The sequence below is a fragment of the Mastigoproctus giganteus genome, chromosome 9, assembly GCF_048544385.1.
Source record: "Mastigoproctus giganteus isolate SK-2022 chromosome 9, ASM4854438v1, whole genome shotgun sequence".
NCBI lineage: Eukaryota > Metazoa > Arthropoda > Arachnida > Uropygi > Thelyphonidae > Mastigoproctus > Mastigoproctus giganteus.
In genome coordinates, this window is record NC_143583.1 from 189,877,869 (window position 1) to 190,118,176 (window position 240,308).

Genomic DNA, 240,308 nt, shown 5'->3' on the forward strand with positions numbered 1-240,308 from the left:
ACTTTCATCCTGCCCTACAAATTCTGATTTGAAAACCGAAGGGCACTACTAAATTACAAGGTCCATTAAATATAAGTGATTTCAGAGATCTAAACTTGCTACCTTCCAAAAACTATCCAGACTGGTTTTCATATCCCATTAGACCTGCCTCGAAAAACAAGAGGTGTGCTATCAGATTTCATTATTACAATGTTTATGCAATTTCTGGCACCCTACACCATTCCAAGGTTGAGCATTGGTGATGTTATGAAATGGAAGTATGATGGCAACACCACTGTTCAGCAAGACTGGACAACTATGGAAGCTTCTCTTGACCAGAGGATGTTCTAAGGGTGGAACAACAGTCTTGTCAGATATCCCTGAGAAATATCAGCCAGGAGTTGTTTTTAAGGTATCATTCATAATACAGACCTCAACAGAGTTGAGTTCTGTATTATATAAGGTTTGGTATACTTGCTGTAACTGGGGTGAATCAATGCACTATATAACCTTGTAGTGTCAAATTTGTGGGTGGAGTTGCTTCAAAAATGTAATGAGCAAAATGTACAATATACATACCTCAACAGAGTTGAGGTCTGTATTATGTACAGAGCCTTTGTTTTCGTAGAAGCGAAATGGCATGTGAGCTAAACATAAACATTATCACCCATAGTCAGCAATCACTCCTTGAATGATTCAACAAATGCTATAATTAGTCCATGGATCAGTGTAAATCAGTTCTGTGGAGTAATAAATTCTTGCTACTCTGTTCCGATCATTTTGGTTGGTATAGATACATGGAGAATCTATACTGCCAGAGTGCACTGTGCATGACGTTTTTTGAGGTGTATGATGTATATGTCCATGACTGCGACAAATTGAATGCTTGTGTGTTTACCTTGTGTTCATAAACATCTTTTCATGTACCCCTCCCCAGGGCTGGTGCTATCATTAGGCCAACTAGGCAACATCCTAGTGCCGGTTCTGCCCCTCTCATATGGCCTCGTGGAAGTAATGGTCAGTCCAGCAACTAGGTTACAGGTTAAAATTACATAAAATCACAACGCTTCCATTAACCATTATGCAAGGTATACTAATGTATTGGGCTCAGTAAGTAAAAGGGCCCATGGTTGACTAGCTCTAGGCTACTGACATCCATAAAAAAGTGATTTGCATTAATGAAATTCAGTATATTTATGTAACTTATTCAGAATATTTATGTAATTTATTCAGTATATTCAAGTAACTTGTGCCAACTTGCAGATGGAACAAATTACATGAATCTGTTTCAGTAGGAAGTGTTAAAATCTAAGTGTTTGAAATGGCTATGCCATATATATTTTTGACACATTCGAAACTAAATGGATTATACATATTGGATGTGTTGATGTAGTCTGATGCATAAATTACCTTAGAAGTCAAATCACAGAATGACAACTTCAGAGAGAAGGTATAATTTGAAGCATATACTAATGTATGTTGTATTAACTTATTAAATAGAACAATGTATTTTAAGTGATCTTTTGACAAGGATTAATTAGTGGATTTATTAAGGATGCTGACTGGGGCTAGTAGACAGGACACAATAAAGATTCCGAACCAATGTTTAGAGGTGAAGGAAGGAAGGGAAAATATATAAGGTTTGGTATACTTGCTGTAACTGGGGTGAATCAATGCACTATATAACCTTGTAGTGTCAAATTTGTGGGTGGAGTAGCTTTAAAAATGTAATGAGCAAAATGTACAATATACAGTGGTGGACAAGAAAAACTCCATCACTTTTAAAAAAGTAATATTTATAGTGAAACATATAAGATTGTTTGGTTACAGTCATTTTGTTTGTCATAAAGCAAAGATATTGCATAAGATAACTCTTCTATTGCATCAGACAGTGATTGCAAGGTATTGCATGAGCCATTTCTATAAATATGGCTTTGGAAGGGTATATATACTCATTAGTATCCTGTTTTGCAGAGGTGTAAGCATGGCTCAATATGTTCAGTTGACACAAAGAAAAAAAAGTGTAGCTGTTGCTCTGTCCCAAGATGAGCTTTTTACACATGCTATCACTGATAAAATAGGCTGCCACCAGTCAACAGTGTCCCAGGTGCTGAAATTAAAGCATGAAACCGGTGATGTGAAGAGAAGACCTGGATCAGGCCGTAAGACAGTGACCATGCTTTCCCAAGATCGATATTTCAAATGGCTATGCCTTCGTAATCACCATGCTAGTGCTCCTGATCTAAAACTGGACTTAGAGATGGCCTCTGGTGTTGAAATAAGTGCATGAACTATCCAAAGATGGCTTTTGGAATATGGTCTGCAATCCTATCGGCCCAAGAAGAAGCCTTTGTTGACCCAAAAAATGAGGAAGAAGCGACTTGCTCGGGCTAAAACTCGTGTTTCATGGACAAAAGAGCAATGGCACACTGTCATCTTTTCTGACAAATCGAAATTCAACCTGCATGGCTCGGATTTGAAGAGATATGTCAGAAGATGAAAATAGGAGGCATAACACAAGGCGCCTCTGTAGCCAGGTGGCAGGAGCAGCAGTGCGTAGCACGCCTTCTTGATTAGACTGGGGTTCGAGCCCGTGACCATCAAATACGGAGGATGCAGGAAGGTCAGGGAATGACCACCACATATCCCCGGAGCAATATGGCCTTAGTTGCTAATGCTCCTAAAAAAAAAAAAAAACCCAAACCATAACACAGACTGTAAAGAGACCTGCCGGTCAGATTGGGGATGCATAACAAGCTAAGGGGTGGGGCGAATTAAGTTTATTAACGTAATGGTGAATGCAGACACCTACACTGCTATCTTGGAGGAGTGCCTAAAACCCGTTATTAGGATCACAGACATCCAAAACTGTGTTTTTAAACAGGACTTAGCACCTTGCCACACAGCAAAATTGGTAAGTTTTATGCTATTTATATTTAATGATGAGTTTGTCTTCTTGTGTCACACAGCTTAAAACTTATACAAGTGTTTTCCCTCATTTTTCTCCCTTATGGTGCTGTTATACCTCAAAAATGCTGGCATTACAGTGTTGGACTGCCCAGCAACAGTCCAGATTTGAAAATTTCTGGTACATAATGTCATCTAAAATTGCACAGCTGAAGCCAACAAGTAAGATTCAGCTGCCGGAGAGCATTGTAAGGGTGTGGTACCATGAAATTGGGCAACAATATATCCAGAAGTTGATTAACTCTGTACCAGATCGTTGCAAGGCAGTAATTGCAGCTCGAGGAAGAACAAAGAATTATTGAGGACTTATTTTGTGATTTATAGTACATAATACTATTACGTTAATTTGTCATTTCAGTTTGTACACATAAATGAAATAAAATGTTTATGGTCTTTGAGGTTGTCGCAGACATTCTCTCAGGTAGGCCAGACAAGCTGTACTACCTGGGAGTCTAAAACGCTGATGAAACTGATTCGGGTGACACTCAAGTCAAGTGGACCCAATTCCTGTGAAGTCCGGACGGTCTGTGACAGCCAAATCCTCTGCTTGCACCTTCATGATGGTGGGACTGTTAGTAATCCTGGGTATAAACCCCATGTGTAAGCACTGTGGGTGACTACCCAGTTGTGAACCAACGTAAGCAGGGGTCAAGTTGGGACAGCCATACCACATGGAGAAATGCCGCCGCCCCCCCCCCCCGTGCTACCAGGCAATACTAGGTGGTAGATGTCTCCCATTGCAATACCACCACTTTCTTATTGGTGGCATGAAGTGGTGGAACCCATGTTTAGTTTCCAGAACTAAGTTCCGGTCAACCCTTCCCATCTCTTCAATCATGCAATATGAATGATGACTTTGGAGGTTATGGAGATCATGGCGAGATCCAATCTTTCTTGCATTTCAAGGGTACAGCTCTAAAACGGTGTTCGCAGGATAGCTACTGGTTAATACACCGGACCGGCCCTATTGGTAACTCTAGGAGGCTTCCGGATCAGCTAGTGTATAATCTTGCACTACTCTGCCAGATAGTGACTGGTGAGAGTCCGAGAAGAGTGTATGCGGGGGTCATCATCGACGCCACATTACGTCAAGGATCCGGGTATATTCTTACCATATGTACGGCATATCCAAAAATTTCATTACTACATACAGCATTGTCCCCACCCCCACTTTTTCTTACTATTGAATACACCATGAATTGTCAAACTAATAAAGTATGCTTATCTGCGAAAAGATCTAAACCTCCCAAACACTTACTAGTTCATTTCACAAATATACGTGGACTCGGTTGTAATCTCAGCAATGTCCATTTCCACTTGCAAGTCTGCCAAACCCCTTGTACTTTTTCTGACAGAATCTCGTTTATCAGTTAATGCAAGTACTGCTCATCTCAGTTGCCCAAATTATTTGCTGTGTGATTCCTTTTGCCTCAAAGGTAGTACTTGTGCATATGTCCGTTCCGATATTCCCTGTCAGAGACTTGGTAATTTGGAATCTCCTCTTTTCGATCTTCTCTGACGTAAAATCTCTCTACCTCATTCTGTCAAATTCATCTGTTGTCTCTACCATTCTCCCAACTCCATAATCACTTGGAGCTCTTTGACTTCCTCTCTTTGCAACTTGACTTTCTCCAGTCCAACTTTCCTAACAGGTAATTTTCCTTGGTGATTTTAATGTTCACAACTCCAGCTGGCTTCCATTTTCTAGTCACACAGACCCAGCTGGTCGGGATGCTGAGGCTTTTGCAATTACTAATGACCTTGCACAGATTGTTCATTTACCTACCAGACAATCCTAATCATACAGCCAACATGCTTGGTCTTTTTCTCACAGACAACCTTTCTAAGTACACGGTCGAAGTGAGTGGTCCTTTAGGCTCCTCAGATCACAACTTGGTGATTGTCTCTTCTCCAATGGAGCCTTTATCTCATGGCTATTCCCATCCTCATCATGTTTGGCATTAGAAGGATGCAAAATGAGATGACCTGCGAGATTTCTTTTCCTTGGTCGGATTAGTGTTTCAAAACTTCTGATGATCTCGTCCTTTATCTAAACCTTGGTTTTCCAATAAATGTTCTAAGGCTGTTCAAGAGAAGAATGTTGCATATCATAATTGGCTTGTTTCCAGTTGTTCAGTTTAATTTTCTGCCTACGCCAAAGCTCGCAACAATTGGGTGGCACCTCCGTGGGCAGGAGCAACAGTGCATAGCACACGCTTCTTGATTAGACTGGGGTTCGAGCCCATGACCACCAAATACAGAGGATGCAGAAAGATCAGGAAATGACCACCGCATATCCCAGGAGCAATATTGGGTTAGTTGCTGATGCTTGTAAAAACCAAGTAACAAACAACAAGCGAACAGGCTAAGGGTAGAAAACTTGCTTCTTGCCCTAATGGTAGCTGAGCATTCTGCTCTCTTGCCAAAGCTATTGGCCCCATTTTTTTTCCATCTCTGCCAAAACCAGATGGTTCTATTGTCGCTTCAGCCAAGGATAAAGCTGACCTGCTAGCACCCCATTTTTCTTCCAACTCATGTATTGATGATCTTGGTAAAACACCTCCCATCGTTCCCAACATGCTCCATTCAATGCCTCCTGTGGTCTTCCGTTAAAAGGTCAAAAGGATTTTGATGAAACTTGATGCCCAGAAAGCTCCAGATCATGATGGTATTTCTCCACTTGTTCTCAAAACCTGTGCTTCTGAACTTACTCCTGTTCTTTGCCACCTTTTTTCACTTTCTTATTCTAGAAGTGTTTTTTTTTTCTTCTGCTCGGAAAGTTGCTCATATCCAGCCAGTTCCTTAAAAGGGTGACAAATCCGTCCCATTGCAATTTTTCTATTTATTTACATAAATACAAAAATATATGAACAGAAACACACTAATTATTAGTCATTTGAACCTGTGTAAGAAACTCCAGCAAAAAAATGGAGTTTCTCTTACAAAATTGTAAAACAAAACTCTCAAGACTCAAAAGTAAAAAAATGCATGTATGCAGACTCAATGACATTTATGTATGTGGCTTGTTTGTAGCAGCAGCTCCCAGACCTCGGTCCATCTCTGCAAATTGTATGTCTTTACTACAGAATCTGTGTAATTAGAGCCTGAAATGTGAGCAGCCAACATATGAGGAACTGATGCCTGTTCCAAGGCACATGGAGCTGGACATAATCTACTATCTGCACCTCAGTAGTGCGCTAAAATCCCCAAACCACTGGAGGTAGTGCAATACCAGTGGGGTGCCTCCATAGCCAGGTGAGCAGGAGCAGCAGTGCTTAGCACACACTTCTTGGTTAGACCATGACCAAATACCGAGGATGCAGAAAGTCAGAGAATGACCATCGGATCAATATGGCCTTAGTTGCTAATGCTCCTAAAAATCAAAAAACAAACAAACAATACCAGTGGATGCCAGCAATCCCGTACTCAGGATGCCTAGTCCTGAGTACCAGCAGAAAGAAAAAAAATTATAATAATAAATAAAATATATAAATTAATAAAGAAAAAAAAACAGTGCTTGACATCTGAACAACTTCAGAGATCAAAAGAATTCAAGTGCAGGAAGACGGGTAAGTGACACGGAACAGTTTAGCAAGAGCTTGTTGAATTATCCAGTGTAGTGAAGCGGCTGCATTCTTCTGCTGAAGACGGTGACGATTTGAAGGGCTTGAAAGTGTCATTTTCAATTCAGGCTTTAAGATTCACTTCTGAGATTTCCTGAACCTTATTTTTAAATATTGTCCGTTCTTCGTAGTTGGGGCAGGACAACAGGATGTGGTTCCAGGATTCCTCTTCCCCACAGGACCAATGAAGATTTGTCGCCAGTCCGAATTGGAACAGTTTCGCTTTAAGAGCACCATGTCCTGTTAGGATGTAGGATGTGCTCATGGATGGGTAGAACCAATTACAATGTTTATTCATGGCAAAGTGACATCCGGGATAAAAAGTCTGGTGACCTCTGCATTGGGACTTTCATCCCATATAACTTGCCAAAGGGAGAAGAGTTTATTCCACAGCTTTATTTTTTTTCCTGTTTGATATTTGTAGCAGGATTGCAGTCTATTCCAAGGAGTGAGGTTTGTTGGCCTTTTTTGTGTTTGTAGATGAACCCTCTATAAGCTATACAGGGTTCAAAAATATTGGTACAACCGTTTAGGGGAGGTAGGTAACATCTAAAGGAATGTGAATCGCACAGGAACCCATAACCGGAAACGTCACCGTAAGTCGGTACACGGCGCTGTTCATCAGTTCCCGAGAGGGAAAATTTCTGGTTTACTCATTCAAGCAGTAGTCGCCGCATGAAGAGCATGCATCGATATACAAACTGTGAGCTGACAGACATGTACCTAGTGTAGGGATTAGCAGAGGACAATGGACGAGGCGCTCAACGAATTTATGGAGAACTCTTCCCAGACAGACATGTACCGCACCACCGTTTGTTTGCGCGTGTACATCAAAATTTGTGCGATTATGGGTCATTTAGAGGTAACAGGAGAGTAGTGCGGGCAGACGACGTTCGACGCGAATTCCTGCCATGAAAGAAAGTGTGTTGAATGCCGTCCAGAATAATCCCACTACCAGCACACGTGCCGTTGCCTCTGCCTTAGGAGTGTCTCATTGCAGTGTACAGCGTGTGTGGCACGACGATTCCTTACACCCCTTTCATCTCCAAAGGGTTCAGTTACTGTTCCCCCAAGATCATCCTGCACGTGTGGCTTTTGCGCAGTGGTTTCTTCAAGAAAGTGTTCAAGACTTGAATTTTCCAGCCTATGTTTTGGTCACGGATGAGGCTTATTCAATCGGCACAATGCTCATCTGTGGGCTCACAACCCACACGGTGTGAGTCCCCACGCGGCACAACATCGCTTCGCAATAAATGTGTGGCCAGGTATGGTCGGTGACTGCTTAGTCGGCCCATACCTGTTACCATCCCGCATTAACTCTGCTAAATATCGGATCTTTCTTGAACAAGTTCTACCAGGGTTACTTGGCGATGTTCCAGCAAAACTGAGACTCAACATTTGGTTTCAACATGACAGGGCGCCTACCCATTATGGAAGGTGTGATCGTGACCATTTGAATAGGCGTTTTGGGCGTCGATGGATTGGCCGTGGTGGACCCGTTGCCTGGCCTGCACGCTCACCTAATTTATTTATCGAGCCTTGATTTCTTTCTGTGGGGGGCCTTCAAATCTATCGTGTATGAATCGCCTGTGGAGACGGAAATGGATCTCATGGCAACACTCGTCTGCGCTGCTGCTACTGTCAAAGAAACCCCAGGTGTTCGACCGTGTCCGCCAATCCATGCTGCGTCGGTGTCACGCATGCATCGCGTCTCACGGTGGAACCTTCGAGCATCTGTTGTAACGTGAAATGCATCCATCTCGTACTCCATCGTTAATATGTCAAATAAATGTTTAGCACTAATTACTGTCTTGTGTCATTTCTGCTACTACTTTCCCGTGACGTTTCCGGTTATGGGTTACTATGCGATTCACATTCCTTTAGATGTTACCTACATCCCCTAAACGTTTGTACCAATATTTTTGAGACACCCTGTATATAGGTCCAGGGGAATCGCTCCTGATAGAACCTGCAGTGCATTAGTTCACTTCCTCTATTCTTGGTACTCGGTGTCGCAAGCAACATGGTTCTTTGCATTGAAAGGAGTTTGGCCCAGATTTTAATGTTAGTGACCCTATGGAACAAGACCACAGCAGCATAGGAGGCAATTCGCAAGAACACAGCTTTATAGTAGAGAGAGATAGGGTTCTACTGGTGAGTCTCCAGTCTGAACGGGAGATCCGGATAACGGCTGCAGTGAAGGCTTTCATTTTGTCCCAATGGCAATTACTTCTACTCTTTCTAAAGTAATGGAGAAATCAATTAAACATCAACTCTTAAACTACTTAGAAACCTTCCGTCTGATCAACGATCGTCAGTATGGATTCCGTTAGTGTCGATCCACTGGTGATAATCTGGCTTATGTAACTCATTTATGGACAAATTCAGTGGAAATGTTCAGTGAAACCCAAGCAGTTGCTCTTGACATCTTAAAGGCATTCGATCGTGTTTGTCATAAAGGTCTTCGAAACAAGCTTCCGTCTTACAGTTTACCAACTGTGTTTTTTTGTGATTGGTTATCCAGTTTACTCTCTGATCACTCACAGAGGGTGATGGTAGATGGCTCTCTGTCTTCTAACTTCTTCAGTAATGCTGTGTCCCCCAAGGTTCAGTTCATTCCCACACTCTTTTCCTCTTGTGTATTATTGACCTTCTTCCATTGACTGAAAATCCTATACATAGTTTTTCCAATGATAGCACATTGCATTCCACTTTCCAGTTTGAGAAACCTTGCCCTGCACAATCAGCTTCAACATTTCGAATATCCGCTACCAATTTCTTAAATGCTGATCTCTAGGTAATTCTCCAGTGAGGTAAAGACAACTTAGTTGATTTCAATCCTTCTAATCTCACAAAAATGATTCTTCTGCTCCTATGCTTATCTTTGGTGACACTCCGATTTCTAGGCAAAATGATATATCTTTTGGAGATTACCTTGACTTTTAATATCTCTTGGCACACGCACATTGCGAATATGGCTTCCTCTGCATCTAAAAAACTCTTTCGCTCTCGGCGTTCCGTTTCTTCCAAACAGCTGCTCACTCTATACAAATCGCAAATCCGCCGTACCATGCAATGTTGTTCCCACATCTGGGGTGGTGCCCCCAAAACCTCTCTCAGGCTTCTAGATTCCATTAAGAAGAGTGCAGTTAAGGGTTAATGATTCATCTCTAACAGAGGCTCTCTACTTTGTCACATAGACGTACTGTTTCTGCTGCATGCCTTTTCTACAGATACTTCCATGGGCACTGTTCTTCTGAATTGGCTTCTATAATTGCCACTCTCTTTCAAAACAGTTCGAACACGTGCTGCCAACCATTTACTGTCCAACTTCAACCTGACAGAACCAACTTTTCATCTTTCTCGCTTTTTTCATTCACCTGCCGTTTTCTGAAACAACCTTCTTCCGTACATATTTCCTGAAAATTAGTCTTTAGAAGTTCAAGTCTAATATCAACAAATGTCTTCTCGACCTCCAACCCAAGCACGGCACTAATACTATAGGTTCTAATACCTCTCGTGTTTGGGGTTTTCATAAAAAAAAAAAAAAAAAAAAAATGCAGCGCAAAGCACATTATTTTGCAAAATTCACAAGTGATACAATTTTTTTGTCCGGTATTGTATTTAATGCAGAAATAATGAAGCTATATAAGAAATAAAGAGATTAAGAATGCAATTTATTAACTGCACATAAAAATCAAACATGATAATGATCCAATGTTATATTCTGCCATTAATACACTCTTACTTGTATTTACTATTATTATATGAAGTTTGTCACTTAGCTTTAATGTCCTTAATTACTCTTCTTTTCTTCTTTGTGTATGAGGTCTATTAACTTTAGAAGCCATAGTGAGGGGTTTTTAATTTATAATAAATGTAAAACAGCAGTAAAATCCATGATATCAGTACAGAATTCGCTTTCAAAATGGCGAGTTTGACAAATAAAGTAATAAGGTGACTTGCCATTTTCTTTCTTGGTTTTTTTTTTTTTTTTTTTATGGCACTGCTTGTAAACATCCGATCTCAATGTGCCGTTATTTCAACAGTCTACTGCAGAGGTTCCCGACATTTTTCGACTAGTGAACCCCTTTCAATGTAATATTTTTTATCGCGAACCCCTTTCAACGTAATATTTTTTTTATCGCGAACCCCTTTCAACGTAATATTTTTTTATCGCGAACCCCTTTCAAGACAATATTTTAAATGTGAACCATAAGTCTGTATTTTGTGAAATCGTATAATATTTCTGAATTTTTATTAGAAAATATTCCCGTTTCTACGTAATAATCAAAATTATTATTAAGTATTATTTATACTTTCTAAAGCAGTTATTAATCAGTACAAACTAGACTTCGAACAGACTAAGAGTAGAAAACTTGCTTCTTGTCCAAATAGTAGCCAAGCATTGTGGTCTCTTGCCAAAACTAATGGCCCCAATTTTTATCCATCTCTGTTCCCACCACTATCAAAACCAGATGATAGCCTAGTGGTCAGGCGCGCGGGTGCATAAGTACGCGGGACTTGAGTGACGGGGGTTCAAGCCCGTGATTGCTAATTACGGTGCTGTTTCTTGTATTCTGTATATTTTGTGAACTCCTTTGACCGTTTGGTCGTCCCGGAGTATAAACAGAAATTTTTTTTTTATTTTATGATTATGTTGCCACATTACCCAAAGATAAAGCTGACATGCTAGCATCCTATTTTTATTCCAACACTTGTATTGATGATCTTGGTAATTCACCTCAAGCCTTTCCCAGTACACCCAATTGGAGGCCTCCTGTGGTTTTCCGTCAACAGGATATCAGAAGGATTTTGATGAATCTGATGCTAAGAAAGGGCCAGATCCTTATGGTATTTCTCCACTTGTTCTCAAAACCTGTGCCTGCTCTGAACTTATTCCTGTTTTGTTTTGTCTTTTTTCACTTTCTTCCAAAGGTATTTTTACTTCTGCTTGGAAGTTTACTCAAATCCAGTCAGTTCCTAAAAAGAGTGACAAATCGCGTCCATCCAATTATCGTCCCATTGCGATTACTTTTACTCTTTCCAGCGTAATGGAGAAATTAATTCACTGCCAACTCTCAAGCTATCTGGAAATCTTTCATCTCATCAACGATTGCCTGTGTCGATTTACTGGCTTAAGTTACCCATCTAAGTAGAAATTCAATGGAAACGTTTGGTGAAACTGAAGGATTGCCCTTGATATTTCAAAGGATTTCGATTGTATTTATCATAAAAATCTTCTAAATAAGCTTCTATCCTATGGTTTGCCAGCTGTTCTTTGTAATTGGGTAACCAATTTTCTCTCTGACTGCTCACTGTGGGTAATGGTAGACGGCTCTCTGTCCTCTAATTTCTCCACTAATGCTGATGTTCCCCAGGTTAAGTTCTTTCTCCCACTCTTTTCCTCTTGTATATTAAAAACCTGCTTCCATTGACCAAAAATCCTATCTTTTGCTGATTTTGCTGATGATAGCACATTATTTCCCACCATCCAGTTTGAAAAACCTTGCCCTGCTCAAACAGTTTCAGCTTTTCAAGTATCCACTGCCAATCCTTATATGCCGATTTCAAAGGAATTCGACAGTTGGGCAAAGAACTTAATTCCAATCCTTCCAAAACTCAGTCCTATCTTATACCGCGCAAAAAGCATTCCTCTGCTCCTATGCTTATCTTCGATTACGCTTCGATATCTAGGCAAGATCTTGGGGATTACCGTGACTTCTAATCTCTCTTGTCATAAAACACATTACGAATATTGCTTTCTCTGCATCCAAAAATTTGGGGTGGTTTGTGTACGGTGACACAACCGCAATCGTTTAAGGCGTGAATCTGTTTTTGTGTTATTAGAGGAAGGGTAAGATGTAAATGAATAAAGTCTTGGTGGTTATAAGTGAAGTATAATTTTATTTATCAAACGCCGATGATAGGAGAAGTAATATACACATGGCATAGTCGTAGTGGCATGTGAGGCAAGAAAGCAAGTATGAGCTTATGCAGCATCAGCCAAAAAAAAAAAAAAAAAAACACACCATTCCCTACAAATGCCTGTCCAGTTCCTTCTTAAATTTATTTAACCTATCAACTTCCACAACGACAGATGGAAGTTTGTTCCAGCAATTAACCACCCGCTGGTCAAAGGCAAATTTCCGCACATCTATTCTACATCTATCTTTTCTTAATTTGAATTTATGCCCCCTTAGATTCGTAATCTGAATAAGTGGAAGGATCCCATCAGAATTCAGCGTGCTCAACCCATTCAAGGCCTTATACACCTCAATCAGATCACCACGCAGGTGCCTAGTCTCCAGCCACTGCAATTTGCAGTACTTAAGCCTCTCTTGATAAGAGGATCCCTTCATTCCCCTCACCAATCTTGTTGCCCTTCTCTGTACACGCTCAAGTAAATCTACATCCTTCCTAAAATGAGGCCTCCAGACCTGTACGCAGTACTCAAAGCGTGGCCTGACCATTGCCTTGTATAACGTGATAATCATCTCCCTGTCCCTGATAGCAAAATTCCTATATATCATTGACAAAACCCCATGATCTGCCCTAGCAGCCTGTCTGCATTGCTCAGAAAACTTCATATCTGACTGCACAATTACTCCCAGGTCTTTTTCATTTTCTACCACCTTATGTATTGTACCACACGGTTAGTATGTTTCTCTGGGTTACTTCTACCCATATGCAGTACTTTGCATTTGTCAAGGTTAAACTTCAGTTGCCACTTCATAGCCCATCTGCCCAAATTTTGTAGATCCTGTTGCAGTAGCACACTGCCATTAACAACCCTGCCAACCTTTGTATCATCTGCAAACTTCGACACTAAGCCTGATATACCTTCATCAGTATCACTGATAAATATACAAAACAACAGTGGACCCAACACCGAACCCTGTGGGACTCCACTAATAACATTAGTCCACGAAGAGCAGCACCCATTGATTACCACCTTCTGTCTTCTCCCATTCAACCATCCTTTTATCCATTGTAGCAACTTACCCTTAATACCATTCTGCTCCAATTTGTACAATAGTCTTCCATGCACAAACATTTGAATTTCATTTCAGGAAAGTCAAAAGCTTTCCTGAAATCCAAATATATGATATGAAAATTATTTTTTGCATCCAGTTCCTTTGTAACCACATCATAATATCCTATCAAATTTGTCAGACAAGACTTTCCCTTAACAAACCCATGCTGTGTCTGAATTATTGCTGCAGTCTTGTCTAGATGATTCTGCAACGCATCTTTAACCAGTGACGTCATTATTTTACCCGGAACAGAAGTTAAACTAACTAGTCTGTAATTACTCATGTCACCCTTCGATACCCCCTTTGTGAATTGGGGATACATTTGCACGTCTCCAGTCCGTGGCGACCTCCCCTGTGTCTAAGGATGTTCTCTTATTATGGCTAGGGTTTGCTTAATTGCTTTACCGCATCCTTTAATATAACTGGATAGATCCCATCTATCCAGTTATATTAAAGGTGCTTTCTTATGTTTAACTTCAACAATTTCTCCCCCACTTTGCTCTCAGTTATTACAAAATCATTAAGCACCCTGCTACAATTTGATAACCTTCTGTCATTTTCAAACCTTAATAACTCCTCATGTGTGAATGTAGATATAAAATACTCATTCAGTTTGTTTGCTCTCAGAGCAGGATTATCAACAGTGGGACCATCGATATCAAGTGGACCAATCAGATTCATCCCCTTCCTTTTAGAGTTTATATAAGTAAGGAAATCCTTGCTGTTTTTCTTATATCTGCCATAGATTTCTGAGTCGCTTGATAATTTATATGCATCCCATGCATTTTCCTTCTCTGTCACGAGTCTCATTAGTTCATTTGATAACCATTTAGACCTAAACCTTGAACAATATTTCTTAATAGGTATGAAACTTTTAGTAGCACCCACGATTAATTCCTTGAATGCTTCCCACTTGGAATTTACTGTTGGTAACATCGTCAGTTGATCCCACTGTACAGAATTTAGAAACTTTCTGAGACCACTGTCCTCACCTTTACGGATGCAAAAACCCTTTCCTTTACCCCTGATGGTAATTATATCTTTAAGTAAATCCCACATCAGTACACTATGATCACTGCCACCTAGTGGTTCCTTTATCTGCAAATTCTTAATACACGAATGATAACTGCTGATAACAAGATCAAGAGTATTACCCTCTCTGGTTGCCTCTCGAACATGCTGCTGCAGAAAACAATCATCCAATAAATGTACAAAAGTCTTACGAGTGTGTAAGCGACCATGATAATTATATCTTTAGTAGTATTTACATTGATGTTTCTTACAAAGGTTAAAGCGATACAAGTGTTGCCTAGAGTAGTGGGCGTTGTAGAAATGTACTTCAAGTTGAACTTTTGAATTTTTCTTTCCTATGATATACGTTTCTTACATTTCTGTTCATATTTCCTTTGCAATTTTTTCGACATTATAAAAATTTTCTTCAACACTTATCGGCTTATAACTTTACAAATTTTATTTTATCGGTTATTAATGCTAAATAATATTGTAGATCCTCTTATTCTCTACAAATCGACACCAATTTCAACCTCCTATGTTTTCGCAATCCAAAGTTACACTGCCCAAACGCCGAACGGCATTGTCATTTTCAGTGTTCAGGCTCAGGTGCTACCCCTTCCCCCTCTCACCACTGCACACCCCCACTACCCACCAATTTCGATACGGACATAAACGCACAAATTTAGATAGGGTCTATCCAAAATAATTTACATCATTAGATTATCATTTTTAGTGTATGAGATATTAGTGCGACAGATCTTGCCATTTTTTTGTTCGGTAGAGTTTTCGTACAGACCGCCCTACACCGGACCGAATTTAAAGACATATTCACTTCAATAATTTTATTTTCTCTTTCGCTCTCGGCGTTACTTTTCTTCCAAACAGTTGTTGACTCTGTAGAAATCGGAAATCCGCCCTACAATGGAATATTGTTCCCACAACTGGGGCGGTGCCCCCCAAAACCTCTCTCAGGCTTCTAGATACCATTCAGAACAGGGCGGTTAGATTAATTAATGACTCATCTCTAACAGAATCTCTCTACTCTCTGTCTCATAGACATACTGTTTTTGCTGCATACCTTTTCTACAGATACTTTCATGGGCACTGTTCTGAAATCACTTATATAATTCCCGCTCTCTTGTTCCAAGCAGTCCGGACACATGCTGCCACAACCAGTGAACATCATTTTACTGTTCAAGTTGAATCCCACAGAACTAACATTTCTTCTTCCTAATTTATTCATTCAATTTCTATTTTTTTTTTTTTTTTTAACAAACTTCCTTCATACGTATTTCCTGAAAATTACAATCTACAGAAGTTCAAGTCTAATGTCAACAAGTATCTTCTTTCATCTTTTCAACCTGTGCATGGTACTAAGTACCATAGGTTCTAAAAAAAAAGTACCCATACATAACAATGATCCTTGAGAATGAAAAAAAAAAATAAATAAAAATAGTATGGAAAACATTTATTTAAAAATTGTTGTTTATGCATGGGTAATGCACGTCGATCATTTATGCTACCCAGGTAGTATTGCATACATCTTTGTATTATATCTCATATTGTGAATACCTTCACAACGATTTGCAGATGTATTGCACTTCCTAGAATAAATAATAAGTAACACTTCAGCTATTGAGAAGACTAATGTTACTTATTCTCGGCGGATATCACCACACAGACGGCACCATTTGTAGAATGGTATGGAATAAGATACTCTGTTATCTACATACTGTCCCTATTAGACTTTGAAAAGCAAAAAAGGTGTAGGAAAGTGATAGTAGGAGAGGAAGAGGATAGGAGCAATTAGTCCTCGCTGAACTGAAACATTCATGAATCCCCCGAATAGGCAACGCTTCCCCATTAGGGAAGGTTGTTGTTATCTATTCGTGGCAATGAGGACCTCATCAAGATCCCCCAGATGGCACCGTTTCGGATTTGATTGGCTCCTCTTCGATGGGTGGACAGCATCCTTGTGTTGCAATAGTGACTACCCAGTTATGAAGTATAACTCCACAATATGAGAAGTGCTTGATGGTGTGTATGGTTTAATCTAAAACTATTTCTTGACTAAATGTGTAAGAGTATGAAAAAGGTTGTTTATGCATGGGTAATGCACTTCCATCATTTCTACTACCTATCTATTATGTATGCATCGTTTGATTATATCTCTCATTACCCATGCATAAACAACCTTTTTCATACTTTTAGAAATTTAGTCAAGAAATATATTTAGATTAAACCATGCACATCATCAAGCATCTCTCATATTCTGGAGTTATACTTCATAATTGGGTTGTCACTATTGCAACAACAGGGTACCTGTCCACTCACCGATGAGTAAGCCAACAAACTTCGAAACGGTGCCGTCTGAGTGGTGGTGGTATCCGCCGAGAATAAGGGACATTAGTGTTCTCCACTGGTGAAGCGTTATTTATTGAAATCAGTACATTACCTCGGAAACTCGTTGTGAAGGTACTCACAATATGAGATGTAATCAAACGATTTATGCATACTCCCTGGGTAGTAGAAATGATGGCAGTGCAGTGCAGGCCATGCATAAGCAACCTTTTTCATACTCTTAGACATTTAGTCAAGAAATAATTTTAGATATTTATTTAATATGATATACTGTAAGTAGTAAAGTAATTATAAGGAATTGTGGGAGATGTGGTTTCTTTCCTTGGCAATTCTTTAATTTTTATTTAATTTTATTTTACTTTATTGTTTTTTATTAGTTATATTTTGTAGTTTACAATTATATACCTATGTAAATCTAAGCACACGCCATTACAGCATTTTTAGTGAGAACTCTCTGGAACACTTTCGCGAACTCTCAAGGGTTCGCGGACCACCGATTGGAAATCGCTGGTGACTACTATAATTAGCTTTGTGTGTATTGTTTGTTGCTAATTTTTTTGAAATAAGTTCTTTTGCGTCAGAAGACGGCGCTTCAACTCAGCAACTTGTCAGACTTAGCAAGCGTGTTGTGTATATGTTAGTCAGCAGAAGGGCGTTGTAGGTTTTTTCATATTTAAAGAGATTACTGTGTAATTCTCCTGAACTGTGATAATGGTTGTAAAAGTTTACGTGTCTGGAATATCAGGAAATCATGAGGTAAGAGTTTCGGCTAAGAACATAATTGATTGCCTATAACTTTTTAAGGAATCAAATATAGTACACTTATCAAAAATCATGAAAAGAGTTTTTAAATCGAAACTTTTAACATGTTCTTTTTTTTTTAATTTTTTTTCTAATTTTTATTTTGCGTCCGTTTTGAAATCTTTCATTTAGCGCTATTAATTTTTAGGCTCATATTTAATTCAAGAGAGATCTTGAATACTAATGGTACTTGCTGCGCAAATAAACTAGTGTATTAGCTCGTATTTTAACGACCGGAAAATTTAGTGTGTAAATTAGTACTACGACAGACCATCTGGCAATCTAAGATAAGCATTAAAGGCCCCTCTGCCATACCAAACAGGTCCAAATGCACAAATTTTCCAGAGTCGTCAACATTTGGATGAAGATGAAAGATGATGACGTGATAAACCCGACCAATTTCTTGGTCGGGTTTATCATCCGAGAAAGAAACAATATTACCTTCGCTACTTTTCATCCATCGAAGGTAGTGATAAATGCCGTCGTACTCGCTAATGAAGAACTACTTGTATTTGACATTAGTTAATAAAGAAAATCAGAAAATATTCGTCTGAATTTCAGTTCTTACTTTGTGGCAACAATTTTGGATTTTTTTTTTTTTTTTTTTTTGAGAACGTTGCTTAATTGCAAAACTCACAAATGGTTGTCATCGGACCATAGTCGTGTTGTTCTCATTTGATTTTTCAGAATTTGCCCTTTTGTCTCAGTTTCTGTTTATTTACTCCTATTTGATTAGAAATTTTGCCTGTTTTCTCTTCTTCCGCTGGATTCTTCGGAAGTCTCATTCTGGTTTTCAGTTCTGTCTGGGCCGTGCTCGATTAAGAAATCTGGCAGTCTGGTGCACATAATTTAAGGTGTACTAACAAGAAGATTGCCGGAGATTTAGAGAGGGGGGGGGGTGCCTGGACCAACAAAAATATCATTGTTTTGGAACCTCCACGACCTTCGGACCCTAGAGCAATTGCACATCAGTAAATGTGATTGTCTGGCATTGTTAGCTTGTGTGGCTTTAGGTTTGCTCTTGGGTTTCATTTGCTCTTGTAGTAGTAGTAGTGGCATGTGATGCAAGAAAGCATGTGTATGAGCTTATGCAGCATCAGCCAAAAAAAAAAAAAAAAATCGCACCATTCCCTCCAAATGCCTGTCCAGTTCCCCCTTAAATTTATTCAACTTATCAACTTCCACAACGACAGATGGAAGTTTGTTCCAGCAATTAACCACCTGCTGGCTAAAGGCAAATTTCCGCACATCTATTCTACATCTGTCTTTTCTTAATTTGAATTTATGCCCCCTTAGATTCGTAATCTGAATAAGTGGAAGGATCCCATCAGAATTCAGCGTGCTCAACCCATTCAAGGCCTTATACACCTCAATCAGATCACCACGCAGGTGCCTAGTCTCCAGCCACTGCAATTTGCAGTACTTAAGCCTCTCTTGATAAGAGGATCCCTTCATTCCCCTCACCAATCTTGTTGCCCTTCTCTGTACACGCCCAAGTAAATCTACATCCTTCCTAAAATGAGGCCTCCAGACCTGTACGCAGTATTCAAAGCGTGGTCTGACCATTGCCTTATACAGAGGGATAATCACCTCCTTTTTCCTGCTAGCAAAATTCCTATATATCATCGACAAAACCCCATGACCTGCCTGGCAGCCTGTCTGCATTGCTCAGAAAACTTCATATCTGCCTGCACAATTACTCCCAGGTCTTTTTCATTTTCTACCACCTTAAGTGTAGTACCACACAGTTGGTACGTTTCTCTGGGGTTACTTCTACCCATATGCAGTACTTTGCATTTGTCAAGGTTAAACTTCAGTTGCCACTTCTTAGCCCATCTGCCCAAATTATCTAGATCCTGTTGCAGTAGCACACTGCCATTACTGTCATTAACAACCCTGCCGACCCTTGTATCATTTGCAAACTTCAACATTAAGCCTGATATACCTTCATCAATATCATTGATAAATATACAAAACAACAGTGGACCCAACACCGAACCCAGTGGCCATTTGTTCTTTGATTGAAGGGCTTATCCACTCCTGGGTTTCTGGACTTTGTCTTCATTCATTGGCTAGTGGCTTTTTTTTTTTTTTTCTCTTCTGAGGAAATTGGGCATTTTCCATTTTAAATACTGTAATGTACTCATCACTTTATACACCATGTCAAACAATTGCTATCTCAACATATGTTTAGAAATAAAGTATGTCAAAAAGGAAAAAAATTCATAAAGTGTAGAAATATGCTTAAGAATACCTTAATATGAACAGTCAAATGCTAAAATATATGTATTGACTTGGCGTGTTATGACCTTAGATGGCAATGCACCCTAAATCAATAACATATTTGTATATAGAGTAGTCAGTAATCCTTTTGAATAATTATAAAAAAAAGTGGTATTCATTATACTTGCAGTAACATGTATATTGGAACTACAGAATATAAAATACTAATACTGTGATTGGAACCGTTGTCAGATTAATGCTGCATTCGCCAATCAATTATTTCGAGTATTCGAAGTATGCAGTCTTGCATACTTTGAGGCACTCTTCCAACATCACAGCTTGGCCTCACATTTGCAGCACTATAACTGCAAGGAAACACTTTTACTGCATCAGCAAAAAAAAATGCGCACATGGTTGAAAAGCACTAGGATTATCTCACTTATTTTTAGGATTAGGCTGTTTGTCAGTTGGATTTTTTTTTGTCATATTTGAGCTTAAATTTTTGAATTTGACGCTAAAATTTGACTAAATGTTACCATTTAGATTTTACAATTTCTAAATTTAAAATTTATTTAATCAACTGCTTTTTTCGCATTGGGAAAGTTTCTAATCTCAGTTTAGCCGAAAAATGTCATTGGCTTATGTTTGTAACTGAAATGAATGTATATGATACTTACTCTTCACTAGGTATTTAGCCATGTAGAATTGCTGGCTATATGAGGATAGCTTGTGTCACCTCTATTCATGCTATAGTTGTAGGTGTTTTTTTTTTTTTTTTTTATTTCTTTCAAATAAAATCCATTTATGTTTGTTTCAACACTATGTTAGCATTAGCAGAGGCATATGATGCAAGAAAGCAAACTTATGCAGCATCAGCCAAAAAAAAAAAAAAAACCACTCCCATTTCACCCCTCCATTCGTTCGAAATACCCGTCCATCTGAGCCTTAAATTTATTTAGGCTATCAACTTCCGCAACAAGGGATGAAAGTCTGTTCTACCAACCAACTGGCCAAAGGCAAATTTCCGCACATCTATCCTACATCTGTCTTTCCTCAATTTGAATTTATGCCCTCTCAGGTGATTATTCTGAGCAAGAGGAAGAATCCCATTGGCATTGAGCATGCTCAAACCATTCAAAGCTTTATACACTTCTAATGTTGATGATGTTTAGGCTAAACTGAGAGCTGAAACAAAATTTCCATTGAGAAAAACAGGAGCTGATTATGCAGAATTTAAATTTAGAAATCATAAAATCTAAAAATTCACTTACTTCAGTACAATTAGTTCAATTTTAGCATAATGTTGAAATATTTAAGCCCAAATGCAAAGAGAGCCTAAACCTAAAAATAAGTTTGGTAGATGACGGTGCCTTTAATTTAAGCACCCTGTATATGAATAAAATGAGTTTTTAGCCACAGTGGGCATTATTATTTCCCTTCCATGTCATTAATTTTCATTTACTTTTGCCATTTCTGTTCCCACGGGTTTGGTTTCCTGCACAAATTGGCATATAATTTTCTATTGAAATATGTGATATTTCGTTCATTGGGATTTTAAGATTTTTTGTTAAAGAGCTTCAAAATTCACAAATTTATATATTGAATATTAATTTCTTCATTCACCTAACTCATGAATGATACTATATATCCCCATGCAAGTGCATGTACTGACAAAAACTGAAAGGTACCTTTCAATATGCTGAAAGACCCACAACAGGCTGTGCTATCTTCCTCATACTACTCTTCTGCATGTCCCTAAATAGAAGCACTGCAAGAATCAATTCCTGCTGATGGCTGTTGTTGAACTATTAATCTGTGTTCCCATGAGGAATGTGTTGCAAGTCATTTTGGAGTTGCAGAGGGAATGGACAGGTTTTTTTTTTTTTTTTTTTTTCTGATGATGAGCTTGCTTTCTTGCATCATTTGTCATTATTAAACTGTTAAAATTGAACAATTAATTTGTGTAATCTCCCCCAATAAGGAATGTTAAGCAGTCTTACCTTTGTACATAATGATTCTAATTTTATTAAATTCCTGTCTACCAGTATAAGCAAGGATCTTTTAAAAATGTTGCACTTGTGTCATAACTGACATTTCCTCTTGTGAAAAAAAAAAAAAATTGTAAAGCACCATTTTATAGGTGAGCTTTACTTATTTCTCCTTTTAAATAAAATTATTCCTTATTATGAAACAAGAAGGAATTATGGTAAAATTAAAAAAAATTTTTTTTTTAACAGATCATAAAATCCATAGACTTGATAACTATTTTCACACAAAATTCTTTTTTTATGGATAGACTTCACTTATAAAAAAAAAAAGAATACTTTGTCATTGTTTTATTATATTATTTATAATGCAACTGGTTTAATATATACAAGAGTTTAATATCACACCGTTCAGATGTGGTTGTCTCTTGTTGTGAATTTGCCAAATAGAAAAACTTGTTCTATTCAGTAAAGAGCAATGACTTGTGTTATCATTTAGTTACTGTATCATTTTAATTACTACATGCTGTGCTTAATTTTGCAGGTCAGCAGCAGTTTGGTATGTCACCTTTTATGGATGAGTGGCTTAAATGGAAGGGTGTCTCATTTTTAATTTCTTCCTGATATTTAAGTTGGTCATCTGAACATGCTCTGAACTTCAATAATTAAGAAGTCTCATATTAAAAAAAAATCTGCATAGCAGTTTTGTAAAGAGTATTTCCTTGTGTGGAACATAAATGATGAATAATGGCTAAACATAAAGTTCATTCTTCATTTACGTGTTAAAATCCAAAGAGGTTTTTTAAACTTTATGCTTTATTCATTAAAAGCAGCCCAATAATAAAAAAAATCTCACCTAAATTTAGTAACTGAAGGTAAAATAATTTTAAATTGCTGCAGGTGTGAAAATTTCAGATAAAATATTTTGGACATCCAGTCTTTTCCAATCTTTTGGACATTCTGCACAGGAGTTCCTGTGCAGCTATCATTATTGACATGCAGTATCATAGTCACTCACTTAAATTATTAAATATTAACCATAATTATTGGAAGTCAATCAAGGGCAAAAAGAAGGTAGAGAGAGTGGGTATTCAAACACATTTTTCTTGTGGTCAAAGAATCAGGATAATTAAATTGAAATCTGTTAAGTTTTTAATATTTTTACTGACTTTTTATAAATCTGCAATGGCTGTGACTATAATTTAGTAAAGAAAATGGAAAATTTTTCATTAAATCAGAATTGGGAAATGTCTGGATTTCATAGAAGTAACAAATTACATCTGAGTTACACAAAAAACTGTAGATCTGCAATTCTGCCTAGGCATGACAGAAGGGACTATAATCTGAAGCTTTTGGGTTAACTCAAGACATGGCTTTTGCAAGGCTTTGATGGTGGAGGGTTGTTTTTTTATCAGTGTGTATCCCACCTTAGTAGGTAGAAAAAAATTATTTTGTAGAGAGGGAATACATTAAGCCTGATGAAGGTATATCAGGTTTAATGTCTAAGTTTTCAGATGATATAAATGTTGGTGGAGTGGTTAACGTCAGTCATCAGAGTGAGCTACTGCAACAAGATCTAAGAAAATTGGGTCAATGGACTGAGAAATGGCAGTTGAAGTTTAACATTGACAAATGCAAGGTACTGAACATGGGTAACAGTAACCCAGAGTAACTTATCAACCGTGTAGTACTACACTCAGAGTAGTAACTGATGAAAAAGAATGAAAAAGACCTAGGGGTGATTGTGCAGTCAGACAAAATTCTCTCAGCAGTGCAGACGTGCTGCCAGGACAGCTCAATCATATATAGAAACTTTGCATAAGACTGTGGTTAGGCCACATCTCAAGTACTTTATACAGGTCTGGAGGCCTCACTTTAGGAAAGATGTAGATCTGCTGGAATGGGTGAAGGGAACAAAAGAAAGGGTGCTCTTACCTAAAAAGGCTTCATTTCTACAAATTGAAGTGTCTCAAGATCAGGCACCTGCGGGGAGATTGATGTGTTATTTATTCTAGGAAAGCCTTGAATGGATTGAGTAATGGAACCTTTATCTCATGGCTATTCCCAACCTCGTGTTGTTTGGCATTACAAGAATGCAAAATGGGATGACCTGCGAGACTTCTTTTCTTCTTTTCCTTGGTCGGATTACTGTTTCAAAACTTCTGATATCAGCGTTTGCTCAGATCGTGTCAGTGAAACTATTCTTGTAGGAATGGAATCCTTTATCCCACACTCCACTTTAAAATCTCGTCCTTTATCTAAACCTTGGTTTTCCAATAAATGTGCTAAGGCTGTTCAAGAGAAGAATGTTGCATATCGTAATTGGCTTGTTTCTAATTCTTCAGTTTCATTTTCTGCTTACACCAAAAGCTCGCAACAATTGTAAAGCAGTTATTAATCAGTCCGAACTAGAGTTTGAACAGGCTAAGAGTAGAAAACTTGCTTCTTGCCCTAATGGTAGCTGAACATTTTGGTCTCTTGCCAAAGCTATTGGCTGCAACTTTTGCCCATCTCTGCTCCCACCTCTGTCCAAATAAGAGTGGCTCTGTTGTTACTTCAGCCAAGGATAAAGCTGACCTGCTAGCATCCCATTTTTCTTCCAACTCACGTATTAATGATCTTAGTAAAACACCTCCGACCATTCCCAACATGCTCCATTCAATGCCTCCTGTGGTCTTCCATCAAAAGGATGTCAGAAGGATTTTGACGAATCTTGATGCCAAGAAAGCTCCAGGTCCCGATGGTATTTCTCCACTTGTTCTCAAAACCTGTGCTCCTGAACTTACTCCTATTCTTTGCCGCTTTTTCTCACTTTCTTATTCCAAAGGTGTTTTTCCTTCTGCTTGGAAATTTGCTCATATCCAGCGAGTTCCTAAAAAGGGTGACAAATGCCTCCCATCCAATTATCGTCCCATTGCAATTACTTCTACTCTTTCTAAAGTAATGGAGAAATCAATTAACTGCCAACTCTTAAACTACCTAGAAACCTTCCATCTGATCAACGATCGCCAGTATGGATTCCGTCAGTGTTGATCCACTGGTGATATTCTGGCTTACGTTACCCATTTATGGACTAATTCAATGGAAAGGTTCGGTGAAACACAAGTAGTTGCTCTTGACATCTTAAAGGCTTTTTGATCGTGTTTGGCATAAAGGTCTTCTAAACAAGCTTCCATCATATGGTTTGACAACTGTTTTTTGTATTGGTTATTTATCCAGTTTTCTCTCTGATCGCTCACTGAGGGTGATGGTAGATGTCTCCCTGTCTTCTAATTTCTCCACTAATGTCAGTGTTCCCCAAGGTTCAGTTCTTTCCCCCACTCTTTTCCTCTTGTATATTAATGACCTTCTTCCATTGACTGGAAATCCTATCCATAGTTTTGCCGATGATAGCACATTGCATTCCACTTTCCATTTTGAGAAACCTTGCCCTGCTCAATCAGCTTCAACTTCTCGAAAATCTGCTACCAATTCCTTAAATGCCGATCTTCAGGTAATTCTCCAGTGGGGCAAAGACAACTTAGTTGATTTCAACCCTTCTAAAACTCAGTCTTGTCTTATATCTCGCAAAAAGGATTCTTTTTCTGCTCCTATGCTTATCTTTAGTGACACTCCGATTTCTAGGCAAAATGATATATCTCTTTTGGGGATTACCCTGACTTCTAATCTCTCTTGGCACAAGCACATTACAAATATTGCTTCCTCTGCATCTAAAAAACTTCATTTTCTCTTTCGCTCTCGACGTTACTTTTCTTCCAAACAGCTGCTCACTCTGTATAAATCACAAATCCTCCCTGCCATGGAATATTGTTCCCACATCTGGGGTGGTGCCCCCAAAACCTCTCTCAGGCTTCTTGATTCCATTCAGAAGAGGGCAGTTAGGTTAATTAATGATTCATCTCTAACAGAGTCTCTCCACTCGCTGTCTCATAGACGTTCTGTTTCTGCTGCATGCCTTTTCTACAGATACTTCCATGGGCACTGTTCTTCTGAATTGGCTTCTATAATTCCCGCTCTCTCTTTCAAAACAGTCCGAACACATGCCGCCACCAGCCAACATCCATTTACTGTCCAACTTCAAACTCGCAGAACCAACTTTTCGTCTTCCTCATTTATTCATTCAACTGCTGTTTTCTGGAACAACCTTCCTTCATACGTATTTCCTGAAAATTACAATCTACAGAAGTACAAGTCCAATATCAACAGATATCTTCTTTCATCTTCTCAACCTCCAACCCAAGCATGGTACTAAGTACAGTACTATAGGTTCTAATACTTCTCATGTTTGTGGTTCACATAAAAAAAAAAAAAAAAAGCTGAATGTTAATGGTATTCTTCTACTTGCTCAGACTACACACATGAGGGGTATTAATTCAAGTTGAGAAAGGATGATTGCAGGATAGACATGCAAAAGTTTGCCGTCAGCCAGCGGGTGGTTGATTGTTGGAACAGGTTTTCATCTGTTGTTGTTGTGGAAGTAGATGGGTTGAATAAATTCAAGGGAAAACTAGACAAATTCTTGGAGGGTACAGATGGGTGAAATGTGTATTTTTTTTTTTTTTTTTTTGCTTTGGCTGATGCTTGCTTTCTTGCATCATTTGCCATTACTACTACTATTACATTTGAACAAAGGTGGTGCAAGGGTCTTTGCCAGTATCATCAAGGCGGCCTTAAACTCTTTTAGAAGTAGGTTTTTAGTCCGTATGCATGCCTGCCAGGATGACTTTTTTTTTTTGAGGAATTTGGAAGTTTTTAAAAATTGAAAAATTATGTACAGTTAAATACATTGCAACTTCAATATAATGTGCTTGTCAGGTGACAACTTTTAATACCTGCATTATAACCAAAAAAATTTACCATTTTTCCCCAGTTTTTTTTTTTAACATAAATACACTTTACTTAGTAAATAAATATTTTATTTACTAATGTTTTATGAGTGTACAGACTAAAAGATAAAGTACTAAAGGTTATATCATTCCCTTTACATTACTTAATACCTGCATTATAAGCAAAGTGCCTTATTGCCGAAAAGTTTTTTTTTTTTTCCTCCCCAATTTTTAAAATAAATTTTACTTAGATAAATACTTTATTTACTAATGTTTTATGAGTATACAGACTAAAAGACAAAAGTATTAAAGGTTATATCATTCTCTTTACATTCTACTAATACACAATGTTGTTATGGACTTACATTGTATACATTTGTTCTGATGTAGTAATGTAATTTAGTTTGCTGGAACTGATGACAGCATGTTTTCAGTACATAATTCTTAATAGTGGTCAGATTCAATAAATGAAGATGGTCACTATCACTCTGACATTCTAACTATGCCATCACCTCTTGTTTTCAAGCACTTCTTTAATTTCTGGTGCATTTTCCTGACATGATTAATCTACATTATTTTCTGAGTAACTCCCCATTGTCACTGACCTTCTGTTTGTTGATTGTCTTCCCACTGTTCACAGAGCCTGTGATTTCTTCCTCACTCAGGTAATGTGCAGTTGGAGCTTCTGCATCCACCACAATCCAAGCATCTAGGTTATTTGCTCCAAAACTGCCACCAAGTATATTACAAGCAGCTTTTGCTTCTTGTTCTAAAAATGCTGCTAATTCAAGGTTATTATTAATGATTTCATTTTTTTCAATACAATTTTTCCAGCAGTTTCAGTTGCTGTAGACAGTGGTTCCCAAACTGTGGTCCGCAAACCCCCAGGGGTTGTGAAAGTGTTCCAGGTGGTTCGCACTAAAAATTCTGTATGGCGTGTGCTTAGATTTACATAGGTATATAATTGTAAACTACAAAATATAACTAATAATAAACAATAAAGTAAAATAAAATTAAATAAAAATTAAAGAATTGCCAAGGAAAGAAACCACATCTCCCACAATTCCTTATAATTACTTTGGGCGCCTCCGTAGCCAGGTGGGCAGGAGCAGCAGTGCATAGCACACGCTTCTTGATTAGACTGGGGTTCGAGCCCATGACCACCAAATACGGAGGATGCGGAAAGGTCAGGAAATGACCACCGCATATCCCCGGAGCAATATGGCCTCAGTTGCTAATGCTCCTAAAAAAAAAAAATTATAATTACTTTACTGTCTTACAGTATATCATGTTAAATAAATATCTAAAATTATTTCTTGACTAAATGTCTAAGAGTATGAAAAAGGTTTTTTATGCATGGGTACTGTACTGCCATCATTTCTACTACCCAGGGAGTATGCATAAATCGTTTGATTACATCTCATATTGTGAGTACCTTCACAATGAGTTGCTGAGGTATTGTACTGCTTTGAATAAATAACGCTTCACCACTGGAGAAGACTAATGTCACTTATTCTCGGCTGATACCACCAGCCAGATGGCACCGTTTTGAAGCTTGTTGGCTTACTCATTGGTGGGTGGCAGGTACCCTGTTGTTGCAATAGTGACAACCCAATTATGAAGTATAACTCCACAATATGGGAGATGCTTGATGATTTGCATGGTTTAATCTAAATATATTTCTTGACTAAATTTCTAAAAGTATGAAAAAGTTTGTTTATGCATGGGTAACGAGAGATATAATCAAACAATGCATGCATACATAATACCTAGGTAGTAGAAATGATGGAAGTGCATTACCCATGCATAAACAACCTTTTTCATACTCTTATACATTTAGTCAAGAAATAGTTTTAGATTAAACCATACACGCCATCAAGCATCTCTCATATTGTGGAGTTATACTTCATAACTGGGTAGTCGCTATTGCAACATCAGGATGCTGCCCACCCATCGAAGAGGAGCCAATCAGATCCGAAACGGTGCCAACTGTGGGGGGTCTTGATGAAGCCCTCATTACCACGAATAGGTAACAACAATCTTCCCTAATGGGGAAGTGTTGCCTATTCGGGGGATTCATGAATGTTTCAGTTCAGTGAGGTTGAGGTGTAGCTGCCCCTTTCCTCTTCCTCTCGTACTATCACTTTCCTACCCCCTTTTTGCTTTCCAAAGTCTAATAGGGACAGTATGTAGATAACAGAGTACCTATTCCATACCATTCTTCAAATGGTGCCATCTGTGTGGTGGTATCCGCCGAGAATAAGTAACATTAGTCTTCTCAATAGCTGAAGTGTTACTTATTATTTATTCTAGGAAGTGCAATACATCCGCAAATCGTTGTGAAGGTATTCACAATATGAGATATAATCGAAAGATGTATGCAATACTACCTGGGTAGCATAAATGATGGAAGTGCATTACCCATGCATAAACAACAATTTTTAAATAAATGTTTTCTATACTTTTTTTTTTTTTTTTTTTTTTTTTTTTTTCATTCTCAAGGATCATTGTTATGTATGGGTACTTTTTTTGTAGAACCTATAGTACTTTGTACCGTGCATAGTTTGAAAAGATGAAAGAAGATACTTGTTGACATTAGACTTGAACTTCTGTAGATTGTAATTTTCAGGAAATACGTATGAAGGAAGTTTGTTCAAAAAAAAAAAAACAGAAATTGAATGAATAAATGAGGAAGAAATGTTGGTTTTGTGGGATTGAAATGGACAGTAAAAGGATGGTTGTGGCACGGAGTGGAGAGACTTAGAGATGAGTCATTAATTAAGCTAACTGCCCTGTTCTGAATGGAATCTAGAATCCTGAGAGAGATTTTGGGGGCACTGCCCCAGATGTGGGAACAATATTCCATGGTAGGGCGGATTTGCAATTTCTATAGAGTCAACAACTGTTTGGAATCAAAGTAATGCCGAGAGCAAAAGCGAAAACCCAATTTTTTGAATGCAGAGGAAGCAATATTTGTAATTTGTTTTATGACAAGAGAGATTAGAAGTCAGAGTAATCCCCAAGATCTTGCCTAGAAATCGGAGTATAATCGAAGATAAGCATAGGAGCAGGGGAATGCTTTTTGTGAGATATAAGATAGGACTGAGTTTTGGAAGGATTGGAATTAAGTTTTCTTTGCCCAACTGTCGAATTGCCTTGAAATCGGCATTTAAGGATTGGCAGTGGATACTTGAAAAGTTGAAGCTGTTTGAGCAGGGCAAGGTTTCTCAAACTGGATGGTGGAAAGTAATGTGCTATCATCGGCAAAAGATAGCATTTCCGGTCAATGGAAGCAGGTTATTAATATACAAGAGGAAAAGAGTGGGAGAAAGAACTGAACCTTGGGGAACATAAGCATTTGTGGAGAAGTTAGAAGACAGGGAGCCATCTACCATCACTCACAGTGAGCGGCCAGAGAGAAAACTGGATACCCAATTACAAAGAACAGCTGGCAAACCATAGGATAGAAGCTTATTTAGAAGACCTTTATGCTAAACATGATCGAAAACCTTTGAAATGTCAAGAGCAATGGCTTGAGTTTCACCAAACGTTTCCTTCTACATAGATATCTAATCGTTGATCAGATGAAAGATTTCCAGATAGTTTAAGAGTTGGCAGTTAATTGATTTCTCCATTACTTTGGAGAGAGTAGAAGTAATCACAGTGGGACAATAATTGGATGGAAGGGATTTGTCACTCTTTAGGAACTGGCTGGATTTGAGCAAACTTCCGAGCAGAAGGAAAAATACCTTTGGAAGAAAGTGAAACAAGACAACACAAAACAGGAATAAGTTCAGGGGCAGGCACAGGTTTTGAGAACAAGTGGAGAAATACCATCAGGACCTGTCCCTTTCTTGGCATCAGATTCATCAAAATCCTTCTGACATCCTGTTGACGAAAAACCACAGGAGGCCTTGAATGGAGTGTACTGGGAAAGGCTTGAGGTGAATTACCAAGATCATCAATACTAGAGTTGGAAGAAAAATAGGATGCTAGCATGTCAGTTTTATCTTTGGCTGATGTGGCAACAGAACCATCTAGTTTTGACAGTGGTGGGAACAGGGATGGGTAAAAATTGCGGCCATTAGCTTTGGCAAGAGACCAGAATGCTCGGCTACTATTTGAACAAGAAGCAAGTTTTCTACTCTTAGCCTGTTCGAAGTCTAGTTTGTACTGATTAATAACTGCTTTACAAAGTATAAATAATACTTAATAATAATTTTAATTATTACGCAAGGTCGCTTGTAGAAACGTAGTACTGGTTATATTTTATAATAAAAATTCAGAAATATTATATGATTTCAGAGAATACAGGCTTAGTGGTTTGCATTAAAAATATTGTGTTGAAAGGGGTTCGCGAGTCAAAAAATGTTGGCAACCACTGTTGTAGAGCTTACTTTCTCCTTGCTAACCAATATTGTATGCAATGTTTTTGAGTGTTAATATTTTCAGAAATTTGAAAACTTGAATTTCTGAGTTCACAACACCAGCAAATAGTTAACCACAATAGTAAGTTTTATAGACTTGAATAATGCCCTGATCCATAGGCTGAATTATGCAGTTGTGTTCCTTGGCAGAAGCACGACTCTGATCATGTCATTTTTCGATTTCAGGACATCAGCCAGAGGATGAGCTGGGCAGTGTTCCAACAGTAAGAGCCTTTTTTCAAGTTTTTTGGAAAGTAAGTGAAAGGCTGGTAACATATCCGTGGGACATTCTAAATACTCGAAATAAGCTCAAGGGAAAAAACTGGACAGATCTCAAGGGTAACGACCTAGGCAGTGGATCACAAATTAGATGAATTGACCATGGAACTAGAAAATAGAAATATTGACATAGCAGTCATTACCGAAACAAAAAAGAACAAAGGATCCAAAGAAATAGATCATAATGATATATTCCGGTGTACCAAGTGAAATGTAGGCATCATTGGGAGTTGCTGTTATAATAAAGAAAGAATGGGAAAACAAAATATAGACTACTCTTGGATATCACCCAGAATATTGAAATTAAGACTAAAAATTCTATCTTATACAATAACAATCATTGGCATCTACGCACCAGTAGAAGGCAACATTGATGAAACCGCAGAATTTTATGACGAATTACAACAGATCATAGACCAAACTAACAAAAACGAGTATCTCATACTAGCAGGAGATTTTAATGCAAGGGTTGGTGCTCAATCAGTAGACAAATGTATAGGATCAGAAGGCGAACCCGTGGTCAGCAATAATAGAAGATGCCTGATAGACTTCTGCATTTTTAATAAACTTAAAATTACAAATACGTTTTTCAGACACAAGAATATGCATAAATTTGCATGAGAAACAAGAAACAGTCTGTAATAGATTATATTATCATTAATGAAAATTTAAATTACAAAATTGGAGACACTATAGAGTACTCAGAGGCAGTGAAATTGACAGTGATCACTACCTAGTAGAAAGCACTTTCAAAATAAAAAGAAATTATCTTAATAAAAAGAAGAAAATACCAACAAAATCTAAGAAATTAAAAATACATTTGTTGGAAAATGAAAGCACTAAATTTCTTCTTCTTAGGCGCCTCCGTAGCCAGGTGGGAAGGAGTGGCACACGCTTCTTGATTAGACCGGGGTTCGAGCCCGTCACCACCAAATACGGAGGATGCGGAAAGGTCAGGGAATGACCACCGCATATCCCAGAGCAGTATGGCCTTAGTTGCTAATGCTCCTAAAAACCAAATAACAACAACGACAACTAAATTTCTTTATGAAACTCGATTGAAAGATAAACTCAAATCAGATGAAAGTGATAATGTTGAGAAAATCTGGTCAAACATGAAAAAATCAATTCTGGGAGCTGCTGAAGAAAGTCTTGGATATAAACCTATAAAAAATAAAAACTGGCTAAGAACTTGGAATGAAGAATTGAAACAAACAATCAGTGAGAAAAAAAAGACCTATGAACTGTTCCTACAAACTAAAGACCTACATCTACACATAAAATATAAAAAGCTTAGAGCAGAAGTCAGAAAACTAACTAGAAGAATCCGACGAGATGACTGGGATAAATTTGTTAAATCTTTAGAACGTGATATCATGGGACCACAGAGAAGAGGTTTTAAAATTTTTAAGAAATTACAACTAGACACAAATGATCAAACTCCATCTCCCAAGCAGAATGGAAGCAACACTATTCCAAACTATGTTATAACCCAGGCACTAGGGAATTGGAAGATGAATCTGTGGTAACCAAAGATGAAGAAAATATAACAATGGAAGAACTAGAGTTAATATTACAAAAATCAAAAAACCGAAAAAGCCCAGGCATAGACAATTTGAATGTAGAACTATTTAAATATGGGGGAACCTTACTAAAAAATGCACTACTAAAATTATTTAACATCATATGGCATGATGTTAAATAATTTTACTATTCCTGTTTCCCAAAGATTGGGAAACAGGAATAGTAATCAATTTACACAAAAAAGGCTCCAGAAATAACCCTAACAACTACAGAGGGATGACACTGCTGTCAACTGTTGCAAAGCTATACTCTAATATACTAAAGAATAAATTTAATAAATACAGTGAACAATTCTTAGAAGAAGAACAATGTGGGTTCAGAAAAGGGAGAAGCACAATAGATGCCATTTTCTCACTACAACAAATTTTGGAGAAAAGAAGAGAATTCAATCTACCAACATTTCTGCTGTTTATTGATTATGAAAAAGCATATGACAATGTAAACTGGGAAAAACTTTGGTAGATTCTACGTGAAGAAAATATCCCCACCCAACTCCAGAAAGCGATCCAAAGCCTATATAAAAACTCAAGTCTGTGTAAAATATTTTAATGGCCAACTATCAGACCCAATTAACACCAATAAAAAGGAGTCAAACAAGGATGTGGACTATCACCAAATTTATTCAATATCTACATCAATAAAATTCTTAAAGAATGGAAACAAACAGTTAACAACGGAATACAGTTGACAACAGGAATAAAATCCAAACTATATTATATGCTGATGATCAAGTTATAATTGCAAAATCCAAAGATGAACTATAGATAGCAGCAAATGAACTTAATAAAATAGGTAAAAAGTACAAGATGAAAATCTCCACCTCAAAAACAAAATCAGTGGGATTATGTGGAAAAAAGTTATTGATGATAAAATAATAGAACAAATATCTGACTTCACCTATTTGGGAAATTTAATATCAAATGAAGGGAAAGACATCCACACTAAACTACAAAAATATAATAAAATGAATGGAACGATTAAATGCCACTTCGGAAAACAAATGACAACTAAAACAAAATTACGACTGCACAACATCACTTCAAAACCAGCCCTCTTCTACAGCTGTGAGACTTGGGTCATAAATAAGAAAGATGCACACAAACTAGAAGCAGCACAAATGAGATTTTTAAGACCATTATTAGGCTTCACAAGACTAGACCACCAAAGAAATTTAGATATCCGTGAGAAATTAAAAGTAGATAACATAGTAAATGACATATAACAGTATCAGGAAAATTGGATCAGCCACATAGAAAGAATGAACCCAGACCGGATCCCAAAATTAGCCTTTAACTACAAACCTACAGGGAAGAGGGATGTTGGTCGACCAAGAAAACGATGGCGAGATCAAGACCACCTCCAAGAGCTACAATGGAACAGGTCTTTAAAGACCAAGTTCATGATGATGATGGAAAGTAAGTGGCATCTCACTGATGGTACCAACTCACTTTCAAACCATGAAGCAAAAATATCACTCATTATCCAAGTTTTGGAGCTATTTTTATAAATCACAGGTAGAGATTTCACTTTGATATGCTTAAAAGACCGTGGACTTTGACTTTTACTGATGTACAGTGGCTTTAGCTTGTGATTTCTGGTTTTATTTGTACACAGTAATACAGTAATTCTCTCTCTCTCTTTTTGTTAGTTTTCATACCTGCTTTGTTGAGTGCCTTTTTAATGTACAGTGACTTGTTGGGGAGAAGTTTTGTCACAGTTGTACACGTGTTCATCTGTGAATTCACCATCTTGAATCACATTACTCAGAAATTCAGGAAACATGTCTGCTGCTGTAATGTCACCAAATGCAGATTCACCTACAAAACTAATTTGGGATATCCTGTGACAAGCCTTCCATTTCCAAAGCCACCCTTCAGAAGGTTTAAACGTGTCAACTCAACTAAGTAGCTTATGAAATTTAAGTGCCTGTGCTTTCAAAATTACCCCATTTATCGGCATTCCTTCACTATACTTCTGCAGAAACCTCTTTTATAAGCATTGGTCCCAGTGGTGAACTGTGAATATTTTAACAATGGGCTCGCAGTTTTTCTGACTTTCTACTGAGTAAATTTGATCAGTCACAGAAGTGACATCATCTGCGGCTTCCACTAGAGGTGCTTCCCACGCTCTCACTACTGTGGTGTGAGTAGAGCGCGTGATGCATTTTTCGTGACCATTATGATATCATGAGTCACAGGCGGGTTTAGGGGGGTGGTCAGATGTGGCTTATTACCCCCTTAACCATGCGTCTAAGTGAATGTGTAAAACATTCCTAGGTCTATCTAGCTAAAAAAAATAACTTAAAATCCTGGTTTTCATGCCTTGCCTTACGATGATAACTGGATAAGACAGTGCCTGGCATTCTAACTTTTTAGAATTTTTGAATAGTATGATGTCACAATCATCCTTCCTGAAGTAAGTAAGTATGATTGCAACAATACAAATATTTGTCAACAATTTCTTTTTTCGTCTCACATTTTCTACTGCAGTAAGGATGATTGCAACAATCCAAATATTTGTCAACAATTTCTTTTTTGGTCTCGCATTTTCGTTACATTCCATTGTTAGGTGCCCCTAACAGCTGCGTATGTTGCTTCATCTACAAGATCGGTACATCAATTGGTGCTATTTTACAGAGATGTTTAGATACGCTGCACTCGCAAGTATACATCTCTTACTTTAGTTATCATAAATCCATTGTATCTTGTCTTCCAGAAATTATGAAAATCTGTGAATGACCAATAAAATATTTACGATAAAAAAGCTCTTATTTCGTAATAGATATTTACAAAACAAAATAACTAAAAGAAGCGTGAAGGATGTTTCACATAAACAATCTACTGCTCGTGCTCGTCACACACACAACTTTTTTATTCGTCTTTTTTTTTTCTTTTTTTTTTTTTTAACTACTAGGGAAATATAATGGATGCATTTTTTTTTCATGATAAAATTTTAATATTGCGAATAACAAATAACATGAAATATTTCCCATATCACAAATAACATAAAAACTATCACAAAGCATTCCACAATATAAAAACAAATATTACATAAAAAACAAACTTTCTAGAAAAAGTACACAGAAAATCACAGATTGCATGAAAAAAAATTATTTCATAAATATTCAAGAAAAATTTATTCTAAAAATTGCTATATAGAATTTACTTCTTTATTAATATTTGTTGTCGATCTTCTGCTTTGCTCAATAGCTGAGTGATGATTACAGAGGAATGATTTGACGTAACGATTCGGATCAAATTATTATTAGTTATATGGTGCAAGGAAGCCTGAGGCTTATGCACCAGCCAACAAAAATTTCTGAGAGAGAGAGAGAGAGAGAGAGAGAGAGAGAGAGAGAGAGTGAAAACAGAAGGAAATCACCAAGAAAGAGAAGAATGATGATATCCAGCTCAGGACCCTGGGTGTGCTAACCCCATACTCAACAGATGTGAGTCCCTGGGGTTACTTTTTATTCAGTGGTTTTCCATTTAGATGTATGGTCATCTAAATGGAAGGTTGGCAGGGTTGTGTATGCTGCTGCAACAGGATCTAAAAAACTTGAGCAGATGGACTGAGAGGTGGCAAATGAAGTTTAACATTGACAAATATAAAGTAGGAATGGGAAGCAGTAATCCCAGAGTAATGTATCAACTCTGTGGTACCACACTGACAGTGGTAGAGAATGAAAAGGACCTGGAAGTAATTGTGCAGGCAGATATGAAACTTTCATAGCAGTGCAAACAGTCTGCAAGAATAGCTCATGGTGTCTTGTCAATGATATACAGGAATTTTTCTAGCAGGGATAAGGAGGTGATTATCCCCTTGTATAAGGCAATGGTCAGGCCACACCTTGAGTACTTGAGTATACGGGTCTGGAAGCCATATTTTAGGAAGGATATGGAATGAGTACAGAGATGGCAACAAGATTAGTGAATGGAGACAAAGGATTGTTCTTACGAAGCAAGGCTTAAGTTTTTCAAATTAGTGTGTCTGGAGACTAGGCACCTGCAAGGAGAGTTGATTGAATTGTATAAGGCCTTGAATGGTTTGAGCATGCTCAATGCTGATGGGATTCTTTCTCTTGCTCAGAATAATCGCCTGAGAGGGCATAAATTCAAACTGAGGAAAGACAGATGTAGGATAGATGTGCAGAAGTTTGCCTTTAGCCAGTGGGTAGTTGGTTGGTGGAACAGACTTCCATCCTTTGTTGTGGAAGTTGATAGCCTAAATAAATTTAAAGCTGAGCTGGACAGGTATTTGGAATGGACGGAGGGGTGAAATGGGAGCGGGTTTCTTTTTTTGGCTGATGCTATATAAGCTTACTTTCTTGCATCATATGCCTCTACTAATGCTAATAATCTGCGACATGTTTAATTGTGACAATATTATTCATTACGCTGAAAGCTCACTCAGTTTCAGCACTGCTAATCAAAATGGTTTCAAAGATATTTCTGGCTTTCTTAATTGAAAAAGGAATTTCACTCGATTTTAAAGATACTGTCTTTGACAAAATTTCTAAAATCATTAATTTTTATTTCAGATTTTATCAGAAAACTTAAATTTCTCATTCGGTTTTCACCTTCTTGTAACAGAGATGAAAGTTCTTTCACATTCCACGATTTTGGGTAGCATATGTTTAAAATTTCAATGGTATCATTATTTTCTTTATTTCATTTAAAATCGCCCTGTTACATTAATAATTTATCCTTTAAGGATAAAACAATGCATTTAATAACTTGTCACAAGGTAATTTTTTTTCTTTCGATTTTGATTCCTTCAAATTCTTTAAACTTCGTGCTCTCAATTTTAGCGTCATAATTTCCTTCAGAATTTTTCAAATTAGCAGTAGCATTGATAATTTGAATAATTAATTTATATGCTTTAGCATTAGCATTAGTAGAGGCATTTGATGCAAGAAAGCAAGCTTATGCAGCATCAGCCAAAAAAAAAAAAAAAAAAACCCCACTTCCACTTCACCCCTCTGTTCGTTCAAAATACCTGTCCAGCTGAGCCTTAAACTTATTTAAGCTATCAACCTCCACCACAAGGGATGGAAGTCTGTTCCACCAACCAACCACCCGCTGGCTAAAGGCAAATTTCCGCACGTCTATCCTACATCTGTCTTTCCTCAATTTGAATTTATGCCCTCTCAGGTGATTTTTCTGAGCTAGAGGAAGAATCCCATCAGCATTGAGCATGCTTAAACCATTCAAGGCTTTATACACCTCTATCAGATCACCTCGCTGGTGCCTAGTCTCCAGACACTGTAATTTGCAAAACTTAAGCCTTTCTTCGTAAGAGCACCCCTTTGTTCCATTCACTAATCTTGTTGCCCTTCTCTGTACTCGTTCCAGCAGCTCTACATCCTTCTTGAAATGAGGCCTCCAGACCTGTATGCAGTACTCTAGGTGTGGCCTGACCATCGCCTTATACAATGGAATAATCACCTCCTTATCCCTGCTGGAAAAATTCCTGTATATCATTGACAATACTCCATGAGCTACTCTTGCAGCCCGTCTGCACTGCTCAGAGAACTTCATATCTGCCTGCACAACCACCCCCAAGTCCCTTTCATTCTCTACCACTGTCAGTGTAGCACCACAGAGTTGATACGTTTCTCTGGGGTTGCTGTTTCCCATGTGTAGTACTTTACATTTGTCAATGTTAAACTTCATTTGCCACCTCTCAACCCATCTGCTCAACCTTTCCAGATCCTGTTGCAGCAGCATAGTGTCAGTAGTGTCCTTGACAACCCTGCCAACCTTTGTATCGTCTGCAAACTTGGACATTAAGCCCGATATACCATCATCAATATCATTTATAAATACAGAAAACAATAATGGACCCAACACTGAGCCCTGAGGGACTCCACTAATAACATCAGTCCACGATGAGCAGTGTCCATTGATTACCACTCTCTGTCTTCTCCCCCTCAACCACCCCTTTATCCATAGCAGCAATTTGCCTCCAATGTCACACTGCTCCAATTTGTGTAGCAGTCTTCCATGTGCAACAGTATCAAAAGCCTTTCTAAGATCCAAGTATATAATATCAAAGTTATTCCCTGCATCCAGTTCTTTTGTGACTGCATCATAGTATCCAATCAAGTTGGTCAGGCAAGACTTCCCCTTAACAAAACCATGCTGTGTCTGAGCTATAACTGAAGTCTTGTCTAAATGATCCTGCAGTGCTTCTTTAACCAGTGTCTCCATTAATTTTCCTGGAACAGAAGTTAAGCTCGCAGGTCTATAATTACTTGTGTCAGCCTTTGATCCTCCTTTGTGAATTGGGGTCACATTTGCACATTTCCAGTCTATGGGTACCTCCCCTGAGTCCAAGGAAGCTCTCATAATTATGGCTAAGGGTTTGCTTACTTCCTTTGCTGCCTCCTTTAATATAACTGGATAGATCCCATCCACCCCGGGTGCCTTTCTTGTGTTTATCTTCAACAGTTTCTCCTCCACTTTACTCCCAGTTATTTCAAGATTCTGTAGCTTACTGCTAGAGTTGAATACACCTCTGGCATTCCCCTCGCTGAATAACTCCTCATGTGTGAATGTCGATGAAAAATATTCATTTAGTTTGTTAGCTACCTGAGCAGGATCATCAACACTTGACCCATCAATATCAAGTGGACCAATCTGATTCATCCCCTTCCTTCTAGAGTTTCTTCTAAGTAAAGAACTCTTTGCTGTTTTTCTTTGCATCCCTTGCCAAGGATTTCTCGTAATCTGCCTTCGCCTGCCTAACCTCCTTTGTAACTTGGTTGCATATCAACTTGTATCTATCATAGGCTTCTGTGTCATGTGTTAATTTGTATGTATCCCATGCATTTTTCTTCTCTGCCATATGCCTCATTAGTTCATCTGACATCCATTTTGGCCTAAACCTTGAACAGTATTTCTTAGTTGGTATGTAAAGCCTAGTAGCTTCCAAGATAAGTTCTTTGAATGCTTCCCATTTTGAATTTTCTGTTGGTAACATCATCAGTTGGTCCCACTGTATAGAATTTAAATACTGTCTCAGTCCATCGTAGTCGCCTTTACGGAAGCAATAACCCTTCCCTTTACCCCTAATGGTAGTTACCTCTTTGAGTAAATCCCACTTCAGCACACTGTGATCACTGCCACCTAGTGGTTCATTTATCTGCAGATTCTTAATGCATGAAGAATCACTGCTGATAATCAAATCAAGAGTATTACTCCCTCTAGTTGCCTCCCGAACATGCTGATGTAGAAAACAATCATCCAATAAATCCACAAAAGCCCTGCTAGTGTGTGAGTAACCAGCCCCCAAATTCCAGTCAATATCTGGGAAATTAAAATCTCCCATTATAAGACACTCTGATTTACTGGCCCACTCTATTTCCCTGTACAGTTCCTTATTATACTCATCAGAGTCATTAGGCCTATAGCACACTCCTTCTCTCAATTTTGATCTCCCAATGTTTATGTCACACCAAACTGACTCCACACTGCACTGTCCAGCGATGTCGACTGGCTTCACTTCCTTGGTTTTTATGTGTTTCTTAACTAATAGCATAACCCCTCCCCCTTCCTACCCTGTCTATCCTTTCTGTAGACGTTGTACTCCCCAAATTGCAGTTCTGCATCCCTTATATCTGTGTGTCACCACGTCTCTGATATCCCAACAATATCTGCCTTCGATGTTTTGAGCAATACCTCAAATTCATCAAATTTATTTACTAAACTCCTAGCATTGGTGTACACGCAAGTATACCTGCACCTGTTTCTATTCTTAGCTACCCTAACACAACCTATGTGTTTACTTGTACCGCAGTGGCTCCCAGCAGTCTCTGAAATACCATGCGTCTTGTTTTTCAGGCTTCTGCTCATTCTAATAGAAGCAGTGCAAGAATCTCTTGCTTTTATGCTCTTGAATGCTTTTATCATTGTGATTCTGTAAAGCTCCTGAAAGATAAGAGAGGTCCTGCAGGATGTCAATCATAGTGCTAAATGGTTAAGAAATTCCAAATTTAAAAGCTGATTTAATAATTCGGAATATTTAACTTCTGATTCAAAATGTTTGCACAAAGTGGGATAATTCCTCCAACCCACAATTGCTGTCCGCAAGCTACAATCTGCTCATCGTGGTCCGAACACACGGCCGATCTTTATAGTCTCCAAATCAAGTTCTTTAGCAATCATCCTTAATTCGTGCTAGTTTTTTGGAGATTCGTGATGGTTTTTTTTTTTTTTAATTATTGCCTGTATGCCAATATATTTTAGAACATTTTCTACACAGTGAAAGGCTCGACAAAGTTTCAAAATCTGCCAACATTTCACCTTTGTAAAGTTTATATATCTTAGTTGCCTCGATCCTCCCCCTCTACATTGCTATTCTCACTAGTTCTTTGAATACAGTGCAAAATGTCAGAATCACACGGATATTCAGGTACTGTGACCATGTAAACATAGACAGAAGAAATTTACTGGAAGGCAAGGATCTCTCACTTCTCCGAAAAATATTTGCTCGTTTGTCGGAGTAAAGGGGAACCACAACACGTTGACCAGAGGCTATAATCTGTGTCGAGAATCTTCTTAATCCTCTGACTGGCTATGGAAAACATATTGACTAGCACGACTTCTCGGTATATGACTTCAGAGGTTTTACAGACACTACTAACATTGTGAAATGGTAATCCCTTTCACCCTTAATTCGCACTTTCTAATTGCCTAAAGGCTAGAGGTGAGAACAATGCATACACAGTTGTCTCTCCTAATCCATTCGTTACATGGAAATTTTCTTTGTTCAATGGAAACTATTTAAATTTAATTACCAAAAGGAATCAAAAAAATTTGCTATAAAGAAGTTCGTTAAACTGAGGTGCGACTGTAATTAAATCAAAAATGAAAATTTTAAAATACATAACCGATCGATTGCACCATTAAAATGCTGGAAATGGGGCTCCGCTCGCCCCACCGTACTTTCTGCTCTGGATACTCAATAATTGCATTCAGTATTTCATTTGCAAAATAAATGATCATCTCAACAATGGGCTCGCAAATTTTAAAAAAAAATAACAATGGGCTCTCGTGAGCCCACTATACCTCACCACTGATTGGTGCACATCACTCTTTTCACAAAGTCTAGTTTTCTTTCTTTAGGGGCCTACTTCATCTTCTATGTAGTCTGTGAAAAATGAATTTTTCTTTCTCTTTCATCCAACCACACATCATTCTTTCTGGAATTCCACACACGCAGAATATACTTCATTTTTTTTCATCACTCTTAACTCTTGATAATCTTTAAATTTTCTTCAACTGTATAATTTTTTCTTTTGGTGTCCATTACTTCAGTCCTACTGACTTACTAATTTTTCTGTGTATTTATTCCTGATTCCATAGAATTTACTGTGGTTTGAGAAAACTAAATCAAAACCAAACTGTCTGACCTATCCTAGTTATTTATGGTGAAGTCATGTGATTTCTCCATAAATCACTTTGTTTTTGTCTAAATTAGCCCTTACGATAGTTTTTACTATCGTAAGTGTAATTTCTAGTTCAAGAAAGGATGCTGTGTGCTGTTGTTTACAAATGTAACTAATGTAATGCATGTGACGAGTGATAGCCATATTCACTTCCATCCATTTGTAATTGGCATTCCACTAATATACTCTTATTCAATCTGTAGCTGAGGGGAGAAACTTACGTTAATTAGTCTCTGACTGTTGTTTACAAAAATTACTCTGCAACTGAATACTGTATATCGAAGTGAATATACAGTCACTCTTTAACAAATTTCCCATCTTGGAAATACAGTAATAGGATGCACAATAGATTAGAGTATATACAGTATTCACTTTTTCCAGTTTCCAATAAGAAATTGCCAGTTCTTTAAACACGCTCCTTTTTTTCATAATTTGTTTTAAGGGACACGATCATACCTATGGTATATCCAAAATTATGATATGAAGAGGTTTGTTATATCGAGGTTGTGCTGTATTAATTTTTTTCCTATATTGACTTTGTAGCCACATTAATGTGCAATTATTGTCAAAACTAAAATCAAAATTTTAGCATTAGCAGAGGCATACGATGCAAGAAAGCAAGCTTATACAGCATCAGCCAAAAAAAAAAAAAAAAAAAACCCTTCCAATTTCAACCATCCATTTGCTCAAAATGTTTGTCTAGTACTGATTTGTATTTATTTAAGCTGTCAACTTCTACAGCAACAGATGGAAGTTTGTTCCAGCAGTCAACCATCTGCTGGCTAAATGCAAATTTCCGCACATCTGTTCTACAACTGTCTTTCTTCAATTTGAATTTATGTTCCATCAGGCGATTAATCTGAGCAAGAGGAAGAATCCCATCAGCATTGAGCATGCTCAAACCATTCAAGGCCTTTTACACTTTAATCAGCTCACCTCGCAGGTGCCTAGTCTCCAGACACTCTAATTTGCAAAACTTAAGCCTTTCTTCGTAAGAGCAATCCTTTGTCTCCATTCACTAATCTTGTTGCCATTTCTGTACTCGTTCCACATCCTTCCTAAAATGTGGCTTCCAGACCTGTATACAGTACTCAAGGTGTGGCTTGACCATTGCATTATACAACGGGATAATCACATCCTTTTCCCTGCTAGAAAAATTCCTGTATATCATTGACAAGACACCATGACCTATTCTTGCAGACCATCTGCACTGCCCAGAAAACTTCATATCTGACTGCACGATTACCCCCAGATCCTTTTCATTCTCTACTACCCTTGAGAGTAGTATCACACGTTTGATATGTTACTCTGGGTTTACTGCTATCCATATGCAGTACTTTATATTTGTCAATGTTAAACTTTAGTTGCCACCTGATCAACTTTTCTAGATCCTGTTGTAGTAGTGGCATTAACAACCCTGCCAACCTTCGTGTCATCTGCAAACTTAGACATTAAGCCTGCTATTCCATCATCAATATCATTAATAAATACAAAAAACAACAATGGACCCAACACTACCCTGGGTGACTCCACTAATAACATTAGTCCACGAAGAGCAGTGACCATTGATTACCACTCTCTGTCGTCTCCCACTGAATCATCCTTTTATCCATAGCAGCAATTTGTCTCCAATGCCACACTGCTCCAATTTATGCAGCAGTCTTCCATGTGCAGCAAAATCAAAAGCCTTCCTGAAATCCAAGTATATGATATCAAAATTATTCTTTGCATCCAGTTCCTTTGTGACTACATCATAGTATCCAATTAAATTGGTCAGACAAGACTTCCCCTTAACAAACCCATGCTGTGGCTGAACTATAACCAAAGTCTTGTCTAGATGATCCTGCAGTGCTTCTTTAACCAGTGCCTCCATTAATTTCTCCAGAATAGATAAAGTTAAAAACTAACAGGTCTGTAATTACTTGTGTCATCCTCCTTTATGAATTGGGGTGGGCGCCTCCGTAGCCAGGTGGGCAGGAGCAGCAATGCGTAGCACATGCTTCTTGATTAGACCGAGGTTCGAGCCCATGATCACCAAATACGAAGGATGCGTAAAGGTCAGGGAATGATCACCATATATCCCCGGAGCAGTATGACCTTAGTTGCTAATGCTCCTTAAAAAAAAACCAAATAATGAATTGGGGTCACATTTGCACATCTCCAGCCCATGGGTACTCCCCCCCCCCCCAAGTCCAAGAAAGCTCTCATAATTATGGCTAAGGGTTTGCTTACTTCCTTTGCTGCCTCCTTTAATATTACTGGATAGATCCTCTTCGACAATTTCTCCTCCGCTTTGCTCTGAGTTATTACAAAATAATTTAGCTCACTGCCGGAGTTTAATACACCTCTGCCATCCCACCCAATAACTCCACATGTGTAAATGTAGATGCTAAATACTCATTCAATTTGTTAGCTACCTGAGCAGGATCATCAACAGTTGAACCATCGATATCAAGTGGACCAATCTAATTCATCCCTTTTCTTCTAGAGTTTTCATAAGTAAAGAACTCTTTGCTGTTTTTCTTTGCACACTTTGCCAAATATTTCTAGTAATCTGCTTTTGCCTGCCTAACCTTCTTTGCGACTTAATTACAGAACAGCTTATATCTAATGTAGGCTTCTGTGTCACCTGTTAATTTATATGTAACCCATGCATTTTTCTTCTTTTGCAAATGAAAGTTGAAAAAAATTTATTTAAACAAAGTCATAAAATATTAATTTTATGATAAATAATAGAAAAATAAATCATAAATAAGAGCAAGCTTATCTGCGAAAAGAGCTAAACCTCCCAAGCACTTCCTAATTCATTTCACAAATATACGTGGTCTCAATTCTAATCTCAACGATGTCCATTTCCACTTGCAGTCTGCCAAACCCCATGTACTTTTTCTGACAGAAACTCAGTTATCGGTTGATTCAACTACTGCCCATCTGAGATGCCCAAATTATTCGTTGTATGATTCCTTTCGCCTCAAAGGTGGTACTTGTGCATATGTCCGTTCTGATATTCCCTGTCAGAGACTTGGAAATTTGGAATCTCCTCTCTTCGATCTTCTCTGGCTTAAAATCTCTCTACCTCATTGTGTCAAATTCATCTGTTGTCTCTACCGTTCTCCCAACTCCACTAATCACTTGGAGCTCTTTGACTTCCTCTCTTTGCAACTTGACTTTCTCCAGTCCAACTTTCCTAACAGTGAGGTAATTTTCCTTGGTGATTTTAATGTTCACAACTCCAGCTGGCTTCCGTTTTCTAGTCACACTGACCCAGCAGGTCGTGATGCTGAGGCTTTTGCAATTACTAATGACCTAGCACAGATTGTTCATTTACCTACAAGAATTCCGGACAATCCTAATCATCAGCCAATACGCTTGATCTTTTTCTCAGAAACAACCCTTCTAAGTACGCGGTCGAAGTGAGAGGTCCTTTAGGCACTTCAGATCACAACTTGGTGATTGTCTCTTCTCCAATGGAACCTTTATCTCATGGCTATTCCCAACCTCGTGTTGTTTGGCATTACAAGAATGCAAATGGGATGACCTGCGAGACTTCTTTTCTTCTTTTCCTTGGTCGGATTACTGTTTCAAAATTTCTGATGTCAACGTTTGTTCAGATCGTGTCAGTGAAATTATTCTTGCAGGAATGGAATCCTTTATTCCACACTCCACTTTAAAATCTCGTCCTTTATCTAAACCTTGGTTTTCCAATAAATGTGCTAAGGCTGTTCGAGAGAAGAATGTTGCATATCGTAATTGGCTTTTTGTCAAATCTTCAGTTTCATTTTCTGCCTACACCAAAGCTCGCAACAATTGTAAAGCAGTTATTAATCAGTCCAAACTAGAGTTTGAACAGGCTAAGAGTAGAAAACTTGCTTCTTGCCCTAAAGGTAGTCGAGCATTCTGGTCTCTTGCCAAAGATATTGGCCGCAACTTTTGCCATCTCTGCTCCCACCTCTGTCCAAACCAGATGGTTCTGTTGTCATTTCAGCCAAGGATAAAGCTGACCTGCTAGCATCCCATTTTTCTTCCAGCTCATGTATTAATGATCTTGGTAAAACTCCTCCCACCATTCCCAACACGCTCCATTCAATGCCTCCTGTGGTCTTCCGTCAAAAGGATATCAGAAAGATTTTGATGAATCTGGATGCTAAGAAAGCTCCAGATCCTGATGGTATTTCTCCTCTTGTTCTCAAAACCTGTGCTCCTGAACTTACTCCTATTCTTTGCCGCCTTTTTTCGCTTTCTTATTCCAAAGGTGTTTTTCCTTCTGCTTGGAAATTTGCTCATATCCAGCCAGTTCCTAAAAAGGGTGACAAATCCCTCCCATCCAATTATCGTCCCATTGCAATTACTTCTACTCTTTCTAAAGTAATGGAGAAATCAATTAACCGCTAACTCTTAAACTACCTAGAAACCTTCCATCTGATCAACAATCGCCAGTATGGATTCCGTCAGTGTCGATCCACTGGTGATATTCTGGCTTATGTTACCCATTTATGGACTAATTCAATGGAAAGGTTCGGTGAAACCCAGGTAGTTGCTCTTGACATCTCAAAGGCTTTTGATCGTGTTTGGCATAAAGGTCTTCTAAACAAGCTTCCATCTTATGGTTTTCCAACTGTTTTTAGTAATTGGTTATCCAGTTTTCTCTCTGATCGCTCACTGAGGGTGATGGTAGATGGCTCTCTGTCTTCTAACTTCTCCACTAATGCCGGTGTCCCCCAAGGTTCAGTTCTTTCCCCCACTCTTTTCCTCTTGTATATTAATGACCTTCTTCCATTAACGGGAAATCCTATCCATAGTTTTGCCGATGATAGCACATTGCATTCCACTTTCCATTTTGAGAAACCTTGTCCTGCTCAATCAGCTTCAACTTCTCGAAAATCTGCTACCAATTCCTTAAATGCCGATCTTCAGGTAATTCTCCAGTGGGGCAAAGACAACTTAGTTGATTTCGACCCTTCTAAAACCCAGTCTTGTCTTATATCCCGCAAAAATGATTCTTCTGCTCCTATGCTTATCTTTAGTGACACTCCGATTTCTAGGCAAAATGATATATCTCTTTTAGGGATTACCCTGACTTCTAATCTCTCTTGGCACAAGCACATTACAAACATTGCTTCCTCTGCATCTAAAAAACTTGGTTTTCTCTTTCGCTCTTGGCGCTACTTTTCTGCCAAACAGCTGCTCGCTCTGTATAAATCGCAAATCCACCCTGCCATGGAATATTGTTCCCACATCTGGGGTGGTGCCCCCAAAACCTCTCAAGCTTCTTGATTCCATTCAGAAGAGGGCAGTTAGGTTAATTAATGATACATCTCTAACAGAGTCTCTCCACTCGCTTTCTCATAGACGTACTGTTTCTGCTGCATGCCTCTTCTACAGATACTTCCATGGGCACTGTTCTTCTGAATTGGCTTCTATAATTCCTGCTCTCTCTTTCAAAACAGTCCGAACACGTGCCGCCACCAGCCAACATCCATTTACTGTCCAACTTCAAACCCACAGAACCAACTTTTCATCTTCCTCATTTATTCATTCAACTGCCATTTTCTGGAACAACCTTCCTTCATATGTATTTCCTGAAAATTACAATCTACAGAAGTTCAAGTCCAATGTCAACAAATATCTTCTTTCGTCTTCTCAACCTCCAACCCAAGCACGGTACTGAGTACTATAGGTTCTTATACCTCTCGTGTTTGGGGTTCACATAAAAAAAAAATAAATAAATAAATAAATAAATATTGATTGTTACTTAATTTTGTTTATAGGAATAGCATCTATATTTAGATGTTTATTAATTAATTCTGTTTCATCAACTTCTGGATCCGAATTTCTGAGATTTTTTTCAGTTTGTGTAAGCCTACATTTGACAATAGTTAAATGGGCTGCACCCTGCTATATCGATTTTCGAAACTGTCATATATATTTGGCAGGTATATATATACACCTGTGAAAAGTAAGTATACAATACTGATTGAGGTCATGGTATTTTTTTCTTTTTTTTTTTTTTTCATTACAATTTTCGGTACAACTGTGGATGGTAACAATTACTTAAACATGTTGCGCAATGTGGTGGTGCCACAACTCGCAACCAGGCTGACTTCGCCAAACTGTTCTTTGAACAAGATGGGGCCCTCCTCATTTTGCTTTGACGGTACGGAGCTACCTTGACACGACTTTCCCACAATGTTGAATCGGGCGATGTGGCAGCATTGAATGGCTGCCAAGTTCACCTGACTTGACACCTATGGACTTCTTTTTTTGGGACATAGTAAAGGAGAAGGTTTTTGAGAGGAAGCCCCACACAGTGGATGAATTGAAGGAGGTAATCTCTCAAGCATTTATCAATATTGGTGCTAACCAGAATTTGTGTGTCACGGTGTCGGGGACAGGTTCCAGGAATGTTGCAATGTTTTTGGAGGACACTTTGAGTACCTAAGAGACTAAACATGACCCAATCAGTACCAATTGACCCACCCTGTATATATATATATAATTATCTATATAAAATGCTGGAGATGTTCTTCTGATCGCCATCTGTAAAATAGAATTTCTAAATTCGTATATGTGTTATGGCACTCGTAGTCATATGTTGCTGTGGTGTAATTCAAATTGTATATGGAAATTGGAATTAACCATTATGTTTTATGACCAGCTCAAACCTATCTTTCAATGACTTGATTGGATTGTATAAAATGTTGAAAAAGTGGATCCTAAAATTTTCTTCTCTTAAATTTTCTTTTCTTTTCTTATCATTTCAACTTCATGCTCATGATCAAACATTCTTTTTTGGAGGCAAATTCAATTGCCAACTTTTTTGTATCATATAGAAGGCATTTAAATTTGTCACATGTTGTTCAATTTTTAAAGTATTCACTTGATTTTGAAAGCAGGGACACAGCTGGTGAGAGATTGAAATTAACGTCTTAGAAGGCTTTGCTTGTGATGTTTATTGCAAAAGTACCAAACAAGCAGCAGATAAATTTTCTTTAATAGTTTTTTTTTTTTTTTTTTTTAGTAGTCAAAAATTCATACTCTAATTGTCTATGTAGAATTCCTTTTGTTAAACTGTTCACTTGTTGACTGATAATGATATATATATCTCGGGTCTCAGTTCTAATCTCAATGATGTTCATTTCCACTTCATCATCAGCCATTTTCAATCCACTGCAGGATGAAGGCCTCTCCAGCAATTTTCCAGTTCCTTCTGTTTTGAGCACTGGCCATCCATTCACTACCCACAAACTCATGAATTTCATCTATCCATCTCTGCCTTTGTCTTCCAGGTTTTCTTCTAGCTTCTAGCTAGAATCTAGAAGCATTTCCACTTTGTCTGCCAAGTTCCACTTAATTTTTCTGAGAGTCCCAATTATTAGTTGCTGCAAATCACTGCTCATTTCATTTTGTCCTAATTATTTGCTGTGGTTATTCCTTTTGCTTAAAAGATTGTACTTGTGCATATGTCTGCTCTGATATTTCTTGTTAAAGACTTAGTAATTTCGAATTTCTTTTCAATCTTTGGCTAAAAATCTCTTTACCTCATTCTGTCATTTGTTTTTTGTCTTTATCGTTCTCCCAACTCCAATAATCACTTGGAACCCTTTGGTTTCTTTTGCTGAAACTGTACAGTCTTAACTTTCCTAACTGAGATAATTTTCCTTGGTGATTTAACATTCACAGCTCCAGCTAGCTTCAGTCTTTTAGTCGTACGGATCCAACTCGGCAACATTCTGAGGCTTTTGCAATGACCAATGACCTTGCACAGATTGTTCAATTACCTATCAGCCCTTCCAAAGCACATGGTTGAGGTTAATGGTCCTCCAGGCACTTTACTATATGCTGATTATCTCTTCTCCAGTGGAGCCGTTCTCTTGTGGCCACTCTCAGCCTCATGTTCATGTTTGGCATTAGAAGAATGCAAAATGAGATGGTCTGCAAGAGTTGGATCACTGGGTTGGATCACTTTTAAATTTCCCAATGTCAATGTTTGCTCAGATTGTGGCAGTGAAACTATTCTTGTAGGAATAAAATCCTTTATCCACACTCCACCTTAAAATCTCATCCAATATCTAAGCTTTGTTTTCCAATAAGTGTAATATGGCTGTTCAAGATATGAATGTAGCATATCACAATTAGCTTGCATCCAAATCCCCAGATACATTTTCTGCCTATACTAAAGCTTGCAACAGTAAAGGAGTAATTAATCAGTCCAAACTAGATTTCGAACAGGCTAAAGTAGAAAACTTGCTTCTTGTATAAACAGTAGTTTAGCATTCTGGTCTCCTACCAAACTGTTGGCTGCAACTTTTGCCCATCTATACTCCTGGGAACCTCTGTTAAAAACTAAAGATAAAGCAGACTGGAATCCTACTTTTATTCCAGCCCTTGTATTGATGATTTTGGTAACCCATCTCCTTCCATTCCCAGTACATTCCACCCAGTGCTTTCTTTGTTCTTCTATTAGCAGGACGTTAGAAGAATTTTGAGCAGCCTAGATGCCAAGAAGCTCCATGTCTTGGTGGCATTACTTCACATGTTCTCAAAACTTGTAATTCTGAGCTTGCTCCAGTACTGTGTCACCTTTTCCCACTCTCTAATTCCACTGGTGTTTTGTTTTTCCTTTTGCTTGGAAATTTTCTCATCCAAGCAGTTCCTGAAAAGGGTGACAAATCCCTTCCATCCAATTATCATCCCATTGCACTTCTACTCTTTCCAAAGTAACGGAAAAATCCATTAACCACCAGCTCCTAAACAATCTCAAAAAATTCCATCAGATCAGCGATTGCATCAGTGTGATCCACTGGTGATGTATTATTGGCTTATGTTGTCTATTTGTGGACAGATTCAGTGGAAAAGTTTGGAACTCAAGTAGTTGCTCTTGATATTTCTAAGGCTTTTGATTATGCCTAGTCTTCTTAGCATAAAGGTCTTCTAAACAAGTTTCTATCTTATAGGTTTCTTTCTATTTTCTTCTAATTTTGTGCTCAATTTCCTCTCAACTGCTTGCTGTGAGTGATGGTAGATGGCTGTTTTCTAACTTTTATATTAATGCTGATGTTCCCCAAGGTTCAGTTCTTTCTCCCACTCTTTTCATCTTGTATGTTAATGATCTTCTTCCACTGATTGGAAATCCTGTCCTTAGTTCTCGTATCTCACAAAAAAGGTGTCTACTGCTCCTGTGCTTGTCTTCAATGATACTCAGATCTCTAGAAAAGATTATATCTCTATTAGGGGTTACCTGATGTCTAATCTCTCATAGCATAAGAGCAAAAATATTGCTTCCTGTGCATCTAAAAAAACTTTTCTCTTTCCCTCTGGTCGTTACTTTTCTTCTAAACAACTACTCACTCTGTACAAATCTCTAATCTGCCCTGGTATTTGATGATTTTGAAGTGCTGGTCAGGTCATCAAATGCAGACATTGTGGGTATTATCAGAGATGTGGTGTTACTCAGATATAAGGGATGCAGAATTTGCCAGTGAGCCTGCTCAAACCATTCAAGGCCTTATACACCTCAATATAGCACAAGGAGAATGTCAAGATTGATAAATATGGAACTGGCTGGTCTGATAGAGCAGAAAAAGGAAGCATGGTAAAGTTAGAGTAATGAAAAATACTGAAGTCCGCAACAGCTACATGTTGATCTGTAATAATACCACGTATAAGGTTAGGGAAGCCAGTACTCAATATAAGAAAGCCCTGGCTAAGGGCAAAGAATGGGACCAGGGAGTTTTTCACATATGTGAATGCAAAGAAGAAAACAAATCAAATTGGACCCTTGTGTACTGAGTGTGAGAAAGTCTTCGATATCCCAGCTGATATTGCTGACAAATTGAATAGGTACATTGCATCAGTCTTTTCTAATGAAAGACTTTTCTTGCAGAGGAGGGGGTTGTGTGCATGTGGCTGTGCCGTATGAAATTAATGATTAATAATTACAGATGACTGTTTATGGAAAAACATTAAAGGCTAAAGGTAAGTAAGGCTTTTGGAAGTGATGGCATTTACCTGGTAATTTTGAGAGAGAGACAGCCAAAGAGTGTGTTGAACTGTTAAGGTTAATTATGAGGACATTATTGTACTTGGGAGAGATTCCTTTGGATTGGAGAAGTGTCAACATATCACCAATAAATAACAGGTGTCTAGTCTCCAGCCGCTGCAATTTGCAGAACTTAAGCCTCTCTTGGTAAGAGGATCCCTTCATTCCCCTCACCAGTCTTGTTGCCCTTCTCTGTATACGCTCAAGCAAATCTACATACTTCCTAAAATTAGACCTCCAGACCTGTATGCAGTACTCAAGGCATGGCCTGACCATTGCCTTATACGAAGGGACAATCACCTTTTCCTTGCTAGCAAAATTCCTGTATATCATTGATAAAACCCCATGACCTGCTCTTGCAGCCTGTCTGCATTGCTCAGAAAACCTTATATCTGACTGCACAATTACTCCCAGGTCTTTTTCATTTTCTACCTCCCTAAGTGTAGTACCATACAGCTGGTATTTTCCTCTGGGGTTACTTCTACTCATATGCAGTATTTTGCATTTGTCAATGTTAAACTTCAGTTGCCACTTCTCAGCCCATCTGCCCAAATTTTGTAGATCCTGTTTCAGTAGCACACTGCCATTACTGTCATTAACAACCCTGCCAACCTTTGTATCATCTGCAAACTTCGACACAAAGCCTGATATTCCTTCATCAATATCATTGATAAATATACAAAACAATAGTGGGCCCAACACCGAACCCTCTGGGTTCGAATGTATAAGGCAATTTTAAGACTACATTTGGAATACTGTGTCCAGATATTGACACCTCATCTGAATAAAGACATTGAGCTTCTTGAAAAGATCCAGATTTCAACTTGCATGGTGAGATCAGTAATGGGGCAACTACATCAGGAAAGATTTTGATTATGTGGGCTATAGAGCTTGGCAACCAGGCACCTTAGAGGGAACTTGATTGAGGTTTATAATGCTGTGAGAGGGGTTATTAAAATAAATGAAAGGAGGATTTTTGCTGTTATAAAGAATTCCAGAACTAAGGGCTTTAAATTCGAATTACAGGGGAAGAAGTTTTAACTAGATTGTAGGAAGTTTTCTTTTAGCCAGTGAATTATTGGTTACTGGAACAAGTTTCCCCTGCAGGTAGTTGAGGCTAATACCTTGAAAAATTCAAAGGTGAACTGGATAGTTCCTAACTTGAGGAGGGAAGCACCTAATTTTATTTATTATTTTATTTTACTTGTTTATTATTTATGTATTTTATTGTTCATTTTTTGGCTAGTACAGCAAAAGCTATGGCTTCCTTGTACTAGATGGCTGGTACTAATGCTGTGCACATGAGGGGGCAAAATGCAAATTGAGTAAGGTTGGTTGCAAAATAGGTGCACAGGAGTTTGTTTCGGAAACATGTGGTTGATTGCTGGAACCAACTTCCATCTGTTGTTGTGGAAGTGAATAAATTCAAGGAAGAACTAGACAAACTATTGGAGGGGATGGATATGTGAAATGGGATATATATAAATTTTACTTGTTTCCTTTTTTTTTTTTTTTGCTGGTGCTATGCAAGCTTGTTTTTTTGGTATCATTTTCCACCATGGAATATTGTTCCCACATATGGGATGGTGCACCCAAAACCTCTCTTAGGCTTCTACACTCCCTTCAAAGGAATGCAGTCAGGTTAATTAATGATTCTTTTCTTATCAACTCTCCACTATGTCTCATACACCAGTGTTCAAAGAAAGTGCATCACCTAGGAATTTCACATTTCTAATCCTTTTTCGCAATGGTATGTTACATTAATGACTAGCACCACAAATAGAAATATAAACAAAAGATATTTATTAATAGTTAAGGCAAAGCTAAGTAGTAATATTTGACAGGTGCTCTCAAAATATCCCAAAATGAGCATTTGCAACCTTTATACAACTGTTTTGGTAAACACGACAATTATGGCTGAAATGTTATCAGAAGCCCTCAATTTGCTTCAGTTTATCATTTTAAATGGAAAACAAAATGAAAAGTTCACCAGGTGCAAATTAATATTTAGTTCAACTGCCTCTGGCCCTGATGACAGCAGCACACCGTTGAAGCATTGACAAGATCAATTTCTGAAGATAATCAACTGATAGTTCCCGGTTCCAAACATGAATTATGGCTTCCTGAAGTTCACAAAGGGTCTATGGTTTCTTTCTGACAACTGCAGATGCCAACAGTTCTCTATAGGATTCAGGTCCAGGCTGTTTCCTGGCCAGCTAAGAGTTGTAATGGACTGTTCTTCCAACCATTTTTACACCTGTAACAAATGTAAACACATTACTGTGAAACCACTAATGCAGAAATGAAGCAAAAATAACCACAGAAGTGCCTACTAACACTTTTTGCCCGATGACAAGGAGCAGAGTTGTCCTGAAAGATGCAGTTACTTGGCAGGTTGAAATGGTTGGCAGCAGTTTGCCTTCCAATATAGCCAGGTATCCATTGGCATTTACGGAACCTTTTATAAACTGCAGGTGACCTACTCTGCGATACAAAATGCGCCCCCATACCATTTGGCTGGTAGAGAATTTCACTGTAGACACCATACAGTGTAGATAGTATTCTTCACCACATATATGGCAAATCATTTGTCCCCCATCAGAGCCATGCAGGTTGAATTTCTTCTCATCCAAGAAAATAACTGACTTTCACTGCTCGGGGATCCATTTGACATGCTCCTTACAACAAATTAATCGGGCCTTTATAATTTTTTGTGATTCATTCTTAGGACGATGGGCTACAAGTCCATTTTTGAAGAGGCATCTTCTGACTGTTACTGCACTTGCTACGACTCCTGTATGTTCTTCCCATTCTCTTTTCAGCTCAGATGAAGAAGCTTTGTGGTTTTTAAGGCATAAGCACTTCAAAACGCAGCCCTGTTTTAGCGTAGACTGGTTTGCATCCGGTTCCTTTTTTCCTATCAGCAGAACCAGTATTCTTGAGTTTGGAAAGAAATCTACTCACTGTTGACTGATTACAAGACACTCATATAAGCAATATGACGGGAAGAACATCCTTCCTCATGTAAAGCAACAATAGCACTCTTTCTCTGTGGCGTCAACTGCATGTAACTCACCATCCTGACACAAGCAAGGAATGACTGCAACTCTTGCAGAATGTGCTTGTATAACTGAAAGTAACAGCTGATGCAATGTTATGACCTACACGTGTCAATCTTATCTTTTATTTATTATCATTAGCCATATCGTGCAAGGAAGCCTGAGGCTTATATTGCACCAGCCAAAAAAAAAAAAAAAAAATGATATCCAACTCAAGAGACCCTGGGTGTGCCAAGCCCATACTCACCAGATGTGAGCCTCTGTTGAAGTCTGTAAGAAATATTACCATATACTACATTATGCGGACGACAATTACAATTTTAAGGGGTGATGCACTTAATTTGAATTCCAGTGTATATATTCTGTTGCAGTTTAGTTGGAAAGGAAAATAGTATTAGTATTAATAGTGACAAACAATGTAAGCAATCTTATGTGGCATCAGCCAAAAAAAAAAATATATATATATATATATCAACCTCTCGTAATGCCCATTGCAGCAGGAAGTCATTATTGGAAAGAAAATGTAGTCATTTGCAGAAATATTTTGTTTTCAATTCACTAAAAGGTGTAGAGATTTGAGAGATATCTTAAAGTTAGTTGTTTCTGTAGTAGATATTGAATTTTATTCACTGATGAATGAGTGGAAGCTTCTCAAACTGGCGCCTCTGTAGCCAGGTGGGAAGGAGCAGCAGTGCGTAGCACACGCTTCTTGATTAGACCGGGGTTCGAGCCCGTCACCACCAAATACGGAGGATGCGGAAAGGTTAGGGAATGACCACCGCATATCCTGGAGCAATATGGCCTTAGTTGCTAATGCTCCTAAAAACCAAATAACAAACAAACAAGCTTCTCAAACTAGAACAGAAGTAGAACCTAAAGAAATTGATCAGTATTAGGCTTTTGACTAAGTAAAAAAAATCTTCATTCAGAAGTAAAAAATATCAAGCAGTAGTAACCAAGACACAACTAGCCTCAATTGTCCATGGTTGTGGAAATGTAGAACAGGCAGAGTTATGACATGATAAAACTGCAGTGAAATTTATATGCAAGATCAATAATTATTAATGCTCTCAAAAATGTGATAAGTCTATTCATCATCGTCATCAGCCATTTTCAATCTACTGCAGGATGAAAGCCTCTCTAGCAATTTTCCAGTTCCTTTTGTTTTGTGTGGTCCTCCATTTACTGCCCACCAACTTTTTAATTTCATCTATCCATCTCCTTTGTTGTCTTCCAGGTTTTCTTTTAGCTCCTCTTGGGTACCATTCAGTTATTTTCTTAGTCCATCTGTCCTCATGTCTTTGAGGTATGTGTCCTGCCCAAGTCCATTTCAGTTCTTTAGATAAGAATGTCTTTTACTTGAGTTTGCTGCCTAATCCATGTGTTGCTCTTCTTATCCAACAGTCTGATTCCTAATATAATTCGTCCCATTCTTTGCTGTGTAGTTTTCAGCTTGTCTTCCATTCTTTTGGTGAGTGCCCAAGTTTCACTTCCGTAAGTCATGGTGAGGAGTATACATTGGTTCATTATTTTACGATTCAGACAAATTAGGGTATTGCTCCTCAGTATGTGTGACTATATTTCCTTAATGCTATCCATCCGAAATTTATTCTCTTGACTTCCAGCCATTTATTGTTATTACAGCTGACAACTTGCCCAAGGTAAAGTCCACCTTTTCAATTTCTGCTCCTTCAATGATTATATCCTTTCCTTTGGTACTTGTTCATCATTACTTTTGTTTTTACCATATTTATCTTTAGTCCAAAATCCTTACTAACTCTGTATAGCTGATTGATTTTCCTCTAATTCTTCAGAATCATGGCTTATGATCACAATGTCATCTGCAAATTGTAAATGGTTTAGGTATTCTCCATACACATTGACTACTTTCTGCAACCAGTCCAATCTTCTGACAGCTTCTTCAAGGGCGGCAGTAAACAACTTCAGAGATATTGTCTCCTTGTCGAGCTCCTTTCTCAGTTTTAAATTTGCTACTGTCTTTGTCTAGCCTAATAAAGAAGGTAGTGTTCTTATATATTTCCTTCAAAATCATAATGTATGGGATGTCTATGCCTTGTCTTTCCAGTGCCCAAAACATTGTCTCATGCTGTATGGCATCAAATGCCTTTTCATAATCCACAAATTTCAGGCATAATGGCATTTTATATTCATTTTCTTTAGCTGTGATATTACTTGAAGTTTGATCCATAGTTGAGAATCCTGTCTTAAAGCCAGCTTGTTCTTTTGTTTGACTCTCTAAGTATTCTTTCTAATCTGTTAGTAATGACTCTTGTGAACAACTTGTAGATGTGGGACAACAAGCTAATTGACCTATAATTTCCAATTTCTGATTTATCTCCTTTCTTATTCAGCAAAATTATGATTGCATTATTCCACTCCATAGGCATCATGCCTTTCCTAATGTATTTTGTTAATAGTCTTGCCAGTTTCTGCATCATGTCTCTTCCTTCTAATTTTAACAATTCTACACTAACCTTATCTTCACTTGGAGATTTTTGATCCTTCATTTTCTTCAATGCGTATTGTACCTCATCAGGAAGGATATTGGGTATGTTGTATATGTTGCTAATTTGTGATCCTTCTTCCCCATTACTGGCATCATTCCCTTGCTCCTTATATAATACTTTATAGTAGTCATCTGCTATTTGAATTATGCCTTCTCTACTATTTATAAGTACACCATCACTATTTATCCGATTCAGTATCATTTGTCTTTCTGTATTACTGCTCATGACTGCTGATTTAAGTCCCTTGTTTATCCTTAATCTCTGTTCTACTTTCCTTGTGTTAAATCTTCTTATGTCCTCTCTGAGCCTCTTTGTAATGGTTTTACATAACTCAGTATACTCAATTTTGCCCTTGTCAGGGTTTATCTTGCTTTTCTTTTATCATCTTCCATTCATCATGAAAAGTGTTTCTTAACTAATTTTTTCTTCTTTGGATTTCTTTTTATCTATAGGTTTCTTGGGCTCTCTGCAGAAGCTCAAACTTGTTTCTAAGTTCAAGTACATACTGCTTTTTTTCCTCTTCCGTTATCGCAAAGACCTTCATATTATTTACTTGAGTCATTATTTTCTTACATCTATATAAAGTGTGCATCTTACCATTCTGTGATCACTTCCAACATTTACCTTGTTCAGGACGGTAACATTGTTCACAGTATATCTTCTGTTAGTAAGTATGAAGTCAATTTCATTAGTTGTTAATCAGTTTGGTTAATTAATAAGTGGATTAACAATTAATTTAATTAGTTGTTAATCAAAGAAAAGGATGAACAGAAAGTCCACTTCCTGTTCACCCTTTTCTTGAAAAAAGTGTTCATTACTAACATTCTTTGAGATTCTGAAAATTCCACAAGTCTTTCACCTCTTTTATTTCTTTCACCAATTCCAAAATTTCCTATAGTTTCCATTTATGTGTTGTTTTGTCTCTTTCCAACCATAGTATTGAAATCCCCCATAATGATGGTGTGGTGAGTTTTCTGTTCATCTAGAAGTCTCAATTTCGGTGTACGTTTCTTCAACCTCTTCCTCATCATGACTTGATGTTGGTGCATATAACTTTTAGTTTGTACTCTTAGAAATCCTGAGTAGTAGTCTTGACACTGTGGTGATTTACTTTTGAATTCTAAAATGTTATTTTTAACATCTTTATGGACCAGAAAGCCAACTCTGCCATCACTCTTTTCACTGTTTCCATTGATGTTCAGCAGATTTCCATTTGATAAACTTGATTAATTTCTTCTTTTTTCAGCCAAGCCAATGATATTCCAATTCACATTTTATAATTCCTTTTCCAGCTCTAATATCCTATCTTCACCGATGAGCGATCTTACATTGTAACAGGCCAAGTTTAGTTTCCGTGCATGGCAGCTTGGTCGTACCCAGAGGTTCTTTGCACCGTCATAGTGGAAGCAGGAGAGTGATAGCTCATGCGGACTTGAGGGCCTTTTGTTTTTTTTGTGATGTTTTTTGCTCATACCTAAATGGGCTCTAAAATTTAGGTCTGAGTGTCCGGCAGGAGGAATCGGTCAGCAGCTAGGTCTGATGATGGGTATCGGCAAGATACCTGAAACGTTACTCAATATATATTAGTTTAGGTAACACCTAAATAAAATATATAAAAATAAAATATATACCACGTGGTATAAGGTAATTTAGATATATTATAATTTAAATGGATAGAAACCACATCGTGTCCTTCCCTAATCATATTAGAGCTTACCAATGAGAAGATTTGCACGAGTAGATTTTAGTGAGGCAGGCCAATTGAACTTCTAAATCTTCTGAAATAGAAAGATATTGGCTCCATCAGTGTTTTAGCTGAGTGTCTGATAACACACAGAATGCCTGTTCCCCTTACAAGCCTGTTATGATAACATAATATTGAAATTTTAAGTGGACTAAACACAAAGGATATAAAAACTTGAATAGAAAAAGCAGCAAGCTAAGAACGAAGCAGCTGAAATGGAAAATACAAAAAGACATAGATGATATTGCAGTTTCTAAAATTAAGCTTGAAAGATGCAAAGAAAAAGTTCATCCAAAAGTTTCTGATACATGTGTATCGGAAACTTTTTGGATGAAACTAATAAGTCTATTTTTAAAAAAAAAAATTGGAGCATTTTGAAGGAACAAAATTGATATGAGTTATGGCAGAAGCAGTTAAGAAAACCAATGAATAGAAAAAGGCTACTGATGTGCTACAAAAAGAACTGGAGGAGAAAAGGACAGACAGTGCAATTAACATCTGGTGAGTATGGGCTTGGCACACCCAGGGTCCTGAGCTGGATATCATCATTCTTCTCTTTCTTGGTGATTCCCTTCTACTTTTGACTCTCTCTCTCTCTCTCTCTCTCTCTCTCTCTCTCTCTCTCTCTCTCTCTCTCTCTCTCTCTCTCTCTCTCTCTCTGTCTCAGGGTTACTCGGGAACTTTTTTTTTTTTTTTTTCCTGGTGCAGCATAAGCCTCAGGCTTCCTTGCATCATATGGATAATAATAATAATAATAATAAAAAATAATAATATCCACTTCACTGAAAAAACAAGAGTTAAACTTGTAAGGAATTGAATTATTTGTAGTGTATTTTATTATGTATATAACTGAACTTTTTTTTTTTTTTTGTTGTTGTCAACTGATGAAACATTAAAAGTTCTAAAATACACGAGATTGCTGTACAAGTTTCTAAGGATCATGCCTATGAATATACTGGGTTCATGGATTATGGAATGGCTGCATGATAGGAACAGCTAAATGGTTTGTATATGGTTACACTGCAGAATGGACTAGTTAGAAGTGGAGACCCTCAGGGAACGGTGCTGGATCCTCTCCAGTTTCTGTAATTTCTAAATGACATTAATGAAGGGATACAGGGCATGATGCCAAAATTTGCCGCACTCCTTCAGGATGACTTCAGTATGGTTTAGATTGGCTGTTGTTTTTTTTAATTCTGCAGCATTCAAGGTTGGGAAAAGCCTCAAATTAACTTATAGACTTAGAGGTTTTGAATTAAAAATAGATGAGAAAAGGGTATTTCAGGATCATAATGCAAATACACATGAAGTTCTTTGTACAGTGCAGGTAAGTAGTAAGGAAGGGGGAACTGTGTTGGTTTTTTGATAATTTATTGAACAGTTGCTGATAGAAGTAATAGAGGTATATAATTCCATTATATAAGTCAGTTGTGAGACTGCATTTGAAATACTATAATCAAGTATGGAGTCAGGTTGCTCCTAAGAAAACAGACCACCTTCTTGCAAAAGTGTGATGATAGGCAGTGCACCTGGTGAAATTAGCAGACACATGCCCTTATGCAATGAGATAATCAAGGCTGATCTTCTCAAGATCATCGCAGAGTATATTTTTGTCACAGTTTGACATTGCATGCCCACTCTTTCTGTATTCAAGAGACATGCATGAATGCATATATTAGATATAAAAAGTAACAAATTTAAACTACGAAGCCACTGAATCTCATTATTAAAAGTGCTAATTATGGCACAAAATTAACACAGTCAATTTATATTGGTTGAGATTAATTCTTTCACAGTTCACCTTATAAATATTCATGCTTAGTATTAATTCCTTTAAGTTAGTAACCTTATTAAAATTTCCTTTCTCTAAGATTTTAATAAGGTTATTTTAATAATAACCTTATTAAAATCTATTTTTCCCTGAAAAATATTTGTCTAAAGGATTGTTGTTTTGCTATTTATTTCTGAACTTTTTTCTATTGTAACATCAAAACAGTTAATGTATTATATCAATTATCTTTCAGATTAGAAAGCAGCAGCAACGAGTTCAGTTCATCTTATCATCTCTGAAATTTGATTTTCAAGTTATTGATATTACAGAATGTGGCAAGGAAGATGATCGAAACTTTATGCGAGAGGAATGTAAAAAGCATGACAAACAAAATGCATTGCCACCTCAAATCTTTAATGGTGAAGAATATTGTGGGGTACGTCACCCTTTTTTATGACCATGCCATAAAAATAACTAAGCCATTTAAATTTATTGTTTAATCTCATAAGAATGTGTGTATATACGAGGAAATGATGACATAAAATATGGTTAATCTGTAGTAGTTCTAAACTGTGAAAACTTTTGTTACAAGATATTTATATATATATATATATCCATTATTTTAAATTAAATAAAACATAAGCCAGTAGTATGGCAAAAACTGTAGAGCGAAAATTAACATAAAAATAACCCAAATAAACAATCGAACGAAAAAAAGAATAGATATAAATAGTAGCCCAGAAACCCTAATATAATTTCGATCTTTAAATCCAATTAACAAAAACTATACAAATTTTGGGATAATGCCAATTAGTTTTTAATTTAGCGGTACCCCCCCGAGAGGTACCAGTTCCGAAAGACGTGAAATATCACCCAAAGAGGGTTAAAGGAACTACCAAACGATAACAAAATCAAATTCGATAACAAAATCAAATCAAAACCGCCATGCAAATCCTCTGCATTGGTTGATCTATCGGAGAATGGAAGGGTGGTTTGGTTCTTCGATATTTCCGCCTTTGCGATGTTTTGTATGGCGATTGAAATGCAGCGATTCCATGACCATTATTGGCCTCGTGGTCCTCTGTCGATATGGGGCATGATGGTCAGTCTATTTTATTTTAGTTTATTTTGATTTTGTTATCGTTTGGTAGTTCCTTTAACCCTCTTTGGGTGATATTTCACGTCTTTCGGAACTGGTACCTCTCGGGGGGGTACCGCTAAATTAAAAACTAATTGGCATTATCCCAAAATTTGTATAGTTTTTGTTAATTGGATTTAAAGATCGAAATTATATTAGGGTTTCTGGGCTACTATTTATATCTATTCTTTTTTTCGTTCGATTGTTTATTTGGGTTATTTTTATGTTAATTTTCGCTCTACAGTTTTTGCCATACTACTGGCTTATGTTTTATTTAATTTAAAATAATGGATGTATTTCAGCTTCATATGGAGGAATTGCATGTCGCTGCCTCTAATGAATGCTTAATTATTTATTCATTTTATTATAATTTAACTTTATTTAATATAATTCAATGATAGTATATATATATATATATATTTTTTTTTTTTTTTTGTAGGAAAAATTTTATAATTGTGTTAAGCTAAAGAATTTGGAGGCTTTGGTAACTCTAATAAATAACTGCCTTTCGGTTTTAACAATAAACAATGCCATTTTGCTCCAGTAAGTGTCAACTTCCTGAACAAAACTATTAATCCTGCAGTGGTCACACAAGGCCTGACATGTGCTTTTCAAAAATAAAGCTTTAGCATTACTTTTTAGTTAATGTTTAAAAATCCGAAATTTTTTTCTAGCTTCTTAAATAAAAATAAATGAGACGTTATAATAAGTACTGCAATCCATTCAGAAAAGATGAAATATTGGTAATGCCAAAGCAGAAATTAAAAAGAAAATTGGCATGTGTTGGGTTCTGTGCCACCATCTTTGTAGCTCCAGGTTATTTTGTTATTTTTTATATAAATTCGTATCATAAAATAATGGACTTGCAGAAAAATATTCAATCTAAAAGCAAAGAGAATTGGTACCGAAGGAAAAAATTTACACAAGGAATGTATCTAAAAATGAGAGCAGGAGAATCAATGAAATTAACTAAATTGAAAACAAAAAAGCTGGTTGGAAGATTACACTGCAAACTAAGCAGAAATAAAAAAAAAAAAAAAAAACTTCTCAATAAGTAGTGTTTTTGGCTGTATTCTTCAAGATGGAAGTCAGTGTGTTTCTTTAAACAAAAAACAAATTTGATTTAAAATTTTTTGACTAAATCAAGAGATACTGCTTAGGTGCCAAAATAACATCACAGTAAGGAACAAGCAAATAGCTTGCACTTATTTGTACTTAAAGACATTATTTTTCATCTAATATCAAGCCAACATTAGATGAAGTTGAGGCTGTATTAGATTATAAAACACAAGCCCTGGAGCTAGAATCCTTAACTTTGAAAATAAAGTCATCAGCATATAATTGGCATTTTTTGTTGAAAGTTTAGAATGCTGTTGCAAGGTCATCAAAGTATATGAAGATAGTCCAGAGGGGAGTATTAAAGCACACAAAAATAAATAAATTTAAAAAAAAATGAAGAATGAAGCCACTTTGAGAACATTTACTGATTTTATTTAACTGAATTATACAGTCAAATAAAAATGGAAACATTCTATAAGACAATTTCACAGAAACACTACAGTGGGAAATTATGTGTAAGAATAGAGAATCTTGTGACCATTATTCAGATTAACTTGAAAGAAATGTGAAAACAAGGCCAAATTGGAGACATTTTGATGTGCAGGGCATAAATCTAAATTGAAATTTATGGATAAAAAGGATTAATATGTGCACTCAAAATTTGAGTTTCAATGGTCTTGGTTAACATGTTAATAATTACAGGAATCAGATTAATCTTCATGATTTTTAAAATAGGAACAAAGTGTGTACCTTTTGAAAGTACAGTGACTTTTTACTTTGTGTGTTTAAATTATGCGAATTTAAAATAACGTGTGTCAACCATAATTGCGAAAAGTGCCACGAGAGGCCAGCATGATATCCTGTCATTTTCTTTTTGTTTTGCTGAAGATTGTCAATTGGCCATCTGTTGGAAATTCATAATTTTTTTTTCTTTTGTGCTTATTTTTACTTATTTTGTTTTTATTATTACTCTTATGACTAGTAAGCATCCTCGTAGTTTTGATAGAAGTGATGGTAAATGCTCAAGGAAATAGATTTCACTTGAAATGAAACTGGAAGTGCTGTGAACATTACACATGCTCTAAGTCTGAGTGAGAGTACATTGTGTTATTTGAGATAGTGCTGATAAAATTAAAGAAAGTGTTAAGTGGTTTGCTCATAACTACACAAAATTTGTTGTATGCTGGGTCAAGTTTGATGGAACGCATGGATAAAATGCTTGCTACATGGATGAGTGACCAAAATAAAAAACATGTTAACATTAGCGTAGCACAAGTGCAAGAGAAAGCTCGTAGCCTTTATGGTGATTTAAAAGAACATGAGGATGGGGAAGCTAAGCCCTTTTCAGCAAGTTCAGGATGGTTTTTGAATTTTCATCAGTGGTATGGCTTTCATAATGTGAAAATGTGTGGAGAAGCTACATCAGCTGCTAAAAATGCTGCTTATGCCATTCTCTGCAAAACTCGATGCGATCATAGAGGACTGGGTACGTACCCAAACAGATATCCAACCTTGATGAAACAGGTTTATATTGGAAAAATATGCTTGATCGCTCTTATTTCCATTGCTGGAAAGACGACACCTGGCTTTAAGGCAGCAAAAGATCGGCTAACCTGTTTGGTGCTAATATGGAGGGTCATAAACTGAAACTTGTGTGTGCCACTATTAAAACCCTCTTGCCTTTTGGGTTACGAGAGGTTGTACATGCCTAAATGCGAGAGTTGCTCTCATATACCTGTTATTGCATTTTTTTGGTGATTGTTTACATTGCTGTTTTTTTCTAAGAAGTTACTGTATTAGGATAAATATCAGATGAAATACAGAGGATGAACAAATTAGCACAGATGTATTTGAGCATTTTTTTTATTAGTACGCTGTAGTTCATCAGGACTATGTGAATTAGGAAGATGTAATCTTTGATTCCAGAAATAGTGGCTAAAATATCATGGGGGATGATATTTTCAATATGAGACTAAGGTGAATTAGATTACTCTTTCTATCCTCCAGTATTTCTTGAGAAACATTTGTGAGCCCTGCTGTAACCCCCCCCCCAAGAAATTTTGGTCATCTAGTAATATGATCCTAGGTATAGATAGAAATTGAATGCTGTTAGGGAAAAATACAGAACCCTGATGTAATGGAAGATTCAAACTTCAGTTTGTAGGGCCCAAGGTACCAGTACCAGTGTCAATATCTGCTCAAGTCAGCATACTGACACTGGTACTCCTTTGGTGAGATACATATACTGGTTCTTAACGTACATAAACTGGTACCTTACAGTTTATGTTAAATATTTAACATAAACATTAAAAATTTAGAAGTGATCAAGGGCCACAGCAGAATATTGAATGACTAATTCCAAAAAATTAAGTAAACTTAAAATTGGAAACTATAAAAAAATCTGTGTTTAACTTATAAACTGTTTAACTTGTAAAAAAACCTTGAAAACTTGATGCAGAATTGGACACGTTTAGTTAGTTGGTAATGCCATTTTCAGTCAAAGAATTGCCAGATTTTTAACCCATTTTTTTTGAAAATTATTACCACATGTAAGTTTTTATGTTTTAGTATTTTTCTTCAACTTTCTCTTTTTATTTTGTGCAAATTTAATAGTCTGATTTCTGTCTGGCAAGTTTTATATCTAATTTTTTTTTTAAACTGGAGCATGAGACCAAAAGCAAATTGCACTGTCCGAAGGCTGTGCCTGGGTGCTGGTACATTTTCTACCTTAGCAGTTACAATGAAATTTAAACTCTTCTAGCTATTGATGGCTGTATTGCATATAAATAAAAATTTATTATTTATTAAATCTAATAATTTGATATTAGTGAAATAATAAGAGGAGTTTACCTCAATATAGTGCGTAGAACACTTCCGTATGATACCCTCCAGAAATTAAAACGGAAAAAACGAAAAAATCGACAACTTACCGGTAAATTACAGTAAAATATAAATAATTAAATAATCAATTTAACGCAATTCAAATCAATTTAAAACAATTTAAAATCAAATTAACGCAATTAAAAAAACCTAATGAAAATATTCAAAACGATTTTCCTTCCTGAAGCTGACAACGCTTTTCGAACGTATGTCGTGATCACAGGAATGAAAATTACCGAATCGGGTTAAACCTGATTCTTAAATAGAGATTATTTGTCTTCGCGCATGCGCGTAAAGGTCCACGCATCGGAGATTAAATATGGCCGCCAAACATTGACAGAATTCTCGTGTAATTTAATTTCAACAGTTTCTGCAATTAATAGTCGCGTATAATTACATTGAACGTTAAGTATTTTGGCTTCGTTAAATAAAAAATTGTTTTTCGTTAATGGCATGAAAGGCTAATTCTGACGCTGCTGAACGAGAAGCACGAACTGAGGCTTCATGTTGGTTTACACAAATATTAAGAGAAAATCGGGTCAAACCATGATAAGACGAGTCGCAATCACCGCAAGAAATGTATACCAGATCATTAATTTGTGTTGCGAACGCTGAAAGAACCGAGCGATTGTTCAGCATAGTGTGTAACTTCCGTATTGGCCTAGCTACAATTTTAAATTCGGTATCTTTAAAGAATCTGTTAAGCTGTTTGTGCCACTGTTCAACATATGGGACAGAAATAAAGTATTTTTTGATATTACTATTGTTGATTGGTGTAATATTTTGTATCCTATCCTTAGCTTGTACCCTAATTCGGTTTATTGTGGTAATGTAATAACCCCTGTTTAAGAATCTGCTAGTTAATATTTGTATTTCTTTCTGAGTCCAAAGCAGAATCCGTCGTTGAATATTTATAGGCATTAAGAAATTGATTAAAGATAATCGATCTTTTGTAGGTGAACGGGTGATAGCTGTTATAATGTAGAAGCATACCGGTGTTTGTAGGTTTTCGATAGATGCTAAATTATATTTTATTCGAGTCCCGGGTAAGCGTGAAATTTAGAAAGTTTAATGACTTTGTATTCGTATCCTCCCTTTCCAATGTAAATTTGAGTCTAGAATGAATATTATTAAATGAATGTAAAATGTCTTGGATAGTATCACTATCGGTAATAACTAGAACATCGTCTAAATACCACCCATAGTATGTGATACGGGTTCGAAAAGGTGTCAAATGTATCTGCTCAATCGTTGAGAGATAGATCTCTGACATTAAGCCACTCGGGCTCAAACCCATTTGTAATCCAAAAATTTGTTTCACACCTTGTCTCGAAAGGTGATGTAGTTAGCCTCAACTAACAGTTTAGTTAAGTGAAAAATTTCCTTAATAGGTAGCTTCGTTTAATTAATCGGTGTCGAGTTTTTATTTAACATATCCCAAATAATATCTAATGTGTATTCAACGTTTACATTCGTATATAATGAGGTAACATCTAGTGAGAATAAATTGTCATTGTCGCCGAGTCTACAGTCTTTAAGATTATTAAATAATGTATCGTAGTTCTTAATCCCAAATTGTATTACCTGTCTAAAGGGTTTTATAATGTTATATACATGTGTGGCTAAGGTGGAAAATGCCGAGTTCCTGTAGGAAACAATAGGTCGAATAGGAAACCCAGTCTTGTGTAATTTTACCTGACCGAAAAGTGCAGGAATATTGTATGTTCTGGACTTCAATTCCTTTAACTGAACCATAGTAATGTAGTCGTTTTTTCGATACGTGGTTAACGTTTTATTGTATTGATTGACTAAATTGGTAAACAGTGACGGGTCTACTTCACGATAAGTGGAGGTATCTGACACAACAGAATCTAACTTATTAATATAATCGTGTTTATCTAGTATTACCACTGTATCTCCTTTATCTGCCCTCTGTATAATAATGTCCTCATTTCCCTGAAGTTCTCGTAAAGCTGAACTATCATGTGTATTCAATTTAGGAAGTCGCGTTTCTTTTATGTTATTCACTACTTGGTTAACTTGTTGAATAAATACATCTTTTTGTGGGACATTACGAAGTCCAAATTCAATATCAATTGCGCATTGTTTTTTAGGCAGTTTTCGAGGTGGTAAATTATAATTTAGTCCTTTGGATAAAAGCGAAATCTGGTCCTGCGATAGTGTACACGAGAAAAGATTTGTAACCTGTTGATATGTCGGTTCGTTGGATACTTGGTGAGGGGGTGTTCGTGAGCTAGCTGACATATTCTGTGGTAACACGTTGTGTGTCTGTTGGGGGGATGTCGCCCAACTCGTATGAACTTGGTCGCAAGCCCGCGACAATGTGTTAGAATTCGCATGAACATGTCTTGACCTATCCGATAATGTTTGCAACTTATTAACGTGTCTGTTTTTTATTTCTGAGGCCTGTGCTTCCCGTCGCAAATCTATGGAGGTCTTCAATACAGACCAATCGTTCGGATGTAGATAATTTTTTAATTTATCGCGAAGCTTCCTAACCTGAGAAAGGTATTTTTGTTTATTCGAATATCGAGATTTTAAGGCAAGCTTAACAATATTACACGATGTCGCCAGTGTTAGTTGTTTTATGCCCGAAATTTTTTGATTTAAATTCACCCTGGCATTCTCCCATCACTCACTATGGGAGATTTTTTGAATGGCTTGGTACAAAATTACATTAAATCTACACTAAGGTACTCGGCCCAAAGTTACCATATTTCTTTTCTAAAATATTGCCTTCAAAACAGCATCGTTCCGAAGTTTGCCAGGGTGAATTTAAATCAAAAAATTTCAGGCATAAAACAACTAACACTGGCGACATCGTGTAATATTGTTAAGCTTGCCTTAAAATCTCGATATTCGAATAAACAAAAATACCTTTCTCAGGTTAGGAAGCTTCGCGATAAATTAAAAAATTATCTACATCCGAACGATTGGTCTGTATTGAAGACCTCCATAGATTTGCGACGGGAAGCACAGGCCTCAGAAATAAAAAACAGACACGTTAATAAGTTGCAAACATTATCGGATAGGTCAAGACATGTTCATGCGAATTCTAACACATTGTCGCGGGCTTGCGACCAAGTTCATACGAGTTGGGCGACATCCCCCCAACAGACACACAACGTGTTACCACAGAATATGTCAGCTAGCTCACGAACACCCCCTCACCAAGTATCCAACGAACCGACATATCAACAGGTTACAAATCTTTTCTCGTGTACACTATCGCAGGACCAGATTTCGCTTTTATCCAAAGGACTAAATTATAATTTACCACCTCGAAAACTGCCTAAAAAACAATGCGCAATTGATATTGAATTTGGACTTCGTAATGTCCCACAAAAAGATGTATTTATTCAACAAGTTAACCAAGTAGTGAATAACATAAAAGAAACGCGACTTCCTAAATTGAATACACATGATAGTTCAGCTTTACGAGAACTTCAGGGAAATGAGGACATTATTATACAGAGGGCAGATAAAGGAGATACAGTGGTAATACTAGATAAACACGATTATATTTAATAAGTTAGATTCTGTTGTGTCAGATACCTCCACTTATCGTGAAGTAGACCCGTCACTGTTTACCAATTTGGTCAATCAATACAATAAAACGTTAACCACGTATCGAAAAAACGACTACATTACTATGGTTCAGTTAAAGGAATTGAAGTCCAGAACATACAATATTCCTGCACTTTTCGGTCAGGTAAAATTACACAAGACTGGGTTTCCTATTCGACCTATTGTTTCCTACAGGAACTCGGCATTTTCCACCTTAGCCACACATGTATATAACATTATAAAACCCTTTAGACAGGTAATACAATTTGGGATTAAGAACTACGATACATTATTTAATAATCTTAAAGACTGTAGACTCGGCGACAATGACAATTTATTCTCACTAGATGTTACCTCATTATATACGAATGTAAACGTTGAATACACATTAGATATTATTTGGGATATGTTAAATAAAAACTCGACACCGATTAATTAAACGAAGCTACCTATTAAGGAAATTTTTCACTTAACTAAACTGTTAGTTGAGGCTAACTACATCACCTTTCGAGACAAGGTGTGAAACAAATTTTTGGATTACAAATGGGTTTGAGCCTGAGTGGCTTAATGTCAGAGATCTATCTCTCAACGATTGAGCAGATACATTTGACACCTTTTCGAACCCGTATCACATACTATGGGTGGTATTTAGACGATGTTCTAGTTATTACCGATAGTGATACTATCCAAGACATTTTACATTCATTTAATAATATTCATTCTAGACTCAAATTTACATTGGAAAGGGAGGATACGAATACAAAGTCATTAAACTTTCTAAATTTCACGCTTACCCGGGACTCGAATAAAATATAATTTAGCATCTATCGAAAACCTACAAACACCGGTATGCTTCTACATTATAACAGCTATCACCCGTTCACCTACAAAAGATCGATTATCTTTAATCAATTTCTTAATGCCTATAAATATTCAACGACGGATTCTGCTTTGGACTCAGAAAGAAATACAAATATTAACTAGCAGATTCTTAAACAGGGGTTATTCCATTACCACAATAAACCGAATTAGGGTACAAGCTAAGGATAGGATACAAAATATTACACCAATCAACAATAGTAATATCAAAAAATACTTTATTTCTGTCCCATATGTTGAACAGTGGCACAAACAGCTTAACAGATTCTTTAAAGATACCGAATTTAAAATTGTAGCTAGGCCAATACGGAAGTTACACACTATGCTGAACAATCGCTCGGTTCTTTCAGCGTTCGCAACACAAATTAATGATCTGGTATACATTTCTTGCGGTGATTGCGACTCGTCTTATCATGGTTTGACCCGATTTTCTCTTAATATTTGTGTAAACCAACATGAAGCCTCAGTTCGTGCTTCTCGTTCAGCAGCGTCAGAATTAGCCTTTCATGCCATTAACGAAAAACATAATTTTTTATTTAACGAAGCCAAAATACTTAACGTTCAATGTAATTATACGCGACTATTAATTGCAGAAACTGTTGAAATTAAATTACACGAGAATTCTGTCAATGTTTGGCGGCCATATTTAATCTCCGATGCGTGGACCTTTACGCGCATGCGCGAAGACAAATAATCTCTATTTAAGAATCAGGTTTAACCCGATTCGGTAATTTTCATTCCTGTGATCACGACATACGTTCGAAAAGCGTTGTCAGCTTCAGGAAGGAAAATCGTTTTGAATATTTTCGTTAGGTTTTTTTTAATTGCGTTAATTTGATTTTAAATTGTTTTAAATTGATTATTTAATTATTTATATTTTACTGTAATTTACCGGTAAGTTGTCGATTTTTTTCGTTTTTTCCGTTTTAATTTCTGGAGGGTATCATACGGAAGTGTTCTACGCACTATATTGAGGTAAACTCCTCTTATTATTTCACTAATATTATTATCAACGTAGAACATATTGAGTAGTACAACTCTGATTCATACGATCTAATAATTTAATATACGAGTCATAAATTTAACTTGCTGTTTTTTTCTAAGGATTATAATGATTTTGAGGCTGCAACAGAAGAGGACAGACTAAAAGAATTCCTAAAGCTAAACGATAACAAAGTTTCTACAGGTGAGATAACTCTTGGTAGTACAAGAGAACAAGACATTGACCATAATGGAGTGGTAGAAGCCTAACTGTGAAGGTTCATATGGTACGTAGCTAAATTTTTAGTTTTTGAACTGCTACCTAAATGGCAAAGTCTTTTTTGTCAGAATGATTCTATGTTAAATACAAGTTTAGTAGATATATATCTTTTAGCCTAGACTTAAGAAAAAGCGAATTTTTGTGTTCAGAGAAATTAGAAATTCCAACTTATGCCCATCTGATTTATAAACTTTCAGTCTTATGAACAATTTTTGATGCCACAAACTTTATTTATGAATTCAAATATTGATATTTCAAACTTTTCTCAACTTACTTTAACTTGGCAAAACAGGATGATACTACTGCTTTTTTTAGAAATGCTTTACAGTATTATAGATACTGTTGATTTGAAAATCAACAGTATCTTTTTTTTTTTTTTTTTTTTTTTTTATGAAAACCCCAAACACGAGAGGTATTATAACCTATAGTACTTAGTACCGTGCTTGGGTTGGAGGTTGAGAAGACGAAAGAAGATATTTGTTGATATTGGACTTGAACTTCTGTAGATTGTAATTTTCAGGAAATACGTATGAAGGAAGGTTGTTCCAGAAAACGGCAGTTGAATGAATAAATGAGGAAGATGAAAAGTTGGTTCTGTGGGTTTGAAGTTGGACAGTAAATGGATGTTGTCTGGTGGCGGCACGTGTTCGGACTGTTTTGAAAGAGAGAGCGGGAATTATAGAAGCCAATTCAGAAGAACAGTGCCCATGGAAGTATCTGTAGAAGAGGCATGCAGCAGAAACAGTGCGTCTATGAGACAGCGAGTGGAGAGACTCTGTTAGAGATGAATCATTAATTAACCTAACTGCCCTCTTCTGAATGGAATCAAGAAGCCTGAGAGAGGTTTTGGGGGCACCACCCCAGATGTGGGAACAATATTCCATGGCAGGGCGGATTTGCGATTTATACAGAGTGAGCAGCTGTTTGGGAGAAAAGTAACGCCGAGAGCAAAAGACAAAACCAAGTTTTTTAGATGCAGAGGAAGCAATATTTGTAATGTGCTTGTGCCAAGAGAGATTAGAAGTCAGGGTAATCCCCAAAAGAGATATATCATTTTGCCTAGAAATCGGAATGTCACTAAAGATAAGCATAGGAGCAGAAGAATCCTTTTTGCGAGATATAAGACAAGATTGAGTTTTAGAAGGGTTGAAATCAACTAAGTTGTCTTTGCCCCACTGGAGAATTACCTGAAGATCGGCATTTAAGGAATTGGCAGCAGATTTTCGAGAACTTGAAGCTGATTGAGCTGGACAAGGTTTCTCAAAATGGAAAGTTGAATGCAATGTGCTATCATCGGCAAAACTATGGATAGGATTTCCAGTCAATGGAAGAAGGTCGTTGATATACAAGAGGAAAAGAGTGGGGGAAAGAACTGAACCTTGGGGGACACCGGCATTAGTGGAGAAGGTAGAAGACAGAGAGCCATCTACCATCACCCTCAGTGAGCGATCAGAGAGAAAACTGGATAACCAATTACTAAAAACAGTTGGCAAACCATAAGATGGAAGCTTGTTTAGAAGACCTTTATGCCAAACACGATCAAAAGCCTTTGAGATGTCAAGAGCAACTACTTGTGTTTCACCGAACCTTTCCATTGAATTAGTCCATAAATGGGTAACATAAGCCAGAATATCACCAGTGGATCGACACTGACGGAATCCATACTGGCGATCGTTGATCAGACGGAAGGTTTCTAGGTAGTTTAAGAGTTGGCGGTTAATTGATTTCTCCATTACTTTAGAAAGAGTAGAAGTAATTGCAATGGGACGATAATTGGATGGGAGGGATTTGTCACCCTTTTTAAGAACTGGCTGGATATGAGCAAATTTCCAAGCAGAAGGTAAAACACCTTTGGAATAAGAAAGTGAAAAAAGGCGGCAAAGAATAGGAGTAAGTTCAGGAGCACAGGTTTTGAGAACAAGTGGAGAAATACCATCAGGACCTGGAGCTTTCTTAGCATCTAGATTCATCAAAATCCTTCTGATATCCTTTTGACGGAAGACCACAGGAGGCATTGAATGGAGCGTGTTAGGAATGGTGGGAGGTGTTTTACCAAGATCATTAATACATGAGCTCAAAGAAAAATGGGATGCTAGCAGGTCAGCTTTATCCTTGGCTGAAGTGACAACAGAACCATCTGGTTTGGACAGAGGTGGGAGCAGAGATGGGCAAAAGTTGCGGCCAATAGCTTTGGCAAGAGACCAGAATGCTCGGCTACCATTAGGGCAAGAAGCAAGTTTTCTACTCTTAGCCTGTTCAAACTCTAGTTTGGACTGATTAATAACTGCTTTACAATTGTTACGAGCTTTGGTGTAGGCAGAAAATGAAACTGAAGAATTAGAAACAAGCCAATTGCGATATGCAACGTTCTTCTCTTGGACAGCCTTAGCACATTTATTGGAAAACCAAGGTTTAGATAAAGGACGAGATTTTAAAGTGGAGTGTGGGATAAAGGATTCCATTCCTGCAAGAATAATTTCACTGACACGATCTGAGCAAACGTTGACATCAGAAGTTTTGAAACAGTAATCAGACCAAGGAAAAGAAGAAAAGAAGTCTCGCAGGTCATCCCATTTTGCATTCTTGTAATGCCAAACAATACGAGGTTGGGAATAGCCATGAGATAAAGGTTCCATTGGAGAAGAGGCAATCACCAAGTTGTGATCTGAAGTGCCTAAAGGACCTCTCACTTCAACCTTGTACTTAGAAGGGTTGTTTGTGAGAAAAAGATCAAGCGTATTGGCTGTATGATTAGGATTGTCCGGTATTCTTGTAGGTAAATGAACAATCTGTGCTAGGTCATTAGTAATTGCAAAAGCCTCAGCATCTCGACCTGCTGGGTCGGTGTGACTAGAAAACTGAAGCCAGCTGGAGTTGTGAACGTTAAAATCACCAAGGAAAATTACCTCACTGTTAGGAAAGTTGGACTGGAGAAAGTCAAGTTGCAAAGAGAGGAAGTCAAAGAGCTCCAAGTGATTAGTGGAGTTGGGAGAACGGTAGAGACAACAGATGAATTTTACACAATGAGGTAGAGAGATTTTAAGCCAGAGAAGATCAAAGAGAGGAGATTCCAAATTGCCAAGTCTCTGACAGGGAATATCAGAACGGACATATGCACAAGTACCTCCTTTGAGGCGAAAGGAATCATACAGCAAATAATTTGGACATCTGAGATGAGCAGTAGTTGAATCAACTGATAACTGAGATTCAGTCAGAAAAAGTACATGGGGTTTGGAAGACTGCAAGTGGAAATGGACATCGTTGAGATTAGAATTGAGACCACGTATATTTGTGAAATGAATTAGGAAGTCCTTGGGAGGTTTAGATCTTTTCGCAGATAAGCTTGCTCTATTATTTTGACAATTCATGGTGTATTCAATAGTAAGAAAAAGTGGGTGGGACATGCTGTATGAAGTAATGAAATTTTTGGATATGGCGTACATGTGGTAAGAATATACCCAGATCCTTGACATAACGTGGCCTCGACAATGCTCCCCGCATACACACTACTCGGACTCCCTCCAGTCACTATCTGGCAGAGTAGAGGTAGCAAGATTATACACTAGCTGATCCGGAAGCTTCCTAGAGAGTTACCAATAGGTTCAGTCCGGTGTACTAACTAGCGGCCGGCCTGCGAACACCGTTTTAGAGCTGTACCCTCGAAATGTAAGGAATATTGGATCTCGCCACGACATTCATCATAACCTCATAAATCATCAATCATACTGCATGATGGAAGAGATAGGGAAGGGTTGGCCGGAACTTAGCTCTAGAGACTAAACATGGGTTCCACCACTTCAAGCCTCCAATAAGCAAAGTGGTGGTATTTCACCGGTTGATGAGAGTCATCTACCACCTAGTACTGCCTGGTAACATAGAGGGGTGGCATTCCTCCATGTGGTGTGGGCGCCACACCTCGACCCCTGCTTACGTTGGTTCACACCTGGGTTGTCACCCACCATGTACTTGTGCATGAAGGTTATACCCAGGATTACTAACAGTCCCACCATCGTGAAGGTGCAAGCAGAGGATTTGGCTGTCATAGACCGTCCGGACTTCGCCGAAATTGGGTCCACTTTGACTTGAGTGTCACCCGAATATCAGTTCCATCAGCGTTTTAGACTCCCAGGTAGCAAGAACAGCTTGTCTGGCATATCTGAGAGAATGTCTGTGACAACCTCAAGGACCTCAAGGACCAAGTGATCCAGCAAATCAGTCTTATAATTGAGCATTTCCAGATATTGACTGGGACTTGTGGGTAATGTTGTGGCTCACAGTAGCAGAACACAGTAGCTAAATGACTAGTGAATATAACAAGCAGTTGTGCAGACAGAGTGATCCAGCAAATCAGTCTTATAATTGAGCATTTCCAGATATTGACTGGGACTTGTGGGTAATGTTGTGGCTCACAGTAGCAGAACATTCTGGGTGATTGCTTTCTATACCAGCATGTTAGAGAGGCAACAAGGGCAAGCAAACACTTTTAATCTGATTAAATTTTGATGTCTACAAAATTAATGTTTATGGTGTACTTTTAGTGCTAATTTTTAAAATTCAAACTGTTTTTACCTATCTTGTACAGCTCTTTTACAAACAGTAAGACTGTTTTTAGATGCACATTCCATGTATACATGGAATGTACATCTAAAAACTTGCTTCTTCCTTTGTGACTGACAGATATTGACATGTTCAGATGTGTTTATACATTGTTGGGGCTATAAGTCAGGTAGCTGTATAAACTTGCAAAGTGTTTCTTTTGCATTCAGTTGTTTTCTTGTGCAGTCACCACAACTAGCATCTTCTTATATGATTTTCTTATTCTCTATCTTTGACAGTGGCAATTCATGGTTGTTGACCAATCCAAATATATTTTTTACAAATGATGTAACCTCATTTGTGAAAAATATATATGTTGCATATTTCAGGATTAAATTAGGTGACCAAAATAAAAGTTGGGCCCTCCCATAAAGTGTGTTGTAAATGAGTGCAAAACTTGCAATTGTGGAAACATAAAAAGAAAGCCATGTATGAAGGGAACTTTGGAATCATATTAGAGACTGCTACCTTTGGTTATAATCTGAAGAACAAGCAGAGCATTGTGTATCCTGACAACATTACTACAGTTGCAAGGTCAGTACTCCATGGACCTGAACTACTGGTATCACCTCTATCAGCTGTTCTGGAAAATTTACCATCAGATCCCCAACATGATCTTTGTAATCTAGAGCAGTGGTGTCCAACCTTTTCCCCATATGGGGGGCCGTATTCAAAGTTAGATTTGTTTCACAGGCCCGGGCTGCACAGAGCGATTTGAGAAAAAATGTGTCACATTTTCTATATCTTGTTTCTCATAAAAGAAAGTTTCTATTTTCATGTTACCGTTTTTTCTTTTCAAGCTATATATAAAAAAAATGCAAATTCGCAGCACTTTTATGCGCAACAAATCTGTCTGATTTATTTTTTAGATTTTATTAAAATTATAAAAAATAGGACTTTTTTTTCTTTTTTCTTTAATACTTTACTTTTGTTTCTGTTTGAAATACTTCTTTTTTAAAAAAAAAAAACACTTTACTTTTGCTTTTAAATGCTCATTTTAGAAAATTTACAACCTGAAAAGGATCACTGCTTTTCAATATTAAGGTGAATAAATACATATAATGATAAACATAAAATTGAAATATTTGAAAATTTTATTAAATGCAATACACAATAACATTTACTGGACAAAACTTAACATTTAATCAGATGATTGAGGCTGGATGTTTTTAAATAATTGTTCAAAATTTGATTGCAAATGTGTGATGCCAATCTCAACACATAATGAAGATGGTATTTCCCGATGGAGCTCCAGGTCCTGATGGTATTTCTCCACTTGTTCTAAAAACCTGTGCTCCTGAACTTTAGCATTAGCATTAGCATTAGTAGAGGCATATGATGCAAGAAAGCAAGCTTATTCAGCATCAGCCAAAAAAAAAAAAAAAAAACCCTATCCCATTTCACCCCTCCGTTCATTCGAAATACCTGTCCAGTTGAGCTTTAAATTTGTTTAGGCTATCAACTTCAACAACAAGTGATAGAAGTCGGTTCCACCAACCAACCACCCGCTGGCCAAAGGCAAATTTCCGCACATCTATCCGACATCCGTCCTTCCTCAATTTGAATTTATGCCCTCTGAGGTGATTATTCTGAGAAAGATGAAGAATCCCATTGGCATTGAGCATGCTCAAACCATTCAAAGCCTTATACACCTCTATCAGATCACCTCGCCGGTGCCTAGTCTCCAGACTCTGTAATTTGCAAAACTTAAGCCTTTCTTCGTAAGATCAACCCTTTGTTCCATTTACTAATCTTGTTGCCCTTCTCTGTACCCGTTCCAGCAGCTCTACATCCTTCTTGAAATGAGGCCTCCAGACCTGTATACAGTATTCAAGATGTGGCCTAACCATTGCCTTATACAAGGGAATGATCACCTCCTTATCCCTGCTAGAAAAATTCCTGTATATCATTGACAAGACACCATGAGCTACTCTTGCAGCTCGTCTGCACTGCTCAGAGAACTTCATATCTGCCTGCACAATTACCCCCAGGTCCTTTTCATTCTCCACCACTGTCAGTGTAGTACCGCAGAGTTGATACATTGCTCTGGGGTTACTGTTACCCATATGTAGTACTTTACATTTGTCAATGTTAAACTTCATTTGCCACCTCTCAGCCCATCTGTTCAACCTTTCCAGATCCTGTTGCAGCAGCATAGCGTCAGTAGTGTCCTTAACGACCCTGCCAACCTTTGTATCATCTGCAAACTTAGACATTAAACTTGATATCCCATCATCAATATCATTCATAAACACCGAAAACAACAATGGACCCAACACTGAACCTTGAGGAACTCCACTAATAACATTAGTCCACGTTGAGCAGTGTCCATTGATTACCACTCTCTGTCTTCTGCCACTCAACCATCCCCTTATCCATAGCAGCAATTTGCCTCCAATGCCACACTGCTCCAATTTGTGCAGCAGTCTTCCATGTGCAACAGTATCAAAAGCCTTTCTAAGATCCAAATATATAATATCAAAGTTATTCCCTGCATCCAGTTCTTTTGTGACTACATCATAGTATCCAATCAAATTGGTCAGGCAAGACCTGCCCTTAACAAAACCATGCTGCGTCTGAGCTATAACTGAATTCTTGTCTAGATGATCCTGCAGTGCTTCTTTAACCAGTGCCTCCATTAATTTACCTGGAACAGAAGTTAAACTAACAGGTCTATAATTACTTGTGTCAGCCTTTGATCCTACTTTGTGAATTGGGGTTACATTTGCACATCTCCAGTCTATGGGTACCTCCCCTGAGTCCAAAGAAGCTCTCATAATTATGGCTAGGGGTTTGCATACTTCCTTTGCTGCCTCCTTTAATATAACTGGATAGATCCCATCCACCCCAGGTGCCTTTTTTATGTTTATCCTCAACAATCTCTCCTCCACTTTCCTCTCAGTTATTACAAAATCATCCAGCTCACTGCCAATGTTTACTTTACCTACATCATTCTCCTTCCTGAATAACTCCTCATGCGTGAATGTAGATGCAAAATACTCGTTTAGATTGTTAGCCACCTGAGCAGGATCCTCAACTGTTGAACCATCAATATCCAGTGGACCAATCTGATTCTTCCCTTTCCTTCTCGAGTTCAAGTATGTAAAGAACTCCTTTCTGTTTTTCTTTGCATCCTTTGCCAAGGATTTTTCGTAGTCTGCCTTTGCCTGCCTAATCTCCTTTGTGACTTGGTTACAGACCAACTTATATCTATCATAGGCTTCCATGTCACCCATTAATTTGTATGTATCCCATGCATTTTTCTTCTCTGCCACATGTCTCATTAGTCCATCTGACAACCATTTAGGCCTAAACCTTGAACAATATTTCTTAGTTGGTATGTAAAGCCTGGTAGCCACCAAGATTAGTTCCTTGAATGCTTCCCATTTTGAGTTTGCTGTTGGTAACATCATCAGTTGGTCCCACTGTATAGAATTTAAATACTGTCTCAGACCATCATAGTCGCCTTTACGAAAACAAAAACCTTGAGTAAATCCCACTTCAACACACTGTGATCACTGCCACCTAGTGGTTCATTTATCTGCAGGTTCTTAATGCATGAAGAATCACTACTGATAATCAGATCAAGAGTATTGCTCCCTCTTGTTGCCTCACGAACATGCTGATGTAGAAAACAATCATCCAATAAATCCACAAAAGCCTTGCTAGTGTGCGAGTGACCAACCCACAAATTCCAGTCAATATCTGGGAAATTAAAATCCCCCATTATAAGACTCTCTGATTTACTGGCCCACTCTATTTCCCTGTACAATATATTATTATACTCATCAGAGTCATTAGGCCTATAGCACACTCCTACTCTCAATTTTGATTTCCCTATGCTTATGTCACACCAAACTGACTCGACACTGCCCTGTCCATCGATGTCAACTGGCTTCACTTCCTTTGACTTTATGTGTTTCTTAATTAATAGCATAACCCCTCCTCCCCTCCTGTCCTGTCTATCCTTTCTATATACATTGTATTCCCCAAATTCCAGTTCCGCATTACTTATATCTGTGTGACACCACGTCTCTGATATCCCAACAATATCTGCCTTTGATGTTTTGAGCAATACCTCAAATTCATCAAATTTATTTACCAAACTCCTAGCATTGGTGTACACGCAGGTATACATGCACCTGTTTCTATTCTTAGCTACCCTAACACAACCCATGTGTTTACTTGTAACGCAATGACTACCAGCAGTCTCTGAAATATCCTGCATCTTGTTTTTCAGACTTCTGCTCATTTCAATAGAAGCAGTGCAAGAATCACTTCCACCTCTGCCAGTGGCTACTGTTAATCTATTAGTCCTTGTATCCCCCCCAACTAGCAGTTTTCCGACCCACCTGACACTGCCTCGACAGCATCAGCAAAAATTCTTGCACCCTTTCTATTTAAGTGTATCCCATCCCTGTAGAAGCAATCTCTCCTGTTAACAAGTACAGTCCAGGCTGAAAAAAATTCTACCCCTTGAGCCTTGCACAATCCCTCCAGGGCCGAATTGATCGACAAGGCTCTCATCATATACTCCCTCCTATCGTGTCTGGGCAGAATTGCAGACACTTTCAAGTTCAACCCTAATTCACGGCTTTTTTTCAACAGTGACCTGTACTTGCTAAGTAATTCCGCCGGTCTCCTACTCTTAATATCATTAGTGCCAACGTGTACAACTATATCACCTTTTGTGCCCTTAAAAGATGATATCCGCTGTACAACGTCATCAACCTTTGCCCCTGGCAGACATACCCTGGTCCTATTCCACCTATCCTTTTTACAAAGCATGTTCCCCGTTTCCCTGACAATAGAGTCACCAACAACTACTAGTTCTTGTGGGACCAGCGCATTCTGCCTAGGGGGCTGCCCCTGTGTTGCCTGATGACCAAGTGCAAGCTCTGGCGTTGATGTGGGCAGCTGAGAGCTTGATGGGCCCCTCAATTTATTTCCTTCGAGGGCATCCACCCTGTCCTTCAAGGTCTCATAAAGGCCCATAACAACGCTGAGTTGTCGCCTGATTTCCTTGCACTCCTTACATCGTGCACACACAAAGACATCCCCCTTGGCAGTATCATGTCCTGTACCCGACTGCTCCGCAAACATCAAGCAAACAGTGCATTTTAATAGACTGTGATTCAGAGGGCAACTGCCCCCCTCAGTTCTCCCCTGAACCACAGCACTCCCATTAGCTTGAGCTTTTTGCTTTGCTGCTCTGGTCAGAGTCATGATTCCAATTTAATTCAATAAAATTTAAAACAAAAATTAAATCCTTAAGTTATATCCCAAAACAGTTATGTTATATATATATATATATATATATTTTTTTTTTTTTTTTTTTTTTTCGGTATCTAGTGTTCCCTTTATACAACTTCCGTATCACGTGTACCACTATAGTTATGTATTAATTATTTGTTACGATTAAGTCGTTATATATATTTATAGAGTTAAAAATACAATTTAATTGACAATAAAGTTTATCAAGATTAATAGATTTACTGATTAATTGACAATATGATATTATGCAGTATACTACACTAAGCTTATGCTATCGTGTAAAAATGGCGGGAATTCACGAACGGTATTTCTACGGACTCGTAAGTATTGATTAGCTTCGAAATCTCGCTATCTCAATTTAGAATAAACTAAGGATCCTGACTAGGTCTATAATCTACTTATAGAAGATAATTTGATATAACAATTGGTTAATAAATCGACTAAATTTGGTTAAAAGACCTCTCGTTCAATTTGTGACACGTGGATTTGATACCGTTACAGATACTAAGTAATATCTACGAAATCTCTGTCTAAGTTAAACTTTAAACTAAGTATCGTAACTAGGAATATAAAGCTACTCTAGAAAATAAGTTAATATGACAATTTAAACTAATAAAGCAGAAAATAAATCAGGAAAAACTTAGCTGTTTGAAGAGCTTTAAGGAGCAATGTCTGCACAGGCTAACTTACTCCTGTTCTATGCCACCTTTATTCACTTTCTTATTCCAAAGGTTTTTTCCCTTCTGCTTGGGGTGCCTCCGTAGCCAGGTGGGCAGGAGCAGCAGTCATGGCACATGCTTCTTGATTAGACCGGGGTTCGAGCCCTTGACCACCGAATATGGAGGATGCGGAAAGGTCAGGGAATGACCACCACATATCCCGGAGCAATATGGCCTTAGTTGCTAATGCTCCTAAAAACCAAATAACAACAACCTTCTGCTTGGAAATTTGCTCATATCCAGCCAGTTTATAAAAAGAGTGACAAATCCCTCCAATCCAATTACTTCTACTCTTTCTAAAGTAATGGAGAAATCACTTAACCATCAACTCTTAAACTATCTAGAAACCTTCCATCTGATCAACGATCGCCAGTATGGATTCCATCAGTGTTGATCCACTGGTGATATTCTGGCATGTTACCAATTTATGGACAAATTCAATGGAAAAGTTCGGTGAAACACAAGCAGTTGCTCTTGACACCTCAAAGGCCTTCAATCCTGTTTGGCATAAAGATCTTCTAAACCAGCTTCTATTTTATGGTTTGCAAACTGTTCTTTGTAATTATTTATCCAGTTTTCTTTCTGACCGTACACGGAGGATGATGGTAGATGGCTCTCTGTCTTCTAACTTCACTACTAATGCTGGTGTCCCCCCCCCAATGTTCGGTTCTTTTCCTCTTGTACATTAATGACCTTCCATTGACTGAAAATCCTATCCATAGTTTTGCTGATGATAGCACATTGCATCCCACTTTCCAGTTTTTTGCCCTGCTCAATCAGATTCAACTTCTCGAATATCTGCAATCAATTCCTTAAATGTTGATCTCCAGTGGGGCAAAGACAACTTAGTTGATTTCAATCCTTCTAAAACTCAGTCCTATCTTATCTCGCAAAAAAGGATTCTTCTGTTCCTATGCTTATCTTTGGTGACACTCCAATTAGGCAAGATGATATATCTCTTTATGGGATTACCCTGACTTCTAATCCCTCTTGACACAAGCCATTACAAATATTGCTTCCTCCGCATCTAAAAAAACTTGGTTTACTCTTTTGCTCTTGGCATTACTTTTCTTCCAAACAGCTGTTCACTCTGTACAAATCCCACAGAATATTGTTCCCACATCAGGGGCGGTGCTCCGAAACCTCTCTCATGCTTTTAGATTCCATTCAGACAAGGGCAGTTAGGTTAACTGATGACTCATCTCTAACAGAGACTCTCCGTCTCATAGACATACTGTTTCTGCTGTGTGCCTTTTCTACAGATACTTCCATGAGCACTGTTCTTCGGAATTGGCTTCTATAATTCCCGCTCTCTCTTTCAAAACAGTCCGACCAAGTGCTGCCACCAACCAACATCCATTTACTGTCCAACTTCAAACTCACAGAACCAAATTTTCTTCTTCTGGAACAATCTTCCTTCATACGTATTTCCTGAAAATTACAGTGTACAGAAGTTCAAGTCTAATGTCAACAAATATCTTCTTTCATCTTCTCAACTTCCAGCCCATGCACGGTACTATAGGTTGTAATACCTCTTGTGTTTGGAGTTTTCATAAAAAAAATGCTCATCTGTTATTCCATTTCTTTTTAAATATTTGTTTGATTTTACGAGTGAAAAAAATCTGCTTGCAAACATACGTTGATCTGAACAAAGTATCCATTTTCATGGCATTTTCTTTTATTAGCAGAAAATGTTCAGATGGGAATGCCTTGTAGAATTCAAATAGTTTATTTTTGCAGTCTATATACTTATTTTTGTATCATATTTTGGTATGAAGATCAATAATTTTAAATTACAATCTGGGATTGTAGTTTCAGCCATAGAAGTAAATCGGTTCTCAAACACAAAAGCTTCTGTTTTTTTTCATGGGATTTTATATCAGAAAATAGACTTTCAAACTTGTCAAAAAGTAATTGTAATAACAAAAGGCAACGATTCTTTGGAAATGTGTATCTCCCTTATTGAAGGCAGATTACGAGAAATCTTTGGCAAAGGATGCAAAGAAAGACAGCAGAGTTCTTTACTTATGTAAACTCTAGAAGGAAAGGGATGAATCAGCTTGGTCCACTTAACATAGATGGTTCGACTATTGATGATCATGCTCAGGTAGCTGATAAACTGAATGAGCATTTTCATATACATTCACACATGATGAGTTATTCAATGAGGTGAATTCCAGAAATTTATCAAACTCTAACAGGGAGTGGAGGAGAAATTGTTTAAGTTAAACATAAGGAAGGCACCTGGGGTGGATTTCATCTATCCAGTTATATTAAAGGAGGCAGCAAAGGAAGTAAGCAAACCCTTAGCCCTAATTATGAAAGCTTCCTTCGACTCTGGGAAGTCCAGGGAAAACAATGGAGTCACTGGTTAAGAAAGCAATGCAGGATCATACAGACAAGACTGCAGTTATAGTTTAGATACAGCATGGGTTTGTTAAGGGGAAGTCTTTTCTGACAACTTTGATTGGATATTATGATGTGGTCACAAAGGAATTGGACGCAAAGCATAATTTTAATATCATATACTTGGTATTTGGAATTTCGGAAAGCTTTTGATACCATGGCACAGGGAAGGCTACTGTACAAATTGGAGCAGTATGGCATTAAGGGCAAGTTGCTAAAATTGATAAAAGTATGGTTGAGTGAGAGAAGACAGAGAATGGTTATCAATGGTTGGTTTGTTATTTGTTTTTTTAGGAGTATTAGCAACTAAGGCCATATTGCTCCTGGATGTGCGGTGGTCATTCCCTGACCTTTCCACATCCTCCGTATTTAGTGGTCATGGGCTCGAATCCCGGTCTAATCAAGAAGGGTGTGCTACGCACTGCTCCTCCTGCCCACAGAGGTGCCGTTATCAATGGACACTGCTCTTAATGGACCAATGTTAGTAGTGGAGTCACCCAGGGTTCTGTGTTGGGCCCATTGTTGTTTTTATGAATGAAGGTATATCAGGGTTAATGTCTAAGTTTGCAGACGATATGAAGGTTGGCAGGGTTGTTAATGATAGTACGCTACTGCAACAGTATCTGGAAAAGTTGAGCAGATGGACTGAGAGGTGGCAACTGAAGTTTAACATTGAAAAATGTTGTTGTTGTTATGGAGGCTTAATGGCACATAAGCTGCTAAGGCTATAATGTGCCTATTCACTTATTATATTAAAACATGAGTTTTTCCATAAATCAGAAGAAAATCTGAAATCAGAAATAATTAAAAAGCCCAGTTTGCCTGAGAAAGTCAAAAAATTCAGAAATATTTGCCTTATCACCAATCAGATTTTCAAGAGTTATTGGTTTATGAAGATTAACCAGTGAGATCAAGGATGAAGTCCTGTCTTGTTTATAATAGGGGCAGCCAATAAGAATATGTTTTATGGTCAAATTGTTAGAACAATGTGTACATTGTGGTGGATCATCTCCTGTGAGTAAATGAAGGTGGGTCAGATGAGTATGCCCTATTCTTGCCCTCGAGAGGACTACTTCTTCTCGTCTCGATGTGCGGACACTGGAGCGCCAAATTTTTGGGTCTTGTTTAAACTGAAAGAGTTTATTTTAAGTCTGAGAGTGCCAGAGTGCTGTCCATTGTGATAGGCAAGCAGCATGAACGGTTAGTGCATAATCTGATGCTGGAACAGGGATGTTGGTTAAATCTAAGGTAGTTGGATTTTTTGCAGCTTTATCAGCCAGTTCATTGCCTAAAATACCAGATGTGCTGGAATCCAGCAAAAAGTGACCTGTTGGTTGCGTTCTTTAATTTGCAGTAATAAGCTTCTGATTTCATCTAGAACAGGGTGAACTTTATCTGAGGAATTACATGACGACATGATTGAGCTGAGGGAATCAGTGTAAATAACAGATTTTAAGGAACAGTCAGAATAGAGATTTTCTAAAGCTAGTTTGATTGCATATAATTCAGCAGAAAATATACTAAATTCTGATGGAAGGGAAACTGATACAATTGTATTCGGAGACACTGCAGCTGCTCCAACATTTGAATTAGATTTAGAGCCATCTATATAAATTGGGGTTGAAATCAGTATATCTTTGAGTGTGAACTGCGTGAATTTGGTTGACATTTGATGCTTGCAAAGAATTCTTTCTCCATTGACAGAGGTAAGTGTCACAGATTGGAAGAGGAGCCCATGGTGGTTGAATATATGTTGCTACTTGCTTTACGGAATGGATGGAAATATTCCAAACTTGCACCAGTTCAAGAAGATGAAGACCAGCTGGTTTTACTATGCTAGGCTTGTTTCTGTATAGGATTTCTAACGGTGGGTTCAAAAGGTATGACTGAACGGGATGAAAGGCACAACTTTGTATCTTGACAGCATATTTCAGTAACATGTTTTCTTGCGTAAAGTTAGTGGGGGGCTCGTGAGCATCAATGTAGAGACTATGTGCTGGCGACGTTCTGAACGCACCAATTGCAATTCTCAAAGCATTGTGTTGAATAGGATCAAGCTAGCGTAATGCACTCTTTCTGGCAGAATCATAGATTGGAGCACCATAATCGAGACGGGATCTGATTAATGCCCTGTATAACCGAAGAAGGGAGGTATGATCTGCACCCCATGTTTGGGCAGATAAAGCTCTGAGTATGTTTAACTTTTTTAGACATGAAGTCCGTACATTTTTAATATGATCTAGGAAATTTAACTTATTGTCAAGGGTTAATCCTAGAAATCGGATGTTGCTAGTGACCGGGACAAAGACGTTAGAAATTTGAAGTTCAGGATCTGGATGAAGTTTGCATTGTCTACAGAAATGGATAGCAACTGTTTTCTGCTGCGAGAGCCGATAGCCATTGAGGCTCGCCCATTGTTGAATTTTATTAAGTGATATCTGAAGCTGTCTTTCAATAGACCTCATGTTTTAAGAATGACAGGAGATGGAAAGGTCATCTGCATAAAGGTAAGTCTCAACTGTATTTAGAAGCTGCTTAGTGATAGAATCTATTCTCAGAGCAAAAAGTGTGGTGCTCAGTACTGATCCCTGTGGAACACCTTCCTGGATGAAAGTGCATGTTGGTATTGAACTTGAAATGATCTAGTATGTAGAAAGTTCTGAACGAATATAGGAAGGTTGCCTCGTAGTCCGAGAAGGTAAAGATCACTAAGTATACCATACCCCAGGTGGTATCAAAAGCCTTCTCTATGTCTATTGAAACCATTACTAGATGTTCATGTTTAGCAAAAGCATTACGGATGGCAAATTCGGCCTTGACCATAAGATCAAAGCATGACCTGTTTTGACTATAGCTGTTCTGACTCAATGCTCCAAACGAGTCTTCTGTGGATAATTTTCTCAAGAATTTTGTTGAGGCAGCTTGAGAGAGATATGGGTCTATAACTATTGGGGTTGGATGGATCTTTTCCAGGCATTCAGGAATGCCAAAATTGTAGAGTGATGTCAAGAAGCAGGAAAAACATTTTCTAAAAGTTGTACTGTTCCTCTTTCTTTGTAAGGAGCTGTTTATTTGAAAACAGATTTGATATGAGGCATCCCATTGATAATTGGCTACGTCAAGAGAGTAAGAAACCACCAAGTTTTATTTTTATAGGCTTACAAGAAAGGGAACAATTTAATGGCTTCACTATTTATTATAAATAGAAAGTTATAGAACTTGATTAATCAAAAATAAAATTGCTGAGAAATTGTTTATGAAATACATTGTCCAGCTTGTGCATTTCATGAGTTCTCGACCATTACTCTGATCTTATAACTTTACAACCATTATTAAAGTTCTACTTTAGTAATGGTTGTTAAGTTAATTTCAAGTTGCCTTTTTTGTAACCATATTTTACCTTTTCCCCCTTAGGTTTTCTGTTTCTGAGTAAATATCAGGGACAATGTGTGAAGAAAAAATTTCCAGATTTCAAAGTGTAGCAAAGGCTTTAAGGCTTAGCTTGTCAAGTAAATTTGATGCAGATTAGAGAGTTGCATTTAAAGAACTGATTGTGTCATATTTTTTCCCTCTTATTTCACTGGTTTGTTGTGCTGTAAATAATTTTTATAGTAAGTATAAAAAGTTATATGCATTTTAACTGCTCCAGTTTAGTTGATTTTATAGTACATGTTTTCCTTAGTGTTATTAAATAATCTTACTTTGGTTACTATTAAAAGATCTGTAAGAGTGTGTCATCACCAGACAGTTTATATTGCATAATCTTGGGTGGTGTGATATTAAGATTGTGCAGTTGTAGATAGAAATGATTTTACAAATATTACGACTTAAGTGAATTTAAAAAATATATTCCTAGAATGTTCTCCCACTGCAGTATATGCTTGTGAGGGGTAGAGCCCCAGTTAAGTGTTCTTTCATTCATATTCGGGTGGAGAACAGGCACTGATGATTCAACGTATTTTAACCATGGTTTCATTGCTTAAATGAAGATCTGAAGACTTTTTAAAACTATTTGTGCCAATATTAAAAATGCATATTGCTCTGCATCTCCTAATTATCAGCATTAGGCTGATTAATATATATATGATTGCATTAAATAAATATTAACCAGTTGGAAGGTATGTTGTGGTGCTCTTACTTGTGCAGTGTGTCATTCAGGATTAAACTATTAGAAACAGTCATTTATAAAATGTTGTAGATTGAGTTCAAAATTTATAATCCAATGCCAAATGTGAACTGATCTTTAGACTTAGAAAAGTTTGTGCTTACTATTTATGATAAATTGTAGTACTTCTTTGCAACTCTTCCCTTCCAGTATATGCAAGTTGTTTTTTTTAACAACATTTTCGAGGTAAACTGGATTTAAACTGTAACAAAAACTTAGTGGACAAATTATTTGTCTTATCTCTTCAAACATCTATGTGTTTGAAGCTTAATTTTCAAATATACTAAATGTATTGCACAACAACAGCAAATAACTATAGTTACTTAATAGTTATGCTGAATCATATATTAGTCCTGTGTATAGCAGAATATATTAACCATTTATGATTACCAAATCAGTGCAAGAGAAGAATCGTTTAAGAGGCTGCACACAGATTTGAAATAATATGAGGCTTGAAAACCAAAGCCTAACTAGAAAATTCCCAGTGGTACAGATGATTTCTTTAAATGATATTAAAAAAACCTGGATCCACATTTTGCACTTTCAAAATAACTTTAAAGGTACTTCCTTTTTCAACTGCACAGGAAAAAAAAAAAAAAAAAAAAAATCATGGAAACTACCTTTTTATGTGCTGGTGGTAATTTCTAAAAAAACCCATGGGAAAACTTCTAGAATGCAATTTAAATATTCATGTTTCTGTTCATAGTGAATATTTAAAAGTAGTTTTAAGGTGGTGAACATGTTTTTAACAGTGTGATTAATTTTCCTATAGTTAGGAAACAAATTTCTATAGTAAAAAAGGCACAATGGCTTGTTAGTTTGCACTCACTCTATGCTCATATCCAAAACTGCCAAATCCATTATAGAAAATCATAAGTTTATTTTTCTTAGTTAAACAGTATATATATTGGTGTTTTAGAAGTTTTCACTTTGTGGCTCTTTTATAATTAGCCATGTGTTATTTTTAATTTGTACCCATACTATTGTATATTATCCATTTATGTAACTTTTTTTATAATTTGAGGAAGGGATTAGTTTCGATCTTTGTACAGTATATAATCCTTTTCACCCGTACTAGTAGTAGTAGACTATTATGGTCAATAATAGTCATAAATTACAGGAAACATTTTAACACATTTGCTGCCACCTGTATTTGAGAGGAGTGCATTCTTTGTAATGTAATTTTTAATAACAGCATTCCAAAATCCTGAAATAATTGTTGAAATGAAAGGCTGGAATTCGTTGCTAAAAGCAAACATTTACTTTTCAGCTGAGCTGTAAATTGGAACAAAACAAAATTTTATTCTATGTAGATAATCTGAGTTCAACACAAGCAGGGAAAAAAATAATAATAATAAAAATGGGTACCAAGTTATAAACAAAACTAATCACTGATGCCCAGTGTTCAGGTGCCAGCAGAACCAAGCAGTTCATTTCATGTGCCTTTACTTTTGTACCACTTGTATACTGACCATCTGTGTTACAGCACAGCACTTTGGGTACTGCTGAATGTTTGTGTGAATGTTTTTATCATCAGATGCAGCAAATGTGTTAACTGTTCCTATGGATGAGTAAGTGACCTAATATTGCTTTACTTTTATATCTTTTTAGTGTAAAAATTTGAATGAAGTAATTTCTCATTTCTATGTACATAATTGAGAGCAACAAAACCACCATATAGTTGTACAGAGTATAGAAATTTTCCAGTTGGTGGGAGTAATTAGCATTCCACAAATATTCCATTTTTTTTTAGTAGTTAGTTTTTTTTTTTTTTAATAATGGCATTTAAAATACTCTTTCTAATTAAAGTGAATAGAAGAACATTCCTTTAAAAAAAAAAAAAGAAAACTGATTTTATACTTCTTGATATATTGAAAATCTACACTGTTTTTAACTTTACCTATTAATCCTTGTGGTTTGTTTTTGAAATTGCCAGAGTTGGCATCATTTGTAATGTGTATTTTAAAATAAACTGTTCTTTCAAGACAGTTTTATCTTTGTGCTGTTTACCATTATTAATTGATTCAAAAACAAGTAGAATAAATTATACTAGCCAGCCTACTCAAACTAGAAGTTACATAACCAAACAGAGACAAGTTCTAATATAAGTTGATGTAAATTATGCCTGCAGAAGAAAAAAAACATGAAAAAATGCATTTACACAGTAAAAAGTGTTATTATGCAGGGAATATTAGTTATGCCGCTCATGTTTTCATTTTCCCAGTTACACAAAAAATCGAACCTACTTGAGCACCTTTGGTTTAAACTATAAGTAATTCTCTATTTGTGAACATTATGAAAATAGTGTGCCAATATTATATTTCTTTTCATAGCATTGGTTTTCCACTAAACAGCACAATAAGTGGATTGACTGTATGCTAATTCTTTGTTATACATTTGACACTCTTTATGAGGACCTCTCAGGGAAATGAGAAAAACAGTCACATCGGTAGTTCATAACTGACCAGCATAAGAACAAAATGAAAATTTGAATGTTAATGTAATTCTACTAATACAATATAGTATATTAGATTATATACAATATCTAATTCAGAATAAGTACTATGGTATTAAACAAGAAAATAAAAATTGTACATAGAGGCCTAACTATAGATGGGAGGAATTGAATCAGACTTCAAAATAATTTTTCACAATGCAGATTGTGGCACAAGCATATTTTAAAAGAGAATTATGAAGGCACATGATAAAAATTTAAAATCTTTGTAAGGCCCACTGAATCTTCAAGTCTGTACTTGCTGATTTGCTACGTAACATTAGTAAGTCACAAACTTTTGTCTTTTGTACACTCCTTCCCTCTACATATTATCATGCAACCATTCATTCTTATATTGGGAAAAAATGCTGTCTCAACAGAGCATATTACAATTTAACCTTTACTTATTAATCCTTGTGGTTTGTATATGCAACATTGTTGGTCCAGTATGCACAACATATTCCACTCTATACAAATGGATCCAAAACTGGCAGAGATGCAGTCCAGTGTTACCATAGCTACAAAACTCCAAAATGAATGAATATTAGACATATAGTTGAAGGAAGCCACAGGTTTTTGCTGCACTAGCCAAAATAAAATAAATAAATAACTGGTAGTTTCTCTCCTCACATTGGTAACAATCCAGCTGCTCTTTGAATTTCTAAAAACTGTCAGCCTTGGTCATGGAAATAATTTATTCTAGCAATTAACAGTTCACTAGCTAAAAGAAAACTTTCTAAAAATAAGTCTAAATATCTTTCCCAGTCATTTGAGTTTATGGCCCCTATTTCTGTAATTATAACAGCAAAAATTTTGCCTTGATTTTAGTATTCCCTCTAATGTGCATGTTGGCAAACTGTCTAGCCACATATTCAAAGGCTTTCCTCATACGGATGCTCTTTTACAGATCTTGCCTAGTGGGTTGCCCTCTTTGGACCCTTTCAAGACTTTTTTTTTGTGCAGTCTTCATACTTCAATACAGTATTCCAAATATAATTGCCTTATACAGTGTGATCATGACTTCATCTCTACAAGCAAATATCCAATAAATCATCAATAAGATACAATGGGTCCTTGTCCCCATCTATACTGTTCAGAGCACTACTTGTCCACCCAATCCTTTCTGTACTATATTTAAGTCAACTCCAAGTTATTTTGAGGTCACTATCCAAATGTAAGACATTGCATTAAAACATAGTTGCTAATTTTCTGACCATTCCTGAAGCCTATTTTAGTCATCCTGAAGGAGCACTGAATGGTAAAGTAAAGTAATGTGCAGCCATTATCAACCTACTGCAGGATGGAAGCCTCCTCAACAATTCACACTGAGGGAAATGGACCATAATCTGCCACGCTGGTCCAGTGCAGGTTGGCAGATTGACCATATTCAGCAGTCAGGGGCTTGAACCCTGGTCTACTCAAAGAGCGCGTGCTACTGCACTCTCGCTCCTGCCCACTCGGCTGCGGAGGCCGACTGAATGGTACTGATTATTAAACCACTCTCCCAATCTTGACTTTGTCCTCTATCTCTTCATTGAAGTCATTTATGAAAATCAGTAATGGTGGTCCCCAAACCAATCCTTGGGGAAATTCCACTTCTACGTTAGACCAGTCTGAAGTGTACCCATTAATCACAACCCTTTGTAGCCATCCTGCAAACCATTTCAGGATCTTACTCATGATCCTAACATATTCCATCTTATACTCTAACCTCATGAGGGGCAGATTCAGATGTTTTGACAGAATAAGCAATGTCAAAATTATTTCCTACATCCAGCTCATGGAGCACCGTGTCAAAATAACTAATCAGGTTAGTTAAATATGATTTTTTCCTTAACACAAGTGTCGTGTTAAGGATTCCATTTCTTCACAATTCCATTTTTAAACATCCCTGTATTTAGCATTGCTTCCAAGATTTTCCCTAACACTTGTCAGTAGCAACCCACCAACATTGGTGATCAGCATTTCTCCAGCCCAGAGAAATCTCTCCTGAGTCCAACAATGCCTTTATAATTAACCTTAATGGCTTAATACACTCTCTTGCTACCTCCCTAAAAATTACACTGTCAGAATAACGGCACCTTCAGGGATTCAAGGTGCAATTATTTCGATTTTTCCATTATCTAGAAAGTTTTTTTAATATATTTAATGCAGAAATAATGAGGCAATTTTATTAACTGCACTTAAAAAAACAAACTGTTGATGATCCAACGTTATATATTCTGCCATTAATACACTCCTGCTTATGCCCTGTTCTATTTTCTTTATCATCGTCCTCCCCACACCGGGTGGAAAAGGCCCCGAGTCGAATCCTGTCGATGACGCGAGGAACTTTTATGGGCTTTTTTCACTCCGTGGCTGAGTCAGTCGGGCTCAGGCATAGAGAGCAATGTCCCCCCCCCCCCAGAAACCGGGGTTTTTCATCTAGCAAAACAGGCAAATCAACCAGATGCTGTTTACAGGCACAATACATGTGGGTATATGAATTAACTTTCTGGGTGACCCTAATGTTAATAGTTTGGATTATATCAAGTTTGTCACTAAGGTTATTCTTTTCTTCTCTGTATGAGGTTTATTAAGTTTAGGAGCCATGGTGAGGGGTTTTTAATTTAAAACCTCTCACTATGGCTCCTAAAGTTTTTTTTTTTTTTTTCATTGTATAATCATGATATCAGTTCAGAATTCACTTTCAAAATAGCAAAATTAAGCAATCACGTGATTTGCAGTTTTCTTTTTTCGGTACTGCAAGACATCTGCACTCTTATGTAAACATCCGATCTCAGTGTGTCGTTATTTCAATAGTCGACTGTACTTAGGTAAAAAAAAAAAGTAAAGTGCAGCCATTATCAACCCACTGTAGGATGGAAGCCTCCTCAACAATTCATGTTGAGGGAAATGGACCATAATCTGCCACGCTGGTCCAGTGCAGGTTGGCAGAACGACCATATTCAGCAGTCATGGGCTTGAACCCCGGTCTACTCAAAGAGCATGTGCTACTGCACTCCCGCTCTTGCCCACTCGGCTACGGAGGCTGTACTTAGGTATATGGCATAAACTCTAGGAGCCTTACTTGCCTTTAGGCTTGAAAGGTTTCTAATAAACAGTCATCTGTGATTTCAGTACTGTTAAGCCTCTCCTCACTATGAATATGCATCTGTCTATAGAGATCGGCAGTGCTTTTTTTGTAAAAAAATAGGTGCCGGTACCGATTCTTTACTATCAGGAAAAACTGAAAATTAAAAGGATATGAAAAGTACTCTAAAAGATTTTTTTCCTGATATTGTTACTTTAGTAGTAATGTTTTAGAATAAGAACAACAAATTAAGTATATTAACACAGTTTATTAAGTATAAATTTATTATTCAAGTGTATAAAAAAATAAGTAAAATAAGTAAAAATAATCATAATAAAGTTTTTGTATGATATTCCAAATTTTCATTAAGTTCTCATTGGACACCCTATGCCGACATCTTTTGTGTCAGTTGCTGAATGACTTTCCGAAGCAGCCATGAATAGACATTTTTTTTAATCGAAGTGGGTTAGCGGTGGGTCTAGTTTTAAGAAACAGTAGTGAAGAAACTGTTTTTGTCATCAACGAAACGCTGGTTGGGCTAGCGATCAGATTCATTTGTGAAAATCCCCATTCAAATTCTGACAATGAATTGTAAAAATCTGACAATGAAGTTCTCGTTAATTGAATTCATATTTTCAAGAAGGGTAGGATAGTGCATTATCGATGATAAGCAAAACTTTACCAGCTTTACCCTCATTTTCTCGATTTCTCTTCACCCTTGGAATAAAATCTTGGCTAAACCAATCCAAAGAAATGTTGGAATACATCCAAGCAGTTTTCTATCCTTTATATCGTACTGGTAGGCACTTTACACCTTTAAAGCATCTTGGATTCCCCAATCACCAACAATGGTAAACAAGCTGTCCACTTGCATTTGCACATACCATAACTGTAACACAGTTTGTTATCTTTGAAACCAAGAGTAGCCATTTCGCATAGTGATGCAAGTGATTTAAGAGGGAGTGACTTCCAATTAAGACCAGTTTCGTCTGCAGTGTAAGGTTTGGGTGGGGGGGGTGCAGTGGTGGTTCATCCTTGGCAGAAAAGACTCTTTAAAAGCTTCTGCTTTCGGGCCATCCTGATAAAGCTTTCCTTTGAATTTCAAGCTCCCTTATACTGTGGCGAATTTGAAAATTTTCAGCCATCCTGTACTGGTTTTAAGTCCAGAAGCTTTTAAACTTTTGATTCAATTGTAATGATCTTTGCATAACATAGGTTCACCTTGACTCCTCATTTGTAGAAACTATAAATAAACAGTCTTCAAAAATTTCTCATCCCTAGCCTTTTTTATAATTTTCCTTTTTTTAGAGCCATTTTCACTGTATAACTTTGAAGCAAACTTCAAAATTTCACTTTTTCTGCTCTTTATTTCTGATATGGTTGCCATACCAACTTTAAATAATGTTGTTGTTATTTGGTTTTTAGGAGCATTAGCAACTAAGGCCATATTGCTCCGGGATATGCGGTGGTCATTCCCTGACCTTTCTGCATCCTCCGTATTTGATGGTCACAAGCTCGAACCCCGATCTAATCAAGAAGCACTGCTGCTCCTGCCCACCTGGCTACGGAGGTGCCGACTTTAAAAACCTTAGCAAGAGATACACTGGTTTCGTCCCTTTCCAGTCCATTGATAATTGTTATCATGTTTTCTATTGACAACACGTGGTTTTTTTTTTTGCCTGTAGACGCCATTATTAACGCAAAGGGGAAGCAGTATTAAAATTAAAAAGCAAAATTACAGTATTTCACTTTGGAATAGCCATGGACAAAAACTCGTACACTGAGTGATTAGAAACAAAATGCCTGCAATCACCTCACACTGCAGTGGCTCGCAGCAGACATAGTGAAAGCTAACTGCCCTGGGGTCCACACAGTAGCTAAAGCCAACATTTGATTTTTAACTCCTCTAATGACAAATTAAGACTTTTTTTTTTGTCCTCGCCTTTTTGCCATTATATATATGAGGTCAGCGTTTTTACTGTTTTGGCATGAAATTTTTACGGCCGGATGCCCTTCCTGATGCCAACCCTCACCCTTTATCCGGGCTGGGGATTTGCGGTGGTCATTCCCTGACCTACCGCATCCTCCGTATTTGGTGGTCACGGGCTTGAACCTCGGTCTAATCAAGAAGCGTGTGCATAGCACACGGAAACGAATGCATTAAGCAGCAGGAGTAATATTTCAGCACAACAACCACTGCACTAAAAGTAGATACTGTAATTTTGGAGGGGGGGGGGCAGTGGTGGTTAGGAAAATAGACATTATCATGTACTTTTCTTTCCCCCCTTGGCACCACCTTGCAAAATATCCTGCTGGCACCCATGACTATAGATATAATAAGCGTTCACATATAGCTTACTACTCTGATATTCCTTATTCCCTCACATTAACTGCCCATTCTTTTGAAACCTCGCTACCCTTGACATCCTGCCAATATCAGCTGTTGTAGCAATATAATACTCTTAAGTTGTGGGCAGTCGTTACTTTGACTGATATATTAGATAAATGCATCTGGATTACCTTTATCCCTTCCCCTCAACTAGCAGTTTCCTGAACCCTTAAGTCTTCAATGATGTTTGCAAAAACCCTTGTCCCATCTTTGTTCAACTGTATCCTACTTCTACAAAATATTGCCATGCTGATAAAAATTCATCCATCCTTCCCCCTATAAGCCTATTAGAGCCCCTTTAGTCTTGAATTAGTCCAAGGTTTTCAGCATGTAGTCACTCATATCATGCAGATGCATACACATTCTGCCCTAACTTGCAGAATTTTTTCAGCAGGACCCTATATTTATCTAATGAATTGCCACTTCAGGTGTAATTAATATCATTAATCCCCACATGAATAATAATGCTCACACTCTCCCACCCCATACAATCTTTTGGTGACATCAATTGTTATCCCTGGAAAACACACCTTGGTTCTACTGAAAAAAAACAAAAAACAATGGAATTTCTCAAATAAATAATAAGACCACAGCAGTATATACTTGACCCTTCTGTTCTTGGAGCCCAAGGTCATCTAGCAGGTTACTTGAGTCTCTGATGAGTTGCCAATTTCTTCAGTGACTGAAATTCATCTAGTAATGCACCAAGTTTCAATTTTAGATCAATACACTGTTTGTTGGAAACAAAAGGAATCATCCATTTATCTATGATTATCAACCTTTGAGTGTATGATACAGACTATACAGGTGATGAACTTGGAATCACTATAGTCATTTCCATCTGAGTTATGATGACCTCAAAATGAATCTTGTAATAGTCATTATAATTAAACTAGTAAAAAGATCACGAAATTAACTTTACTGAATTTAAATCAACAAAATATTACCAAATCATTTATCTAATCTGAACTTCAACAAATGTAAAGAATGAAATTTTATTATCTTTTCTTTTAGAAAAGAGGAAAATCAACTTTACAAAATAACCAAAATTAAATTTACAAGATATTTAAAAAATTATGGAAAAACAGTTTTTTGCCAATTTGTCTTCATTCCTCTTAAATATAACCCTATAGAGTTAACTGCCCCATTTATACCTTGTGTAGTAGTGGTACTGTGGAACTCTACAATTGCCTTAAACTTCGCATTGTCGATAATTACCCCCGCACCCCACCCCATACAAAAACATGTACATATAGACTTGTTACAATTCAAGCTATAACAACAGAGGAAAAATAATGACAACTTGTTACTTGAAAAGATGTGGGTTGTCATTCTTTTCTTCTGTTGTCCTGGGAATTGGCAGAGTATCATCTTTTGTTGAATCCCTGGGAAATGAAACATGCAGATTTAGCTGCCAAAATTGCTACAAACCTGACTGATCATTGAAGGTAGTGGTGCTCTGAGATAATGAAGTTATACTGGATAAGTCACACCCAACAAACTCATATCTGCTTATTGATCCACCAGAATTTTACTAAAACAGAAATCAATCATTGCTCGCCCTCTCTTTTGTATGCATTAGAACTGCTTACTCAGAAAATTTTGCTGGGAAGTAAATAGTTAATTTCAGATGCAAATATTATTCAGAAAAACTTTTAATACTTTTTTACAACATATAAAAGAACATCAGCAAAAAGGATATTTTCCTCTAGTGGTATATTTCCTGGCATCAGATGGTGAGGAATTACCAGGTAGGAGTTTTCCTTCTGTTTCTTCTATTGTAGAGCCTCCCCTGTGACACATCTTATAGGGAAATTTCTTTTAATTCTTTACTCCAATTTTGGAGATCCTTAATATTGCAAACTATTTAAAATTACATTTTTGTATTGCAAAGTGTGTTATTCTTTTCATGTGAAATTTGAGACATATTCTGAATCATCCTCTATAAAGTTAAATTTCTTCTCAGCTTAAATTTATCTTCTATAAAGTTTTGGTAGTTCACTTGCAAAACAATGAAACTATAAATAAAAAAGGACTGTAGCAGCAAAATGCTGATTGTTATTCTGATTTTTGTATTTATCGTGTAGCAACACATGATCTAATGCACAGGACAAAAGAGAAAGGTTATTGTGTAAACATAAGTGTTGATTTTTTAGAAAAACTCTTGTTACTACACAAGTTTCTTCAGGTGAAATCTCTCTATCTAAAATTGACACAATAATTTTACAATTGAGATAATGCAAAATATTTACAAGTGTACATATGCTTGGTCATCTCTGGCTTTATCTATATACTCCTCCTGTATTTTAGAATGTATTCGCTCTTCATCAATGTTTAAGTAAAACCCTTCACTTGTCACTTTTTTTTTTTTTTTTTTTTCTTTTCAAAAAGCATTTCTCTTACTGTATCCACCTGAGACATAATCTGCTACATATTTTCGTTTCCGTACAAATCTATTGCCAATATTATCCACCAGTGTTGAGTACCTGAAATAAAATAATATAAATTTCATTTTTCTGTACAAAACTTGAAAAATAATAATTCCCAAAAATAAGTAACCTTATACAGAATGTATTTGAAGAATTCTGTTTCACCTTTACTACAAGATAAGTGAAAAATCTTTCAAGGCTTTTCAGTTTTTGGGGTGAATCATGAAATAACAAGTACATAGTCAATAAGTTCTTGGATTAGATGCACAGTGCAGTGGTCAATAAATGCAATAAGATTTGTTGTTGTTACAAGTTCAGTATAAGTTTGTTAATCATCCAAATCTTGTTTCATTATGTGTGCACTTATTTTAACATGATTTCTGAGTGTGGAGCCCTACAAAAACATTGAAAATGATGTATCAGGTTAACAGAGAGGATTCTCTGTGTCTATTCTTGTACCATCATGCTTGAATGGCATTCAGATTCAAAGAAGAAAGAAAGTTTAGTAGACAGTGAGATGTTGAAAGTCAGACAACTTGTTGATAAACTTGCAGAAGCTTTCAATATTTCACATGGAAGATGTCGTGGAATTTTTGGCAATGATGTTAACAACAAACATGCACCAGGTTTCTCAGCATGTGGTGCCTCAGATACTTACAATCAGTACTATGAGTGGATGACAATTTACAACAATCTCATAATGGCAGCTGATGATATCTTACTGTTTCTGAAGTCCAACACTGGGGGATGAGATTTTGTGTTTTCTCAATGGTCACAAACAATGCATGACTCATCAACTTGGAATTTCCTCATTCACTGCAGCCAAAACAATTCTGGCAAGACAGGTCAAAAGGGAAAGTGATGTTAAAAGGTTTTTTTGACCACTGGTATTGAGAACTATGAATTCATTCCTCAAAGTGTTACTGTTAATAAGGAAAATTATGTACAAGTATCATGCCTGCTTTAATTCAGAAAATGCATCCAGAATAGCAAGCAGCAAAAGACAGGAAGCAGTTGCATGACAATGTACTAGCATACTTATAAGAACATTTAATAAAGCCCTGAAGTTTTACATTCTGTACTTGTTTCCTGTATTCTGTCTCTCATATATATTCATCACAAGTCTTATGTAATACACAGGACTGTCTATACAGCTCCCAATACTCCATTAAAACTACACTTAATTTGAATCTAATTTTTTTATATCAAATTGTATGAAAAAAAGAAATTGCCAAATTTCTATTTTTGTCCTGTTAATCAGTTTACCCCCCCCCCCAATTTCAAATTGGAGTCAGTCTTCTGGTGTGAAATTTATCAGTCAAATTAACTAATTCTATAATTTCTACTACACCTACAAAGCTGAAAACTTGCAATATCTGTCAAAAGAAGTGTTTTCTTTGATTTCCCTGCTTCAAATTACAGAAACCTCCATTAATTATCATGCAGTGAGCAAAACTGTACTACCATGAATGCATATTTAAGCCTCTTCTGATTATTCCTTGGGGGGGGGGGGCATTTCCCTTGCTAACTGAATGCACTGTCGCATCTGCTTTACTTTCCCACATGTATGCTCTGCCACTTACTAAAGCAAATCAGGTTACACATACTCGCTGTTGTTGTTTGTTTGAATTATTGGTGCAAGGGCTATTAAGTCCATAATGCACCTCTTACAGCCTTAGTTGGTACAAGTGGATTCAGATCAGATAATATTTATCATTTTCAGAAAAGTAAAATATCTCTATAGTCTGCTGTACATTAAGCAAAACCAAGGATCTGCTGTAAATTAAGTTGATTAGAGGAGCATGGATGTGAAGAGAAAGCTATTCGTTGTTCTTTCAAGTATAATGGGCATTCAATGATCAGGTGTTTTGCTGTGAGTTGAGTTTGACAAGTGCTGCATTGTGGAGGATCATCCCATGTGAGTAGATAACTGAGTTAGGTGGTTATGTCCAATCTGCAATCTAGCAAGATGACTTCTTCCTTCCTGTTCCCTCTTAGGCTTGATCATTTTAATCTTGTGAGTGCCACTGCTTGTGATCATTTTTAATCTTGCAACGTTTCTTGCAACGACCGACTAACTGGTTAAAATAAATTTATTAAAATAACAATTATATATACATAAGATAAAACAGAAATAAAATAAGATAAAAGAGTTAAAGTATAATATAATAAAAGTGTTAAAATACATAGTAGCTTTTGAAGCGAAGTGCCGCTTCATCAGCTAGTCTGCGAATGGTGTACTTCAGTATATATTGATGGTACTGTCCTCATCCAATTCATAGTACTATTATTGGTGGCTATGTGTAGTGCTTCAAGCACTGAGTGCTGGCTGTAATCACATGAATAGTCTATGATTTCAATATCCCGTTGGGGATCAAGACTGTGCCCAACGGGATATTGCAGCACATCCAGCCTATTACTAATAACCTCAGACAATATCAACAGAAAGCTCTTTCTTCTTTGTGCAAAGATGGCACTATTGTAGTTTTGCCTGCAGATAAGGGGTGGCGCACTGCTGTCCTGGACAAGTCAGAGTATATTCGTAAAGCCCTCGCTCTATTACAGGATCAGGAGGTTTATGAAACAGTGCAACACTCCCCTGTGAAAGTGTTGGAGAAGTTGGAATCTAAAGTTAATAAACTTGCGCATTCTTGGTTTTTAGCTAATAAGATTACCAAGAACATCTGCTGGAAGCATCATGCGACAGGTTGTCGACTCCCGCAGTTTTATGGACTTCCAAAGATCCATAAACCTGATATTCCTTTACGGCCCATTGTTTCTTGTTGTCATACACCTACGTATGAACTTTATAAACATGTTGCCAAGTTATTAGCACCCCTTGTTGGGAAATCTGTTTACACTATTTCCAGTAGTATGCATTTTCTGCGTATTATTAAAGATTTTTTTATTTCTGAGAGCAAGGCTCTCCTTTGATGTGGTTTTTCTGTTCCTGTGCAACAGGCTATTGCCTGTGCGAGACATCTTTTGAGCAGGGATACCACATTGGGAGATAGAACCTTGCTCTCTACAGATGATATTTGTACTGCTCTCAATCTGTGTTTAACGGGGGGGGGGGGGTGATCATGTTCAATGACTCTCTGTTTTGTCAAATACAGGGCACAGCTATGGGTGCTCCTGTTAGTCCTATCGTGGCCAATATCACCATGGAGAAACTTGAGTCAGATTTTCTTGAATTTACCTATTCCTATCATCTCTGGTGTTGTTATGTTGATGATATTTTTGCAATTGAACCCCGGGGATCAGAATCTGGGATGCTGCAATACCTCAATTCTCTGTAGCCCGTCATTCAGTTTACGATTGAACTGGAGGTTGATAATATCCTTCCTTTTTGGGATGTTAGTCCAATGCGTGGATTCGCATTTAGTAACTTCCGTTTTTAGGAAGCCAATGTGTACAGGCAATTTACCAATTATGTCTCTGTGCACTGCTTGTACTTTATTCTCCCACGCTTGGATGCACTCTAGTTCGACTGGTGACAGGCAATTGGAGATTTCTAAAATTAGGGAGCTTTCAAATTACGGCTATCCACCTCATATTCTAGCTAGATGTGAGCTTCGGGCTCACGAATTTGTTAAGAAATCTAACCCGCCTCCCATCAATCAATTTTTATTTTTTTATTTTATTTTTTTTTTTTTTATGAAAACCCCAAAAACGAAAGGTATCAAAACCTATAGTACTTAGTACCATGCATGGGTTGAAGGAGAAGTATGGGGGGGAGGGGATGCTGGAAACTTTGCTCTAGAGACTAAACATGGGTTTCACCACTTCAAGCCTCCAATAAGCAAAGTCGTTGTATTTCACCTGTTTATGAAAGTCATCTACCATCTACTGCCTACATCCCCTATTATCCAGGTGTATTGGAATGTCTTGTTAGAATTTTGCGTCTCCATCATATACCATGTGTGCAACTTCTGGGGAGGAAATTACAATCTATTATTTTTAAGGTGAAAAAGCCTGTTCCTCCTTTCCTACAGAGTGGTTCCGTATACCGTATTACGTGTCTGGATTGTGGGCAGTGTTATGTAGGTGACAGAAGATTGAAAGATCGGGTTTCTGAGCATGAGGTGGCTCTGCGAACCGCTAATTTTGAACACTCCGCAGTCGCTGAACATTATTGGGTTGAGCAGCACAATCTTGATCCCCAGGGGATATTGAAATCGTCGACTATTCACATGATTACCACCAGCGCTCATGGCTTTAAGCACTACACCTAGCCACCAATAATAGTACTATGAATCGGATGAGGGGAGTACACTTACACCATATTATAGAATGTATTGTATTGCAGTGCGATGAGCACTGGTGATCATCACGTGTACGTAATTCTGCTTCACCGACACCAGACTTGTGATACATGATAATGTCCAGCTGACTTTATTTTAACTGGTTAGTCGGTCATCGCAAGAAACTTTGATGATATAATCTGGAACAGTTTATTGCTTTTGTTCTCCTACCAATTGTAACCATCAATATATTCTGAAGTACACCATTCACAGACTAGCTGATGAAGAGGCACTTCGCTTCGAAATCTACTATGCATTTTAACGCTTTTATTATATTATATTTTAATTCTTTTATCTTATGTATATATAATTTTTATTTTAATAAATTTATTTTAACTGGTTAGTCGGTCATCACAAGAAACTTTGATGATATAATCTGGAACAGTTTATTGCTTTTGTTCTCCTACCAAATGGATAGCCATTTTTTTCTACCAGTACATTGTATGATGTTTTTGCAACTGGTGTAAGGTATCTGGATGTCTGATGTTACATGACTGGCATCCTTGGCAGCAAAATCCGCTTGTTCATTTCCTGTGGTTCCAGAATGTGCAGGTATCCAAGAGAAGATTATTTTTGCTTGTTTGCAAAAAGCTATGCTAACTTTATTCAAAGTTGTAGTAAGGGATGACTGGAAGGAAGTTTACACTGAAGAGCACTTAAGGAATCAGTATAGACGATGGTTTGAGGGTTTAAAGACTGTTTTACATTCTCTAAATCCATCAGGATAGCATACAGTTCTTCAATATAAGGGCTGGACTCCAAAGAGAGCAGCATGCAACTGTTTCTTGGTATAGGAAACATAACCCAAAGGATCACAACAATTGTTCTTTAAAAAAAAAAAAAAAAAAAAGGATTTGCAGATACAAACATTGATCTAATTTGTGACAATTTTTCAGCATGGTCCTATATCCAACAAATCACTTTGTGTGTTTAATGTTATTAGTCCACACAAATGACGTTAAACATAGAAAATGATGTGTGTGTTTAACATCATTAGTCCACATGAGAAATACTGCTCGCTTTACTCTCCTTAAAATCTGTTGATAACGTACAGTTCTCGTTTAGTGAGTATATCAAAAATCTTTTGGCAAAAGCAGAAAACTTGGCATGCATGCATATTGTATTTCTCATTTAATTTGTTCCTGTCTAGATATCTGTAATATATCTAGACAAGACTGCAGTAATAATTCAGACACAGCAGGTTTGTTAAGGGAAAGTCTTGTCTGACAAATCTGATTGGATACTATGATGTGGTTGCAAAACAACTGGATGCAAAAAATAATTTTGATATAATATACTTGGATTTCAGGAAAGCTTTTGCCACTGTTGTGCATGGAAGACTACTGTACAAATTAGAGCAGTATGGCATTAAGGTTGCTGCAATGGATAAAGGGATGATTGAGTGGGAGACGACAGAGAGTGGTAATCAATGGACACTGCTCTTCATGGACTAATGTTATTAGTGGAGTCCCCCAAAGTCCAGTGTTGGACCCACTGTTGTTTTGTATATTTATCAACGATATTGATGAAGGTATATCAGGCTTAATGTCGAAGTATGCAGATGATACAAAGGTCGGCATGGTTGTTAATAACAGTAATGGCAGTGTGCTACTGCACCCAGATCTAGAAAAGTTGGGCAGAGAAGTGGCAACTGAAGTTTAACATTTGACATATGCAAAGTACTGCATATGGGTAGAAGTAACCCCAAGAGAAAAGTACCAACTGTGTGGTACTACATTTAAGGTGGTAGAAAATGAAAAAGACCTGAAAGTAATTGTGCAGTCAGATATGACTGCACAATTACTTTCCGGTCATTGATAATAACACCCCATGACAATAAGTCATGGGGTGTTATTATCAATGATATACAGAAATTTTGCTGGTAGGGAAAAGGTGATTATCCCCTTGTATAAGGCAATGGTCAGGCCATGCCTTGGGTACTGCATCTTGGGTCTAGAGGCCTCATTTTAGGAAGGACGTAGAGTTGCTTGAGCGAGTATAGAGAAAGGCAACAAGATTGGTGATAGGGAACGAAACAGTAATCTTACCAAGAAAGGCTTAAGTTTTCAGCATTGCCCTATTTTTATACAACAAATCACTTTGTGTATTTAATATTTTTAGTCCACACAAATGACGTTAAACATAGAAAAATGATGAAAGCATCTGGAGACGAGACACCTGCGAGGTGATCTGATTGAAGTGTATAAGGCCTTGAATGGGTTGAGCAGGCTTAGTTCTGATGGGTTTGTTTGTTTGTGTGTTATTTGGTTTTTAGGAGAATTAGTAACTAAGGCCATATTGCTCCCGGGACTGCGGTGGTCATTCCCTGACCTTTCTGCATCCTCCGTATTTGGTGGTAATGGGCTGGAACTCCGGTCCAATCAAGAAGGGTGTGTGCTACGCACTGCTGCTCCTGCCCACCTGGCTACGGAGGCGCCTGTTCTGATGGGATTCTTCCACTTGCTGAGATTATGAACCTGAAGAGGCATAAATACAAATTGAGGAAAGACAACTGTAGAATAGATGCGTGGAAATTTGCCTTTAGCCAGCTGGTAGTTGATTGCCGGAACAAACTTCCATCTGTTGTTGTGTAAGTTGATAGCTTAAATAAATTCAAGTAGGCCAAACATTTAGTGGGAATGGATGTGTGAAGTGGGGTTTTTTTTTCTGCTGATGCTATATAAGCTTTCTTTCTTGCATCACATGTCTCTACTACTACTATTACATCCTTAATTATGAACTTTATAATATTCCCTGCCACAGAAGTTACACTCGGGTGTGTATTTTTCCATTTTACACTTGAAACAATCTTTGTAAACCAGAGACACATTTCCTTAATCTGCTGTAACTTCAAGCAAGTTCAGGGAGGATCCCATTATAATACATCAAGATCTGACAATCTGTTCTGCTGCTTCCTTTAATATCACAGGATAAATCCCATCAGTACTTCACACCTTTTTTACATTTAAGCATGATAATTTCTCTTCCGATATAATTTCAGTGATCATATAACCATCTCATTACCTGGAACAACAGCATATCAAGTCTGTAAGAATACACATATGTGAATAATAAGTGTAAGTTAAATTTATAAAATGATAATTTATCCAAAAAGATATCAAAATGGGGGTTCTCAAAAAGATAGGACAGTGGAAAAATTTGTGTTCACCAAATGAATCAAAAGTTGTAAAGTATGGGGAAAAAACATTTCATCAAAAAATCAAACTGCAAAACTGAAGAAAAAAGGGGAATTATCACCTTTCCATCATTTCAATGTCAGAGACTCCATCCATCTTTTTTAGCTGAGGTAGATTGTTTAGATTTTGTTCCTCCATCAGTTTCTATAAGAAATAAAGTCTAAAAGTCATTGTGATGCCTTCACACTGTTAAAAATAAAATAAAAAGCATTTATTATTCATAGTTTATATGCATGAGATAAATAGTATAGTGCACATTCTGAAAAATAAAATTATATATATTCACAAAAATAAATGTTGGACAAAACCAACTTTTCCTCTTCATCTTGTCTAACAAAGAATATCTGTATTTGCATACAACTGAAAAAAAGTAGCCATGAAACAAATGTAAGCAGGGTAAGAAACTAGCTGGATAATGGAAGATAGAAATGCCTATCACTAAGTCAGACTCATCCTTCTGATTCTGACTTAGTCTCAATAATAATCAGTTTTCAAAATGGAACTGGAAGATTTGAAAACTGTTGGTAAAATAAATTTGCATATAACATTCTTCACCATATCTATTGATGAGAGCATGAGTCAGTGCCATTCACTAGTAACTGCTTGTTGTACTTTTCAATTTGATAACTGAGAAGTGCTCATATGGCTTTCCTGACCACTTCTACCCAGTTATAAAATTTTAGAATTATAGAATTTATTTGTTGAACCCAGTTGGGGTGTGTACACATCCCAACAGACTCAAATCTGGTTAAATGGGCTTGTCAGGTGTTCTACCAGTTCATTTACATGTACAGGAACTCTCCAACTTAAGTGATACTGATTTACCCAAATTCGACTTTACATGTAAGTTTTTGCCAGCCGGTGCAAACTGAAAAAAAAAATATATGAAAATTTATTTTGCATCTGTAGGGATAAATGGAGGTATTGTGAAAATATCGTAATGTAAACCCAATAACATTTTTTTTTAAAATTCTTTCCAAGTCCTTGGAAAGAATTAAAATTTCAATTTTATCTCATAGCAAAGAATGAGTACGGGCACCTATTTTTTTTACAAAAAAACACTGCTTCTTACTATACTGGTAGTCTTAGAGAATGTTCTCCATGAGTAAAAATACCATAGTGACCTGGATATTTTACAAGGTTATATTTATAATGGAAATTGCACTACCCTTTCATCGTTAGCATGTTCCCATTATAAGTATCAATTTTAAACACCTTTGTGATATTTTTCTAAAACACATTTCTCGCACTTTCCGGTTTATTGGGCTTTTCTGTTAGTGCATTTAATTATAAACAGGTAATAAACTCTGTGACCATCAATGATGATGCAAGCCACAAACATGGCTGAAATGTGTCACATTCTCAAATCTTGTGCTAAAAGTGATTACCATATCCATAAGAAATATATATTTAAATGTGATCACTCCTGGTCAAATCAATAACACAAGAAACTGAATCATTGTTTTTGAAGTTGAAGTGCAGCCAGAGCAATGGATCACATTGAATTTTCAGCCATATTTTTACTATGTTTACCACTATGCTCTACTGAAAAATCTTTGAATGATACATAGCAGTTTTCTATTCAACCTTTCCCTAATTTGAAACAAAATGTATGCAAATTTGCTGCTCGGTAAAATTGTTTTAAAATGCAATGAACCACATAAAACATTTTATTCGACACACACTAATTCATACTGACTGCAAATAAAAGGTGATTAATTCAAGTGTTGCTAAATATACATGAGTCACCAAACTTTCTATATATATCAAATATATTTTTCTATATATATTCAAACCTTATATATAGAGAGAGATACATTTATACTTATGGAAAAATTAAGGATGAGCCAAATAAGAACATTTTGCTCAGCTAAATTTAAAGGCTACAAACTAAAAACCACACCTGAGAGTGATTAGCATCCTCCATACAGTCCAGCCTTGTATTTTTTTTTTTTTGGAAGACAGTCAGTTGAAGAATGCTATCAAACAGTGGTGCCAACAGCAAACAAAAGAACTTTTTTTTTTTTTAAAGAATATATTAATTAGTAGTTGTTTATATCTATGAGGCTGAATCTAATCTGATTCAATCTTATAGATATGCAAATATCTGATAATCTGCAATTGTGGCAATACTGTTCTCCTGCACTTTATTGGGAAAACAGACTTACTTCAATTTCTGGATTAAACCCTCTGAAAGACATTCTTCCAAATGCTAGCTTTTCACATGATGCAATACTTGTTTCTATTATAACACGGTCCCTGAAAATAAAAGAATTTTTTTTTAAATATATATATTTCACCTTTCCTGCCAAAACAGGTTTTTAATAAAGAAAAACGGGGAAAAACCATATTAACAAAAAAATTAGCAACCACCTTACATTTTTCCTATAAGAAAGTTAAGACATGTTAATAAACATGCTAATGCTACAATACTGAAAATACAGCTTTTAACAACTGATAATAAAACCTCTTACTGTGGGAACAACCTCTCTAATACATAACTGGACATAATTATGTTTGCATTAAATGAATCTGACCTGGTTCGGTTGACACTATCTGAAGAATAAATGAAATTCGTGTTTTCGATTAATTATAAACAAGGAATAATAGCAAAACAAATTAAACAAATTTCAAGAAATGTAGGTGAAATTAGAATTAACTCTTAAAAGACGCTCAAGATCCACATGAAATAGAGCAAATTGTGAATTTTATTGAGGTTTAACTATATATTACACAAATTACATTAATAACAATTAAATAATTGTAAGTTTAAGATGAAACATCCAACTACTCAACTTTCAGCCTCCTGCAAGTTTGTTGCACTGGCAGTGAATCACCCTGTATATACTTGAATAATAAATTTTCATAATAAATTTAGAGTAGAAAAGTACTCTAAATTTTCTTTTCTTATTCCAAAAACATTACTACGAAAGTAACTATCAGGAAAAAAAATTTTTTAGAGTACTTTTAATTTTCAATTTTATCTCATAGCAAAGAATGAGTACGGGCACCTATTTTTTTTTTACAAAAAAACACTGCTTCTTACTATACTGGTAGTCTTAGAGAATGTTCTCCATGAGTAAAAATACCATAGTGACCTGGATATCCTCTTATATTTGCATTAATTCCATATGGTTCTTGTATTAATGCATGATCTATATTCTGTCTCTCCATTTCCAGATTTAACTGGGCAGCCACACTCTTTGAGAGTTGAGCATTCAACTGTACTATCCTCAAGCAATTAGCCATAAGTGGTTTTACTCTTATATTGCTCTAAAGTCCTCATATTCTGGACATTTATTATCTACGGCAGTGTGCGTTACCTTCTTATTTTTCACCTTGCAATTACAACAAACTGGATTCTCACTTTTAAAAGCGCAATCCTTACAGGAGTATTCAAATCTCGAGCAATGACCACAACATGCTTCTCCCTTACAGTGCTTTGCTGTGTGTCCAAAATTCAAACACCTGAAGCACTGTCACCGAGAAAATCTCTCCGTATTTATATGCTATCCAATTCACATATATTCTATCATTATTTCTCAATATTCTCCGTGCCTTCAACTTAACCTCCAAAACCCAATTGGAAGTATCATTACTCTTAGATCTATTTACAGATATTACATCTACATGTAAGGGAGTGCCTGTACATTGTCCTTCAGGCAATCCCCAACTTATGTAATACTCGACTTCCGTAAATTCGACTTTATGTAAGTTTTTGCTGGCCGGTGAAAACAAAACAAAAATAAAATAAATAAAAAAAATATCGTGGAAACGTATTTTGCATTCTTTTTTTTTTTTTTTTTTTTTGCAATTCTTTCCAAGACCTTGGAAGTTGAAATATTTGCTATACTGTATAACTAAGCTATTTATCTCTCTAAAAGGCCATTTTTATAATGGAGCACTACCCTTTCATCATTATCATATGTTCTGTTATAAGAATCAATTTTGAACACCTTTGTCGATATTTTTCTAAAGAACATTTCTGGAAGTCACAACCATAAAACAATAAAAACAATTTGCACTTTCCAGTTTATTGGGTTTTTCTGTTAGTGCAATCTATTATAAATGGGTAGTGAACTTGATCTTATTGCATTTGCGATAATCCCAATTACTGGAATTTTTTGGGTTTTTACGTTATTATGGTGAAATGTGTTCCTCTTCAATGAAACCTTCAATCATACAAAAAACAGAAATAAATTTTCAAAATCTTTCCTTCATTAATATTTAATTATTATAATGATGAAGGGAAAGCGACCAACGGAAAGTGCAAGTGGTGGCAGTGCTAGGAAATGAAACAAAATTGATTTAGAAATGTTTGTTTGTTGTTTGGTTTTTAGGAGCATTAGCAACTAAGGCCATATTGCTCCAGGGATATGCGGTGGTCATTCCCTGACCTTTCCGCATCTCCGTATTTGGTATTCACGGATTTGGAAATGATGAATAGTACAAAGCAGGACAAAGTTTGTCATCTATTGCATGGGAATTAGGTCTCGCTGTTTCAACAGTGATTGTCATTTTAAAGGATAGTGTGCATGTTAAAGAACATATCAAAGGATCAAAGGCATGTTGATCATTTTGTGATCAACAGTGATCACAAAACAGCGTTTAGGTGCTATATCGAAGATGGAAAAGCTATTAATAATATGGATGAAAAATCAGATTCAGAAGCGAGTGCCCCTGAGTCTAATGGCCACTCAAGCAAAAGCAAGAAGTATTCATGAAGATAAGTATGGCAAACCCCAAGTCAAGTTCGTGGCAAGCAACAGATGGTTTAATAGTTTCAAGCATCGCGCTGATTTCCACAATGTTAAAGTATGCAGTGAGGTTACCAGTGCCAATTCTACAGCAGGAGAGAAATTTTGTGATGTGTTGGAAAAAATCCCTTCTAAATTTCCACAGCCCTCTGCAGTAGTGTACTTATCAGCTGAAGACATTGATTCTGGCAACGATGCTCGAAATGGCAAAACTTGCTGACATTATGCCTGTCTCCTCCCCCTTTTTGAAATTTTTGTAATTGCACGCTTTTGTAATTTTACTTACGCATGAGATAAAAAAATTGAATACATAATTCTATTTACATGTTCATCAAACATTTCTTTTTTGCTTCAATCAAATTCAGTGCACATAGCTGCGAGTGCTGCAAATCCTTTACGGAAATTTCAACTTACATAAAGTTCCTTATGTAAGTCAGGGAGTGCCTGTAATATGTATGGGTCTACTGGAAAGGTTATAAGGGATAGCAGTTATTAAGAAATGGTTGCTGGTGGTAGAGAAGTATCCTTACAAGGAAAAGATTTCAGCTCTTAAATGTTTTGAAAGAAAAATGCCACTCACTTATGTTGCATGGCATCTGCCATGCAACATAAGCTAAATTTATTGTATAGCAAATGCTGCTCCTGAAATTTTTTATAAGAAAAATCTGAACAGTAGCATAACAGTATATATACTGCTTGCCATGGAGGTACATGGAGACATTGCTTTGCTTTCCATAGCATCTTCAATGGCCATGCCTTCAATCTCCTCAGTTCCAAAATTCTCTAAATTGTACACAACTGCTCCAAGAGAGAGAGGGGGGAGGACTTCCTAGAATCCCAAGCTATCGGACACAGCTCAGGCTCCAACATCAATAAAAACACTAGCAATGTGCTACTCCTCCCCCTTCCCTAACCAAGATGCAGGTCAAAGAGTTGCTAGACTGCAAACACCATAGCTCTTCCATTCCGATCCTCATTCACCCCTCATCTAGAACTTCCTTTATAGGTGCACTAGGAAGTCATGGGAAATTAAATCAAGGCAGACTGTAAAGGCATGCAAAAGCTAACCAGAAGTGAAGTCCAATGACATCACTGCTTCCAATTCTGGTCAGATAGCAAATACAAGATAAGCAACAGCTAGTCAATTACTGGAAGGTTCCTCTCATACGGAGTAACTCAGAACTTGAAATTCTATTACCACATAGCTCCCTATGAAATTCAGGATATTGAGTGCAGACCAAAGTCTGCCACTGTGGCCATATCAGTTTGCTCACATAAGGTGTTACATTCCTTGCTTTTCCCTAGTTTAAAATCCCCTCAAACTTGCTGTTGAAGGGAATGGCATATTAGCAATAACATAGTTCCTTCTCTCCAATTTTATCAGTCTATCAATCCTTTTTATGACTAATAAATAAATTTATTTATTAGTCATAAAAAGAATTTATTAGTCATTATAATTTGAAAAAATTATAAATTTCATTTTCTAAATAACAAATTCTCCATATACCTCTACATCAAGCACTAAATTTAGTGTTGGGCTGTTATTTGGCCTGGTAAAAATTTTCAGAAGTGGCATCTGAAAATCTGAAAAGTGGCATGCAATAAATTTAGTTTACACATGCAAAATGGTGACTTTCAAAATATTCAGTTTTATGTTACTTGAGTATAGAGTGGAAGTGTGGTACAGCATGGTACGTATTTTTTTTTTTTTTTTTTTCCATAATTTCAACTGGGAATATTTATTGTACTACTAGTTTGACAGAATATCATACTGTAATTTCATACCAGAAAACAGCATATGAAAAAATTAAAAAATGATTATTTTGTGCTTTTCTTGTGATTACCTTTCATTAATTATGCTTACCACCATGTTTCATAGAGTGGGACATTTGCTCCCTCTCTATTCAAATTATCTGGTGGGGATTTGATTTGACCCCCCCCCCCCAATATTCCTATGAAACCTTAGTTGCTACTTAATCAATCTTTGATGCAGATGCCTAACTGGTTACAACAAACAAACAGAAAATATAAATGGTCAGCATAAAGAACAGAAAACCTCAAAAATAAATAAAAACTGTTATTAGTTAAAAATTTTAAGAATTTGACTCTTGGAAGGCCAATTGGACAAAAATATTTGAATTTATTATTATTATTTTTTGAGTATGGCTGGCAAATGATATGAAATAATTGATATAATGTGATGATAAAGAAAAAGATGATAATAACAGTAATGAATGTACACAGATTTCTGGCTCAAACTAAAAACAATTATGTTTGAAAATATTAACATAAAAACAAATGCAGAATACCTCTTTTAAAAGCAACTTACCTCAACTAAATGCTGCAGTTTATGTGAATCAATGAAGTTAATCACAGTGAGCAACATTAAAAAAAAAGGTATCCCACATTTTGATATAAAAATATTACTTACTGTAATGGTTATTTTTACTCTATCATGAATTAAATAAGCTTTTGGCTGGTTAAATAGCTGTTTCTAGGGTAAAACATGTTCCAACTTAACTGGAACACCAACCACATTAGGAACTTCCTGTATTATTAGTGGGGATGAGAAGCAGGGATCAAGATTTCATTTCCTAATGGCAAGGAGAATGCACCATCTTCAACAATGAGTTGACTTGCTTAAATTTGAAAGATTTGTTATTGTATTTATACTCTGATTTCAATGCCTTCTAATTGAATTTTCCTGTATTTCCAAGAAAATAGTAAATATAATAGCACAGTAACTCTAATATTACTCATCACAGATCTTGAATAAAATCATGACAAAGCAGTTCCTATAAGATTTCTTTAAAACTATTGGTATAGAAAAGGTTGGGGAGGGGAAAAAAGGTAGAGAAAAAGGACCTTCCTCCCCAACATTTTACACTGAGACAACTTTGCATTTAAGAAAACCTGTGACATTGACTTTTGCATGGATGATTGGTTGTTTGGATTTTACATTTTCAATGTTAGAATTATTGCCTATGATTTGCAATAAGGTCAGGGAGTACTGCAAATTTACAGGGAGATGGAAGGCTGTTTGTCGTGCCACATGGTGCTATGGACATTCTATAGGGTAACGTTTCAAACAACAGTAGAGGCAGTCTGGGGGATTTGCTTTTGTAAGTACATATGTGAGATGAGTATGTCTAATGTGCAACCTTGTTAGAATGACTTCTTTTACCAATTCTTATGGAGACTCGACTCCCATGGCTGAAGTTCATTTGTTTCATTTGCAGAAGTTTATTATTTGGTTTATTTTGCCAGATTTGTGACCATTGAGTGTTGAAAGTCTATAATCAGAATGTGGAATTTTTTAGAGTAGTAGGTTTTTATTTGTAGGATTCTTTGCTGCTCGATCAGCACATTTATTTCTATCAATGCCAGCATGTCCTAGGATCCAACAAAAATTTACTTGCCTTTTGTTCTTTTTTAGCTCCATTAGATGACCTTGAATCTGAGCGATTCCATGTCAAGTGGCCTAATTTTGAAGATGGTCCCTACTCGCAGTTTGTTGAAACGTGGTGTAGACGTTTAAACAGGTTTCCAAAGAAGCTGTGCACAATTTCAGTTCAAAATATAATATGCAAGTGTTACTGTTGCACAACATTGAGAAGTAGTGCTCTGAAACTTGGTAAACCTAGTTAACTTTTGGCGGAGAATGCAAAACTTTTGGTGTCCAGGCTCAAAAACCTTCACATTTTTTACAATGTGGTCTAAAACTAGCACCAAAAATTTGTTGCGACAAATTTAAGCAAGACTTTTGAAAGTCATAAATTTGAAATAAAAATCTTTGGTACCTTCTTTGGGCATTCCATTTAACATCTGCATGAATTCAGCCTAACTAAATATGAGCTCTTATACTTTGTTTGCTGGCTGAGATATTTTCCTTCAAAGAGAGACTCAAAATTTTACCTATCTTTAGGAGCAAACATCTTAATGTGAGACGAAAGAGCAGGTTTTAAGCAACAAGAATCATGGTTTTTCAGTTTTTGTGTCTTGCTACTTAAGGCCTAAAAAATGGCCTTAAACATTTTATATTTTCCACACATAATATGTGCATACTTATTTGATGGTGAAGTTTCACATCTCAATAAGGATACTTGCTCAGAACTATTGCATTTACAAGAGTGAAATTTTCTGCAATTACTCTGCTCTTTGGTTTAAGGAGAAAGGATATATTGCCAAAGAACAAAAAGATCTGTATTTTTTACAATGGGGGTGCAAATGGCATGAAAAGAAACTGCATGGGTTTAGTGCAAGTTCCCAAGCCTGAAAAGTGGTCTTTGTTCAGGATTCCAAAGCATAAAGATGATGTTCTATTGGTTTTCAAGCTTGAAAGAAATTATAACTGCAACAAAATTTATTTAAAACACAATACAATTTGAAATAAGCAAGTGAGTGTGAAGATATTGAACCACTGCTTTGTAATGAACTGGAAATTTTCACTAATGGTTGATATTACTACTTCAGGCAAGCTATATTGTCCTCCCATTGTTGTTGCTTTTGGAGTTGGAAGATTGCCAATAATTTGTTGTTCAGGAATCCAGCAGACATCTTGTCTAGCAGGCCAGTGAAATGAGCAAGCTGCTCCATGAGGATGCATGAAATTTACCAATACATCATGTTCTTCATATGAAATTTCACAAATATTTCCAATCCACCAATTGTCATAAATACAGGCAATGTATTGGCCAGGTTGTAAATTAACAATTGGCACATACTGAATATTGGTTTCACTAGTCTGATCTACACAAGCTACAAATGATGATAGTGTTTGCAGAGTATCATTTGATACTCTGCAAACACGAATCTGCCTTGCATCAATAAGAATGAAATGATGATTTTCTCTTGTTCCAGCAATAGTATGACCGTCTATGAATCTTTTCTCTTCAAATGGCCTTATTTACTCAATTTCCTCTTTAGAAACAAAAAGAATTTTATTCCAGTCACATGCTTGTCACAAAATTCAAACATGTTTCTTGGTTTCGGGATTTGGTTTTCAATTGGGCTTTGGATACTTGCACGTGCTGCCAATCACTTTATTGTTCCACCAATTCCATCACATGGTGACTTGTCATGGCTAGTGCCAAAGATTTTCCATTCAGCACTGATATCAAAATCCTTCTGGTAATGACACAAGTTAATAAAATTCTTGAAATTCTTGTATTGAGCTGCAGAACTATCACTGAAGTAGTAAATGTGCCTGATTTCTGTCATGAAACTCTTCAAATATTCAATTAAGTTGGTAAGAAAAACATGCACTGCAATTGTGTTATGTCGAAGGCAATCAATGATTACGCAGAAACTTATATTCTGAAGTTCAACATCCTTGTAATAAATTCAAATGGATAAAATGTAGCCTGGCTATTCTCCCAGTGGAAACCTTGAACAGCATCTTGCACAACAAATGAATAATTTTCTGCAAAATCCATCAAGATGACCAATTCTCCTGTCATTAGGCTTTCCTTTGTTGACTTCAAATGGTAGTTTTGATGTTTAGCAATGTAGTGATGACAGGAAAGGTTAAATTTCTTTGTACTCAACTCTTCAATAAAATCTTCTGTTGTTAATTGCTTTGTGTCCAATGTATCTCTGTTCAGTGTGTATCCATTGCTTGAATTCAATAATATCTTCTATTTCATTGTTTTCAAAAATATTCTCTATAAACTTTTTAAATTCATCTATTCCTGGACATTTTTCACACCGATGAAGCATACAATATTTTGACTCTAAATCACAGACTGTTTTACCAATGAGAACTTGTAATCACATTCAACAGGACTTGCTGCTAGCATTAACTTGACATTTCGATGGATTGGGCATACATATACAGAATGTGTTCCTGTTGCACCAACTGTGACACACCGCTTGGGTCGAAGTTCACAAAATTTAGAAAATCCAATGTCAGATCCTTTTCTATCTCGATAAGTTATAAACATTTCCTTCAAGTTGCTGAGTAGTAGAAAAAAGCAAGGAAAAAAGCTCAGAAAGCTTTTTTCCAGGTATGGCCATGATTCCTTCTTCTGCTTTAAGTTTTCTAGCTTTCTTGACCATTCTTTTTGAGACACTAAACCCTTCCATTGTTTTCTTTATGGACCAACTAACTGGAGCTAGTGTTAATATTTTAAGTATTTCTGAATGACTTGATACCATCAACTTTTCTTTCAATTCTTGCAGCAACTCATTGATCTAAACAATTTCCGCACTGATGACTTGCACTTGGCTCCATGATGTCATTTGGATCCAAGACACCAATAGATGCAGTTTTACTGGCAATTACATCTTGTACTTGACTTGTCTTCCTTTTGGCATAGTCTTGAGTCCCTCTTAGCCATTTGTTGAAATTTCAGAGGAGAAATACCAATAGCCATCAAACTTGTGTTCAAGCTTTCAATCAAATGCATTTTGTCATCATGGTCTGATCCAGATGAAGTTGATGTTCCTATTGCTGCTTTTCGGCTGTTAGACTTTTTGGCATGATGGGCACAGCTTCTGGCCTGGTTTTATGTCTACCTTTGTTAAGCCTTTCCAGGCAGTCTAACATTGACAAATCAATTGGTTGTAAACTTTTTTTTCACCATATGATTTTGATTCTGGAAAGGATTGCAACATGAACGCTGCAAAAATTCAAATTTTATCAAAAGCAAAGCTTCATGATGTAGACCAATTGTGTCTTCTTCATCCAGTTTTAATCCACAACATTGACCTATCAGCTGTTGTTCTTCAAATTCTTTAAATAATTTTAACCCAATTTTGCTTGTATAGGATAGCACACAACATTTAGAATTATCCACATGACTGATGTTGCATGAGTCCAGCTTATCTCCAGCAAAATATTCTGATTCCATGGCTTTCATGCTGACTAATAAGTGGACATTTCTGCAAGTAATGAAAACTTAACTTAATTACAGTCAAACAATAAAAAATAGAGGAACAAAATAAACAAACTGTTCATCATGAAGATAAAACACATAAATAACAGCATGGTTCATTTATACTTTTTTTGTATGAATTCTAGAATATTCCAGAGTTCTAGAATGTTCACAGGTGTGGTTTTTTTTTTTTTTTTGGAATTTAAGGATATTCTAGAATGTTCTGGAATTCTAGAATATTCCAGAATTGTACAGATAAACCATGATCCTTGTAGCTGAAACTCTACTCTTTCCAGTGGTGGCAAAAGCCAGAGAGAATTGAAGGTGTCCCACATTAAGATATTTGCCCCTTAATATAGGTCAAATTTGACTTTCAAATTTTGAGTCAATCTTTGAACGAAAATATCTCAGCCAGAAAACAAGTATAAGAGCTGATATTTAGTTAGGCTGAATTCATACAGTTGGTAAGTGGAATGGCCAAAGTAGAAGGTACCAAAGGTTTTTATTTCAAAGTTACGACTTTCAAAAGTCTTGCTTAAATTTGTCGCAACAAATTTTTGGTGCCAGTTTTAGACTGCATTGTAAAAAATGTGAAGGTTTTTGAGCCTGGACACCAAAAGTTTTGCATTCCCTGCCAAATGTTAACTAGGTTTACCAAGTTTCAGAGCACTACCTTTCAATGTTGTGCAACAGTAACACTTAAAACTTTGAAAATATTTTGTGATTTATTCCACATAACACAAGTGACCTCCACAAAAAAGGTGCTGGTGCCTTGAGCATACTATATTTTGAACTGAAATTTTGCCCAGCTTCATTTGAAACCTGTTTAAACATCCACACCAAGTTTCAACAAAATTAAAGATGGTCAAGCAGGGACCCCTAGGCCACTTGACATGGAATAACCCATCTGGTAAAGTACAGAATGAGGTGGTGTGTACTTTTGTTGAAGGCCATGCATTACATTTAATGAATGTGTATAGGAGGTGCTTCAGAGGAGAAATTACAATGTATTTCAAGGCTATTAGTATGGAAATTAGCTCAGAAGAATGACTACTTTTTTGTTATTTTTGGTTTTTAGGAGCATTAGCAACTAAGGTCATATTGCTCCGGGATATGCAGTGGTCATTCCCTGACCTTTCCGCATCCTCCGTATTTGGTGGTGACGAGAATGGCTACTGCAATCGTTTGGGAGTAACTGTGAGATAGTGTGTGGAAGGACCATTGCAGCACCCACTTGGGTATCTATTTTAGAGCCATCTGTATATATTTAAAAATATTCAGAGAACTGTGACAGGTAAGCAGCATGCATGTTTTATGACCATGTCTGCCAGAGGGCCTTTTACAGTTAGGAATGAAAGTTTCCCAAGGTGGATCCTACACTATTACCATCATATATGTTGTCAAAACTCAGACCCCATTTTAAAGCTAGGTCTTGTAGTCATATTCCAGATGGTTTATTTACTGCAGGTTTGGTTCTGTAAAGGTTCTCCCACTGTGAATTAAAAAGATATTGCCAAGTAGGATGATTAGGAAGACTGGATTTTGATGAGAGAGACAGAGAGTCTCTCTTTTTTTTTTTTTTTTATGAAAACCGCCAAGCACAAGGTGTATTAGAACCTATAGTGTTTATTTAGTATTGTGCATGGGTTGAAGGCTGAGGAAAGAAGATACTTATTGATATTAGACTTGAAATAACTTTCTGTATTACTGTACAGAAATTCAAGTCTAACATAATACAAGTTTCTCCCCTCAGCTACAGATGGAATGAAAGTGTATATCAGTGGAATGCTAATTACAAATGGTTACCTGTGGAAAGAAATGGCTACCACTCATAACGTGCATTACATTAGTTAAAAAGTACATTTTTGTAAACAACAGCACATGACATCCTTTCTTCAACTAGTAGTTACACTTCTAGTTGAAGATAAGATACTTCTAGTACAGGATAGCAAAAACTGCTAGGGGCTAAATTAGAAAAATATACATGAACTGACAAATGACTTGTGGAGAAATCACGTGACTTCACTATGGGACTATGACAGGCCCGACAATTTGGCTTTGATTTAGTTTTCACTATAAATACACAGCCAAAATTAGTAAGTCAGTAGGACTGAAGTAATGGACACCAAAAGAAAAAAAATTACACAGTTGAAGAAAATTTAAAGATTTTCAAGAGTTAAGAGTGATGAAACAAAATGCAGTATATTTTGTGAGAATTCCAGAAAGAAAGATGTGCGGTTGGATGAAAGAGGAAGAAAATTTTCATTTTTCATAGACTCCGTAGAAGATGAAATAGGCCTCCAGAGAAAGAAAACGAGGCTTTGTGAAAAGAGTGATGTGGACCAATGCTTATAAAAGAGGTTTCTGCAGAAGTATAGTGAAGGAATACCGATGAATGAGGTAGTTTTGAAAGCATAAACCCTTAAATTTCATAAGCTACTTGGTGCAGATGATGACACATTTAAAGTTTCTGAAGGATGGCTCTGGAAATGGAAGACATGTCACAAGATATTTCAGATTAGTTTTGTAGGTAAATCTGCATTTGGTGACATTACAGCAGCAGAAACATTTCCTAAATTTCTGCGTAATGTGATTCGAAATGGCGAATTCACTGATGAACAGGTGTACAACTATGATGAAACTTCTTCCCAAAAAATTGCTGGTTATTAAAAAGGCATCCAACAAAGCAGGCATGAAAACTAACAATGAGAAAATTACTGTGTTACTGCATACAAACAAGACCAGAAATCAAAAGCTAAAGCCACTATACATCAATAAAAGTCAAAGTCCCCAATATTTTAAGCATGTCAGCATGAAATCTCTACCTTTTTATTTATAAAATTAGCTCCAACACTTGGATGAAGAGTGATATTTTTGCTTCATGGTTTGAAAGTGAGTTGGTACCATTGGTGAGAGGCCACCTGCTTTCCAAAAACCTTGAAGAAAAGGCTCTGTTACTGTTGGATCACTGCCCAGCTCATTCTTCAGCTGATGTAATGAAATCAAAAAATGGCATGATCAGTCATGTTTCTGCCAAGGAACATAACTGCACTAATTCAGCCTATGGATCAGGGCAATATTCAAGCCTTGAAAGTCTACTATTGTAGTTAACTACTTGCTAGTATTGTGAACTCAGGAATTCAAGTTCTAGAATTTCTAAAAACATTAACACTGAAAGAGGTTGCGTACAATACTGGATTTGCATGGGAGAAAGTAAGCTCAATAGCAATTGAAAATGCTGGAAAAATTATATTGGAAAAAAAAAAAAAAAAAAGAGAATTAATAATAATTTTGAATTAGCAGCATTTTCAGAACAAGAACAAAAGGTGCTCATAATGTACTTGGTGGCAGTCTTGGAGCAAATGACCTAGATGCTTGGATTGAGGTAGATGTGGAAGCTCCAAATGCACATTACCTGAGTGAGGAAGAAATTGCAGCCTCTGTGAACAGTGGGAAGACAATCGACAAACAGTAGGCCAGTGACACAGGGTGTGACTCAGATTTTAATGTGGATTACTTGTGTAAGGAAAATACATCAGAAATTAAGTGTTTGAAAACAATAAGGTGATGGCATGGTTAGGACAGTGTTAGTGAACATCATCATGGCCACGGTGTAACTCGCATGCGTGTTGCATTTACATTTTAAATCGCTACATCTCAGCTTCTAGCAGTCCAATTTTAAAAATTTAAAAACCAAAATATTTCTTTCATCATTCTCTATCATATTTCATAAAAATTTTTGATGGAAAAAAATTTATAATTCAGCAAGCCCAAGACTAATAGTGAGCATTGTAATACAATTTAAAAAAAAAAAAAAAACACAATAAAACCTTCCTTTCAAATGCCTAGACTTGAACACAGATTCCTCCACTCAACGAACAGGTATGTAGCAACTGCGCCACTGTGGACAAAACACTCATTTCGTAGTAGTTAAGCATTATATCATCACGAAAGCATCTCAGGATGTTCTTTGAAGTGAAACTTCTTGAGGCATGGCCCAGGCAGTTTTCACATGGGAGTAACTTGCATCTCTGGATTGACAAAAATTATCATGAAAATGCGACACAAAATTAATGACTTGCCACTGTACCTAGCAATAATGCAAGACGTAATCAGTACCCCTACAGCACCACCACAGTGTAACTTGCACACGTGTCGCGTTTACATTTTAAATCACTATATCTCAGCTTCTAGTAGTCCAATTTTAAAAATTTAAAAACCAAAATATTTCTTTCATCTTTTAAAATATTTCTTTCGGCGGAAAAAAATTTATAATTCAACATATGGAAGACTAATGTGAGCCTTGTAAGATGTACAGAACGTGTATAGGTGCAATGCTGAAACCACCGCCATCGAGTACAAAGGAGAGATCTAAGCTATTTCGACAGTGGAAGAAATTAGTGTGCAATAACAAATGTTTCTAAAGAAGTTTCACTTAACTTCCACCATTCATGCTCGGCACACAATTTTTTGAAAAAAAACTTGTCTTCAATCCCTATATTCTACATTATTTGGCCAATGCCAAAAGAATGTGAAATTTCATTTTTGCCCACAAAAAAGCACTCCTTTTACCACTGCTTTGCACCAGCTTTCTTCTTTCTCCAGTTGCTTATCCAGTCCCTTCACTAATATCAGCTTTTTTTTAATAAGTAGCATAATTATGAGCATAGGATATCATTTGAGAGCACAAGTATTGATACTGAGACTGAACTGTATGCTGCCACAGCATACAGTTCAATCTCTCAAGCTGATTGGTATCTATCTATAAAGATGTTACAGATGTAAACTCCTCTGGCTGATACTGAATGTAAATACAAAGTATAAATGGGAGTTTTTTCCCTGTTTTTTTTTTTTTTTGATAGCCTATGCAACACAAATTACAAACTTTGCTTCCTGGTACTGTTCTGCCACTCTTTCCCTATAGCTTTAAAGCTAAAAAGAAAAAAAACTCACCCTTCTTTTATCATTGAGTCTGAAACTTCTCTATCATACAATATCTTTCTTTCTTCCTCTTCAGCTTCCTGTTCATATTTTTCTTTGCTCTTTTGCATGAACTTTAAAAGAAACAAAAATGAAACTAAGTACCCTAGTTATCAGACAACTTTCTTATAGCCATATGATATAAAGGAAGAAAAAATATATGTAAGATTAGAGTATTTAGGTTGCTTAATAATAGTATTTCCAAACATTTTTTCAATCATCACCACAGCCCAAGCAGCTGTGATGTTCAAAGTGTTTTGCAGTACACTTCCTGAATCCAAAAGATTCAGGCAGTGTACTGTGAATCATAGCAAAGTAGAATGAGATTTCAAAAATTACAATAAATAAAAATTATAAAATAAAACATTACAATAGACATTGCAGCATAGATCTTTGGTTGCAGTAGTCATTGCAAACTGTCACCATATACGAATCATATGACATTACAAAAATGTTATACAGCAGATTCTCAATTTACTGGGATCGGATTAACCAGGTCACTTCAAGACTCCAAATTAAAGGGAAAAAAAAAATCAACCACAAATCATAAAATTCAAGTAATAACTACATAAGGTATAAATAGATGTTTTGCAAGTCTTTTAAGGGCACAAAAGGTGATATAGTTGTACACGTTGGCATTAATGATACTAAGAGTAGGAGACCAGTGGAATTACTTAACAAGTACAGGTCACTGTTGAAAAAAAGCTATGAATTAGGGTTGAATTTGAAATAGTCTGCAATTCTGCCCAGACACGATAGGAGAGAGTATATGATGACAGCCCTGTCGATCAATTCGACCCTGGAAAGATTGTGCAAGGCTCAAGGGGTAGAATTTTTTTCAGCCTGGTCTGTACTTGTTAACAGGAGAGACTGCTTCTACAGTGATGAGATACACTTACATAGAAAGGGTGCAAGAATGTTTGCTGATGCTATTGAGGTGTTAGGTGGGTCGGAAAACTGCTAGATTGGGAGGATACAAGGACTAATAGATTAACAGTAACCACTGGCAGAGGTGAAAGTGATTCTTGCACCGCTTTTATTGGAATGAGCAACAGCTTGGAAAATAAGATGCAGGATATTTCAAAGACTGCTGGGAGTCATTGGGGTACAAGTAAACACATGGGTTGTGTTAGGGTAGCTAAGAAAAAGAACAGGTGCATGTATACTTGCATGTACACCAATGCTAGGAGTGTGGTAAATAAATTTGATGAATTTGAGGTATTGCTCAAAGCATCAAAGGCGGATATTGTTGGGATATCAGAGACGTGGTGTCACACAGATATAAGTAATGCAGAACTGGAATTTGGGGAGTACAACGTCTACAGAAAGGATAGACAGGATAGGAAGGAGGAGGGGTTATGCTATTAGTTAAGAAACACATAAAATCCAAGGAAGTGAAGCCAGTCGACATTGCTTGATAGTGCAGTGTCGAGTCAGTTTGGTGTGACATAAGCATTGGGAGATCAAAATTGAGAGTAGGAGTGTGCTATAGGCCTAATGACTCTGATGAGTATATTAAGACACTGTACAGGGAAATAGAGTGGGCCAGTAAATTAGAGAGTCTTATAATGGGGGATTTTAATTTCCCAGATATTGACTGGAATTTGTGGGTTGGTCACTCACACACTAGCAAGGCTTTTGTGGATTTATTGGGTGATTGTTTTCTAAATCAGCATGTTCGGGAGGCAACTAGAGGGAGTAATACTCTTGATTTGATTATCAGAAGTGATTCTTCGTGCATTAAGAATCTGCAGATACAGGAACCACTAGGTGGCAGTGATCACAGTGTGCTGAAGTGGGATTTACTCAAGGAGGTAACTACCATCAGGGGTAAAGGGAAGGGTTATTGCTTTTGTAAAGGCAACTACGATGGTCCGAGACAGTATTTAAATTCCATACAGTGGGACCAACTGATGATGTTATCAACAGCAAACTCAAAATGGGAAGCATTCAAAGAACTTACCTTGGAAGCTACTAGGCTTTACATACCAACTAAGAAATACTGTTCAAGGTTCAGGCCTAAATGGATGTAAGATGAACTAATGAGACATATGGCAGAGAAGAAAATGCATGCGATACATATAAATTAACACATGACACAGAATCCTATGATAGATATAAGTTTATCTGTAACCAAGTTACAAAGGGGGTTAGGCAGGCGAAGGCAGATTACAAGAAATCTTTGGCAAGGGATGCAAAGAAAAACAGCAAGGAGTTCTTTACTTATGTAAACTCTAGAAGGAAGGTGATGAATCAGATTTGTCCACTTGATATCGATGGTTCAACTGGTCATGATCCTGCTCAGGTAGCTAACAAACTAAATCAATATTTTGCATCGACATTCACACATGAGGAGGTATTCAACGAGGGGGAATGCCAGAGGTGTATTCAACTCTGGCAGTAAGCTAGATAATCTTGTAATAACTGAGAATAAAGTGGAGGAGAAATTGTTGAAGATAAACACAAGAAAGGCACCTGGGCTGGATGGGATCTATCCAGTTATATTAAAGGAGGCAGCAAAGGAAGTAAGCAAACCGTCAGCCATAATTATGAGAGCTTCCTTGGACCCACAGACTGGAGATGTGCAAATGTAACCCCAATTCACAAAGGGGGATCAAAGGCTGACACAAGTAGTAGTAGTAGTAGTGGTGGTGGTGGTGGTGGCATGTGATGCAAGAAAGCAAGTGTGTGAGCTTATGCAGCATCAGCCAAAAAAAAAAAAAAATCACACCATTCCCTCCAAATTCCTGTCCAGTTCCTCCTTAAATTTATTTAACCTGTCAACTTCCATAACGACAGATGGAAGTTTGTTCGAGCAATTAACCACCCGATGGAAGTTTCTTCCAGCAATTAACCAAATTTCCGCACAACTATTCTACATCTGTCTTTTCTTAATTTGAATTTATGCCCCCTTAGGTTCGTAATCTGAACAAGTGGAAGGATCCCACCAGAATTCAGCGTGCTCAACCCATTCAAGGCCTTATACACCTCAATCAGATCACTGCGCAGGTGGCTAGTCTCCAGCCACTGCGATTTGCAGAACTTAAGCCTCTCTTAGTAAGAGGATCAATTCATTCCCCTCACCAATCTTGTTGCCCTTCTCTGTACACGCTCAAGTAAATCTTCATCCTTCCTAAAATGAGGCTTCCAGACCTGTACGCAGTACTCAAGGCGTGGCCTGACCATTGCCTTAATCACCTCCTTTTCCCTGCTAGCAAAATTCCTATATATCATTGACAAAACCCCATGACCTGCCTGGCAGCCTGTCTGCATTACTCAGAAAACTTCATATCCACCTGCGCAATTACTCCCAGGTCTTTCTCATTTTCTACCACCTTAAGTGTAGTACCACACAGTTGGTACGTTTCTCTGGGGTTACTTCTACCCATATGCAGTACTTTGCATCTGTCAAGGTTAAATTTCAGTTGCCACTTCTTAGCCCATCTGCCCAAATTATCTAGATCCTGTTGCAGTTGCACACTGTCATTACTGTCATTAACAACCCTGCCGACCTTTGTATCATCTGCAAACTTCGACATTAATTATAGACCTGTGAGTTTAACTTCTGTTCCAGGAAAATTAATGGAAGCACTGGTTAAAGAAGCACTACAGGATCATCTTGACAAGAATTCAGTTATAGCTCAGACACAGCATGGTTTTGTTCAGGGAAGATCTTGCCTGACCAATTTGATTGGATACTATGATGTAGTCACAAAAGAATTGGATGCAGGGAATAACTTTGATATTATATATTTGGATCTTAGAAAGGCTTTTGATACTGTTGCACATGGAAGACTGCTGCACAAATTGGAACAGTGTGGCATTGGTGGGAAATTGTTGCTATGGATAAAGGGATGGTTGAGTGGCAGAAGAAAGAGAGTGGTAATTAATAGACACTGCTCATCGTGGACTAATGTTATTAGTGGAGTTCCTCAGGGTTCAGTGTTGGGTCCATTGTTGTTTTCTGTATTTATAAATGATATAGATGATGGTATATCAAGCTTAATGTCTAAGTTTGCAGACAATACAAAGGTTGGCAGGTTGTTAAGCACGCTACTGACGCTATGCTGCTGCAACAGGATCTGGAAAGGCTGAGCAGATGGGCTGAGAGGTGGAAAATGAAGTTTAACATTGACAAATGTAAAGTACTACATATGGGAAACAGCAACCCCAGAGCAACGTGTCGACTTTGTGTTACTACACTGACAGTGGTAGAGAATGTAAAGGACCTGGGGGTAATTGTGCAGGCAGATATGAAGTTCTCTGAGCAGTGCAGGCGAGCTGCAAGAGTAGCTCATGGTGTCTTATCAACGATATACAGGAATTTTTCTAGCAGGGATAGGGAGGTGATTATTCCCTTGTATAAGGCAATGGTCAGGCCGCAACTTGTCCGGAGGCCTCATTTCAAGAAGGATGTAGAGCTGCTGGAACGAGTAAAGAGAAAGGCAACAAGGTTAGTGAACGGAACGAAGGGTTGCTCTTACGAAGAGAGGCTTAAGTTTTGCAAATAATAGTGTCTGGAGACTAGAGCACCGGCGAGGTGATCTGATAGAGGTGTACAAAGCCTTGAATGGTTTGAGCATGCTCAATGCCGATGGGATACTGCCTGTTGCTCAGAATAATCACCTGAGAGGGCATAAATTCAAATAGAGGAAAGACAGATGTAGGATAGATGTGCAGAAATTTGCCTTTAGCCAGAGGGTAGTTGGTTGGTGGAACAGACTTCCATCCCTTGTTGTGGAAGTTGATAGCCTAAATAAATTTAAGGCTCAGCCTTAAATTTATTTAGGATGAGCCTTAAATTTATTTTCTTTTTTTTTTTTTCTTTTTTTAGAATTGTAAAATTTAAAACAAAAAAAAAAAAAAAAACAATCAATAACGATGATCACGGCATGAACAAATTGCACAAGTGAGATACGGAGTAATAAGCATAAAAATAGGAAAGAAGAGAAGATTCTTACAATTTATTTATGGTTTTTTTTTTTTTTTTATATATGACTAAAGATTTCAGTGAGTGGGACATTTCACCATAATAACGTAAAAATCCACAGAATTGCAGTTATCAGTATTTTTGCAAATGCAATAAGACGAGTTTACTACCGTTTATAATTAAATGCACAAACAGAAAAGCCCAATAACACGGAAAGTAAAAATTGTTTTTATTGTTGTTTGGTAGTGACCTACAGAAATGTGCTTTAGTAAAATGTGAGCTCGTGCGGGGTGATAATAGTGAGTTTTCACCTTAACCCTGTGAAGTTCTTTACAGAAAATTCATTTTGACCGTTATCATGGTGCTGACTAAGAGAATAAGTGACAGCGGTACTAGTAAATCTATCAAGAAAAGGAAAGAGATCGATTTGGATCAGAAAATTAAACTAATAATCAAGTATCATGCTGAATTCAGATTTATCAATAATAATATAGTAGTAATATGTTATTAGTCATTCCCTAGTTACGTAAAACTCAACGAAGTAAGAAGTCCTGGAATGTATCTCTTATGTATGTCGGAGTTCTGTATTTTTGGATTAACCGGGAAATCGATTATCCGGGATTTGTTTTTTACCATCTATCCCATAAAATTGAGAGTCTACTGTATCTTCCAAGGTTGGTGAACATGACCTTCAAAAATACAGGTAACTTGAACTCATCATTAAATAGAAATCATTAAGACACGAATGACAATCTGGATCCAAGAGATCAAAAATTTGTTTTTGCTGTAACCTTACCGATATCAAACAGCTATACAACTTGTTTGTTTTTGTTTTGTTTGTTATTTGGTTTTTAGGAGCATTAGCAACTAAGGCCATATTGCTCCGGGGACGTGTGGTGGTCATTCCTTGACCTTTCAGCATCCTCCGTATTTGGTGGTCACGGGCTCGAACCTCAGTCTAATCAAGAAGCGTGTGCTATGCACTGCTGCTCCTGCTCACCTGGCTACAGAGATGCCGCTATACAACTTGCAACACCATTGAAACTTACAAGCCTAATGCATCAATGGAGGAAAAACAGTGACTCATGGGGGAGCAAATATTGAATATTAATAACCAAATATGTCCTAACAGCTTGCCAAATTCAGACATGACCCAAATCAGCTGACACCCAGCTGGCCAAAAGAGCTATACATGAAATGGAATACTGTCTTGCATAATTCTTAATGCAAGTGATTTTCAGAACAAGTTTCAAAAACTGGAATGAGCAATTAAATCCTAGAAAACAGGCTTTGAGTGTCAGGAAGCAAAACACAGAAAGTTTCTTGTAATAACCAGAGCTAAAATAAACTTTAAAAAACAGTTACATAAACAAAATAAATACTAAAATGGAATAAATATATAAAATAAAAATTTAGAAAACCTAAAAAACAATGAGCATTAAAATACAGTAGCTTTCAGGACAAAGTGCCTCTTCTTCAGCTTAAAAGATATACATGTATACAACTGGAGAATAAGCAGAATTCATATGATACAATTGTTATGGACTGGAATGAGTATGCTATATCATAAGGGGGGGGGGGATTCAGTCTCCTTTCCTGAAATGAAGTGTTTTAATATCAGAATAGGAGCTTATGCTGCCTATTCTGATATTAAAACTACGCTGCCTCTTTATCTACAGTTACCACAAGGACAGATCCATAGAATTATGAAATATCTTCAAAGCAATAGTCAGAAGCCATGAATATACACTGAGTAGACAGAAATAATGGGATACCTACCTAGTAACAGGTAGGTCCACCTTTCACCCAAAGGGCAGTCACACAGCAAGGCATTAAGTCCACTAGTTCACGAGAGAATTCCACAGGTATTTCCATCCATGCTTGCTGCACCACTGTAATTCCGTTGCATTCCTGGGTGGAGGATCCAAAGCTCGAAGGGACTTTTCCACAGCATCCCAAAGATGCGCCACACAGTTCATGTCGACTGAACGGAGAGGCCATTCCATGGTGGTAAAATCTGCGGAATGCTCTTAGAACCATGATCTAGTCACCATGGCTCTGTGGGGAGGTGCACTGTCCTACAGGAAGAATCCATTGCCCTGTGGGTGCACAATGACTGCGAAGGAATGCAGATGGTCTGCAAGGATGAACACGTAACCTGTACCATTCAGAGATATGTCTTGACGTACCAGAGGTCCCACATGTGCCAGTTGAACACGCCCCAGGCAATTACTGACCATCCACTTGCCTGAACAGTTCCTCGTTGACATGACGGGTGCATAGCTTCGTGCGGTTTCCACCAGACATCCATTCTCCCGTCCACTCGAAATAACCGGAAAGGACTCATTGGATCAGGAGACTCGTCTCCAATGTCCAGTGCCAATGTTATTTCACCCAGTCAAGACGTAGAGTCCTGTGACATGGTGTTGGCAATGGGACAGCGGCTCCCATAACCTATTGTGGCTAATGATTGCCTAATGGTCTTGGTGGAGATATTTCTGGCACCTCCCTTGTTGAAGTCGGTGGTGATTTATGCCACTGTCACTCTCCAATTGGCTGAAACAATGTGAGACAGATGTCAACTGCCACGTTCATCTACCACCTTTCATCACCCACAGCGTTGTCCACGATGAGATGTTATTCAGGAAATGCAGTATTCCCAATACATTCTTGATACTGTTGAATGGGGATAGTGCAATTTCTGTATCACCTCCACAATGGAGTGACCCGTGATTCAGACACCCACTATCAATCCCACTTACATATACCAGTAGGAAAATATAGCACGAGGGAGATACAGAGATGGATGAATAACATAACAGTATAATAGAGCAAAAAACAGCATGTAAAAGTTACAAATCGATGAAAAGTACTAAAGCCTATAACAGTGAAAAATTCATCCACAATGGTACAACAGAACAGGTTAAGAATGAAGGGTGATTATGAGAATTCAGATTAACAGGAGGTCTCCTCTTGTTAACAGGAGAGACTGCTTCTACAGGGATTGGATATACTTAAATAGAAAGGGTACAAGAATATTTGCTGATGCTATTGAGACAGAGTTATGTGGGTCGGAAAACTGCTAGCTTGGAGAGATACACGGACTAATAGATTAACAGTAGCCACTGGCAGATGTGAAAGTGACTCCTGCACTGCTTCTATTGAAATGCAGTTGAGCAGCAGCAGCTGCTCAACTGCATTTCAATAGAAGCAGCAGCAGCTGCTCAACTGCATTTCATAACATGGGCTGTTAGGGTAACTAAGAGTAGAAACAGGTGCATGTATACTTGCATGTACACCAATGCTGGAAGTATAGTTAATAAATTTGATGAGCTTGAAGTGCTAGTCAAGACATCAAAGATGGATATTGTTGGGATATCAGACACGTGGTGTCACACAGACATAAGCAATGCAGAATTGGAATTTGGGGAGTACAATGTGCACAGAAAGGATAGGCAGGAGAGGAAGGGAGGGGTTATGTTGTTAGTTAAGAAACAAAATCTAAGCAAGTGTATCCAATTGATGTTGGTGGACAATGCAATGTTGAGTGTTCTGTGTGACATAAGCACTGGGAAAGGAAAAATGAGAGTAGGTGTGTGTTATAGGCCTAATGAATCTGTTGAGTATAATGAGCAATCGTGCAGAGAAATAGAGTGGGCCAGTAAATCAGTGTCTTATAATGGGGGATTTTAATTTCCCAGAGAATGATTGGAATTTGTCTCACACACATCAGCAAGGCTTTTGTGGATTTATTGGATGATTGTTTTCTACAGCAGCATGTTTGGGAGGCAACTAGAGGGAGTAATAGTCGTGATCTGATTATCAGTAGTGATTCTTCATGCATTAAGAATCTGCAGATAAAGGAACCATTATGTAGCAGTAATCATAGTGTGCTGAAGTGGGATTTACTCAAGGAGGTAACTACCATCAGGGATAAAGGGAAGGGTTTTTGTTTTCGTAATGGTGACTACGGTGGTCTGAGACAGTATTTAAATTCTGAGGTGGGACCAAATGATGATGTTACCAACAAAAAAAAAAAAAAAAAAATTCGAAATAGGAAGCATTTAAAGAAATAATATTGGAAACTACTAGAATTTTCATACCTACTAAGAAATATGGTTCAAGATTTAGGCCTAAATGAATGTCAGATGAACTAATCAGACATGTGGCAGAGAAGAAAAATGCATGGGATACATATAAATTAACAGGTGACACTGAAGCCTATGATAGATATAAGCTGGTCTGTAACCAAGTCACAAAGGAGACTGGGCAGGCAAAGGCAGATTAGAAGAAATCTTTTGCAAAGGATGCAAAGAAAAACAAAGAATTCTTTACTTATGTAAACTCTAGAAGGAAGGGGATGTATCAGATTGATCCACTTGATATCAATGGTTCAACTGTTGATGATCCTGCTCAGGTAGCTAACAAACTAATTGAATATTTTGCATCTACATTCACACATGAGGAGTTATTCAGGAATGGGGAATGTCAGAGGGGTATTTAATTCTGGCAGTAAGCTAGATAATCTTGTAATAACTGAGAGTAAAGTGGAGGAAAAATTATTGAAGATAAACAAAAGAAAGGCACCTGGGGTAGATGGAATCTAACCAGTTATATTAAAGGAGCCAGCAAAGAAAGTAAACAAACCCTTAGCCATAATTATGAGAGCTTCCTTGGACTCAGAGGAGGTACTCATGGACTGGAAATTGCAAATGTGACCTCAACCCACAAAGGAAGATCAAAGGGGGAAGACAGGTAATTACAGACCTGTTAGTTTAACTTCTGTTCCAGGGAAATTAATGGAGACACTGATTAAAGAAGCATTGCAGGATTATCTAGACAAGACTTCAGATATAGCTCAGACACAGAATGGGTTTGTTAAGGGGAAGTCTTGTCTGACCAATTTGACTGGATACTATGATGTAGTCACAGACTGGATGCAAAGAATAATTTTGATATCGTATATTTTGATCACACAAAGGCTTTTGATATTGTTGCACATGGAAGACTGCTGTACAAATTGGAGCAGTGTGGCATTGGAGGCAAAATGCTGCTAGGATAAAGGGATGGTTGAGTGGGAGAAGACAGAGTGGTAATCAATGGACACTGCTCTTTGTGGACTAATGTTATTAGTGGAGTCCCCCAGAGTTCAGCGTTGGGTCCATTGTTGTTTACTGTATTCATTAATGATATTGATGATGGTATATCAGACTTAATGTCCAAGTTTGCAGACGACATGAAGATCGGGCAGGGTTATTAGTGACAGTACACTGCTGCAACAGAATCTTGAAAAGTTTAGCAGATGGGCTGAGAGGTGGCAACTGAAGTTTAACATTGACAAATGTAAAGTACTGCATATGGGAAGCAGTAACTGCAGAGTAACGTATCAACTGTGTGGAACTACACTGACAGTAGTAGAGAGTGAAAAGGGCCTGGGGGTAATTGTGCAGGCAGATATGAAGTTTTCTGAGCAGTGCAGAGAGTTTGCAAGAGTAGCTCATGGTATCTTGTCAATGTTATACAGGAATTTTTCTAGCAGGGATAAAGAGGTGATTATCTCCTTGTATAAGGCAATGGTCAGGCCACACCTTGAGTACTGTATACAGGTCTGGAGGCCTCATTTTAATAAGGATGTAGAGCTGTTGGAACGAGTACAGAGAAGGGCAACAAGATTAATGAAAGGAACAAAGGGGTGCTCTAATGAAGAAAGCCTTAAGTTTTGAAAATTACAGTGTCTGGAGACTAGGCACCTGTGAGGCGATCTGATTGAGGTGTATAAAACCTTGAATGGTTTGAGGATGCTCAATGCTGATGGGATTGTTCCTCTTGCTCAGAATAATCACCTGAGAGGGCATTAATTCAAATTGAGGAAAGACAGTTGTAGGATAGATGTATGGAAGTTTGCCTTTAGCCAGAGGGTGGGTGATTGCTGGAACAAACTTCCATCTGTTGTTGTAGAAGTTAATAGCTTAAACAGATTCAAGGCACAATTCACTGTGCACAACACAAGGCACAACAGATTCAAGGTGTGTTTTTTTTTTTTTTTGTTTTTTTTTGGCTAATGCTATATAAGCTTGCTTTCTTGCATCATGGTGCCCTTGCTAATGCTAATTCGCTGGCTAAGTAAAAAAAGGGAGGGGTCAAGTTTTTCACGTATGTGAACATAAACAAGAAAAGAATGAATCAGAATGCACCCTTGTATAAGTGATGTGAAAACGAATTAGATAATCAAGCTAATGTTGTAGATGAATTGAACAGGTACTTCAATGTTTACAGAGAAAAATCCTTTCGTGGTGAAGGGGAACCATGTGAGTGAAGCTGAGAAGCATGAAATTAGTGATACTGAAATTACTTAAGACTATTTAGTAATAGTATTCACCATATAGTGCAAGGAAGCCACAGGCTTTTTGCTGCTGGCAAAAAAAAAAAACAAAACAACCACCACCGAATAGATAGGAAAACACAAATTATTACAAAAATCCAGTAGACCTTTGAATTTATTCAAACTGTCAGCCTCAACTACCTGCAAGGGCAACTTTTTCCAACTATCAACAACTCGCTGACTAAAAGAAAACTTCTTAGAATCTAATCTAAATATCAAGCTCTGTAATTTGAATTTATTATGCTGATCCCTCTCAGAGCCTTATAAACCTCAATCCAGTCATCTCCGAGTGCCTGGTTGCCAAACTCTGTTTGTTTGTTATTTGGTTTTTAGGAGCATTAGCAACTAAGGCCATATTGCTCCCGGGATATGCGGTGATCATTCCCTGACCTTTCCGCATCCTCCGTATTTGGTGGTCACAGGCTCGAACCCCGGTCTAATCAAGAAGCATGTGCTACGTACTGCTGCTCCTGCCCACCTGGCTACTGAGGAGCCTTGCCAAAATCTGGTGCCCACATAATCAAAGTCTTTCCTCATATGGTCATCCTTCAGGCAATTTCACCATTCGAGTTGCCTGTGTTTGCCCCTTTTCAAGAAGCTCGATGTCTTTTAAAAGATGAGGTCTCCGTACTTGAACACAATATTCGAAATGTGGTCTTACAATTGTCTTATAAGGTGGGATTATGACCTCCCCCCATCTCTACAGGATAGCGTTGGATAAATCACTGATATGACACCATGGGCTTTACTGGCTGCCAGTTTACGCTGTTCAGAAAACTTCATATCTGACCATATTTTAACTCCCAGATCCCTTTCCTCTTCCACTGTTTTTGATTCAGTCCCACGAAATGTATAATTTATTTGGGTTTCTATTCCTCAAGTGTAAAACCTTGCATTTAGCAGCATTAAATAATAGCTGCCACTTCTCTGACCACCTTTGAAGTCTGTTCAAGTCATTCTGAAGGAGCGCTTTTTGGCACTAATCATTAATGACTTTGCCAATCTTTATGTCATCTGCAAATTTTGACATCGTGCCTTCTAACCCTTCATCAATGTCATTTATGAAAATGAGAAACAACAACTGTTCAAGAACTGACCCTTGGGGGATCCCACTCTAACTTTACACCAATCTGAAGAATATCCATTAATCACAACTCTCTACCTTCTGCCCTGAAGCCATGAAGCAATCCATCTTAGAATTTTTTCAGTAATCCCAATATGTTTCAGCTTATACAGTAACCTCTCATGAGGGACTGAGTCAAATGCCTTGGTAAAATCCAAATAAACCATGTAGAAATCCAGCTCGTGGAGTGACTGTGTCAAAATAGCCTACTAAGTTAGTTAAACATGATTTCCCCTTAACAAAACCATGTTGTATGCTACTCAGAATGCCATATCTATCTAAATGTCTCTGGATTACACTCAATCACTGCCTCTAAGATTTTTCCTACCACTGAAGTCAGATTAACTGGTCTGTAGTTACTAACTTTACTCTTAGAACCGCATTTATGTATTGGCACTTCTCTAGTCCACAGGAATCTTCCCCGAGTCTAAAGATGCCCTCATAATTAACCTCAATGATTCAATACTCTCTCTCTCTCAGAGCTACAGGGTATATGCCATCAACTCCAGGAGCCTTACTTGCCTTTATGCTCAAAAGTTTTCTAATAAACAATCATCTGTAATTATGACACCAATAATTTCATATTGCTCAGCCTCTTCTCAGCATAAAGGGTATTTTGCAGTAAAGACAGATGAAAAGTACCTGTTCAATTTATCTGCAACATCAGCTGGGTTGTCTAAAGTTTACCACACCCAGTGCACAAGAATTTAATCCAATTCACTTTTTTTTACCTTGTATTCACACTATGAAAATTCAGTTTATTAGCATTATGAAACATCTTTGAAGAAATACTCACAGAAGCCAGGAATGCACATATAAGAAAATATAGCATGAGGAGGATGCCAAAATGAATGAATGCAGAGCTGACCAGTCAAACAGACCTGAAAAAGATGGGAGAGGAGAGAGTTACAGTGATGAAAAATACTGAGGCCTACAAGAGTTAATAATTTATCTGTAACAGTACAACAAAAAAAGGTAAGGGTGACAAAGGCTAAACATGAGAAATTACTAAGAGGAAAAACAACAGAGTCAAAGAGTTTTTCATTTATGTGAATAAAAAGAAAAAAACAAATCAAACTGAGCAGTTGCTAAGGAGTGTGGTAAAGTCTTAGTTAACCCCAATGATATTACTGATGAAATGAAGAGGTACTTCACTTTGATCATTATGAGAGGGTAGTTTTCTCATGACCATGTTCTGCATGTACCAACAGTTTTAGAATTGGAACATATATTACTCCTTCTCTGTGTAATTGCCATGTAAAGCAACACATTTCTCCCATCTTTTAATAGCACTTATGTCATTTTTGTAGAAGGCCTCACTTTGTTCTTGACATCATGCTTTTGTTGCAGAAATTGCCTCTGCATTGCTAAATAAATGCTTTCCATACAAAAATGATTTCAGCTGCAGAAAGAGGTCAGAAGAGTAAGGCGTGTGGAAAGATATGAAGTCTTAACTTCCAAGCAAGATCATTGGCTATGACAGCAGTGTAGGTTGTGGCACATTATTTTGAAGCAACAGCATGCCTTTGCTGAGCATTCCACGTCGCTTTTCCTTAATTGCTGCATGTCATCGCTTCAGTAAGTTGCTGTAGTTATGTGCGCTGATGGTGGAATCCATCGGATCGAAGACTATTCATAGTGAGGAAGAGCTGAGCAGTATGAAATTAGTAGTACTGAAATAACAGATGACTGTTTATTAGAAACCTTTCAAGCCTAAAGTCAAGTCAGATTCCTAGAAGTGACAGATATCAACTCTAGAAGCCTTACTTGACTTTAGGCTTGTATACCTAAGTAATTTTGAGAGAGGTGGTGAGAGAGTGTATAGAACTATTAAGTTTAATTATGAGGGCACTGTTGACTTTGGAGAGATTCCTCTGGACTGGAAAAAAAATGTACACTAGAGCGCTGATAATCCAAACTAATTGGGACCGCAGGTAGTTCAGTCTTCCGATTTGTTTGGATTTTCGAACTTATCAAAATTACTGTTCTGGAGACTAAAAAAAAAAAAAAAAAAAAGTTTAGAAATAAACACACTGGCTTTAACATCTGAGGGACTGCCTAATTTCTTGTTAAAATCCAGTGCCTGTTCACACAACAAAGATCCAGATACGGATTCTCCTAAACTTCGTCTCTGTGTGAACTGCAAATAAAGGGTCATTATCTGTTCTTATAGTTTGGTTTTTTTTTGGTTCTTTGTTGATAAATATGTTCTTTCCTATCATATTAAAGTCCAATTCTTAAACTATGTTCTTTCAAAATGGAGTCATAATTTGAGAGCAACTCTACCATTTCTCTAAAATTTCCTTTATTTGTTGAAAATATAGATTCATCATGTCCACAAAAAAAAGGAAGATTCTGATGAGCCAGAAATAAGATTACATTTAAAAGCCAATGTAAAACATCTCTCCATTTCTTTATCCAGTACTGTCTGATGAATGTGGTCAATAGTTTGTTGTAACTTTAACCCTGCACTTAAGGTTTTCCACTTCTCCAAGCACAAGAAACACTGTTCACTATTTTCTTGGTCAGAAACCTTTGGGCTTAATTTCCGCCAAGTTTTAAATCCAGTGATAAAGTTGGATGTTTCGATTTCTTCATTCTCCGATGAAAATAGTTTACAGCAAAAACAAAATAAATTTCCTGATGACAGTAAATAAATCATACATGTTCTTAAAATTTTTTCTCCTGCTCTTTCAACAGTGTCAAAAGATCCGTCCTTATTTTGAAAATATTCACTACCTTTCTTAATAAAATAAATTCTCAAGTTATCTGATACTGGGACAGGCCAAAAACTGACGTCAGAATACTTTAAAAATATGTTTATTTCCTCTCCTTTTCAGAAAATTCTCTCTACTCGTGAATGAATAATTTTCTGTGTTAGATCCTCTTGAGAAGATGACTCTTGTACTTGCTCTTCTGATTTATCATGCTGAATATCTATTGCACCACATGTTGAAGGTCTAACATACTTCAACAATGATCCAGACTGCTTGAATAACTTCTCTTGCTTTCATTGCTTTTCTCTGTTGAAATTAGCTGGGTTGATTTTGCTTCATTTTGTCCTTATATGTAGGGCCCTATATAAAGAAGCTCATTAAAAAATGGAAAATATCTGTAAAATGAGTTTGATATACAAAGGCTCGTCTGTATACTTCTTATAAAACCACTACCAAAAATGTGGTGTGACTTGTAAGATGAACTTTGTAAAAAAAAAAGTGCTTAAACTAAACGCGTTTGTAAAGGCTGAATATTGTTTTGATCCCCAGTTTTATGTACCTTAAAAATAACATACCAAAAATTTAAATCCCCCACTCAGGGAGAAATAATATAAGAGCAAGTCAGTTAATATAAAAATCAAAGTATCCTGTCTTTAATTAAAGTGTGTCAAATAGAAATTTCAACTAACGACTATAAATTTAAGTAGAGAAAGATAAATTTTTTAAAAAAAGTTGAAATTATTTTGTTAAAGTTAATACTTTCTTTCTCCTATTTTCAAGTGATGGCACCCAGATAGACCACCCCGCCAACCCCTTGCTATGCCACTGATTGTAAGTGGTGACCAACAATCTAGGCTTTTTCTTACGTAGCGCTGAGTAAACTTAGATAGCAAAACATTTATTTATTATTATTATTAGCCATATGGTGCAAGGAAGCCTGAGGCTTATGCTGCACCAGCCAAAAAAAATTCCCATGTTACCCAGAGAGAGAGTCAGAAGTAGAAAGGAATCAACAAGAAAGAGAAGAATGAGGATATCCAACTCAGGGCCCTGGGTGTGCCAAGCCCATACTCACCAGATGTGAGCCCCTGGGGTTAATTTGCTCAACTTAATTTACTTATGAACAATTACTTTATCATTATTATTAGCCATATTTTATTGAAATTAATATTTCATAAGAAGCGGTTGTATCTTTCCCATATGCCGTCATATAAAAGTCAGTAACTATAATTCGCTTACATAATTATTAAATTTTACATATATAAGTACTAAATATGATCAAGCGAGTTCGAGATAACCGACATTGACCAAACTTTTTTTTTTAAACCTTTCTATAAAATTTCCTATATTTTTAAAGCTTTCTAAAGTGAACAGCTGAAGACGAGATGTTAAAATAATCAGGAATGAGAGCAAGAATAATCATTACACCTTACGTGCTTAACCTGCTATGGTTAGCGTTAGTTAGGGTGTTTATCCCACCCTTGCCGCTGTTTTAAAATCGGGAACTCGTTTTCCTATTTTAAAACAGCTGGAAGAGGGGAAATAAACACCCCAAGACCATGGCAGGCTGAAGGTGCACCATGTTCTGGAGTATAGCGCAGACTTCTTCTATGACATGAGGAGATTTTCCCCTTTAATGGTATCATAACTCTTAACTTTATGCTGGTATACAAAGCAGCTTTTTATTCTATTATTAAGTACCGTCAGACAGAAAACACATACGCTAAATTTTAGGACTTACCTTCATCATCAAAATATGCTTCGAAAGCTTTGATTTTTGTTTCTGTGGCTGCATCTTGATTTACTCTATAAATTAAACAAAAACAATTCAAAATCAAATTTTAATAATTGATATTCCGAATACAAAACAGATACCAATAACATCCACTACATCAAACACCGGAATTTGAAAAATATTCTACAAATCGCTAGATGTCGCATAGGAGAAAGAAACTACTTCGAGAAAGAAAACAAAATTGTGTTCTACCAAGAACGTAGAGCGGAAGTTAAGTGAAACTACTTTAGAATCTTTTGTAACCCTTATTATTTCAATATTACAGTGGTTTAATATTTTACAATTGTTTTACCAGTTTATTACAAAGTTTTAAAATTTTACAACTATTTTACAAAGTTAGCATTAGCATTAGTAGAGGCATTTGATGCAAGAAAGCAAGCTTATGCAGCATCAGCCAAAAAAAAAAAAAATAATAATAATAATAAATAAAATAAATAAAAAATAACCACTTCCACTTCACCCCTCTGTTCGTTCAAAATACCTGTCCAGTTGAGCCTTAAACTTCTTTAGGCTATCAACTTCCACGACAAGGGATGGAAGTCTCTTCCACCAACCAACCACCCGCTGGCTAAAGGCAAATTTCCTCACGTCTATCCTACATCTGTATTTCCTCAATTTGAATTTATGCCCTCTCAGGTGATTATTCTGAGCAAGAGGAAGAATCCCATCAGCAGTGAGCATGCTGAAACCATTCAAGGCTTTATACACCTCTATCAGATCACCTCGCTGGTGCTTAGTCTCCAGACACTGTAATTTGCAAAACTTAAGCCTTTCTTCGTAAGAGCACCCCTTTGTTCCATTCACTAACCTTGTTGCCCTTCTCTGTACTCGTTCCAGCATCTATACCTCTTTCTTGAAATGAGGCCCCCAGACGTGTATACAGTACTCTAGGTGTGGCCTGACCATTGCCTTATACAAGGGAATATTCACCTCCATATCCCTGCTAGAAAAATTCCTATATATCATCGACAATACACCATGAGCTACTCTTGCAGCCCGTCTGCACTGCTCAGAAAAGTTCATATCTGCCTGCACAACCACCCCCAGGTCCCTTTCGTTCTCTACCACTGTCAGTGTAGTACCACAGAGTTGATACGTTGCTCTGGGGGTTGCTGTTTCCCATACGTAGACTTTATACATTTGTCAATGTTAAACTTCATTTGCCACCACTCAGCCCATCTGCTCAACCTTTCCACATCCTGTTGCAGTAGCATAGTGTCAGTAGGGTCCTTGACAACCCTGCCAACCTTCTTATCGTCTGCAAACTTGGACATTAAGCTTGATTTACCATCATCAATATCATTTATAAATACAGAAAACAATAATGGACCGAATACTGAGTTTTAATAGTTTACAATAGTTTTACAAGTTTATTACAAAGTTAGCATTAGGCGGCTCACATATGGGCTTGGCATACTCAGGGTCCCGAGCTGGATATGATCATTCTTCTCTTTCTTGGTGATTCCCTTCTACTTTTGACACACACTCTCTCTCTCTCTCTCTCTCTCTCTCTCTCTCTCTCTCTCTCTCTCTCTCTCTCTCTCTGTCTGTCTGTCTGTCTGTCGGTGTCTCTCAAGGTAACTCGGGAACTTTTTTTTTCCTGGTGCAGCATAAGCCTCAGGCTTCCTTGCACCATATGGCTATTAATAATAATAATAATAACTAGCAAAATTCCTATATATCATTGACAATACTGCATGACCTACGCTGGCAGCCCATCTGCACTGATCAGCGAACTTCATATTTGACTCCACAATTATTCTCAGGTCTTTTGCACTTTCCACTACCTGAGTGTAGAACTACACAGTTGGTACGTTTCACTTCGGTTATTTCTACCCATATGCAGTACTTTGCATTTGTCAATGTTAAACTTCAGTTGCCACTTCTCAGCCCATTTACCCAACTTCTCTAGATCCATTTAGAGTAGCATACTGTCTTTACTGTCGTTAACAACCTTGCGAACCTTTGTATCATCTGCAAACTTGGACATTAAGCCTGATATACCTTCATCAATATCATTGATAAATATACAGAACAACAACGGGCCCAACACCGACCCCTGGAGAACTCCACTAATAACAGTAGTCAATTAAGAGCAGTGTCCATTGATTACAACTCTCTGTCGTCCCTTTACCGATTGTAGCAACTTACCCTTAATGCCATACCTCTCCAATGTGTACAGCAGTCTTCCATGCAAAGGTATCAAAAGCTTTCCTGCAATTCAAGTAAATGATGTCAAAATTATTTTTGGCATTCAGTTCGTTTGTGACCACATCATAGTATCCAATCAAATTTATCAGACCAGACCAGACCTCTCTTTAACAAGCCCATGCTGTGTGTTAACTATTACTGCAGTCTTATCTAGATGATCCTGCAATGCTTCTTTAACCCGTGATTCCATTATTTTCCCCGGAACACAAGTTATACTAACAGGTCTGGAGTTACTTGTGCCACCTTTTGAACCCCCTTTGTGAATTACTGATATATTTCCACACCTCCAGTCCATGGGGAACAACCCTGAGTCCAACGAAGCTCTCATAATTATGGCTAAGGGTTTGCTTAGTTCATTTGCTGCCTCCTTTAATATAACTGGATAGATCCAACTCAGGTGCCTTCCTTATGTTTAACTTCAACAATTTCTTCTCCACTTTGCTCCCGGTTAGCGTTTGATAAACTTCTGCCACTCCCCTAATTGAATAACTCCTCATGTGTGAATGTAGATGCAAAATACTCATTCAGTTTAAGATTTGATTCATCCCTTTCCTTCTAGAGTTTACACAAGTAAATAACTCTTTGCTGTTTTCCTTTGCATCCTTTTCCAAAGATTTCTCGTAATCTGCCTAACTTCCTTTGTGACTTGATTACAGACTAGTTTATACCTGCCATAAGTTTCTGTGTCACCTGATACTTTATATGCATTTCATACATTCTTCTTCCCTGCCACGAGCCTTATTAATTCATCTGACATCCATTTAGGCCTAAACCTTGAACAGTATTTCTTATTTGGAATGAAAAGCCTAGTAGCCACCAAAATTAAGTCCCTAAAGCTTGCCGTTTAGAATTCAACGTTGTCAACATCATCAGTTGATCCCACAGTGCAGAATTTAAAAACTATCTGAGACCTCTGTAGTCACCTTTAGCAAAGCAAAAGTCCTTCCATTTAGCCTTGATGGTAGTTACATCTTTAAGTAATTCCCCACATCAGTACATTGTGATCACTGTCACCCAGTGGTTCCTTTATCTGCAAATTCTTAATGCATGAATAATCACTGCTGATATTCAGATCAAGAGTATTACTTCCTCTGGTTGTCTCTCGAACATGTTGCAGTAGAACACAGTCGTCCAATAAATCCACAAAAGTCTTGCCAGTGTGCGAGTAACCAATCCACAAGTTCCAGTCAATATCTGGAAAGTTAAAGACCCCCATTATAAGACATTCTGATTCACTGGCCCACTCTATTTCTCTGCACAATTGCTTATTATATTCATTAGATTCATCATGCCTATAAAACACACACCTACCTCATTTTTCTTTTCCCAGTGCATAGATCACACCAAACAGACTCAACATTGCATTGTCCACCAACATCAATTGGATACACCTCCTTAGATTTTGCGTTTCTTAACTAACAGCATAACCCCTCCCTTCCTATACTGCCTATCCTTTCTGTACACATTGTCCTCCCCAAATTCCAATTCTGCACTACTTATATTTGTGTAACACCAAGTCTCTGATATTCCAACAATATCTGCCTTTGATGTCGTGTCTAGCACTTCAAGGTATTCAAATTTATTAACTCTACTCCTAGCTTTGGGGTACATGCAAGTATACATGCACCTGTTTCTACTCTTAGTTACCCTAACACAGCCCATGTATTTACTTGTTCCACTATGACTCCCAGCAATCCTGAAAATCTCCATTACATTGCCTTCCAGGTTGCTTCTCATTCTAATGGAAGCAGTGCAAGAATCACTTTTGCCTCTGCCTGCAGCCACTGTTAACCTTTAACCTCTGTTTCACCCCGCAAGCAATCAGTTTTCCGACTCACTTAACACTGCCTCGATAGCATCAGCAAATATTCTTGCACTCTTTCTATTTAAGTGGACCCCATCCCTGTAGAAGTAGTCTCTCCTGTCAATAAGCATAGACCAAGCTGAAAAAAATTCTAAAAAAAAAATGCTCCTTTGTACTCATTGGATGTGGTTTCTGCGGTCACATTCCCTATACGTGCTCTATAGGCCACACTACGCTCACTATTAGGTCGTCGGCATGCAGAATAATAAATATTTTTACAACAAAACATTTTAAGAAATATGGAAGAGAATGAGGAAGTAAATATTTTGATATTTAAATTTTTAAAATCGGACTGCTAAAAGCTGAGATATAGCCATTTAAATAAATTTAAGGCTAAACTAGACAAATATCAGACGTTACCGGATGGGTGGAATGAGAAGCGTTTTTTTTTTTTTTTTTTTTGTGGCTCATACTCTATAAGCTTGTTTTCTTGCATCATAAGCCTCATCTAATGCTAATTACAAAAACTGGCACTTAGCAAGAGACTTCACCGTTACAGGGAGAGTGCCCAGAGGAAATAGACAACAGGTTATTAGATCAAAACCAGAGAGCTTTCTACAGGAAAATCGGATAACAGGAGAAGGAAGCAATGGACCCTCAACCAGAATATACTCAGAGAGTCTTGGGGGAAACCTATGGGGCAGTGAAGTAATCGTAACGGCTGTGCATCCTGGACAGATATAGAAAGGAAGAAAACCAAGAACGTAAAACAGATGACAGAATGGGAAATTCGGGAGGCAGATGTACAACAGTCGATCAGGAACTTCCACAACTGACGAACCTCTGGAATAGATAACATCCACAACTAATGGTTCAAGAAGTTCAGTTGCATACACAAGCACCTATAAGGGCAGTTTCACCCGAATGATAAGGCACCCAGAGTTTCTTATTCAAGGAATCACATACCTGAAAACTAAAGACCAAGATACAAGAAACCCGGCGAAATACTGGCTGATCACCTGTCTCTTAACGATGTACAAGTTCCTGACCAGCTACAAAGCCAAGATCTCAGACCACTTGGACAGCCGAAAAGTACAAACGATGCAAGCATGAGCAAAAAAATGCAAGGAGCAATTAAACATTGTTGCAACAGTTATATAAAAGCATGCACGAAGCGACGCAACCTGTACACGACTTACATCGATTACCGCAAGACTGTTGACTCCGTGCTCCATAGCTACCTCATAGAGACGCTGAAGATCTACAAAGTCAACCCGACAGTGATACACTTCCTAGAAGCAAGAATGGAGCAATGAGGGACCACCATCAAGGTTGAGATCATTACAACCAGGCTGATCCTCATCAGGAGAGGAGCCTTCCAGAGAGATACTCCAAGCCCACAATGGTTCTATCAAGCAATCAATCCACTGTTCACCGTGCTCAATAACAGCAAGTACAGATATAACCTAAAAGAAGGGAGGAAAAAGCTCCAAACCACTGCACTTGGTGTACATGGATGACATCGAGCTCAATGCAACAACTGAAACAAATCCACAACTACTCTGGATCAGCGGAGAATTCGGCAGTGACATCAGGGTGGAATTTCACAATGTTCGCAGAGGTTGAACTTGCACACTCAGAACGTCAAGGTAATCAGTGGCAGCAATTCCCACATTCAGAGTGATGATATGACCTTAGGAATACCTAGATATTATTGCAGAAATTGTTACTCCTCTTCCATGTTTGACGATTGGTGAAAAACAGTGAGGATGGTGCACGTTCTTTGGCATTCACCAACCGTAACCTCTTCCTAATGTTGGAAAAAGTGTGAACGATTCCTCTGAAAATGCCATTTCCAATAATCAAGTGTCCAGTTTTTGTGATCCTTACACCACTGCGTCCTCTGCCTAGCATTGTCATCAGTAAAGGAGTTGACTGGCAATAGTAGCTCTGCCATCAATTTAAGATCTTGACAAACTATTTTGATATAAAATGGATTGCTGAACCCTACAGTTTCAGGCCTTTTTTCAGTGTCCAGCGATATATGGTGCAGGCAGATATGAAGTTCTCTGAGCAGTGCAGACAGGCTGCAAGAGTAGCTCATGGAGTATTGTCAATGATATACAGGAATTTTTCCAGCAGGAATAAGGAGGTGATTATTCCATTGTATAAGGCGATGGTCAGGCCACACCTAGAGTACTGTATACAGGTCTGGAGGCCTCATTTCAAGAAGGATGTAGAGCTGCTGGAACGAGTACAGAGAAGGGCAACAAGATTAGTGAATGGAACAAAGGGGTGCTCTTACGAAGAAAGGCTTAAGTTTTGCAAATTACAGTGTCTGGAGACTAGGCACCAGCGAGGTGATCTGATAGAGGTGTATAAAGCCTTGAATGGGTTAAGCATGCTCAATGCTGATGGGATTCTTCCTCTAGCTCAGAAAAATCACCTGAGAGGGCATAAATTCAAATTGAGGAAAGACAGATGTAGGATAGACGTGCGGAAATTTGCCTTTAGCCAGCGGGTGGTTGGTTGGTGGAACAGACTTCCATCCCTTGTGGTGGAGGTTGATAGCCTAAATAAGTTTAAGGCTCAGCTGGACAGGTATTTTGAACGAACAGAGGGGTGAAGTGGAAGTGGGTTTTTTTTTTTTTTTTTTGGCTGATGCTGCATAAGCTTGCTTTCTTGCATCAAATGCCTCTACTACTAATACTTTAGTCAGCTTTGCTTATCTGCCACAATTCGTCCTTTTAGATTTTGATTTTCCATACTTCGTGAATGCAGAATGAGAGCGACTGTATTACTTTCAATAGTTGTTCTGGATACGTTAAAAAAAATCAGTAGTTTTAGTTACAGGTGCTCCTGCTAAACATACACCGACAATTTGACTTCTTTGGAATTCAGACCGTTCTGTTAATTTCTTAATGTACCTTTTAATATCACCTCTAAATAAATATTAGCATTTGTCATCCTTGATAGTACTGTACTATCTTCGGAGGGGGAATCATCGTTGCATGTTTATAAAAAAGTCATACAGCCGTAAAAAACTACTTTCATATTTACTGCTGATGGTTGTAACATTTTTTCACACCATGGGACAACTTATCTAGCAAGCTATTCTGTTTGCAAGTGTGGGATTCGCTTCTGCTGATGGCATGGAAAACTACACCATGGTTGTTACTCTGGCTGACACTGGCAGCTAGTGTGGGATCCTCTTACTGCTAACAACACAAAAAACTTCCATGCCACGCGATCTATTATGCTGACTACTCGTTGTTGTCTACTGATCAGCAAGTGCCGTTTTTGCCAATACCAGGTTCTCTTCACTGTGGGATCTTGTCACAGCGCTGAGACATCTGACACTCCATCTCTTTTCATTACTGTCAGTGAGAACATGCTCCATTCGTGACCATACTTCTATGATTTCTCGTCTGACAATGGTAGTGATTTGATTGCTCTGTTCTGCCATTATCGCCTCCACGTGAGGTACGAGAGTTCACTCCGTGGCTGAGTTAGTCGGTCTCAGGCGTAGATAGCAAGGTTCCCCCCCCCCATAATCTGGGGTTTTTCGTCCAGCAAACAGACAAATCGACCATAGAACACAGCACGGCAGATGAATTTAATTATTTGGGTGTCCTAAATACAACAGTTTGGTTTTTTTTTTGGTACGAGACTGCTCACTCCGTGGCTCAGTTAGTCGGTTTCAGGCGTAGATAGCAAGGTTTTTCCCCATAATCTGGGGTTTTTCGCCAGCAAAACAGATAAATCGACCATAGAACTCATGCAATTAACAGACACAAGACACACAGCACGGCAGATGAATTTAATTATTCGGGTGGCCTAAAAATAATTGGGTTTTTTTTTGTATGAGTGCGCAGTTAGTCGACCTACGTAGCATAGATAAGGTGTCAGTGGTTCAGTAGGTAGTAAAATTTCGGTCTGATGGGTAAAAGGAAGGATTTATCGGATTTTGATAAAGGACAGATTGTGGGTTCTCGACGAGCCTGTGCCTAGATTTCCCAAACGGCTGAACAGATGTGGTGGTCAAGAGCAACCGTAGTTAAAGTGTTAAGTGTGTTGAGGGTCAAACGATACAAGGGATTTCTCCCATCACCGCAAGTTTACATTGTCGTGTGATACATCATCATCAGCCATTTTCAATCCACTGCAGGATCAAGGCCTCTCCAGCACCTTTCCAGTTCCTTCTGTTTTGAGCACTGACCATCCATTTATTACCCACAAACGCATGAATTTCATCTATCCATCTCTGCCTTTGTCTTCCAGATTTTCTTCTAGCTTCTCTTGGGTACCATTCTGTTATTTTCTTAGTCCATCTGTCATGTCTTCGAGCTGTGTCCTGCCCAAGACCATTTTAGTTTTTTGATAAAGATAAGAATGTCCTTTACTTGAGTTTGCTGCCTAATCCATGTGTTTCTCTTATCTAACAGTCTGATTCCCAATATAATTCGTTCCATTCTTGGCTATGTAGTTCTCAGCTTCTCTTCCATTCTTTTGGTGAGTGCCCAAGTTTCACTTCCATAAGTCATGGTGAGAAGTATACATTGGTTCATTATTTTACGTTTCAGACAAATTGGAATATTGCTCTTCAGTGTGTGACTATATTTCCTGAATGCTATCCATCCAAAATTTATTCTTCTCTTGACTTCCAGCCATTTATCATTATTACAGCTAATAACTTGTCCCAGATAAGTAAGACTCCACCTTTTCAATTACTGCTCCTTCAATCATTATTTCTCTTTCTGTGGCATACTTGTTCATCATTACTTTTGTTTTAGCCATATTCATCTTTAGTCGTGTGATACAGTACACTGTAAATGCCAGAGATTAAAAAGTGTATGGATATTGTACGGTGTAGTGTTGTGTACCGTTGTTCATCTAGTCATTTAGCCATTGAGCCCCTAATGGGACCCAACATTGCTCACACTTCACCCCGTGGAGGCAGGCCAGGTACACCAGCACATAATTTTAACTCTGGCAGGCCCTGCCACCTGATTTCCTGGAATTTCAATGGCAAGGGCCTAAAAAAATTTTTTTGTAAATAAATAAAAAATAATAAATAACACCTCTGTACAGGTTTATACACAGAAAGATGTATAAGGCCAAAAAATTGGGTGAACAAAATTTTAGTGCTTTGAGGTTTCGACTATGAGGGGCATACGGTGGTTAGGGAGACTGAAGACTGGGGAGTAGAAGTTGGAAGTAAGGGGTCGATAGAGAGATTAATCCCTGCATTTGACAGTGGGACAGGCCCACGTCCCACAGATAGAAGAGTGAGGAGGAGAGGGATGGAAGATTTTTTTTTTTTTTTTTTTTTGGCTGGTGCTATATTAAGCTTGCTTTCTTGCATCATATGCCTCAACTAATGCTAATGCTAAAATTTCTGCAACCACACCCCGCTCCCCAGAAGTGTAAAATTTCCCTTGAAAACCTTTAAAAACAGTTTTCTTTGTCGAAGCATTATCTCTGTACTTACAATGGGCATTTAACATGTTTACATGGATGATTTTCCAAGTTTACAGAAAACGTTAATGTTCACACATTGTTCAAATTGTGATTTTCAGCAGACATATCAAATAACAAAGGGCCTGCTGCAATGCATTCATGAATTATAACATTATTCATTGAAGTTTCTGATCAAACCTGTACAAAGGGATAGTCATAATTTTGCCAAAGCGATAAATATATATATATATATAAATATAATTAAACAATGAACAATAGTTAATAATGGAATAATTAATAAAAGAAAAGAAAATTAAAATGGTAAAGCAAACATTTTAGCTTTATATATATCGAGTGGTTATAAAATAAGTTTCCCTGTTCAGGATACCCTACTGTCAAGGTTAGAATTAGCGCTGTGAAAATCGGTGAGTATTCATTTATGGTATGGAGAAGGGATTTGTAGAAGGAAAAAAAAAAAAAAAAATTAGTTCAAATTTCCGTAACCAGGGGAGAAATTGGCGCTGTAAACATGAGATGGAATTTAGAAATCTACAGATATTGTTCCACGTCCTTGAGATGACATTCTGAAAACAGAGGACTGAGTGTGACAGTTTCGGGTAGCATCTCATCGGGAATGTTGGCTAGATGCTATTTAATGCTTGCTTCCAAATCGACAAGCATCTGTATGCTGCCACGGTAAACGCTTTCAGGTATCTCCATTGCCAGAAATCACAAAAATTGAAATAATCAGGCTGGCCAAAACTGCAGTCTCTAGAAATTATGCGATCAACTCTGAATGTTGAACGGAGCAGTTCATTCACTTGTCGACTGTGATTTGGTGGTAAGATGGTGTCCCTTTAACGTGTTTACGGTCCCCAGAGTGGGAATGTAATCTCTTAGAAAAGCGCAGTACTGTGCACCTTACGGGGCCATTGTATAGACTCCAAAGAAAAATGGTCTTATTTTAAACTCTGCTGTAAATTCACACCATATTGTAACGTATGGGCTTTGTGGTGGTCTTTCATGCATAGCAGATGTACGAGAAGTTCCCCATATTCGGCAGTTTTGTGCATTTACAGAAATGTGCCTCATCAGACCACAAGATCATTTGAGCCCATGTATCATCAAGTTCCACATGAGTCAGAAACCATAGAGCTATTCTTTTCGTTGTTGCTGATCACAAGGCCTCAGTTCTTGCACTACGTGATTCTTGTATGTAAAGTTATTAGAAGCACTTTACGTACAGTAGACCAAGGAAGGTTCAAGTCTCTTGACACACCTCTGGCATTACTGACTGGTAGTGTTTCGCATTCTGACCATTGGAACTGGCACTTCATCCATTACCTCCGTTCCAATACATCGTTCCCTGCCTGGAATTACACAGAACTCCCTGGTCGCTTCAAATTTATTAGTTTTCGAAGCCCGACTGACGTCAAAGGTGTTTACGGAAACCTTTAGGTTTCCAATATTCATGTAGTGCTGCATTAGCATTACTATTATTCTGGTAGAACAGTTTTACCAAAAGAGAACTAAGTGTATGTAATATGCGTAAGCTGCGTGTCTTGAAGTAAATGATAACTTCTACATATGTGCAGCAGTTTTCCCTGGTGCTGGAAAGTTAAAGTAATTTTTTTTTCCTCTACAAATTGTTTCCTCATACCCTAAATGACATACACACTGATTTCCACAGTGCTAACTCTAACCGTTTTGACACTAAGGTCTCCTCTGAATAGGGAAACTTATTTTATAACCACCCGGTTCATAAGCAATATGAAAAAAAAAAAAAAATAAAAATAAGCAGCAGAAAAGGCAGAAAGAAACAAATAACAAAGACAGAAGTAGAAATTGAAACGAAAGTGGAATATGTATATGAAAATTTTTAAAAATATTAAGGGACAAAAGATATATATTCCTTATACACATTCCTTCCACTTCTGCTTCTGACTTCATTGTGTTTCTTCAGTCATTTTCCATTTTTTTTTAATATTCTTCTAAATATTATGTGACCAGTTGTTGGATATTGTTTATGCAGTCACATTCGCAGTCTTCTTTCTTTTTTTTGTTTTGTTTATTATTAAACATTATGTTTAGTTTTTTATACAGCCACTCCCTGAATAACGTAAGGGTTGTGTTCTGCCGAACTCTACGTAAGGCGAAATTTCTCCCATGCTAGTGCAGCATTCGCAACTGTGCTCACTGACTTAATTGAATAAGAAAAAAAAATGTTCAATGAACATGTGAATAGACTTATTTATTGTATTTATTCAATTTTTTTTCTCATGTGCAGGAAAAATGATAAAAGCGTGCAATTTAAAAAAATTATAAAATTATAAAAAAAAGAGGAGACAGGTAACGTCAGTAAGTTTTTACCTCTCAAGCATCACTGCCAGAATCGATGTCTTCGGCTGATAAGTACGCCACTGCAGAGGTTGAGGGCTGTGGAGATTTAGAAGAGGTCGGCTGTTCAACCTTATGAAAGAACATATTAATGGATGACTGGATGGTGGCTTTTTTCTTTTCGTATATTTCTTTGTAGCAAAAAAGCATATAATTCACCCCTTTTAAGAATCGTTCGCTGTCAGGATCCATCTTCTCAAACCGCGCCACTGCTGATGCAATTTCATGAAATGCCATTGTCATCTCTCTGGTGAAGTGTCTCGGCTCCTCATTTGGTTCATATTGAGCTTCGTCAGCATTTTCTTCTTTCACTATCACTGCCTGCAGTCAATAAGTTCTTCGTTAGATAATTCCTTCTCTTCTTCCTCTATTAACTCCTCCACGTCTTTGGCACCAATCTCCAACTGAAGTAGCTCTGCAACCATTACAATCTTGCCTGTAACCTCTTCATTGATTTGTATTTTTCAAAACCTTCGAAGCCTTTTATGTGCCATGGGCATATTTTCTTCCATGCGCCATTTAAACTTTTAATTTCCGCCCAGGCCTTATTGTTTAAGATGGCATGGTAAATACCGTAAGATTTCCAAGTCTCTACACAAACGTTTTCTCACTGGCTACTGCAGACAATGCCTGAGCAAATGTGCGTAAATAGTATGCTTTTAAATTCAAAATAACACCCTGATTCATGAGTGAAGTCTGTTTGGCGGTAGAAATGACTCTCACGTTCAAACTGAAATCATCTAGATGCGTAGAATGTCCAGGAGCATTATCTAATAGAAGCAAAATCTTGAAAGGAACATCATTGTCAACCTCGGGAATGAAGCAGCATTTAAACTAATCCTCAAAAAGATATTGTTATCCATGCTCTCTCGTTCAATGGGAAATGCACAGGTAGGGTAGCTTTATTGATGATACAAAAGCAGTGGATTTAATCTGTAATCTTCCACGGCATTAGCCCAAAGCAAGAGAATGACCCTATCTTTTGAAACATTGAAACCTGGCATTGTCTTTTCCACTAGCATAGCTATCCTTTTTCTAGCCCGGAGGCAAAGAACATGTTCGCGCCCCTACTTAATGAAAATTGCAAAAACAGGAGATAGCCAAAGACGCCGGGCCCCTAAAGGGTCCAGAGGCAACTGCCTTGCCTGCCTACATGGTAGCTACGCCACTGGCAATGTATGTTCGATTCGGCATTTTTTTCCAATACAGAGAAGTCTCGCCAATGTTAAAAATTTGCTGCATGCATTGAATAGCCACCTTCTTCAATAATTTTTTCCAACACATCACAAAATTTCTCTGCAGCTGCAGAATCGGCACTGATGACTTCACCACATACCTTAATGTTTTGGAAACCAGCACGATGCTTGAACCTATTAAAATCACCCGTTGCTTGCCACGAACTTGGCTTGGGGTTCACCATACTTATCCTTAATATGTTCATCATTTTCTTTTGCTTGAATGGCCATTGGACTCAGGGGCACTTGCTTCTGAATCTGATTTTCCAACCATATCATTAATAGCTGTTCCATCTTTGATACAGCACCTGAACACTGTTGATCATTTGATGTTCTTTTATTTTATATACACACTGTCCCTTAAAATAGTATGCATTGTTGAAGCAGTGAGACCTAATTCTGTGCAACAGATCTTTGTCCTGCTTTGTACTTAATTAATCCTCTTTCATCTTCATTTCTTAAAGAATCTTGTTTCTTTTCTTAGCACTGCCAGGAAGGGAAAGGGACCACTTTCCGTTGGTCCCTTTAATAGCAAGTTTCAGAAGTTTCTGAAACTTTTTTTTTATATGATTGAAGATTTCAGTGAGGGAGAACTCATTTCATCATAATAGTGTAAAAACCCACAGAATTCCAGATATCGGTATTATCTTAAATGCAATAAGATAGAGTTTACTCGCCCCATCTGTCTGTTTAAAATAGATTGTGCTAACAGAAAGGCCCAATAAACGAGAAAGTGCAAATTGTTTTTTGGTCGTGATCTGCAGAAACGTGCTTTAGAAAAATATCACAAAGGCGTTCAAAATTGATTCTTATGAAAGTGTAGTGAAATTTTCATTATAAATATGACCTTTTAGAGAGGTAAATAACTTAGTAATATAGCAAAATTTTCAACTTCAAAGAACTTAGAATTAATTAAAAAAAAAAAAAAACCCACATGGTGTTATTGGGTTCACATTACGATATTTTCACAATACTTCCATTTATCCCTACAGAGGAAAAATACGTTTCCATTTTTTTTGGTTTGCACCTGCCAGCAAAAACTTACGTAGTAGTAGTGGCATGTGATGCATGAAAGCAAGTGTATGAGCTTATGCAACATCAGCCAAAAAAAAAAAAAAAAAAAAAACACACCATTCCCTCTAAATGCCTGTCCAGTTCTTCCTTAAATTTATTTAACCTATCAACTTCCACGAGAGATGGAAGTTTGCTCCAGCAATTAACCACCTGATGGCTAAAGGCAAATTTCAGCACATCTATTCTACATGTCTTTTCTTAATTTCAATTTATGCCCCCTTAGGTTCGTAATCTGAACAAGTAGAAGGTTCTCATCAGAATTCAGTGTGCTCAACCCATTCAAGGCCTTATACACCTCAATCAGATCACCATGCAGGTGCCTAAGGCCTTGAATGGGTTGAGCACTGCAATTTGCAGAACTTAAGCCCCTCTTGGTAAGAGGATCCCTTCATTCCCCTCACCAATCTTGTTGGCCTTCTCTGTACACGTTCAAGCAAATCTACATACTTCCTAAAATGAGGCCTCCAGACCTGTACGCAGTATTCAAGACATGGCCTGACCATTGCCTTATACAGAGGGACAATCACCTCCTTTTTCCTGCTAGAAAAATTCCTAAACATCATTGACAAAACCCCATGACTTGCCCTGGCAGCCTGTCTGCATTGCTCAGAAAACTTCATATCTGACTGCATAATTATTCCCAGGTCTTTTTCATTCTCTACCACCTTGTGTAATAACCACACAGTTGGTACGTTTCTCTGGGGTTACTTCTACCCATATGCAGTACTTTGCATTTTTTAAGGTTAAACTTCAGTTGCCACTTCTTAGCCCATCTGCCCAAATTATCTAGATCCTGTTGCAGTAGCACACTGCCATTAGTGTCATTAACAACCCTGCCGATCTTTGTATCATTTGCAAACTTCAACACTAGCCTGATATACCTTCATCAATATCATTGATAAATATACAAAACAACAGAGGACCCAACACTGAACCCTGTGGGATTCCACTAATAACATTAGTCCATGAAGAGCAGCACCGATTGATTACCACCCTCTGTCTTCAACCATCCTTTTATCCATTGTAGCAACTTACCCTTAATACCATTCTGCTCCAATTTGTACAATAGTCTTCCATGCACAACAGTGTCAAAAGCTTTCCTCAAATCCAAATATATGATATCAAAATTATTTTTTGCATCCAGTTCCTTTGTAACCACATCATAATATATCAGACAAGACTTTCGCTTAACAAACCCATGCTGTGTCTGAATTATTAGTGCAGTCTTGTCTAGATGATCCTGCAATGCATCTTTAACCATTGACTCCATTATTTTACCCGGAACAGAAGTTAAACTAACTGGTCTGTAATTACTCATGTCACCCTTTAATCCCCCTTTGTGAATTGGGGATACATTTGCACATCTCCAGTCCGTGGGGACCTCCCCTGAGTCCAAGGATGCTCTCATAATTATGGCTAAGGGTTTGTTTAGTTGCTTTGCCGCCACCTTTAATATAACTTGATAGATCCCACCACCCCAGGTGCCTTTCTTATGTTTAACTTCAACAATTTCTCCTCCACTTTGCTTTCAGTTATTACAAAATCATTAAGCACCCTGCTACAATTTGATAACCTTCTGCCATTTTCAAACCTTAATAACTCCTCATGTGTGAATGTAGATGCAAAATACTCATTCAGTTTGTTTGCTATCTGAGCAGGATCATCACCAGTCGAACCATCGATATCAAGTGGACCAATCAGATTCATCCCTTTCCTTTTAGGGTTTATATAAGTAAAGAAATCCTTGCTGTTTTTCTTAGGATCTTTTGCCAAAGATTTCTCAGATCTGCCTTCGCCTGCCTAACCTCCTTTGTGACCTGATTACAGACTAGCTTATATCTGCCATAGGCTTCTGAGTCGCTTGATAATTTATATGCATCCCATGCATTTTTCTTCTCTGTCACGAGTCTCATTAGTTGATTTGATAACCATTTAGGCCTAAACCTTGAACAATATTTCTTAATAGGTATGAAACTTTTAGTAGCATCCACGATTAATCCCACTGTACAGAATTTAAAATCTGTCTGAGACCACTGTACTCACCTTTACGGAAGCAAAAACCCTTTCCTTTACCCCTGATGGTAATGATATTCGACATAAAGTCGAATTTGTGTGTACTTTTCACCTCCATCTGTGCAAACTTTATCAGACTTATCCATTCTTACATATTTTTATATATATATATATATATATATATATATATATATATTGTTGACAGAACCCCATAAAGTTCTCACTGTGCTCAGAGAATTTTATCAGACTGAATAATTATTATACCTGCCTTTTACACTTTTTTTTAGCTTTGTTATTGACAACCTGAGTACTGCATACATACATAGTAGTTAGAAATTTCAAATGATCAAGTAATAACAAAAAATTTATCACAGACAATTTTTATACTTTGTTTGTGACAAATCTGGTTTAACAATAATTTTTTTAAAAAATATGAAGATGATATTTCACTGCATCTAATTTTAGAACTAAAAAAGTTTGGAAAAAAAAAAAAAAAAAAAACACAGAATATTCACATAGAGCTCTGTTATAGGCTTAAAACTAGAAGTGTGCAGACAAATGCCATGTGAACACTCATAATAGAGTGTAGAGTAAATCCAAGCAACTGTGATCTTTGGATATTTTTTTCCAGTGTAGATCCAATCAACAACCTGCCCTCCCACCCAAATATAGTGATGAAATACATTTTTGAACTATCTACAAATCAATGAATGATGGAAGAAAAATATCGGATGGGAAATTCCAGATCTCAATCAAACAAACATTTTCTGTTTGAAATACTGTATTTTCAGGATGAACAGATACACTTTCCCTTTGATAATGATGCTAAAATTCACCTGCCTCTTGTGGCCCAAAAGGTAGTAGTGGCAAATGATGCAAGAAAGCAAATTTATATAGCATCAGCCAAAAAAAAAAAAAAAAATTAAACACTTCACCCATCCTTACTCTCCCAGAATTTGTCTAGTTCTTCCTTGAATTTATTTAAACCACCCACTTCCACAACAGCTGGAAGTCTATTCCAACAATCAACCACTTGCTGGCTGAAAGCAAATTTCTGCACATCTATCCTGCAACCATCCTTCAACTTAAATTTATTCCCCTCATGTGTGTCGTCTCAGCAACAAGAACAATGCCATTCACATTCAGCTTACTCAATCCATTCAAGGCCTTAATCATCTCAGTCATATCACTCCACAGCTGCTAGTGTCTATTACTGCCATTTCTTAGCCCATCGACTGAATTTTTCTAAATTTTTTTGCATTAATGTACCGTCATTACTGTCGTTAACCACCCTGCCAACCTTTATATCATCTGCAAACTTTGACATTAAGCCTGATAAACCTTCAATATCATAAATAAATACTGACAACAACAATGGGCCAGCAATGAACCTTGGGGAACTTCACTGATAACATTAGTCCACGAAAAGCAGTGCCCATTGATAACCATTGTCTTCTTCCACTTAACCATCCTTTTATCCACAGCAGTAACTTGCCCTTAATGCCACATCGCTCCACTTTATACAGCAGTCTTTTATATGCAACAGTATCAAAAGCCTTCCTGAAATCCAAGTACTGTATATTATATCAAAATTTATTTTTTGCATCCAGCTCCTTGGTCACTGCATTATAGTAACCTACCAGATTGGTTAGACAAGAAACTGCCCATTAACAAATCCATGCTGTCACTGCAGTATAATTGCATTTCTGTCCACATGGTCCTGCATTAATTCCTTAACCAGAAACTCCATTATTTTCCCTGAAAAAGATGTTAAGCAGACAGGTCTGTAATTACTCATGTCACCTTTTGATCACTCCCTACGAATTGGGGATATATTTGCACATTCCTAGTCCATAGGGACCTCTCCTGAATCCAAGGATGCTCTAATAATTATTACTAAGTGTTTGCTTACCTCCTTTAATATGACTGGATAGATCCAATCCACCCCAGCTGCCTTTTTTTTTTTTCATGTTCACCTTCAACAATTTCTCTTCCACTTGCCTTTCAGTTATCACAATCATGTAGCTCCCTGTTGGGGTTTAATAAACTTCTAACATCCCGTAAAGAATTCCTTGTGTGTGTGTAAATACAAATATCTATTCAATTTGTCGGCAACCTGAGAATAGTCATCAACAAAAACACAGTGACATCAAGTGGCCCAATGTGATTTAACACTTTCCTTCTACAGTTAATATAAGCATAGAAGTCTTTGCTGCTTTTTTTAGTATTCTTTGCCAGAGACTACTCAAAATCTGTCTTAGCTTGCCTAACCTCATTTGTGATTTGATTACAGACTAGTTTATATCTACTGTAGTAACTTCTGTATCACCTGACAAATTATATGCATCCCATGCACTTTTCTTTTCTGCCATGTGTCTCAATAGTTCATCTGACATCCATTTAGGTCTAATCAGTGAACAGCATTTCTTTTGGTACAAACAGCTTAGTAGCTTCTTTAATTACTTCCTTGAATGCTTTCCATTTAGAATTTGCTACTGGTAACATTATCAGTTGATCCAACTACATAGAATTAACTGTCTGAGATCGCCGTAGTCACCCTTATGAAAGCAAAAGCCTTTCCCTTGACTCTTGAGAGTAGTTATGTCTTTAATTAAATTCCACATTAGTACTCTGTGACCACTGCCACCCAGTGGGTCTTTTACCTATAGATTCTTAATGCATGTAGAATCACTGTTGATAACCAAATCAAGAGTATTGCTTCCTCTTGTTGCCTCTAACATGCTGTTGTGGAAAACAGCCATCCAAGAAATCTACAAGTCTTGCTAGTGTGTGGATGATCAACCCACAAATTCTAGTCAACAGCTAGAAAGTTAAAATCTTCCATTATGACATTCTGACTTACTAGCCCACTATTTCTTTCTATAGCTGTTTGGTATACTCATAACAGTCTTTAGGACTATAACACTCCTACTCTCAATTTTGTTTTCCCAGTGCTTATATCACGACAGACTGACTCAACACTGCACTGGTCACCCATGTTGACTGGTGTGTTGCCTTAGATTTAACATGCTTCTTAACTAAGAGCATAACCCCTCCAGTCCTGTTGCTATCTGGATTTTAGGAGCATTAGCAACTAAGGCCATATTGCTCTGGGGAGATGCGGTGGTCATTCCCTGACCTTTCCACATCCTCCGTATCTGGTGGTCATGGGCTCAAACCCAGGTCTAATCAAGAAGCGTGTGCTATGCACTGCTGTTCCTGCCCACTTGGCTACGGAGGCACCTCTCCTTCTGTCCTTTCTGTATACGTTGCAATCCCATATGTAATTCAGCATCACTTATACCATGTGTCTGCTATCCCTACAATGTCTGCATTTGATGACTTAATCAGTACTCCAAGTACTGTACATCAAAATTATTTACAATGATTCTAGCATCATTAGTATACAGGTAGTTCACAACTTTACGAGTTAATTCGTTCCTAGTGCGCACTAGTAAAGCAGGAATTTATTTCCCATAGACAATGTTAAAAATAGGATAGGAGTTATATTATCAACAATGAAATTAGTTAGCTAATTAGTTTGTTTAAACAATGGTTGATTTATCCAAAGAAATGAAAATGTAGCCTGTAAAATCAAGCAAATTATTATTTATTTTTTTTTTTTTTAATGAAAACCCCAAACACGAAAGGTATCAAAACCTATAGTACTTAGTACCGTGCATGGGTTGAAGGAGAAGTATGGGGGGAGGGGGCTGCCGGGTCTTATAATAATAGAGAAATTAGTTATGACATACAAATGTTAAAGAATGTTTATTCTTCATCACCATCATTGACTAAATGCACACTCATTGATCACTCATTATTGGCTCGGCACTCGTTGGTTTGTTGAACAAGGAGTCGTCTTCTTCAGAAGGCGTTTATTTCCAAGATAATCTTCTCTTTTCTTTATAAATTTCAACAGCACGCATAAGCATTTTTTTTTTTTTTTTTATGTGAACCCCAAACACGAGATGTATTAGAACCTATAGTACTTAGTACCGTGCTTGGGTTGGAGGTTGAGAACACGAAAGAAGATATTTGTTGACATTGAACTTGAACTTCTGTAGATTGTAATTTTCAGGAAATACGTATGAAGGAAGGTTGTTCCAGAAAATGGCAGTTGAATGAATAAATGAGGAAGATGAAAAGTTGGTTCTGTGGGTTTGAAGTTGGACAGTAAATGGATGTTGGCGGCACGTGTTTGGACTGTTTTGAAAGAGAGGGCGGGAATTATAGAAGCCAATTCAGAAGAACAGTGCCCATGGAAGTATCTGTAGAAGAGGCATGCAGCAGAAACAGTACATCTATGAGAAAGCGAGTGGAGAGACTCTGTTAGAGATGAATCATTAATTAACCTAACTGCCCTCTTCTGAATGGAATCAAGAAGCCTGAGAGAGGTTTTGCGGGCACCACCCCAGATGTGGGAACAATATTCCATGGCAGGGCAGATTTGCGATTTATACAGAGTGAGCAGCTGTTTGGAAGAAAAGTAACGCTGAGAGTGAAAGAGAAAACCAAGTTTTTTAGATGCAGAGCAAGCAATATTTGTAATGTGCTTGTGCCAAGAGAGATTAGAAGTCACGGTAATCCCCAAAAGAGATATATCATTTTGCCTAGAAATTGGAGTGTCACTAAAGACAAGCATAGGAGCAGAAGAATCCTTTTTGCGAGATATAAGACAAGACTGAGTTTTAGAAGGGTTGAAATCAACTAAGTTATCTTTGCCCCACTGGAGAATTACCTGAAGATCGGCATTTAAGGAATTGGTAGCAGATTTTCGAGAAGTTGAAGCTGATTGAGCAGGACAAGGTTTCTCAAAATGGAAAGTTGAATGCAATGTGCTATCATCGGCAAAACTATGGATAGGATTTCCAGTCAATGGAAGAAGGTCATTAATATACAAGAGGAAAAGAGTGGGGGAAAGAACTGAACCTTTGGGGACACCAGCATTAGTGGAGAAGTTAGAAGACAGAGAGCTATCTACCATCACCCTCAGTGAGCGATCAGAGAGAAAACTGGATAACCAATTACTAAAAACAGTTGGCAAACCATAAGATGGAAGCTTGTTTAGAAAACCTTTATGCCAAACACGATCAAAAGCCTTTGAGATGTCAAGAGCAACTACTTGTGTTTCACCGAACCTTTCCATTGAATTAGTCCATAAACGGGTAACATAAGCCAGAATATCACCAGTGGATCGACGCTGATGGAATCCATACTGGCGATCGTTGATCAGATCGAAGGTTTCTAGATAGTTTAAGAGTTTAAGCATTTTTTAACAAATGCTTATGCATTTATTCTAAAAATTTATTTATATTTTTTATACAATTGAAGATTTCTGTAAAGGGGAAACACACTTCACCATAATAACATAAAAACCCACACAATTCCAGCCATCGGTATTTTTACAAATGCAATAACATTGAGTTTACTACCCGTTTATAATTGCTTGCAGTAACAGAAAAGCCCAATAAACCAGAAAGTGCAAAATGTTTTTGTTTTATGGTCATGAATTCCAGAAAAATATCACAAAGCCATTCAAAATTGGTTCTTATAACAGAACATATGATAATGATGAAAGTGTAATGCGTTCAATGATTTGAATTGGTAATTAATACAATTTACAAACGACCTTTTAAGGAGTTATATACCGAAAATTTAAACTTCTGAGGTCGTGGAATGAATTACCAAAAAACAATTTTTGTGATACGATGGTAACGAACTAATATTGTAAAGCAGGGTAGTACACTGTATTGTACTTAATATTTTCGATTTTGCTGATACTTGGGGGAAAAAAAAAAAACCCTCATAAACCCAAGGACTCTTAAAGCAAAAACTGCCTTTACATGCACATTCTTACTGTTAGTTACTCTTTCACAGCCCATGTATTTACTGGTTCCCTGATGACCTAAGCGGTGCCTAAAATCCCCGATACGATTACTATCTCAGTTTTAACCATGAAATAGGTGCCCAGGTTAAAAAATTCCAGTTTTAACCTGCTGCATTTTCCAAGAGGAGTACAAGAATCATCTTCACCCTTGCCTACAGCTCTAGTTAATCTATTAGTCTGTTTATCTCCCCCAAGCTAGCAGTTTTCGACTGATCTATTACTGCTTAGATAGCATCAGCAAATATTCTTGTACCCCTTCTATTGAAGCGTATTCCAACTCTGTAAAAACAGTCTTTCCAGTTAACAAGCACAGACCGCGCTGAGAAAAATTCTACTCCACATTATATATTCTCTCCAGGTCTGAAATAAATGACAAGGCTCTCAGCATGTACTCCCTCCTATTGTGTCTGAGCAGACTTGCAGACACTTTCAAATTCAATACTAACTAGATAGTTATTCCCAACATTGCCCTGTACCTTTTAAGTCCTCAGATCTCCTACTCTTAATATCATTAGTGCCAATGTGCACAACTATGTTCTACAACATTATCTACTTTTGTCCCAGGCAGACATACCATGGTCCTATTCCACCTATCTTTCTTCTTGCACAATATTTCCTGTTTCCCTGACAATAGGGTCACTGACAATAATTATCTCCTTTGTGACTCATGTATTCTGCCTTGAAGATTGCCACTATGTTGCCTGATGCACAAGTGTGAGCTCTGGTGCTGCTGAGAGCTTGATGTGTCCTCATTTCAGTTCTTTCAAGGGCATCAACCCTACTTTTCAAACTGTCATGAACACCAAGCTGGTGCCAAATTTCTTCATACTCTTTGCATTGAACACACACAAAGACACGCGCATCTCCTTTGGCTGTATCACATCCTGTTTCGAGGAAGAAGGGTATCCCTACCCAATATCTAGGGATGTCTTTAAATCTGACGGCTACCGTTAAGGAAGAGAAAGTTCGAATTTGGACTGGTTTGGTTGGAATATGGAGAGCCCGATGGAGTTCTTCTGAGGTGGGAGCGATAACTAGAAAGATTATTCCAGAGGCAGATTTCGCTATTTCTAAACCAGTGTCGTCGTGGTTTTGCCCCACTATGTATACCAGTTTTCTGCTAACAGGGCACGGGTCGTTCCGGGATAAATTGTATTCCAGGGGGTTGGAGCCAGATCCATGGTGTTCTTGTAGAGTGGTAGAGACTTGGCAACACATTCTATTTTCTTGTCCTTACTATAATGTTGAAAGGCGTCTTTTGAAAGAACAGATATCTAATCTTGATGAAGATAATGTACATACATTGGTGCAAGGAGTTAACAACTTTCAGGCCTTACAGGTGTATGCAAATGCTGTGTTTTCCAGAAGATGCATAATAAGAAACCTTACGGACATTGAATTGGCTGTTTACAACCAGAATCTTCATTGATTGCATCTGGGCTTGGGAGCTTCAGACCTGGAAGCCTTTGGTCGGGTCTGGGGCTCCTGGGCATGGACCACCACTGCAGTGGTTTTTTTTTTTTTTTTTTGTTCAGTTCTTGGGTTTGGGCAGCCCAAGTCTGGACAGCTGGCACTCAATAGTATTGAACTTTCTCTGTTGAGTGTTCAATTGTGCTTCGGCACTCCAGCTTTTAAATATAGTACCAGGTCCGGGCATCAGATTGCAGTTGAAAAGTCCAGCTGCTTTCTGATGGCAAAGTGACCTGACATAAACAACATACTACACTCACAAACATATCTCTCTTACATATACTTTTATTCTTTCCTATACAAAAATCATTTATACACTTGACTTAGCTTACGAACTTAAATTAACTTAAAAAAAATTTTTTTTTTTCCCCCCTCCTATTCCTTTTCAAAATTGTGCTTTTGTCTTCTTATTTCTTAGCTATCTTTTTATTTATCATGTCCACTTTACAAATTTTCGGTATAAAATGATTTAGGTGGAGATGGGCTTTTGCCTGGGAACCACCCTGACACAGTATACACACACACACCCCCTCAGTTCTTCCCCGAGCCACAACACTCCTGCTTCTTTGTGCCCATTGCTTTGCTGCTCTAGGCGGGGCCATGATTTCCATTTAAATACAATTTAATTCATTAACAATGAAAATTAACCAATAAACTGACAATACTATACTAAGCTAATTATTTTCTATATGTAATGATATGTATTACGGTATCAAGTTTTATGTTATACCTTGTGATATCAATTTCAAGATATACATTTTGCTATAGCATTACAAATGAAGTGCCCTGAAATAGGTATATGGGGTTTTTAACCCAGCTCAAATCACAACTAATTAATTTTATAATTTCTACTCTATCTACAGAGCTGAAACTTGCAATACCTGCCACCAGAAACATTTACTTTGATTTCTCCCATTTCGAATTTCAATTAAAAGTCATGCAAACAGCAAAACCGTATAGTAAAGTATGCATATTCATAATACTTTTCTAATTATTCCTGAGATAAACAAGCACACTTTGCCTATGTTGAGAAGAAGCACTATCCGATTGATTTGACTTTCTCACGTCTGCTCCAACGGCATATCATAGCGAATGATGTTTACACATTACATAGCTGTGGCGTTATTATGCAAAGGCAGTTGCTCTGCAATACTCCGCAGTTATGTGAAAGGATTGCAACAAAAGAAAGAAAACACAGCCAAAAGAATTGCAATAACAAATTGTTTTCAAAAAATAAAAAGATCTTACTTCATTTGCAGAATGTGCATTGCATCTACAAACAAAAATTCAAGGAAATTCATCTACTGGAAGTCACAATGGAAACTGAAAAAACTGGTGTAAAACTCAAAACAGTACAATGTGCATTTAATTTTTTAAAAAAAAACAGTTTGCATTATTGTAATTGTTTTTAGGAAACAATATTGGTACAGCACGTTTTCTGGATGTATATTTTATCTTCTAATGAAATTTCTATTCGTAGCCGCATTAAATACTTCAAAACCTGGTGTCACGAATACTTAACAGGAACTTTATCTTGTGCAAATAAAGAAAGAAAAAAAAATTAATCGCTTTGAATAATGGATGGTTTTCTGAAATTTGTATTGTTACAAAATATTGAAATATTTTGTCACAATACAAATAACTACCAATATTGGACTGTTTTAGAAATTTATGTTGTTACAAAATATTTCAATATTTCCTTGACATGCATTTGATGTAATTACAAAATTTCAATAGAAAAATTAACCTTTCTTTTCTTTCTCCTATGCTAACTGCTGGTTTGCATGCATTCCCTTGCAGTAATGCCCTTTCTTCTATTTATCCCACTATTAACTTTACTGCAGCTAACTGGTTCCTTTCACTAAACTGTAGATCTATTCCACATTTGATCACATTGAAGCAACAGTGGCTTTCTTTTATCACCAATGTTGTTATTTACAGTTCCTGAACAAATTATTTATAAGTAAACAATATACAGGTAACACTCGTATACAGTGGTGTAACTATGCCAATGGAGCCAATGGGTGCACTGGGGTCCACAACCGAAAGGGGGCCCACTGCCATCCTGCCAGAAATAGAAAAAAATTTAGTTGGGTAAAAATGGAATTTTTTTAGTTATGTTTATGATAAAATTTACTATGTCTATGAAGAATAATTTTTATCACAGGAAGAATGTTTATTTTTAGCTAGTTGCACAGCACAAGCGAAACTGCAGTGAATAGAGGTGAAATGGTATTAGCATTGTTGATGCTTCCAGGGCAATTTTTAAGGATTAATAACTACGGGAGGGAGGGGGCAAAGTCAAATAGGGGCCCACTTATTTGGGAGTCATTATTATTGAGTAGAGTATTACTATTGCACCTATAATATTTCTGAGATTACTGTGAAGGACCATGCAGTTGGGCCTGTGGGGTCTTTTGCCCCCGCAGTTTATACGGGGACCCCCGCTTAACGCTGATAATTTGTTCCGGAAAAACAGAGCGCTAAGTGAATCCGCTCTAAGCGAGCGCCGCATTCCCATAAGGTAACATATGTATTTGTGAGTTGCGGTCGGCGCCATAGGATATTTCCTAGTCAATAATAAACGGTAGTGAAAAGATGTCGGTCAAAATATTTAATATTCAAATATTTGTACATATAAAATATTCTGCATTACATACGTATATAATTATGTGGTAACTATTTACATATCAAAATTAAACTTAAAATTCCAATTAAAATCATGAATGTAATTGATCTAAATCGATTTAATTTAATTGATAAATTTAATCATGAAAAAGTGTCGAATTTGGGTTGAACTTTGGTCCTCTTCCAAATAAACTAAAAGGGGTATTCATTTTAAATCCCCCGCAGCGTTACCACCCAACAATAAAGTCAACCGATCCTTCGCCTCTTTGAAACCTAGCATGTTTTTTTCTTCTTTCAAATATGAAACTTCTTTTAGGCATTCGTTTCCACAAAAGTCCTGCTTCATCTATGTTAAAAACTTGTTGAGAAGTACAACACATAATACCCCTCTTCAATAATTTTAACAAGTTCTCTTTTGAAAGTTTCGGCTCCTTGATCTGCACTTGCGGCTTCTCCCTGGATTTTAAATCTATTCAACCAGCTCTTACTAGTTTTAAATGGTTCCACTTTTTTTTTTTAGGTGAGTTTTCTTCAGATCATTATATTGGCTAATCTCTCTATCTCTCTCTCTCTCTCTCTCTTTTTTTTTTATAATATTTAACTTAACTGAATTCTGCATTGGATATTATCTTCAATAAAATTAGTTAAGTCTTTCCATTTCAATCCTAACAGCCGGCTTATCCCTAGTTGCTTGCAGTGGAACAGCTATCTTTCCCGCTGCTAAAATTAATTTTTTATTTTGTTTTATAACTGTTCTTACAGTTAAACTTGCAAGTCCTAAATTATGGCACACATCCGCTTGTCTTTGACCAGAATCGATTCGCTTCAAAACATCTAATTTAATTTTCAAATTCAGTCTTTTTCTTACATTTATAGTCTTCGTACTGCGTCCAGACGTTGCTTTTTCTTTCTTATCGGCCATTATTAACTCTTCGAAAATGTAACTGCATTGGTTGCATTAATTATGATACAATGTTCAAGTAAACTGTCCGTTACGCATGATATCTTAATACTGTACTGAGTGATGAACTAGACTTCGGATAAATGCATATAACGCAAATATTACAAGCAATATACTTGATCATTTTTTAAAATGTTGATCTCGGAACTACATAACAAGTCACTGTACTGCAATTAAATTAGTGTGCGAGAAAATTTCACTGAGCGTGGGAAAATTTCTCAAGTCGGCCTGGGAAACGTTTTAATGCTGTTTTGCTATTCATTTTCAAGCTATCGACTACATCAAATGAAACGATTTTGTTAAATATGCCAAAAATGCAATCTGTAAATGAGCGTTATAGTCAGATACGGGTTATAATATATGAACAGCGTTATAGCGAATCAGCATAAAGCGAACCACGTTATAACGGGGGCCTGCTGTATGTCAAAAAAAGGCTGCTTCGCAGTTCCTGTTTCATAGGAACTGATTCAGCCATTGCAGAAAGCAACGCAACTCTGAACTCTAGCACAAGGTTTCAAGGACATTTTCTGCCTTGCTTGCATTTCTTACTCCAACTCACTTAATCCAAATGGATGAAAATTCCATTATAACAAATGTGAAGGCGGAAAAGAAATTTTCAAGCGACTTTTCAGAATAATTTTTAATGCAATTACTACTTTGTGTAAAGTCCCTATAAAATGAAATTGCAAAAATTAAAACTATTCGCGAATTTGCAGAACAAGTAATAGTAAAATACTATGATATGAGTGATAGTTTTTTCAGAATTGTGCTCTTATTGATATTATTTTTTACAAGTCTGATTAACGTTTCAACCGCGGAAGGCTCTTTCTAGAAATTAAAAGTAATTTAAGAATTAATTGAGAAACACCATGGGACAACAATGTCTATTAGGCCTAGCACTGCTTAGCATAAAGACTGGATGTTTCTAAATTAATTAATGATTTTGTCAATGCCAAATCTACACGAAAACCATTCTAAATTAAGTAAGTCAATATATTACTTCATTTAATTTTCAGAATTTATTTTTAATTTTTATATTTACAGAATTTAATATTATTTTTGTTTTTATATTGTATTGATAAAGATTTTAAATACACGTTTACCACTGTATTGTTAATTTTTTTTTATTTTTACCAAAACAAATATTTTCAGGGGGAGCCCCACACTAAACTTTGCATTGGGCCCACTTTTTCTAGTTACTGCTTGTATAATACAGTAGTTACGTTCCTATAAAATCTTGTGTAGTGTGAAACCATGTTATTCGGAATTAAGAACTAGTAACTTAACAAACGTCTTACAAACTGTGATACATATGTCAGATAATATACGCTCATTTAATTTTCTTCCTCCTCATTGCTGCTAAGCACAATCAAACGAGAACATTTTTTCTTTTCTCTGTTGCAGAAAATCTTCACCTTCTCAACTTTCTTTTGCAGCATCTAGATTTCGTGTATCTTCTGCTCTCTAAAAATCAGTAAACTGGGTTTGTTTGCCTTTACTTGAAAGATCTTTATAAATTTTTAAGTTCAAGCTTTTTTATTTGCTTTCCAATATACCAGTAACATGTTTATATTTACATCTTTCATTGCACGAGGAGTAGAGTAGAGGAGCTATAAACTAGCATAGGTTTTATCACAATCTCCTGATGCATTAGTGCACATAAGTAACATCACACGGTCTTTAGATACCTTAAAACCTGGTGCAGTTTTCTCTTTTTTTTAAATAAATGTTCTACATTTTTTTGTCCAAAAAAGACCTGTCTCATCAACGTTGAAAACTTGATGTGGTGTGAATCCATGCTCTTCAATAATTTTTTTGAAATTCCTCTGCATACTTCTTGGCAGCTTCATTATCAGCCAATGCACTTTCTCCTTGAATTCCTATGTTATGTAATGAGAAGCGGTTTTTAAATCTCTTTTACTTGCAACAAACTGCAAGTGAACAGAAAATTTTCCATTTTCTGTAAAATGCTTCTAAATTTCTAGTGCCTTTGTTTAACTACATTGTCCTAATGGGATCCGTTTTTTACTGCGATTGTCAATCCAAATACTGAGTGCTTTTCCAATTATTGCCGCTCAGGGACGAGCTGTCACATTTGCAGAAATGAAAGATCTTGCAAGATCCTAATTTTTCTTTATGGTCCGGATTGTTGCTTCATTTAAATTTAAATATTTTGCAACGTTGATACTATTTCCCCTTTTGAAGAAGATCCAAAATTTGTATCTTTGATTCTAGAGAAATAAAGTTTCTTTTGAGCGACACTTTTCTACGTTCCTTAGGCATAATTTAGATCTGGAATTTAATTCACAACAAAGAAATTATTCCAATACAGCTCTTAAAAACAAAGTTTAGTAATACATACCCAGAAAAATTTATAAACAATCAAATAAAAACCAAAATAACCTTACAAAAACCTTAAAAGTCACAAACTGCATGCTTTGAAGTCCCAATTTTTTATGGTCTCAAAAAAGCACAAGTTCAATAGCACAGAACCTAACACTGGGATTTCCCAATAATTTTTTGCATAATGACTGGCGAGTCAACAGAAGAGATTCACAAAAATGAATGGAAATGTTGAAAAATTACATTCAGTAGCAGGGTTTCCCCTGACACAAAAAGGAGGTACGTATTATGCCAGGTTTGCCACAATTTATTAATCAATCATGTTAGAGCAAACCCGTGTTATATAAGTACAATGTTATACAGTGTCATTTATAAATGAACAATCAGCACGAATAAGGCTTGTGCACAGTGTTCTGTTCCTGTGCAACTGAATTACAATATTGCATTGAAAAGCTATTTGTTCATCTGCAAGAATGGTTGTCACCTCTTACTGAGTTTGAAGTGAAAAGGCAAGGCTTTCCAAGGCCTGCTTGTGTTCTTTTTTTTTTTTTTTTTTTTTTGTCAATGATAGTAGTCATTTTGTATTCTAATGGCTGTAACTTATTGATATTTTCCTAGAAAAATCAGTAAATTTTGCCAATGTCATATTTTTAAGAAGTAAAACAAAAGGAAATTCAAATAGTCACTTTTATTTTTATAACACAATGTTAAGTGTTCTTAAATCATAAAAAAGCATAACATTTCTGTTCATAATAATTTTTTTTTTTGAAGTTCCAAGAATTGATATTATGAATGAATATGCATTCTTATTACTTGCAAAAAAGATTTTATGTTCACTAGAACTTTTTTGTAAAATGATGAATTTGAGCAAAAGCATCGTAAGAGCATTCAACAGAAAGGCATTTTATATTACATACAGTTTTTGGAGAACAAGTGGTATAATGAACAATAAGGCGATGGATGACTGCCTGTACATTTTTCACACAACACTTCCTTTATCTATAATTAGACAATTCTGTATTTGCATTTGTTTCTGCTCTTTCTCCATCCTTGTCAACAATCATCACCACTCTTGGGAATGAATGATTCCGAATCACTTTTTCTTTTTACCATTTCTGAGATTGGACTTCAGTTGTTTATTCGAAGTTTCACACCAGTATCTTTGTAAAGAGAAAAAAGCTTTTCTTCCCCTTTCTACCTGACAGCACAGTTCTAGATGCAATCATGTATTACTATGTGCACCTGTTCATTTCAAGAACTCTGTTCACTTAGTCAGTTCTTTGCACTTTCCACCAATTATATTTTCCTACGCTTCTAATGGACTTACAACAATCCACAGAATCTGGAATAGTGGTAGTAACGGAGGTAAGTGATGCAAGAAAGCAAGTGTATGAGCTTATGTAGCATCAGTCGAAAAAAAAAAAAAAAAAAAACACAATTTAACACATCCAATCTCTCTAAAAGTTTGTCCAGTTGGTCAGAGGATTTATTTAAGCTATCAACTTGCAGAATGGCAGATGGAAGTTTGCCAGCAACCAGCTGGCAAAAGGCAAATTTTCACACATCTATTCTATAACTGTCTTTCCTCAATTTGAATTTATGCCCCCTCAGATTTGAAATCTGAACAAGTAGAAGAATCCCACCAGCATTTAGCATGCTCAACCCATTCAAGGCCTTATACACCACAATCAGATCACCTCACAGGTGCCTAGTCTCCAGCCACTGCAATTTGCAGAACTTAAGCCTCTCTTGGTAAGAGGATCCCTTCATTCCCCTCACCAATCTTGTTGCCCTTCTCTATACACGTTCAAACAACTCTACATTCTTCCTAAAATGAGGCATCCCGACCTGTAATCAGTACTCAAGGCCACGCCATGAGTACTGGTTACAGGTCGGGATGCCTCAGAGAAACGTACCAACTGTGTGGTGCTACACTTAGGATTGTAGAAAATGAAAAAGATCTTGGCATAAATAATTGTGCCTTATACAAAGCGATAATCACCTCCTTTTCCCTACTAGCAAAATTATTGTATATCATACCCCATGACCTGCTCTGGTAGCCTGTCTGCACTGCTCAGAAAACAATGTCTGACTGCACAATTATGCCCAGATCTTTTTCATTTTCTACCATCCTAAGTGTAGTACCACACAGTTGGTACGTTTCTGTGGAGTAATTTTTACCCATATGCAGTACTTTGCATTTTTGAATGTTAAACTTCAGTTGCCACTTTTCAGCCCATCTGCCCAAATTTTCTATATCCATTACTACCATTACTGTCATTAGCATTAGTAGAGGCATTTGATGCAAGAAAGCAAGCTTATGCAGCATCAGCCAAAAAAAAAAAAAAAAAACCCACTTCCACTTCACCCCTCTGTTTGTTCAAAATACCTGTCCAGCTGAGCCTTAAACTTATTTAGGCTATCAACCTCCACCACAAGGGATGGAAGTCTGTTCCACCAACCAACCACCCGCTGGCTAAAGGCAAATTTCCGCACGTCTATCCTACATCTGTCTTTCCTCAATTTGAATTTATGCCCTCTCAGGTGATTTTTCTGAGCTAGAGGAAGAATCCCATCAGCATTGAGCATGCTTAAACCATTCAAGGCTTTATACACCTCTATCAGATCACCTCGCTGGTGCCTAGTCTCCAGACACTGTAATTTGCAAAACTTAAGCCTTTCTTCATAAGAGCACCCCTTTGTTCCATTCATTAATCTTGTTGCCCTTCTCTGTACTCGTTCCAGCAGCTCTACATCCTTCTTGAAATGAGGCCTCCAGACCTGTATACAGTACTCTAGGTGTGGCCTGACCATTGCCTTATATAATGGAATAATCACCTCCTTATCCCTGCTGGAAAAATTCCTGTATATCATTAACAATACTCCATGAGCTACTCTTGCAGCCCGTCTGCACTGCTCAGAGAACTTCATATCTGCCTGCACAACCACCTCCAAGTCCCTTTCATTCTCTACCACTCCACAACCACAGAGTTGATACATTGCTCTGGGGTTGCTGTTTCCCATGTGTAGTACTTTACATTTGTCAATGTTAAACTTCATTTGCCACCTCTCAGCCCATCTGCTCAACCTTTCCAGGTCCTGTTGCAGCAGCATAGTGTCAGTAGTGTCCTTGACAACCCTGCCAACCTTTGTATCGTCTGCAAACTTGGACATTAAGCCCGATATACCATCATCAATATGTGGTGCAACAAAGGTGGTGCAAAAGTTTTTGCCAGTATTATTGAGGATACCTTAAAGGCTCAGGGAAACTGCTAGTTAGGGGGGATGTGGGTAATACTGACACGCGTTTATCTGATAATATTGGTCAATGTAACTCTTGCACATACCTTAAGAGTTCTTATCTGTTACCCCAACTGGACGTATTATCTAGATGTTCTGGGGGCAAAGACGTTTCACGTGAGCAGGTAGCTAATATCAGGGAAGAGAGCCTAAAAAACTTCAAGGGTTGTGTTAGGGTTGTTAAACATACAAGAACAGTAAATCTTAATTGTTTATACAGTAACGTTAGAAGTGTCGTCAATAAAATGAGCGAATTCGAACTGCTGGTTAAAACAAGTAACGCGGACATAATAGGGCTTACGGAGACGTGGTGCCACCCGGAAATTGGGGATGATGAGTTTCAGTACGGCTTGTATAATGTATTTAGGAAGGATAGAGTAGATAGAAGGGGTGGTGGGGTAATGCTTCTTATCAGAAGCAGCCTGAGTGCGACGATAGCTTTCCCAGATTCAGACATTTCACATGCTAGTATAGAGTCTGTATGGTGTGAGATAGTTGGAAACAAAGGTACAATGCGAGTAGGCGTAATCTACAGACCAGGTGATTGTGAAGACTATGACAAAAGCCTCTACATGCAAATGGAATGGGCAAATAAGCGTCAATGCCTTATTATGGGTGATTTCAATTTGCCTCTAATTGATTGGAGTAAATGGGAAGGAAACTCGACATGGGGAACAAAATTTTTAAATCAACTAGATGACTGTTATTTGTATAAACATGTCAGGGAAAGTACTAGAGAAAAGAATATCCTAGACCTCATCATCACACATGAATCAGATGACATAACAGGGCTGACAGTAGAGGAACCAGTAGCAGGAAGTGATCACGGAGTTCTACGGTGGATGATGACGAGAGAGGTAGCAGAAGTAAAAGGCAAAGGAATGGGTTTTAATTTCAGAAAAGGAAATTACGATGCCTTAAGGTACTACATGGCCTCTATTAACTGGGTAGATATCGCGCAGAGAATGAATACAATTGAACTGTGGTACGCTTTTAAAACATTAATCACAGATGCCTTGAATGCGTATATACCATTAAAAAAATACTCCACAAGAAGGGTTCCAAGTTGGATGAATAGTGAAGTTGCCACATTACTTGAGCAGAAAAAGGTGGCATGGAAACGTTACACAGCAATAAAAAGTACTGAAGCCTATAACAGCTACAAGGTGATGTGTAATAGAGCCACAGAAAAGGTTCGACAGGCAAAGGCAGTTTATGAGAAATCACTAGCAAACAGAGCAAAGAGGGGGGATAAAGAATTCTTCACATATATAAATACCAAGAAGAGCAGGACAAACCAGATCGGACCTTTACGTAAGGGAAAGGGGATAGTAATAAATACACCAGCTGCCGTTGCAGATGAACTCAACAGTTATTTTGCATCGATATTTACAAATGAAAAGCCTTTTGTGGCAATGGGAAATTGTGGGAGCGAAGTTAAAAAATATGTAATTAATGATATTGAAATTTCGCAAGATTATTTAATGAAAAAACTTTCAAGCCTACAGACTAGTAAGGCTCCTAGAGTTGATGGAATATACCCTATAATCTTGAGAGAGGCGGCAAGCGAGTGCATTGAACCACTGAGGCTGGTTATGCGAGCATCACTAGACTCTGGGGAGATTCCCTTGGATTGGAAAAGTGCAAATGTATCTCCCATACATAAGGGTGGCTCTAAAAGTGAAGTGGGAAATTATCGACCTGTCAGTCTGACTTCAGTAGTAGGGAAAATCATGGAGGCATTAATCAAGGGTGGAATTCAGGATCATTTGGATCGAATTGAAATTCTCAAGGATACTCAGCATGGTTTTGTAAAGGGAAAATCATGTTTAACAAATCTGGTTCGCTATTTCGAAAGGGTCACTCACGAGCTGGATTTAGGGAATAATTTCGACATTGTTTATTTAGATTTCAGCAAAGCTTTTGACTCAGTCCCACATGAGCGGTTGCTTTATAAGCTGGAACAGGTTGGAATCACTGGGAAAATCCTTAGATGGATAGAAGGATGGCTTCAGGGCAGGAGGCAGAGGGTTGTAATAAATGGCTATTCCTCAGATTGGGTTGATGTAAGAAGTGGGGTTCCCCAAGGATCAGTATTAGGACCACTGTTGTTTTTAATTTTCATAAACGACATTGATGAAGGGATAGAGGGCGTGATGTCTAAATTTGCAGATGATGTTAAAATTGGTAGAGTAGTTAATGATCACTGTCAAGCTGAGCTTCTTCAGAGAGACCTAGATAGACTTCAAGAATGGTCAGAAAAATGGCAGCTGTGCTTTAATCCAGCAAAGTGTAAGGTATTACACCTGGGAAACAGTAATCCCAAAATAACTTATTCACTTGGTGGAGTTCAACTAAACCCAGTACTGGAGGAAAGGGACTTGGGTGTTACGATACGGTCAGACATGAAATTCTCTGAGCATTGTAAACAGGTTGCAAGGAAGGCCCATGGTGTCCTATCGATGATCTATCGAACTTTTGCAAGTAGAGATAGGGACGTGATAATCCCATTATATAAGGCCTATATTAGACCACACTTGGAATACTGTGTTCAAGTATGGAGACCGCACCTAAAGAAAGACATCGAGCTTCTTGAAAGGGTGCAAAGAAGGGTAACTCGCCTGGTGAGATCGGCAAAAGGGCGTCCTTATGAAGAAAGACTTCGAATATGTGGGTTGCAGAGTTTGGAAACTAGAACCTTAGAGGAGATTTGATTGAGGTGTTTAAGGCTCTGAGAGGCATCAGTAAAATGAATGAGGACAAAATTTTCAAGATTATAAATGATGCTAGAACTAGGGGACATAAATTCAAGTTACGCGGGGAAATGTTTAGATTGGACTGCAGGAAGTTTTATTTTAGCCGGCGAGTTATAAATTACTGGAATAAGTTGCCTTCATGGGTGGTATAGGCCGACAGTTTGGGGAAATTCAAAGGTCATCTGGATAGTACTTTCGGGTAAGGGAAGCGCATAGGATGATAGGATTAATTTCCTTTTTATTTAATTTTTAATTTCATTTTATTATTTTTATTTATTTATTAATTATTATTATTTATTTATTTAATTTTTGTTTTTATCATTGTTTTGTTCGGATTTTTTTTTTTTTTTGGCTTGTGCAGCATAAGCAATAGGCTTTCTTGCACGATACGGCCGTTACTAATACTAATACTAATATCATTTATAAATACAGAAAACAATAATGGACCCAACACTGAGCCCTGAGGGACTCCACTAATAACATCAGTCCACGATGAGCAGTGTCCATTGATTACCACTCTCTGTCCTCTCCCCCTGAACCACCCCTTTATCCATAGCAGCAATTTGCCTCCAATGTCACACTGCTCCAATTTGTGTAGCAGTCTTCCATGTGCAACAGTATCAAAAGCCTTTCTAAGATCCAAGTATATAATATCAAAGTTATTCCCTGCATCCAGTTCTTTTGTGACTGCATCATAGTATCCAATCAAGTTGGTCAGGCAAGACTTCCCCTTAACAAAACTATGCTGTGTCTGAGCTATAACTGAAGTCTTGTCTAAATGATCCTGCAGTGCTTCTTTAACCAGTGCCTCCATTAATTTTCCTGGAACAGAAGTTAAGCTCACAGGTCTATAATTACTTTTGTCAGCCTTTGATCCTCCTTTGTGAATTGGGGTCACATTTGCACATTTCCAGTCTATGGGTACCTCCCCTGAGTCCAAGGAAGCTCTCATAATTATGGCTAAGGGTTTGCTTACTTCCTTTGCAGCCTCCTTTAATATAACTGGATAGATCCCATCCACCCCGGATGCCTTCCTTGTGTTTATCTTCAACAATTTCTCCTCCACTTCACTCCCAGTTATTTCAAGATTCTGTAGCTTACTGCTAGAGTTGAATACATTTCTGGCATTCCCCTCGCTGAATAACTCCTCACGTGTGAATGTCGATGCAAAATATTCATTTAGTTTGTTGGCAACCTGAGCAGGATCATTAACAGTTGACCCATCAATATCAAGTGGACCAATCTGATTCATCCCCTTCCTTCTAGAGTTTACATAAGTAAAGAACTCTTTGCTGTTTTTCTTTGCATCCCTTGCCAAGGATTTCTCGTAATCTGCCTTCGCCTGCCTAACCTCCCTTGTAACTTGGTTGCATATCAACTTGTATCTATCATAGGCTTCTGTGTCGTGTTAATTTGTAAGTATCCCATGCATTTTTCTTCTCTGCCATATGCCTCATTAGTTCATCTGACATCCATTTTGGCCTAAACCCTGAACAATATTTCTTAGTTGGTATGTAAAGCCTAGTAGCTTCCAAGATAAGTTCTTTGAATGCTTCCCATTTTGAATTTGCTGTTGGTAACATCATCAGTTGGTCCCACTGTATAGAATTTAAATACTGTCTCAGTCCATCGTAGTCGCCTTTACAGAAGCAATAACCCTTCCCTTTACCCCTAATGGTAGTTACCTCTTTGAGTAAATCCCACTTCAGCACACTGTGATCACTGCCACCTAGTGGTTCCTTTATCTGCAGATTCTTAATGCATGTAGAATCACTGCTGATAATCAAATCAAGAGTATTACTCCCTCTAGTTGCCTCCCGAACATGCTGATGTAGAAAACAATCATCCAATAAATCCACAAAAGCCCTGTTAGTGTGTGAGTAACCAGCCCCCAAATTCCAGTCAATATCTGGGAAATTAAAATCTCCCATTATAAGACTCTCTGATTTACTGGCCCACTATTTCCCTGTACAGTTCCTTATTATACTCATCAGAGTCATTAGGCCTATAGCACACTCCTACTCTCAATTTTGATCTCCCAATGTTTATATCACACCAAACTGACTCAACACTGCACTGTCCAGCGATGTCGACTGGCTTCACTTCCTTGGTTTTTGTGTGTTTCTTAACTAATAGCATAACCCCTCCTCCCTTCCTATCCTGTCTATCCTTTCTGTAGACGTTGTACTCCCCAAATTGCAGTTCTGCATCCCTTATATCTGTGTGACACCACGTCTCTGATATCCCAACAATATCTGCCTTCGATGTTTTGAGCAATACCTCAAATTCATCAAATTTATTTACTAAACTCCTAGCATTGGTGTACACGCAAGTATACCTGCACCTGTTTCTATTCTTAGCTACCCTAACACAACTCATGTTTTTACTTGTACCGCAATGGCTCCCAGCAGTCTCTGAAATACCATGCATCTTGTTTTTCAGGCTTCTGCTCATTCTAATAGAAGCAGTGCAAGAATCTCTTTCACCTCTGCCAATGGCTACTGTAAATCTATTGGTCTTTGTCTCCCCCCAAGCTAGCAGTTTTCGGACCCACCTAACACTGCCTCGATAGCATCAGCAAATATTCTTGCACCCTTTCTATTTAAGTGTATCCCATCCCTGTAGAAGCAATCTCTCCTGTTAACAAGTACAGTCCAGGCTGAAAAAGATTCTACCCCTTGAGCCTTGCACAATCTTTCCAGGGCCGAATTGATCGACAAGGCTCTCATCATATACTCCCTTCTATCGTGTCTGGGCAGAATTGCAGACACTTTCAAATTCAACCCTAATTCTCGGCTTTTGTTCAACAGTGACCTGTACTTGTTAAGTAATTCTGCCGGTCTCCTACTCTTAATATTATTAGTGCCAACGTGTACAACTATATCACCTTTTGTGCCCTTAAAAGATGATATTCACTCTACAACGTCATAAACCTTTGCCCCTGGCAGACATACCCTGGTCCTGTTCCACCTATCTTTTTTACAAAGCATGTTCCCCGTTTCCCTGACAATAGAGTCACCAACAACTACTAGTTCCTTCGGGACCAGCGCATTCTGCCTTGGGGGTTGTCTCTGTGTCACGCGATGCCCAAGTGCAAGCTCTGGCGTTGTTGTTGTTGTTTTGGTTTTTAGGAGCATTAGCAATTAAGGCCATATTGCTCCGGGATATGCGGTGGTCATTCCCTGACCTTTCCGCATCCTCCGTATTTGGTGGTGACGGGCTCGAACCCCGGTCTAATCAAGAAGCGTGTGCTACGCACTGCTGCTCCTTCCCACCTGGCTACGGAGGCGCCGCTCTGGCGTTGATGTGGGCAGCTGAGAGCTTGATGGGCCCCTCAATTTAGTTTCTTCGAGGGCATCCACCCTGTCCTTCAAGCTCTCATATAGGCCCACAAGAACGCCGAGTTGTTCCCTGATATCGATACACTCCTTGCATCGCGCACACACAAAGACATCCCCCTTGGCAGTATCATGTCCTGTACCCGACTGCTCTGCAAACATCAAGCAAACAGTGCATTTTATAAGGCTGTGAGTCAGAGGACAACTGCCCCCCTCAGTTCTGCTCTGAGCCACAGCACTTCCATTAGCTTGAGCCTTTTGCTTTGCTGCTCTGGTCTGAGTCATGATTCTATTAATTTATTAATTAATTATAATTAATTATGTTATGTTATTAATTATGTTAAATATAATTAACAACTCTGCCAACCTTTGTATCAACTGCAAACTTTGATATTAAGTTGAATACTACTCTGTCTTCTCCCACTCAACCACCCTTTTATCCATTGTAGCAACTTACCCTTAATGCCATACCACTCCAATTTGTACAGCAGTCTTCCATTGGCACACCCAGGGTCCTGAGCTGGATATCATCATTCTTCTCTTTCTCAGTGATTTCCTTGCCCTTCTGACTCTTGTTCTCTCTCTCAGGGTAATTCGGAAATTTTTTTTGGCTGGTGCAGCATAAGCCTCAGGCTTCCTTGCACCATATAGCTAATATTAATAATAATATAATAATGTGCAACAGTATCAAAAGCTTTCCTGAAATCCAAGTATATGATATCAAAATTATTTTTTGCATCCAGTTCCTTTGTGATCACATCATAGTTGTTTGTTTGATTTATTGGTGCAAGGGCTACTAAAGCCATAATGCACCTGACCACATCATAGTATCCAATCAAATTTGTCAGACAAGAATTTCTCTTAAGAAATCCATGCTGTGTCTGAATTATTAGTACAGTCTTGTCCAGATGATCCTGCAATGCATCATTAACCAGTGACTCCATTATTTTTCCCAGAACAGAAGTTAAACTAACTAATCTGTAATTACTCCTGTCACCCTTAGATCCCCTTTTGTGAACTGGGATACATGTAAACATTTCCAGTCTAAGAATGCTCTCATAATTATGGCTAAGTTTTGCTTATTTCCTTTGCCACCTCCTTTAATATAACTGGATAGATCTCATCCACCCCAGGTGCCTTTCTTATGTTTAACTTCAGCAATTTCTCCTCCACTTTGCTCTCAGTTATTACAAAATCATTAATCACCCTGTTACAGTTTGATAAACTTCCAGAATTTACTTCCCTTAATAACTCCTCATGTGTGAAAGTAGATGCAAAATACTCATTGAGATTATCCGCTATCTGAGCAGAATCATCAACAGTCGAACCATATCGATATCAATATGAATCATCCCCTTCATATTGGGTGATTGGATGAAATGGACCAATATGAATAATCCCCTTCCTTCTAGAGTTTATATAAGTAAAGAAGTCCTTCCTGTTTTTCTTAGCATCCTCTGCCAAAGATTTCTTGTAATCTGCCTTCACCTGCCTAATCACCTTTGTGACTTGATTACAGACTAGCTTATATCTGGCATAGCCTTCTGTGTCGGCTGATAATTTATATGCATCCCATACATAATTTATTCTCTGACACGAGTCTCATTAGTCCATCTGACATCCACTTAGGCCTAAACCTTGAACAATATTTCTTAATCGGTATGAAAAGCCTAGTAGCTTCCACGATTAGTTCCTTGAATGCTTCCCACTTAGAATTTGCTGCTGGTAACATCCTGTATAGAATTTAAAAACTGTCTGGGACCACTGTAGTCACCTTTACGGAAGCCAAAACCCTTCCCTTTACCCCTGATGGTAATTATATCTTTAAGTAAATCTCACATTAGTACACTGTGCGATAAAGGAACCACTAGGTGGTTCCTTTATCTGCAAATTCTTAATGCACGAATGATCACTGCTGATAATTAGATCAAGAGTATTACAATCTCTGATTGCCTCTTGAACATGCTGCTGCAGAAAACAATCATCCAATAACTCCACAAAAGTCTTGCTGGTGTGCGAGTGACCACCCCACAAGTTCCAGTCAATATCTGGGAAGTTAAAATCCCCCATTATAACACAATCTGATTTATTATTATTATTAGCCATAGGGTACAAGGAAGCCTGAGGCTTATGCTGCACCAGCCAAAAAAAAAAAAAAAAAAAATTTCTGAATTACCCTGAAAGAGAGAAGTAGAAGGGAATCACCAAGAAAGAGAAGAATGGTGATATCCAGCTGGGGACCCTGGGTGTGCCAAGCCCATACTCACCAGATGTGAGCCCCTGGGGACAAAAATACTGGAGGTGCTTTTTACTGGCCCATTCTATTTCTCTGTACTCATTGTACAGAGAAATAGAATGTTTCAATTCTAACAGAATAGAAACATTCTATGAAAAATGTACTCATTTGTCATTAGGCCTATAACACACTCCTACTCTCATTTTCCCTTTCCCAGTGCTTTTGTCACACCAAACAGACTCAACATTGCACTGTCCATCTATATTAACTGGATGCACTTCCTTAGATTTTGTTTTTCTTAATTAACAGCATAACCCCTCCTCCTCTGTTTATCCTTTCTGCACACATTGTACTCCCCAAATTCCAATTCTGCATTCGTAATATCTGTGTGACACCATGTCTCTGATATCCCAAAAATATCACCTTTGATGTCTTGACCAGCACTTCAAATTTATTTACTATACATCTAGCATTGGTGTACATGTAAGTATACATGCACCTATTCTTATTCTTAGTTACCCTAACACAGTCTATATATTTATTTGTTTCATTATGGCTCCCACCAGTCCCTAAAACCCCAGCACCCTGCCCTCTAGGCCGCTGCTCATTCTAACAGATGTTGCAGTGCAAGAATCACTTTCATCTCTACGTGCGGTTACTATTAACCTTTTAGTCTGTGAATCCTCCCAAGCTAGCTGTTGTTGAAGTGGAATTTATTGGCGCAAGGGCTGCTATGGCCAAAATGCACCTATAACTTAAGATTGTTGGTCAATATATGAGAGGAATTGTTCTAGAAGTGACTATATACGTTTATCATTTTTAGATATTTAAACAGCTCTGACAGATTGGCATCATCCCCAAGTATATGGGCTAGTTGTAAGGGTTTTTGTGAGTTTATTAAAGATCTGAAACATTCAATTCTAGCTGAATCGTAATGTGCACATTCAATGATAATGTTTCACTGTAAGAATGGAACTACAATGCGAGCAGAGAGGAGGCTCTTCTCCTAGCAGTAAAAAAAGATGCGTTAGGTGCGTATGGCCAATTTGTGCTCTTGCAAGTACGACCTCTTCGTGCCTGGTTAATCGGGAACTAGATCTCCATAGCTGTGGGTTTTGTTTTATTTCAAGAAGTTTGTTTGATATCTGATTATGCCACTTTTCAGACCACATCTCTGTACATATCCTCCATATGATAGCCTTGTAATCAGAAAAAGGAACTGGGATGGGATCGAAGCAAGCAGGGTGTTTTGCTAGGTATCCAGCAGAACATGACAGTCAGCTTATTTTTATTGAGGTGCCCTAACTGCGATCTGATTTGTGTGAGAAGTGGATGGGAATTTTGTGGTTTTTCCTGTAGGGCATTCATTGCACTTAAAGTCTTTGTATATTATGGCCTGGGTATTTAGAAGATCATTTAGGAGATTTAAAGCCATTTTGATTGCATATAATTCGGCAGTAAATACACTGCATTCACATGGTAATTGTACAGAAACAGTGGACGTAGGACTGATTACTGCAGCTCCCACGGATATATCAGTTTTGGATCCATCTGTGTATATCTGAAGACTGTGAACATTGGTCAATGCATGGTCCGCATGTAACTGTCTAAGATTGTGGTTTGATAAGGAGTGTTTTCCCCACTGTAGAAAATAGTTATCGCAGAGAGGTATATACATTGCCCATGGTGCTTGTACTACATCTGCAGCTTGAGATGTTTCCTAGAAAGATGTTCCAATGTTTGGTTGGCTCTTGTAGCTGGATACCAGCAGGTTTGTTTTCATTGGGTTTATTTTTATACAAATTTTCCCAGTGAGGTTCAAACAGATAAGTCCAGATGGGATGAGAAGGGAGGCTATGTAATTTGGCTGCATAGTTAAGCAGCAATACTTTTCTCCTAAGATGTAGTGGAGGTTCATTGGCATCTACATACAAACTTTGCACTGGGGATGTCTTAAAGGCTCCTAAAGCAATCCTGAGAGCACTATGCTGGACTGGATTGAGCTGGGCTAGTACTCTCTTATGCGCAGAGTCATAAACTGAGGCTCCATAATCTAGACGAGATCTTATTAAAGTACGATATAAGTGTAAGAGTGTGAAGCGATCGGCTCCCCATATCATAGAGGAGATAACTTTGAGAATGTTCATCTTTTTCATGCACTGAATTCTCATTTGCATTACATGCACCTGAAAGGTAAGTTTAGTGTCTAATACTAAACCCAAGAACCGGATATTGTTGCTAAGGGGTATTGGTTGGGCTCCTAACCTTAGCTCAGGATCTGGATGAAGCTGTCACTTTTTACAAAAGTGAATAGCAGTTGTTTTTGTTCTGGAGAGGCGATAGGCATTGTGGGATGCCCATGACTGTTTTGTTTATTGAGAGTTGCAGTTGGTGTTCAATAGAGCACATATTTAGTGAATGGCAGGATATTGTAAGGTCGTCTGCATATAGATAAGTGTCGACAGTAAGTGGAATATTATCTGTTGCATTGTTCAGCCTAACTGCAAAGAGCATTGCACTAAGAACTGATCCTTGTGGGACCCCTTCTTCCTGAACAACTTTTTGGGACAGTGTATTGCAGTAACACACCTGAAATGTTCTATTTTGGAGAAAGCTCTGTATGATTAGTGATAGCTGGCCCCGGAGTCCTGTGGCATAAAGATTTTGAAGAATGCCGTAGCGCCAGGTTGTATCAAAGGCTTTTTCAATGTCCAGGCAGACCATAACGAGATGTTCTCTACAGATAAAAGCATTCCGTATGTTGGATTCTGCCTTGATCATAAGGTCTAGAGTTGACTGATTTTTCCTAAAGCCGTACAGATTCTTGTCCATTACTGAATAAGATTCTAGAAACCAGACTAATCGAGCATGAATCATTTTTTCCATTATCTTACCAAGGCAACTGCTGAGACACACTGGTCGATAGTTTTGTGGATCTGACTGATCCTTTCCAGGTTTAGGAAAGGCTAGGACTATTGAGTGGCGCCGAGAATGAGGGAAGTAACCTTCTGAGAATAGCCGGTTGAAATATGCCAGTAATGAATTCAGAGCTTGATTGTTTAGATGTTTAAGCATCATGTAGTATATTCCATTAGGCCCTGGTGCAATATTCACTGACCAGTTTAGGGAGCTCTCTAGTTCCAGTAATGTAAAAGGTCAGTTATATGAGAGAGATGCCGTTGCATGAAAGTTCAGTTTATACTTTTCTGCGCTGGCTTTATGTTGTTTGAAGGCAGGCTCATATGCTGATGTGGCTGATATTTGAGAAAAGCATTCTGCCAGGGCATTTGCAATATCTACTGAAGAGGAAAACTCTTTACATTTCCAGCTTAGAATAGGCGTTAGTTCTGGGAGGTATTTTCCATTTAGTTTCTTTATTTTATTCCATATTTTTCTACTTGCAGTATTTTTAGTGATGGTAGAAGCAAACCAGATCCAAGAGTCTTTTTTTGCCTTTTTCTGCATGTAACGTGCCTTGGCTTTGAGTTTCTTAAAATTAATTAGGTTGTCAGTTGTTGGGTGCTAGTGAAAAAAATATTCCATGCCTTATTCCGTTCTTTTTTAGCATCATGGCAATTCCACCAAATATTGGCATATCTATGTGGACCGGTTGTGACTTTGGGTATGGAACTGGTTGCAGCTGTTATTATCTGTGTAGTAATATGGTCGGTAACATCATCAATAGGCTGGTTTTTAACAACTTGATCAACAAAGGAAATTGCATTGGTGAACTTGTTCCAATCTGCTTTGGAGAATTTCCATTTTATGGGACTAATTATATGTGAGGCTCTGTTTGTTTGCAATTTGCAAATAATCGGGTAATGGTCGCTGTTCAGTGGGTTATTTGAGACTGACCACTGAATGATTGGGAACAATTTTGGGGAACATATTGATAAGTCTATGACAGTAGATACTCCGGTGGGAAAGTGGATATAGGTGTCAGCACTAGTATTTAATAATGTGAGATTCTGGTTATCAATAACTGTTTCAATGAGTTTTCCTCTTTTGTCTATCTGGGGAGATCCCCACATAGGGTGGTGCCCATTGAAATCTCCTAGCAGAATAAAAGGAGATGGAAACTGTTTTATAAGTTCCTCCAGCTCTTTCACAGTGAATTCTTTGTTTGGGGATAGGTACAGTGAGACTACGGTTAACATAACACTCAGATCAATTCGTACTGCTACAGCCTCTAATATGGTCTGCAGTGGGATCTGTTTTGTAGGAACCTTGTTGTTGACAATTATGGCTATGCCTCCTCTTGTTGAGTTAGTATTGTTTCTGTCCTGTTGATAGATACTATAATTTTTGATCACTGGAGTTACTTGTGGGGTTAGATTGATTTCTTGTAGGCATAGGATAACTGGACTATGTTGTTTGATCAGTTCATAAATATCAAAAATATTTCTTCGTAGACCTCTACAGTTCCATTGTATAATGTTGTGCATTATTTAATTTTAGAAGTTGTGTATGGTTCTGTCTGTTTTTTATATCCTGCCTGTTTGCCTCAATCCACTTTCATCTTTTCTTTTGTTTGGAAAAGTGGGGCATCCAATTTCCATAACATCTTCTGCATGTAGATCTAGTATTGGCTCATTCTGCAGGGTACCAGAACCAATATCCATATTTGCTAAGCATGGTTGGTCTGAACTGTTTGAGGGTGATGCTTTTAATTTTGCAGTTTCTTGTAGGGTATCAGAAGCAGTTGGGGGGACTGTTAACGGAGTATTGCTAGCAGAAAGTAACTTCTGCTAGCAATACTTTACATTGTTCTGTAGGTGACTGTTGTGGGAATGATAGCACTGATCGAGCCCAATCAGCAATTGAAATGGATGGTGGTACTGTTACAGCCGTTTGTGTTGCTGTTGACTGGTATTTTTTGGTTGCTGCAGCATACGTGATTTTTGGCATTAGCATTAGCAGAGGCATATGATGCAAGAAAGCAAGCTTATTCAGCATCAGCCAAAAAAAAAAGAAAAAAAAAACCCACTCCCATTTCACCCCTCCGTTCGTTCGAAATACCTGTCCAGTTGAGCTTTAAATTTGTTTAGGCTATCAACTTCAACAACAAGTGATGGAAGTCGGTTCCACCAACCAACCACCCGCTGGCCAAAGGCAAATTTCCGCACATCTATCCGACATCCGTCCTTCCTCAATTTGAATTTATGCCCTCTGAGGTGATTATTCTGAGAAAGATGAAGAATCCCATTGGCATTGAGCATGCTCAAACCATTCAAAGCCTTATACACCTCTATCAGATCACCTCGCCAGTGCCTAGTCTCCAAACTCTGTAATTTGCAAAACTTAAGCCTTTCTTCGTAAGAGCAACCCTTTGTTCCATTTACTAATCTTGTTGCCCTTCTCTGTACCCGTTCCAGCAGCTCTACATCCTTCTTGAAATGAGGCCTCCAGACCTGTATACAGTACTCAAGATGTGGCCTTACCATTGCCTTATACAAGGGAATAATCACCTCCTTATCCCTGCTAGAAAAATTCCTGTATATCATTGACAAGACACCATGAGCTACTCTTGCAGCTCGTCTGCACTGCTCAGAGAACTTCATATCTGCCTGCACAATTACCCCCAGGTCCTTTTCATTCTCCACCACTGTCAGTGTAGTACCGCAGAGTTGATACGTTGCTCTGGGGTTACTGTTTCCCATATGCAGCACTTTACATTTGTCGATGTTAAACCTCATTTGCCACCTCTCAGCCCATCTGTTCAACCTTTCCAGATCCTGTTGCAGCAGCATAGCGTCAGTATTGTCCTTAACGACGCTGCCAACCTTTGTATCATCTGCAAACTTAATATCATTCATAAACACCGAAAACAACAACGGACCCAACACTGAACCTTGAGGAACTCCACTAATAACATTAGTCCACGTTGAGCAGTGTCCATTGATTACCACTCTCTGTCTTCTGCCACTCAACCATCCCCTTATCCATAGCAGCAATTTGCCTCCAATGCCACACTGCTCCAATTTGTGCAGCAGTCTTCCATGTGCAACAGTATCAAAAGCCTTTCTAAGATCCAAATATATAATATCAAAGTTATTCCCTGCATATTGAGCATAACTTGCTTCCTAGCTTCCTGATATATGATAGAAGTATAAAGTCAAACAAAAGTGACCTTTTGTTTGACTTTATACTTCTGGATCTTTTTGCCTACTCTCCAGAGTTCGCAATTTTTAGAATACGCTGGATGCTGACCTTTGCAATTTGGCATTGTGGCTTTTCTGCAGTGCAGTCAGTTTGTGCATGATCTTTGGAGCCGCAGTTCGGGCATGTAGTGTCCCATTTACATACTGTTTGCGAGTGTTCAAATTTTTCACATTTAAAACATCTGATTGGGTTGGGAATGTACGGACGTAATCGGAAATTTAGGTATCCGGCTTTCACAGGTAGGTGTATCGAATGTTAGAATAATGTTTCTAGTTGGAACAAGTTCACCATCCTTTTTAATCATTATTCGTTTTGCCTGGATGACTTTTTTCTCGTTTAGTTCTTCGACTATCTCATTTTCAGCGACATTCATCAGGTCCCACTTAGCTATTACTCCTTTGGAACTATTTAGTGTAGCATGAGGGGTGACTTGTATAGGAATTCCTCCAAAGTTTGATAATTTTAGTAGAGCCTGAGAATGCTGATATTTCGCTGTTTCAATTAGTAGATCTCCGGATCAGGGTCTTTTCACCATTTTCGGTGAACCAGCCACGCTTTCTTAACATTTCTGAATTAGAAATGGTGAAAGGGCACTCATAGGCTTGGATGAAAGAGAATGGAATATAAGGAATGTTGGGAATTCCTGCTGATTCTCATTTCTACGTTGTCTTTTGGTTTGTGATACGTCATGTTCGGTTTCAATCAGGTCACGAGTTGAGCGTTTAGGCTCAAGTGCTGGATAATTGTCAAAATCCATGGTTGCTCCTTTTGGATAACTTTTCCCCCAGGTTACTGGCACTGCCACGTGAAGGCAGGAGCGGTGCCACCAGTGACCAACCGATCAGAGGTTAGTGAGTTATGTAAATTAGTTCAATATACAAGAAGAAAGGTATCTTTCCTTTATTTTTTGAAGAGCTTGCTTCTTTATTCAGAAGAGCAGAAATGAAATAATTTTGCAAATAAAGACTTAAGTTCTCGGTAATCTGCTGATTCTGGAGAAGTCACTTTGAAGTTCACTTTTTAAATTCACTTTGATCACTCACTTGGCACTCGAGGCCCCCAAGCTAGCAGTTTTCTGACCAACCTAACGCTGCCTTGATAGCATCAGCAAACACTCTTGTACCCCTTCTATTTAAGTGCATCACATCCCTGTAGAAGCAGTCTCTCCTGTTAACAATCAGAGCCCATGCTGAGAAAAATTCTACCCAATGAACTTTGCACAATCTTTCCAGGGCCAAATTGACGACAAGTTGCAGAATGAATTGTAGATTTGCCTTCATTTCTGTACTTTCATTATTTTATTCATTGATGAAGCTGACTTATGAAGACTTCAACATTACAGCAACACAAACTGAAAGTGTTAATATATCGGAAAGGATAAATTCACCAAAAGAAACAAATTTGCTCACCCACAAAACATCCACAAAGCCCAGAACATAAGTCATCAACCAGGAATGAGGGCTGCAGCAAGAACACTAATCACACAGGATTGTCCTGTTGAAAATGTAATGGTAGCCCACATATAGTAGTAGTGGCATGTGATGCAAGAAAGCATATGTATGAGTTTATGCAGCATCAGCCAAAAAAAAAAAAATCACACCATTCCCTCCAAATGCCTGTCCAGTTCCTCCTTAAATTTATTCAACCTATCAACTTCCACAACGACAGATGGAAGTTTGTTCCAGCAATTAACCACCCGCTGGCTAAAGGCAAATTTCCACACATCTATTCTACATCTGTCTTTTCTTAATTTGAATTTATGCCCCCTTACGTTTGTAATCTGAACAAGTGGAAGGATCCCATCAGAATTCAGCGTGCTCAACCCATTCAAGGCCTTATATACCTCAATCAGATCACCGCGCAGGTGCCTAGTCTCCAGCCACTGCAATTTGCAGAACTTAAGCCTCTCTTGGTAAGAGGATCCCTTCATTCCCCTCACCAACCTTGTTGCCCTTCTCTGTACATGCTGAAGTAAATCTACATCCTTCCTAAAATGAGGCCTCCAGACCTGTACGCAGTACTCAAGGCGTGGCCTGACCATTGCCTTATACAGAGGGATAATCACCTCCTTTTCCCTGCTGGCAAAATTACTATATATCATTGACAAAACCCCATGACCTGCCCTGGCAGCCAGTCTGCATTGCTCAGAAAACTTCATATCTGCCTGCACAATTACTCCCAGGTCTTTTTCATTTTCTACCACCTTAAGTGTAGTACCACACGGTTGGTACGTTTCTCTGGGGTTACTTCTACCCATATGCAGTACTTTGCATTTGTCAAGGTTAACTTCAGTTGCCACTTCTTAGCCCATCTGCCCAAATTATCTAGATCCTGTTGCAGTAGAACACTGCCATTACTGTCGTTAACAACCCTGCCAACCTTTGTATCATCTGCAAACTTCAACATTAAACCTGTTATACCTTCATCAATATCACTGATAAATATACAAAACAGTGGACCCAACACCAAACCCTGTGGGACTCCACTAATAACATTAGTCCATGAAGAGCAGCACCCATTGATTACCACCCTGTCTTCTCCCACTGAACCATACTTTTATCCATTGTAGCAACTTACCCTTAATACCATTCTGCTCCAATTTGTACAACAGTCTTTCATGCGCAACAGTGTCAAAAGCTTTCCTGAAATCCAAATAGATGATATCAAAATTATTTTTTGCATCCATTTCCTTTGTAACCACATCATAATATCCTATCAAATTTGTCAGACAAGACTTTCCCTTAACAAACCCATGCTGTGTCTGAATTATTGCTGCAGTCTTGTCTAGATGATCCTGCAATGCATCTTTCACCAGTGACTCCATTATTTTACTCAGAACAGAAGTTAAACTAACTGGTCTGTAATTACTCGTGTCACCCTTCGATCCCCCTTTGTGAATTGGGGATACATTTGCACATCTCCAGTCCGTGGGAACCTCGCCTGAGTCCAAGGATGCTCTCATAATTATGGCCAAGGGTTTGCTTAGCCACATCCTTTAATAACTGGATAGATCCCATCCACCCCAGGTGCTTTCTTATGTTTAACTTCAACAATTTCTCCCCCACTTTGCTCTCAGTTATTACAAAATCATTAAATATCCTGCTACAATTTGATAACCTTCTGCCATTTCCAAACCTTAATAACGCCTCATGTGTGAATGTAGATGCAAAATACTCATTCAGTTTGTTTGCTATCTGGGCAGGATCATCAACAGTCGATCCAACGATATCAAGTGGACCAATCAGATTCATCCCCTTCCTTTTAGAGTTTATATAAGTAAAGAAATCATTGCTGTTTTTCTTAGCATCTTTTGCCAAGGATTTTTCGTAATCTGCCTTCGCCTGCCTAACCTCCTTTGTGACCTGATTACAGACTAGCTTATATCTGCCATAGGCTTCTGAGTTGCTTGATAATTTATATGCATCCCATGCATTTTTCTTCTCTGTTATGAGTCTCATTAGTTCATTTGATAACCATTTAGGCTTAAACCTTGAACAATATTTCTATGAACAATAGGTATGAAACTTTTAGTAGCATCCACGATTAATTCCTTGAATGCTTCCCACTTAGAATTTACTGTTGGTACCATCGTCAGTTGATCCCACTGTACAGAATTTAAAAATTTTCTGAGACCACTGTACTCACCTTTACGGAAGCAAAAACCCTTTCCTTTACCCCTGATTGTAATTATATCTTTAAGTAAATCCCACATCAGTACACTGTGATCACTGCCACCTAGTGGTTCCTTTATCTGCAAATTCTTAATACACAAGTGTTCACTGCTGGTTGCCTCTCGAACATGCTGCTGCAGAAAACAATCATCCAATAAATCCACAAAAGTCTGACTGGTGTGTGAGTGACCAACCCACAAGTTCCAGTCAATATCTGGGAAGTTAAAATCTCCCATTATAAGACATTCTGATTTACTGGCCCACTCTATTTCTCTGTATAACTGTTCATTGTGCTCATTCGAGTCATTAGGCCTATAACACACTCCTACTCCTATTTTTACTTTTGCAGTGCTTATGTCACACCAAACTGACTCAACAGTGCGCTGTTCATCTATATCAACTGGGTGTGCTTCTTTTGATTTTATGTTTTTCTTAATTAACAGCATAACACCTCCTCCCTTTCTATCCTTTCTGTACACATTGTACTCCCCAAATTCTAGTTCTGCATTCCTTATATCTGTGTGATACCACGTCTCTGCTATCCCAACAATATCCGCCTTTGACGTCTTGACCAACACTTCAAATTCATCAAATTTATTTACTATACTTCTAGCATTGATATACATGCAAGCATACATGCTCCTATTCCTATTCCTAGTTACCCTAACACATTCCATATTACCCACCTATTTCAGGATGACTGCCATCCGTCCCTGAAACCCCCAACACCCCTTGCTCCAGGTCGCTACTTATTCTAACAGAAGTTGTGCAAGAATCACCTTCATCTCTGCCTACAGCTACTGTTAAACTATTAGTCCTTGTATTCCCCCCAAGCTATCAGTTTTCCGACCCACCTAACACTGCCTCGATAGCATCAGCAAATATTCTTGCACCCGTTCTATTTAAGTGTATCCCATCCCTGTAGAAGCAGTCTCTCCTGTTAACAAGTACAGATCAGGCTGAAAAAAATTCTATCCCTTGAACCTTGCACAATATTTCCAGTGCCGAACTGATCGACAAGGCTCTCATCATATACTCCCTCCTATCGTGTCTGGGCAGAATTGCAGACACTTTCAAATTCAACCCTAATTCTCGGCTTTTGTTCAACAGTGACCTGCTTGTTAAGTAATTCTGCCAGTCTCCTACTCTTAATATCATTAGTGCCAACGTGTACAACTATATCATCTTTTGTGCCCTTAAAAGATGATATCCGCTCTACAACGTCATCAACCTTTGCCCCTGGCAGACATACCCTGGTCCTGTTCCACCTATCCTTTTTACAAAGCATGTTCCCCGTTTCCCTGACAATAGAGTCACCAACAACTACTAGTTCTTGTGGGACCAGCGCATTCTGCCTTGGGGGTTGCCACTGTGTTGCGTGATGACCAAGTGCTATGGCGTTGATGTGGGCAGCTGAGAACCTGATGGGCCCCTCAATTTAGATCTTTCGAGGGCATCCACCCTGTCCTTCAAACTCTCGTATAGGCCCATAACAACGCTGAGTTGTTACCTGATTTCCTTAACACTCCTTACATCGCGCACACACAAAGACATCCCCTATGGCTAGATCATGTTCCATTCCAGAGAGTTCGGCAAACATTTCACAAGTTGCACATTTTTTCACATCTAACATATGATATGATTCATATCATATGTTAAAAGAACAGCTGAAGATCAAATTAACTTTTCAACAAGCTATTTTTAAGAATGTATCACGCAGGAAGTCAAAACTTGGAAAATTTTGTGGAATAAGAATGGTTGCTCAGTGCTGCTAGTAACAGACTCAAAAGGGAAAAAACAGACTGATTAGCAGTATGTACAGAATTTTTTGTTTTTGTTTTTAGATAGATACCAAAGATAGTACATAGTTTTGGAATATTCTACAAAGATAAATAGCTAGTTTCATTCAGTGAAAGACATTCTTTTATTCCCGATTCCTGTATCGGGAATAAAAGAATGTCTTTTCCTAAAAATCAAACAACAAACAAATTGCTGGTCCACAGTAAAAAACCCCTAAACCTTTCTGCATTATGTTATTCAGTGACTCGCAAGGAACACACAAATTACTTCTGAAATAATATTTCTTATAAGAAGTGAACTGCTGACAATTTTTTGAAGTAGTGATGTGTAAAAAAAATAAATAAATAAAACTGCAAAATAATGGCACATATATACTATGTGTGTGTTCTCCTTACAAATCAGTTGAAATCACCTTTACAGAACTGTATTGTTTTTCAGTCTCTCTCTTCCAAGGGCACTAAGAACATCTTCCTCACTTAGGTGGACATTGTTTGGAAGGTCCAGGAATTTTAGTGGAGCTGTAGCTTCACTAAATTTTTGCCAATCTCTTTGAGAAACTCGTTTTGATGAAGTTTCACTTCTGGATTACTGCTACGAAAAATGTTCAATGCATTGATCCAGCAATGTCTAAAATCCTAATGAAAAGTACCACTGATCACTTTTGCTTCTCTGAGAAGTAGAATACATTCTGCACATTTCATCCAACACATCTGCCCCAAACCTTCGTCGTATTGTAAGATGTAATAATTTCCAGCTTTCTGTTGTCGCCACTGTCAGGATCTATCGTATTGTCATAGTGCATGGTTGGTTGATATTAGGAGCACATTTTTGTTTTTGTTTGTTTTTTTTGGTACATACAACGCAATTGCGGACAGATCTTGGAATGCAAACAAACTACTAGTGGGCTTGTATCCCTTCCCATTGACCAGTTCAGCTGGTAGTTCACATTTATTTTTCTGAAGGAAAATAAATGTGCCAACCACAGTAATGTTTCTTTCTCATAATTTCTAAGCAGGAACAATTGTCTGTGATCAAATTACGCTTGGTTGCTTCGATTGGGCATACAAACCACATCATCACATCAAGAAGTACATTTATAAAGGCATATGGTCCAGGAGGTTTCTTACCACATTAACATCCATGTTCAGTGTATAGCACATCCTCGCATCACATAATGTAAATTTTTCTGAAGCAAAATAAATGCAAAATAAATGTGCCAACCACAGCTGGCTTACTTGGTATGTATTGATGGAATGAGCACACCTACTCCTGAAGGCCACTAACATACAGAAAAAAAAATGCATCAGACAACTGTTTCTTGTCATAAGAAACATAGCCGAAAGAATTGCAATGAATTGTTTTTGAAAAACAAAATGACTGTACATCAATGTGTATTGATCATACTTCAATGTGTATTGTATCTATAAACAAGAATTCAAGGAAATTCATCTATTGGAAGCCACATTGAAAACTGTAAAAATTGACACCACCACAGTGAGCATTTCATAAAAAAAATAAAAGTGCATTATTGTAATTGTTTTTGGGAAACAACATCCATATTGCATGTTTTCTGCATGTATGTTTGACCTTTTAATGACATTTCAGGAAAATATTCAATGTTATAGAGTTTTTTCGATGTTTTTTTTTTCTTCACAGCAGTTTTGGTTTGACCTATATTTCTGTTTTATGAGTTTTATTCCTTGAGAAAATTTATATGCCAAGTTGCTATTGCTTCTGCATTATTGTAATTGTGATAAACAGTATTGGTACAGCATGTGGTTGCCCTGGGGTATAAACAGAAAAAACAGTTTCAACTTTGTAGACAAATATTATAGAACAATTAGTTAATTTCACTATAGTAAAATTGATCCCAGTGGACTTGCAGTATTGCAAAATGGATGGGAGATCGTTATGGATTAAATTAGCTATATCCTTACTAAAAAGTAAAATTTCTTAGCTAAAAAAAAAAAAAAAAAAAAAAAATTTTGCCTAAAAAGTGATTAGAACGTTAGAGTTACTTATTTATCACAATTAGACTACTATTCCATTGCACTACTAGTTACATTATGTGTTACGAATATTTGCACCAAAACAGTGATACAAATAAGTCGTAATTTACAAAATCACTTGCTAAATTTAAAAATAAGCTAACAAACATGCCTAGGGCTATTAAACTATTTGTCAAACACAATTTAATATGTTGATTAATCAAAAATATGGTAAAAATTTCCAAATAACTTATCCGTTCCCATGAGCTCAAAATTCTTCGATCTCATGCCAGTACTCTTGTAACAAAACTAGATATGATGCAGAGATGTTTTTAAATATGTGACCAGTTAAATCACAACATAATGAAAGTAACAAAAAAGTTCTACTGCATAATTAAACAGTTAGCTGTGATTCCAGGAGGTCCTTATCCAACTGAAACTGTTAGGCATCTCAGTTAACAAACCCTTTTAAATCATTCCTTTCTTAAACCAAATCATGATTTGGCACCAATCAGACAAATGAAGTAACCAAAAATTTAATAGGTGTGCAATATACGTGAAAAATTCACTGGAGTTAGTGAAAAATAAGATAGTTGCCTAATCTTTCAATGTGGAATCAGCTATTCCTTGTTGACAATGAAGATGATGTGCTCTTTGAAGGTCAGTGATGAGTACAAGACTCAATTCTACACTGAATGAATTTGTTTCAAATGCATGCAATAAAACATTTATTTTTTTTAAAAATTCTCCAAATAAGGATGCATCTCATCTGGAAAATACAATACAGTATATATGTAGAATCAGTATGTTCTGAGTAACTGTGGTTTTAAAGTAGGGATCAGGGAAAGCAGGATCTATAGTAGCCACAGTAATAAATATGGCATCTATGTATCCAACAAACTGAAAATAGTTTAAATCAGTAAATAGCAGAACTGTGCTGACCTATAAAAATGTCCACAAACTGCAAATCAATAAATGGTGAGGTTAAGGGTCTATCAGAAAAGAAGAATAAGTTCTCTACCCACAAAATATTTTATGTATTTTATACATACTGACTCTGCTCACTGATTCAGCTAGGTGTACAGATTAGCTTAACACAGAAAACTCCAACTGCGATGAAAGTTAAACATCATGTTTGTTCAGCAGCAATTGCATTCCAAATTTTGATCAATGGCCAAAGGTGAAATTCTGCATATAAGAATAAAAGTTAAATAAAATACCTTTTCATCACAAACACGGAGTAATCCCTTGGCCTAACATGCCAGCTGAGAACTGTGGTTTTTAGTAGCAAGAATGATCATAAGGTGATTTTTCTATAATATGTTTATATTAGTGATGAATATGTTTACATATTCATCACTAATGACATTCATTAACAGAACCCTTTCAGGCATGCAAAATCAAATCTAACATAAGATATCATAACAGCAAATAAGATTTTATGTATAATGAATGAAATCACTGACAGGTGGACTTCAAGGACTGTGAATGGAAGTACCTCCTAGCCATGAACATAATTCATGGACTTATATCCATCAGAAGAGGTAATAGGACTGATATCCGTCAAACGAGGTAATAGAACTGATATCCATCAAACGAGGTAATAGAACTGATATTCATCAAACGAGGTAATATTCAATTAATGATCATGCACATGACCCATGATCAATGAAGAATGATCAAAGCGCAAAAGTAGTCAATGTAGCTACTTGCAATCCAGAAAACAGTCTCTAAAACTTAACTGCGAATTAGCATATCATTGGCAAGATTCTCCCATATTTTATATGTAGTCAGCAACCACTGACTACATATAAAATATGTTTTGTAAAATTTCCTGTCAAAATGATTAAGCCACTTTGACAATGAAATATTTGTATAATTCTTGAAATGTCAATGCATGAAATTCTTGTATCCAGTATAGTATATGTCAATATATACAAAGTATAAAACTAAAGTAAAACGTATGCCAGTAGTTTGTTTGTATTGCACAACATGTAGTGGAATGTGCATATTTGCTGCCACTGATATTGGCTTTATGATTTTCACAGTTGATCTTATTATTACTTATTATTATCAATACATACTATATATTGACAATATATATGTGTCAATTCTTATTATGTGTATATAAGCATCAATTCTTAAGTTAGTTACATAGTGATGAGTTCAATTTTTTATCAAAAAAAAAATTGAAATAAAATTAAATTTATACAATTTGTATAATCAAGTTTGAATCCTGTTTTGAAAAATAAAGATGCACAAAACTTGTTGCACAATTGCACCTATATGAAAGCATGTAGTAAAATGCTATTACTTTGGCATTATTCATATTTGCAATTTCTATTAATTTTTAAGTTACAAAATTTTTAAATACAAAATACTAATTTGAATATAAATTTCAAATACTAACACTCCATATACACCTTTGCATGTGTGGGGGGGGGGGGTAGTATTTGAAAGTTATTTCTCCTGAAATAAGTTTCACATTCTTGCCAATGCTGTTAATATGAAATCTATTCAAAAAGTGTCTGGATTATACTCATTGTTCAAGGCTGAAACAACAAGAGTGCATTGCAACAAAGGAAAATATGTTTTTAAAGACATACCTTACTCTCCTACAGTAAGCTGCTCACTCACTTATGGCAGCTAATGATGAAGACATGTTTTCACATGTCATTTTATTTCAAAATGTAGTGCACTGAATGATATGAGCACGTGTTAAATTTTGCTTAAAAACAGTGAAACTAAGTTCAACAGGCTGTACACAAGTTTCTGACTGGCACTGTCATATCAGAGGGCACAGTGATTCACAATTTAGACAGACCTTAATTTCCACAAATGATGAAATTGTGGTTCAAGTGCAAACTTCAGTATGAAGAAACCTGTAACTCTGTTCTTTCATGTCACTCCATTTCAATGAAAACTCTGAACATGAGTATTTCTGCTGTGCCATTAATAGCGGAACAATGTGAACAAACTGCTTCTGATTTGTCTGAACATGCAGCTCATCATGAGACATTTTTGAAACACAACTGAAGATGAAACATGAATTTGCAGATATGATCCTAAAAGCAACAGGCATCACAGTGGAAGGCTCCTCTATCACAATGAAAAAAAGCATGTCAAACAACAAAACAAAGGATGTTGTCAGCATTTTTTGATTATGAGAGCCTTTTTGCCACAAATATGCTCCCAAGGGATAAACAATTAATGAATTCTGCATTGAAGTTCTGAGACTGGTTACTTTCCCACATTACATCATCACAACTTATACAGAGTTTTTTGGTCAAACAGTAAACTGCTAAAATTTGGCAACCCCTAATTCACCACATAGCTCCAAGTGACTTTTTTTTTTTTTTTTTTTTTCCTTTTTTTGATTCCTATAGTGAAGCAACCGTAAAATAATGTCAACTTGATGAGATACAAATATAGAGTAATATGATGGCTCAGCTTTTGTTGATTTCAAAATTGGCTTAAATTCAAAGTTCTTCCAAGGCTCAGAAAATCATTGGGCAAAGTGCATTACTTCAAAAGGTCACTAAATTCAAAGCTTATTAAGTCATCTACCCCTTAAGTATGTTTACTGTCACTATATCATTGTAGACTCAATATCTTTTTGAACAGGCCTCATATAGTACAAAATACTAATTTGACATTATAAGTCCGTTGCACCCAATTCAAAGCAATCAGATCATACAATGAAGCATAGTATTAGTACTAGAAAATGATGCAAGAAATGGCTTATAACATAAGTTATTAAAAAAAAAAAAAAAAAAAAAAAAAATCCCATTTCACCCTTCAAATAGTTTGTCTAGTTCTTCCTTGAATTTATTCAAGCTATCCACTTCCGCAACAATGGATGGAAGCTTGTCCAGCAATCAACCACCTGTTGACTGAAGGCAAACATCTACACATTTATTCTGCAACCATCCTTACTCAATTTCAATTCATCTCCCCTCACATGCACAGACTGAGCAAGAGGAAGAAATCCATCAGTAGTAAGTTTGCATTAGCCATTCAAATCCTTAAACAAATCAGTCAGATCACCTTGCAGATCATTTGACTGAGGTGTTTAAACACAATGTTCTGTTCTGCAAATTGCAGCATCTGGTCTCTAGATATTGCAATTTGCAGAACTGAAGACTTTCTTGATAAGAGCACTCTCTGTTCCCCTCAACGGTCTCATTGCCCTTCTCTGTACCCATTCCAGCAGCTCTACATTCTTCATAAAATGAGACCTGTATGCAATACACAAGATGAAGCCTTACCATTGCCGTACAATGGGATAATCACTTCCTTATCCCTGCTAGCTAGCAAAATTGCTGTATATCATTGACAAAACCTCATGAGCTGTCCTGGCAGCCTGTCTGTAATGCTCAGAGAACCTCATATCTGATTGCACAATAACCCCCAGTCCTTTTCATTTTTCATTACCCTGAGTGTAGTACCACACACAGTTGGCACGTTAATCTGGAATTGCTGCTATCCATGTGGAACCTTGCATTTGTCAACGTTAAACTTCAATTGCCATTTCTCAGCTTTTCTGCCTAATTTTTCTAGATCTTATTGCAGCAACATACCTTCATTACTGTCATTAATCACCCTGCCAAACTATGTATCTGTAAACTCACACATTAAGCCTGATATACCTCAATAATATCATTAATAAACTTGCAAAACAACAATGGACATAGCACCGAACCCTGTGGAACTCCACTAATAACATTATTCCACAAAGTGCAGTGTCCATTAATAACCATTCTGTCTTCTCTCTACCTCAAGCAACATCACCTTATCTGTAGTAACTTACCCTTAGTGCCATACTGCTCCAATTGGTACAGCAGTCTTTTATGTGCAACAGTATCAAAAACTTTCCTGCAATCTAAGTATATGATATGAACATTAATTTTTGCATCCAGTTGTGGTGGTTGACCAATGCTACTGCTTTCCTGTACAAGGCTATTTGTGTGTCAAAAGTCATTTGCACACACACTCATTAATGATTAAATTTTGTTTCAAGTTGGGGAAAAAGTGCAACTGAAATCTACAAATTGGTAAAACAAGCATATGGCAATGAAAAGTTTTGCACTGACTGTGCTTGATAGTCAGATAATGGAAATAAAGAAGGTCAATACATTAACTGTCATCGTTAAATATTTTCCCACACAAAATTTTTGAACTTTTTACATAAATGAACCTCATTTGTCTGAAAGATTTTAAATTAAAATGTTTATGTATACCCCAAATCATATCTTATTAAAGTGTTGTTTCTATGTAATTTTATAGTACAATTGACTAAATGTTGTTTCTAGTATTATTATTAATCATTTTAAGTTTCATTAATTAAATGAGATGTATATGTTCTGGATATCTTACCTTTTAATTTCCAGCATTATTAAATGCTGAACATCTTACACTTTCTTCACATGTATCATAGTAGTTTACACATGTGACCATGTGATGCACAATTTTTAGAAAAGAAAGTTATTTATTATAGAGAGCGAAAAGAATGTTATAAAGCTTAAGTTTGTATATTTCACTAAAGCAGTTTTTTGGAATACAGAGTCATTTGCTTCAATATCAACCATTTTTCGGAATTCAATAAATAAAATGTTTTTAAGTTTCTACTTTACAAGAATGCAAGAATTTTAGTTTATCTCAAAAAGACTACACATATAAGAGAATAAATGCAAATTTTTCTTCTAATAAAGAAATGGAATCTAAAGAACAGATTATTTTATAAAGAAAGAAGTGGTTTAATTAAATGGAACAATGTAATTAAGCATAAGGGCCTTAGTCATAATTAATATAGTGGCTACTCTTAGATTATTAAGCTCAAAATAACTTTTAGGTGCCAATTTCTCTCTATTGTGTTGTCTTTTGTATCTAAATATAATTTTGCATGTATATATATTTTAATGAAACAATACATTTATTTCTTTATTCCCGAAGAGTGCTTTTCTGTCAATTACAGTTTCATTACAATTGCCTAAAAGGTAGTTTTAGAACACTAAGATTCCTAGGCCTGTGTAGACTAAAGGGAAACCAAGGGAAATCTCAGCAAAATATGCCAATTTCTATGACAAAGAAATACCTCTCCTTTCAAAAGTCAAAAGGGTGAAGGGAAGAAAGAAATTGCTTATATTTAAAGTATTACATGAGTGCTGTTCAGGTTCATTAATAGAAGACATCACAAGAGACTCAGACAAACAGAAACAACTTTAAATTAACAGAGAAACAATGCATGTAATTCTGACAGATGAATTGAGCAAACAGATGATCTTTTTAAGTTTATTATGCATTGTTCAACTGATGAATAAAAGCTTCTCAGTCTCAAAGCATGCAAAGAGTTAGACTATGGTGGCAAGTCATGATGTTTCAAATATGATCAACAAAGACATGGGCAAACCATGGAATGGCAATTAACACGCTCTTTGACACAAAAAATTTTGTTTTCAAAAAAATAAGAAACCAAAAGTGATATTGATCACCTTCTTCTGTAAAGAGGTTCATTCACAAGGAATTTGTTCCACTAGGTAAGACTGTAAATAAGGAGTACTATGCACAACTTTTAAATAGTTGTTTTGTTAACAGAATTCAATGGATAAAATTTAAAAATAATTCACTGATTATCAAGTTTTGAGGAAAGTGTGGTATTGTGGAGCTACCTCTACCCCTCTGATTAATCTTCTCTGGACCATTACTTGTTTCCCCAAAATCAAATCCATGTTAAAACTGGATAGCACAGAAAACATTAAAAGAAATGCAATAAAGGAATCAGTGGTGATCAATTAAAATGCATTTAAAAAAAATGTTTCCAACAGTTCAATGAATAATCTCATGCTCAAAGTTAATTAAAATATTAATATTAAAAGCTTTTTTTTATTCTACCATCTGGTTCTCTTTAAACTGACTCAGTCCTGAAACTTAACTGTCACACCCTATACATAAGATAATTATCAAAAGTTGTTTCTTTCATTAATTATTAAAAGCTTCCTTTATAAATGTTTAATAGTAAATGTGCATTTAAGTATATCTCTTAATTACGGGTTTGAAAACGTCCTAGACGCATGACAGGAGAGGACCCACATTTCACTCAAAATGAACATGGATACACAAACAATATTGAGTGAAATGGGACGGAAGAGGAACTTTAAAATGTATTATCCATTGTGACTAAGGTAAAGAAAGTCTGCACGAGAAACACGCAAAAGTTCGATGAAATTTACCGGTAAAAGTACTTTGCCGTAATGGCATTTGTATTGTTGCTCGCTCGGTAAACAGACAGTGGGTGTTATCGGTCAGGAGTAGAAATTGAATCCTGCCCGAAGTGGAGGGGGGGGAGTAACCTGACCTTTTCCTTTAGAATCACTAATTGAATCACGAACAGAGTCATATTGGAAGTTCTGGCGTCGTAAAAAATGTTCGTAACGTAGTTTCACCGGTACACTTTTTCAAAAATTGCCGTGCTTCTCGTGTGGGCTTCCTTGCATTTTTTTTTTCCTTAATAAACAATTTATCCACTAGTCCACCAGTGATTCTGGAGAAAAAAGGTTAGGTTACCCCCTCCACTTTGGGCGGGTTTCAATCTCCCATAGGATTCAATTTCTACTCCTGACCGATAACACCTACCGTCTGTTTACCGTGCGAGAAAAAATACAAATGCCGTTACGGCAAAGTACTTTTACCGGTAAATTTCATCGAACCTTTGCATGCTTCTCGTGCAGGCTTTCTTTATCTTACCTTCGCCTAAATTGTTTAAATAAAAATTAAAGCATAAAGCTTGTTATTATAATTCTGTTTTGTGTGAAATTTTAACAGAATTATAAATTTTCATGCTTATATATGACAATAAAATACTACAAACAGTTCAACAATATTCTGAATATACAGAAATTTTAGTTATATTCTTGGTATATTTATAATTATGCAGCAGTCACATATGCAACAGAAGCAGAGATAAAACTTGAGTACAAATTTCATAAGCTTATCGTTACCAATATATTAAATATAAAAACTTGTGAAAAGTGTACCCAAATTCATCTGTTGCCTTTCATATATTACAAATTAAAATTCTATTCAGTATTCTATGATTTAAAACTGTGCTGAAGTTTTAACTTACACGTGTTTACAACAGACACCTACCAACGTAAATGTGATCATTAGATTTTAGAGTTAAAAAAGTAAATGACATTCCAAGAAATGTTTAACCATTATATCAGCTGTTTCCTTCATTTCTTTGTGACAATTTTTCTTTGGTTATTAAAATGTTAACTTCTTTTTGTTGAAAATCTGTTTGTGAACTTTCAGAAAGTTTTCTTAATACAGTTTCATGTTTTGTAATGGATACATTCTTTCTTAGACTACTTACCGGCATAATTTTCCATTCAGTTTCTGAAGTTATATTTTCACTTGAAAAAGTACTTCCTTTTTCTGATGCAAGAGAACATTCTGTATTATTGAAGGGAATATTTTGTTGTTTTGATGTACAAGTTATTTTAGTTGATGGTGCATTTTCTACTTTGGAAAAAGAAATGCCTTCAATTTCCATATGACTTAACAGCGTGTTTTTAGCTCCTTCATCTGGAATGGTATCATCTCCAATACCTAATGTAGTCAGCACTGATTTCCACGGCTGTACAGAACTAGTTGAACTCTTAAAACATGAGCTGCCTCCTAATTTAGACACTGCTGTTTTAAGTCCTAAGCTGCTCACTATTTCAGGAATGGTGATATCCCCAAGTGGTAAACTTTGAGGGTGCTGCTGGTGTATGCCAGTAGCAGAGGGAATAACAGCAGTTCCAAAATGTGTCCTCATTCCTACAGTTTTGTCTGAATTGTTGACCAACCGTTTCAAAGAACTTTTAACATCTGTATTAACAGTAGTTCTCTCTTCAGAAATACTAGAATTATTACATGTCAGTGGTGCTTTTTCCCTTATAACAATTAAGTTTTGGAGCTCTGAATTATTCCTTTGAATGTCTGAATTGTTACTCATATCCAAACAAGTTAGAGATGTATTTTCATTCAAAGTTGTGGTAGCACAGACAGGTGTAGTCAATAATGAAAATTCTGACTTTTCATTTTCTTGAGTGTTTAAGCTTTTTAGTCCAATGTTACCAACCTTTTCATGATTAAGATTCCTTAAACTGCCCAAGAGTACATTTTTTTCTGGTATCTTGAAACATGCCATACTATAAGCTTTCGGAACATTTACTAGAAGAGTGTTTTCTCTTCCTAAAGACCTACTATATTTGTCACTACAATTTTCTTCAGTTTCTAGTGGTGTATTTACTGAATTATTACACAAATTGTTTTCTACTTCTTTAGAAGCAATTAGGCTTTCTGATCCTATATTACCCATAGAGATGATTTCTTTATGTGAATTAAGTTTTAATTCTGAGTTGATTCTACTATTACTTCCAGAATTTAAGTTAGCTGTTATTTCTTTGCAAGGGTTGTCAACATTTGTAAATATTTCTGTGTGAAGTCTTTTATACTGTGTTTGATACAGTTTCCTTATGCTGTCCAGTTCACCTTGACATAAATTTGATAGGCCACAAAATGCTGGCTTTTGTCCTAGCCAAACAGCAACAGCTATCCAATGACTCTGTGGCAACGAACAAGAAGCTCGTACGGCATCAAATTCAACAGTTTCTCCAGTAGTTATTTCAAACAAATTAGATATATGTTTTCCATTTTTAAACACAACATCAGTTATAGCATAAACTGTAATTTCCTTATTGTTATTCATCATGACTACACCTTCAGAGCTTACTGTAGGATAAAGCTGTCCTTTTCCATTTTGAATGAAATGAGTTTCTTTGGATACAGAGCACAAAAAAGGGCCATGATTATCACAAAAACTTGTTTCACTTGATGACAAGGATCCTTTTAAAATAACATTATTTGACAATTTATTTATATTTTTTGTCCACACTGCTGATGCTCTCCACTTGGCTCGATACTGTTTTTTAAGATTAAGATTTGCAATAAACTTAACAAGTTGCCCAACATGTATTAAATCCTCTATAGAAATCTTGCTGATAATAAAAATATCTCTAATTACATGCATAGAAAAATATGCAGCATGGCATTTTGATTCTCCAAAAGTAATAAAGCCATAAGCATCTTTTAGAAAACTTACTGTTCCAACAGTTTCTATAGTGTCATTTGTGCTAATCTGATAAAATGAATTCTTTTTCATACTTGGATGATACGAAACATCTAAAAACCTACTCCATACTCCTGTAGCTTTCCATTCTGCTCTTTCCAGAGGATTAAAATTTCGAAAAGCTGAAAATTTGACACACTGCCCAACGAGCAGTACATGTGACAAATTTGTAGTATCACACTCAACATCCTGAATGTCATTTATGCTAAAGAAGACAAGCTGTCCAGTACCTCCAAATGTGATGAAACCATAAGTGCCTTTTAATACTTTCACAGTTCCAAATTTTGTAATAGTTTCTGGATATGGATGAATAGATTCATGAAGGTCAATTTCCGAAAAATATTCAGATTCGGTACATGATATATTCTTTAAACTATCACTTCTAACACTGGAAATTGTTTCATTATTTGATGCTTTCCAAACCTTAGTGGCAATATACAGTGAACAGCAACTGGGTTCGAGAACAGCATTTAAAAACACTTCGTCACTTATATTCACTCCCCATTCACGAATGTTAGATTTGCTGCCATCTTCAAATTCACGATAATCAAATCTTACATAAGTTTTTATTGGGTCAGTTAAGTAAATAATTCCACACTTGGCAAAAAGTTTAAAAATAAGACCTTTCACTCCACATAACTGAGAATGCTGCTTACAATGTAAAGGCACTTTTTCTGGAGTACTTGTAAAGAAAGCATTAACACTACTAGTCTCCTCTAAAATTGATTCTCCAGAATCATCTTTGCTTTTTCTTTCAGCATTTGGTTGGACCCATAGGGATGAGTAACATTCTGGATTTTCCTGAAGAGAGGACACTTGCTGTGTGCTTGTCATTGTTTTTTAGAAACAGCAGGAATAATTGCTAGGTAGTAATCAATCACCATCTGTAAGTAAGGAAAAGAAAATCTGTAATAAGGGCAAAAACTAGTAATCTGTAATAAGGGTGAAATTTAAATTATATGATTTAAAGTCTTAAAATCAAAGCAGAATTTCATAATGTGTCTACAAACTATGTTTGTACAAAGCATATATTATTCCCTTTCAACCATTCTATAATAAATATTCATTTATTACAAAATGGTTAATATATACAATACAAAGTCTATGTGTGCCGCACAAGAGAAATTATGCTATTTTGTATGGATAATGCAAAGCTTAGACAATCTGGAACAGTACCATTCATGAAACCTTCAAAAAGCCATAATTACATTTGTATATGAAGCTGCCCATTTTCATGTCTACTATATGACAATGGTATACAACAGATGTTTATTCACTTCTTTGTAAAAATGCTTTGGTATAAAACCAGTCTGATTGTGGAATGGAAAGTGTTGACTTTCCATTCCACAATCTTAACATAATAAAAAAATCTTAACTATTTTTACTTTCTTTTTTTTTTTTTTTTTTTTTTTTGCAATTAATTTAAAGATTGTTCATGCTATGATATATTGAATCCCTTGTGGTAAATTAAATGGAAGGAATTATGCTTAAAAATGAACCCAAAAATTATCCACGAGGTTGACAGAATCAATCATAGCAAAATAGCACTGAAAAAGATAAGTCTCTGACTGGAAGAATTAAACCTAAAAGAAATGAACCTGAAAATTATCACAAGGTTCACAGAATTGATAAAAAATCTCATTGAGAAAGAATTCAACATCCTTTAACTATGTTGTATACGGTACTGAAAAATCTGAAACGAGTGAGGCTGAAATAGTGGCAAAAACCAGAAAAAGAGTTCATCATACAAAACATGAAAAGCTGTAATCAAGTAAAAAAATGGAATACTATTTCGATGCAGGTACTGAAATAATTTGAGAAAATAATGCTAGACAGTTATTTTTACTGCTTGGAAATCATGTTGTCCCTCCAGTGATAGTGTCAGAGTCTGGGCTCTTTGTCAACCTTAAGTAACTAATATAATTTTTAATTGAATATCATCACCAATAAGTATATCATCAGTAAGTGAATCCACTATTTATCAGATGCTTTCAAGTTTTTAATGACCAACATATTGCTTGAACAGATCACTACTGCTTGATGTTATTTGATTAAAAATATTAGTTACTTTAAAAACTGAAATGTGTGAATATTTTTGTTCAACTCATGGGTAAATGTGGTCATTTTTAAAGAGCCTAAGACCAAGATGTCACTGTCACAGGAGGGACAAAATGGTTCCGAGGCAGTAAAGACAGAAAAACAAACAGAAATTATGTTTTTAGGATAAACCAAGGGTGAGAAACAACTTTCCTATTGCTCCAAAAGGAAATTGATTAGGCAAAATTCAAATACAGAAATTGTAAAATCTAAAGAGTGACAGTGCAACTGTAACATGAAAATTTCACCATGTATATGGCAAAAAAAGATGCAAACAATAAATAACCTAAACCTAGAAGTGGGACAGACCTCAATGCCTATTAATTGAAATTTAATTTATTAATTGGCATTGCATTATTAATTGAAACACCTGGTGTTTCAATTAAAAGGCACTGGTCTGTCTCATATGCATAAAATGTAAACTGAGTAATATATGAAAACTGACATCTTAAAACAGGTCAGCAGAATGGATATACCCTGTGGGAAGTGAATACAATGAAAACCAGTACTTAAATACAGACGCAATGAAGAGAATCCAAACTTGTCGGAAGGCCACAGGACAAAAATAGTCATGGAATCACTGCATTTTGAACATCACACAAATCAGTGGGTCAAACAACAAATACACTATCAGCCTGCAAATACAACAGATTTGCATAACAGTGTCACTTATGCAGTGAAAAATTAAACCAAGACAGCTTAAGCACCCACAATGCAAAACCAAACTATTCACTGAAAAGCAAAGCAAAAATAAGGAACCTAATATCAACCAGACTACGGATATGCAATATAAGCAGTGGTCTAGCAACTGAGCACGGAAAATCATCTTAAAAAAAATTAAAATTACAGTTGATTAATAGATTGTGAAGGATAGCAAAATAAAATAAAGAAATTGGTCCGTAAATTATGCCATATTGTTTTTTTTTTTTTTTTTTGTTATGAATTCCGTCCACAATGATCTTCCTTTCAGAGAGTGGTAACCAATGGACACTGCTCATCGTGGACTAATGTTATTAGTGGAGTCCCTCGGGGTTCAGTATTGGGTCCATTATTGTTTTCTGTATTTATAAATGATATTGATGATGGTATATCAAGCTTAATGTCCAAGTCTGCAGACGATACGAAGGTTGGCAGTGTTGTCAAGGACACTACTGACACTATGCTGCTGCAACAGGATCTGGAAAGGTTGAGCAGATGGGCTGAGAGGTGGCAAATGAAGTTTAACATTGAAAAATGTAAAGTACTACATATGGGAAAGAGCAACCCCAGAGCAACGTATCAACTCTGTGGTACTACACTGACAGTGGTAGAGAATGAAAGGGACTTGGGGGTGGTTGTGCAGGCAGATATGAAGTTCTCTGAGCAGTGCAGACGGGCTGCAAGAGTAGCTCATGGTGTATTGTCAATGATATATAGGAATTTTTCTAGCAGGGATAAGGTGATTAGTCCCTTGTATAAGGCAATGGTCAGGCCACACCTAGAGTACTGTATACAGGCCTGGAGGCCTCATTTCAAGAAGGATGTAGAGCTGCTGGAACGAGTACAGAGAAGGGCAACAAGAGTAGTGAGTGGAACAAAGGGGTGCTCTTATGAAGAAAGGCTTAGTTTTGCAAATTACAGTGTCTGGAGACTAGGCACCAGCGAGGTGATCTGATAGAGGTGTATAAAGCCTTGAATGGTTTGAGCATGCTCAATGCTGATGGGATTCTTCCTCTTACTCAGAATAATTGCCTGAGAGGGCATAAATTCAAATTGAGGAAAGACAGATGTAGGATAGACGTGCAGAAATTTGCCTTTAGCCAGCAGGTGGTTGGTTGGTGGAATAGACTTCCATCCCTTGTCGTGGAAGTTGATAGCCTAAATAAGTATAAGGCTCAGCTGGACAGGTATTTCGAACGAACAGAGGGGTGAAGTGGAAGTGGTTATTTTTTATTTATTTTATTTTTTTTTTTTTTGGCTAATGCCTTTAAATTCTTTGTTTATTATTATTAGTATAAAAAAAAAAAACGTCCCACCATGCGAAATACGGATCCAAACATGGAGCGTAACCAATCACAGCTGTTTGGCCGTTGTTTCCTAGTTCCTAGTACTGTATTTAGGTAGGTAGGTGTGGTAGTATATAGTTGATGTAACGTGCAGGTTCTGGATTACAATTAAAAAGGCAGTTTAGTACACAAGCTGTGCAAGTAAAAGCAACCTGACCCAAATATCTCGTCCGCCAGATATAAACGTACCTACAATACTTTTAACTTTTAATGTGTAAAATTTTTTATTTCTTCGTGGAACCCTTAATTTTACCTCACAGAACCCCAGGTTCCAGGGAACACCATTTGGGAAACACTGCTCTAGAGATTTAACATGGATTTCACCACTTCAAGTTCCAATAAGCAAAGTGGTAATATTGAACCGGTTGATGAGAGTCGTCTACCACCTAGTGCTAGCATAGCATTGTATTGTATTATTACATTATCTCTCTATACATTAAAAAAGTTTTCCTCCTAGTGATATTTATTTGGGCCAATTGGAGAAGAGGGCGAGACAATTATGTCACTAAATACAATTAATCATTGACAACTGCCTCCATAATATTCACCCAATTCGTTCATGCGCTTCATTATCTAACATTTGATCTTTCATTGTAATGTTTTTTTTTTTTTTTTTTTTTAATGATTATTGTATATTTATAAATATTTTAGTTAAATGTTTTAGCCCTGCTCTTTCGGATGCAACAATATTCCTCATGCGTTATGGAACCCAAAGCAAAAGACCTTTGGCTAAAATCTATTATTTGAGTACTACTTGTCTCCATGCAGTATGCATAGAACGGAATGATTGTACAGTCAAATTCTGTGATTGGGGTAATTATTGTGAATGTGTTTTGTATCGCCGAGGTGTGCTTAGCTTAGGTAGGGTGTTTATTCTCACCATCCTGCTGTTTTAAAATCGGAAAATCAGTTCCCGATTTTAAAACAGCAGCAAGTGGGGAAATAAACACCCTAGGCATGTCAATCAAGGAAGAAAGGGGGTGGGGCTAAACAATAAGTGGCATATGCCAATCATTGCCTTCTTCCCGACTTTTAGTCAAAGTGTGGAGTGGTACCCAGGATCTGAATTTTTACCAGGCCTTTTCCTAAGTGACCTATGTAAATGCAGGTAAATAATTACACAATGATATTTATTCTACCTTGAAAATGTTGTGTACTACAAATGCACAGGTAAATAATTACACAGGTCATTTCCTGATTAGATATCGATCAGTGTGTTTCAACATTGGCGGAATTACTTAACAAGTACAGGTCACTGTTGAAAAAAAAGCCGTGAATTAGGGTTGAATTTGAAAGTGTCTGCAATTCTGCCCAGACACGATAGGAGGGAGTATATGATGAGAGCCCTGTTGATCAATTCAGCCCTGGAAAGATTGTGCAAGGCTCAAGGGGTAGAATTTTTTTCAGCCTGGTCTGTACTTGTTAACAGGAGAGACTGCTTCTACAGGGATGCGATACACTTAAATAGAAAGGGTGTAAGAATGATTACTGATGCGATCGAGGCAGTGTTAGGTGGGTCGGAAAACTGCTAGATTGGGGGATACGAGGACTAATAGATTAGCAGTAGCCACTGGCAGAGGTGAAAGTGATTCTTGCACTGCTTCTATTGGAATGAGCAGCAGCCTGGAAAATAAGATGCAGGATATTTCAGAGACTGCTGGGAATCATTGGGGTACAAGTAAACACAAGGGTTGTGTTAGGGTAGCTAAGAAAAAGAACAGGAGCATGTATACTTGCATGTACACCAATGCTAGGAGTTTAGTAAATAAATTTGATGAATTTGAGGTATTGCTCAAAACATCAAAGGCAGATATTGTGGGGATTTCAGAGACGTGGTGTCACACAGATATAAGGAATGCAGAACTGGAATTTGGGGTGTACAATGTCTACAGAAAGGATAGACAGGATAGGAGGGGAGGAGGGGTTATGCTATTAGTTAAGAAATACATAAAATCCAAGGAAGTGAAGCCAGTTGACATCGCTGGACAGTGCAGTGTCGAGTCAGTTTGGCGTAACACAAGCATTGGGAAATCAAAATTGAGAGTAGGAGTGTGCTATAGGCCTAATGACTCTGATGAGTATAATAAGAAATTGTACAGGGAAATAGAGTGGGCCAGTGAATCAGAGAGTCTTATAATGGGGGATTTTAATTTCCCAGATATTGACTGGAGTTTGGGGGCTGGTCACTCACACACTAGCAAGGCTTTTGTGGATTTATTGGATGATTGTTTTCTACATCAGCATGTTCGGGAGGCAACTAGAGGGAGTAATACTCTTGATTTGATTATCAGTAGCGATTCTTCATGCATTAAGAATCTGCAGATACAGGAACCACTAGGTGGCAGTGATCACAGTGTGCTGAAGTGGGATTTACTCAAAGAGGTAACTACCATTAGGGGTAAAGGGAAGGGGTATTGCTTTCGTAAAGGCGACTACGATGGAATGAGACAGTATTTAAATTCTATACTGTGGGACCAACTGATGATGTTACGAACAGCAAATTCAAAATGGGAAGCATTCAAAGAACTTATTTTGGAAGCTACTAGGGCTTTACATACCAACTAAGAAATATTGTTCAAGGTTTAGGCCTAAATGGATGTCAGATGAACTAATGAGACATATGGCAGAGAAGAAAAATGCATGGGATACATACAAATTAACACATGACACAGAAGCCTATGATAGATACAAGTTGATCTGTAACCAAGTTACAAAGGAGGTTAGGCAGGCGAAGGCAGTTTACGAGATATCTTTAGCAAGGGATGCAAAGAAAAACAGCAAAGAGTTCTTTACTTCTGTAAACTCTAGAAGGAAGGGGATGAATCAGATTGGTCCACTTGATATCGATGGGTCAACTGTTGATGATCCTGCTCAGGTAGCTAACAAACTAAATGAATATTTTGCATCGACATTCACACATGAGAAGTTATTCAGCGAGGAGAATGACAGAGGTGTATTCAACTCTGGCAGTAAGCTAGAGAATCTTGTAATCTCTGAGAGTAAAGTGGAGGAGAAATTGTTGAAGATAAACACAAGAAAGGCACCTGGGGTGGATGGGATCTATCCAGTTATATTAAAGGAGGCAGCAAAGGAAGTAAGCAAACCCTTAGCCATAATTATGAGAGCTTCCTTGGACTCAGGGGAGGTACCCATGGACTGGAGATGTGCAAATGTGACCCCAATTCACAAAAGAGGATCAAAGGCTGACGCAAGTAATTATAGACCTGTGAGTTTAACTTCGGTTCCAGGAAAAGTAATGGAGGCACTGGTTAAAGAAGCACTGCAGGATCATCTAGACAAGACTTCAGTTATAGCTCGGACACAGCATGGTTTTGTTAAGGGGAAGTCTTGCCTGACCAACTTGATTGGATACTGATGCAGTCACAAAAGAACTGGACGCAGGGAATAACTTTGATATTATATACTTGGATCTTAGAAAGGCTTTTGATACTGTTGCACATGAAAGACTGCTGCACAAATTGGAGCAGTGTGGTATTGGAGGCAAATTGCTGCTATGGATAAAGGGGTGGTTGAGGGAGAGAAGACAGAGAGTGGTAATCAATGGACACTGCTCATCGTGGATTAATGTTATTAGTGGAGTCCCTCAGGGTTCAGTATTGGGTCCATTATTGTTTTCTGTATTTATAAATGATATTGATGATGGTATATCAAGCTTAATGTCCAAGTTTGCAGACGATACGAAGGTTGGCAGGATTGGCAAGGACACTACTGACACTATGCTGCTGCTACAGGATCTGGAAAGGTTGAGCAAATGGGCTGAGAGGTGGCAAATGAAGTTTAACATTGACAAATGTAAAGTACCACATATGGGAAACAGCAACCCCAGAGCAACGTATCAACTCTGTGGAACTGACAGTGGTAGAGAATAAAAAGGACCTGGGGATAATTGTGCAGGCAGATATGAAGTTCTCTGAGCAGTGCAGACAGGATACAAGGGTAGCTCATGGTGTATTGTCAATGATATACAGGAATTTTTTTAGCAGGGATAAGGAGGTGATTATTCCCTTGTATAAGGCAATGGTCAGGCCACACCTTGAGTACTGTATACAGGTCTGGAGGCCTGATTTCAAGAAGGATGTAGAGCTGCTGGAACGAGTACAGAGAAGTGCAACAAGATTAGTGAATGTAACAAAGGGTTGCTCTTACGAAGAAAGGCTTAAGTTTTGCAAATTACAGTGTCTGAGACTAGGCACCAGCAAGGTGATCTGATAGAGGTGTATAAAGCCTTGAATGGTTTTAGCATGCTCAATGCTGATGGCATTCTACCTCTTGCTCAGAATAATCACCTGAGAGGGCATAAATTCAAATTGAAGAAAGACAGATGTAGGATAGACGTGCAGAAATTTGCCTTTAGCCAGCGGGTGGTTGGTTGGTGGAACAGACTTCCATCCCTTGTCGTGGAAGTTGATAGTCTAAATAAGTTTAAGGCTCAGCTGGACAGGTATTTTGAACGACAGAGGGGTGAAGTGGAAGTGGTTATTTTTTTATTTATTTTTATTTTTTTGGCTGATGCTGCATAAGCTTGCTTTCTTGCATCAAATGCCTCTACTAATGTTAATAGGTGTCTTTTACATAGAAAAGATTTGACTTACTCTGTCATACCTCTACGTATTACGTAGAAAAGCAGGCACGAGGGTTGGTGATGGGGCAGAGCCCCCTTGTATAGTATAATAACATTTCTACCATTCTTCATAAACATGGTGGAATCCATTTTTTGACATGCATTTGAGAATTGTCTCCAATATCTTTACAACTTCTTCTTACAAATGGAAATCTGGTGAGTATGGGCTTGGCACACACAGGGTCCTCAGCTGGATATCATCATTCTTCTCTTTCTTGGTGATTCGCTTCTCTCTCTCTCTCTCACTCTCTCTCTGGGTAATTCAGAATTTTTTTTTTTTTTTTTTTTTTGCCTGGTGCAGCATAAGCCTCACACTTCCTTGCACCATATGGCTAATAATACTAATAATTAATGTTTTGCTCATAGCTTCTTCTTTAACATTAGAAATAATACTATACTATTAGTATAGTATATTGCACTGAGTGATCACTGAATTATGATCACCTACCTAATACTTCATAGGTCCTCCTTTTGCCCTCAGTACAGCAGCTATCCGACGTGGCATTGATTCAACAAGATGTCGGAAGCCTTTGGGAGGTAGGGCCAACCAAGCTGTGTGTAATGCGGCCAGCAATGCAGGTATGGAGTAGATTGGTGTATCCGGACTCCTGATATGCCTTTCCATAGTGTCCCACAAGTGCTCTATGGGATTGATATCAGGGGAGTTCGGAGGCCAATCGATACGCTGGAAGGCAGAACTGTGTTCCTCAAACCGTTCCTGCACAATTAGTGCCTGATGGCTCAGTGTATGTCATCCTGGAAGACACCATCGCCATTCAGGAAAAAGTGTAACATAGCGGGGTGTACACAGTCAGCAAGCAGTTGACGATAGCGAAGACCACTGATATGTTGTTCCTCGTGCACCAGTGGTCTAAGTTCCTACCAGTGAAACATGCTCCACACCATAAAACTGCCTCCACCAGCCTGCACTTTTGATACCATACATGACGGATCAAGAGCCTCATGTTGTTGATGCCAAATCTGTACACGATCATCCATGGTGTGGAGTAAATAACATTACTCATCTGACCAGCACTCCTTCTTCCAGTCTTCTAACGTCCAACATGCATGCTCTTTGCACCAGGCAAGTTTTTTACGCCAATGAACCTTAGTTAGGAGAGGATGCCGTAGGGGTTGTCTGCTGGTATAGCCCATATGTGAGAGTGAGACACATGGTCATGGCAAATATTGTTTCGGGTTGGCCCATGTTGTATTGGGTAGTCAACTCTTGAACAGTACTGCGCCTGTTCGCCTGTAAGAGTCGTCGGACGTGGCTCTCACCTCTAACTTCAACCTTTCGCTGGCCATTGCAGTTTTGCCGTCGGGAAATTGTCTGACCATTTTGATGCCAGTCCTGGTACACTTTAACTACGGTGGCTCTCGAATACCCCACCAGTTCAGCCGTTTGGGAAATTGTGGCGCCAGCTCGTTGAGCTCCCAATCTGTCCTTTAGCAAAGTCTGATAAATCCTTCCTTTTACCCATCACACTCGGAATTTTACTACCTTCTAAACCACTGACACCTTATCTATGCTACGTAGGTCGACTAACTGCGCACTCTCGTACCTCACGTGGTCAACGGGTCGCATTCACTTTTCATAAGGGTAATCATAATTCAGTGATCACTCAGTGCATAGTATAGTATAGTGTTATTTTATATTATTTCCTCTGGAAACTACACATGGGTTTCCTACTTCAAGACTGCAAAGTGGTAGTATTTCACTATTGATGAGAATCATCAACTACTTAACTGTAATATGACAATTTTTTTACTTATAATTTATATTTGCAATCCACTGCTCTTCTCAAATATTGTCAGCCTTCTTTGGTTTAGGGGAAATTTGACTGGATACTACAATGCAGTCACAACAGAACTGAATCAAAAAATAATTTTGATAACATAGGTTAGCAAGCAGCTTCTGTACTTTCCATTTAGTGTATGCATTTGTTAACATCAACTGGTTCCACTTTTCAGTGATGTTCACTGAAAACAATTTAAAAACTGTCTTAAGACCACTGTAATTATCTCTGCAAAAGCAAAATTCCTTTGTTTAGCCTTAATAGTAGTTATTTCTCTGAATAAATCCCACATCAATATGCTACGATTACTGCCATCTAAAGGTTCCTTTACTAGCAAATACAGAAATCTGCTACTGAGCTAATTCTGGACCACTTTTTAATTTGTCTCTATAAATGTTCATTATATTCACCACCATCATTTTGCCTAAAATACACTCTACTGTCATGTTCGTTTACCAGTGTTTACGTCACTCCAAAATTAAATCAATATTATACCGGTAACCTGTGTCTACTGATTGTACTGCTTTAAAAACATGTACTTCTTAACTAAAAGCATAACCCCTCCCTCCTGTCATATTGAGAAAAAATTACTTTGTAACAAAATGTAACTGATTAATGAATACAGTAGCTGGCCCTCCCGTCCCCTCAGACGCTGACCCTGACTTTTGGAAGTGTCCCATGCAAAATTAGCTGGCTGTTGATCATATTTTGTACTGCATTTCTGTCAGGTACAAGGATGGATAATGGAATACTGTTCTGTTGAGTATGGGCTTAGCACACCTAGGGTCTTGAGCTAGATATCATCATTCTTCTTCTCTTTCTTGGCGATTCCCTTCTACCTCTCTCTACCTCTCTTTCTCTCTCTACCTCTCTCTCTCTCTCTCTCTCTCTCTCTCTCTCTCTCTCTCTCTCTCTCTCTCTCTCTCTCTCTCTCTCGGTAACTCAGAAATTTTTTTGGCTGGTGCAGCAAAAGCCTTAGGCTTCCTTGCACTGTATGGCTGATAATAATAATAATAAATAATAGGCATTAACTGCCTTCTGCATCTATTATCCTAATGAGTTTTCTATTTCATAAAATTTTTCAGTTTGAGACCTGATTTATATGCAAACCCCCACCTCAGTTTACTACAGCTAACCGCAATCTGCATATTTGCTGCTTTAGTTAACCATTTGCATGTGACCTCTCTTTTGGAAACACTATACACAGTGTGGCAATTGGAAAAAGAGATTGATGCTAGGGGGTTGGAAATTCCACGTATGCGTAAACTAATTTTGGTTTATTCAAAGTAACTTCCCCCTGCATCCACACACTGCATGCAATGATCACGAAGTGACTGGAACGACTGGTGGAAGGCCGTGACTGATATACTGTTCAATGTTCTTGTCACAGCAGTTTGAATGGTGTCAACATCATGAAAGCTAGATATCACACACGAGGAGTTATTCAGCGAGGGGAATGCCAGGGGTGTATTCAACTCTAGCAGTAAGCTACAGAATCTTGAAATAACTGGGAGTAAAGTGGAGGAGAAACTGTTGAAGATAAACACAAGAAAGGCACCTGGGGTGGATGGGATCTATCCAGTTATATTAAAGGAGGCTGCAAAGGAAGTAAGCAAACCCTTAGCCATAATTATGAGAGCTTCCTTGGACTCAGGGGAGGTACCCATAGACTGGAAATGTGCAAATGTGACCCCAATTCACAAAGGAGGATCAAAGACTGACACAAGTAATTATAGACCTGTGAGCTTAACTTCTGTTCCAGGAAAATTAATGGAGGCACTAGTTAAAGAAGCACTGCAGGATCATTTAGACAAGACTTCAGTTATAGCTCGGACACAGCATGGTTTTGTTAAGGGGAAGTCTTGCCTGACCAATTTGATTGGATATTATGATGCAGTCACAAAAGAACTGGATGCAGGGAATAGCTTTGATATTATATACTTGGATCTTAAAAAGGCTTTTGATACTGTTGCACATGGAAGACTGCTACACAAATTGGAGCAGTGTGACATTGGAGGCAAATTGCTGCTATTGCCGGGGTGGTTGAGGGGGAGAAGACAGAGAGTGGTAATCAATGGACACTGCTCATCGAGGACTAATGTTATTAGTGGAGTCCCTCAGGGCTCAGTGTTGGGTCCATTATTGTTTTCTGTATTTATAATGATATTGATGATGGTATATCGAGCTTAATGTCCAAGTTTGCAGACGATACAAAAGGTTAGCAGGGTTGTCAAGGACACTACTGACACTATGCTGCTGCAACAGGATCTGGAAAGGTTGAGCAGATGGGCTGAGAGGTGGCAAATGAAGTTTAACATTGACAAATGTAAAGTACTACACATGGGAAACAGCAACCCCAGAGCAACGTATCAACTCTGTGGTACAACACTGACAGTGGTAGAGAATGAAAGGGACTTGGGGGTGGTTGTGCAGGCAGATATGAAGTTCTCTGAGCAGTGCAGACGGGCTGCAAGAGTAGCTCATGGAGTATTGTCAATGATATACAGGAATTTTTCCAGCAGGGATCAGGAGGTGATTATTCCCTTGTATAAGGCAATGGTCAGACCACACCTAGAGTACTGTATACAGGTCTGGAGGCCTCATTTCAAGGATGTAGAGCTGCTGGAACGAGTACAGAGAAGGGCAACAAGATTAGTGAATGGAACAAAGGGGTGCTCTTACGAAGAAAGGCTTAAGTTTTGCAAATTACAGTGTCTGGAGACTAGGCACCAGCGAGGTGATCTGATAGAGGTGTATAAAGCCTTGAATGGTTTGAGCATGCTCAATGCTGATGGGATTCTTCCTCTAGCTCAGAATAATCACCTGAGAGGGCATAAATTCAAATTGAGGAAAGACAGATGTAGGATAGACGGGCGGAAATTTGCCTTTAGCCAGCGGGTGGTTGGTTGGTGGAATAGACTTCCATCCCTTGTAGTGGAGGTTGATAGCCTAAATAAGTTTAGGCTCAACTGGACAGGTATTTTGAACGAACAGAGGGGTGAAGTGGAAGTGGGTTTTTTTTTTTTTTTTTTTTTTTGGCTGATGCTGCATAAGCTTGCTTTCTTGCATCAAATGCCTCTACTAATGCTAATGATAAATAGCAGCCTTTCAGTCGTGCCTTGTCGCATGGGGCTAAGACTGGTGAATACGGTGGATGTGACACTATGCAGACTTTTCTGCTAGCCAAACAATGAGCCTTATGGCTTAGTGCATTGTCGAGGTCTCTTTGTACACAATTTCCTTGCTATTGTAGAAAGTGAGGGGCATGATTTTGATTTTTGACCTTCCCGACAAACTTTTTTGGCTCTGGGAGAGTTTGCCGACTTCGATTCCACACTATGTCGCTTTTGTAGGGGTCATACTGAAAACACCACATTTTCAGTACTGAAACTCATGCCTGTTGTTGATCATCTGTTACAGAATGTGCCACAAACTGTGCACAGACCTTAGTTTTCTTCAAATCCTGGGTTATTATTTGTCGAATGGTTTCCTTATTAATGCACAGATCTTCTGAAATCATTCGGAACATTGCACATTGGTAATGATTTCATGCACCTTTTCAATCAACTCTGGTGTTCAAACCATTTTTGATGGGCCCAGATGTTTGTTTTCCAATGATTCATAAATGTTTTGACCATTTCATGGGCAAAACATTTATGCCACTCAAACATGCATACAAGAGACAGACAATTTCTCTCCATATACTTGCTTCATTTGAAATGGCACTTTTGCCCAATCAAATGCAAAACCTGATGTTTGCACTTTGTTCCATTGTCCCTCCACAACACAAACAGAAAAGACATGCAGTTCAGCTCACACCACATTCTGAAATGGTGGCAATTTCGACTGACTGTTGTGCTCAAGGAACACTCACTCTTTCATTTCATGTTTACTTCTAGTAGATGGCAGCATTAGCACTCATTATTATTAGCCAAAAAAAAAAAAAAAAAAAATCCTAAAGCCTAAGTTATCTTAAGAGAGAGAAAGAGAGAGAGAGAGAGAGAGAGAAGCCGACTGGGCTAGCCGAGTGGGTAAAGTACCTGCCCGGCAACCCAAAGGTCGCGGGTTCGATTCCCGCCTCGGGCTTGGATCAAAGTACTGCAAAAACCTTGGGAGGTGCAATATGGCCACAGAAGCCGATGCGCCAACAACTACCAAATCAAAAAAAAAAAAAAAAAAAAAAAAAAAAAGAGAGAGAGAGAGAGAGAAAGAGAGAGTCAAAAGGAGAAGGGAATCACCAAGAAAGAGAAGAATGATGATATCCAGCTCAGAACCTTGGATGTGCAAAGCCATACTCATCAGATGTAAGCCCTCATCTCATAACGTTGGTTACATCGTTTTCCAATTGCCGCATTGTATATATGCTAACTGGGTCAAAAACGATCTTTTTTTTTTATTTATGTTAATTGAAGTATTGAAATTTTCTTATTAGTATGTCACACAGAAATATTCATTTCGTAAGAAATAATTAAATAACATACACAGATTATACCAATATATATTGCTAAGGGCATACTGACTTAATCAAAAATTAAGCTTATTATAACTTGTAATCAGCTTATAAAAATACAAAAATAGTAAATAAATTCATGAATTTGAGGTGTTTGTCAAAACATCAAAGGAAGATATTGTTGGGATATCAGAGATGTGGTGTCAGACAGATATAAAGAATGCAGAATTGGAATTTGGGGAGTATAATGTGTACAGGAAGGGAGGAGGGGTTATGCTATTAGTTAAGAAACATAAAATCTAAGGAAGTGCAGCCAGTTAACATGGGTGGGCAGTGCAGTGTTGAGTCAGTTTGGTGTGACATAAGCACTGGGAAAGCAAAATTGAGTAGGCGTGTGTTATAGGCCTAATTACTCTGATGAGTATAATGAACAACTGTACAGAGAAATAAAGTGGGTGAGTGGATCAGATTGTCTTATAATGGGGGATTTTAATTTCCCAGATATTGACTGGAACTTGTGGGTTAGTCACTCACACACTAGCAAAGTTTTTGTGAATTTATTGGATGATGTTTTCTACAGCAGCATGTTCGGGAGACAAACAGAGGGAGTAATACTCCTCATCATCATGAACTTGGTCCGGCTGAGGTCTTTTAAGACCTGTTCCATTGTAGCTCTTGGAGGGGTCTTGATCTCACCATCGTTGTCTTCGTCGACCAACATCTCTCTTGCCTGTAGGTTTGTAGTTAAAGGCTAATTTTGAGATCCGTCTGGGTTCATTCTTTCTACGTTGCTGATCCATTTTTCCTGATACCATTTTATGTCATTTACTATGTTATCTACTTTTAATTTCTCGCAGATATCTATATTTCTTTGGTGGTCTAGTCTTGTAAAGCCTAATAATGGTCTTAAAAATTTCATTTGTGCTGCTTCTAGTTTGTGTGCATCTTTCTTATTTATGACCCAAGTCTCACAGCTGTAGAAGAGGGCTGGTTTTGAAGTGATGTTGTGCAGCCGTAATTTTGTTTAAATTGTCATTTGTTTTCCGAAGTGGCGTTTCATCCTTCCATTCATTTTATTATATTTTTGTAGATTAGTGTGGATGTCTTTCCCTTCATTTGATATTAAATTTCCCAAATAGGTGAAGTCAGATATTTGTTCTATTATTTTATCATCAATAACAATTTTGACTCTTTGTATGTTTTTCCCACATAATCCAATTGATTTTGTTTTTGAGGTGGAGATTTTCATCTCGTACTTTTTACCTATTTTATTAAGTTCATTTGCTGCTATCTGTAGTTCATCTTCAGATTTTGCCATTATAACTTGATCATCAGCATATAATATAGTTTGGATTTTATTCCTGTTCAACTGTATTCCATTGTTAATAGTTTATTTCCATTCTTTTAGAATTTTATTGATGTAGATATTAAATAAATTTGGTGATAGTCCACATCCTTGTTTCACTCCTTTATTGGTGTTAATTGGGTCTGATAGTTGGCCATTAGAATATTTTATACAGACTTTTAGATTGGGGGGATACAAGGACTAATAGATTAACAGTAGCCACTGCAAAGGTGAAAGTGATTCTTGCACTGCTTCTATTGGAATGAGCCGCAACCTGGAAAATAAGATGCAGGATAGTTCAGAGACTGCTGGGAATCATTGGGGTACAAATAAACACATACGTTGTGTTAGGTTAGCTAAGAAAAAGAACACGTGCATGTATACTTGCGTGTACACCAATGCTAGGAGTTTAGTAAATAAATTTGATGAATTTGAGGTATTGCTCAAAAACATCAAAGGCAGATACTGTGGGATTTCAGAGACTTGGTGTCACACAGATATAAGGAATGCAGAACTGAAATTTGGGGAGTACAATGTCTACAGAAAGGATAGACAGGGTAGGAAGGGAGGAGGGGTTATGCTATTAGTTAAGAAATACATAAAATCCAAGGAAGTGAAGCCAGTCGACATTGCTGGACAATGCAGTGTCGAATCAGTTTGGTGTGACATAAGCATTGGGAGATCAAAATTGAGAGTAGGAGTGTGCTATAGGCCTAATGACTCTGATGAGTATAATAAGAAACTGTACGGGGAAATAGAGTGGGCCAGTAAATCAGAGAGTCTTATAATGGGGGATTTTAATTTCCCAGATATTGACTGGAATTTGGGGGCTGGTCACTCACACACTAGCAAGGCTTTTGTGGATTTATTGGATGATTGTTTTCTACATCAGCATGTTCGGGAAAGCAACCAGAGGGAGTAATACTCTTGATTTGATTATCAGTAGTGATTCTTCATGCATTAAGAATCTGCAGGTAAATGAACCAGTAGGTCGCAGTGATCACAGCGTGCTGAAGTGGGATTTACTCAAAGAGGTAACTACCATTAGGGGTAAAGGAAAGGGTTATTGCTTTCTTAAAGGCGACTACGATGGACTGAGACAGTATTTAAATTCTATACAGTGGGACCAACTGATGATGTTACCAACACAGCAAATTCAAAATGGGAAGCATTCAAAGAACTTATCTTGGAAGCTACTAGGCTTTACATATCAACTAAGGAATATTGTTCAAGGTTTAGGCCTAAGTGGATGTCAGATGAACTAATGAGACATATGACAGAGAAGAAAAATGCATAGGATACATACAAATTAACACGTGACACAGAAGCCTATGGTAGATACAAGTTGATCTGTAACCAAGTTACAAAGGAGGTTAGGCAGGCGAAGGCAGATTACGAGATATCTTTGGCAAGGGATGCAAAGAAAAACAGCAAAGAGTTCTTTACTTCTGTAAACTCTAGAAGGAAGGGGATGAATCAGATTGGTCCACTTGATATCGATGGGTCAACTGTTGATGATCCTGCTCAGGTAGCTAACAAACTAAATGAATATTTTGCATCGACATTCACACATGAGAAGTTATTCAGCGAGGGGAATGCCATAGGTGTATTCAACTCTGGCAGTAAGCTAGATAATCTTATAATAACTGAGAGTAAAATGGAAGAGAAATTGTTGAAGATAAACACAAGAAAGGCACCTGGGATGGATGGAATCTATTCAGTTATATTAAAGGAGGCTGCAAAGGAAGTAAGTAAACCCTTAGCCATAATTATGAGAGCTTCCCTGGACCTCAGGGGAGGTATCCATGGACCGGAGATGTGCAAATGTGACCCCAATTCACAAAGGAGGATCAAAGGGCGACACAAATAATTATAGACCTGTTAGTTTAACTCCTGTTCCTGGAAAATTAATGGAGGCACTGGTTAAAGAAGCACTGCAGGATCATCTAGACAAGACTTCAGTCATAGCTCAGACACAGCATGGTTTTGTTAAGGGGAAGTCTTGCCTGACCAATCTGATTGGATACTATGCCGCAGTCACAAAAGAACTGGATGCAGGGAATAACTTTGATATTATATACTTGGATCTTAGAAAGGCTTTTGATACTGTTGCACATGGAAGACTGCTGCACAAATTGGAGCAGTGTGACATTGGAGGCAAATTGCTGCTATGGATAAAGGGTTGGTTGAGGGGGAGAAGACAGAGAGTGGTAATCAATGGACACTGCTTATCGTGGACTAATGTTATTAGTGGAGTCCCTCAGAGTTCAGTACTGGGTCCATTATTGTTTTCTGTATTTATAAATGATATTGATGATGGTATATCAAGCTTAATGTCCAAGTTTGCAGACGATACGAAGGTTGGCAGGGTTGTCAAGGACACCACTGACACTATGCTACTGCAACAGGATCTGGAAAGGTTGAGCAGATGGGCTGAGAGGTGGCAAATGAAGTTTAACATTGACAAATGTAAAGTACTACATATGGGAAAGAGCAACCCCAGAGCAACGTATCAACTGTGTGGTACTACACTGACAGTGGTGGAGAACGAAAGGGACCTGGAGGTGGTTGTGCAGGCAGATATGAAGTTTTCTGAGCAGTGCAGACGGGCTGCAAGAGTAGCTCATGGTGTATTGTCGATGATATATAGGAATTTTTCTAGCAGGGATAAGGAGGTGATTATTCCTTTGTATAAGGCAATTGTCAGGCCACACCTAGAGTACTGTATACAGGTCTGGAGGCCTCATTTGAAAAAGGATGTAGAGATGCTGGAACGAGTACAGAGAAGGGCAACTAGATTAGTGAATGGAACAAAGGGGTGCTCTTACGAAGAAAGGCTTAAGTTTTGCAAATTACAGTGTCTGGAGACTAGGCACCGGCGAGGTGATCTGATAGAGGTGTATAAAGCCTTGAATGGTTTTAGCATGCTCAATGCTGATGGGATTCTTCCTCTTGCTCAGAATAATCACCTGAGAGGGCATAAATTCAAATTGAGAAAAGACAGATGTAGAATGTACGTGAGGAAATTTGCCTTTAGCCAGCGGGTGGTTGGTTGGTGGAATAGACTTCCATCCCTTGTCGTGGAAGTTGATAGCCTAAACAAGTTTAAGGCTCAGCGGGACAGGTATTTCGAACGAACAGAGGGGTGAAGTGGAAGTGGTTATTTTTTATTTATTTATTTATTTTTTGGCTGATGCTGCATAAGCTTGCTTTCTTGCATCAAATGCCTCTACTAATGCTAATATAGGCTTTGGATCGCTTTCTGGAGTTGGGTTGGAATATTTTCTTCACGTAGAATTTGCCAAAGTTTTTCCCGGTTTACATTGTCATATGCTTTTTCATAATCAATAAAGAGCAGAAACGTTGGTAGATTGAATTCTCTTCTTTTCTCCAAAATTTGCTGTAGTGAGAAAATGGCATCTATTGTGCTTCTCCCTTTTCTGAACCCACATTGCTCTTCTTCTAAGAATTGTTCACTGTATTTATTAAGTTTATTCTTTAGTATATTAGAGTATAGCTTTGCAGCAGTTGACAGCAGTGTTATCCCTCTGTAGTTAGGTTTATTTCTGGAGCCTTTTTTGTGTAAATTTATTACTATTCCTGTTTCCCAATCTTTGGGTATCTGTTGCTTATGCCATATGATGTTAAATAATTTTAGCAGTGCATTTTTTAGTAAGGTGCCCCTGTATTTAAACAGTTCTACATTCAAATGGGCTATGCCTGGGCTTTTTCGGTTTTTGATTTTTGTAATATTAACTCTAGTTCTTCCATTGTTATATTTTCGTCATCTTTGGTTATCACAGATTCATCTTCCAATTCCCTAGTTTTTTTTTTGTTTTTTTTTTTTTTTTTTATGAAAACCCCAAACACGAAAGGTATCAAAACCTATAGTACATAGTACTATGCATGGGTTGAAGGAGAAATATGGGGAGAGGGGGATGCCGGAAACTTTGCTCTAGAGACTAAACATGGGTTTCACCACTTCAAGCCTCCAATAAGCAAAGTGGTAGTATTTCACCGGTTTCTACCACCTGGGCCTGGGTTATACCATAGTTTGGAATAGTGTTGCTTCCATTCTGCTTGGGAGATGTAGTCGGTTTTTATTTGATCATTTGTGTCTAGTTGTAATTTCTTAAAAATTTTAAAACCTCTTCTCTGTGGGCCCATGATATCACGTTTTAAAGATTTAACAAATTTGTCAAAGTCATCTCGTCGGATTCTTCTGGTTAGTTTTCTGACTTCTGCTCGAAGCTTTTTATATTTTATGTTTAATATAAAATTTTATGGAGTAATACTCTTGATCTGATTATTACCAGTGATCCTTCATGCATTAAGAATCTGCAGATAAAGGAACCACTAGGTGGCAGTGATCATAGAGTGCTGATGTGGGATTTACTCAAAGAGGTAACTACCATCAGTGGTAAAGGGAAGTGTTTTTGCTTTCGTAAAAGGTGACTATGGTGGTCTGAAACAGTTTTTAAATTCTATACAGTGGCAACAACTGGTGATGTTACCAACAGCAAATTCTAAATGGGAAGCATTCAAAAGATTAAACTTGGAGGCTACTAGACTTTTCATACCAACTAAGAAATATTGCTCAATGTTTAGTTCATTTAGCCTAAATGAATGTCAAATGAACTAATGAGACATGTGGCAGAGAAGAAAAATGCATGGGATACATATAAATTAACAGGTGACACAGAAGCCGATGGTAGATATAAGCTGGTCTGTAATCAAGTCACAAAGGAGGTTAGGCAGGCAAAAGCAGATTATGAGAAATTTTTTATGAGAAATACACAAACAGAATTGAAGGCAGAGGCAATGTTTGGAAAAAATCAAGTCCATAGCAGCAATCCAAGAAAGGTAGTTTTGGCCAATGAACTATTGCAGACAAGTTACTGCCAACCTACTATTGATACCATAATGAACAGAAATAGAAACAGGTCCAGTGGTGAGCTATAGTGGGCTCGCGAGAGCCCACTATAGCTCACTATATATTTTTTTTTAATTTGCAAGCCCATTGTTGTGACGATCATTTATTTTACAAATGAAATTCTGAATGCAATTATTGAGTATCCAGAGCCGAAACTACGGTGGAGCGAGCAGAGCCCCATCCCCAACATTTTAATGGCGCAATCGATCAGTTATGTATTTTAAAATTGCTTCATTTTGATTTAATTACAGTCAGACCTCTATTTAACCAACTTCTTTATGGCGAATTTTTTTTTTTAATTCCTCTTGGTAATTACATTTAAAATAGTTTCCATAGAATGAAAATTTCCATATAATGAACGGATTACGAGAGACAACTTTGTACATATTGTTCCCACCTCTGGCTTTTAGGCAATTAGAAAACGCAAATTAAAGGTGAAAGGGATTACTGTTTCACAATGTTAGTGTTGTCCGTAAACCCTATGCAGTCAAATACCGAGAAATCACGCTAGTCAATATGCTTTCCGTAACCAGTAGGAGGATTAAGAAGATTCCCTACACAGATTATAGCCTCTGGTCAGCCTGTGTTGTGATTCCCCTTTACTCCGACAAACAGGCATATGTTTTTCGGAGAAGTGAGTGAGCCACGCCTTCCAGTAAATTTCTCCCGTCTATGTTTACATGGTCACAGTAGCTGAATATCCATGTGATTCTGACATTTTTCACAGTATTCAAAGGACTAGTGACAGTAGCAACATAGGGAGGGATTGAGGAAACTAAGATATTACATAAACTTTACCAAGATGAAATGTTGGCACAACTCAAATCTTCGTCGAGGCTTTCGCTGTGCAGGCAATAATTAAAAAAAACTATGCGTTATATCACCAATCTCCAAAAAACCAGCACAAATCAAGGATGATTGCTAAAGAACTTGATGTGGAAACTATAAAGATCGGTCACGTGTTCGGGCCATGATGTAGCTTGAGGACGGCAATTGCGAGTTGGAGGAATTATACCGCTTTGTGCAAACCTTTTGAATCAGAAGTAAACTATTCCGGATTATTAAATCGACTTTTAATCTGGAATTTCATAACCATTTAGCACTAATCATCGACATCCTGCAATAGCTCTCTTACCTTTCAGAAGCTTTACAGAATCACTATGGTAAAAGCAGATAAATTAAGTATTCCAACTATCAATGCTATTGCTAATTTTAAAAATTCTGAAGGAAATTATGAAGCTAAAGTTCAGAGCATGTTGAAGTGGAAAGAATTTGAAGGAATCAAAATTGAAAGGAAGACATTTAAAAAATTACCTTGTGACAAATTATTAAATGCATTGTTTTATCTTTAAAGGATAAGTGTTGATGTACTGTGTGTCCCAACAAGGCAGTGGAGTTTCTAATAAAATTTGAAATAAAAATTAATGATTTTAGAGATTTTGTCAAAGACAGTTTATCTTTAAAATCGAGTGAAATTCCCTTTTCAATTAAGAAAGCCAGAAATATCTTTGAAACCATTGCGATTAGCAGTGCTGAAGCTGAGCGAGCTTGCAACATAATGAATAATATTGTGTGAATAAATGAATGAATAATGTCAACAATTAAACACGTTGCAGATTATGATGACCATACATCTAAATGGAAAACCACTGCTTCAATTTGATCCGGATCATTACATCAAATCATTCCTCTGTAATCATTGCTCAGCTATTGAGCAAAACAGAAAGTCAACAACAAATATTAATAAAGAAGTAAACTGTATATGGCAATTTTTAGAATAAATTTTTCTTGAATATTTGTGTAATAATATTTTTTTCATGTAATCTGTGATTTTTGTGTACCTTTTCTAGAATAGTTTGTTTTTTATGTAATATTTTTTATAATTATGTAATATTATGACTAGCAAGTCATTATGCAAATTGAAGCAACTGCAGGTGAACTATGGTGCGTGCGCAGGTCAAGATATGGTACAAAAAACACCTGATACTGAGCTCATTAATCAGTGTTACTCTTGTTCTTCATACAGGAAAGGCAGCGGACTTAAGCAAGTTTGACAAAGACAAAATTGCAATGGGCGGACAACTGGGTCAGAGCACATCCAAAATGGCCCGGCTGGTGGGATGCTCACGGTCAGCTGTGGTTGGTACCTACCAAAAGTGGTCTGAGGAGGGAAAACCCACGAACCTCCGGCGAGGTGTTGGACTACTGTGGCTCGTCAATGCTCGAGGTGAGCGAAGGCTCTCCCGGATGGTATGTGGCAACAGAAGGGTGACATAGCACAACTCACTGATAATTGGAATGCTGGTGATGGGAGTAATGTGTCACAACACACAGTACATCAAACCCTGCTGAAAATGGAGCTGTGTAGCCACAGGACGCTCAGAGTGCCCATGCTAACCACAGTTCACCAGCAACAGTGCCTACAATGGACATGCAAGCATCGAAATTGGACCTTGAGTGACTGGAAGAAGGTCGTCTGGTCAGATGAATCACGTTTCCTGTTGCAGCATTGGACAGCCGGGTACATGTGCATCATTTACCTGGGGAAGTGATGGCGCCCGGATGCACTGTGGGACGAAAACAAGCTGGTGGTAGCGGTGTCATGCTTTGGGCGATGTTCTGCTGGGATACCCTGGGTCCAGTCATCCATGTGCCAGACACTCTCATGTCTACCACTTACCTAAACATCATTGCTGACCAGTTACAGCCTTTCATGGCAACGGTCTTCCCCTCTGGCAGTGCCGTCTTTCAGCAGGATAATGCGCCATGCCATGCACATGCCATCCTGATTGTTCGAGACTGGTTCACGGAACATGAGAAAGACTTCCAGATATTACCCTGGCCTCCAAATTCCCCAGACATCAATCCCATCGAACATCAGTGGTTTGTGTTGGAACAGCAACTCCGATCTGCAGCATCTCAAACACAGACCTTACACGAGTTAAAGGACATGCTCGTTACATGTTGGTACTAGATGCCACAAGATACATTTAGAAATCTTGTAGCGTCCATGACTCGAGGGGCATGGGCTGGTTTGGCTATACGTGGAGTACCAATGTGGTCATAATGTTTTGGCTCATTAGTGTATGATCCTGCCTATAAATCAGTATCATCGAAAATAACACTGCTGGTCAAAAAACACTGTTGGTCACAACATCAAAGGCAGATATTGTTGGGATATGGGAGACAGTGTTACACAAATATAAGGAATGCAGAATTGGAAATTGAGGAGTACAATGTGTACAGAAAGGATAGATAGGATGGGAAAGGAGGAGAGGTTATGCTCTTAGTTAATAAACAAAATCTATGGAAGTGTATCCATTTGACATTTCTGGACAGTGCAATATTGAGTCAGTTTAGTGTGACATAAGCACTGGGAAAGCAAAATTGGAAGTAGGAGTATGTTTTGGCCTAATGACTCTGATTGAGTACAATAAAGAACTGTACAGAGAAACAGAGTGGGCCAGTAAATCAGAGTGTCTTATAACAGGGGATATTGACTGGAACTTGTGGTTTGGTCACTCCCACATTAGCAAGGCTTTTGTGGATTTATTGGATGATTGTTTTCCACAGCAGCAGCATGTTTGAGAGGCAACCAGAGGGAGTAATTCTCGTGATCTGATTATTAGCAGTGTTTATTCATAGATTAAGAATATGCAGATAAAGGAACCACTAGATAGCAGTGCTCACAGTGTGCTGATGTGGGATTTACTCTAAGATGTAAGTACCATCAGGGAAGGGCTTTTGCTTTCGTAAAGTTGACTACAGTGGTCTCAGACAGTTTTTAAATTCTATACAGTGGAACCAACTGATCATGCAATGATGATGAACAAAAATTTTGTTCCAATCAAGAAATATTGTTCAAAGTTTAGGCCTAAATGGATGTCAGATGAACTAATGAGACTGGTGGCTGAGAAGAAAAGTGCGTGGGATACATATAAACTAACAAGTGACACAGAAGCCTATAGTAGATATAAGCTGGTCTATAATCAAGTCACAAAAGAAGTTAAACAGGAGAAGACCGATTACAAAAAATCATTTTCATCCAACTCATTGTCACTAGTTCTTTAAATATCTCCAAAATGTTGGAGTCGCTTGGATATTCAGCTACTATAACATCATTACCAACTCCTGAAAATTCGTCAAGAACAATTTTCCGCTGATCAAACCTCGCTTGGAATTCTTCCCAAGATTGCTCAATGTCTTCTAGCAGTTCATCCCTCACATGTCTTAATTAGTATTTTAACAAAACCTGCTTTTGAGAAACAATTCTTAATTGTCGTTTCCCTCACATCTTGACTCCACACATTCTCCAACTCTGATATGCACATCTTCAGGTTGGTTGGTTGGTTGGTTTCCATTCTCAATATCATTTTTTTCAGTATGCACCTTCGATAGTGCATTTTCAAATTCTTGATAATGCCTTGGTCTATTGGCTGCAGTTAAGACAAATTATTCAGAAAGAAGAAGACAAGCTTCAAAATTGTAAGTTTTGAAATTACCGAGTGAAGATGGGCAGGGCAGTTGTTGACAATCAACACGATTTTTCTGTTTTCTTTGGTCTTTCTATAGATATTTAGAACCTACTGCTCAAACGTTTCACTTGTCATTCATTGTTGGATTACAACGAGGTTTTTTGTTGTAATCAAACTCTAAAGACTTTATTCCTTTGACACATCGGGATTATTTACTTTTGTCTATTACCAAAAGCTCCAGTTTTTTCATTACCAGCCATATTTGCAACCATGAGTGTAATTCTCTCCTTACTATTTTTACCACCTAAACATTTATCACCTTTAAAATAAAGTGGCTTTTTCGGGCAAACATTTAAAAAATAGACGTTTCTTCAACATTGAATGTCTTTGGACTCCTACTCCGTAATTTTTTTCAAAACTGTATCTTTCCAATGGGCATAGTCTTCTTTGATTGCAACTCCACTTTCATCAGAAATAACTTTTTTGATGAAAGTGAAAATTTGTCCAGCCCATCAGAACTGGCTTGGAATGTTTTGTGCCACAGAAAAGATGCATACTCCATAGCGTTTTCTTTTATTAACAGCCCTGATATCGGCAAGTTTTGGTCTCGAACCAACTTCATCCACTTAAAAACTGCTTCATCTACATTAGTATTAGTAGAGGCATATGATGCAAGAAAGCAAGCTTATTCAGCATCAGCCAAAAAAAAAAAAAAAAAAGCACAACCACTACTCCCATTTCACCCTTCCGTTCGTTCGAAATACCTGTCCATCTGAGCCTTAAATTTGTTTAGGCTATCAACTTCAACAACAAGTGATGGAAGTCTATTTCACAAACCAACTGCCCGCAGGCTAAAGGCAAATTTCCGCACATGTATCCGACATCCGTCCTTCCTCAATTTGAATTTATTGCCCTCTCGGGTGATTATTCTGAGCAAGAGGAAGAATCCCATCGGCATTGAGCATGCTCAAGCCATTCAAAGCCTTATACACCTCTATCAGATCACCTCGCCGATGCCTAGTTTCCAGACTCTGTAATTTCAAAACTTAAGCCTTTCTTCGTAAGAGCAACCCTTTGTTCCATTCACTAATCTTGTTGCCCTCCTCTGTACTCGTTCCAGCAGCTCTACATCCTTCTGGAAATGAGGTCTCCAGACCTGTATACAGTACTCAAGGTGTGGCCTGACCAATGCCTTATACAAGGGAATAATCACATTCCTATCCCTGCTAGAAAAATTCCTGTATATCATTGACAAGACACCATGAGCTACTCTTGCAGCTCGTCTGCACTGCTCAGAGAACTTCATATCTGCCTGCACAATTACCCCCAAGGTCCTTTTCATTCTCTACCACTGTCAGCGTAGTACCACAGAGTTGATACGTTGATCTGGAGTTACTGTTTCCCATATGTAGTACTTTACATTTGTCAAGGTTAAACTTCATTTGCCACCTCTCAGCCCATCTGCTCAACCTTTCCAGATCCTGTTGCAGCAGCATAGCATCAGTAGTGTCCTTAACAACCCTGCCAACCTTTGTATCGTCTGCAAACTTGGACATTAAGCTTGATATACCATCATCAATATCATTTATAAATACAGAAAACAATAATGGACCCAATACTGAACCCTGAGGGACTCCACTAATAACATTAATCCACGATGAGCAGTGTCCATTGATTACCACTCTCTGTCTTCTCTCCCTCAACCATCCCTTTATCCATAGCAGCAATTTGCCTCCAATGCCACACTGCTCCAATTTGTGCAGCATTCTTCCATGCGCAACAGTATCAAAAGCCTTTCTAAGATCCAAATATAAAATATCAAAGTTATTCCCTGCATCCAGTTCTTTTGTGACTACATCATAGTATCCAATCAAATTGGACAGAGAAGACCTGCCCTTAACAAAACCATGCTGTGTCTGAGCTATAACTGAATTCTTGTCCAGATGATCCTGCAGCGCTCCTTTAACCAGTGCCGCCATTAATTTTCCTGGAACCGAAGTTAAACTAACAGGTCTATAATTACTTGTGTCAGCCTTTGATCCTCCTTTGTGAATTGGGGTTACATTTGCACATCTCCAGTCTATGGGTACCTCCCCTGAGTCCAAAGAAGCTCTCATAATTATGGCTAAGGGTTTGCTTACTTCCTTTGCTGCCTCCTTTAATATAACTGGATAGATCCCATCCACCCCGGGTGCCTTTTTTATGTTTATCCTCAACAATTTCTCCTCCACTATACTCTCAGTTATTAGAAAATCATCTAGCTCACTGCCAATGTTTACTTCACCTACGACATTCCCCTTCCTGAATAACTCCTCATGTGTGAATGTAGATGCAAAATACTCGTTTAGATTGTTAGCCACCTGAGCAGGATCCTCAACTGTTGAACCATCAACATCCAGTGGACCAATCTGATTCATCCCTTTCCTTCTTGAGTTTAAATAGGTAAAGAACTCTTTTCTGTTTTTCTTTGCATCCTTTGCCAAGGATTTCTCATTATCTGCCTTTGCCTGCCTAATCTCCTTTGTGACTTGGTTACAGACCAACTTATATCTATCACCCATTAATTTGTATGTATCCCATGCATTTTTCTTTTCTGCCATCTGTCTCATTATTTCATCTGACAACCATTTAGGCCTGAACCTTGAACAATATTTCTTTGTTGGTATGTAAAGCCTGGTAGCTTCCAAGATTAGTTCCTTGAATGCTTCCCATTTTGAATTTGCTGTTCGTAACATCATCAGTCGTTCCCACTGTATAGAATTTAAATACTGTCTCAGCCCACCATAGTCGCCTTTACGAAAGCAAAAACCCTTTCCTTTACCTCTGATGGTAGTTACCTCCTTGAATAAATCCCACTTCAGCACACTGTGATCACTGCCACCTAGTGGTTCCTTTATCTGCAGATTCTCTCTTTCACCTCTGCCAGTGGCTACTGTTCATCCATTAGTCTTTGTCTCCGCCCAAGCTAGCAGTTTTCCGACCCACCTAACACTGCCTCGATAGCATCAGCAAATATTCTTGCACCCTTTCTATTTTAGTGTATCCCATCCCTGTAGAAGCAATCTCTCCTGTTAACAAGTACATTCCAGGCTGAAAAAAATTCTACCCCTTGAGCCTTGCACAATCTTTCCAGGGCCGAATTGATCGACAAGGCTCTCATCATATACTCCCTCCTATCGTGTCTGGGCAGAATTGCAGACACTTTCAAATTCAACCCTACTTCACGGCTTTTTTTCAACAGTGACCTGTACTTGTTAAGTAATTCCGCTGGTCTCCTACTCTTAATATCATTAGTGCCAACGTGTACAACTATATCACCTTTTGTGCCCTTAAAAGATGATATCTGCTCTACGTCATCAACCTTAGCCTCTGGCAGACATACCCTGGTCCTGTTCCACCTATCCTTTTTACAAAGCATGTTCCCCGTTTCCCTCACAATAGAGTCACCAACAACGACTAGTTCTTGTGGGACCAGCGCATTCTGCCTTGGGGGCTGCCTCTGTGGTGCAAGATGACCAAGTGCAATCTCTGGCGTTGATGTGGGCAGCTGAGAGCTTGATGGGCCCCTCAATTTATTTCCTTCGAGGGCATCCACCCTGTCCTTCAAGGTCTCATATAGGCCCATAACAACGCTGAGTTGTCGCCTAATTTCCTTGCACTCCTTGCATCGTGCACACACAAAGACATCCCCCATGGCAGTATCATGTCCCGTACCCGAATGCTCTGCAAACATCAAGCAAACAGTGCATCTTAAAAGGCTGTGATTCAGAGGGCAACTGCCCCCCCTCAGTTCTCCCCTGAGCCACAGCACTCCCATTAGCTTGAGCCTTTTGCTTTTCTGCTCTGGTTTGAGTCATGATTTCAATTTAATGTCAATAAAATTACAATTTCAGAACAAAATTAAAACCTTAAACTTGTATCCTAACACAGTTATAACGCTATATTTATTTTTCAGTATCGAGTGTTATCTACGAGTTCCCTTTATATAACTTCCATATCAAGTTATGTATTAATTATTTGTTACGTTTGTACTCTAAGTCGTTATATATATATAGTTAAAAGAACAATTTAATTGACAATGAAGTTTAACAAGATTAACATATTTACTGATTAATTGACAATATTATATTATGCACTATACTATACAAAGCTGATGCTATCGAATTTCGGATATGCTGTATCGTGTTACAATGGCGGTAATTACGAACGGTACTTCTACGGACTCTTAAGTATTGATTAACTTCCAAATCTCGCTGTCTCAATTTAGAATAAACTAAGGATCCTGACTAGGTCTATAGCTACTTATAGATAATAATTTGATATAACAATTGGTTAATAAATCTGCTAAATACGGTTAAAAACCTCTCGTTCAACGGAGCTGCAATTTGTAACACGTGGATTTGATACCGTTACCGATACTAAGTAATACCCACAAAATCTCTATCAAGTTAAACTTTAAACTAAGTATCGTAACTATGAATATAAAACTACTCTAGAAAATAAGTAAATATGCCAATTTAAGCTAATAAAACAAAAAATAAATCAGAAAAAACTTCTCTTCTCCAGGAGCTGCAAAATAGCTGCGGCCGCAGGCTACTCTCGAGAGTGCTACTCTTCCCAAAGGCATAATTTCACATGCTTCTGACTGGGTCCTGTTTCCTCAAACAGTTTGAATATCGAAACAGGGTTTTTCTGAATGGTTGACACACTACTGGCAGGGACATCAAATTTTAAAGCGACTTCTTTTTTTTTTTTTTTTTAATGCCACGACCTACACTATTAAGTAGATCATATCAAGGATTTCCTCTTAGACACTGTAAAGTTACTTGCACAGCAGTTAAAACAAAGCTGAAATTAGGGACATGTAGCTATATTACATATAGCTACCATGTAAACAGAGACAGGTGAAATTTAGTGAAAGTGTGGATGACTCATTTCTTCGAAACAACAGATGAATTTCCAGGTTAAATGAAAATCACTCTCTCCTAATTCTTTAATACGATGCTTACAGTAGAAAATAGGTTGACCAGAGCCAATGCTCGCATCAGGAACATGCCTTACTCTTTGCCAATGGCTGTGGACAGCTGACCAGTGGGCATAGTAGTGTATAAGTTGTATAGGTTTTACATTTTTAGCCATTGCTGACCCACTACTGGGCAAAGGCCTCTCCCGTGCCGTGGTTGGCCAGTCTCCTCCTGCAGGGTTTTACAGGCACCATTAAATTGTAAAATGTTTTAGCTTTTAATTCATGGAATTAAAGCCTTTAGCTATTAGAAGCTAAAGAGATTAATGCTTAATCCTTTCAGCTCTTAATGAATGCTTTCCACAGCATCAGCTCAATTGCCTAAAGGCCAGAGGTGCGAACAATGTGTGCCTAGGTCTCTCGAAATCAGTTCGTTGTATGGAAATTTTCTTCGTTATATGGAAACTATTTTCAATGTAATGACCAGGGAGAAATCAAAAAAGATCGCTACATAGAAAATTTTGCTAAATGGAAGTTCGTTAAAGAGGTCCGACTGTATTTGGATTTTAGGAAAGTTTTTGATACTGTTGTACATGGAAGACTACTGTACAAATTGGAGCAGTATGGCATTAACAGCAAATTGCTGCTATAGAAAAAGGGATGGTTGAATGGGAGTAGACAGAGTGGTAATCAATGGACACTGCTCTTTGTGGACTAATGTTATTAGTGGAGTTCCCCAGGGTTCGGTGTTGGGCCCATTGTTGTTTTCTGTATTTATTAATGATATTGATGGAAGTATATCAAGTTTTCTACTCTTAGCCTGTTCAAAATCTAGTTTGGGGTGATTAATAACTGCTTTACAATTGTTGTGAGCTTTGGTGTAGGCAGAAAATGAAGATTTGGAAACATGCCAATTACGATATGCTCCAATCTTCTAGTGAACAGCTTAGCACATTTATTAGTAAACTAAGGTTTAGATAAAGGAAAAGATTTTAAGGTCGCATGTGGAATAAAGGATTTCATCTCTTCAATAATAATTTCATTGACACGATCTGAGCAAACAATGACATCAGAGGTTTTGAAATAGTAATCTGACCAAGGAAAAGAAATCCTGCAGATCATCCCATTTTACATTCTTGTAATCCCAAACAACACAAGGTTGGGAATGGCCATGAAAGAAAGGCTCCATTGGAGAAGAGACCATCACCAAATTGTGATTTGAGATGCCTAGAGGACCACTCAACTGTGTACTTAGAAGGATTGTTTGTGAGAAAAAGATAAATCATGTTTGCTGTGTGGTTGGAATTGGCTGATATTCTGGTAGGTAAATGAACACGCTATGCAAGGTCATTAGTAATCGCAAAAGCCTCAGCATATCAACTAGCTGAGTCAGTGCGACTAGAAAACAGAAGTCAGCTGAAGTTATGAACATTAAATCACCAAGGAAAATTATCTCATTGTTAGGAAAGTTTGACTAGAGAAAGTCAAGATTCAAAGAGTTCCATGTGATCAGCAGAGTTCAGAGAACAATAAAGGCAACAGATGAATTTGACAAAATGTGGTACAGAGATTTTAAGCCAGAGAAGATTGAAAAAAGGAGATTCCAAATTACTACGTCTATGACGGGGAATATCAGAATGGACATATGCACAAGTACCGCCTTTGAAGCGAAAGGAATCATACAGCGAATAATTCAGACAACTGAGATAAGCAGTGGTTAAATCAACTGATAACTGAGATTCTGTCAGAAAAGTACAGGGGTTTGGCAGACTGCAAACTGAGACCATATATATTTGTGAAATGAATAAGGAAATGTTTGGGAGGTTTAGACCTTTTTGCAGATAAGTTTTCTCTATTAGTTTGACAATTCTTGGTGTATTCAGTAATAATTTGGGAAGGGGGACATGCTGTATGAAGTAATGAAATTTATGGATATGGTGTACACATGGTAATAATATACCCAGATCCTTGACATAACGTAGACTCAACAATGCCACCCCTGGCATACACACTACCCGGACTCCCACCAGTCACTATCTTGCACAGTAGTGAGATTATACACTAGTTGATTTGGAAGCATCCTAGAGAGTTACCAATAAGTTTGGTCCGGTGTACTAACTAACTGCCAGCCTGCGAACACCGTTTTAGAACTGTACCCTCGAAATGTAAGGAAGATTGGATCTTGCCATGATGTCCATCATAACCTCAAAAGATATCAATCATACTGTATGATGAAAGAGATGAGGGAGGGTTTACAGGAGCTTTGCTTTGGAGACTAAACATGGTTTCCACCACTTAAAGCCTCCAATAAGCAAAGTGGCACCGGTTGATGAGAGTCATCTACCACCTAGTATTTTCTGGTAACATAGAGGGGAGGCATTCCTCCATGTGGTGTGAGTGCCAACAATGACACACACCACATGATGTTGTTTTGCACCGTATGGTTCTTTACAGTGTGCTAGGTCCCGTATCTCATGACTTGCACATGGCAGTTATAAACTGGGTTACTAACAGTCCCACCATCGTAAAGGTGAGATTGGTGGGTGTCACAGACCAACTGGATTGTGCCGAAATTAGGTCCACTTAACTTGAGTGTCACCTGAATATCAATTCCATCAGTGTTTTAGATTCCCAGGTAGCAAGCACACAGCTTGCTATCTGAGAGAATGTCTGCAACACCCTCAAGGACCAATTTACTGCAAACATAAATATATTAGCAGAATTCTGTTTTTAATTTGCTCTATAGAGTCAAGGTTTTCCAGCCACTGAGCAAAACATTTTCCAACTTACAAAAAACTTTGGCCTATATCTGCCCTCAGGGTTGGGGAGCGGGTGGGATGAGAAAAGCTGCTCCAGAGTACAAAAAGTAATTTATTTATAAACAAAGAACACATTTGTAGACAGAAAGAATTAACTATAAATAAACAACAGCACATTACCACATGTTCAACTGTTAAGAGTCCAATTAATCTTTAGCATTATCAGTACCAAAGGCAACAAGTAGGACAATTGAGCAATTCAAACAAAAGATTAATAGTACCTGCACACAGAAGGGAGTTATACAGGGAAAACTGGCTCAATTTTAATGCTCAGTGCTTGTGATTTTTACTAAGTGTGCTTTGGTTTATAAATTGTCTCCTTTGAATGAATAGTATAATAGCATTAGTAGTGGTAAATGATGTAAGAAAGCAAGCTTATATAGCATTAGTCAAAAAAAAAAAAAAAAATCTCCCCCACAATACCTGTCCAATCCCTCTAATAATTTATGTAGTTCTTCCTTAAATTTATTGGAACTACTCACTTCCACAACATCAGCTGGAAGTTTGTTCCAAAAATGAACCACCCACTGGTTGAAAGCAAATTTTCTCACATCTATCCTCAAAACCATGCTTTCTCAATTTACATTCCTTCATGAGTTGAAGAAGCAAGATGTAGAATGCCATCAACATTTAGCTTACTCAATCCATTCAAAGCTTTCATCACCTAATCAAACATCCTTGCAGGTGCCTAATTTCCAAAACACTGCAATTTCTAGAGCTA

General features: G+C 37.5%; 2 protein-coding genes across 2 annotated transcripts; one reads left to right on the plus strand and one right to left on the minus strand.

Moving 5' to 3' along the window:
- Nucleotides 1-17,557: 17,557 nt before the first annotated feature.
- Nucleotides 17,558-91,385, plus strand: LOC150080970 (SH3 domain-binding glutamic acid-rich protein homolog). The gene is made up of 4 exons (XM_090381231.1): nt 17,558-17,737; nt 61,952-62,134; nt 72,347-72,510; nt 88,913-91,385. The coding sequence occupies exons 1-3, from the start codon at nt 17,693-17,695 to the stop codon at nt 72,491-72,493; spliced, it is 375 nt and encodes a 124-aa protein (XP_090237357.1). The 5' UTR covers nt 17,558-17,692; the 3' UTR covers nt 72,494-72,510; nt 88,913-91,385.
- Nucleotides 91,386-99,852: 8,467 nt separating this feature from the next.
- Mpp6 (M-phase phosphoprotein 6) lies at nt 99,853-141,140 on the minus strand. The gene is made up of 5 exons (XM_090381579.1): nt 141,055-141,140; nt 124,135-124,235; nt 109,718-109,808; nt 107,611-107,693; nt 99,853-100,105 (listed from the first exon to the last, which is right to left on the minus strand). Exons 1-5 carry the CDS (start codon nt 141,106-141,108, stop codon nt 100,003-100,005), a joined length of 432 nt encoding a protein of 143 aa, XP_090237705.1. The 5' UTR covers nt 141,109-141,140; the 3' UTR covers nt 99,853-100,002.
- Nucleotides 141,141-240,308: the final 99,168 nt, after the last annotated feature.

Excerpts from the sequence above, each read along its gene's own strand:
- LOC150080970 (XM_090381231.1), top strand. The coding sequence starts at position 17,693 with ATGGTTGTAAAAGTTTACGTGTCTGGAATATCAGGAAATCATGAG. Across the intron at positions 17,738-61,951 it reads GAATATCAGGAAATCATGAG|ATTAGAAAGCAGCAGCAACG; the intron begins GTAAGAGTTTCG and ends ATTATCTTTCAG. Across the intron at positions 62,135-72,346 it reads ATGGTGAAGAATATTGTGGG|GATTATAATGATTTTGAGGC; the intron begins GTACGTCACCCT and ends TTTTTTTCTAAG.
- Mpp6 (XM_090381579.1), bottom strand. The coding sequence starts at position 141,108 with ATGCAGCCACAGAAACAAAAATCAAAGCTTTCGAAGCATATTTTGATG. Across the intron at positions 107,694-109,717 it reads GGTTTAATCCAGAAATTGAA|AAACTGATGGAGGAACAAAA; the intron begins GTAAGTCTGTTT and ends TATTTCTTATAG. Across the intron at positions 100,106-107,610 it reads GACATTGAAATGATGGAAAG|GTACTCAACACTGGTGGATA; the intron begins GTGATAATTCCC and ends ATTTTATTTCAG.